The sequence below is a fragment of the Mustela nivalis genome, assembly GCF_964662115.1.
Source record: "Mustela nivalis genome assembly, chromosome: 1".
Classification (NCBI taxonomy): Eukaryota; Metazoa; Chordata; class Mammalia; order Carnivora; family Mustelidae; genus Mustela; species Mustela nivalis.
The window spans coordinates 166,823,975-167,112,332 of NC_139020.1; the positions used below are offsets into that span (position 1 = coordinate 166,823,975).

At 39.1% G+C, this 288,358-nt stretch overlaps 1 long non-coding RNA gene and 1 pseudogene across 2 annotated transcripts; both read left to right on the forward strand.

The window, feature by feature from the left end:
- The first annotated feature begins 42,901 nt into the window (after positions 1-42,901).
- LOC309861785 (transducin-like enhancer protein 6 pseudogene) lies at positions 42,902-46,296 on the forward strand (annotated as a pseudogene). Its single transcript has 2 exons — positions 42,902-42,985; positions 44,612-46,296. The product of its transcript is annotated as a transducin-like enhancer protein 6 pseudogene (transcript).
- An 18,765-nt stretch (positions 46,297-65,061) lies between these two features.
- On the forward strand, positions 65,062-191,247 carry LOC309840786. The gene is made up of 3 exons (XR_014298788.1): positions 65,062-65,168; positions 151,302-151,414; positions 191,164-191,247. It is a non-coding gene; the product is annotated as an uncharacterized lncRNA (long non-coding RNA).
- Positions 191,248-288,358: the final 97,111 nt, after the last annotated feature.

Genomic DNA, 288,358 nt, shown 5'->3' on the forward strand with positions numbered 1-288,358 from the left:
CTTTTGATACCGGTTGAGTCCTGATTTAGGACCAAGGATGTGATCTATTCTGGAGAATGTTCCATGTGCACTAGAGAAGAATGTGTATTCTGTTGCTTTGGGATGAAATGTTCTGAATATATCTGTGATGTCCATCTGGTCCAGTGTGTCGTTTAAGGCCTTTATTTCCTTGCTCATCTTTTGCTTGGATGACCTGTCCATTTCAGTGAGGGGAGTGTTAAAGTCCCCTACTATTATTGTATTGTTGTTGATGTGTTTCTTTGATTTTGTTATTAATTGGTTTATATAGTTGGCTGCTCCCACGTTGGGGGCATAGATATTTAAAATTGTTAAATCTTCTTGTTGGACAGACCCTTTGAGTATGATATAGTGTCCTTCCCCATCTCTTATTATAGTCTTTGGCTTAAAATCTAATTGATCTGATATAAGGATTGCCACTCCTGCTTTCTTCTGATGTCCATTAGCATGGTAAATTCTTTTCCACCCCCTCACTTTAAATCTGGAGGTGTCTTCGGGCTTAAAATGAGTTTCTTGGAGGCAACATATAGATGGGTTTTGTTTTTTTATCCATTCTGATACCCTGTGTCTTTTGACAGGGGCATTTAGCCCATTCACATTCAGGGTAACTATTGAGAGATATGAATTTAGTGCCATTGTATTGCCTGTAAGGTGACTGTTATTGTATATGGTCTCTGTTCCTTTCTGATCTACCACTTGTAGGCTCTCTCTTTGCTTAGAGGACCCCTTTCAAGATTTCCTGTAGAGCTGGTTTGGTATTTGCAAATTCTTTCAGTTGTTGTTTGTCCTGGAAGCTTTTAATCTCTCCTTCTATTTTCAATGATAGCCTAGCTGGATATAGTATTCTGGGCTGCATGTTTCTCTCGTTTAGTGCTCTAAAAATATCATGCCAGCTCTTTCTGGCCTGCCAGGTCTCTGTGGATAAGTCAGCTGCCAATCTAATATTTTTACCATTGTATGTTACAGACTTCTTTTCCCGGGCTGCTTTCAGGATTTTCTCTTTGTCACTGAGACTTGTAAATTTTACTATTAGGTGACGGGGTGTGGGCCTATTCTTATTGATTTTGAGGGGCGTTCTCTGAACCTCCTGAATTTTGATGCTCGTTCCCTTTGCCATATTGGGGAAATTCTCCCCAATAATTCTCTCCAGTATACCTTCTGCTCCCCTCTCTCTTTCTTCTTCTTCTGGAATCCCAATTATTCTAATGTTGTTTTGTCTTATGGTGTCACTTAATTCTCGAATTCTTCCCTCGTGGTCCAGTAGCTGTTTGTCCCTCTTTTGCTCAGCTTCTTTATTCTCTGTCATTTGGTCTTCTATATCACTAATTCTTTCTTCTGCCTCATTTATCCTAGCAGTGAGAGCCTCCATTTTTGATTGCACCTCATTAATAGCTTTTTTGATTTCAACTTGGTTAGATTTTAGTTCTTTTATTTCTCCAGAAAGGGCTTTTATATCTCTCGAGAGGGTTTCTCTAATATCTTCCATGCCTTTTTCGAGCCCGGCTAGAACCTTGAGAATTGTCATTCTGAACTCTAGATCTGACATATTACCGATGTCTGTATTGATTAGGTCCCTAGCCTTTGGTACTGCCTCTTGTTCTTTTTTTTGCGTTGAATTTTTACGTCTTGTCATTTTGGCCAGATAAGAGTAAATGAAGGGGCAAGTAAAATACTAAAAGGGTGGCAACAACCCCAGGAAAATATGCTTTAACTAAATTAGAAGAGATCCAAAATCGTGAGTGGGGAGAAAGGGGATAAAAAGACGTTCAAAAAGAAAGAAAGAAAAAAAAAAGAAAAGAAAAAAAAATTTTTTTAAAAAAAGAAAACACCTGAGAAAAATGTAAAAAAGAAAAAATATATATATTAGATAAACTAGTAAAAAATCGTTAAAAAAGAAAAAGGTAACAGTTAAAAAAAAAAATTTTACCCGAAGGCGAGAAGAAAAAGAAAAAAAGAAAAAAAAATGAAAAAGAAAAAATTAAATTAACTGCAAGACTAAAAAAAAAAAAAAATCACAGGAAAAAAGCCATGAGTTCCGTGCTTGGCTTTCTCCTCCTCTGGAATTCTGCTGCTCTCCTTGGTATTGAAACCGTACTCCTTGGTAGGTGAACTTGGTCTCGGCTGGATTTCTTGTTGATCTTCTGGGGGAGGGGCCTGTTGTAGTGATTCTCAAGTGTCTTTGCCCCAGGCGGAATTACACCTCCCTTACCCGGGGCCGGGGTGAGTAATCCGCTCGGGTTTGCTTTCAGGAGCTTTTGTTCCCTGAGCGCTTTCCGTAGAGTTCCGGAGGACGGGAACACAAATGGCGGCCTCCTGGTCTCCGGCCCGGAGGAGCCGAGAGCCCAGGGCCCCACTCCTCAGTGCGCCCTCAGAGAACAGCGCCCAGTTACTCCCGTCTGCCTGACCTCCGGCCGCGCTCCGAGCTCACCGAGCCTGCGATCGGTTCAAGGTAACACCGAGCTGTGAGCTTACTGTCGGCTCTGTTTCTGTAGCCGGCTTTCCCGTTCCAATACCCGCAAGCTCTGCGACACTCAGACACCCCCGATCCTTCTGTGACCCTGCGGGACCTGAGGCCACGCTGACCCCGCGTGGGCTTCGCCCCGGTTTAGCCTCTGGACTGATGTCCCTCAGCGGAACAGACTTTTAAAAGTCCTGATTTTGTGCGCGGTTGCTCCGCCGCTTGCCGGGAGCCAGCCCCTCCCCCCGGGGTCTATCTTCCCGTCGCTTTGGATTCATCTCTCCGCCGGTCCTACCTTTCAGAAAGTGGTTGTTTTTCTGTTTCCAGAATTGCTGTTCTTCTTCTCTTCGGTCTGCCGATGGATTTTCAGGTGTTTGCAATCTTTAGATAAGCTATCTAGCTGATCTCCGGCTAGCTGAAGCAGTCTCAGCTTGCTACTTCTCCGCCATCTTGACTTCTCCCTTTTTTTTTTTTTTTTAATGGGGTCTTTGTCTGGTTTTGGGATCAAGGTGATGCTGGCCTTGTCAAAAAAGTTTGAAAGTTTTCCTTCCATTTCTATTTTTTGGAACAGTTTCAGGAGAATAAGAATTAGTTCTTCTTTAAATGTTCGGTAGAATTCCCCCGGGAAGCCATCTGGCCCTGAGCTTTTGTTTGTCTGGAAATTTTTGATGACTGTTTCAATCTCCTTACTGGTTATGGGTCTGTTCAGGCTTTCTATTTCTTCCTAGTTCAGTTGTGGTAGTTTATATGTCTCTAGGAATGCCTCCATTTCTTCCAGATTGTCAAATTTGTTGGCATAGAGTTGCTCATAGTATGTTCTTATAATTGTCTGTATTTCTTTGGTGTTAGTTGTGATCTCTCCTCTTTCATTCATGATTTTATTTATTTGTGTCTTTTCTCTTTTCTTTTTGAGAAGTCTGGCCAGGGGTTTATCAATATTATTAAATCTTTCAAAGAACCAGCTCCTAGTTTTGTTGATTTGTTCTATTGTTTTTTTGGTTTCGATTTCATTGCTTTCTGCTCTGATCTTTATGATTTCTCTTCTGATGGGTTTAGGCTTTCTTTGTTGTTCTTTCTCCAGCTCCGTTAGGTGTAGGGTTAGATTGTGTACCTGAGACCTTTCTTGTTTCTTGAGAAAGGCTTGTACTGCTATATATTCTCCTCTCAGGACTGCCTTTGTTGTGTCCCACAGATTTTGAACCATTGTGTTTTTATTAGCATTTGTTTCCATGAATTTTTTTCAATTCTTCTTTAATTTCCTGGTTGACCATTCATTCTTTAGAAGGATGCTGTTTAGTCTCCATGTATTTGGGTTCTTTCCAAATTTCCTCTTGTGATTGAGTTCTAGCTTCAGAGCATTGTGGTATGAAAATATGCAGGGAATGATCCTAATCTTTTGAAACCGGTTGAGACCTGATTTAGGACCGAGGATGTGATCTATTCTGGAGAATGTTCCATGTGCACTAGAGAAGAAGGTGTATTCTGTTGCTTTGGGATGAAATGTTCTGAATATATCTGTGATGTCCATCTGGTCCAGTGTGTCATTTAAGGCCTTTATTTCCTTGTTGATCTTTTGCTTGGATGATCTGTCCATTTCAGTGAGGGGAGTCTTAAATTCCCTTACTATTATTGTATTATTGTTGATGTGTTTCTTTGATTTTGTTATTAATTGGTTTATATAGTTGGCTGCTCCCACGTTGGGGGCATAGATATTTAACATTGTTAGATCTTCTTGTTGGACAGACCCTTTGAGTATGATATAGTGTCCTTCCTCACCTCTTATTATAGTCTTTGGCTTAAAATCTGATTGATCTTATATAAGGATTGCCACTCCTGCTTTCTTCTGATGTCATTAGCATGATAAATTCTTTTCCACCCCCTCGCTTTAAATCTGGAGGTGTCTTCGGATCTGAAATGAGTTTCTTGTAGGCATCATATAGATGGGTTTTGTATTTTTATCCATTCTGATACCCTGTGCCTTTTGATTGGGGCATTTAGCCCCCATTAACATTCAGGGTAACTATTGAGAGACATGAATTTAGTGCCATTGTATTGCCTGTAAGGTGACTGTTACTGTATATTGTGTCTGTTCCTTTCTGATCTACTACTTTTAGGCTCTCTCTTTGCTTAGAGGACCCCTTTCAATATTTCCTACAGAGCTGGTTTGGTGTTTGCAAATTCTTTCAGTTTTTGTTTGTCCTGGAAGCTTTTAATCTGTCCTTCTATTTTCAATGATAGCCTAGCTGGATATAGTATTCTTGGATGCATGTTTTTCTCATTTAGTCCTCTGAATATATCATGCCAGCTCTTTCTGGCCTGCCAGGTCTCTGTGGATAAGTCTGCTGCCAGTCTAATATTTTTACCATTGTATGTTACAGACTTCCTTACCCGGGCTGCTTTCAGGATTTCCTCTTTGTCACTAAGACTTGTATATTTTACTATTAGGTGACAGGGTGTGGACCTGTTCTTATTGATTTTGAGGGGGGTTCTCTTCACCTCCAGGATTTTGAAGCTTGTTCCCTCTGCCATATTAGGGAAATACTCTCCAATAATTCTCTCCAATATACCTTCTGCTCCCCTCTCTCTTTCTTCTTGTTTTGGAATCCCAATTATTCTAAGGTTGTTTCATCTTATGGTGTTACTTTTCTCTCGAATTCTCCCCTTTTGGTCCAGTAGCTGTTTGTCCCTCTTTTGCTCAGCTTCTTCTCTGTCATTTGGTCTTCTATATCACTAATTCTTGCTTCTGCCTCATTTATCCTAGCAGTGAGTCTCCATTTTTGATTGCACCTCAGTAATAGCTTTTTTGATTTTACCTTGGTTAAATTTTATTTCTCCATAAAGGGCTTTTATATCTCCTGAGAGGGTTTCTCTAATATCCTTCATGCCTTTTTTGAGCCCAGCTAGAGCCCTGAGAATCATCATTCTGAACTCTAGATCTGACATATTACCAATGTCTGTATTGATTAGGTCCCTAGCCTTCAGTACTGCCTCTTGTTCTTTTTTTTTTGTGGTGAATTTTCCCACCTTGTTATTTTGTCCAGAGAAGAGTATATGAAGGAGCAAGTAAAATACTAAAAGGGTGGCAACAACCCCAGGAAAATATGCTTTTATCAAATCAGAAGAGATCCCAAATCGTGAGGGGGGAGAAAGGGGATAAAAGGCGGTTCAGAAAGAAGAAGAAGAAGAAAAAAAGGAAAAAATTTAAAAAAGAAAACGAATGAAGGAAAAGTATAAAAAAGAAAATATATATATATATATTAGATAAACTAGTTAAAAAACGTTAAAAAAGAAATGGTAAAAGTTAATAAAGATTTAGCAGAAGAAGAAAAAAATTGAAAAAGAAAAAAAATAACTGCATGACTAAAGAATCATGGGGAGAAAGTCATGAGTTCAGTGCTTTGCTCTCTCCTCTGGAATTCCGCTGCTCTCCTTGGTATTGAAACTTCACTCCTTAGTAGGTGAACTTGGTCCTGGCTGGATTTCTTGTTGATCTTCTAAGGGAGGGGCCTGTTGTAGTGATTCTCAAGTGTCTTTGCCCCACGCGGAATTGCACTGCCCTTACCAGGGGCCGGGCTGAGTAATCTGCTCAGGTTCGCTTTTGGGAGCTTTTGTTCCCTGAGCGATTTCCATAGAGTTCCAGAGGATGGGAATGAACATGGCGGCCTCCCAGTCTCTGGTCTGCAAGAGCCGAGAGCTTGGGGCCCCACTCCTCAGGGCACCCTCCAAGAACAGTGCCCATTTACTCCCGACTCCCTGGCCTCCGGCCACGCTCCGAGCTCACTGAGCCTGTGACCAGTTCAAGGCAACCCTGAGCTGGGAGCTCACTTCTCGGCTCTGTCTCTGTAGCCGGCTTTCCTGTTCTAATACCTGCAAGCTCTGTGACACTCAGACACCCCCGATCCTTCTGTGACCCTGCGGGACCTGAGGCCACGCTGACCGTGTGTGGGCTTCACCCTAGTTTAGCCTCTGGAGAGATGTCCCTCAGCAGAACAGACTTTTAAAAGTTCCGATTCTGTGCTACATTGCTCCACCGTTTGCCAGGAGCCGGCCCCTCCCCCTGGGGTCTATCTTCCCGTCGCTTTGGATTCACTTCTCCGCCAGTCCTACCTTTCAGAAAGTGGTTGTTTTTCTCTTTCTAGAATTGCTGTTCTTCTTCTCTTCGATCTGCGGTTGGATTTGTAGGTGTTTGCAATCTTTAGATAAGCTATCTAGCTGATCTCATGCTACCTGAAGCAGTCTCAGCCTGCTACTTCTCCGCCATCTTGACTCCTCCTCTAAGATAGGTTTTTTCTAATGGTGTTTGCTTTGCTTATCATAGAAACAAAAAACAAGAATTCTTTTGGAAGTAATTATGACTGGATGATCAGGCTGATAGTAAAAATTAAAAAATCAAAAATAAAAATCAAAAAGTAAAAATCAAAAATTAAGTGGAGCTGATAATCATCTGGTCTGACTTGCCAAAGTCTGGTGGTTTTTCAGGGTAGCATCCATTCTGATTGGTTGTGAGATATGTTGGATTGGGTGATATCTACCACATGTTTTCAGTCTCATCCCTGGTTTTGGGTAAAATATACTTCATTGGCATCTTTCTGTTGGAGAGGGCAGCTAACATTTATTGATAACCTACTGTGTGCCTTAATTTCTTCCTTAAGCTTGCCTGTAAAGTAGGGAGTGTTAGCCTCAGAATTTGCAGGAGCAGTTGAGGGCTCTGTAAAGTCAAATGTTGCCCAAGGTCACACCTTGAAGAGGCTAAGTTGGGAGCTGAAACCATCCTGCTCAGTTTGTGCTCTCTTTACTCCCCTCCATAAATAATCACCTCCTGCATCTTTCCCTACTCTCAGGAGAGCCTGGAGTTACGAATTCCTGTGAAAGTATGCACCTCTGCTTAAAACCTTTAATTTATTGCTGCTCCAGGCAAGGCATATGCCAAAAAGGCATTAAGTAAATTTACAGGCCAAAAGCTTTATTATGGGTAAAATCATTATATTGTTTATCTTTGGGGTATTTTTGATTCTAAGTGTTATTATCTCTCTAGTCAGAAGAGAAAACCCGTTGGGGGGAAAAAACAAAAAACCCAAACCCTCCAAAACCAAGTAATGTGAGTACTGCTTTGTTTATTTCCTTTCTTTGGGTTTTTCCTCATGTACTTTTCTGAATTATTTCAGGTTTCAGTCCTTGAATCATGAGTGGCACCAACTGTAATTTTGCAGTTTACTTGGGTTTTTATGTTATTGCTCTTTTTTAAACTTCTTACAGTCCGCCTTCAGGTGATTTTTGTGGTGCCACATACCATGCAGAGGGATCTTAAGACAACAGCTTTCCAGCCTCTTCCAACCAGCCTTCGTGCTGTTGTCTTGATACACTTATTTCCACATGTTATAAATGCCACAAAACAATGTAATGAACTTTGCTTTAGGCAGTGAGTTTAAGAACAATTTAAAGTAAAGAAAGAAAGAAAGAAAGAAAGAAAGAAAGAAAGATGTTTACCTTTATTTGGAGCATTTCCATATCTTTTCATTTCTTTATATAAATGCAGGTTTCTCTCTGGGATCTTACTCCTTCAGCCCAAAGAACATCCTCTGCAATTTCTTAGCTCATGTTTGCTGACAATAAAAAAAATCTGTTCATTTGTTATTCTGAGAAGTCTTTTATTTTGACCTTATCTTTTAATAAAATTTTAATTTGGGATAATTTTAGAAAGACTAAATGTGAATATAATACAAAAAGTTCCTATACACTCTATAACTACTTTCCTTTATTATTAAAATTTTACATTAGTATGGTATATTTGGGTACAATATTGATAATTTATTATCACTATTTGCATATGTTACATATAAAATATAAAATGTGAAAGTATAAAAATTGCATTTCCGTATTTCCATTATACATTTATTAAAATTAATGGGCTAATATTAGTTACATCATTATTATGGACTAATTTTCTTAGTTTTTACTTAATGTTCCTTATCTAAAATCCTGGGCAGAATACTTGTATTTGGTTGACATGTCTCCTTAGGTTCATCTCCTCTTGTTTGTGACAGAAGTCACAAGTGATAAGAAGTCTCAGACTTTTTATAATTTTCAAGACCTGGATGGTTAAGGGAAGTACTGGCCAATTACTTTGTAGAATGTCCCACAATTGAGATTTCTCTGATTTATTTATTTTATTTTTTCTTATGGATAGAATGGGATTGTGGATTTTTTTGGAGAAACAGCACAGAGGTAAATTGCCATTCTCGTCATAATCACTCCAAGAATACATGCTATTAGTACCACTTATCACTGTTGATACTGACCTTATCATGGCTGATATTTTTTTTCAGATTTCAATGCTAAAAAGTTTCTCTTATTTTCCCCATTTCCGTACTGCACTCTTTATAAAGAAGTCATCATGTTTCTCCCATGGAGAGTTATGTTTCATGCTTTTGAGAGTAAGATATCTATAAGTAACTTAGAGTTTTGCACAGAGATTTGTCTCTTCTAGCCCATTTATTACTTGTGTATTCAACCATTGACTTCTATGAGTGGGAACTCATGGGTTAATATTTTGCATACCTACCCTCAGCTTTTAGCAGTTCCTACACACTGTGGCATAGATGGCATCTTCAGGTTCTTGCCACTCTAGCATAGGGCTGCTGTTGCTCCCTCCTTAGTTTTAGCATCATAGGGGAATGGGGGTAAGAAGGGTGTTCTGTTTTTCTGGCCCAGCCTCAGGTTTATAGGACCCTTCACATCTGATGCTTTCTTGGCTTTCCTTCCTTTCTCCTTTCTTTCTCCTTTCTCCTTTCTCCTTTCCTTCCTTTCTCCTTTCTGAGAACCCAACTCTGACTTGGATCTGTAGTTAGTCTTAGCTGGTAGTTTCCTACATCATCTTCAATCATAGCAACCTCTGCTTGTATAGGATTTTTGACCCAGTATAATTTCTGGGTCTTACCTAGGGGTAAAGGCTTTGTCTATCCATCCCCCATTTGCAATGGTTCTTTGCTGTGCTTTGGCTGTGACAAAGTTTATTTTCCTACTCTCAGCAGATTAAGGCTTTTGTTTTTGTAGGAAAGAGAGGTCTGGGGAAGTGGGAACGGATTTGTTCCTGTCTGCCAGCAGCTACTGATCAGATTTGCACTGAAATTCTGTCCCAAGGGAGATTTTCTCCAGGATATGTTTTTGGCCCCAATATTTGTGATGAGTCCTCAACTAAGAGCTGTGGGAAATGTAAATTCTCCTAGTGTCTGGAGGTATCACAGAATGACATTATAGGACATAATAGTCTACAATTAGCCTTTAATGAATGAATTAAAATTTTAGCTAGCTTATTACCTACTTAAATGGTGGCTGCCTCTTCTACCCAATGTGTTCTATTTCTTCTGGGAGAGGCCTAGTTCTTTTTGTTTACTTATTGGCCTAGATTTTACCCCTAAGATGTAGACAAAAGTGTGAAGGCATACAATGTCTTTCTCTCTCTCTCTCTCTCTTTTTTTCTTTTCTGAATAGTGAGTGCCTGTCTATGCAGAGATGGGGGAGGGGCAGGGGAAGAGGGAGAGAGAATCTTAAGCAGACTCCAAGCCCAGTTCCCAACATGGGGTTTGATTTAAGATGCCAAGATCGTTTTTTTTTTTTTAAAGATTTTATTTATTTATTTGACAGAGAGAAAGATCACAAGTAGGCAGAGAGGTAGGCAGAGAAGAGGGAAAAGCAGGCTCCTTGCTGAGCAAAGAGCCTGATGTGGGGCTTGATCCCAGGACCCTGAGATCATGACCTGAGCCGAAGGCAGCGGCTTAACCCACTGAGCCACCCAGGCGCCCCAAGATGCCAAGATCTTGATGTGAGCTGAAACCAAGAAGAGTTGGATGCTTAATTGACTGAGCCACCCAGCTGCCCCCATGTCTTACTTTTTATTTTCATGCTCATTTCTTTGTATTGAATATAATGGTTTATCAAAGTAGTGTTTCTGTATAATATTATTACCTGAAGTGTCTTCCAGACTCATCACTTTTTTGGACCAGTTCTTTGGAGAGATTTCTTAATGATTAATATATTTGGCTTCATGAGGACAAGTCCTGAACTTGTACAAGACCCACACACCAACAAAGAAGGAAGGGCTCATAGGCCATGCAGTGCATGGTGTGGCACCTCCCCCTTGAGAAATAGAAATGGTACAGAGTAGAGTGAGCATGGTGTCAGAAATCTAGAATCAAGGTGTCTGTCTGCATCTTCTAATGGTTGAAAAAAAAATCACCTGCTAAGCACTGAAGAGTTATTCTCTCTTCTATAAAATTTTATTTTCATGCAAAATCAGTTTTTGAATGCCCAGGAATGACATGAGGATATGTGACTCTGGCAGCTTTATATAGAGACCATATTGGTAGGAAGAATGCATTTGCATCTAATAATTGATCTGAGGGACAGAATATAGGTAGGACAGGGAATGGTTAAGGATTGGATCATGATTTCTCCTAGTTACACAGGTGTATGGTGATGGTTAATGTGTTAACACTTCAAACTCCTTTTCCCTATCATTATCCATCTGGACTTCTGAAATTCACCCTGTGGAAGACACTACCTGTTCTCTCAAGATTAAGGCTCAAGGTGTCTATAAGTGTGATGTAAATATCATGAAATGTAGGGTCAGTGGACTTGGATCTTGGATGTTGGACCAATTTCTAGCTTATAACTTAGCTTTTAGTTCCTTAACATTTTCGAGCCTCTGTTTCCTCATCTGAAAAAATCCCAACACTTTGAGAGGAATAAATCAAATTGTGGTTATTGAAAAAAAAACAATTTTCAACTCTCAAGTTGTGTAAAATTTTTCATTTTTATTACAGCATCACATTTTGTTCCCCTAGACTTGGTGGGCCAGAGCAAAAGACATATTCAGTTTTGAGAACAGATTTTTCTCTCCATGTTCAAATGTGCTCATTCCTATATTAAACAAATATATAAATAAGTATATAAATTTGATCAGTAGCTTAGTTTGTTAATCTGTGTCTTACTTGAGATATTTGCCTAACAAGATTTTCTTTTCTTGCAAACTCAGAAATGATAAATTAGAAAGCTGTGGGATTACAGACTTAGAACACTAGTCAGTAGAGGAAATATGAAATTAACAGGGGTACCATAGAGGTGTAGCAAAAACTAGACTATTGGAAAGCAAGAGAATGATAGTTTGAGAAGAAAACATATTTGTATGTTTCCAGAGGACTTGCTAGTCAGAAATTTGCCTTTTGGCTGAATGGATTTGTAGTATGAAAATTAATTTTCTCTGCTATTTTAAAGTAACTCTCTGATTTTAATCTTCAACCCAGCTTCTTTCTGGTCAACACTAAAATTTCCAGCATGCAAACAGTATATAAGAATGGTGGCCATAAGTCAAAGACTACATTTGAGGAGCTAGTGATAGGATGAAACTTCCTTACAACTTGAGACGACTATTCTCTTTGGTCATAATTTTCATGGATTCATGTTACTATTTGTGTATTTCTGTCTGTTCTTCCTTTTGATCAGGAGAGTATTAAAATTAAGAGGTGTGTGTGTGTGTGTGTGTGTGTGTGCACAATATGCATGGATATTTACATTGGGAAACAAAACTAGCATCAGTCATGTATTGAAATTCCTTTTGTAAATCCTTCAATCTGGCTCCAAAGAACTCTGTTTATGCCTCAATATTTTATCTTTGAAGCTTACCTGTTTCCTTCTAGAAAGTTACATGTAAAGTTAAAGAAGACCTCATTTTCTCAGTATACCATCAGACCTACAAAATTGTTTGTATAGTAAGTACTAATTAAATAGTGAGGCCATTCGAACTGGAATACCTCTGCAAAGAAGACATCCAGATGGCCAACAGACACATGAAAAAGTGCTCCATATCACTCGGCATCAGGGAAATACAAATCAAAACCACAATGAGATATCACCAGTCAGAATGGCTAAAATAAACAAGTCAGGAAATGACAGTGCTGGCGAGGATGCGGAGAAAGGGGAACCCTCCTACACTGTTGGTGGGAATGCAAGCTGTTGCAGCCACTCTGGAAAACAGCATGGAGGTTTCTCAAAATGTTGAAAATAGAACTGCCCTATGACCTAGCAATTGCACTATTGGGTATTTACCCTAAAGATACAAACGTAGTGATCCGAAGGGGCACGTGCACCCGAATGTTTATAGCAGCAATGTCCACAATAGCCAAACTATGGAAAGAACCTAGATGTCCGTCAACAGATGAATGGATCAAGAAGATGTGGTATATATACACAATGGAATACTATGCAGCCATCAAAAGAAATGAAATCTTGACATTTGCGACAACATGGATGGAACTAGAGTGTATCATGCTTAGCGAAATAAGTCAAGCAGAGAAAGACAACTATCATATGATCTCCCTGATATGAGGAAGTGGTGATGCAACATGGGGGCTTAAGTGGGTAGGAGAAGAATCAATGAAACAAGATGGGATTGGGAGGGAGACAAACCATAAGTGACTCTTAATCTCACAAAACAAACTGAGGGTTGCTGGGGGGAGGGGGTTTGGGAGAAGGGGGTGGGATTATGGACATTGGGGAGGGTATGTGCTATGGTGAGTGCTGTGAAGTGTGTACACCTGGTGATTCACAGACCTGTACCCCTGGGGATAAAAATATATGTTTATAAAAAATTAAAAATTAAAAAAAAATGTTATAAATTAAGAAAAACAGAATTAAACAAACCTAGGGCAAACCAGCGTATATTCTTACCCATCGATAAAAATTTGTTGATTTTGAACTAGATTAAACAATTTATGATCTCTGTCATGGTTTCGTGATTATAACAGAACAGTTTTCTTTGGGTGAGTGTAAGTAGTCATCCTGAATATTTATATTAGTCATGCTTCTTTCAGACAATAGAAACTCATCTTTACTTAGCCTAAGCATAAAAGGGAATGTATTAGTTCAAGTACCAGGGAGTCAAAGGGCATATAGTTGCAGGCATAGTTGGAACCAGAGGTTCATTTAATGTCAATAATTTTCTCTTTGTCTTTCTCATACTCTGTCTCTTTCTCTGCTTATCTCTGGATATGCTCTACTTTTCCACTATCACATACAGGATGTTTTCATGTGGTGGGAAAGATAACTGTAATGTGATATCAAACCTAAGTTATAACACCTTTTGAGACTCCAAAAAGAGATATGGTCTTTCCTGATAACTTTTTATTTTTCCTCTGGAGGACTTAATGGAATACTCCTCCTGGCAATACCCACCCAAATCTGTATTTATTGGAGTAATAATGTGAACCAGTTCTTTTGGAGCCCTTATGTGCTAGGTTTGTCTCATGTAATCGTAACTACAACACTCTGAAATAGGTGTGTCCATTTTCTTCCACGTCATAGATAAGGAAAACAGAAGTTCAGGGATGTTGAGTAACTTTCCTGAGATTACACAGCTAGGTTCAAAGTGCTGACTCTGGGTTCAAACTATCCAAGTTTGCATCTTAAATGCAAAATGAGCACAAAGACATTCAAAAAATAAGAACATCACTGAGACAGGTGTTTGAAAATTTTTGCAAACTGTGAATTATTCTATAAATGTGAATTGTGTATCAGTGTGTAGTTCCTTGCCAGGGGCAGTGCTAGAGCAGTGGTCACTAGGTGTGAATTTTTCCCCCCTCAGAAAAATTTGACTAAGTCTGGAAACCTTTTCAGTTGCCACAGTTGGAAGGGGGGTTCCTATTGGCATTTAGTGAGTAGGAACTGGGGATGCTGCTATGCATCCTGCAATGCACAGAAAAGCTACCCAGAAAAAAGAATTATCCAGTCCATAATGTTGAGGTTGTAAAAGCCTTACTAGATGAATAGAGGTAATAAGTGAAACTTGGTTCTTACTGCTTACCTCTCTGCCTACTTGTGGTGTCTCTCTGTCAAATAAATAAACAAAATCTTAAGAAAATAATAAGGAGAGAGCAGGGACAAAGTTACCTTCATGAACTATTAAAGGACTGAAAGAGTGTAACCCTAAGTAGCAGATGGATTTCAGCTCTAGAGAAGGTGAGCAGGTGTGCTCTCCGGGGATATGGAATGTGTGCGTCTCCTCACAGTTACATCTTTATGTCTAGAGCTGTGCCTCACAGTGAAGTATGTCTTAACTTGTTGAACGGATAAATAGATAAATTGATGAACTTAAATGTAGAAGTGAGGTTAAAATAGTATCCTGTCTCTTTTAGAGATTCTTTGATTTTATGACAGTCATTCTTGAGGAGTTGGAGACAAAACTCTTCTTGGTGGGTAAGTCTTTGAGGAAGTGGAAAAGATGAAGCATCTCTTCTACATCAGAGAACATCATAAGCAAAGGTGTGGTTGTTAATATTCTAGAGGTGCAGTATTCTATCAAGGTGGGTTCTAAAGAGAATTCTTGGAAAAACAGAAAAAGACAATGAGATTTTCATGGTCCACTTGGAAGGAATATGATAAGAGCAGCTGTTTCTCTATCAATTTGTTTTCTTTGGAAACAAGTATAGCTGGAATGAGAATGAGGAGTAAAAAAATTGTATATGTTATGTGTTAAAGGAATTACTTTTTGTTATTATCTCTATGAATTAGTCATTGTCACCAGATGTGGTAAATGGAAATGGTAGAACAGTTTCAGCATTCACCTTTTATCTTTTCTGAAGTAATTATTATCAAACACAAAAATAGAATGGTATATTTAATGAGTATTTCATGGAAAAAAGTCACAGGGCCATAGTTATAAAATCCACTTACTGAAATTATAGTATCTATATTTTTAGAAGGTGAATTTGGAAATGGTGTAATATCTTTGTTCTATGCAATAGTCTGAGCTGTTTCCCATTGTGCAGCGTGGCACTATGATACCTATTGCTTATCCACTCAACATTCCCAAAGCCCCTGGGTTTTCATTAACTTGTATCTTTAATTTTGTTGTGAATGTGTAGGGTTATACTGTAATACATTCACAATGTGCAAAGATGATTTGTTGACTGCCACATCGAACAGTAGCTGAGGGGTGTGCTAGACTTTGATATGAGCTGGTGTTTTCTGTATTGTCCAAATTTCTGTAGTATCTAAATGCTCATAGGCTGTTCTTGTCTTGCTCAATGTGCAGTAGAAGAATTTACTTTGTTTAAAGATTAGAGATGAATGAACATTAAGGTGCTCCAATGTTGACATGTTTAAAGAGCAGTGTGATGTGTGATCAGCAGTTTCAATACTGAAGAAGGTATCACTACCTGCATTGTACTATTTATTCACAAATTACTAAAATAGTAATGCTAATACTAGTATTTTATTTTAAATGGTTCAGAATTCACAAATTTAATGAATGAAACTAGATATTGAATGTATTTCAAACTAGGAATTTATAAACACTTAAAAACAAATGTAAAATATTAATTTTTGAAAACACAAATGTTGCACAAGCATACATATTTCTAATATTAAATTTTAGCCATACTGGTGCTCAGCATCCTCATCTTCAGTCCTCAGCAATTTTGATTTCTCTTTCTTGGTTGACCTTATGTGTCATCTCTGCCCTTAGTCCATATCTTCCCCTATCCATGGGGACTGTATCTGCATGCTTTTCTAGGTACCTCCCACCAGCTTAATTTTTAATCTTGATGATGATGATGATGATTGGTATAGTTACTATTAGGTAGGAGGTGGAGAGAGGATGAAGGGGAAAGGAGAGTTGCATGAGCTCAATGAAATAAAAGGGCTAGGAAAGTTGTGGTGAGGGTATTGGGGATGGGAGGGAGAGGGCAGGAGTTATGGATTGAAGAGAGGAATGAGAAATGGAAGGACATGACTGAATCATATCTGAAAAATGATATTATACTAACAAAAATCCTTGCATTGATATGTTAAAATAACATGGGTTGACTTTTGGTTGAAGCAAGATGTCATAGATCCATTATTTCTGTTCTTCTCTGCTAAGCACAACCACAAACCCTAAAAATGGTATTAGAGACTGTCAGGATGACTCTGCTAGGTGGTAAGAAGAAACCGAGCTGGTTTGGGATCCTAGGTCTGGAAGAACAACATAGTGGCAGGAGGTTTTATATCTCACCCAACAGAGGAAGGTCACAGACTGGTAATTTTCTGACTCTTGATGTAGCAACAAAAGACAGTCCAGGATGCTTTCCTTCCCCTGAATTGAAGAGAAATCCCATTCACAATATCAGGTAAGTCTGATACCCCTGGGAAGAAGGATTCATTGGGAGCTCTGCCAGAAACAAGGGGTTATTTCTTCTGCACCAAGATAGGAACTCCCCTTTTTTACCAGGAGATACAGAGGAAAGATGACATAACTAGCAAGATAAACCAGGTACAGCAAGTTTCCCTGTCCAGTAAACCTCTTTGTAACTGCAGGTTCTTTCTTCCCTGATCCCCCAAATTCCAGATGGACCAGCAGAACCAGAAAAAGAGACCTGGTTACAGCATGTGGCTTAGGCTAGGCAGCCATTTTGTCCCTAAAGACCTAGGGCTCACCCTTTTTCTCAGAGACACTGGGAGGCTTGGGGACATTGGTAAGGGAGTCACACTATACCACACTCTCTACTGTCAAGAAACACTTGGTGACCGAGGTGGAGAACTTCTTTTTTCCCCCTTCAGACAGCACCACAAAGGACCAAAGGAAGCCCCATGGTCACCACATGATCACGGTTGAGAAACCAGGATATTGAGGTGGGTGGGAAGATGGTGGCAGAGGTTGAGATCAGAATGGTAGAAGAAAAACTGATTGATTGCAAAGATGCTTGTATACTCTGTGAAGAATGTAGAATTTTATCTGGTAGACCATAAATAGCCACTAGAGGTCTCAGTGGAGAGATGGAGGTAAAGGGATTTTATTTTGTGCTTTGCCCTCTCATTTGTAAACTGGGCAAGAACATATCTTCATACTATTTTATAGGCATTGTGTAATGATCAAAGGCTATCATGTGTACAGAAGTATTTTGTCAATCGTAGTTTGCATTTCCCAAATAATGGTTGAATGTTGTCTCATTTGTACATGTTTCCATGGTAAAGTAAGATTCTATTATATATGTCATGCTGGACACCATATATATTATGGTCATGAATAAATGATGATTATCTAATACATTAAGAGGATTCATTTAATTTCTGAAGAAGTGTACAACACCAATACACAGCAAGCTTTTCTTCTCTTGTGATACTGGCATATGCAAGGGAACATTTGAGTTTAAAGAAAATTAAAAGAATTCATCACATATCTCCCTTTTGGCTGGCAAAGTTTCCCTGCTCAGATTTTTCACTTTACTGCAATGAAGTTTCATAAGGGTTGCCCCATCACAGCAAATGTATGTTGCTTATTTCCACACATAACAGATTATGCTTTCATTAACACTCCAGCTGCTGCATTTCTCTTCTAGCTTTTTAACATCCATAAATTCACATCTTTACATGTTCTTATTATATAGATAATGTTCTACAAAGGCACAGAAATGCAATCTGTTTGAAAATTCCAAAGTGATTTTAATATGGACAAAGACATATCTAAGATAATTACATTGAGAAGTTTGCTTCTTATGTACTATTTATTGTATATAGAGTTATTGCTTTTAATGCAGAGTGTCACTGTCCTTGTCTTACCCTCTTTGTTTATCATCTTTACCACCATATCTCCTTTCTGTAAATTTTGGTCCTTTCTATTTATGCCCACTTCCTTGGTAATCTCAGCTACTCCTTCACATGGATGAACCTTAATTCTGCATATTCAATTCTGGCCTTTGTCCCAGATGTTAATGGGATCTTTCCAACTTCTAGACATTTCTTGGCTACCCCAGCTTGGCTATACCATATTTATGTAAAGTGTACCATAGGATTCCATTATATACAACTCTGTTCTTTTCTCGTCCTCCAAATCAACTCCACTTCTTTAAGGTCACACAGAACTTCTGCTCATCCAAATCTGAGACATTAGAATCATGTTGGATTTGTCTTCTAACTTTTTCTGACGGTCATCATTTCTGCCGGTCATCATCATTTTCCAGTCATTAAAGTCCTCTCAGTCCACCCTTCAAGCAGTTTCCTCAGGTCTTCATTCTCCTTTATCTTATCATCATTGTTACATTATAGTTACACCCCTATTAGTGTACACATGAACTGTGGCACTAACTTCCCCAGTCTTCCAATCTCTGATCTATGCCCTACCGAGACATTTCTATGGCCTGCCACTCTGATGCTCAAAAACTTCAATGGATCTCTATTGCCTGGACCATAAATTAAAAACTTTCTGACTGACTGTGATAAACTAGATTACTGTTTCCAAAGTTTTTACAATATAATTGTAAATTCCAGTCTTTTCCACGTAATTTTGCATACCTCTTCATGTAGATAGAGTGTACTTTGCCACTCCATTAATGTTGAAGTTGACTGTGTGACTTGCTTTGTCTGAGGGAATGTGGGTAAGTATGATGCAAACAGAATTTTGCTTGCATGGATTTCCCTCTCTGTGAGCTACCATGAGAAAAGCATGTCCCAGGCAGCACATATCCCTGTAAGCTAGGCCCCAGAATACAGATATATGAATGAACTGGGGCCCAACCCATAATCTGAGGTACAGCTGCCCTATCTGTCCCAAAGACTCAAGAGTGAGAAAAAAATGAATTTGTCACAAAGCTCCTATGACTGGGGGCAGGGGGGTGTTACTTAGAACTATTGTAGTAATAGTAAACTAATACACTCACTTTCTCAAATGCTCTTTTACTTCTTTTAAATAACATCTTATGGAAAGACTTAAGGCTGGTAAAATAGTCTCCTTCACCATAGCATGTCTCCTTCACTTTTTTTTTTTTTTTAATATTCTCCTTCACTTTTTTGACTAATTTCCTTATTGTTTTCCTCTACTTGTCCTTCAAGAGCCAGTATTTTTTCTTTCCAGCCAATTTTTCAGTGATAACCACAATCCACTGGGAAGTCTCCCTTCTTCAGACTCCTTAGTGTCCACATCTCTTATCTCATACCTCAAACTTCGGTATTGTTAATTATCTAGAAGCATATATCTAGTTATGTTACCACCCTATTCTATGCTTTTATGAACTTCCATTGCTTATCCCTTGCCGCATATAGTATTAAGGCATCTTGTTATCCTGTCTGTTTCCATATTAACTTCAAGATCCTGAGGGAATAAGCTATATCTGACTTCATGTCATCTGTCCAGAGGCCAATGTGGGACCTGACACATAGTAACTGGTGCAGAAGTATCTATTGAATAGGTGATGACTCTTTGCATCTCTGCTTTCTAAGAAAACTCCATGTTCTTTGATGACAAGAACCACCTTTCACTTCCCAAGATATCTAGTCAACATCTTCCAGAGAAGAGACAACTATCATACGATTGTGGCACATTTTGTCATGTTTTAGTAGACATTTCCATAGCATACATTTAAATAGTTTTCCTACCATTCTATATTGTGCACATGGAAGATATTTAACCAGGTTTTCTTTTCACATAACAGGGGGAAAATTCTTTTTGTTAACTTTGTGGGAACCTCTCTAGTCTTTTTCCAGGTAAGGAATCTAGGAAGTCTCGTCCTTCCAGATTGAGTCTTGGCACCATACTTCAGGAATCAGCAAAGACTCAAGAATCATCCAGCTTTCCTTTACTCTTCAACACTGTTCTTCTCTGAACATTGATGTTTCTCTCTGTCTTATTTGCTGTGTTACAAATTATCCCCAAATGTAGCCCTTTAAGATAGCACACATTGCTTTACACAGTTTCTGAGATTAGGATTCTAGGAGGGACTTGCATGGGTGGTTTTGGCTTGGGTTCTGTCGTGAGGTTGTAGTCAAGGTATCAACTTGACTGAGGCTGGAGGATTCACTTCAACCTCATTCCTACTACTGTTGTTAGGAGGTCTCAGCTTGTGGCCATGTAGGTCTTTACATAGGATACTAGAACAAGAAAACTGGCTTCCCCCAATGTAAGTGATTCAAGGGAAAGAGCTGCTAAGTGGAAGCCATAGTACTGTTTTTATGACTGTTTTTATGACACGTCGTGACTTCTGCTTTATTCTACTTCCCATTAGAGGTGAGTCATTAAGTTTAGTCCACCCTCAAAGAGAGGGACTGTAGGCTCCACCTCTTTGGGGGAGGAGTATCAATTTGTGGACATATTTTTAAAATCACTGCACCTCCACGCCCCCAGATGGACTGTGGAGGTGAATGCCAATTTTTATGGTCCTACTTCCCTGGCCGCTCATGCAAATAATCTCCTGTGCCTTCCCCCCCACCCCTTCCCTGGCTTCAGAGTGTTATCTAAGCCTTAAAATGATAAAGATTTGGGCGATTCTAACTGGTATAAGGTGGTATCTTAATGCAGTTTTAATTTGAATCTCCTTGATGTCTAGTGATGATGAACATTTTTTCATGTGTCTGATAGCCATTTGTATGTCATCATTGGAGAAGTGTCTTTTCATGTCTTCTGCCCATTTTTTGAAATGATTACCTGTTTTGTGTGTGTTGAGTTTGAGAAGTTCTTTATAGATCCTGGATATCAGCCTTTTGTCTGTACTGTCATTTGCAAATATCATCTCCCATTCCATGGGTTGCCTCTTTGTTTTGTTGACTGTTTTCTTTGCTGTGCAGAAGCTTTTGATTTTGATAAAGTCCCAAAAGACCATTTGCACTTTTGTTTCCTTTGCCTTTGGAGACATATCTTGAAAGAAGTTGCTGTGGCTGATATCGAAGAGGTTACTGCCTATGTTCTCCTCTAGGATTCTGGTAGATTCCTGTCTCACGTTGAGGTCTTTGATCCATTTTGAGTTTATCTTTGTGTACAGTGTAAGAGAAGGGTTGAGTTTCATTCTTCTACACATAGATGTCCAGTTTTCCCAGCACCATTTATTGAAGAGACTTTTTTCCACTGTATATTTTTTTTCCTGTTTTGTCGAAGATTATTTGACCATAGAGTTGAGGGTCCATATCTGGGCTCTCTACTCTGTTCCACTGGTCTATATGTCTGTTTTTATGACAGTACCATGCTGTCTTGGTGATCACAGCTTTGTAGTAAAGCTTGAAACGTGATGCCACCAGTTTTGTTTTTCTTTTTCAACATTTCCTTAGTAGTTTGGGGTCTCTTCTGATTCAATACAAATTTTAGGATTATTTGCTCCAGCTCTTTGAAAAATACTGATGGAATTTTGATCAGAATGGCATTAAAAGTATAGATTGTTTTAGGCAGTATAGACATTTTAACAATGTTTATTCTTCTAATCCAAGAGCATGGAATGGTCTTCCATATTTTTGTGACAGGAAACAATGTGTGTTGGAGAGGATGTGGAGAAAGAGGGACCCTCTTACACTGTTGGTGGGAATGCAAGTCTAAGTAAGAAATTAAAACTAGAGCTTCCCTATGACCCTGCAATTGCACTACTGGGTATTTACCCCAAAGAACAGATGTAGTTAAAAGAAGGGCCATCTGTACCCCAATGTTCATAGCAGCAATGGCCACAGTCACCAAACTATGGAAAGAACCAAGATGCCCTTCAACAGACGAATGGATAAGTAAGATGTGGTCCATATGCCCTATGTATAGATTGTAGTATGTAGTATTATGCCTCCATCAGAAAGGACAAATATCCTACTTTTGTATCAACATGGATGGGACTGGAAGAGATTATGCTAAGTGAAATAAGTCAAGCAGAGAGAGTCAATTATCATATGGTTTCATTTATTTGTGGAGCATAAGAAATAACATGGAGGACATGGGGAGTTGGAGAGGAAAAGGGAGTTGAGGGAAATTGGAGGGGAAGATGAACCATGAGAGACTATGGACTCTGAAAAACAATCTGAGGGTTTTGAAGGGGCAGGGGTGGGGAGGTTGGGGGAGCCTGGTGGTGGGTATTATGGAGGGCACGTATTGCATGTAGCACTGGGTAAGGTGCATAAACAATGAATTCTGTTACACTGAAAAGAAATTAAATAAAAAAATAAAAGAAAAGATTTGGGTGCCTGGGTGGCTCAGTTGGTTAAGCGTCTGCTTTCGGCTTGGGTCATGACCTGGGATCGAGTCCCACATGGGCCTCCCTGCTCAGTGGGGAGCCTGCTTCTCCCGCACCCTCTGCCTGCTCATTCCATTGTTTATGCTCTCTCAAATAAATAAATAAATAAAATATTTTAGAAAATGATATAAAGATTTAAAATGAATAAGATGCAAAGGGAAGGGGCAATTTCCATGGATTTCCAAGCATTCCTAAAGCCATTTCACTGACTAATGTCTGCAATCTGTGACTTTCTTAAATGAATATGTCCTCAACTTTGGGCTCTGATTTCATTCCTGAGGATAAGCCCAGGGAGTGGGGAGTTTTGGTGTTCCCTTTGGACCCACCCTTGCCTGGGCCATGATGTTGCTTCCTGAAGGAAGAGTCCTCTCTTCTTCCTGAGGTCCTAGATGCAGAGAGTGCTGAATGCAGGGTGGCTGGAGGCCCTGGAATAGTCCCTTTATCTTAGTTGAGTCTTCTTCACATAGGGCCCTGACATCCAGGTAACGTCATCTTCATGAGTCCTTAACACCACAGTTTGCCGGGAACTTTTTCTTAGGTGCCTTTCACCGAAGGGCAGTGTACTGGAAATACAGGAGCTTTGGAAGCTTTGGAATCAGGCAGTTGCTGGTTCAAAACCCAGCTCTATACTGTCTGGATTTCTCAATTTTGACCAGTTATTTAACCTCTCTGGGCCCCCAATTTTTTCAGCACGTAAATGAAAAAGTGAGGATTGAATGAAACAATATGCAGATGTAAGTAGCACAGTGTCTAGCATATAATCACTAACCAGTGCTCATTCTGTAGGTGCATGAATGTCCTTCACAGCTACTTGCAGTACTTAAGGAAGACTGTGATTTCGAACATTCTCTTGCTTGTAGAAACTGACAAAGCACTGGGTTGTGTATTTCTGGGGCAGTATCTTGTTTGTCTATTTATATTACACGATTTGCTGAGTTTCTTAGATACATTCTCTTGGACGATTTCCTATCTGCTTTGCTTTTTGTGACACAAAAGAATTGTAATTCCTTTTGTATTTGAAAGCTGACAGCACAATGTGGGGATGGCCAGAAAGAGCATTTTAAAAAATTCATATTTTAAGTAAGCTTCTAAGAAATCAGAGCTTGGTTTCTACGAAGAAGTATATTTTTCTAATGATTCCTCTATCTTTGCTGTTTTGTGTCAAGGTTTTCTTAGGCAAGAGAGAAGTGGGGGTGTTGAAAGAGGTGAGACTGAATAGAGAGATCAAGATTCTTGATCTTCCTGCTTAGGGACCTTTCCCTATGTACATAGTTTCTTCTCCTGAACTCTCCATGCAGAGAATTGCCCCTGCCTGATGGATGACACAATACAATTTACCTCTCTTACTTTCTATCCCTCCAGAGATGCATGGTTTTGCCTTTAATATAGTCACGGGCGTGGGGCACCTGGGTGGCTCAGTAGGTTAAGCCGCTGCCTTTGGCTCAGGTCATGATCTCAGGGTCCTGGGATGGAGTCCCACATCGGGCTCTCTGCTCAGCAGGGAGCCTGCTTCCCTCTCTCTCTGCCTGCCTCTCTGTCTACTTGTGATCTCTCTCTGTCAAATAAATAAATAAAATTAAAAAAAATATATATTCAAGGGCAGCCTTTGCTTTGTCTGGATTGGCATTTATAATTATACACTGTGAAAATGTAACATGGAGAAAGAGTTTAACTCTTCTCCCAGGTTTTAAAAAAGTTTAATGTGTTAATGTGTTCAAATACCCCCACCTGTGGAGCAAGAGATCCAGGGCCATTTGACTTCTTTCTTCTGCATGATAATCACATTCTGTTTAAAAATCACATTCTCTTTAATAAATGAGTGTGTGCCTCTTTGTCATGTGCGGTGCAGAACCTCTGCAATGCTTAGCCACCTTTCCTCCTTAGTTATTTTTTTTCCAAGACATTTGATATTCTCAACAGCATTAATTGCACTGAGGTCTAATAGGTTGTAATTAATATGTTCAGACCTTGCTTTGTAGAGCTGGAGCCAGTGAATGGTGGACATTTCACAGCACAGAGGCACAGGTGATCACCAGAGGAATTCAAATAAAGGTTCAAAAGCTCTTTACATAATAAGCAATATGATAATTGGTGTTGGTGGGCAATTTTACCCTCCTAAATATATATTCCACTATTGTCTTTCTTAAGTTGTTAAAAAAAAAAAAACATGAGAATAGCTCAAATACAATAACCAGAATTACTCCAATTTGGCAGGCCATCCATATGAAGTGTCAAAAGACTTTTCTGCATTGCAGAAATGAGGATTTTTGCTTATTGATGTGTACTTGGTACCACCGTTGATCCAAGTGGGCTGAGTTCAAACTTTAGCATAAGAAGCTTAAGTGATATAAAAGATAACACTCTGAAAGCTAAAGGTTGTTAACTGTAGTGAACATTTATTATTTTTGTATTTCTTGTCCCATTTTGTGAAAAATTTCCCCTACTTTTTGTTCCCACTTGCTCACCTTTAACTCCTATGATTTAATTTCCACCAGTCCACTCCAGGCTGGGCTTGGATTGGTTTAAGCCAATTATCATATCCCTATTCCCTGAGCATAGTGATTGACTTGGTATGTGCAGAAGGCCCACATCTGGTCAGAGAGCATCATATCCCATATTCATGAGTGACCATTGTGGGGAGAGCAGTTCTCCTCCCACTGGCTGGAAAACTGAGAAGGGGTAAGGTCTAGAGTTTGGCAGCCACCTTGAGACCAGGAGGAGAGATCTTGAGTAAGAAAGAAATCACAGGAGTAGGGGAACAGAGGTGATCCAGAGACAAAAAGAGTGGAGCTCTTGGGACACTCTTTGAGCATCTGTCTTAAGCTGACTTTAAAAATAATGCTAGCCCTAGAAATTCCTGGATCAGAAGTCAAGAATTTCTTCTTTTCCTCCTGGAGTGTTTGATTTTCTGTTACTGACAAATCAGAAGACTTCTAATTGAGTCAGACACAGAGAGGATTAATGCTCACTCTCAGAGTTGATGGGATCTATATTTGAATGGGCAGGCATTATCTGGCATGTCTTGTTTGGTTCAGACTACCTGGCATTTCAAAGTCTCAGTGTGTTTTCTAGTTGATCTTTTTCTATTTTTGTAAAAGTAAATTCTGGTCACTGATTACCAATATTCTGCATCCTGCATATTTCCACTTTTTAAATCTTATCCAAGCCTCAAGTAAGAGGGGAAATTTCATTTTGACAGTTTTCTGCCATTTTGTCTTTTTATCTTCTCCTTTCCATATCCAAGTTGCCCTGCCAAATTTAATAATCAGCTTTGTGACTAAATTATAAATCTCCTTTAATGTTCTTCTTTATTGTAATAAATTTTAATCTCTTAGCTTCAGGATTCTTCCCTCTCCTGGGCCATTGAGATTTCCCAGGTATTTAAAATGATTCACCTGCTTGAGTAGTTTATTATATACCACTCTGTATCTTGCCAACCCCTCCAAAGAATCATAGCTTTTTATAGAAATTACCACATTCATATTTGGGCTCCTTTTATGGTTGCCATGGTTTAAATTCTCTGCAGGTTGTTTTTAGAATTTGAACAATGTTGTAACATTGGCTTATAAATGTAAACAATTTAAGGCTACCCCCAATATACATGTATATTCATGTGACACACACATGTACACATGCCTCCATCAGTCCAGTTTTCCAACTGAGAAGAGAGTTCCTTAGACATCTAATCACTGCCTTAACCTCTCTCTGTGTGGGATCCCAAATGTTCTTTCATTATTTATCTTAGAACTTCCAATCTGTGACTGGATCAGGTAGGACCTAGTAATGTCATTTTTTCCCATCCCTTTGACTCCATGCAAATAATGACTTGAATAATCCAAGAAGCCTGTTCTTATCTGCTTTAGAAAGCCTTCAAAAAAGGAAATTCAAGATCTTTTTTGAGTATCTATTTCATTATTTCCATTGTTCTGTTGTCTCCACTAACTCCCTCCATTATTAAGAGCAATTTCCTCTCTTGATGTCTACATCCTGTACCTGTCTGTTTCTTGTTTCCATTGGTTCCACTTCTTTGATCTGCTTTTGAAATGCAGGAACATTCCCAGGACATGCACTACATCTTGGTTGTAGAGGACCACACCCAAACTTCCAGCTTTCAGTTGAATATACCCACTAGGGTATTTCATGGGTACCTCAAACTCAGTATGTGCAGTGAAGACCTTGTGGAGTTTCTACTCTTCTTCCCCTTCAGAGATAAGTTTTTGCTTGTTTGTTTGTCCTCCTTTGTTCCTTCTTCCACTTCGTGGCCCCATCTTCCACCTAATCACTAGCTAGACAAATGGGTGATATATTCGACCTCTCCACTTTTTACACTGCCCCCTGTGTGTCTGATCCATACCAGATTGGTGTCTGATATGTACAAGATTGCATTCTTTTCCTCAAATATCTTTTCTATCTTTCTTTTATCTTCTCCTGGGGTAGGTTCCCCAATGGCTGCTAACTGGTCCCATCACCTCTTTTTTGCTCCTCCAGCTATCTTCCATATTTTTGCCATGCTGATCTCTCTACAATATAGATAATATAGTGTAGGTTCTCTACTCAAAAGCCATCAGTAATTCCCCATTGCCATAGACTAAAATCAAACTTCTTGGCATGGCTGCAGGCATTAAGAACCCAGACTTGGCATCATACTGATCTGAGTTCAGATTCTCCTTAAGCTACTTACTAATTGCCTGACTTGGAAAAATCTCATAGTTTCTCTATGGAGTAACCATAAGAATACTAAGGATAGTAACCACCTTCTAGAATGGTCATAAGAATCAAACTATATGATGCTTGTAATGCAGTAGCACAGTGCCTGATGACTTTGCAGCTCTCAGCAAATGATCATTGCTATTATTAGGATTGCTGTTTTCATTGTATGCCAGTATAATGTAATTGTTGTCAGCTTGGCCACCTTTTCCTCTTAAGAGCTGCATGACTGAGGTCAACTTCTCTTCACCTGTTTCTTTATCTGTGAAATGGGGGAAAATAATCATAAACTTCTTAAGTTTTAGGGTGTTAAATTGGCTAATAGAGAGTGGTGTCTGACCTATAGGAAAGCATTGTAAAAATGACAGATCTTATTCTTGTTCTCAAACCATGAGGTCATTTCTCTAAGTCATGGAGTCATACTTCTATACCTTTGTCTATACTGTTATGTGAAAACATGTCCTGTCGTCTCTGTTTTCTATCATAATTCTTAGTTTCCTCTGTGACATGGGCCCATGTGGCATCTGGTGAAGTCTGTTCACTTCTTGTCAGAAAAACATTTTAAAATGTGTAATATAAAATCCATAAATATACAGAAAACCAATTATTTTTAAAAAGAATCAACAAAAGTTCAAAAACTTAATTTGTGTTAGAGTAATGTATGTGCTTTTCTAATGAACTCATAAATAAGATATAACTGTTGGTCTAATAATTATTATAATTTCAAAGGAGCAATGAACATAAATAATATTTCAGTTATCTGTAATGTAGTCACGTGCCATGAGAATACCTGTGATTTCTACTGGTGACAAAATCACAGGTTCTACCAAAACTATTACATGTATGCCTTACATTAGTAAATGAAGGAAATGCTAACTATCAGAGACTGGTGAAAATCAAGACGTGATTTTTTTTCCCATTCAAGTTCATGGACTCTACCCAAAGGTCCATGGAGTTCAAGAAGTCTTTATCTAGATCCTACACATATTTTGAAGCAGAGTTCAAACATGCTTTCTCAAAGTCCTTCTTAATCCCAACCAGTTGTAATGAATCTGCCTCCTTTATCCACTCTTAGTACTATGTTTTTTTCAAAGATCCATATATTTTTTTCCTCTAATATGTTATTAGCTCTATGCACATGTTCCTCCTCATCAAGGATGTCACACCCATGGTCATTCTTCACACTGGTACACTGTACCTGTGAGTAAGGAGGCCATGGTTGGATAGAAATGTGAGCATGAAGTGGGCAGTCATTACTTATCTCTATTTCCCTAACTGCCCATTGCAACATAAAGTACAGTGTTTCTGAGAATGTAGCTCATTTCAGTTTAGTGTTATTTCCTGTGCTGGTTCTGCTGCCTGGGCTGACAAATAGCCCCTCCAAAAGGCAGGTTCTAATCCCATATGCAGTCCCAGCTCAGTGGCAATTTATATGACAAGCTCTCTGAGTTTAGGCAAATATCCTGATATTTTAGCCAGTTATTCTGACAACAACAATTTCTGCCTTATGGAGTGCATATGTCACCAGAGAAAATCAGCTTCCTGGGCTTCCCGCCTGTTACGGGAACATAAATTTTCATGGTGAACTTGAAATGCAAATTATGTGCTTTGATGTTCTTTGCAAATCTTTGCACCTGGCAGACGTTTTGCAGAACTTTGGGTAAAAGGAAAGAGAGGGGAAAGAGATAGAGACAGACGGAAAAAGAGAGAAAGGAAGTGATGAATAAAAGGATGTAAGGAGGGAGGGAAGCTGGGCTTTATTTTCTGTGTTGCCTGGTACTCACCACTGAGCATGCAGTCACTTTTCTTGAATTTCATGTATTAAGGTTTTTAAGAAAAGTAAGTAGATATTTAGTTTGAGAGTTAACAAAAATTAATGTCATATAGCCAAAACTTGTTTTAGCATTTTTTCTACTAATTTAGAGCAACTTTGATACTATTGACATTTTAGGGCGAATAATTCTTTTTTGTGGGAGGCTGTCTGGTGCATTGTGGGCTGTTTAGAGGCATCTTTGGGTTATACCCAGTACAGGCCAGTAATGTGCCTCTCCAAGTTGTAACAACCAAAAATGTCTCCAAATATTGCCATAGGTCCCCTGGGGTGGGGTGGGGGATAGCTTGACCATATCTCCTGTTAATCAATAGAGAACCACTGATTTAGAGGATAATGGTTCCCTATGTGTGTCAGACTCTGCTTTTTGTATCACATATGTCTTCTAATTCAGTCTTCACACAGTCACATAAAGTAAGTGCTATCATTATTTCCCATTATATAGTTGAGAGATAAGATTCAAGGAAATAAAGCATAGTGAACCAGAAGGGAAACTAATGAGAAGAGAAGGAAAACTAATACAAATGGGCAGCCATTACATGATTTAGTCTAAGAGCAGGGATAGGAAAACCATGGTACAATTGTATCACCAAGATGCCTAAGGAATATGTCATATCTACTCTCAGCAGTCTAACTTGAAGAGCCAAAATGACCATTAAGTTGGGGATTACTATTAGAATGAAATTAGCAGGGGAGTTAAGATATCATTTACCAACTCTATTTGGACTAAGTCTTCTTCAAAAATTGACTTTTTGTGTGACTGTGTGCTTTCATAGGGCACTGATCACTTGTGACCACTGTGTAAGTACACTCTCTGTATTACTAACACATAGAGAGGGTCTTTAGCATGGACCCTCAGTAAGTATTTGTACAATAAATATAAAGTACCTGAAATCTCACTACTGGCAAGTCCTGACTGTCATCTTTTTAAATTTTCCTTTAAATGCATATATTCTTAAAATATATATAGTGCCTAAGGGTGTTGATTTAATAGTAACAGACTTATGCAACACTAAAAGTATAACTGTAGACATTGATATTTTCATGTTCTAGATGAGGAGACTGAGGCATAGAGGGGAAAAGAAATTTTTCCAATACAAATTATGGACTGTGTCTGGATATAAAAGTAATCTGTGGAAACTAAGTTTCAGTGTTCATTTTATCCATCACTTATCACTTTACACTGAGCACATTACAGGGCATTTTCTGTTGGAAAGGAAAAACCTTGGTTAGTTTAAAAGATGTAGAAGGAATTAGAGAAATAGGAGTGGGAAAAAAAGCTCGGCAAGACAGAAGAAAAGATTACAGAGAAGAGCAGGGAAACCTCTAGGAATGTTTCATCAACAACTTTATTGGCTTGGGTTGAATTCCGTAACAAATTGTTTTTTATTTTTTATTTTTTAAATCTGCTAATTTTCATTTGGAATGTTCTAAAATCAGATTTTTAAAACTTAAATATCAAAGATAGAAATAGGTCAGAGACAGCTTAGGATTTACTCCCCTTATGTTGAAGCCCTATCCCTCCATGCAGTTTTATCTGAAAATAGGGCCTTTGGGTGTTAATTTGAATTAGATGATTTTTGTAAGAGTGAGGTCCTTATGATAGTATTAGTGCTCTTAAAGTAGAGAGAGCAAAGAGTTTGCTCACCCTTTGTCTCTACCTCATGAGGACACACTGAGAAGGCAGCAAGACACCAAAGAGGATACCCCACCAGAACCTGACCATACTGGCACCCTGATTTCAGAGTTCCAATGTCCAAAACTGTGAGAAAATAATTTCTATTGTTGAATTCACCTAGTCTATGGCGTTTTGTTATGGCAGCCCAAGCTGATAAAGACAATGTTTCACCTAATAGAGAATATCAATAAAGGAATAGAAATTATTTTAAAATAAAGAAAAAAATAGAAATTTGCAGCTGAGCAGTATAAAAACTGAAATGAAAGATTTACCAGAGGGATTCAACAGCAGATTTGATCAGGAAGAAGAAAGAAGCAATAAACTTAAAGATGGATTAATTGAGATGATTCTGTCTGAAATACAGATAAAAGAATAAAGAAAAATAGAACCTTAGAGAATTGTGGGAGACTATAAAGAACATCAACACACCCTTAATGGGAGTTCTAGATAGAAAGGAGAGAAAGTGAAAGCCTATTTGAATAAATAATGGCTGAACTTTGACGCAAAACATTAATCTATCCATCAGGTAAACTCAGTGATTCCAAACAAGGTAAAGTCTATGAGGTAATACCTGGACACGTTATAGCTGAGCTGTCAGCCCAAAGCAGAAATAACCTTAAAGCCACAAGAAACAAGAAAATTATCATAGACACAGGGTCCTCCATAAGAATGGAAGCTGATTTCTGATCAAAAATATTCAGCACATTAGGCATATTCAACATGTTAAAAGGAAAAGATTGTAAGCTGAGAATTCTGTATTCAGTGAAGCTACTTTTCAACAGTGGAGAAGTGAATACATTGTCAGTAAGCAGAAACTGAGACAATTTGTTGTTGACAGACGTGCCGTGGAAAAAACTATAAAGTCCTTCAGGCTAAAATGAAATGATACTGGGACACCTGTGTGGTTTGGCGAGTTAATCGTCTGACTCTTGGTTTTAGCTTAGGTCGTGATCTCAGGGATGTGAGATCAAGCCCTATGTGGGGTCCCATGCTCAGTGTGGAGTTCACTTGACATGCTTTGCTCCTCCTTCTCCCACACTCTCTGCTCCTCACCCCACTCACATACTCTTTCATTCTCTCTTTAAAACCAAAAAACAAACAAAAACAAACAAACAAACAAAAATCCCCAAAAGCGAAAAACAAAACAAAAAATTAACTTGGAAGAGTAGAAATTTTAAAAAGTTTAAAAAATAAATAAAGTGATGGGTGCCTGGGTGGCTCAGTGGGTTAAGCCTCTGCCTTCAGCTTGGGTCATGATCTCAGGGTCCTGGGATTGAGCCCCACAGTGGGCTCTCTGCTCGGTGGGGAGCCTTCTTCCCTTCCTCTCTCTCTGCCTGCCTCTCTGCCTGTTTGTGATCTCTGTCTGTCAAATAAATAAATAAAATCTTTAAAAAAAACTATAAAATAAAATGAAATGAGTAATCTAATCCATAGGAAGGAATAAAGGGGACCAGTAGGTCCTCTTTTATTTGTAAGTAAATATAAAGGCAGTATAAATGTATGCTTGGTTTGTAACTCCCTTTTTCTGTTATTTGACTTAAAGTCACCTACATAAAGTGATAGTTTTTAATTTATGTTGAGTTACATACAGTTCATAAAGATGTGATTTATATGACAATAACAGCATAAGAAGAGGGGAAGATATGCAGATACACAAGAATAAGGTTTTTGTATTCTATTGAAATTAAGTTGGTATTAATCTGAACTATAATGTTATCAGCTAAAATGTTAATCTGTAAGGCAACCATTAGTAAAGAATAATACAAGAAATAGAAAAATAATTAAAATTATAGACTAGGAAATATCTGTTAACATAAAAGAAAGCAAAAGTGAAGGAAAAGAGGAATAAGAAACCATAAGATTTATACAGAAAATAAGTAGTAAAATGACAGGTGCAAATTCTACTTTATCAGTAATAACACTAATTATAAATGGATTACATTCTCTAATCAAATGGCAGAAATTGGCTTAATGAGGTTTTTAAAAAAATTATCCAAGGGTGTCATCACCAAGATGGCCCCATAGATCATCTGACTTCACTCCCCCTCACAAGAAAAACAAATGGCAACTATTTACAAACAAGACACCACTGAGAGACTTCTAGGATATGGGGGTGAAGCTGAAATATTTCCTTGCACCCTAGAGACCAAGATGGACTGCATTAGTAGGGGAAGAGGAATAGATACATGCTGACCACATGGCTCTTTCTCTAGGTCACTGCAGCACAGTGCAGAGGGAATTCCTTTTTCTCCAGTGGGAAAAGAGAGTCCAAGGAAGAACCAGCACCCTTAGCCTTGTGAGTTGCTCTGTGGGAAGTTCTACCCCATACTCACCTCACAGGCAATTATAAATATGTACCCAACACAGACATACCTAATATATAAAAGAAAACTAACAGAGCTAAAAGGAGAAGTAGACAGATATACAATAGTAGTTAGGAATTTAAATACCCTAGTCTCACCAATGAATAAATCAGACAGAGTCAAAATAAGGAAATAGTGGGTTTGAATAAGACTATAGACCAAATGGACCTAATAGACATACACAGAACATTCTATCCAACAATAGTAGATTCACATTCTTCTCAAATACACATGAAACATTTTCTAGGGTATAGACCATATGTTCTTCCAAAAAGCAAATCTTAGCAAATTCAGATAGATTGAAATTATACTGATATCTTCTTTGACCACAATGGCATAAAAGTAGAAATCAATAGCAAGAGTAATCATACAGTATCACTTACTTGTGGATAAGGAATAACTTGGAGAACATTTGGAAAAGAAAAGGAAAAGTGAATTGGTGGAAATTGGAGTGGGGAATGAAGAGGCTGTGGACTCTGAGAAACAAACTGAGGGTTTTAGAAGGGAGGGGTATGGGGAGATGGCTGAGCTTGATGGCGGGTATTAAGGAGGGAGTATATTACTTGGAGCATTGGGTGTGGTGCATACACAATGAATCTTGGAACACTGAAAAAATAAAATTAAAAAAAAAACTGGAGAATTCACAAATATGTGGAAATTAAACAACACTCTCTTGAATGATCAATGGATTGAAGAAGAAATTAAAAGAGAAATAAAAAAAAAGTTTCTTAAAACAAGCAAAAATGGAAGTGTAGCATACCAGAATTTCTATGATTCAGGAATAGCAGTTGTAAGAGGAAATTTCATAGCAATAAGCCCTTACATTAAGAATCAAGAAAGAAAGAAGGAAAAACACTCAAGAAAGATCCAAATCAACAACCTAATTCTATACTTTAAGAAATTAGGCACCATTTATTGAAGAGACTCTCTTTTTTTCCCAATATATATTTTTTTCCTGCTTTGTCAAAGATTAGTTGACCATAGAGTTGAGAGTCCATATCTGGGCTCTCTACTCTGTCCCACTGGACTATGTGTCTCTTTTTGTGACAGTACCATGCTCTCTTGGTGATCACAGCTTTGTAGTAAAGCTTGAAATCAGGCAGCATGATGCCACCTGTTTTGTTTTTCTTTTTCAACATTTTCTCAGGAATTCAGGGGTCTGGTTCCATACAAATTTTAGGACTGGGGTCTCTTCTGGTTCCATACAAATTTTAGGACTGTTTGTTCCAGCACTTTGAAAAATGCTGGTGAAATTTTGATCAGGGTGGCATTGAAGTATAGATGGCTCTAGGCAGTTGGACATTTTAACAGTGTTTATTCTTCCAATCCATGAGCATGGAATGCTTTTCCATCTTTTTGTGTCTTCTTCAATTTCTTTCATGAGTGTTCTGTAGTTCCTCAAGTACAGATTCTTTACCTCTTTGGTTAGGTTTATTCCAAGGTATCTTATGGTCCTTGGTGCTATACTAAATGAAATCGATTCTCTAATTTCCCTTTCTATAATTTCATTGTTAGTGTATAAGAAAGCAACTGATTTCTGCAGATTGATTTTGTATCCTACCCCATTTATGAATTTCTGTATGAGTTTTAGTAGTTTGGGGGTGGAGTCTTTTGGGTTTTCCATATAAAGTATCATGTCATCTGTGAAGAGAGAGAGTTTGATTTATTCTTTGCCAGTTTGAATACCTTTTACTTCTTTTTGTTATCTGATTACTGTTGCTAGGACTTCTAGTACTATGTTGAACAACTGTGGCAAGAGAGGACATCCTTGTCATGTTCCTGATCTCAAAGGGAAAGCTGTCAGCTTTTCCCCATTAGGAATGATATACACTGTGGGTTTTTCATAGATAAATTTTATGGAGTTGAGGAGTGTTCCCTCTATCCCTATACTTTGAAGAGTTTTAATCAGGAAAGGATGCTGTATTTTGTCAAATGCTTTTTCTACATCAATTGAGAGGGCCATATTGTTTTTTTCTCTTCTCTTATTGAACAAATCAGTAAGAGAAGAGAGAAGAACCACATGGTCTTCTCAATTCTCAAATGACACTACAGACAAAGTGTTGATATTTGAGATCTATAAAGAACTCCTCAAACGGAACACTCAAAAAAAAAAAAAAGATAATCACATAAAAAAATGGACGGAAGACATGAACAGACTCTTCTCCAAAGAAGACATACAAATGGCTATCAGACACATGAAAAAATGTTCATCACCATTAGCCATCAGGGAAATTCAAATCAAAACCACATTGAGATACCACCTTACACCAGTTAGAATGGCCAAAGTTAATAGGGCAGGAAACAACAAGTGCTAGAGAGGGTATGGAGAAAGGGGAACCCTCTTACACTGTGGGTGGGAGTGCAAATTGGTGCAGCCACTTTGGAAAACAAAGTGGCTTATGAAGTTAAGAAAACAAAACTCCTTATAAAGTTAAAAACAGAGCTATCCTATGACCTTGCAATTGCACTATTGGGTATTTACCCCAAAGATACAGACATAGTGAAAAGAAAGACCATCTGTCCCTCAATGTTCAGAGAAGCAATGACCACAGTCGTTTAACTGTGGAAAGAGCCAAGATACTCTTCAACAGACAAATGGATAAAGAAGATGTGGTCCATATATATAATAGAGTATTATGCCTCCATTAGAAAGGATGAATACCCAACTTTTGTATCAACATGGAGGGGACTGGAGGAGATTATGTTGAGTGAAATAAGTCAAGCAGAGAGAGTCAATTATCATACGAGTTCACTTACTTGTGGAGCACAAGGAATAACACAGAGGAGATTGGGTGAAGAAGAGGAGAAGTGAGTTGGGGGAAATCAGAGGGGAAGACAAACCATGAGAGACTGTAGACTCTGAGAAACAAACTGAGGGTTTTGGAGGGGAGGGGATGAGTGGTTGGGAGAGCCTGGTGGTGGGTTTTAAGGAGGGCACATACAGCATGGAGCACTGAGTGCAGTGCATAAGCAATGAATCTTGGAACACTGAAAAAATAAAAAAAAGAAATTAGGCAAAAAAAACCCCAAACTGGGCCTAAAATTAGCAGAAGGAAGGACAAATAAAGATTAGAGTGGGAGTAAATGAAATAGAGAATAAAAAAAAAAAAAAAACAGTAGAAAAGTTTAACTGATCCAAAAACTGGTTATTTGAAAAGATAAAATTGACAAAATCTTGGAAAACATAAGATAAAATCTCCTTGGCATGGGCCCTGGTAATAATAATTTTGTAAATCAAACCTAAAGCACAAGCAATAAAATAAAATAAGTGGGACTGCATCAAACTAAAAAGCTTTCCAGGCAGCAAAGAAAACTGTCAACAAAGTGTAAAGACAACCTATAGGATAGGAAAAATATTTTTAAACCATATATTGGATAGGGGTTAATATCCAAAATATATAAAGAATTCCTATAACTCAATAGCACATAGAAAAAGCCCAAATAATCCAATCAAAAATGAGTTTTTCCATTTGTATGTCTTCTTTGGAAAAAGGTCTGTTCATGTCTTCTTCCCATTTCTTGACTGGATTATTTGTTTTTTGGGTGTTGAGTTTGGTAAGTTCTTTATAGATCTTGGATATGAGTCCTTTATCTCATATGTCATTTGCAAATATCTTCTCCCATTGTGTAGGTTGCCTTTTAGCTTTGTTGAGTGTGATCGCTTCTTGGCCTTTTGGCTAAGATCAAGTGTAGTTTTGTTGACTGTTAATATTGCTGTGTTAATTTTGCTTTTTATCTTGATGAAGTCCAAATAGTTCATGTTTCCCTTACCATTGGATACCTATCTATCAAGAAGTTGCTTTGTCCAAGGTTGAGTAGACATTTGTCCGAAGAAGACATATAAAATGGCCAACAGACACATGGATAAAATGTTCCACATCACTTAGCATCAGGGAAATACAAATCAAAACCACAATGATAAACCACCTCACACCAGTCAGAATGGTTAAAACTAACAAGACAAGAAAAAACAAGTGTTGGTGAAGTTCTGGAGAAAGGGGAAGCATCTTAAACTGTTGGTGGGGATGTAAGCTGGTACATCCACTCTGGAAAACAGTATGGAGGTTCCTCAAGAAGTTAAAAATAGAGCTACCTATGACCCAGCAATTGCACTACTGGGTATTTGCCCCAAAGATACAAATGTAGTGATCTGAAGGGGCACATGCCCCCCAGTGTTCAAAGTAGCAATGTCCACAATAGCTAAACCATGGAAAGAGCCAACATGTCCATTGATAGATGAATGGCTAAAGAAGATCTGGTATAGGGGTGCCTGGGTCGCTCGGTGGGTTAACGCCTCGGGTCATGATCTCAGGGTCCTGGGATTGAGCCCCGCATCAGGCTCTCTGCTCGGCAGGGAGCCTGCTTCCTCCTTTCTCTATGTACTTGTGATCTCGGTCTGTCAAATAAATAAAATCTTAAAAAAAAAAGAAGATCTGATATATATATATATATATATATATATATATATATATATATATATATTACTCAACCATAAGAAAGGATGAATACTTAACCATTTACATCAACGTGGATGGAACTGGAGGGTATTATGCTGAGTGAAATATGTAAGCCAGAGAAATACAATTACCATGTAGTTTCACTTATATGTGGAATATAAGAAACAGTGCAGAGGATCATAGGGAAAGAGAGTGAAGGGAGACAAATCAGGAGAGACTCAACTATAGGAAACAAACTGAGGGTTGCTAGATGGGTGGTGGGTAGGTGATGGGGTAATTGAGTGATGGGCATTAAGGAAGGCACATGATGTATTGAACACTGGGTATTATAAGCAACTGATAAATTATTGAACGCTACATCTAAAACTAATGGTGTACTATATGTTGGTTAATTGAATTTAAGTAAAATTTTAAAAATGTGTCTTTTCCAAAGAGGTAATGAATCGTTCCCTGGTTCATGAAAAGATGCTCAACATCCCTAGTGATTAGGGAAGTTAAAATTAAAACTACAGTGATAGATCACCTCATACCTGTTAGAAACAAAAAGATAAAAGATACTGGCGTGGATGTAGAGAAAATGGGGAACACTTGTGCACTGTTGGTGGAATCATAAATTGGGGCAGCTACTTTGGAAAACAGTTGGAGATTCTTCAAAAAATTAAAAATAATATTACCATATAATCTAGTAATTTGAATTCTGGGTACATATCCAACAGAAACAAAAACACTAACTTGAAAATATAACCACACTCTCATGTTCACAGCATCATTGTTTATAATACCAAACGTGGAAACAACTGAGTGTCTATTAGTTAATTAATAAATAAAGAAGGTGTGCAATGTATGGACAATAAAATATTATTCAGCTGTAAAGATGTGGAAATCCTGTTTGCAACAACATGGCTGGAACTTGATGCTGTTATGTTAAGTAAAATAAGTCAGAGACAACTATTATATAATATCACTTATATGTGGAATCTAATAAAAAATACTACTAATAAATTTATAGCAGAAGTCAGATTTATGATTACTGGAGTCAGGGAGTAGAAGGGTGGGCATTGGATGAAGGTGGTCAAAAGATACAAACTTGCTATTATAAGATAAATAAGTATTAGGATTTAATGCACAACATAATGACTGTAGCTGACAGTGCTATAGGATACATAGGAAAGTTGTTAAGAAAGTAATTCCTGAGTTCTCATCCAAGAAGAACTCTTTTTGGTATTTCTTAAATTTTATTTTAATTCCAGTATAGTTAATATACAGTGTTATATTAGTTTTAGGTGTATAATATAGTGATTCAACTACCACATACATTACCCAGTGCTCATCACAAGTGTACTCCTTAATCCTGTCACCTGTATTACCCATCTTCCCCCATCTCCCTCTAGTAACCATCAGTTTGTTCTCTATAATTAAGAGTGATTTTGTTTATGTCTCTGTCTTCTTTCCTTTGCTTGTTTGTTCTGTTTCTTTAATCCCATATATGAGTTAAATCATATGGTATTTGTAGTTCTCTGACTGGCTTATTTTGCTTAACATTATACTTTTTAGCTTCATCTGCATCATTGTAAATGTCAAGGTTTCATTCCTTTTGATGGCCAAATAATATTCCATCACACACACACACACAAACACAGACACACACACACACAATTTTTTTTATGCATTCATCTATCAATGGACACATGGGCTGCTTCATTTTTTTTTCTTTTTAAAAAATTGTGTCTATATGATGGTGGATGTTAAATAAACCTTTAGTGGTAATAATTTTATAATCTATGGTAATCAAACTATAATGCTGTGTATGTTAAATTTACATAGTGATGTATGTCAATTTTTTTTTTTTAAAGATTTTATTTATTTGCCAGAGAGAGACACAGCGAGAGAGGGAACACAAGTAGGGAGAGTGGGGGAGAGAGAAGCAGGCTTCCCACAGAGCAGGTGCCCATTGTGGGTCTTGATCCCAGGACCCTGGGATCATGATCTGAGCTGAAGGCAGATGCTTAAAGATTGAGCTACCCAGGCGCCCTGATGTATGTCAGTTATTATCAGTAAAACTGGAAAAATCAATTGAACTAAATGCTGTCTAAAAAGATACTGTTTTTATTCAAAGGCACAAATAGGTTGAAAGTAAAAGAATAGAAAAAAGATATACCATAAAAAGTAACCCCACAATCTGGAGTGGCTCTACTAATAATAGACAAAATTGTACTTTATGACAAAACTCGTTACTAGACACACAGAGAGACACTTTGTAATAATAAAATGCTAATTTCACTGAGATGATATAATAATTATAAACATCTTTAAACAAAACAATATAGTCCTGAATGCATGAAACAGATCTAATAGAATTGAAGGGAAATCAACCAATTCAACTTTAGTAGTTGGAAACATCAATGCTCTATTTTATATAATAACTGAAACACCTGGGTCTAGGATGAACAAGGAAAGAGAAGACCTTACCGACACTAAACAAACTATACCTAACCTGCATCTCCAGTGCTCTTCCCTCAGTAACTGCACAATATGTATTCTCAAGTGCATTGGGAACATTATCCAAAGTAGACAACTATTAGGCCATAAAACAAGTCTCAATACATTTAAAAGAGTTGAAGTCATACAAAATATGTTGTTCCCTGACAACAATGGAATGAAATAGAAAATAAGCAACAGGAGGATATTTGGGAAATTCCCAAATATGTGGAAATGAAACATCACTTTCCTAAATAACCAGTGAGTCAAAGAAATCACAAAGGAAATTAGAAAATACTTTGATATGAATGAAAAAGAAAAAAGTACACTTTATTAATATAGAAATGAAAATCCTTTAAAAAATACCAGTGAACCACATCCAACAACATACAAAGAGGATTATATGCCAGGATCAAGTGGGATTTATCCCACAGCTATGCAAGTCCTGGTTAATGTAAAAAAATCAATCAGTGTAATATACAACATTAATAGAATGAAGAGAAAAAACCAATTTGATTATACAAATAGATGCAGAAAAATCATTTTACAAAACCATTTTGTGATGCAAAACACTTTCATCAAACCATGAATAGAAGGGAAGTACCTCAAGATGATAAAGGTAATCCACAATAGATAACATCCTACTTAAGTGTAAAAAACTGAAATGTCCCTCCAAGATCAAGAAAACAGCAAGGAAGTCCACTGTCATCAATTTTTTTTCAGCACTACACTGGAGGTTCTAGCCAGAGCAATTAGACAAGTAAAAGAAAAAGAAATAAAGGGATACCATATGATTTATGGGGCAAAAGTGTGGTCTTTTCAACAAACGGTGCGGGACAAATGGATGTCCATGTGTAAAAGAAAGAAGATGGGGGGCACCTGGGTGGCTCAGTGGGTTAAGCCTCTGCCTTTAGCTCAGATCATGATCCCAGGATCCTGGGATCGAGTCCCGCATTGGGCTCTCTGCTCCGCAGGGAGCCTGCTTCCTCCTCTCTCTCTCTCTGCCTACTTGTGATCTCTGGCTGTCAAATAAATAAATAAAATCTTTAAAAAAAAGAAAGAAAAAGAAAGAAAGAAAGAAAGAAAGAAAGAAAGAAAGAAAGAAAGAAGATGGATCCCTACCTCATGCCATTAATAAAAATTAACATAATAAAAAAGGAAAAAAAGAGCTCAAAGTGGATCAAAGACCTAAAGGTAAGAGCTAAAATGAAAAAAACTCTTACAAGGAAGCAAGTATAAATGAATACTTGTGACCCCTGATTAGGCAATGGTTTGGCAAATATGACCTCCAAAGCAAAAGCAACAAAAGGGAAAAATATATAAGTCAGATTTCATTAAAATTAGAAGGATACTGTGAAGAGCGTATAAAGGCATCTTGCAGAAAGGGAGAAGGTATTTGCAAGTTATGTATCTTTTAATGGACTATATCCAAAATATATGAAGAACTCTCACAATTTGAAAGACAAAAGCCTAACTAAAAATTGGGGGGGTGCCTGGGTGGCTCAAGTGGGTTAAGGCCTTTGCCTTCGGTTCGGGTGATGATCTCAGGGTCCTGGGATCAAGTCCAGCGTCTGGCTCTCTGCTTGGCGGGGAGCCTGCTTCCCCCTCTCTCTCTGCCTACCTCTCTGCCTGCCTCTCTGTGTACTTGTGATCTCTCTCTCTCTAAAAAAAAAAAAAAAAAAAAAAAAAAAAAAAAAAAATGGCGGAAATATTTGAATAGCTATTTCTCTAAAGTAGTCAATAAGCACATGAACAATGTTTGGCATCATTAGTTTTTGGTGTATTCCAAATTGAAGTTTCAATTGAGTACCACTTCACATGCACTAAGATTGCTGTTATAAAGACATGGAGTACCTCAGTGGCTCAGTAGGTTGTGTGCCTTTGGCTTAGGTCATGATCCTAGGGTCCTGGGATGGAGTCCCGTCCACATCCAGCTTCCTGCTCAGCAAGGAGTCTACTTCTTGCTCTGCCTCTCCTCCAACTCCTTCTCTCTCTCTCTCTCAAAAATAAATGAAGTCTCTTTAAAAATAGCAGACAATAATAGCAAATGTTAGTGAGGGTGTGGAGAAATGGGAACCATCTTTTTGCTGTTCGAGAGGGAAAGCAGTACAGCCACTTTAGAAATCAATTTGGCAGTTCCAAGGAGCTATCATTTGACCCAGAAATTCTACTCATTGGTATATCTCTAAGATAAATGAACATAGGTACACGTGAAACTTCCAAACATGGAAGTTAATTGTAATATTATTCATAATAGTCTAAACATGGAAATGACCCCAGTGCCTAATAATTAATGGATGATGAAATTGTGGTGCGCTTTTAAAAGCTATAAAAAAAAAAAAAATAAGAAAGTACAGATACAGGCTATAGCCTCCATGAACTTTAAAACCTCATGCTAACTGAAAGTAGCTAACCAAAAAAGGCCACATATTATATGATCCCATTTATATGAAGTGTCCAGAATGGACAAATCCGAGGAACTAGTCAGTTCAATAGTGGATGACTGGGCTTCAGGAGAAGGCAGGAAGGAAGGAGGGAAGGAAGGAAAAAAAGGAAGGGGATGAAAGGAAAGGAGGAAAGGAAAGAAAAGGAAGGAAAGAAGGAATAAAGGGAGGGAGGAAGGAAAGGAGGGACTGCTAGTAGGAATGGGATTTCTTTTTGGTGCTTATAAGGTTCTGGAATTAGCGGTGATGATTGTACAATGTCATCAAGGTACTAAATGAATTATATACTTTGAAGGTGTGAATTTTGTGTTGTGAATTATATCTCAAAACGCATGATAAAACCCAGATTCAAGTTATTCCCCCCACCAAAAAAGAATAGATGTGATTGTGTAAATAAGTAAGAGGAGGAAGAGCATTCTCAGATTTTCACAAAGAATGTATGTGGGGACTGGGAAGTCCTAGAGATGTGCCACTCAGATCTATTACAAGCTGAGAGCATGTTCGAATTGGTGCCAGACTTGGAACAATACAATGGATTCCAAAACAAGGTATTTCTTGCACTCTTGATGATTCATTCTAAATGATTTAGTAAATGTCATCATAGTGATGGCCATTGGTTTTATAATAATCACTCCAAAAAAATCTAGAGTTGTGCTGTCCAATATAGTAATCATAAGCATATGTGTCCATTCACATTCAAATTTAAATTAAAATAAAATACAATTACAGTTCAGTTGTACCAGCACATTTCAGATACCCAGTAGCACAGCTGGTTGCCATATTGGACAACATAGAACAGTCTCATCATTGTAGAAAGTTCTGTTGGGCATGATTGATTTTGAGAGAGATGAGTAGAGAACAGAAGGAAGGGAAGGGGAACAGTAAAGGGGCCCAAAACAAAACAAAATGAAACAAACCTTCCAAAATGTAAAAATCTTGTGAATTCCAAAACTTTCTAAAAGTTACCCAACAGTATTAACTGAGCCTCTGTCTATTATGGGTCATTCTAGACAATGGGGATTGATTAATTGTTTCATTGATTTTTTTTTTCAATATGGAGTAACAATGAATACAGAAAACTGTGCTAGGGACATCGTGTAAAATAAACAAACTGGCATATTGTCTCTTCTCAAGCAGTTTACATTCCAGTGGAGGAGATGGACCTTAATCAGCAATGACACAAACAAATGTAAAAAGGCAAATGTGATAATCACTCTGGTGGAGAGTATCTGGACCAATGAGGGCATATGGGGATATGTTTGATCTCCTGTGGAGCGTCTTTCCTGTGGAAGAGGGCATCTGAGATGGAATTTAAGTTAATAGATTAAGGAAAAAGAGAAAAAGTCAGCCCAAAGACTTGTTCTGTGCACACAAAGCCCTCTGTGTGCACAGAGGCCCTGGGGCAGAGAAACCATGATAGGAAGGAGGAGCTGACAGGTCCTATGTGTACCATCATGGAAAGTGAAGGGAAGGTGTGAGCTGAGGCTAAAAAGGTAGAGTCCCTATTCTCTATATCTGCAGCACCAGCATCACCTGCAAACTTGTTAAAAATATAAAATCTAAGTCTCTACCCCAAGCAAATGTATTAAAATCTGTATTTAACAAGATGCTCAGGTGACTAATAGGCATGAAGTTCAGATGCATAGTCCAAGAGTCTACAAACTGTGGAAATCAGGCTGGATCCTCCCACTGCCTGTGTTTAAACAGAGAGTTTTATTGGACTTCTATTTTGCCTATCCATTTACTAAGTGTCTGTGGCTGTTTTCTTGCTGCAGTGATGGAATGGAGAGGTTGCCACAGAGATTGGTTGGATGGCAACACTGAAAATGGTTATTATCTGGCCCTTTACACAGAAGTTTTTTGACCCCTAGCTCATACTGTGCCATACCTCAAAGACAGCATTAAAAATTTGGCACTTATTCTAAGAGCAGAGGAAGCCTACGAAGACTTCGCTTTTAGAAGGATTGCTTTGGCTGCACAATGATGAAAGGCCCATAGACAGCACAGGAGTGTTCATTCTCAGCCTGAACTTGGCTGACCTTTCACAGTTTCCACCTTGCTGTCCTGGGCCTCCATCCTAAAGAAAGCCCTTGTGATTACTGCCTGAAGATGACCTGTTGGGGCCATCTCAGCCCCCAGGAGTGCCCTCAAAGGATGAGGTCCCGGGAACTTAGGCTCACCCTGAACTGAACTATTGGGGTGTCCTGGATCAGCTCTGACAGCAGTTCCCCAGGTTCTTCCTTTATCTGTTGGTGCAGATGGAGAGCATGTACTACATACTCCAGAAGATCCAGCAGAGTCTCCAGGAACATCACAAGCAGGCAGAAAGCTTCCTGTGGACAATGGAGACCTGGAGCTGACCTTTAGGCTTCCAGCCCAGGAAATACCAAGTGAGCCAAATCTCCTCTGGTTGAGACTGCTCACCAGGATTCCTGAGGATCAGCCAGATCTGAGGCTTCCCCACCCCCAGTGTCCAAGACCCCATAGCCCTCCAGTCTTCAGGGACCACACTTCAAAGATGTCATGGCCACAGGTCATCAGACAGGAACAAGCAGCCCTCTGGAGCAGACACTGTCCCAGTATACCAGTTGGACATGCAGCCTTCTTGGGACTCTGAGCCCTATTATTGGCAGGATATTCTAACTGAACAACTCTGGCAGATCTTTGCTGGGACCCTCAAGAAGGTGGACCAACCACAGCACAAGATGACAGAACAGGCACCAAGCCTGGAGAGCCAGGGCCCAGGACCATGTTACTTGGGACTGGAGCCATGTACCAAAAACACTTGGTTTCTAATCCCACCTGTGCTTCCCCCTACCCCCAGCTCGAGGGTTCCTAAGAAAGGGGAACAGAACCAGGTACCAAAACAGAGAAGATGCTCTCCTGTGTGGCCTAGAAGCCTGCTATGAGAAGCTATCCATTTCTGAAGCCCATATGCTGGGACCCTGAGGACTTTGGGGATATGTGGAAAAGACCAGATGTCTTGCCCTGACAATCAAAGAAGTTGGCCATCCCACATGGAATGGGGATGCTAAAGCACAGGGAGCTGGTGCTGGCCATGGCTGTCAGCAGCTTCACATGACATATTCACCTCTGACAAGGGTGGTGTCAAAGTGTGGAGTCTGGTTAGCCAGGTGGTATAGGACAAGTATCCTTGTATAGGACAAGAACAACCTGTGTGTACAGACCTATTTGGCCTACTTACACACCTGCCTGCTGTCCTCAAACAGCCTAACCCTGCTGATGGGTGGCCACAACCTGCCTGGTTTAAGTGTGTGGGACCTGACAGTGCCCTCCCTGCATGGGACAGATGAGCTACCCTGTACAGTTCTCACCTGCCAGGCCCTGGCCTTCTATCCTGAAGACAACTTGACCTTCATTGGCTTCATTGATGGCAGAGTCAGGATCCAGGAGCTGTGGGACAACAGATTTGTCAGGGACCTGCTGAGCCACCTAAATGGAGGCAAAAGCATTGCTGTTGAAGACCAGAACATATGAACAGGGTGTGGAGCAGGGGTCTGGGTACCTGCCTGTTGGAGTGGGACCTGAGGACCACTGGAGTCCAAGAATACCAATTTGAGTCTCAGATAATGAGTCTATCCCTTAGTGCCCCAGAGGACTGGGTGCTAGTGGGTACAACCAATGGCCAACAGTGGCTGCAGCCCACCTGAGGGGGCAGAAGCACATGGTGGGGTGTAAGGATAGAACCATCTTGGGTCTCAACTTCTCCCCTCTTGAGCAGAGCATTAGGATGGATGACCTGGTCAACAGCTATGGCATACCTGTTGGACCATGCTGTTCCAGGCACCTGAGACCTCTTCCATCTTACGTTGTGATGTGTCCCCCAGCACCTGCCTGATCATCACAAGGTCCACACCTTGGGGTACCAGATCACTTATTGAGGGTTTTGGCACGGTGGTCCTGACTTGGGATCCCTTTGTTGTCTTTTTTCCCTCAACAAGGTGGAGGCATAGTGTTAGGACGATGTGGTCGGTGGGCTGGGTCTCTTTCCCATTGCACAACCAGGCCAGTGATCTTTGTCACATGTAAGAAAGCAAAAAAATGAAACAGAACAAAAACCAGGCACATAGGCAGAACTTGCTCCAGAGGAACTTAGGGTCTAGTGAGAATCCACTTTTGTCTCCCAAATTGGTTGTTGACTCCAATAGGAAGCAGACTATACTATCACCTAGCTGTCTGTTGTTGTTAACTCCTTCAGCGCCTGACAGACTGCTGTTTAGCCAGGGAGTGCTGCTATTTAACGATTCAGTAAATAGCTTGACCTTGTTACACTTAATGCCTGCCACTCTTAGAATCTTCTTTTCTGGACACTTCAAAAGGCAAAATACCATGATGCCTGATCTGCTTTCACCAGTTTCCTTGACAGCTCAGCTCTATGTTCAATAGGGTACCTAGGCCAGCACAGTAGATGGCGAGTTTGAGGAGAACAGGGGAGACAAGAATCTGATTCCAGTTTCCAGTATGGATAGGAACGCAGGAAGAAGTCTCTTTGAACTTAAGATTCTCCCTCCATGATGTGAGGAAGCAGAGACTATTCATATTTAAGATTTCCCAGAGCTTGAGCATCTTTCTGTCCTTAGAGTTGCACAAGGTCACCAAAAGGGGACACTAGACAAGGCTTTGGCTTATTCCAACTCAACCGCCTGTATTTTTTTGTAGATTGAGCTCTTCACGCACTATACGCAAAGCATAGTTGATGAGAATATAGAAAAAAAGACAACACTACAGTCACAAAAGAGGTTTTTGAATTATGCATTATTTTAGATTTTAAATACTTCTGCTCCCTTTCCTTTGTACAGGTAATTGAACATTACTGGCTTATTCATAATGAAACCAACATTTTGTACCAATTAGGTATGATTGTGTAGACTCTGGCCTTCCTGGCTGTTTAGCTTGCTTTTTATGTCATGAGCTGGCAGTATTTGAATAAGTTGAATATTCAGTGAAGAAAAGTTGGATGTTTATAAAGTCACCATGACAAATGGACATGCCATCACATCCACAATGCAACCAAAAGGAAGTGTTTTGAGAAAGTGTTGGGTAATGGTTTCTGGAAGAGGTTATAACTTGGTGTATAAAAAGAAGGAAAAGCTTTAAGGATAATAAATTACTTTGAGTACCAATAGGTTTTAAGCAGTGTTGCCATCTCCTGGGCAATATGCCTGCTACAGAAGTGTTGTTTCAACGCATAAAAAAAGCAGTTTGCAAGTTAAGCAGACCATCTAATGGATAGTACTAAAGTAGGGAGGAATATTGTGAAGTCAGCTTTGTAATACTTTGTGAATGTCGTTTTTCGGCATTACCTCCCATTGATTGTCACTGATGGCATTCAATTAAAACATTATTTCATTAAGTCATCCTCTATTAGGTGCTATGGAGAATATAGAAGCAGTGCCGGCTTAAGAGCAAGCGACTTGTGTACCTGTTTACAACCTCTCACTTAAAGCACCTGGTGTTTGATTTAGAGCTCTAACATTACCATCTGGAAATTCTTAGTGTATTTTGGATAAGGGATCCTGCACTTTTGTTTTCCCAGGGCTCTTCAAATTATGCAGCCTATTCTGTACAGAAGATGTACAGTCTGTTTCTTCCCTCAAGCTGCTTACAGTATTGTGTCTTAGAACCATGTTGGGATAGTGTTATAGGAAGTTGATTAATTTTTCCGAGCTGTGGTTTCTTCCCTTTGTATATAAAAATACCTCCAGCAACGTGGCCTAAGGAAAGGAATGGAAGACTTAAATGATTAAGTTGATTTTCCCAAAGTAAGCAGTCAAGTCAGGAGATTCAGACTTTCTCTCCTGAGTTTCAAACTACTGAGAAGGGACTTTTTGAGCAAAGCTCCCTGCTGAGTTCAAAATAGGATTCAGCCACGGACTAGTGGCGTCACGTCTCCAGTTGCTAGGGAACTCACGAACATCTGGATGTATTGGAAAATTGCCCCAGGAGAAAGAGATCTGGGCAAGGCCGTGACAGAAAGATTCATCAAAAAATGGGAACCAGAATGAATAGGCAAAGTAAAGGTCAGGTCCACAATACCATATTAAAAGCTCCTGGGACATTTTGGAGTTTGGAATTTTTCTTCTTTTGAAAGGTAACATGATGTATATTTCACTGATTATGTAAAATCTCCCCAGCATGTCTGGGCAGAGCTTTACAATCAAGTGTGTTCATTTTTCTGCAGTGAAATCTAAAGCTGTTCACACCAAGTAAGAAATTTAAAGACTACGAATAGTTTTATGTGAGTTCACCTCAGGCTTTGCTGCCAAATGTAATCAGGTCAGGTTTTACCACAAACAGATTACAAACTCTTGGTTGTCAGAAAGTTTGGATTCTAGAATTGTGGATAAGGAATCATGGACCTTTATCAAGCAAGATTTAAGGAAATGGGTCCTTAGAATTTAGGAGGGAAGAGATACGTCTGGCATTTCTCAAGTGAAGTCAGGGTAGGTCTAGCGTCCTGTTCCACTGGCTTGTCGGAAAGCCCCGGATTTCCTTCCCATGACAGCCAGAACACAAACCTTATGCCGAAGTAAATGAAGACCTAAAATACAAAGCTGTGGGCATCAGTTCTCAGCTTTTCTCCTCTCTTTCCTGTTGCTTCTGCTTGGCAGCTTCTGGAATGCATGGTCTCTTTGGTCATATTTTTGCAGTAGAAAATAACATTTTCAGAACTGGCTGTCCCTAGGATTCATCTGTCCTATTTCCTCAGTGTTTCTTCTATGGCAGTTGGCACAAATGGCTCACTCTTCACTGCTGAGATGGGTTTAAAAATCCTTGGCCAAATAGCCACTCTCTTCATTAGTACCCTTCTGGTCCCCAGACCAAATAAAGCCAATGAAATGGATTGATATTTATGTGGCATTTTCCCCAGGAAGATAGAAATAAGCCCTGTCCAGGCTTGATATTGGTTTCTTCATTTATTTTCTGCTTTGCTTGGACCATAAAATCAACCTAGTAGAAGCTGTCAAACATGAAGCAAAGCTAATCCTACCCTTTTTCATTCTGCTAGGCAAATGGTTTTCAAAGTGTAATCCCTGGACCAGCAGAAACAGCATCACCTGGGAAGCTGTTAAGAATGTAAATTCTCAGGCCCCATCCCAGACCCACTGAATCAAACTCTGGGGTTGGGGCCTGACAATCTGTAATTCTGATGTTAGCTGAAGTTTGAGAACCCTGTACTAGATAAATGCCTTTCTCTTTCATGTGTACAGAACTCCAGTTTTGTTTAAGAGATGCTACTAGTTAAAAATCGTCTCCACCCCAGATCCCCTAGAACTGAGATTGCTATGGGATTTGCTTATCAGTGAGATATAACTGGGTGGTTGCAACATTTACACAGGGTTGAATAATTAAAACAACTCACAAGTGTGTGTGTGTATGCATGTGTGTATACCATACATACAGATCCTATATGTAAATACAAATCATATACACATATATATATTTTCTTCTTACAGAGATTTATCTCTATATATCTATTCTATATATAAAATAGATTATATATTTAAAGATACATCTGTTTATATATGTAAAGATACATATATATATATATATATATATATATATTAAATGAAGGCTTAAGATACAATATAGAAAGATAAAGAAAGCATAGGTAAATATCAAGAAGGTTTAAAATATCTAGGCACAGCTTCTCAGTTTCAGAGGAGTACCTCCTCACCAGATCATAAACTACCCTTATGCTTTTGAGATAGCCCATTCTTAGAGAACCTGGGGCACAAGTTTACTGAGGAGATTTTTTATACAATACTGATCAAGTAACAACAACTAGGCTATAAAACCAGGTAAACCAGCTGCAGCCTATCAGTCTACACATTTTCAATGAACAGTGTAGAGAAGCTGGTATACCTTGCCTCCTGGGGATTCTGGACTTTAAGCATAATATTGTAAAGCACTAGTTAATGTGTTTCATCCCTTCCTTGTTTAAGGGCCAGTACCATGGTTCCTGGCATGGTTCTAGCCATCCATGGGATAGGAATGGAATTATCACAAGCAAACTATAAATTAACTCTCTCCCTACACAGTGGACTTCCTGGAAATAGTATTTTCCTGTTACAAGGAGATGAATTCAGTAGGCATACCTCATGTTCCCTTCTTTTTTCTTCTTGGTATGCAAACATAATGTCTGGGATAGAGAGCCGTTCTAAAGCTGTCAAGATGGAGTCCACACCAAGGAAGGCTAAAGAGAAAGATTCAATGAGACTGGATCCCAATGACATCTCTGAGACTCTTTCTGGACTTCTTATCAGATGGAAAAGATGGACCCTTGTTCATTTTAGCCACTGTACCTTGAGGTGTTGTTATTATAGATAAAATCCATTCTCAGGGAAACAGGTATAAGAGGCAACATGTACCATTGGTCTTTCTTGCTATATGAACATGCCCACTCTTGTTCTCCCAATAATCCTATGATGTCAAGAATGATTATTTAATTTATTTCCATTTAGTAGATATGAAAAAAGGCTTCTAATAGATAAATTACCCAAAGCCTTATAGTTAGAAATTCAAAGCCAGAATTAACTCTCTTAGGGCACATTTCTATATTGGCTAAAGTACTAATAAATGTAAGTTTTGAGGGACCTGAAAGTCATAACATTTCAAGGGCCCTCTTGGGGAGCTGTCTGGTAAAATGAAGGACATTCACCTTTACAGAAAGTTAGCTTTTGTTTTCATCCTCTGTTGTTAAAAATAATCATTTTCAAGCATCATGTATAATTCCTACAGGAAAACTGGATATACCAATGACCAAAATTTCAGACATTTTTTGGAAACCTTAAACCAAAAATTTTTATTTTTCATGGTCATTCATGGCTTTAATGCAAGCAAGTAGATGGTTTCTGTATCACCATTTCTTTATACATTGGCTAAATTCCCTTAGTTTTGTGGATATTAGCAGGTGTTGGACTTTAGGTGGTGATAAGTGCATGTGTCACTGAGATGACACATGTTAGCAGTGTGACAGTAACTAGGAACACTTTCTTTCAAGTCACCCTGCCTAGATAAACCTTACTCTATGAACTTATACCTCAGTCTTTTTATTTGAGAAAAATTGTATAAAAATTCATGAAAATAGCCCAAGTGAAGAACTTACTTACCAGGTACTTGGCACATAGTTAGTACTCAGTAAAGATTAATGGTGCTTATTATCATCTCCAATGCTCTTGTTTATTACTGTGTGATGCTAGGAAAATAACTCCCTAGGTCTCAGTTTTCTCATCTGTGTAATTGGATAGGTTAAATTGCTCTTGTGACATCTATATTCTATAGGCAATTTTCTGTACATGCTTGAATTATATGTAATTCTGAGGTCACAGACTGTATGTGCTTTGTGAATATTTATCTACTTAATCTATAGCATAATGCCTGGCACATAAGATCAATTCAATAAATATTTATTGAATGAATAGTGTTTGCAAGTCTTTAGCTTCTTAAGAATTAGATTCTATGGCTTATCCATGCAAAAAATTGAACAACTGGAGTTGTAAGCAAACATTTCTGTGCTGAATATGGCCCTGGTAAAAGAGAATACTTAGTTCTGTTATGCTGGAGATTGGAAAGACGGTGTGGTTTCACTTGTGTTGTGTTTACTGGCAGCGTGATCTAAACCCTATCAATTTTCATCAGGAATACAAGTTTGAAGTCTTGGGGACTGTGAGGGAAAACAGTATCAATAGCTGTTGTGCTTCCTCTTCACCGTTTTGTATGATAGCTCCATCAGTTTGTGACAATGTCAAACCTATTTTCATTTACTCATGGTCACTATTGGCTTTAATTCCATTTTCAAGTTTTTCTTACAATTTGGATGCAAAGATGGGATTTGCCAACCTCTGTCACCCTACAGTCAAGATTAACCCAGCTGGGATTTAGTTGGGTAGGCTGATACCCACTTCTTCTTTCCATGTTGTAGATGATGTGGCCTTTACCAAAAATGGTAAAGAGACCATAGACCTATTCTGCAGTTAAGGGTGGCAAGAAGTAAAGTTACCTTTAAAATCTTACAGTAGGTCCTCAAGACCCCTTTCCAAATCTGGAATATTCCATCAGTCTGTTTATAGAGCTGTTCTGAGGCAGAAGGCAAAGACAAATAAATGGTTTGTCCCTGATGACATCCATGATCACTAGACCACAATGACTATGAAAAAGTGTTTAAATTGCCAGTCATATAATGTGTGGAAAGCTTTTTATCTCCGAGAAGCAGATAGCCAAAACTCATCAATAAGATTCTACAGTCAATTTTATTTTCCCTCTGGGAAAAATAATTGACATCATTGTCATAAGCCCCAGAGAAGCCTCATTGTATCAAGGACAAACAACCAGATATTGTGAAGCAGGTGTCACAAAAGTAACATCAACCACCTACAGAGATCAAGCAGGATGCAAATCTCCCCATCTCATCTCTGCAAAGAAGACCATGAAAGTAATGAGGTGGAAACAGACCCATATGACATCCTCCTCCCCCACTAACCACCACCTGCCCTTGTCTGGATCTCCACCAGAAACAATTTCCCATTTGTCTTTGTGATTATTTAATTAAAACTTTAAACGTGAGTTTGATCATGTATCCTCCTGCTTAAAACCTTTAATAATTTCCTACTCCCTTAACATCCTTAGTATATAATATAAACTTCTTCCCTTGGCTGTCATGCATGGATAAAGCCATAGAGTCTCATTCTTAAGAAGATACATGTTTGCAAACATTCACTCACTCAACAAATATTTGTTGAGTGGCTGCTGTGTGCCAGGCATTATGTTATGGATTAGGCAAATAAATGTGAGCAGCACCATGTTGATATCTAAAGAGGAAAAATTAATCTTTCTTTTCCTGCCAAATTTAGAGCTAGACATTGAGAAGTCAGAAAGTGCTTTGGGTGTGTGGTTATGGCGTAATTCCTTTTTTTTTTTTTTTTTTTATGGTGTAATTCTTTACTGTGAATCCCAGATTACTATAAAACTTTCCACCAAAGACAATGCTGCATCAACACGGCATACCTCTTCTTCCCACCCCGGAGCCTGCCCCTGCATAAGGTACAGTTTGAAGGAGTTGATTGAACTTGTCATCCTGAGAGAAAGGGGGTGACTCCAGATAAAGCTCTGTTCTTTATCTCAAATTTCTTATGGGGAGGAGTGAGTGGGATGGTGTGTGTGAGAGGCTAGATGTCCACCTGGAAGGATACCAGCAATGGGAGATCTATCTTCCTCAACAATATAGGGTCATAAAAACAAACAGTATTTGAACAAAAACAGCATGCTTAGCGAAATAAGTCAAGCAGAGAAAGACAACTATCATATGATCTCCCTGATATGAGGAAGTGGTGATGCAACACGGAGGCTTAAGTGGGTAGGAGAAGAATAAATGAAACAAGATGGGATTGGGAGGGAGACAAACCATAAGTGACTCTTAATCTCACAAAACAAACTGAGGGTTGCTGGGGGGAGGGGGTTTGGGAGAAGGGGGTGGGATTATGGACATTGGGGAGGGTATGTGCTTTGGTGAGTGCTGTGAAGTGTGTAAACCTGGTGATTCACAGACCTGTACCCCTGGGGATAAAAATATATGTTTATAAAAAATAAAAAGTTAAAAAAAAAAAAACAAAAAAAAAAAAACAAAAAAAAAAACAGCATGGTCCAAAAGGGACTTTTTTGTTTCAACAAAGGCACATTTTCAGTCATGTGATCTTTACCTTACTGAAATTGTTCTTACTGGAGTAAAAGTCCATCCTATCACTTGGAAACAGTCCGTTTTCTTTCAGCTGACGTATTTTGTTTTTTCCCCTTCAATAATAGAAAATAATACTTTGGCTATTTGGTTGAACTACATGAAATTGATGTTATTCAACCATTTTTGACACACTCAAAAATGGACATTTGATATAATTCAAACTAATAAACATACTCATGTTGCAGAACATAAGAAAAGGAATGAGGATACTGATCAATTGATCAATGCTAATAGGTTATAGATATTAATAATAGATTAAATAGGCTATGGAAAATCCATGGAATGAAATCAAATCTGAAGGATCTGGTTTGGGTCTTTTAAATGCTCTGCTTGATTAGGGATTTTTTGTTGCAAGTGACAGAGGGCAGTAGGGGAAGAAAGGGAGTGTATCACTAGGAGACGGAGCTTTCAAGGAGACTAGGATCTGTGGGGACAGGAGACAGGTTATATTTATCTGTGGTTGTCCATTAGTATTTGGCTCCAAGCCTCTACCTGCTTTGTTCACAAGCATAGGGAGGAAAGTGAAGAGGGAAAGAATTAAAGACAGTAGTCATCACAGTAATGCCCTGGAGGTCCCTAAAACCCTTTCAGGGAGTTCTAGAGGTCAAAAATATTTTCATGGTAATACTGAGATACCATATTTTTTTCCTACTGACACTTGCTCTGCTATTACAAGAATAATGTTGCTTCAGTACAAATCAAGGCCATGGGTTCAAATCATATGAGGAGTTGTATTCTTCAAACCATGCATTTACACTATTTAAAAAATGCTAGTTTCATATAGGACTGTCCTTGATGAAATAAAATTATTTTTATATTCTGTGTAAAGAAATAAATACGCAGGGCACACACACTTCCATTGCAAACTAGGTATATATAGTATAATGGTTATCTTAAGGAAACATACTTATTAGGCAGTTGTTTGAGCTGTGAGCAGAATTACCTGCTTTTTCACTGAACACCATTTTTGCTTGAAAGACCAACTGACCAACTGACAGTATTTGGTTTGGGCACTTGAGAGACATTTTCTCTAAAATGAATTAAGTGAGCTTGTCATTTCAAAAACAACAACAAAAACAACAACAGAAAACAACTGAGAGTATTAGTTGCCAATGGCAAGTTTGAAGCTCCAGGCAACCATTTTTAGAATTTTGGAAAATTTATATTTACCAACCGAAGCTTGAATATTTAATGCCTTTTTTAATTTTTTCATTTTCATAGAAATGCATTATGAATGTAATAAGTTTATTGTTATTTAAAATAAATTAATAAATATCCTTTTTTAAAATTAAATTTATTTATTTTCAGCATAACAGTATTCATTATTTTTTCACCACACCCAGTGCTCCATGCAATCCGTGCCCTCTCTAATACCACCACCTGGTACCCCAACCTCCCACCCCTCGCCACTTCAAACCCCTCAGATTGTTTTTCAGAGTCCATAGTATCTCATGATTCACCTCCCCTTCCAATTTCCCCCAACTCCCTTCTTCTCTCTAACTCCCCATGTCCTCCATGCTATTTGTTATGCTCCACAAATAAATATCCTTTAAAAATTTCAGGTTTAATTTCAGATATGGTCAATATTAGAAGATACAGCTCTCATAAACAAATGCTTTGTTGGGTCTTCAATAGATTTAGTAGCTAAAATATAGGGACCAAAAGAGGTTAAAAATGGTTTGTGAAAAAAAAATGGTTTGTGAGGGCAAGTCTTTTTCCTTTATTTTTTTTTTAAGATTTTATTTATTTATTTGACAGAGAGAAAGATCACAAGTAGGCAGAGAGGCAGGCAGAGAGAGAGAGGGGGAAGCAGGCTCCCTCCTGAGCAGAGAGCCCGATGTGGGACTCGATCCCAGGACCCTGAGATCACATGAGCCGAAGAGAGGCTTAACCCTCTGAGCCACCCAGGTGCCCCAAGTGTTTTTCCTTTAAATAATTTTTTCCTTTAAATAAGCTCTAAGACTCATGCTTTTTTCTCACCAACTTTCCCTCATGATTTCTGAACTTCTTTCTCTGTGATCTGTTGCTCTGTGTGTGTGTCTCTCTGTTTCTTTCCATTATGAACATTTAGGTCTGGAAAATATCTTTTCATGGTTAGATTAATAACAACGCTTCTTGGGAAAAACCAGTGTCTCTTGTCCTAGAAGATCTTCTATATTCCCTGTTTTACAGCTCCTAAAATAGGTTTCTTCTCTTTCGCTGGTTTAATCTTATGTTTTCAGTGATTCAGCACATAAGACTGTGAAATGGAAAAATGGTATTATAAACTTATATGTGACGAAAAACCAGAAATAATAATCAAGGAAAAAAAAGGCATTGCCAATGAAAGTAGAAACCACATACACAGAAAAACAAATGCAAATATTAGAGATCATTCCATTTTTATAAAGTCTTGGATATGTCTATTTCCCCCAAAATATCTATTCTGTGTTCTGCTTATTACTGATATTGCCGTGATTACTGCGGGTAAGTGCAGCAGTACACAGACTTGATGACAGGATGATTACCTGTATGAAAGAGACACCTAAGCCCACACCCATGAGGAAATTCACACGCATGGGCCCACACACTGAGATACTCAGCAAGTCACTACTGATGACTATTAAATTAGACTTTTTAAATGGTAATAATGCTGCCAAATGAGCCAAATTGTAGAATACATGATACAGAGAGGGCTCTGGGGACTGTTCTTTTCATAGAAAGTGAGGCTCAGATCACATAGAAACTTAGAAAATATTCCACTTGAAGGAGATTATCATTATAGTTTTCTCATGGGTAGCATTCTCATGTCTGTTTTTAGCCGCTGATTCCCTCTGTTATCTGGGTAATTCCCTTTTATGTAAAGTGGAAAATACCTCTAAAATCTTAACCTGAAACCTTAAAGTATAGAACAGAGAGAACAGCTGCCTGGCTTAAAGGAAAGACTAGGAAACTTAAAATCTCCCCTTTGGCTCTCCACCAAGCTTCTCTTTCTCCTTAGTTTGTGAGATTCTGCAGTGAACCCTGGGACTCTGGGAGACACAGTCTGAGACCCATTGCTTGAGGACTCTATGGCTCCATGTGTATGTGGAGGCCTTGTTAGAATCCGAGTAATTTAGTTTAATTAGAGATTCAGCTGGCATCGAGTTCAGAATTAAGTGCTCCCCAGGTGCAGTTGGCAAAGATGATGGAGAAAGTGGCAACTCCCTACCTCAGACAGATTCATGAGCTAAGAGCCACTGTGTACTTACTGAGTACCTTGTAAGTGTTCATCCATATCCTGACATTGTGGGGTGAACAAAATAGAGACAGACCAACATCTATCTTTAAGGAGCAGAGAGTCAATTTGGAAAGGCCCAGCATTAACTGGAAATCTAATAAAAGACCAGATATAATAAGGTTTCAGAATTCAAGGATAGATGGTAGGTGGCATGATTATTATTTTTCAACTGGATAGTATTCCATTGTATGTGTATACTGTGTTTTCTTTTTTCTTCCACTCACTGATGAACATTTTTGTTGTTTCTGTATATTGGATATTATGAACAATGCTGCAAACCATATATCGGATAAGGGGTTAATATGGAAAATATGTAAGAAACTCCTACAACTCAATAGCAAAAACATCCAAATAATCTCATTAATAAAAAAAAACTTGAATAGACATTTCTGCAAAAGGGGACATACAAAGGGCCAACAGGTACATGAAAAAGTGCTCAGTATCATTTATCATTAGGGAAATGCAAATCAAATCCATAATGAGATATCCCATCACACCTGTTAAGATAGCTATTATATTCATCAAGATAAAAAGCTTTTGCATAGCTAAGGAAATAGTCAACAAACGAAAATAACCTTGTGATGGGAAAAGGTATTTACAAATGTCTCATCAGATAAAGGGTTAGTATCCAAAATCTATAAAGAACTAATCGAACCCAATACCCAGAAAATAAAACAAAACAAAAAAATCCAGTCAAGAAAAAAATGGGCAGAAGACATGAACTGACACTTCTCCAAAGGCATACAAATGGCGAACACACATATGAAGAAATGCTCAACATCACTTGGCATCAAGGAAATACAAATCAAAACCACAATGAAGGGTGCCTGGGTGGCTCAGTGGGTTAAGCCGCTGCCTTCGGCTCAGGTCATGATCTCAGAGTCCTGGGATCGAGTCCCGCATCGGGCTCTCTGCCCAGCAGGGAGCCTGCTTCCTCCTCTCTCTCTCTCTGCCTGCCTCTCTGCCTACTTGTGATCTCTCTCTGTCAAATAAATAAATAAAAATCTTAAAAAAAAAAAAAAAAAGATTCTCTCTCTTTCTAAAAAAAAAAAAAACCACAATGAAGCTTTGCACAGTGGCAGTATTGTAGCTAATGAGGTTTATCTTAGGCGCAATTATTGCTAATTGAAAACCACAATGAGATACCACCTCAAACCAATCAGAATAGCTAAAATTAACAAGTCAGCAAATGACAGATGTTGGCAAGGATGCAGAAAAAGGGGAACTTACACTGTTGATGGGAAGGCAAACTGGTGCAGCCACTCTGGAAACCAGCATGGAGTTCTTAGAAAGTTGATAATAGAGCTATCCTACGACCCAGCAATTGGACTACATAGTGATCCAAATGGGCACATGCACCCCAATGTTTATAGCAACAATGTCCATGTTAGCCAAACTATGGAAAGAACCCAGATGTTCATTGACAGATGAATGGATAGAGAAGAAGTGGTATATATATAAAATGGAATATTACTCAGCCATCAAAATGGATAAAATCTTGCCATTTGCAATGACATGAATGGAATTAGAGATTATTGTGCTGAGCATAATAAGTCAATCAATGAAAGACAGATACCATATGATATCACTCACATATAAATTAAGAAACAAAACATAATCATAGGGGAAGTGAAGGAAAAATAAGACAAAAACAGGCAGGGAGGCAAACCATAAGAGATAATTAACTATAGGAAACAAACTGAAGGTAGCTGGAAGAGAGGTAGTGAGGGGATGAGGTGACTGGGCAATGGACATTAAGGAGGGCGCTTGAAATAATGAGCACTGGGTGTTGTATGCAACTGATGAATCACTAAATTCTTCCTCTGAAACTAACAATATAATATATGTTCATTAAATTTAATTTAGTTTAAATAGAAACTTTAAAAAAAGATAAGTGTTGGTGAGGATGTGGAGAAACTAGAACACATGTACTTTTGGTGGGAATGATGCAGTTGCTGTAGAAAACAATATGGAGGCTTTTCAAATACTTAAAAATAGAACTACCATCTAATCCAGCAGTTCCACTTCTGGGAATTCACGCCAAACTACTTTTTTAAGCGGGCTGGTCTTGATAGGGAACAGCCAAGAAATGGCTTTGTTTTATGCCCAACTCTGCCTTCAGATATCTTCTGTTGAATTCCTTTCTTTGTTCCAAGATACTGTGTTAAACAGATTCCATTAGTTTTCTGGTTGGTTTCAGATACTCAGATATCATTTTCAGAGATAGAAAATTCAAGAGTCTAGTCTGTCATCAGTTCACAGCTGGTTTGCTCACTTGGGTTTACACTTGCCTTGCATTCCACTGACCAGCCATAGGAAAGGAAATGCAGGCAGGAATTTGCTCTCCTTTCTCCACATTTTCCCCAACTCAGCCTGCTGCTTCTGGCTCCTCTGCAGTTAGGGATAAAGGGAAAGAGATGTGGTAGGGAAGAGAATTGAAGCTACAAATAATTTTGTTTGCATAATTCCAGTAGACTCTGAATATATATATGTGTGTATGTGTGTGTGTGTGTGTACTGAATCATCTAGGTGACCTTCTTATAATTGAATTCAAACATATGCTGTCTAGTTAGGATGACCCTTTCATTCCAGTTTGTCTAGGATTTTTCCAGTTTTAGTGCTAAATGTCCCACATCTTGGGAAAACTCCCCCACTCTTGGACAAATTGTGATTGTTGGACTCCCTAAAGAGCACCTAAGAAGATCCCTTAATAGTGCATCTCAGGAGTCCTGGTGTTAAAATGACACTCACATAGCAAATAGATTCCTGATGTGAAAATCAAGAGAAGTTGCTCTTCCTTTTACTAGCAGAGAGACCTTGGGTAAGGGGCTTAAATGAAGTCAATAGTTATTTGCAAAGGAATGAATAGATGAATGTGAATATAGAGCTCTCCATTGGACCTCTATTTATGTTTCTCCCTAAAGGTGGTAAGACCAGACCAGCAGTAAGCACTGGTTATTTGGTTAAACAAGATTAGTTGCTTTCAGTTTCACCATTGGTAATTATGTGAGTAGATGTTTATTTGAAATATGTAAAGTCTAAATGAAATTATTAATCTATTCAATTCATTGAAATAATGAGTATGGGGTACATTACCATCACACAATATTCACTTAAAAGGAAAATATTTTATTTAGTTTTCCCATGTTTTATTCAGAAATTCTGATCATTTTTATTAAGCTTAGAATTGATGTGAAAGTACCGCAAGTATTAGGAATTAAGAAACAAAATCAAATAAATAATAAAAAAAGCTATGTTGATACAGTCAATCTGCTCAGAAGATGTGAATCATATATTCAAGACTTTGCTAATTTATTTTAATTCTTCCAGCATATGCGGTAGATATGTAATAAGAGCATTGACACAAATGGGTGCAGTCGTTTATTGGGAAATGCATGGGAATAAGAGTCAAAAGACTTGGATTTTCATCTTGGCTTTGCTGCTTACCAGCCATGTGACCTTAGACAAGTTATCGTTGAGCCTCTGTTTTCTCACTGATCTTCCTATTTTATAGGAAGGAAGGAAATCACTATTTTGGGAAGATTAAGATCCTGAATGACCAGGGACAGCACATTGACTCCTGGTGACCAGGAGTAGGTTGATGGAGGTGAAGAAATGAAAGAAATGTGTGACCTGGAAGAAGCAGCAGCTACGTTAGAAAGAGGTAGCAATTCTGGCGACCAAAAGGGAAGCATCAGGCAAATAAATCCCGACATCCTTCTTCTGCCCTCTGCAATCTTGACAGTGTCTTTCACAGGCTAAATCCAATGGAAGCAATAAGACAAGGGAGGCAGTTGGTGCAGCCATGGACACCAGTCTTCTGAGCATGGAGAAAAATGAAGAAGAGCCAAGAATGGATCTGGAGGAACAAAGAGCAGACATAACACTATAATAGCATCTGCCTGTAATAAAACCGCAATCTGGTAGATATGAAAACTACCTCTAACTTTGGAAAACTGTGGCACTTTCTTAATACAGTTAAGAACACAGCTACCATATGACTCAGCAATCTGCTCCTAAAGATTTATCCTAAAGTAATAAAAACTTCTGTTCTTACAAGCATCTGCATGTGAATGTTCATACCAGCTCTACTCACAGTCACCCCACACTGGAAACTGGCCAAATGTCCTCCAACAGGTGAGTGGTTAAACAAACTGTGGTACATCCATACAATGGAATATTATTCAGCACTAAGAATGTAGGACCTATGGATACATACAACATCCTGGATGCATCTCAAAGGTACTAAGCTGAGAGAAAGAAGCCAGTCTCAAAAGGTTATGTATTGGGGCACCTGGGTGGCACAGTGGATTATAACCTCTGCCTTCAGCTCGGGTCATGATCCCAGGGTCCTGGGATTGAGCCTCACATCAGGCTCTCTGCTCAGTGGCGAGCCTGCTTCCCCCCTTCTCTCTCTGCCTGCCTCTCTGCCTATTTGTGATCTCTCTCTGTCAAATAAATAAATAAAATCTTTAAAATAAAAAAAAGGTTATGTATTATACAGTTCAAATTATATGACATTCTTGAAAACACAAAACTATAGTAATGAGAAACTTCTCAGAGGTTATCAATTGTTAGGAGTGAAGAAGAGTTTAACTATAAAGGGAAAACAGGGGGAAGATTGGGGGGGTTGATAGAATGGTTCTGTATATTGATTGTGATAGTAGTTACACAGACTAATTTGTGTGTTAAAATCCACCAACCTGTACATTAAAAATATTTAATTTTATTATATGTAAATTTAAAAAGAACAATTTAAATATGTGAGATACATTGTGGACAAAAGCAGCAATGATAGATTTATTCTTGTAAACATATTTGTCAACCTCTTTGTCTCAAAGTTGAATCCTAAGCCATTCCAACCCAAATTGATAGAATTGTAAAAGCAGAAATGCCTTAAAATAAGACATTAAGAAGGGAGCGTTTTCTGTGGCAGGATGAAGGCAGCAGGCATCAGAATCTAGCCAGTGAGCTTGAGGGTCAGAAAGCAACTGATCCAGATGGAACTAAAAAACATGGGAGCAAACAGGTGTCTTAGAAAAGAAAGAAAAGAGAGATTAAGGCATGGAGTCAAGAAGATGAGGGACCTGGAGCCTGGAGACAAGGAACCAGACCATGGTTTGACTGTATGACAAGGGTTCAAGACAAGAGACCATCTAGCTCTTGGCAGCTGATTACTAAGCGGAGAGATGGGACAAGAATGAAAGAAGAAACAAAATAGTGCAGAGTTTAAAGGCATAGACAGTGGAGTGACACAGCTGGGCTGGACTCTGGCTTTGCCACTTCCTAACATATGACCTGAAACAATTGTTCTAACTTGTCATGTACAGAAAGGGTTAAGAGCATCTTGCCCATTTCACTGCTATAAAGATTAAATGAGGTAATCTGTAGTAGTTTCCAGTTAAGTTTCTTGCCCAAATGTTAGAAGTACATTAAACAGAAAGTTGTAGGTCACATCAGGACCTTGGAACTCATGAGCTATGAATTTGGAGGGTCATTTTGTCTTGCTAAGCCTCGCCTTCTAAATCTGCAAATCTGTATAATAATGTCTACCCCCTAAAATTAAGGGGAGAGGAACCCACTGAAATAAGACCTATGAAAATGCTTTGTGAACTGAGAATTGCTATTTCAATACAGGTCAGTCCAGGCCAGGAAGAAATCTTTGCTTCTTACTCAGCTGCTGTATGAAAGATACATAATTACCCAGATCTGGGTCAGTTTTTGAGCTATATGGGGCCAGATATACAAAGGAGGATCAAGAGGGTTCAGCCAACAGATGCTAAATAACTTTGGTCAGGAGGAAATAGTGATATAATATCAACATGACCATGAAGATTCACCTTTGTGCATTAGGTGCAGATTCAAAGAAGTACCCTGAGGTAGTTAACAGCATGGGCTCTGGAGCCAGAACTTATTAGGGGAAGTTGGGCCAGTGCTAAAGTAAGTCTATTGTTGAAGATGCTTATCTGTTACCCTGTATGCCCCTCCATACCTGTAATAGGATTGTCCACCCGTATTCTTAATCCTGTGAGTTTGCAGTGCCTCCCAGTTGAGTAGACAAATTCTACATCCTTATTCCATTGACTTTGTATTTACCCTCTGACTCACTTAGGAGAGTGATAAGTTGGGGGATATAACATGAACATAGCCTCATGCACTGCTGGCATGTCATGAGGAGGTCTTGTCCCAGATACCTACTGCAACTTTAGCTTGGGTCACTTCTGAACCCAAACCACAACCTGAACCAGAGTCAATTCAGTCCTTCAACTGATTCTTTGAATAGGAAATGTATGATGATTGTTGGAAGCATTTGAGATTTCGGGGTCATTTGTTAAGCAGCATTTTTGTAGCAATACGTGACTTAACACAGCAAGTTCCTTAACTTCAATTATCCTTCATTTTGTCTTTTTAAATTTGAGGTAATAATGCCTAATTGCAATCATTTGGTAGGACAATTATCAGGAATAAATAGGGTGATATGTGTAAAATGCTTAGCACAGTACTCAATACCAAACAAGAGAACAGTAAATGAAAGTTACTACTATGAAGATAGAGAGTAGGCTAGGAAGAAGTTCTTTAAAAAATGGCCATCTTGCTGAGTCTGTTTCCTCATCTGTAAATTGTGTATAAAAATACTTGCTTCACTTCTCTTTGAAGGATGGTGTTAGAATGACAGCAGGTGATGGTGGTGAAATTAACTTGCTGTCTGTGAAGAGATCTGTACGAGTTAGGAGTTACCATTCTTTCTACTACAGAGAATCCTTTTATCCCAGTGTTACTTACCATCACCGCTAAGTTTACAGCTATATAGGAGAGTGGGATGAAAAGCATCCACGCATGACAGCATGCACTAAACAGTCCACTTGTTACGGTTAGTGTCCGTATGAGTATCTCTCTTCACTTAACACACCTCTCTACATCCACAGCATTGGTACCTTCACTGGGTGCTCTCAGACGTCTGATAACATAGCACATATATATTCCAATTTGATTTCAGAAGAAAACTGCACATCTTGGAAAAAGTTGCACATCTTGGAAAAAAGTTGCAGGATTTTTGCAAAGATCAAGGGATGATGATGGAGAATTTCTCTAATCACATGCACAATAATTGACAAATGAGGATCTGACAGAGTTAGACCAGTTAATAATTGAAGAAGAGAAAAATCGACAAGGAGGATCATGACAAGATAGGCTTCAAAAGAGAATAATTTGGTGATTTGAATATCAAAGGATGCAGGGAGGCCTTTGGGAAAATTGATGAAATTTCATTTTTTTTAAATGTAAAAATGATTCCCTTTACATTGAAAGGTATCATGAGCATGCGATTATGTAATTTTCTTGGAAAATAATTTCAGATATTCTTTGTTAATGATCATCAAATAATTGCAATATAACTCATGTTTTTATTAAACATTAAATTAACTCCTTTTAATACAGTTTAGCTTTATATTTTTCAAGATGAAGGCCTAAACTCTGTTCCCCCCATTTTCTAGGAAATGGTAGTTCCTATTTTTAGTGGTTTATTCTGCCAGTGTTTTTTACTTGTGTAATTAGGATTTTTTGCCCATTTATTATTCTCTTCTTTCTTTTAGGTTCATGGAGCCTTTGGAACCACTCTTTATCTAGAGATTTGGGGAACTGAAGCTTTTAGTGGGTCAACGAAGGCCAGAAGATAATAGTCCAAGGTCCAGAAGACTGTCTTGATCATTTAGGGGTGAGTTATTTTATGTGACCAGCCAAACAAACTTTTAAAAACCTGAGTGTGTGGGGTATAAAGGTATGGCTGTAAAAGCCTATCACAGAATCCCTCTCTTTTCATAACTTACTTCTGTGTGACTTCAGCCAGGAGACATCACCTTGAGTCTTTTCCTCCTCTATAAAGAAGGAATGACAATATTTACTCTGAATGAGATTATAGATAATAAAATATGTTGGGCAATGTTTTCACAGAAGCCATTCAAGAACCTAATGGTGATTACGTCTAGTATAGCTACAGTGACCCATATCTCACTAGGATAATTCCCTTGCTTCTTCATTTCTAACTTCCTTTGTCTTGAGTATTTGTGTATAGACTTTAGAATTTTTCTTTCAGATTTTCTTGTGTCCTGTGCTTGGTCCCACAAGATGCACATTCTGGAGGGCAGTGTCTTATAGCTACAATTCATTCTTCAATGGGTGGTATGAAGGAAAGTCTGCTTTAAAGTCCCATTGAACTTGAGCTCACTAAAGGGATAACAGGGAGGAGGACGGGAGGTCTGGGGATGAATTCTGGCACTGGGCATAGAAAGGAGTTTTACTTTTTCCATGATTTGTTGTGTTAGCCTTCTGTAAGTTGATTTTTCAGTTTTTTAAACAAACACTGTACCAACTGACACCGTGTCTAGAATTAATGTCCAGAACTGGAAAGTATTAATTGTGTTAATTTTGTCATCAGTGGAACTAACATGAGAATAACTCTATGAGCTAATTATTTTGTAGTTCAGGAAAAGAAGGTTGATAATTCAGTTTAAGTAACTTGCCTCGGCTCACACATACAGCCAGAGTTGGAGGTGGAATTTAAACCCTGCAGATCACTCCCAACATCCTTCCTTACATGTAACCACAAAGCTCTACTGCTGTGGGCCAAATAAGAGCGCTAGAGGAGGCACCTTGAGATTTTATCCTTAGTTGACTGTACAGGATGATATTTATCAAAAAACTTGCATTCCTAATATCATTGTCATTTTTTGTTGTTTCCTGAGATAAGTGAGATGGAATCTCATTTTACTAATGAGTTTATGGGGTTTATCCAAGGTCACCTATTTAGCTAGCAGCAGAGTCAAGACTATAACAGAATACTCTGACCCCTTTGACTATGCTTTATATTTCTCAGCTCTTTTTTTCAAAACACTTTGTTGTGTCTCAGGATCTTTGTGTTGTGTTTTTGTGGCTTCCAGCTGAGAGATGGTATACCTTCAGAGCAGATAGATGGAAAGGAAGAACTCAGTCCTATGGAGATGCATCTCCTTTCCGCTCCAGAGAGCCCCATCCATCACTTAGTCATTGCAGAGACCCAGCTGATGCATGCCCAGCAAGGCTAAGGATATATAAATATAATGGAAATCAGTCAGGGGCCAATTTTCCCTATTGAAAAGGGAATTGCATTTCTCAGGCATGTGGGCAAAGAGAGGTTGATTAAACATAAAACATTTCCACAAAGGGGTAGCACAAAGGAGAGTTCAACCCCTGCATGTTTGAGGAGGAATTCTGCAACAAACGCAATTGAGTGCTTTCTGTGTTTCTGATAATTTTTCATGTGACTTGCCATCATGTTACAAGATTGCTGATTTGAGCAACTTGAAGGCACTTATATGACCCATGTTTCATTATATGATATGTCACAAGATTCTAAAGTTTCCAGAACAGGATGTGAAATGTGAAATCATCCAAGAGTAAGAGGGTGGTTCACCCTATACTTGGTCCATGTCACTGGGTATTGACAGAGACCAATAGTTTCTTTTGAAGATGGTATAATTTGGTACTGAATGCTGCTATGCTTGGATAACACTCTAGCTTTTGTGACTGAGGGACAGAGAGTAGAGGAAAATTAATAAATTAGTACTTGACATTAGTATAATAACTAACTTACTCACTAGAAAACACATGGACAATCTAGAGGGTGAACACAGTGAGAGACAACTGAAAGCCCTCTTGTAGAAGAGGCATCCAAAACTAGAGAGTTAATTGTCTGGCCAAGAGTTACATGGGACAGAGAAAGGCAGTGTTAATGATTTGAATGTGGACCTTCAGTTCCAAAATCCAGCATTCTTTTTATTTTGTCATGCTACCACTCATTCTTCTTATACTCACTCTCATATTTATTTTTATCACTACTTTCTTATGATTCTGTGTATATTTTCCTTTATCATGTGTTCCTTTTACACCAGCATTTCTTTGTTGCTTTTATTTTTTATTTATCTTAAATGTCACCATTGTGATTATTTTTCCAAGTCTCTTTGGACCTATTGTCCAACAATTCCCAACATAGCACTAAATATATGTCCATACCCCACAAATGTATTTTTATTGGTGGGTTTATTGGTTAACTGGTTCCTTTATTACCATTATTCCTGTTTGGCTCTCTGAAATTACCACCCATTTATTCATCTAACAATTCAATAAACATTAGTTGAGTGCCTATTAGGAGTACCAAGATTAACCTTACATTTTCTCATAAAGCACAGACAATGGTAGAGAAGGAAAGTCATGGCTCAGGGTAGAAAGTGTAAGCTTTGGTGAACTAGAAGAGAATATACTAAACAAATGTCTCCATCATTTTTGCTCATGCTTATGTGATATTCTTGTACTTTTCATGAAGTTTTTGATATCCAAAGAGAAAAGGGCCACAAATGAAAACAAATGCTCTTGTATTTTGTCATTATATTAGTAAGGGTTTTCCAGAGAAACAAGAGGAACAGGATGTGTATGTATGTATTTGTACATTCATATTTATGTGTGTGTGTGTGTGTGTGTGTATCTATCTATATAGAAAGAGAGAGAGAGAAATTGATTGATTGGTTGATTTTCAGGAATTGGCTCATGTGATTGTGAAGGTTCAGTGAGTCCAAAGTCTGCCAGATGGCCTGGGAGACTCATAGAAGAGTTACAGTTCATTAGATGTGGACAGGGCAGTCTGCTGGGAGAATTCCTTCTTGCTCAGAGGACCTCAGTCTTAATGCCCTCAACTGATAGAATGAGGTCCATCTACATTATGGAGGGCAATCTGCTTTACTCACATTCCATCAACTTAAATGTTAATCCCACCAATAAAACACCCTCACAGAAATATCTGGAATAACATTTGACCAAAAATCTGATTACCACTGGCTTAGCCAGGTTGACACAAAAAATTAACCATCACAGACATCTTTTAACCATATGGGCTCTCTTGAAGAGTACAGATTGGAATCACCAGGAAGAAAAAAACCACTTTTTATTCTTCTCTCCTACACCAGTACTCCTGCCCTCCCCCCAAACTGAAGAAAAGAAATATCATGAATATATACCACCATGAGAATGAGTATATCAGTGGTGAGTCTAAATGCTATAATGCAATTCAGTAGTTTAAAGTGGATGAAATAGAATGTTATTTATTTATATTTTAATATGGATACATTTTCAAAAATGGAAGAGTGAGCCAAGGAGTGTGTGTGTGTGTGTGTGTGTGTGTGTGTGTGTGTATGTGTGTGTGTCTCTGTAGCTTGCAGAGAGACACAGAATATGATAATGTTTGTACAAAGTTTTAAAACACACACACAGAGTAAATTGCATATATAACAATTTTATAGATAACAAATTTTTATAGATGAAAACACATTTATCCATGTAAACTTTTTACTCCAGAGAGTAAATACATCTCAGAAAGACGGTCGGTGAATGAATGGTGTAGGTGGATTTCTCAAGGATCTTCAGCCACATCTCGGATATTTCCTTTCTGTTTCTGTAGATCTGATAGAAGGCAAAATATAAGAGTTGACAAAATTTGGGAGTGGACACAAGAGTGTTAGTTCTATTATTTTGATACATTTTTATATGCCTGAAATATTTGGTAGTAAAATCATTAAAGTGTCTCCTTTTTCTTTCAGAATCCTGGCAAAGGTAAAAGGCCTAACCCACCCTCTATACCACAGCTTTCTTTACCAAGGCCTCAGACACACACAAGAGTTATAGTGTCTGTTCAGAGTGGGGTAGGAAGGAGTAGAGCCCTTCTTTAGAGGAAAATTCCATCAGGCTTCTGAATACTAATCTATTCCTATGGCTGAGCCCAGACTATTTAGTGCTCAGCAGTCAATCTTGAACATCCCAACCAGGACACACTATGTAAATGTTCTGAGAAGAAAGCTTAGAATACATAAGTAGTTAAACTGTATCTCTTCATTCTGAGCCTTCTTGAAGGCCCAGGGTAAAATGGCTACAGTGTATCCAGAAAGAAGCTCTATTTAATTTTATGAAGCAGAGTGTTGTATCAGTGGTTTTCTGTCTTAAATTGCTGACACAACCCAACAAAGTCAGGGTATGTGATGTAAGCCCTAATTCAGATAGTCATAATTCCATGCATGTGGAATTATGGGAATTATGCAGTTACTGGAAGATCAGAGATGTACAATCCCCTTTTAACAAACGATTTTGCTCATCTTTCTTATAATGATGAATTTTGAATTAATCTTGTAAAGTAGATTTAGAAAAAAACACTTTAAATTGGAGAGGTTAAAAGTGGATTTTTTTTTTTAGTATAATCTGCAAATTTTAGTTTGTTATCCACATAAAGTATTTGCATGCTTTTAAGATGGAAATGGAAGGGTTTGCTTTGGTTGAAAACAAATAATACTGATGTAAAATTCTAACAGAAGACGAGTGGGTCACTTGCGTACACTCCTTTTGCCACATAGGGTAGAAAGCCAAGTATCTATAAGAGCCTGCAGGTTACCACTGGCCTATTTGGAGTACAGGTAGAAATTTTTCAAGTAACAAATAAAGGAGGTGGATTTTAATCATGTTAATTGTGTATGTGCTTGGGGGGCCATTGATGAGTAAAAAAATATTAACTTTGTATAATACAATGAATTTCCATCTATTATAAATATTTATTTATGTTCAATAAATATATATTTGATAAATATTTATTAAATACCTACTATATACAGAAACTTTTAGGGATTCCTGAAAAGATGATAAGTTAAAACAGTTTTTCCCATCCTGACAGAGCTTGGGTTGTCACAAAGCAAATAGAAATTAGATCTCTCAAAAGTTCTGTGAAGAAGAGGGGCATTAGGTCTGTCATTGAAGAATGAAAAGGTGGTCATTGAAAATTTTTCTGAGGAAGTGATGTCTGGGTTACAACCTCAAGTTTTGAGAGGACAGAAGAAAACCAGAATGGCAAGAGCATATACTTAGTTAACAATTATTGATTGAACATCTATTATACACTGGACATTTTTTCTGGTTGTGTAGGACACATGAAGAAGACACTAAGTTCCCAGTCCTTGAAGAGCTTATATGTTTGGAAAAGGGAGAGCCAATGAAGAATGAACATAATTAAGTTATATAGTACTCTAGAAGGTAATAAGGGAAAAGGATAGAGGTAGATGAGGAGAATCATGAGCAGCTCCAGCTTGGGGCAACTTATACTTTTGAAGGGACTGATCAAGAAAAGCCTCATTATGAAGGTGACAGTCTGAAAGATGAGGAGGTGAGCTTTGTAGATACCCAGTGGAAAAGTGTTGCAGGTAGAGAGAATACCCAGTTTGAAAGGTAGGAGTGTGCGTGGTACATTCAGGAGGCCAGTATGGTTGGAGCAGAGTGGATGAGGTGGAAAGTTAGTGGGAAATAAGCCAAAGGATCTGGGTGGTGTTTCGATTATAGAGGGTCTTCAGGTCATTGTTAGACTTCAACTTCTGTTCTGAGTGGAGCAACTATTGGAGGGTTTTGAGCAGTCAGGACATCATCTGACTTCTGTTTAAAAAGCATTTCTTATCCTACTGTACTGGGAATAAAGGTGTAGGGGCCAATGGTGGAAGCCAGGTCGTGAGGAGACTATTGAAGTGATTTCAACAAAAGATGGTCATGACATGGGCCAGTCGAAGGTAGTGTAGGTAGTGAGAAGGGGTCATCCTTCACTTATACTCTGAGGGTGAGCTAGTAGGCTTAGCTGATGGATATGGATGTCAGGTAAGCATAGTCAGATATTTCTGTAAGACTTTGAGTCTGAGCAACCAGAGGGTTGGAGTTGCCATCAACTGATGTGAGAAGAAGTCCCAGGAGAGCAAGCTAGGGAAGGAAGGAACTAGTTCATTCATTACTGGGCATGCTGAGATAAGATTTACATTTTATATCCAAGTGGAGATGTCAAGGTGGCCAGTTGGGAAAGAACAGCTGAACATCATGAACATGGGCAAATCCTTCAAGAAGTTTCGTTGCAAAGGAGAGCACAGAAATGGGGCTGGGGCTCACAGGAGAAGCTAGAATAAGAGGAGAAGAAATTTTGTGGGGTTCTTTTTTTTGTAATTTGAAAAAAATAGTAGGTTTTGAAAAAAGATAAGAATGAGCATGGTGAGTCATGACACAGAGCAGCCAAGGGGAGGCCAATCCTTTGGCCCTAGTTGAATATTCCAGAGAATTGAGTTTTTAATTATAGCATTGAGAAACTATTGAGATTTTGAGTAGGATGTTATGACAAGGTAGAAATTACTTTTTGAAGGGATCCCTCTGGCTACAGAAGACTAAATGTCAAAGTAGTTACAGGCAGACTGCTTGATTCATATTAGCAATGTGCTAGGCATTTCATGTATCTCAACTCATTTAATCCTCACAACATACCAGTGAGGTAGGTGGCATTCTCACACACCTTTTACAGGTGAGGGCACCACAGCTCATAGTGGTTCACTAACTTGCCCAAAGTCATCACACAGATAGTAAATACATGACAAAGCCAGGCTTAGAATGCTGGCTGCTCAGTGCCACTATCCTGGTCTTTTTGCATATAAGCTGTTGGTCACAGGAAGTCCTCTTAGAAACTGCCTAGCCCAGCCCCTCAAGTAAACTAAATCTGAGGTATTCAGAAGCAATAGCTTCCAAATGAAATCATAGTTTAAAAGCACTAGGGGGAGGTTGCTATTTAAAGTCCTCTTCTGGGAAATCCTTTGTAAAGTTGAGAATCCTTTTGTAAAGCAAATAATCCACTTTCCAATTTAGCTGTGGAGAAAATGCTGTTCTTCAAACATCAGCTAAATCTATAAAACTAAAAAGTGCCGGAGAGTGTTCTTATTATTCAGGGAGAGGAGTTGTGGCAAGGTGGCATGGAGAGATGTGGGAAGAGAAATGTGCCTGGGCACTAGAAGAGCGGAATCCTTGGTTTTGTGTATTGGCTTGATGTTAAAGTTTAAAGGGTCCGGGGCGCCTGGGTGGCTCAGTGGGTTAAGCCGCTGCCTTCGGCTCAGGTCATGATCTCAGGGTCCTGGGATCGAGTCCCACATCCGGCTTTCTGCTCAGCAGGGAGCCTGCTTCCTCCTCTCTCTCTGCCTGCCTCTCTGCCTACTTGTGATCTCTGTCAAATAAATAAATAAAATCTTAAAAAAAAAAAAAAGAAAGAAAGAAAGTTCAAATGTTCCCAATCACTTCAGCCCTCAGGGGTCCTAGAATCTGTCTAGTGAATCTGGGAGCCATTGCTGAGGGCATAGTGCTACTGTCTGCCTAATACTCATTTCTCTATCACAGAATTATTCCTCTCCCATCCCATCTCTACCAGGTGATTCTCATGGGACTACCAATCACAAGGCTTCACCTGCCCTTTGGTCCCTGAATTGGGCACATGATTAGGTCTAGGCAGTCAGAGCCTCCCCAGACTGCCACCTGAGCTATTTTCCTTTGGATTGTGATGACCAGCCACAGGGAGAGAGGCTGTTTGAGAATAAATCTATACAGACATGAGACAAACGGATCAAAAAATGGAGAATAATTAAAATGGAGTCATGGTGACATTCCCTGAAGTTCTGGACCAGTCATACCTGAATCCCATAGGATCATGTCCTTGGGATATTCCAGTTAAATTAAACAATGAGTTCCCTTTGTTGTTCTGTGCCTCATGTTCTCACCTCTAAAATGGGGACAATAATACTTCATGGCATGTAGCAAGGATTCTATTAAATAATGGGTTTAAACCACTTCATGTAGTGCCTGGCACATACCTGTTAACTATTGCTGCATAACAAACTACCCCAAAGTTAATGACTTAAAGCAATCATCAGTTGAGCTTATGATTCTGTGGGTTGGGTTCTACTGGGTGGTTATTCTGATCTCAGCTCTGCTCATTCATATATCTGTGGTCAGTTTCAGAGATGGCTCAGTTCTCCCCTACATGGTCCCATATCTTCCAGCAGCTTGCCCACACCCTTTCTGCCATGGGGCTTAGACCAAGCAAGTCATAAGGCCAGCCCATGTCTGTGAAGTGGGAAAATCTGCTTTCACATTGCAAAGAGGGAGAGCTAGGAATGATTATGGCTACTTTATCTTTTTTTTTTTTTTTTTTTTCGTTTAAAAAGACAGAGAGAAATCACAAGTAGGCAGAGGAGCAGGCAGAGAGAGAGGGGGAAGCAGGCTCCCCGCTGAGCAGAGAGCCTGATTCGGGGCTTGATCCCAAGACCTTGAGATCATTACCTGAGCTGAAGGCAAAGGCTTAACTCACTGAGTCACCCAGGCACTCCTATGGCTACTTTTAAAATTGACAGTAAGTGTTTCACAAATCTCACGATATGTTGCTATCATTATTTTACTTATTACTTATTATTATTGCCTCTACTAGTTTAACTTCTTGTCACTTGCTGCAGACATGCTCATCCCTGCTGTTAGATGTTTGAAAAGATTATCAATAATAGCTCAGCAATCACCTAAATGTCTTTCTTGGACTTCTCATTGAAACATAAATACAGTTTACCTCCAGAAATACACAGTTTGCCTTCTGGAATTACCCCCAGATGACACTATTTGTCATTACCAGAGTACTGCAAAAGTGAGGGACTATAATTCCTCCTGTTGTAAATAATACTTTTTCTGCTTAGCAAACCTTGGAAATTACTAGGCTTTAATGAGCTAGTTTACACAATTCATCATTTGTTTGTGAGTTTCTCCTCAATGGGTTTCATTTTGTAATTATTTATATTTCTTTGTGGTTGGTTCATCTTTAATTGCCTTAGATTGGAGAAAGAAAATATTGAGATCACTCAATTGTTCTTATGAGGCCATAATATTTGTTCTTTTCAGAAATAAATACATTGTAGAGTTTCATGCTTATTAATTTTTGATTGTAGAGAATATCTTATTATGCAAGGTGTGCAGTGAATACATTTACATTGATTACTTAAACAAATTCCATCAAGAGTATTAATACTGATTTGATGATTTTCATTATTAAGTCACTAAGATACTGCCAAATTTCACTTTCTTTGGTTTCTAAATCCAGCTGAGGATTAGTATAAGCTTTTCCCTTTGTTATTGTAAAAAGAAGCAAAGTAAAAAGGATGTGGATTTTTTTTGTTGTTGTTATTGTTAGATAGGTAGTGGTTTTATTCCAGAGTTAGAAGGATCTATAGTATACTTGTGAAATCAATATGTCAAGAGAAAATATAAGCATTACATATTCTCATTGTAACCAAGAGGGAATAAACATCATTGTCAGCCAATGGTAAAAATGTGCTACTGTGTATTTATAAGTTATGGCAGCATTATCATCCATACTTAACAGAAACCTTTATTTATTTATGTTTTTACTAGATTAGATGTTATCTTTGCTTGTATTAGATTGGATATCAATGTTAGTAATTGATCGTTGAGCACCACCTTTGCATATTGGCCTATGTATTAACTAAGCTAAATACTGGATAACAAATTATTCCAAAAATTCAGTGGCTTATAGAATAATAATAGATTAAGTCTTACAATATAGATGAGTCAGGTGTCCTGTAGCAGTATGAGTACACAGTTCTGGCTTATGAGATTGCATTCTGATATCAGCCAAGACTATAGCGATTTGGTTTGATGGGGCCTGGAGGATCCACTTCCAATTTGGCTCATTCATGTGACTGATAAGTTGATACTGGCTCTTGGTGAAAGGCCTCTGTTCCTCTCCACATGGGACTTTCTGCAGGGCAACTTGAGTGGCCTTAGGATATAGCTTTACCAGAGTAAGCAATCTAAGAGACCAAGGCAGAGGCCATAATACCTGACCTCCATGACTTAACCTCCATAGCCCCGTATTACCAGATCTGTATCTATTTACAACACAGACCATCCCTGGTTCAGTGTGTGGGGAGAGTACAAAAGGGTATGAAAATCAGAAAGGATCATTGGCAGCTGTATTGGAGGTTGGCCATCACAAACTGTTATCAAGTGACATTAGAAGATCTATTAGGACCACTTTCTCTATCATCAAATATTGGGTACATTTTTAAGATATATGTGCTAGTTATGTCAGGTCCCATTTATAACCAAGAAGCCAGTGACTTGGATTTTCAGGGCCTCTGTATGCCCGTAATTGAGACCTTTTTTTTTTTTTTTTGTGATGATTTTTTAAATTAATTTATTTTTTATTTATTTTCAGCATAACAATATTAATAATTTTTGTACCACACCCAGTGCTCCATGCAATCCATGCCTTCTCTTATACCCACCACCTGGTTCCCCCAACCTCCCACCCCGCACCACTTCAAACCCCTTCAGATTGTTTTTCAGAGTCCATAGTCTCTCACGGTTCACCTCCCCTTCCAATATCCCCCAACTCCTTTCTCCTCTCTAACTCCCCATGTCCTCCATGATATTTGTTATGCTCCACAAATAAGTGAAACCATATGATAATTGACTCTCTCTGCTTGACTTATTTCACTCAGCATAATCTTTTCCAGTCCTGTCCATGTTGCTACAAAAGTTGGGTAACCATAAGATACCTGGGAATAAACCTAACCAAAGAGGTAAAGGATCTTTACTTGAGGAACTACAGAACACTCATGAAAGAAATTGAAGAAGTCACAAAAAGATGTCTGAGACCTTTTAATAACAACCCTCTATTTTCTCCAGAAGCATCCAGACCTTTCCAGTGCTATTCCCATAGTCATGGTATCTTTCTCACAATATTTTTAGGGTCAAATAACTTTTCTTATGGGAGTTTTAGAATTTTCAAAACAGTATATTCACACACAGTTTTATTTATCATTTTAGTGGATTTAAGAACACTCTCCACCTTCAAGCAAATCAATACTTACTTAGAGCAAATTAAGATTTTTATTTTTTCCAGAAAAGATTAAAAGGTTCCTAGTCCTTCCTATCCCATATTTTCTCTAGTATCTCACTTTCTAACTCTATTAGCCCCCACTACTTTTTGCTTTCAGCTTGCACACACTTTTCTCTCTTATCTCTCCTTTATCTGGAAGTCTTCCTGCCACTTCTCTAATAAAGCACTGACAAATCAACCAACCAGTCTGGTGCTAATATTCTTTCCTGGAGAGTGGAAGGTCCTGAAGGTGCAGGGGAAAAGGAAGAAGAGCCAAGGGTAAGTATAGCATTCTCTTTTTTCCTTTGGTGGAGGGGCAGGCCTAAAGACTTTGACGCTTTATTATTTTTGGCCTCTTTACACTTACATTTAGTAGCAGTTCATCTGCCAGAGAAATATTCAAAACACTCTGTTTAGAGAGTCTTGCCTTGATGTGTCCTCTGAAGAGGAATCAAATCACATGACTCAACATAATCTGGATTCTCCGGGTTATCCTGATAAGTTGTATTCCATGTGTTCTTTGATGTATTCTTTTTTTTTTTCATTTTTAAAAATTTTTATTAACGTATAATGTATAATTTGCCCCAGGGGTACGGGTCTGTGAATCATCAGGCTTACACACTTCACAGCACTCACCATAGCACATAGCCTCTGCAATGACCATAACCCAACCACCCTTTCCACATCCCCCTCCCACCAGCAAACCTCAGTTTGTTTTGTGAGATTAAGAGTCTTTTATGGTTTGTCTCCCTCCCAATCCCAATTTGTTTCATTTTTTCCTTCCCTACCTTCCCAACTCTGCCTCTCAAATTCCTCATATCAGGGAGATCATATGATAACTGTCTTTCTCTGATTAATTTGTTTCACTCAGCATAATACCCTCTAGTTCCATCCACGTTGTTGCAAATGTCAAGATGATGTATTCTTTTCACATGGATTTCTGTCCTAGTCAAAATGTGACAGCAAATAAACAAACAAACAAAAAAACCATTGATTTTTCACTCTTGGTGTACATTGAAATCTCCATGAATCAAGCAACTTTGAGAGCTGGAAACAACACACCATCTTGCTCAGCTGTGTGATACATGCTAAAGGCTTCAGCAGTTAATTGCATTTGAGGTTAACTTGAGATGGTCTTTTATCTTTTCATACCCCAGTTCTTCAAGGTCAAGGGAGAAGGTTGACAGTGTTGGAAACAGAAAGTCTTGGGATAGGCAGATTCTAAAGTGGTTTCAGAGATCCCCGCCCATGGGTACTTCTCGAGCTATCACTCTGATATATGTCATACCATTTTTAGGCTATTTATGTGGCATAGGTGGTTTTAAGAAAGGAACATTTTCTTGGGATGACTTTACTAGTTAGGGGCTCTTCCTGGAGACAAAGATTTGAAATATAAAATGATTTAATGTAAGGAGAGTCTTCATTCCTGGCTCTGAAGATAAAAGGAACCACATGGCATGATCTGAGGGCACTCTAGAGGAGGTGTGAGTATCCTTTGGGCCAACAAGGAAATGGAGACCTTAGTCCTACAACTGTGAAGAACTGAGTTCTGCCACAACCATCTGAGTGTAGAGAGGACCTTGAGCTCCAGATGAAAATATAGCTACTCAACACCTTGATTTCAGTCCATCAGAATGTGAGCTGAGAACCCTTCACTCCATGCCCCAACTATCTGACTTGCAGAACAATGAGATAATAAATGAGTGTTGCTATGAAGCCTCTGAGTTTGCTGTGATTTGTTATACAACAATAGAAAATGGATACAAACCATAATCTCTTTGATTCTGGCACCTGGGGGAGGTGAGGCAGCAGAAGGAGAAGGCAACATGTGGTAGTTAAGAGCTCTGGCACTGGAATCTCCGACCGAGCTTTGTGTTCCATTTCTATCCAGTTATAAACTGTGTGTCTTTCTCAAATGTTGCACCCCTCTGAGCCTCATTTTCCTCTCCTGTAAAAGGAAAACCATCATTAATCCTTCTCTGGCATCATTGAGAAACTTAGATGAGGTAATAGACATAAAAAACTAAACGTGGTAACTGACACATATAAGAGGTACATATGAATTAGCTATTATTACCCTGAGGAAAGTTACTAGAGCATTGATTTTGAGAGCTGGAGAATAGGAGTGATTATTAAACCACCAAGAATCATGCTCTTTTGGCAATTCAACAATATATTTTCATATTTTATTCCATTTAATTATTAGCCTGTGAGAAGGATATTATTAACACCATTTCTTTCAAACTCTTTATTTTTAAGTAATTATAGACTTATGAAAAATTGTAATAATAGTACAGAGAGGTCCTGTATACCCTTAACCTAACTTACAATAACATCTGACACAACTCTATGTATTACCAAAACCAGAAAACTGACATTGGTGCAATGTTATTAATTAGACCACAGATCTTATTCAAATCTCACCATTAATAATTTATTTTGTAGATGAGAAAGATGAGGCTTATTTCAATTGATGGTTTCAAGTTTCTCTTGAAAGTTGTAATCATATTATATGAATCTTCATATAAATAATTTGTCTTTATTGCCTATTTGCATTCAGTGGCAGATTAGGAAAGAAAATGTAGAATTTACTTGACCATCCCAACTGATTGAGATTCAGCTATGCTTTTAATTGCAAAGTCTTGTTTTTGAATAGAAGTCTTATTTTTTCTCTTCCAAGGAAAGAAGATGACATTGTAGATTTTGATTGTTTGAAAGCCAGTTGGCACAATCACAGACCTGCAGGTCAATTCCCAACAATTGTGCCCTGGTACCACTTCCCAGTGGCCACAGAGATTTGAGACATCCTCTCAACTTTTCTTTCAGTTACCACAGAATGCAAAAGTTCTCACATGAAATAAAACAAAGTAACCTGGAAGTCAGCAGGGTGTCTGGGAGAGTGTTCTGCCTTTGTGGGAGTTTTCAGGAGTTCAGTGACGTCTTCACCGGGTTTTATTCCCTTGCCCTTCTTTGCCTCAGGGATTCCATTCCCAAACATATATTTTCCTGTGCTTCTCTGTGTGAATCAATATAAAACTCCTTGGATTCCGGGAAAACTCTAGCAGTCTAAATTCTTTTGAGAATTTTCATAAGTTTTAGACGGATAGTGGAGAGGTTGTCATTCCATGCTTGCATGTGAAACAGCTTTAATCTTGGATATTGGAATTTCTCCTTCCTGAAACTCTGTAGAATCAAATTTGTGCCAGTGGCTCTCTTGGCACATTCTCTATGCCCAGTCTCAGCACTACCTTTCCTGTTTTCTCTTTTTCTTGTTCATCTCTCCAGCCCTTGTGAGAAAAATCAACACTTTCCCTATTCCTTTGCCCTTTCTCAGATATCCTGGTCCCAAATCCTTAGGCTTGCACCACCTACTCAAGTCCTGATAAGTCATTTCTCCACAATTTTAATTCTCTCTCCATGAGGACATCTGGTACCAGGTATTAAGATAAAATGCCACTTTGCTGTTAAATACGATGAATTTTTTTACACATTAATTATTCATTTAACTTTTTAACACTTTTCCTTGTTCTCTGAATTCTCTGAAGCCTGGAGGGTCCTTATTACCTAGTCATTTCTCCTAGTTTTCTTACCAGAATATTCTATATCAGGGTTACTGTGGATCTATATCTTCCATTAATGAATAAACCAATTCTTTTGCATCTTGGATTAAGATTTCTGCCTGTATCCAAGAGTTACCTTACCTTTTAGGACAAACAGAACATTAAATTGGCACACACTATCACAAATGTTGAAAACTCAGTTTGGAAGCACAAAGTTAAAGGAAACACCAATAAAAAATTGCTGAAGAAGGATTTATTTTCGGATCTCATCGACTTGTATTTCAGAGGTCAGTTCGTCCTCCCAGTCTTGTCTCCCCCTCTCCCTGTTGACCCATCTGAGCCTCTAGTGTGTGCACAGGGCATACACTAAGCAAAATTTGTTAAATATATTAATGGAACAAAGTATGCATTGTAGCAAATAGGCTGAATTAATAACCTTTTGAGAAACCATAAAATAGATGTCATTTTTTTTAAAGATTTATTTATTTATTTGACAGAGAGAGATCACAAGTAGGCAGAGAGGCAGGCAGAGAGAGAGAGGAGGAAGCAGGCTCCCTGCTGAGCAGAGAGCCCGATGCGGGACTCGATCCCAGGACCCTGAGATCATGACCTGAGCCAAAGGCAGCAGCTTAACCCACTGAGCCATCCAGGCGCCCAAAATAGATGTCATTCTATCCCATATAGCTCCCATACTGACGCCTGTGTGAAATAAGGAACTGATCAGCTGCTCCATTGGAAAGCCAGGTTGTAATATAACTGGGTATTTGTAACATATTTATTATTATGTCGGGGAGAAGTAGGTTCAGTGGCTCAAGAAAAATACTACATCACTTAATACTGTTTGTATCACGATGCTGTTTGGAGAGTACTTTACCTATCCCATTTATTCCAACTACATATTCTGAGAAACAGCCTTCCTTTCCTCCTGCTCCTAAAATGCTTGTCAGCTGAATCTCCTGCATCGCCAGGAGTGGGTGGTGTGTGTATGCTAGCCAGGTCTTGTGTCACTTTTTATCATCGCAACGTCATCAGGTTTGATGGCAAGCTGTGGCTGGCGTGGGCATAGCTTCATCTCTGGTGTTGACTTAAGTGACAAACAGTCTAATGTGATTAATGTTTGACTGAGCTCTGGGGATTCTTCCATATCAGAAGGGATTAAAAAAAGAAATGTAATTTTAAAGCCATCTGTGGGGAAATAAACTGGATCTATTCAGGGCTAGATAGGTTGGTAGCCTCTCTGTGGTGGGATAGGTAGTGTGACAACCCTAGAAACCCCAGTCTTAAGCATCTCCCACATACAGTCACCAAGGCACTTCCGTACCTCTGGGTGGGGCTGGTTGGAGTGGACAGGAGGTGGTCTGTAGGATGTGGTTGGTTTCCCTCCCTTTCCCCCTCTCCGTGCCTGAGGTGTACATTTGTCATTCATCCCTTATTCAGGAATTCATTCATCCAGTAACCATTTCTGCACTGCCCTGCACCAAGCCCAGTGCTACTACGCACTGGCATTACCGCAACTGAGAGGCACATGGGGTCCCTGTCCTCCTGTTGCTTATAGTCTAGACTGGAAGATTCAGAAGTGGTTAGTCAGAAAGCAGGATGGTAAGTGCAGTGACAGAGCTTATGCTCAGTGAATTATGGGAGGCATGGAGGAAGTATGTGACACAGCTTGCAGGAGGTTCCCTGGAGTTCCGGAGTTTTAAAAGATGAGGAGTCAAGTCAGAGAATTGGAGGAAGTTGGTGGGAGGGAGAGAAGAGGGGAGGCAGTGTCTTCCAGTGGAGGGCACAGCATGAGTAGAGGCCCAGGGGAGAGGAACATCTTGGTATGCATGGAATCACAAGCAGCATGGAGTTGTGTTAGAAGGCAGAGTGGGTAAAAGATGAGACTAGAGAAAATGGAGGGCTTAGGTCATGGAGGTCCTTGTGGGTTATGCTTAGAAGTATGGATTTGTCTTAAAGGCTATGTGGAGCCCCTGAAATGACCCTTAGCACTCTTTCCTTAACATGCCTATCCGATGATAGCAGATATTCTTTGGTCTGTCTGCCTGCCTGCCTTCCTTCCTTCCTTTCTCTCTCTCTCCCCATTTCTTTCTTTCTTTCTTTCGAGACTGAGCAGGAAGCCCAATGCAGGGCTCGATCCCAGGACCATGGGATCATGACCTGAGCCAAAGGCAGATGCTTAATCACCCAGTCGCCACAGTATTCTTTTGTCTTAACCCACCTGATTCACTCCAACCTCAGTGGTCTCCTCGGTGGTGCTGGGGATTTTGCATTGGTTGAGGGGCCTGACATTATCTGTCGCTCAAGGATTTCAGTCTTGCTCTGTTGCAGTCCTTAGACAGTAGGCTTGTGGACTTGCTGTTTCTCTTCTCATTCAAAGCCATACTTTGATAATCTGCTTGACCTATGTAGCTCCTGTAGGAATGCAGGCAGAGTTCTACAGGCTCTAAGTTTAGGCTGTTTTTCTAGGAAAACATGAGACTCCTCTTCCTCATCTCTGATGTTTTCCCCAGCATTGTTTATGTTAATTAAGACACACAAAAGATTCCAGACTCCATCTTCATCTCCATCTTCTTCTATAAGAATACCTAGGAAGTTTTTTTTAAAAGATTTTATTTATTTATTTGACAGAGAGAGATCACAAGTAGGCAGAGAGGCAGGCAGAGAGAGAGGGAGAAGCAGGCTCCCCGCTAAGCAGACAGCCCGATGCAGGCCTTGATCCCAGGACCCTGGACCATTACCCAAGCCGAACGCAGAGACCTTAACCCACCGAGCCACCCAGGCGCCCCAAGAAGACCTAGGAGGTTTTAACATCACTTCAGTAATGCATGAAACCCTCCAACTTATACCAACTTTCTCTGCCAATGATATTGGGAACAAACATCAATATATGAAAAATCATTTCGCATGCATGCCTTCATATTTTCACCACTAATGTTAATCCTGTTTCTAAGTGTGAGTTATGTCATGAAGTTTATGTTTCTTAATAGTTATAACATGATGGGGGAGTAAAAGAAAAATCAAACCTGAAAGCAAATTCTGTTGTCCTTGAATGGTATCTCAGTGCTTTCCATGCTGAAAAATGAAATGAACACATGTCTATTGACCACCTTTGGTATGGCAGGCCTTATGCTAGGTAGTTAATAGTCACATATACATTATCTAAAACAGTCCTTCCCCTCCCACTGTACATTATACATAATGTAACTGAAGCCAAATCCATTTGCATGAACTACAACAAAGCCAGTCATGGACACATCAGGTATACAACAAGGGAAGGTTTTATTCAAAAGGCAGCCAAATGAGGAGGCAGGAGGGCAAGTTTCAAATCTGCCTCCCCGAAAGGGGAGAGAACAAATTTTTTGTAATCGTAGCAGCTGAGACGACATACATATTGATGAAAAGGGGTGGACTGATGACTATTCATGAGGAATTATGGAGCATGTGCAATGAGCAAACATCTACGTAATATACATACATCCCATGTTCACTTTGCGGGGGAGAGAACGTCAGAACGAGGCAAGGATCAGAACGAGGCAAGATTCAGGCCTTGCCACCAGGAGGTTATCTTAGGACAAAGAGAAGGGGTTATGGGCCTGCTGTCAGGGCTGTCATAAACTAGATGGGGTCTCAGACTTGTTACCTCAGGTAAGGAACACAGGGCCTTGCTTGTTCCTAGGCTGGAACCATTCCGGTTGACCTTGAGTCCTGGATTCTGCAGAGACAGCTAGTAGATTTGTAAGTGGGGTCTGGAAAGGAACAAGAGCTGATTAGGGAGAAATAGCTCTCTGAAAAACAAGCTTTAACTTTTCTGCTCATTTCAACCATTAACCCTATGGGGCACAGTTTTAATAATACAACAGAGGATCAGGAAGGTCAGGTGAGTTTTCCCAGAACCCATAGCCAAAGACTAATGAAGGTGGATTGAGCCCAGGTCAGTCTGAATTCCTGAGCAGACTGTGGGGAGAATCCGGGGGTGGGAGATGTGGGGATAACCTCAAGTGGTAATTTGTAGAAAAATAAATACAGCATCTAGTATGTGAATGAACAATTGGTTTCATCTTTCTATCAGCTTTGGTCAGTTAGTAGTGGCCATCTGGAGAATGGGGTTGAGCAGCAGTGTTGAGATTAATTAACAAGACATGACATAGTAGAGTTAGATAGTGTCTACTCAGACGCCATGTATTTGATATCCTAAGTTTATTGATAGAAAGGATGGGGTCACTGCAATACCAGGGAGTGGCTGAATGGTATACCACTGGATTGCAGTCAGAAGACAGAGGTCAATTTTTCACCTAAAAGTGAAGGGGCTAGCAGAGCTACACCAACGATTTCTTCTTTGCCTTTCAAAATTGCTTGTGCCAATTCCTTAACACCTATTGATATACTTACTAAAGGACAAAATGCTTGCAGATTTCTCAGGAAGTATCTTCATATGGACGTTTTCTAAGGGAACATCCTTTGAGAACATAGGCCATTTAGTGTTCTGTGTTCGACAGAATTGGATCAGCTTTCAGCCCAGACAGAGTTAATGCACAAAGCATAATAATAGTGATTCTGCACATTAACGCCCCCCTAGACCTGTAAGTTTTTACCACTTATGAGCGCCATTGCTCTTACCTACCAGGCACTTTTTCTTTTCTTCTTAATCATGTGTTTGGTGGAGAGAGTACTGCAAATATTACAGCCTTGAAAAGCACAGTAAGAATGTTAATAGAGCCATCAACTCTCAGATACCGCCTTCTTGAAATCTGACTGAGCAAGGTGAGCAGTACAGCTCATACCTTGTGCCTCCTCCTACATGATTGCAATTAACATTTTATCTGCCCTGTGTCTCAAGTTAAAGCTTTGGCATCATTCCCTGGAGGGTGAGGAAGGACCTTAATTACAGAACAGGTGCACTTACTGCTGCCTGCTGTATTCTGATGTCACCACCTCTGAGCTCCAGAGAGAGGTCAGGCAGATCCTAGGATACCATGTGGCTCAAATCGAATATTTTAATTTAGAGACTCAGTAAGTTGTTCCATCAATTAAAACTGACTGTACTTGCAGCCGACTTGCTGGGGGCACAGCCAGGAGCTTTGATTCATTTCATTTCTTACTGACCCTGTCACACAATGGAGGGACAGCCAACATTTCAATGGGTGGTGGAGAGCTGCCAGAAGCCAAAGGAAGACTAATGATTGAGGAATACTTTAAAGGATAGGATTGGCATTTGAAATGATAACACATATGTCATTCTGGCTAAATGATGGTGCTTGGGGGCGGGGAGCATGGTCCAGGGAAAGAGGTATGCATTACTTTTTAGTTTGTTAGCAACCAATAAATCCACCATCTCAGTGAATTATCCTAAGACAGTTTGATGTTTGTTCAGGTAAATTGCAGTTCAACCAAATGGAAATTCTTTTCCATTTGGTTTTTCAGGGGTCTAAGCTCTTTCCACCTTATGATGCTAACAGTTCATGGTTCTAGTTGCAGAAGGGAACTAGAGTGACAGAAGAAGGTGCTGCCTTTCAGTGGGTGAGGTTGGAGCCAACTTTTTCCTCCTTTGATCCTCAGTTAGGATTAATCCCAAACCTAGCCTGTAGAAATGTGCATGTGGGGCAGAAGGGCTCAGTGAGAACGAGGTGGAGGGGCTGCGATTGCTCCACGCATGAGCCCAGATGCAGACAATGAGGGTCAGGCACTGTCAAAACCCATCTTCCTTCTTTCCCAAATCTGCAAGATACTGCTGTGGCCACTATGCGGTTAGGTGATAATGGCCTCATTCCTGGGTTGCAAAAGTAAAACCCTTGTAGTAAACAGGTACCCTGTCCATGGAGGCAGCTAACAGTAGGTGGGATTTGTTCCTTCTGGCAAGGCAAGCATCCTTGATAGCTTCCGAAAGCAGCTTTCAGCTTTAACTACAGGTAGGTCTTTGAAATCAATATCACACAATCAGTTCTTTTCAAAGGGGAACAAAGGCTAATGACTCATTCCCCATATTATTGGTCTCAGATGAAACATAATTTAGAATAAAGTATTATTTTAGCAGTGATATTATCACTGCTTCAAATACACAGCGGCTATCATTTACATGTGCCGCCTGGTTATTATCTTGCTTATTTACAGAGAAAGTGGCTAGCTGTCACCCTGGCTTCCTTCCATGGTAAACCATGAATAATTTTTTGTTAAAGTTTGTATTTTGAATTTAAATGTAACTGGGCCATTATGGTCGGCTGCTACCATGCACGTGTGTATGATGGGCATGTCTATATGAGCAAATCAGAGCAGCAAACAAGGAAGGCTACATAGAAATACGTTACTGTGCCTCCCCTCCGCTGTCCAGAATTAACTACTGCAAGGGACATCGATTCATAACAAAATGTGCGATCGAAGAGTTAGGGCAGGATAATATACAGTTGCCAAAGTGAAGTTTGACGTGGAATTTAAATCTTTTCTCGGGCTTGAGATACCGTGGTTAGAAATGCAAATCGTTCCTTTCAAAACTCACTTGCAGATGAAAAGAACAATTCCTGAGTTAATGGACACAATGGGAATTGTAGCCTCCCACTGGCAATTTGAGGGGCATATTTATTATCAAGGTTTTGGGCCCATGACTTCTCTCCTTGCTACCACCGCCATCCCCAGCAAGGAAGCTGTGTTTGGATTTTATCAAGCTCTTAACTCATACTTGTATTAACTTTGAATGATTCTAGTGGAGCGTATCACTAGTTGTGACAGGATTATTCATGAGCTAAATGATTCTGACTCAGTTAGAAGAGCACCCAGGCTTCCAGCCCTGGTGGAAGGAAACAGAGTTGACAGGATGGCACCTCAGGGGAGCACATTATTGGTTGTGCCTTTCTTCATGGAAGCTTTCCTCAGAGATCTGACAACAGACCCCTGCAGGGAGCTGAGCCTGATGTGGTTTGGCAGAGGCCCCTGGTGTAGGCATTGGTTATGTGTAGGATGAGGGCTGTGTGTATGTGTGTGTGCGTGTGTGTATGTGTGTGTTCTTTACTATTCATTTCCAAGTGGCTGATTTTGATAGCACAATGTATACATGCTTGGAATATCTACAAAACAGAGCACCCCTCCAAAATATTTTTTTGGAAAAATTTTAGTGTGAGGAAGAAAGCGTCCAAGTAGAAATTTAAGAAAACCAAGAACTCTCTGGATGTTCTCATGCTTCTTTTCTGGTTTGGTATTTGATTGGGCTGAAGTGTGTACAGTAAATCTTAACAGGGCTTGAGACCCTAAACATCTTACTCAGATCTTGCCAATGGCCCAGCTCCATAGTGGGAACCTGGTTGGGTGATGGAATGACACCACAGAGGAAGAAAGATAGGAGTGATCCACTGATGGAGAAACCAAGTTAGAGCCCAGAGGCTAAGCTGCTGTGAGTCCTTATGTAACACCCATCTTGGTTTCGGTAAAAATCATTGCACTGGTGAAGGTAAAGACCCCCAGACCAGGAGTTAGAGGTGTTCCGTCTGATTTCTATCTTTGTCTAACTTAAGACCTCAGACCGCTCACTGTAGTCCTATGTAAATACTGCACCTTCCTCATTTGCAACTTGTCCCCTTTCCCTCTTTGGGTTGTAGTGAGGATGTATTGAGAGGGAAACCATGAAAACACTTTGAGGAATAAAGAATGCTTGACAGCATAGGTGATAAACCTCAGAAGTACACACTAGACCTTCTGATTCCAAATCCTCCACTGCAGTAAATATATAAGAGAAAGGGTTTCATTCCCAGGCATTTATTGGAAAAATATTTTAACTGTCCTTATTATATACAAGTGGACATGACATCAGAATTGTAGTATGTCAGAGCAATTTCTTCTGAAATGATTTAGAAGATGAGGCCTGGATAGAGACTAGACTACATCTGTTCATCTGTTTTTTGTTGGATTTCTGTGTGGGGTGGGGCGGGGAGTAGGGGATGTTGTCCCAAAAGATAGTTGCAATTAATAGGGATCTGATCTCTTTCCCAATTCAACTACTGATTTATGGAACAAGAGAAGTACAAACCTGGGCCATAACATGGTGACTAAGAGAAATAAAAGGTTTCAAACCTGCAGCATGACAAATGGTCTGAACAAGCATGCACCCTCTGGTTAATACAACACTTTATTATGATCTATCATTAAGCAACCTAGTTTTTTATATAATGTAGAAGTTATTAACCCACCAGAAACGAGTCAAGATGCTGGGTCTTCCAACTTCCCTGGAAATTTAAATGGGAATCAATTAGGCAAACTTTTAAAATTATGCCTGAGTAACTTATATCTTCCTCCTCCTTGTTAAATATTGAAAACAAACTACAAGGTTGGTCCTGGAAAGAAGAAACCTTAGAGGCAATCTAGTTGATCCCCTTTGCACAGATGAAGATACTGTAGCTGCTCAGATAATAGAAGTTGAAAACATGATGAGATCTTGACTATGCAGCTGAAACAAGTATTTGCCACATAGTAGATGCTCAATAAATGCTTGATGATAAGTCTTAGAGATGAGGAATGCCAACTGATAGGAAAATAAGAGGCTTGGCCAGAGCCCATAGGGCTGTACCTCAGGTCAGGCAATATGAGTTTTAGCCCTAGTTCTATCATTTATAGCTTATGCAAAGCATGCCATTTCCTGTACTCTGAGTTTTCTCTATTTTCATGGCAAATAATATTTTATCTTCTAGCTCTCTCAAAGTGGTAATGTCGAGTAAGTGGGAAAAGAGGTATACATGCACTTTAGAAAATGCCAACTATTCTCCTCTATAGCTTGTAAATTTCTCTTGTGGATGAACTAATAAATTCAGACTGTCTTTGAGGGAAGACCCTAGAAGCACTGGAAATGGCTAAATGAGATATTTTACTGATGGCTGAAGTAGATGGCTGTTATTTCTTTCTCTTCACCTCCCCTGTTGTATGAACTTGCTTGTCTAGGTCAGGGCTGTGCAGTGGAAATGAGTGCTATTTTGATCATTAAGGCATATCTCTTATAAGACTTTCAAGATACAATGATAGGCTAAGGCACAATTTCAATTTTCTAGAAGTTCAGTACCTAAGACTCTTATAACAACATTGCCAGGAGCAAAGGGCAACAATAGTGAACCCACCAAAGAAAGAGAGTGATAATCCCTTGTATTTAAAAAGCTCTCACGTTTAAAAAGTGTCCTTAAGCATTTCTCTCTTTCTTTTAAGTGCTTCAGAAGTCAGAGAGTCAAAATATTTTGTTTGGAAGGCCAGATATAATAGAACAATTAGTTGAAGAATGAATATTCATATTTTACCATAAAATTCAGCCAAATAACCAACTATCTTAGAGTGTTTAAAAATATGAACAAATGAATTAAAATCTTACTGACTTTCTTTAATTTAACAGTCGTATACCTAACTGTCTCTGTTGTAATGGTGTAAAAGTCTCACAAAAAATAATCCATTAAATTTTTTCCCACTTGAAACTGGTCAGATAGTCACAGTTTTCCTTAAATCAATTAAAGTAGAAGTTAGGTAATTATAATGTGAACGTTAGTCCAAGACAATTCCCTATAATTTTAATAGATTGAAAACACTTATTTTGTATCTTCTGTCTTTCAAGTATTAAGATATTCTCCTTGTTCCAGTTGGTCTTGCTATGATCATAACAAGATTTTGTAGTTTAGAATGCAGTCCCATGTCCAAAGATCATTTCTTTATACAGAAAGGAAAATAATCTACTTGGCTACTATATATGTGAACACTTTCCATTAGGAAAGGTTTTGCTACAGGAAGGCTTTCTGAAGACTATGTATGATTCCCAAAGTGCCATTCACTTACGCCACCCATTTTTAGTGTCTTTTAAAAATTAACTTATAATGTATTATTTGTTTCAGGGGTATAGATCTGTGAATCAGCAGCCTTACACAATTTAGCACTCATCATAGCACATACCCTTTCCAATGTCCATAATCTAGCCACCCTACCCCAACCCCCACCCCCAGCAGCCCTCAGTTTGTTTCCAGAGATTGAGTCTCCTATGGTTTGTCTCCCTCCCGATCCCATCTTGTTTCATTTTTCCCTCCCTTCCCCCCGTGAGCCCCTGCCCTGCCTCTCAAATTCCTCTTATTGGAGACATCATATAATTGTCTTTCTCTGATTGACTTATTTCGCTCAGTATAATACCCTCTAGTTCCAAACACATCATTGAAAATGGCAAGATTTTATGGGTTTTTGATGGCTGCATAGTATTCCATTGTATATATATACCACATCTTCTTTATCCATTCATCTGTTGATGGACATCTAGGTTCTTTCCATAGTTTGGCTATTGTGGTCATTGCTGCTGTAAACATTTCGGGGCACATGCCCCTTCGGATCATTGCATTTGTATCTTTAGGGTAAATACCCACTAGTGTGATTGCTGGGTCATAGGGTAGCTCTATTTTCAACTTTTTGAGGAACCTCCATACTGTTTTCCAGAATGGCTGCACAGCTTGCATTCCCAACAGAGTAGAAGGGTTCTCCTTTTCTCCGCATCCTCGCCAACATCTGTTGTTTCCTGATTGGTTAATTTTAGCCATTCTGAATGGTGTGAGGTGGTATCTCACTGTGGTTTTGATTTCATTTACACCACTGTTTTGGACAGTCACCATAACTACGTTTAGGAGATGTCCGATTTTCCCAGAATAAGCTTGAGGTGATCTAAATATCAGGACTTAAAATTTAATTTTTATTACATATATTATGTTTTATTAATGAAAAGAAATGTTTGTCTTTCTCCTTTTGTTCTCCCCCTCCCCAAGTTTGGAAGAAGTATGTTCTGTCTGATATTATCTGGAGTTTCCAACTGGCATCTTTCATAAAAGGGAGAAAGGTCTCCTTAGGGTAGTGTCTGTTAAGATGAGGTCCAAGGATTCCCTGCAGTTAAAAATGTAGATTTTTGGATTCTACCTCAGACCAACTAAATTAGAACCACTGGGGTGAGACTCAAGGACCTAAACATATAACAGACTTCCCAGGTAATTCTTATGCATACTAATGTTTGAAAACCAGCTGTTGGCTTTGATTGAGCCTCATGTTACAGAGGAAGCTTATCATGGGGTGGAAGAGAACATCCTCTGAGTGGCCAGAAGAGGATGCCCAAGGAGAGACCTGTATATCCTTATACAGAGGACTTCTCTTCTTTTTAGAAAGGTCTCTTTGGTTTGCTACTCACCTTCTGTATAGGCTGTATAGTCACTTTACTGTATAGGCTGCCATCATATGACTGGATGGATTGTCCCAGGGCTGCAGGTGCCTAAAGTGTGTGTGTGTGTGTGTGTGTGTGTGTGTGTGTGTACACACATACATATAGGGGGCATGAAGGACTGGGTACAAGCACTCATCTTCTCTCTGGTGTCAAAAGAGCATCCTGTTGACTCTGAGGAACAGAGTTTTAAAGGAGAGGGTGGTAGAAGGTTGGGTGAGCCTGGTGATGGGTATTTGGGGGGTGGGGCACGTACTGCATGGAGCACTGTGTGTGGTGCATAAACAATGAATTCTGAAACACTGAAAAGAAATTAAAAAAAAATTTAAAAAAAAGCATCCTGTTTACCAAGAATTACTTTTTTCTCAATTTTATTGAGGTTTACAAACTGAATCTTCTTCTCTTGCCTGAAGATACATGTTAAATGTGACTCTGGGCCTTCCATAGGTGGGTGAATATGGGCTGCCTAATGTGTTAAAATTCTACATTAGCAGGGGGAGGGGGGTTGGGAGAAGGGGGGTGGGGTTATGGACATTGGGGAGGGTATGTGCTTTGGTGAATGCTGTGGGGTGTGTAAACCTGGTGATTCACAGACCTGTACTCCTGGGGAAAAAAATATATGTTTATAAAAAATAAAATAAAAAAATTTAAAATGCACATAGAAAAAAAAATTCTACATTAGCTTTGTTACACTACTTTTGACTCTCACCCAACACAAATCCATCAAAACCTACTCTTTTCCATCATCACTCACCCCATGGTGAACTAGGAAAGAATTTGTCCCCCTTAGTAATGTTTTGAATTTTTCTTATTCCCAACTTAGAAAATGTACTGCTTGATTACTCTGGTTGCCATGGCTATGGGTCTAATTTCCCTGTAGATCTGTCTTTTGGTGTCACATGTTCCCTATAGTTTGATCTGTAAAGGAGTTTTTCAGAAATTCATCTACTAGATGTCATGAGGAAATAACGCATTAGGACATAAAAGTGGGCCATTCATAAGCTTAGTTTCAGAGAATAATCACTCGCATTCATGATGGTATATTTAGAAAGAAAATATTGAAAACTACATCTTCCTGACTTCTTCCATTGGTTGTTTATACTTTCCTTCCTTTTTTGCATGAATATTTTCAGTGTTTTCTCATAACCTTCATGGTCAACTTTTATCTAATGAATCTTAGTGAACCTCATAAATATTTGCCAAATGTTCTTACCTCCATTGACAGGCAAACTGGCTTCATTTTTTTTTTCCTTTTCAGTGGGGTAGTTTTTTCTTTTTTTAATAGAATTCAGATTGTCCTTGCAGTTTTCCATACTGCCCACAATTAACAAAACATTAGCTGTTCTTATTTTTTTTATTTTTATTTATTTATTTTAAACTTCAGTGCTTATGAGGTCACCTTTACTAGATAATCACATATTTATCTTATCTACTCTACTAATACATTGCCCAAACACATTAGCTATTTTTAAACTGTCATCTTTAGTCTCTTCTTACTGGGGCAGTCAAGTGGCCTAGATTGTTCCAAGGATTCCCCAGAAATTCAGTTAGAAGCAGTGATCATTCAGTGTTCTTTTATATTTGATGCGATCTGGTCCTAATATGTTGATGTAAAAACATCTCAGGTGCTTAAGAGAATTTTTGCCTTGCAGGATTCCAACCCACTCAAAAAATCAAATTTAGAAATATCAAATGAAATGGCACTGCACACATCAATCTTCCCACAATACAAAAATTTTTCAGTGATTTAAATACCTGTTTTAAAAGACTATCATCTTTATTTTTTTGTCTCTCTTTTTGGTGGCTTACTGTAAAGAAATCACGCACAGATTTGGAATCAAGGGACAAACTGAATGTCAAATTTATGGGTAATTGGGGCTTGACATAATGTGGAAGGAGACTTTGTTCCTATCCTGGCCAGAGTGGATATGAAATTCTGGATTTCTTTAAGGAGGTGTTTCACAATTAGAATGATTAGTGCAGTCATTTGAAAACAATGAAGATATATATTTTTTTAATGTCACCTGTGTCTTTACAGATTTACCTATTCATGCACATGGGTAGAGCCAGGCTGACAGACTTATCAAACTATGAAAGGCATGTGGTATAAGGCTTTTTAATGCTTGATGAAGCATGAATCCAAATGGAACAACATGAATAAATTCATTCTTGGGATTTGTAAATAAATGCATTAAATGTCTTGAATATTTAATTCACTTGTTCCTAATAATATTTGTTGACATGGAAGATAATAAAGCGTAATGACTCCTAACCTCCTAAATGGGAATAATCCCCAGGAGCTGTCGTTAATATGGAAAATTTTAGAAGATTGGGTTTCAGTGGCTAATAATAAATGCACTGCCTGCTTGAAATGGTGTTTGATGGATGTTACAACCTTCTCTTGGAAGAAAAATTAAAAAAAACAACAACACAGCATTTGAATACTCCTTACACACTGTATTCATTCACTTTGTCAAATATCTTTTGCCCTTTGTGTCCACTCTGGATTTTTTATTATTAGAATATTAATTTTAATGACAACCACAAGGATATGATAGAGAAGCTCTGTTTCAGAAAATAACTGAAAAATTCTACACACTTAAAAGTATCAAATGATTTCCTCTGAATTAATTGATCAAACAGCAGAACAAACTGTCTTCCAACTCTGATTTTCTAAAACTACCATTAAGAAATTCAGCAATTGGAGGTGCTTGGGTGGCTCAGTTGGTTAAACATCTTGTTCTTCCTCTGCCCCTCACCCATCTTGTGATCTCTCTCTCACTCTCTGTCTCTTTCTCAAATTAATTGATTAATTATAAAGAAATTCAGCAATGGTATAAGCTTAGAAGTCTCCATGAGAAATAAAAATAATTGTTATTACAGAAACCATACCTGGGTTTTCCCTTTGCCAATATAGCTTTGTAGCCAAAGGAATATATTATTACTAAGTTAAAACTGGGAGGGACCCAGACTTCCTTCCCCTCATATTTTAAATGGCAACATGGAGGTCCACTGTAGCTAACTGTAAGGTTTCTGGTGACAGATTTTGCAGAAACATGATTTCACGGGGAGAAATAAGAATAAAGGAATAATTTGGCTTGTTGGATTTCTCTGAGTTCCTGCCACATCCTGAAGCTCTCTGAATCACAAGAGAAAGTAAATTACCTTGAGAGTTATTTAATTTTATTATATTTATTTGAAAATTGGATGTTTGAACAGGTGATAAATCTCGGGTTAATCAAAACTTTGCTTAACCAAAAGACCTAAGTTTGGACCATGATGGATGATAGAGAATTTTCCTTCATGCTTTGTTGTTTTGTCTAGTATCTGCTTCCAGCGGGGACTTTCCTGTGTTTTCTCATTTACTAACATTTACTGTGTTATTCAGTTGTTTTGCTGGAGGGGTTTCTCTTTTTTCCTTTTTTTCAGTGTGAGGAATTGTTGACCTTTTGAGTACTCAGCATTTAATGAGGTCCCCCTGCTGCTAAATGAACCGAGATTCAAATGCTGGCCATTCATATGATTGGGAAGAGAATTGTACATCAAGGCTATTTGACTGAGACCCTGAAGAAATGTATCTTTGGAAGGAACTGGATTTAGTCCTATGTAATTTGCAGTGTCCTTAAATCTGGGCCTCCATTTTGCATTGTGTCAAGGTACACAGTCTCTTAATAGTCCCTGAGATGGTAGAGATGATTATATCATAGAGCAATTCTTCATAAGTTATTTGGGAAGGTAAACAGAAATAGAGAAAAAAAAAACCATATTTTGTTTGTGGTCTTTGAAATCCATACCCAGGAAATAGTCTTTGGAATCGATATCATTTTATTGCAGTGTCATAAATTTAGCTGAATTTCACATTGCTCTAAAAGTACAAACCTGCCGTAATGTTATATGTTATCACAAGGATTCAGATATACTCCAGGTCGAGTTATGGCTGCTGAAACTACCTCCGCAGAAAGTTCTTGGATATTAACTTAGAAAGAAGTTTGTTCTTTTTCTTATTTTCAGAACAGAAATGGATTTCATTCTGCCTTATCCAAAGGAAAGAAAGATATTCTCTATTTTAAAAATAGAACACAATTCACATCTTATAATATTTATCTAAGGGGATGGTTTAGTTTTTCCAGAGCTTCATACCTTTCCTGGAAGAATGAGAATGAGACTAAATTGTGTCTATCATTTCTATATATTTCTCGTAATTTTCTAGCCTGGTGGCTCTCTTAGATATTAAATGTACCAAAACCATTGGCAGATTAAAGGCAAATAAATCTTAATTTATTCAATAAACATACTGATTGCCAAATATCTACTAATTGCTGAACTCTATAAGCAGGATCAAAGAGGGCACAGTTCCTTTCTTTAAAGACCATGGAGCATGGAACATTTTTCCATTTCTTTGTGTCTTCCTCAATTTCTTTCATGAGTACTTTATAGTTTTCTGAGTATAGATTCTGTGTCTCTTTGGTTAGGTTTATTCCTAGGTATCTTATGGTTTTGGATGCAATTGCACTCGAATGTTTATAGCAGCAATGTCCACAATAGCCAAACTATGGAAAGAACCTAGATGTCCATCAACAGATGAATGGATCAAGAAGATGTGGTATATATACACAATGGAATACTATGCAGCCATCAAAAGAAATGAAATCTTGCCATTTGCGACAACATGGATGGAACTAGAGCGAATCATGCTTAGCGAAATAAGTCAAGCAGAGAAAGACAACTATCATATGATCTCCCTGATATGAGGAAGTGGTGATGCAACATGGAGGCTTAAGTGGGTAGGAGAAGAATAAATGAAACAAGATGGGATTGGGAGGGAGACAAACCATAAGTGACTCTTAATCTCACAAAACAAACTGAGGGTTGCTGGGGGGAGGGGGTTTGGGAGAAGAGGGTGGGATTATGGACATTGGGGAGGGTATGTGCTTTGGTGAGTGCTGTGAAGTGTGTAAACCTGGTGATTCACAGACCTGTACCCCTGGGGATAAAAATATATGTTTATAAAAAATAAAAAATTAAAAAAATAAAAAAATAAAATAAAATGTAGTCCTGAAAAAAAAAAAAAAAAAAAAAAAAGAGCATGGAGTGTAGAAGAACATCAGCCAATGGTGAAAACAGTGTGATGAATGACAAATGGAAAGGACAGGGCCTACAGAGAAGAGGTATCATACATTTTTGGTAAGAGTTGGGAAGAAAGCATCAATCAGCAAACTCTTCCTAGATAAAATGACAACCAAGTTGGATAGTGAAAAGCAAATAGAAAGTAGTTAGTAAAAGAATGAAATATGGAGAAGATTCAGACAAACGACCACCTGATAGAAAATATACAGAAAAACACAGTGTCTCAGCAAAATTGGAGGGCCAGTTGCCTTGAGGAAAACAGGAGAGGTAGTAAGGGGCCACATCCTGATGACCTTATTTCCCTTGTTAAAGAATTTGAATTGTATTCTTGGGGTAAGGGGAAACTTCTGATAAGGTTTAGAGTGGCATCATCAAACTTGTATCTTAGGAAGATAACTCTGTTTAGAATGAACTGTAGGGGAGCAGAATGAGAGGCAGGGATACTGTTGGAAATAAGAGATAATGGGGGACACCTGGGTGGCTCAGTGGGTTAAGCCTCTGCCTTTGGCTCGGGTCATGGTCTCAGGGTCTGGAGATCGAGCCCCACATCAGGCTCTCTGCTCAGCAGGGAGCCTGCTTCCCCTCTCCCTCTGCCTGCCTCTCTGTCTACTTGTGATCTCTCTTGTCAAATAAATAAATAAAATCTTAAAAAAAAAAAAAAGATAATGGTGGCCTGTGTTGAAATAAGAATACATAGGATGTGAGGGAAGAGTGAAATTGATACCTAGTTATAACTAGGACATCAGGGTAAACAGTAGGGCCAGAACCAACCCTACTGGAAAGATGGTGGTTGTGAATCTGAAGTTTGGAATTTGAGCCTTGATTTTGAAAATACTGTATGGTATTCTTTAAGGAGAATGAAAGGACTGTTACCTGATTAGATGATGCTTGTGTGTGTATGTGTGTGTGTGTGTGTGTGTGTGTGTGTGTGTGTGTATGTCTTATTGTAGATGATAAGCCCTAAGCCCACATGTTGTGGGCAGAAGATAGAGCAGTATAGACCCAAAATCTAGATGGTGAAAAAAACATCTGAGAGGAGCTGGTGGAAGTTGAAAATTAAACTTTGAAGATAAGGAGCAAAGTACATAGATGTGAGGATTGTACTGGAACCCTGGTTATCTTATCACTCCTTGGTGCCTTTGGCTAGATTTCCTAGGCAAGAAACCAAATGGGAGGCTGGTCAGGGTCCATGATTTTAGCCCAAGCACTAAAAAGTCATGGACATATGCATCATCATTGATTGGTAATGATAACATACCCACGTTAATCACTATTGTATACTAATTACTAGGGATATAGGATCAGTAAGACTTCCTGGATGAAATGGCATCTATGTGGGGTCTTAGAAGACAAGAGCAAATGTGGCTAAAAATGGGGAAAGAGGCATTCCAGGCAAAGGAACATTTGCAAAGGACCATTTTCTTAAATAAAAGAATTTTCCCTATGTCCCTAGAAGTTATTTAACAACATATTTAAGACATCACAAACAGGATAGAGCCTTCAGAAAGCAGCTCACAAGTTGTAAAAAGTTGCTGGAGAAAATCAAAGGTACTAATAAATTTGAAAGGATCCTTTACATCATCTCACTCAATGGTTACCAGGAGTAGTCCAGTATAGCAATGGGGAGCATGGGCTCTGAAATCGCCTGGCTCCAGCTTCCCACTTCATGGCTTTATGTCCTCAGGCAAGTTTTCTTTCTTTTTTTTTTTTTCTTTTTTTAAACATTTTTTGGGCCTTGATTTCCTTAGCTATGAAAGCAAGATAACATAATACCTGACTTAAAGAGTCATGGCATTAAGTGCTCAGCAACTGCTGCATACATGTTATCCATTGTTGTTAAGTTTTTTTTTTTTTTTTTTCCTGACTACGTATCCATGGATCAGTTTGTTCAGAAATACCAGGAGAGGTTTTAGAAAATATAGTTTGCTGATTCCCTAACTCCAGAATTTTTCATTCATTAGAACAAAGGTAAAATACAGAAATAATGAACTTTCAGAAAACATGAACAATTTTGGGATCTAGTACACATTGCAAATGAAGAAACTTGACCCAGAGAAATGGTTAAGTTACTTATGCAAGGTGAAACAGAAAACCAAGATGGAGGCAGATTCAAGAAACAGGTCTGCCCACAGCAAATTCTGAAAAACCCACCTCATTGCCCAGCCCATGCTATCTAAAACATTTTAAGTCAAACAAAATTATTATGTGTAGAACAGAGAAACTATATTAAAGCAGCCATAGTAAAAAAGAAATCAATTTATATCCAGGAGAAAAAACATGAAGCCAGAAAGAATTTAATCCCAGGTGGTATCAACATAGGTATGTCTCAAATGGAGAACATTCCAAGGGGAAAGGCCAGAAGAGTAAAGTATGGAAAAAAATGTCTCACTTGAAAATTTTGAAGACATCAGACTAAGGGGACACATTCATATTTGAATGTAAGTGATCTGTTCAGGAAGTTGAGCAAGATCAGGGCATTCAAGTTAAAAGGATTCAAGCAGGGTTTGGATGCACCCCACTGACAGGGACTCAAAACAGAGATGCATGCACTGTGGTGAGGGTTGAATTTAACAAAGCCTCAAGTCTTCTTCACAATTCTTTGGTGGAGAAATGGGGGAAGTGAGTCCAAAGACACTTAGGCAAAATTTTGGTCTTAAGAATTTATTGTTTTGAAAAGTTTGATGGAATTTGGCCCATGAGAGGAAAAGAAATACCTTTTGCAATTCTCCGTGTATATCAGGTTTACAGGTAATTCTAGAAACAAGAGGAACCAAACAAAAGATGTCAAGATTTCATCAGTTTAGCCAATTTCTAATGATTAATTACTGTGGAGTGAGAAAAGTAATCTATGAGGGAAGCACCAAATTTTGAATTTTTCAGATATGGCTTTTCATTGACATTTACAAGGTATATGTGATATGTGTTAATTATTTTTTTCTAAAGGGAGTGCCTTTACCTCTGATTATGGATTATATAAAGGTCCCATGTGAATCTGAGGACCTGTTTCAATTCGTTGTGCTCAGCTTCATGGACACATGAAGGCTTAATTGCAGTCCTGCTTTGGTCCCGCATTTGATGATGGCCCTTCTGCCTGTTCGGGTGTTTCTCAGTGTGCATGGATGGTGAAATCCTCATTCTGACCACTCCCAGGGCACCATGCCATCAGAACAGAAGCTGAAGAGCACTTTAGTCCCCCCCCCCTTTTTTTGTTTTATTATGGAATATTTTAAATGTTCAAAAAATTGCATGAATAACAAACTTCTATGTATTCACTACCCAGATTTAATATTTCATTCTGTTTACTACCCCCTTTTAGTATTTTAAGTGAATAAAAAAAATTACAGCTAATTGCCCACTTTGATGAGCATTTGCCAGCAATCAGAAATGAGAAGCAAAACACAGTGAAAAGGGTAACTTTTTCATCAGCAAAATCAATTTCAATTGAGGGGGAAAAAGTATACTTTTTAGAGTTCCTCCTATGTGTTTGATACTAGGCCAAATACTTTCACATACATTCAGTGGTGTGTTGGTGAGCTGGCTTTCCAAGGAAAAAAAAGAAAAACTGAAAACCTGATGTGCACTATTTGCTGGTATTGTAGTGTGTAAAGACAATCATTATAACTGGTTTTGAGCCACCAAGAGTTTAACAACTGGCTTGCAAAATTCCTGAGTATTTAACAATGTGCTCTTGTGAGCCAGGGCAAGCTGGCTCCAGCATACACCTGCCTGTATTCATTCATTGAACAGATATTTGTGGGGACTATTGATGTGCTATAAATGTTCTGAAAATAGCATCCTTTCCTGTAAAACAGCCTTTCTACCGGACTTGAATCTTGAGAGACTGAGGTAGTATTATCTTCCTTTTATGGGTGTGGAATCCGAGGCCCCAAGAAGTTAGGTGTGTCTAGAGGCTTCTTAATATAGAAACGTGATAACATGCCCTTATCCCTTTGGCATTTACTTTATCCATACATGCGACTCAATTTATATCTGCTCATATGCATGACTCTATATGCAGCCCACTTAAGCTTTCTCTGCCTGTAAACAGGGCAGGTAGAGGAGTCTGGGGAATGAATATGCCCTGGGAGCTGCCTTCATCCAGTGACTGATGGGAATTAGCAGATGAATACTCCATGTCCCTCACCGTTTGAATGGCATAACCTTGAATTGCAGGTTTCATAGTGGATTCTCCAGCAGGATTAAATGCATAGATAGGGTTTAGTTCCCCTCATTAGTGACTAACTTGAAAATGCATCCTTTTTGACTGCCTTCCTTTTCTCTTATCCCTACATCCCTTCCAGATATACTACTTGCCCTGGAATCCCTGCCTCAGGCTCTGCTTTTGGGAGAAATCCAAACTAAAATAGGTGCTTGGTCAGTCAGACTCCAGAGCTCTGCTTCTTTTTTCTACCTACTACTCTCCTTCCTAGATCTCATTTTTTTGCCTTTATATTCCTGGGTCATGCTAAAATGCCAAGGCCTCAGTGAGGGTGACAGCCCTAGGAAAGCTGTCTTCCTTCTCCCACTGAGGTTCCTAATCCATGCCCTTGAGGAAGAACCAACTTCACCAGGACACTGTAGCTGAATGCCACATTTATTCCTGGTCCAAACATGGATCCTGAGTCTGGCTGTCTTAACTGCTGGACTGAGCTGGCCTGGAAAACAAAGAGGTATGATTAAAGACATAATTTATTTCTCACCTGTAATTCCAGACCTTGGAGTCATCTTGAGGAGCCTGTATGTCCCCATGCTAATCATCTTCCCACCCCTTCCCAGTGAGCTCTCCCAGCCCCACTCAGAAATCTAGAGCCAAAAGTCCCTTCTAAACAGGTGTATAATCCTTCCTTGAGTTTTACTATTTCAAAGTGGCTTTGTCATCTACTCTTGTAGCAGGCCCCCTCTCTCCTCTATGACACTTACTACTGTTTTAATTTCATACTATTTTTGTGCTTATTTAATAACTGTGTCCCCCCAAAACAGACCAAGAGTGTACCAAGGAAGACCTTTGTCTGCTTTTGTTCTCTAGGGATCTTTAACATCTAACCTGGTATCTGGTACATAGTAAATGCTGAATAAACACTTTTGAATGAATACATAGGAGAAGGGTAAATGTGAGGAATAATTCTGCTTGTTCTGTGTTTAGGGTGAACCCAGATGCTGACTTCACCCATGTCCTAGGTCTTCACATCTTGTGCTTAAATATATTTGAATATTTAAAAAAAAATCAGCCTATCTTGCTTTATCAGAGCAGGGATTCTGGAGTTAAATGCCTTGGTTCAGGTCCTGGCTAAGCAATTGCTAAGCTGTGTGACCTTTGGCACCTTGCTAGACCTCTCTGTTCTTCAGTTTTCTCACTTGCAAAATGAGGAAAAGAATACCTAGCTATAAGAGTTGTTTTGAGGAGTAAAAATTTTAATGTAAATGAAGTACTTGCAGCAGTAACTGGTATATAGTAATAATAGGCACAAGGTTCACACAATAGCAAGTTCTCAGTTAATTTCTAATTATTGTTTTCTTTCTTTCTTTCTTTCTTTCTTTCTTTCTTTCTTTCTTTTCTTTTCTTTTTTTTAAGTGAATTGTGCATTTCCTCTAAAGAAAGCCTTTCTGTGTTTTAGGACAAGTTCTCAGCTCTGATTCTGGTAACTTGAGCTGCCTCTGCCAGCCCCTTGCCTTCATCTACTGCTTATCACCTCTGTGCTTTCTAGTGTTCCTGGCTACTTTCCTTTTCTTCAAATATAGCAGAATTTTTTGTGTTTCAGGGCCCTTATCCCCACTGTTTTCTCTGACTAGAACGCTTTCACATTTGCCTCTTTGAGTTGCCTTTTCCAGGAGCCAGCTCTTCCATGGAGCGAGCCACTCTATCCTGGAGCAGTAATTATCGAGTGTAATGATCTAACATGGTTGTTTGATTTCTCTCTTCTACCAGAGCACCAACTCTATGAGTATGTTGACCCCTGCACCCAGGGTTGAGTGTTAGTACACATGTAGAATCAATGAACATTAAAGCATAGCACTGGGTTGCAGATTCCAAGGTCTGACCTTGGCCCCCAAGTTGCTTTCACAGGGTTACTGTGTATTGTGCCTGCCCTACTCTGACCTCACGCTCTCAAGCCAGCATTCCACCTCTAGCACTGGCCACACATTGTGGCTACTATTCTCAATTCCTCCCAGCTTCCAGGCCCTGTCGAAATCCTGTTGGTCTCCCACTTCAAAACCTCCAGTGGCTTCTCATCACACTTATCTTAACAAGACAAGGTCTTCTTATTGTCTGTGTCTTTCCGTCTCCCTCTCCATCATTGAGCTCCAGAAAAACTGATCTTTTGATTCTCAAACCTGCCATGCCTGTCTCCACCACAGGCCTTTGCTGTTGCTTCTCCTGCCCGCAGCGCCCATTCCTGACCTCAGACCCTAGCGGGCTCTTATCTTTTAGCTCAGTGGAACCTCCCTTACCCCTCATGTTACATGGTACTCTGAGATAGGTGTATTAACCAAAGTTGTTAACTGTTTTATTTTCTTTATAGCTCTTACTGTTATTTGAAATCATCTGCAAACCTACAAACCTTCCAACCTATCTCTTGTACCAGAATATATACTTGTTAGGGCAGAAAACTTTACTGTTCCTCTTATTCATCACTGTATACCTAGTACCTAGTATAGTGCCTGGCACACAGTGGATTCTTAAATATGTGCTGAATGAATGAATGAATGACAGAATGAATGAACTAGTGCCCTTTGGAGACACAGTGGGTCTCCCCAGAATCCCTGTTTTCTGAGTAGTGTTTGAGACCCCCTGCCTGGCCCCGATACTCCTGATAAAAACACAGCTATCATATTGCTAGCTCAGGGGTCCTCAGTAGGCTTTGCTCTCCTCCCTTCCTCTCCTTTCCTAGATGATGTCCTGCTGTGAGTCTCTCTCTCTCTAACCCCCTGAGACAACAATTTCAGAAGACAGCCAATGTGGCTTTACATGCTGGCAAATCCAGGTTTAAATCCAACATCTTCCACTTGTGAACTCAGGCCTTGACCAAGTCACCTTTCCTCTCTGAATCAGAGCTTTCTTTTTTTTTTTTTTTTTAAAGATTTTTTATTTATTTATTTGACAGGCAGAGATTACAAGTAGGCAGAGAGGCAGGCAGAGAGAGAGAGGAAGAAGCAGGCTCTCTGCCAAGCAGAGAGCCCGATGCGGGGCTCGATCCCAGGACCCTGGGATCATGACCTGAGCCGAAGGCAGAGGCTTTAACCCACTGAGCCACCCAGGCGCCCCGAATCAGAGCTTTCTTAACTATGGATAAATACTGTAGAAACATCAAATATTATTGTTTCAGAGGGTCACTGGGAAAATTATATGAGATAATACATCAAAAGAGTCTGGCCCAAAAGTAAACTGTACCCTAACAATTGGACATTTTGACAGTCGGCTACACTTTCAATTTGGCTTGTCTTCAAGTCCTGGCATTTTTTCTGTTCCATGAATTTTCACTCTCCTGACACCTCAGACTTGTCAGACAAGCCCCCATGCTTGGACTGACCAATGAATTAATGATCATGCATCATTTTGAGTGACAGACTTGCAGTTCTTCAGAAATTGTTGAATGTGACCCAAACAAAGAAGCAACTAGATTGTAGGACTTAGAGCTATAGCTCTACATATTGCCTCATAAAAGCAGGATTGTCTTACACAGTCTCCCTGGGGGGAAGGGGGGTTAGATGCTGACCCATCACCATCACAGATGGCTGATGCCTCATAGCACAAACCCCATCTTTGGTGATACATGTGTAGAAATGTTCTGATTAGATAATAGTATTAACTTTCTAAAAATCCATACAGGGAAAAATAATCTGTTCAAACCTAATGGACAAGGTCAAATAGTAAGCATGGGTCTATTTACTTAGCAAGCAGACCACAAAAAAGATAAGACATTTTAAGACCTAGTAGCAGGCTTTTCTAGAACTGAATATAGAGACATAGCCACAGGAAATGGGCTTCACTTGCTCTTTTAGAGATGTGCTAGCGAATCCTATGTCCTAGACCCTCCCACCTTCTGGTCTTGATGTAAGTAAAACCAGGTATTCAATAACTCTAGGTCCTTTCCTCTCTGATATCAACTGTCATCACTCACATTTCAGCCCTCACACAGTACAAAATGAATTTCTCACCACTTGCTTTTCTAGAAAGACCTGGTTATAAGTTAGAAAGCTCTCTCAGGGGGTGCCTGGGTGGCTCAGTGGGTTAAAGTCTCTGCCTTCTGCTCAGTTCATGATCCCAGGGTTCTGAGATTGAGCCCCACATTGGGCCCTCTGCTCAGCAGGGAACCTGCTTCTCTTCCTCTCTTTCTCTGCCTACTTGTGATCTCTATCTGTCAAATAAATAAATAAAAATAAATAAAATCTTTAAAAAAAAAAAAGAAAAGAAAGAAAGAAAGCCCTCTCAGATAATGAAAGCAAGTATGGGAAAACAAAATAATAAAATGCCCAGACACAGTCATTAGGATTTGTGGAGGACAGTAAGTGGTTATTGCTTAGTGCATCTCTCTAGATTCATTAAGTTTGAATATAAACCAGTGACGTTAAGTAAGCTATTGCTTAGGAACCAACAATGACTCATCTTCCATGCAAGCTAAAATCTTTGGAGGAACTTGTGAGTATTTAGTAAAGCCATTTGCCTGTCATTGGCCTCTCTCTAATTCCTTGGTTATGAAGTGATGTCTTTCCAAACATCCCATGAAAAGAAATTAGAAAGAGACAACGATGCACTGTATCACTAGTAAATAAATAATACACGTTCTGGAAACACAACTTCTTTGAGAATATCAGTGGTGTATGCTAATTACTTTATTATGGATGAAAAGCTTTATGATTAAATATGTAGGATCATCCTAAGTCATCATTAAATGTGAAAGTCCCCTTCTCCTTTAATGACTTAAAGAAACTCCCTTGAATGATGGAAAACCTTGTTTGTGGCAAGAACTTCAACCAAATGCATCATCTTCAAAAGAAGAGTTTAAATTTTGTGTTTAAAGATGGATTATTACAAATATTCCATTCTGTTTAGAGGTAATCTGGGTGGAAAGGCCTTCTCAAAAATCCTAACTTTCACAATTATATTGGTTATTTTCTTGTGGATTTCCTAAACCTTACAGATATACACATGTAAAAACATCGTTATATTAGTTATCTGTGGATATTAAACAAATTAACCCCCAAAATCAGTGACCTAAGGCAACCTACATTTATTATCTCATAATTCCTACAGGTCAGAACCCTGGGCATGACTTCACAGAGTCCTCTGGGTTCCTAACAAGACTTTAATCAAGGTACTGGATGAAATTGCTGTCTTATCTTAACCTCTTGACTCTGGGTGGATCTGTTTCCAAGCTCACTGAAGTGATTGTCACCAGGATTCCATTCCATAAAATATAAATATTTCAGAATAATAGGGGGAGAGTAACTGTCAGTTTGTGCGTGTATGTGTGTGTGTGTGTGGTATGTGCATGTGGTGTGTACTTTGTGAGGGTCATGTAAGAGAGCTTCATTAAGCCAACAAATAATAGAAAAAAAACTGTAAAATTAACAGATAAATGTGTCATATAGAAATGTGGAGGTAAATCTTGGAAGTTGCCAATAGTTTTGTCTAGGGAGTGGGCATCAGAGGTAAGAAGTGTTGAGTAGAGAATATTTATTCACTGTAGCTGCATCCCTACTATAAGCAGAAAAAAAAACAGTCCATAAAGCCTGATACAAATAGAAGTGGCAAGTGAATAGAATTGAAAAACTAGCTATGCTTTACTTTCTGTAATCTTGTCATGAAAGGATGAAAGTCATGTTTCCTTCCTTCCTTCTAAGGGCATCCCAGGAGAACATTAAATTAAGTATTTGGCTCCCTGAGAAAGGGAGAACTAAAAGAAGTTCAGCCTCATTTTAAGGAGATATTCAGAGTTTCTAAGACTAGAGCAGGAAAATAAGGGGGCCAATCCTGAGACTGATGTAGCCTGGTGTCCCACCCTCATGTAACATCCAAGGACAATACAGGTCCTCAAAGGTAGGGGCTGACATAAACTCTGTGGCATTAAAAGTTCAGTAGTTAATTTAAACATAAAAGGTTTGATGGTTGGGGAATTTGAGACCTACAACTTTCAATGAATCAAATGGCCTCAATGAGCCAACACTTCACTGAAGGCCAAAAGCCCTTCCCCAAATTTCTTACACTAAATCAATCTCTTTGGGATTTTTGTATCACTTAGGAGGGGCAGGGAGCCCCTCTGATTATCATTATTGGATATCTTGTCAATCTTAGCAAGCGGTGTTTCAAATTGGGTTTAGATGTTTTTGACGGTATCTTTAATGTGAAATTTCTTGTTACAGAGAATATTCCATTTCACTATCTCAGAGAAGCAAATATCAATCCAGAAGTAAGTAGGTAAGAGGAATAGAGAAACAGAACCAAATATTAGTTATATAGGGATAAAGCTCATGTCATTCGTGGCTGTCAGCCTTGATACCTTTCTTAAATGAATGAAATATTATTTGTGACGCTGAGTCCCAAAGGAGAAGACTCTTCCTATAGCCCAATAAGCAATAGCTATGTTGAAAGGGTTAAAATGTCAGTAGAATAAAATATTGGCCAGAATTTGGTGAATTAGTGAGTTGGGGGGGTCTGGAGGTAGGCTCAGGATTGAAGTTACTCTGTGTTCATCTTCGACATTTCTGCCTTCTTCCCATGTCCTACATACAGAATAGCTCCTATTTGGCATGACAAAAGATGGAAGTTGGACTTACTTCTGAAGATTCCATCACTCAATCTTGTCCAGCCTCATTCCAAACAATACAAACACTGGGCATCTGGTAGATCATCAGTGACAGACAATATAAGATCTACCACCTAGTGGTACATGCTGGGCTGCAATGTGTCTGTTTCAAATTCAGTATGAAAGTTTATGTAGAATCCTATCTACTCTGGAGAAGACTGGTGAAAGTTTGTGCAACTTCCTAGTGCATTCTGTTACTCCTTCCAGTCAATAAGGGTTATGAAAGTCAATTATTTTATTTCTTATGGACAATAAAGATATTATAGTTATTAAGATCAGAACCCTGGAATAAACTACTTTCAGATCTGAGATGTACCATGAATGATCTATATAGCCTTGGGCATATCATCAAAGTTTTCTGAATCTCACTTTCTACATCTGTGAAATGGAGATAAAATGGTATCTAAAATGGCATACTAAATTCATAAGCAGTATTTATACTATTAGTATTCTTCTTCATTTGAACTTTTGTCTTTTGTCTCTTACCTGTTAGGGAATGTTCGCACAAAAATAGGGTGGAATAAAAAAGAAAAAAAAAGTTGTAAAGCCCTAAGTTATTTGCTAAGTGAAAAAATATAATGTTTCTAGAACCTTTCTCCATCTAAATATGGTTCCATCACCACAACACTAGACACGCAGTTCCCTGTGGCTTTTGTCCACACCTCTTGGCTATAACGTGTTATTGACTCAAGCTTAATTTGGCTTCCAGGATATGGTTTCTGTATGTGATGTACAGTCTGTAAGAAACAGAGGGCCTATTCTGTTTTAGGAAATGAAGATTAATAACCAGCAGCTGGCTCATTAATAACCTTGGGTGTGTGGGACAAAAACAAATTTTTAGATAAATTTGTAATCCCATAAATATTGGTGAAGCAGTAAACTTCTGGTTCTAAATTAGTTAAGTTTCTAAGGATATAAAACACTTTTACTGCTGACTTCCTTTTCTGAAATATCCATCTGGGACCGTCAAAAAATAATGTCTACCTTCTTCTTTTAAACCAATCTTATTTTTATAGTATTTGTAGATTAAGAGCTTGTATTAATCCTCTATTTCTTCTTCCTTGAAGGATCCACATAAGCTGGTAACTACTGAGGAGGCACCATCTAATATGAACACATGTTTGTCCCATGTAGTTACCCTTTCTCAAGTCTGGGTAATCTCCTGGGGTAGAATATTTTCACTTTGCATTTTCAGTTTGATTTTCTTTTCTGTGTTCAGATCTGGTTTTAGTCTCGGGACATTACCTTTTCTGTACTTGAGAATCAGAAATAATTGCTTTTGCCTAGTGCTTTACAGTTTATAAATCATTTTCCTGTCTTTTGTTCTTTGACCTCAAACCACTCTTTACAATAGGTATTATTAGCCCTTGATGAGGAAAACAAGATTTAAAGGTATTAGCTCACTTTGCTAAAAATGGACACTAACAGGAGGTGGTAAAGCTGTAAGATCTTGGGTTCCAAATTTCATGATCTGTTCATTCTGATAAAGAAGGGAAGACTTTGGGTGACAGAGATGACCTCTGCACACTAACAGGTGTGCTGTGGGCTGTTGCTCAGAGATAGTGGCTCTCATTACCCCTTCTCTCTGTACCATGTATTTTTTCATGAGAACACTTGCTAGTCTCTCTTACCCTCCTCCTGCTGCCCTCTAGAAGCAGTTTTTTTAATCAATTGTTTTCTATATTTGAGTGTCCCACCACCCCAAACAGACCCCCACAGAAGATTTGGGTGCAAGTTGTTTATTTGACAGATGATTCCTAGGTAACACAATGAGAAAATGAGGAGGCAAGACAAGAAAGGAAGGAAAATCAGTAATGACTGTTCCAGTGCGTGAGTTACTACTGGGATATTCTATTAGATATACTTTTTAAGGATTTTATTTATTTATTGGAGAGAGAGAACCCAAGACAGCATTAGCAGGAGGAGGGAGAGGGGCAAAGGGAGAGGAAGAAGCAGATTTCCTGCTGAGCCTGGAGCCTGACTCAGGGCTCCGTCCCAGGACCTTGGGATCATGATCTGAGCCAAAGGCAGACGCCACATTTGCTTTATCCACAAAAGGAATTTGTTGGATCTTGTAAGAGGAAAGTCCAGATGCAGGCCTGTTTCAGGTGCTAAGTGACACGGGGGTTCATGCGTCCAGTTGCCTTCATTTCCTCTGTACAGTTGCTCTCTTTTCAAACAGGCTCTTTCCTCATAGTCAAAAGTGACTGCCAGTGGCACCTGGTTCTCTATTCTCGGTTCAAACCCAGTGGAAGAATGAACATTTTATTTAGAAGTCCTGGCAAAAGTTCTAAACTTCATTCTTCCTGAACAGCTGTACATTACATGCCCACTCTTGAACCAATCCCTATAGCCCAGGGTATGTGACACAGCAGTTGTCTTGGATCGACATCATATGTCACACCACAAGTCCAGATTCTATGGGCTCAAGCTGGAGAGAAGTATATTCCCAAATAGAAGTTATCCCTGCAGAAGGGATAATGGATGCAGAGATGCCAAGGAATAAATATTCAGTGCAATCATCCAGGAGGATTAGATTTTAGTATTTATCTCTAAGTGCCATTTCTGGGAAGAGTTTTAGATGTCAAGAAGCACAAGTGGGATGGGGGTGTAATGGATAATATTCACTAAGATAACTCACAGAATGGTGAACCCTGCTCCCTGCTTGTGTTTCTGGGTTTTCTTGGCCAGTCTGTGGCATAATATACGTGTTCAGGAAATCTCTTACTTAGTCTGCACCTATGCAATTCAGACACGATTCAGAGAGAATTCCCTGAGCACATACTATGTGCAAGGCTTATGTTCTCTGCCAATCATTTTTCCACTAGCGAGTGCTCTATCCCTAAGTTTCTCTTCCTTCATTCTCTGTTCTGGGTGAATCATGTTGTGCTCTGCAGTCTTTACCAGCACCAAGGGAACACTGGATATATGCAACATTTTTCATTTCTATACTCATCCATCCTTTCATCAGGCCAGCTAGTCAGTCAATCATCATTGACTGAATGCCTTCCTGTGTACCACGAAGGAAGCTAAAACTAATCAGAACAAAAATTTTGACATCAAGGAGCTGGAAATCTAGAAGGGGATATATTAAGTGAGATAAGGCACAAAAATGTATAAAAATTTCTGTAATGTGAGCCAGAAATTGACCACTGTCATTAGTCATAAATTAAAAAATCCTCACTCTGTTCAAAGAAAGAAATGATACATTTTCTGAATCAAGATGGTTGATGAAAGAGGGGGAATATTTAAAATTAAGTTATTGTTTGCATTTTGGAATATTTGAAATACTTGGCATGATGAACATTCATATTCCAGTAAGTTCAGCATATCCATTTAAAAATGGCAACTCTTGGAATGCAGATTATTCCAAATTATGGCAAATGTTTTAACTCTATCACGGGATGCCTGGGTGGCTCAGTGGGTTAAGCCTCTGCCTTCGGCTCAGGTCATGATCAGGGTCCTGAGATTGAGCCCCACATCAGGCTCTCTGCTTAGCAGGGAACCTGCCTCTCCCTCTCTTTCTCTGCCGGCCTCTCTGTCTACTTGTGATCTCTCTGTCTGTGAAATAAATAAATAAAATCTTTTTTTTAAAACCCTATCTCAAGGAATGTGCTTTTTCTGTTTTACAGAAGTGAAAATATCTAATTTAGTTCTTACTTTTGCCTAATATAGTCCTTGTAGGACAAATACCAGTATTTATTCTCTAGCAAAGACTTCATGCATTGCATGTGAATGAGTCAGTGGAACAATATAGCCCATGGGACTCTGCTAACGTGTCTGTTCTGGGATAAATTAAACACAATATTAAAGTAAAGATAAGATTAGATTTTATGATAAAGACTTAAGAGCCAGAAAGTTGAAAATTAAGGATACATCAGATCAAGAGACCATACACCCTTCTGCAGCAGGGACTGTGGCTTATTCCTTAATATACCTTACCTCACTCTGGATTCAAGGCCTGGCACATTAGTAGGTGTTCAGTAAAGGCATTTTGAGTTAATTCCTTGTCCATCTTTGGGGAAACCATCATTGATGAAGAATCATTTGTACCACCAACAACCCCTACCCTTCTATAAACTCTTGGAAGGCAGGGGCCATGTCTGCTTGCTCTGTGTATCAAGGCTCCTATGTGCAATTTGGCACACATAGAGGATACAAATTGTAGAATTGAAATGTCAAGGATAACTTTCAACATTCTCTAACATTTCCTAAGAACTAGAAGGCAATCTTGATCATTTAGGCTATTAGCATTTTCAATTCTGTCTCTCAAACAAATACTCTTCAAGTGAGCCTCAGTTTTCCTGAACCATAAAATTACAAGGTGGGCAGAGGAAGATAATATCTTTCAACTTCATAAGACAGTTGTACAGGTGGCATAAGTTACCACGTGGAAGTGACTAACAGAGGGCTTGGCACATGGTGGAAGTTCAACAGATGACGGCTGAATCTACAAACATGAGCAAGTCTTATTTTCATGTCTAACTTCTACCTGTGAATCACATGATTCAACAATACAAAGCTGGTGACTTTGAAACTCATTTTCAGTTTCTCTACCTTAAGCTGCTGCTGGTTTCGTAGCTGCAGAGAATTGGACTAGCAGGGAATTTGATTCTATGCAGGAAGTCAGTGTGAGAAACACCTGGATAAGGTTGTATGTTTTGGGGTCAAAAAAGGTGATGATCGAAGATGCTGGTGGTGCCCCAGTCCAGTTCCGCTTTGTCCTGGTGGTACATCCTTTCCTCACTGCAGGGAGGTTTGGCTCCTGATAGTCTACAGCTATATCCTTTGCCAGAGAATCACTCTTGACAGACAGAACTGCTTCACATGGAAATGCCTGGGACATCACATCCCTTCCACCCCCCGCCCCCAGCCAGCGACAGATGTAAGGGTACAAAATATCCTTTTGCTCAAGTGAAGATGACCTGTGATGCCATTAACACCTCAGAGCTGCCCAGAGGATCGGGCTGGGGCTGGACTGTAGCTGAAACCTCACCTTTCTTGGCCTTCTCCTTGCTGTATTTTGTTTTCCTTCTCAAGGAGCATCCTGATTTCAGACTCTTCTTCTAGGGATGCCAACCTAATTCAGAGATAACCTGAAGACAGAACAAAGAGATACAATGCCTTATGTGTGGTGTTAAGTGAAATGCAACGTTCTGTTAATAATGGCAGCTGATGTACATACTTCACAGCGAGCATAATGTTTTTCACATGCCAGCCTCCCCTCAAAATAGTTCTGCTAGGGAGTTGTTATTCATTTCCCATTTTACAATGAGAAAAATAAGGCCAGGTTGGTTAACAAGTTTGAATAAGCTCACGAACGTAGGTCCTTGAGGGCCCCTTGCATTGTACTTCTTCAACCTTGTCAACCCATCAGTCTGACTTTCTCTCCTGATGTACTTTTTCAATTGGATTCAGAATGTTTTGTGGATGCAGAATCATTGACATTACTTTGCAAGTCACTTTTAACCACTGAAGCTTCTGGATCACCTTGGATTCCTCTAGACCAAAACAAAACAAAACAAAACAAAACAAAAAAATAACCAAGCACGAAACAACCCATTTGAGATATTTGACTCCATCTAAATGTCAGAATTGTATTGCTTTGGGCACAGGCTATTACAAAACTTCCAGACCAAAGACAAAAAGTTGCAATGTGTTCTGCAATAAAGGTTATGATATTTCATACAAAACTGAATAAAACAAAGTCTGCATATACAAACAAACAACTTCTCAGAGTTTATTTTTCAGACAATACTGTGCCAAGAGAAACAGGCAAAGTTACCTCCATTCTGTGTCAGAGAAAGAGTAGCTAATATTTGAAAATACTTGTCAGTGTTATTTAATATAATTGCCAAGAAATTTTTAGTTTGTCTTTAAATATACGCTAAATATATAGTTTTCAGGCTTTGGAAATAATCGTTTCCTGAGAGACAGAGATGAGAAATGTCATATATATAGATATATATATGTAGAGAGAGAGAGAGAATATATGTATATATATAATAATGTACTATATATATGTAGAGTATATATGTGTATATATTTAGTATATACACATATATACGTATGTGTGTATATATATATATACTTTATATATATATATATATATATATATATATATATACTTTACATGTATATATATACACATATATACGTAGAGTAGATGCCTATAAAAATAATTTTATTTATACGATTAATGATTTCTAGATAATACTGCCTCTGACAAAATCATAGTAAATTGTATCATGTCTTTTATGTCTGACATGTCAAATTATTGCAAGATGGAGATAAACTATCTAGGATTATGTTTTTTTTTTTAAAGATTTTATTTATTTATTTGACAGAGAGAGAACACAAGTAGGCAGAGAGGCAGGCAGAGAGAGAGGAGGAAGCAGGCTCCCCGCTGAGCAGAGAGCCTGATGTGGGACTCGATCCCAGGACCCTGAGATCATGACCTGAGCTGAATGCAGCGGCTTAACCCACTGAGCCAGCCAGGCGCCCTAGGAATATGTTTTAAATCATAACGACCTTAGAGAGCGAGCAAGCAAGTGCAACAGGGGAAGAGAAGATGGTTAAAAGAATCTTTGCCAAAATGCTGTCCTTGCACTTACATGGTCCTTTTTTATTTTTAGTTGTTATTTTGTCTGTAATGATTTGCCATACCATAAGAAAAGGTAATTAGCTCCTGCTGTAGTGGATAGGTTCTGGAATGTTATCTGTTACACTGTGTGGCAGAATAATAATTTGATATGTTAGCTGGTGTGTTTTTATTCTTGGTAAATAGTTTTTTAAATCCATTGCCCTGCCAGAAATGTTGAAGCATTCATTGGTTCAGGACATGGCAGTTTAGGTACCTCTCAGGTAACACAAAAGTGAAGCCTTGACTTTGAGTTTTATAAAACAGACTTTTTAAGTACATTGCAGATAGAGAAGTTTGGAGAAGTAAAGCTTTTCAGTTACAAGAATCTGACCTTTAAAACTAAATCCAGAGAACTCAGGGCATGTATTTTCAACCATAAACAATTAAGCACATAAGAAGGTATGACTGGGGAGAGCCAGTTTTCCTGTGCTCACGGACTAGATAATGAGCCCATAAGAGATAGCTGGTTTGAATACAGCAGTAGAAAGTTACTCAAAGAGACAATAAAAATTTCACCTTCAAGGGAAGGAAGGAGATGACTGAAACCCCACACCATGAATTTGGTGGAAAGGCAGACCATGAAAGAGAGATGTATCGGGGTGCAGGTAAGAAACTGAAGGTCTCAGGAAAAGCCTGGAAAAGATGATTCTTGAAGCTGAGCAGACAGAGTTTGATGTGAACCAAAAAAATTCCCTGGGAGTAGGTTTGGCAAACAAGACCCTCAGCTGACAGATGGGGTCATCCTGGATTTAATCTCAGTCTGAGAAATTAAGGAGGTGGATCTAAGCAAAGAATCACACAGAGCAGCCATGTTTGTGGACAGCAGTTTGTCATTGAGATAGCGGGAGGAAAGAGAGAACTTACGACATGAACAGTCTCATAGCCCCCCTCACCCCGCCCCCACCGCCTTTTCTTCCATTGCCTGGAGAGATGTAAAGGCTAAGCAAACTCACATATAAACACTTGGGTAGAAGAAAAATTACTGCTCATCTGAAACACACCCTTGATCCCTTCTAAATAGACGATTCAAGAAAACTTATCTCCTTCAAGGATGAGTAATGAAGAAAGACCAGCAGACAACTATAAAAAGATTCTATGAGGGAGAAAATAGGAGGAAGAAAACAAGAGCAAATGACAGTCAAATGTTGTAGAAAGCGGTAGCCAGGGTAATTTGCTAGCATGGCTCCTGAGAATGAGCCTATCTGTCTCTCTTCTTCCTTCCACATCCTCTGTAAGGCCCCTCCCCATCGAGTTCTGGAAAGGGGCTGGGAATGGGAATAGGAGTTTGAAGCCTCCAAGCCAGAGCATCCTAGACAAAGACTGGTGAGGTTCCCCTGTACTAGGAATGGTGAGTAAGATGTCCTATACCTGCAAAAGGCATGCTCAAGCAAAGAAGGTCACACACACCTCCTAGAGACCCTTCTGGTTCCAGAGATACACAAGAGAACTGCTAGGTGTTTCATTCCCTTCTGTCTGGGTACAGAAGCACAACAGACAGACCTTTTCATGTTATTGTCTAATTTGGGTCTGATTAGAGGCCAGAAGGACCAGTGAGGTTTACAAGAATTTCAAAGCAAATAGATGATGGTCAACATTAGTCAGGGTTTTTCAGAGAAATAGAACAATTAGGATGGAGAGAAATGGGGAAAGAGATGTATTGATTGATTTTAAGGAATTGGATCATGAGACTGTAGAAATTGGCAAGTCCAGATTCTGCAGCATACACTGGCAGGCTGGAGATCCAGCAAGAGCTGATGTTGCAGCTCGAGTCCGAAGGCAGTCTGGAGGTAGAATTTCCTCTTCCTTTCAGGAAGTCAGTCTTTTTTCCTCTTATTGCCTCTGTCCTATAGAGGGTAATTTGTTTTACCCAAAGTCTATTGATTTAAATGTTAATTTCATCTAAAAATTACCTTCACTGTGACATCTAGATTGGTGTTTGATTAAATATCCAGGTACCACATCCTACAAAGTTGGGACATAAAATTACCCATCAGGACCCCAAGCTACAGAACCAGATACTTTCAATTTACCTATCGTCTTTAGAGCTTCTGCAAATCCTTGGAGTGTGTGTGGAGGGGAAGATTGATTATCTGTGACCCAGTAGATGGGGTTTAAAGGAAAAAATTAAATTTAACTGTTGGGGAAATAGTTTCATGTCTAGAACACCCAGGTATGTGAATTGACATCTGTCTCAGCTGATCCTCTGTGCTTTGCCCAAGCTGGGTCCAGGGCCTGAAATGGCATTCTCCATCATCTCTGCTTGACAAGGCTCCTCCTGACCATCACTTCCTCAAGACCTCTCCGAAAGCTCTCACAGACTTGGTTCACCCTCTTCTTTGCTGGTGGCTCATGCCCACCTCTGCTACTCAGACCACCACACATTTTCCTGGGCAAAGGCTCTCTCTCCTAGAGTTCCCAATAGGAAAGAATTCTTTCGTCTCCAGGGATAATTTGCTGGTTTGCTTGTTAAGCACCCCCCCCCTTTTTTTTTCCTTTCCTGTCTTACCTCTCTTTCCTCTAATATGGATTCCTGGCACCAGCTCCCGAAGGAATTACATGCCTTCCAAACTTTTTTTTCAAGATCTGCTCTGAGAAAACTCAAAAAATGGTGTCCCTCCTAAGAGCTTTCTTCTTTTTTTCTTGTAATCCCTTAGTAGGTACTCAATGAATAGTCAACCGGGGAGATTTAAGTCAGATATTTAGAAGATTATGCAATCTCAGGTTATGAAAAAGATTTTAAGGGTTGTATATACGCTTAGACCTGTTTTCTTCTCTTTCTTACATGCCTATTGACAGTGGTAAGTCACAAATGACATGTGAGATTGAAATCGGAGTGACCATCAAATCAGTTCTCTCTGCCAGAGTCAGAGACTTGCCCTCACTTTCCTGCCACAGAAGAGGTCAGAGTGTAGGATTTTTATAGTGGAGTTGTGTATAATCTATCCATAGCATATGTTTGGATTCCTTCTTGGAATTATTTTAAATGAGGCATATGACAAAGACTCCCAAACTATACATATGTCTTTTTGACTCTTATGGTTCAACAAATATTTATTGAGTGTTGTAGGAACTGGGGATTTGATGGCAGATGAAATAAGCAAATCCGTTCCTGTGTGGGGGGCACACTAAAAAGATGATGCTTAAACCAAGCAAAAAGGAGACAGAGGATAGGCTGGGAGAAAGTTCCAGCAAAGGAAACTGCAAGTGCAAAGGCCCCAGACACACACCACACACACACACACACACACACACACACGCACGCACACACAGTCGACGTGTTCAGAAAGGAGGGCAGTGAGAGCAGATCAGGATGAATGAAGAGAGGGATAGCAGGTGGGGCCTGCGAGGTGAGGAGGGGTCAGGGAGCGGGTCGTGTCAGGCCTAGTAATGAGTTTGATTTTTACTCTCATTGTGAGGGGAAGAGGTTTTGAGCAGAGCAGTGACATGATCCGTCCGTCATACGGTTTCAAAAGATCATTCCGTCAGCTGTGGAGGGTGGAGAAAAAGGGCAAAGGAAAGAAAGAAGCGGAGATGCCTTTGGCATGACTACATGTGTGATGGTTGGTCTTTAGTCTGTGACATCATTTAGAAGGAAAACAAACTTTAAAAAAAAAGAAGCTGATGGATCCTTTGGGCAGTGGGGGCAGGGTTATTATACTATCATATAATTCCTTTCTCGACTGGAAAAGAGCTTAACTGCACAGAGGCAGCTGAAGACCATTGTTAGCCAAACAACAAAACAATTCCAAAGGGGAGAGAGAGGAATCCCTTGCCGAAGAAAGGTCATGTTCTCATGGGGAATTTCCTTGGAAGCCAGACTTGCTGCTCAGCCTTTTTTTTTCGGAGTTATTCTACGTTGTTCTGTGTGAAATGAGAGTTTGTTTCCTACCAGCATCTGGAAATGGAAGGACTCCATGGTGGGCAGTTAGAGAACAGGTTTCTTAGTGTGGCTCTGTTCAACTTTGCGGCATGACCTTGGGACAAGTCACAGTTGCTCTGGTCTCTGATCTGCAAGTCTATAGAATACGGGGGTGATGTTGCTCCTCTGCTGTGTTTCACCAGTGTGTCTGAGGGCCTCCTGAGATGGTGCATCTGAAAGTGTCTCATAGTTGAGAAGCAGCACTCAGTGCATGGGCGTCATCATTAACTTTGCCCAAAGGCTAAAGGAACAGTCTTGTCTTTGGAAGGGGGGGGATGTGACAAGCCGACATATGGAGAAAAACACAGTGGTAACTGTCATATACTTGCTTTGTACAGCAGGGGCAAGCACTGTCCTCTTACTAAGATTCAGAAACATCACATAATGAAGTAAATCTTCATATAAAAGGCACCACATGCAAAGGCTCGGGGGTGTTTGGGGCCATGTACACAATTGCATGGATGGAAGGAGTGGCAGGGATTCTAAGTTGGACAGGCCTGCCTGGGGTGGGCAGCATGAGCTGGTGTGGTCAGAGGAAAGCTCTCTGAAAGAGATGTAAACTGAGTGAGACTTGAGTGGTGAGAAGACGTGTTGGAGCCTGGGGGACGGGTGCTCAAGGCAGAGGGACAGTTAGTGAAAAAATGCACACATCAGCTTAGGACCATTTGCATTGATGTAAATGTGCAAAGCAGTTTATTGTGAGATAGCAGCATAACATACTAATAGAGATTAGTACTGACACTCGGCCTCCTTCTGAGTTACCTGCAGGGAAGGTGGACAGTTGTCCCTAACAATAGGAAAGCTTTTCGCCTCAGCTGCCCGCATCTGTCTGTTTCTTTGCGTACAGACATTGCTCTTCATCAGCAGAAAAACCTGCTCCATCTTTCATAGGCCAATCAGCAATGCTCCTGGGAATAGCCCTCAGCCAAGGAGGCATCACACCAGGGCAAATGCCACAGCCTCTACATTCTCTGGTGGCACAATTCTGAGATGTGTTCCCTGCTGGTTTCTCAGAATGTCCTCAGCAGGACTGAGCCCCAGTTGCCCACAGTGGTGACCCCATCATTCATTCACACATGCAGTGTTCGTTTCCTGGGGCTGCCGTAAAAAAGGACCTCTTATTAAGATTCAGAAACATCACATAATGAAATAAATCTTTATATAAAAGGCACGATGTGCCTGAATGGCTTAAACAGCAGGAATGTGCCTCACAGTTCCAGAGGGTGGAAGTCCAAGATCAAAATGTCAGCAGGGTTGGTTTCTTCTGAGGCTTCTCTGCTTGGCTTGCTGATGGTCACCTTCTCCCTGTGTCATCACACGGTCTTTACTCTGTGTGTGTGTCTGTATTCTGATCTCATCTGCTTGTAAGGTTACCAGTCATTATTCGATCAGGTCCTGCCCATATGACCTTGTTTTATATTAATTACCTCTTTTTTTAATTGTGTTATGTAAGTAACTATATGATACATCATTAGTTTTTAATGTAGTGTTCCATGATTCATTGTTTGTGTGTAACACGCAGTGCTCCATGCAATCCTGCCCTCCTTAATACCCATCACCGGGCTAACCCCTCCCCCCACCTCCTTCTCTTCTAAAATTCTCTGTTTCCCAGAGTCCATAGTCTCTCATGGTTTGTCTCCCCCTCTGACTCCCCTCCCCATTTTCCCTTCATTCTCCTAATGTCCACCACGCTATTCCTTATGTTCCACAAATAAGTGAAACCATATGATAATTGACTTTCTTTGTTTGACTTATTTCACTCAGCCTAATCTCCTCCAGTCCCATCCATGTTGATATAAAAGTTGGGTATTCGCCCTTTCTGATGGCTGAGTAATATTCCATTGTGTATATGGACCACATCTTCTTTATCCATTCATCTGTTGAAGGACATCTCAGCTCTTTCCACAGTTTGGCTATTGCGGACATTGCTGCTATGAACATTGGGGTGCAAATGGCCCTTCTGTTCACTCCATCTGTATCTTTGGGATAAATACCCAGTAGTGCCATTGCAGGGTCATAGAGTACCTCTTGAAAGACCCTGTAGTCTTTCAAATGCGGTCACTTTCTGAGGTCCTGGGGGTTAGCACTCCAACTTATGGTTTTGGAGGGGACACAGTTCATCCCATAGCACACTTTTTGGGCATTTCTCTACCCACTGTCTCCGTCTCTCCCCTGCCTCATGGCCTCCCAGATCCTCTTCCAGATGCAACACTTGTATCCAAGTCCTTGTCTTGGATCTGTTTTGGGGGAATCAAGCTAAAACAATAGGAAGTGATAAAAAAAAAATCTGTAGATAACCATAGAGTACAAATCACCTAAAAATTTTTAAATGTTTAAATTCATTTTAGAAAAATAAAAAGTAAATAAAAAAGCACTGTGTGGGCCATACAAAACACTTCCACGGTCCAGTCTCACCTGTCTGTGCGGTCTCTGGGCCAAATACTTTCTAGCTCAGCTATTACTTTCTGTGATTCATATCTGTGTGTTGTGGAAGGAGTACTCCACTCAAATGAAGGAAGGATACATAATTGAAAATAAAGGGGAAAATGCTATCTGTAATATAATTCAACATCCTAAGACCTTAAGGAGGCTCTTACACCTTAATCTGGGAACGTGACCCAATGTTTCAATAATGCTGAGTTATGCCGCAGCAGATCAGTTTATATGTGGCTGTCACACCCTATCAGGAAGGGCTGCGAGTGACATGCTCTTACTCAGAGCTTCTGAGGGTGCTGTGCCAGCTTTTCCCACTAGAGGGCATTGCAGCTACAGAAACAAGAGAAGAGGTGTTTTTTTTGGCCTGAAACTATTGAATTAGGAAGCTTGCAGCATGGAGATTGTATTTCCAGTTGACATCACAGACAACCCTCCTATACTTTGGGGTGAATTACATCCATCATGGCCTAGTGCAGGGTGCTGGAACAGATGACTGGATTCGTAACCGATCACCACAAGATTGGGAGTATGATTTTCAGAGACAACAGGCGGGCTATATTAGTAATATGTCTTCTTTCCCCCTGTCTCTGTCCCCCAGTAACAGCTGGCCACAGTGAGAAGGGGAGATGGCCAGAGATCAAAGCTGAAGCTCAACATTTGAATTCTGGCGCTGGCCCTTTTTAGCTCCTTGAATTTAAACAAGTTCTTTAAACGCAATGTTTCCCTGTTGTCTACTCTGTAAAGCAGGAATAGTGAACTCAGACCATTGACAAGTTTTGATAAAGTACAAGGATTTTGTTGATTTTAAAAGACTAGCAACCATATGGGGTACATGTTATTATCAAGGCTGACTACATTGATCTGTGTGTTTTTAAAAAATCCTTGGGGCACCTGGGGGTTCAGTCAGTTAAGTGTCTGCCTTCTGCTCAGGTCATGATACCAGGGTGCTGGGATCAAGCCTTACATCGGGCTCTCTGCTCAGCGGGGATCCTGCTTCTCCCTCTCCCTCTGCCTGCTGCTCTGCCTACTGTGTGCATGCTCTCTCTGTCAAATACATTTTTTAAAATCTTAAAAAAAAAATCCTTGATGAGGGGTATACACCCTAAAATTCTACTCTTAGATATTCCTTTCTTTGGATTCTCTGTGAACGCAATAGTGGGTTCTTACTGCTCATATCGATACATTTGCTACTTGACACAGGCTGTGTTCAATGTATAAATGAATGAAGGAGACCATCCTATTATAAGGTAAGGGTTTTCAAAGGATGTTCCATGGCACATTCCCATCAGAATCACCTGATCTTTTCCTATAGTAATAAACACCTACTACACACAAGACAATCACTTTTCATAAATTAACTCAGTTAATCTTCACTCAGTCCTATGAGATAGGTGCTATTATTATTATTCTCATTTTTCAGGTGAGGAAACAAATGTTTAGCATGCTTAAGTCCCTTGCTCAAGATTACATCGCTAGTTAGTGGCAAAGATGAGACTTCAACCCAGACACTCCAGCCTGGGAGTCAGTGCTCAATATCGCTTCATTATGTTGCTTCCTTCTACCTGAAAAGAATGAGACACATTAGTTTGTGCTGATAAGAAAGAGCCAACAACTTATATTTTTTAGTGAACAAAGGAAAAGCAGGATACTGGTCAGTGTCTTTAATAGCTATCATCTGTGTCCAGAGAAAAAAGATTAAGATATCTGGTATGCATAGACTCTCAAGAAGGAAAGAGAACGCATCAGGGCTAATGGGTCAGCTTGGAGAGGGAGGTTGAGGAACAGGGGTCAGAAATGGAAAGGAGACATATATTTTGCGGCACGCTCATTTGTAGTGGTTCCAAAATTTTTCATTTACTTAAAACATTTTTTTCTTTCTTTTAAAGATTTATTTATTTAGAGAGAGAGAAAGGGAGAACATGTGGGGCAGGGGGACGAGAGAGGGAGTGCGGACTCCCCACTGGCTGAAATCAAGAGTCAAATGCCCAACTGACTGAGCCACCCAGGTGTCCCTAAAATTTTCATCTTTCAATCATGTAGCTTTAACTTGTATGTTTTTAAAATTATATACAAGTGCTCCTGCCAATTCTTGTATTGAACTTCAGTAAAGTGTATTTCCCCAGTAGCAGAGCTGACGTTGTCTTCCTGCAGTCCTGTTGACTGGGCTCACACCCCAACTTAGAGACTCCTTCAACACTCGTATTGGTGATTTTCCAATATCTGAATGCTCCACTTACGTGACAATACCTGAGACCCAACCTGGATCCTCTAGATGAGAACCTCTTGGAGTTGTTTCTGGGTAACTTGCATGGTTCACAAAGACTATGTAATTCTTTTGTACCCCCATGTTTGAGAATTATATGCTGGTTCTGAGCCAGAGAATTGAACTCCATTAGAAGATTTAGGCACTTGCCCTGTACCCTTCAACTGCATGGATTCTGTTTGGCAGAAAACAGAGAGGTGAGCACACATTGGGTCACAGCTCTCTCCTGGGTGGTTAACGACACTGTAGACTGCATGTCCTTCTTCTGCATTATCAAAAGGCAAAAAGCGTTCTATTAGTGTTGGAAGCTTAACCAAGAAACTTGGTATGCAATATTTGACCCTATTCACTCATTGTGTTGTCATTCTTTGATATCATAGGTTCTCTTTCCATCATCACATGTACCCTTCTTAATTTGTAAGCTTGACAGAATACTACCTTTGGGCCCATGGTTGTCTTTTAATGGTTTTCCTCCTTTTGCTCATTCAGATATTTATTTATTTATTTTTTATTTTTTTTTTTTTAATTTATTTTTTATTTTCAGCATAACAGTATTCATTATTTTTCACCACACCCAGTGCTCCATGCAATTCGTGCCCTTTATAATACTCATTCAGATATTTATGACTACACTAGAAGACTGTCATTTCTGACACCATCCTCTTCAACTGACATTTCAAGGAGGATCTCTAGAACTGCTGGCTGCCACATTATGGTCACTGGTCACACTTGCATACCTCTCAGGTCAGACCTGCCATATTTCAAGTGCTTAATACCCACATTGAGCTAGTGGTTACAGTAATGGCTGGCGCACATTCTAGAGTATTTCCTTCATTCCAGGAAGTGACATCAGAGAGTACTTCTCTAAAACCTTCCTATCCACTAGCCTTTGCTTTAAGAAAGTTTAAATCTTCTTTTCTATAGCTAAACGAAAGAAATCTCAACCTATTTACCTTCTTTTCAAGTTATTTGGGGGCAATAAATGACATGAGCCTTCCAAAGTGCATTCGACTTTCTCTCTCTGGTCACCTCCTCCTTATAGTTATAATGTAGAACAGCAGGAGCCATTTTACTTTTCTTTCCCTCCCCCTTTTAAAAAAGATTTTATTTATTTATTTAATTGACAGAGCGAGAGATACAGCAAGAGAGAGAACACAAGCAGGGAGAGTGGGAGAGGGAGAAGCAGGCTTCCTGCCAAGCAGGGAGCCTGATGTGGGCCTTGATCCCAGGATCCTGGGATCACGACCTGAACTGAAGGCAGACATTTAACAACTGAGCCACTCAGGTGCCCTACTTTTATTTCCCTTGAAGAGTGAAAATTTTCAGAGAATTTGAGGACCTGAAATTTCAAACATAAACATTTATCCTTTGCATTTCTCAGAAAGCTACTTAGAGGTATAATTCAATAAAGTGAAAGAATATAATAATCATTAGGGCTGTTCACAAATATCCCCTTTTTTCTTCTTTCTTGCATGTGGAAGGATTGCCCTGATCTGCCTGCTCCTTTGTAAAGATAAAATTCAACCTGTGGTCTGCTTTGGCCAGTGGAAATGACTAGTGTCAGTTCCACATGTAATTGTTTTATAATCAGTGCATGATTGACCAAATTCTTTTCCCCTTTGCCATCCCGGGTCTTGAAATGAGGGTGATGTTGAGCAGAGCACCCAGCAGCCTGGGGTGGGCAATGAAACTTGCAGTTCTGAGCCATGGAGTTTGGGGTTCTTGGAACTTCAGCATAAAGAAGTCTATCCTGAGGGATACAGATAAAGTACCAAGGAAGGGGAAGACCCAGGACAGAGAAAGTCTAGCATTGTTTAAAACATTCAAATCCAAGTCCTGAGATGATAGCTGGGTAGTAACCATTTAAACTCAGGGCAGCAGTTGGAGGGCCCGGGAAGTCGACAGAACAAATTGATATAAAGAGAATCTGGGGAGGAAACAGATATGTGTCAAAAATAAGAAGGAAATGAGTTAAGATAAGGAGAAACTCTAGGGAAAAATTATTTTAAAAGCAATAGTAGTATACAAATGATCTCCATGGGGAATATTTTTCCAAAGTATATAAAAAAAATCAACATTTATTGATATGTAATTTTAAGATCAACCTCTAGATACAGCAAGAAAGAACAAAATGTAAAAGTTATCTGACTTAGTTGCATGAAAGTGAAAATACGGTGGACAAAATTTGATGAAAAACAGGAGGAGAGGGGCACCTGGGTATATCAGTTGTTAAGCACCTGGCTTCAACTCAGATCATGATTCCAGGACCCTGGGATCGAGCCCCACATCGGACTCCCTGCTCCGCGGGAAGTCTGCTTCTCCCTCTCCCTCTCCTACTCCCCTGCTTGTTTGCCCTCTCTCACTGTCTCTCTCTCTCTTTCAAATAAATAAACAAAATCTTAAAAAAAAAGAAAAAAACAAAAACAAAAACAGAAGAAGAGCTGAAGGAAAGAGGAGGGATGTGTATATCTTCTCATATCCTTGAGAGACTGTTGCTTGTCAGTACTGCTAGGATATGATTTAAAATTAAAAAGTGATGGAAAATCTAAAAAAATGATGGAATATCTAAATAGTGAATGGGAGGTAAGAGTGGTATAAATTAGCTAAATCCTGTATTGCCTGTATGGCAGACAATACATAATAATGAAATTTGACCTTAATTATCAAGTTTAAGTCATATGAAGATGAACTCCTGAAAAAGAAAACAACAAAGAGTTGGAAATGGGTATCTTTGCCAAATAGGACTGGGGTTGTGAAGGGTGGGCCAGGAACATTACTTCTAAGGAATGTATTACTTTGATTTTTAAACTTTTTAATTAAAAAAAGAAAATCTTCACCTAGGCAAGTCACTAATTGATCTGCTGCAATGGTTTTAATGAAATGAGATTCCCAAAGGTGTTTTAGTTTCCTGGTCTCTACTCACAGACAGCATCCAGACGCTTCATTCTTTTCCTCTCCCCCATGAGACAAAAAGTAAAGTAATTGGATTGTAAGAAGCCTTTCACCATCCACTCAACAGATATTTAAGAGCTCAGGCTCTTAAGTCAAATTACCTGGACTTCAATCCTACCTTCAATCCTACCTCATTTCAGAGCTGTATACCTCCAGAAAAATCACTCTACTTCTAGCAGTCTTTATAACATGGGGGAAAAGTGGTGGTAATGATACCTCATGTGTGTTAGGATGATTAAAAGAACTCATTGAAAGTGATTGTAATAGTGCCTGGAAAATAAGGAGAACTCAGTAAATGTTGGCTCTCTTCACCACCATCATCTTCAACCTCATCATTATGTGCCAAGCATTTGACAGGGCCTTGTGATTTCGAAGGTAAGTAAGAAACATTTGGTTTCTGTCCTTGCAGAACTTAGGGTCTAATATAAGAGAAAGAAGCGATCAAGCAGATATAAAACAGGAAGATAAGTATTTGTGAAGGGCAACACTCAGGCTTGCTAATGGGTGTCATTCTTTTGGTCATGCACTGAATATTCGTATCATCCTCCTACTTCAGGTTCATGGCCACATGACTTTCTCTGACATCCAGTAAAACAAACAAGCTATTTTTTAGCAACCTCCCACCAGGTGCTTGTGACACTTGTAAGACCTTCTTATTCCTTTATGTATATAATCTCATTTCCCAAATCTCCCAGGCATTATGAATTATATGTATGATGTTCTTCCAGACATAAGCACTGTTAAAAGTATTTGGAATTTTAAAATAAAGGACAAGCCAAGGTGTGGCCCCTTTTGGAAGAAATAATGTGGGTCATTTTGGATCTCTCATTTACGTCCCATTTCAGGATGAGTGTAGTTATTTTCCAAGCCAAAAGTCTCCTGTTTTGCATTTGTTGCAAATCTATGCACTTTAAAAAATACCATGACATTTTGCTTCCAAGACAAAAGTCAAATGCCAAAAAAAAAAAAAAAAAAAAAAAAAACCTACAACACCCACCTCTACAGATGTGAGTATTGAAAACTTAATTTATAAATTCAAACAAGATCGGCTGCCAAGATGCCAACACAGTTACTAAGTTTGCAGACTTGGAGATTGTAGCAATATTTTTCATACCTGCTCAACACCTGTGTGTTTGCTGCTTTGTCAGGGATTATGAGAGCTGTCCCAGAAAAAAAAAAAAAAAAAAAAAAAAAAAAAAGACTTCATTGGCATCCTTTCCCATCTGAATGCTTAAATGCAGCTGGTGGACTTGAAGTGACAGTGTGACAGTTCTGGAATTTATTAAGAGAGAAAACAGGAAGAGAGATGGTGTATGGTATATCGATTGTTCTGTGTGTTTGAAACATCTGTATCCTTTTGAAAACTGTGCCTCCCTCATTCCATGATGTCAATTACAGTTTGAACTCCTTACCATGGCCCCATGGCAGTGAGTATCTGGTCCAGATCATTCCAGGCATAGTCACCCTTCTCCCTGAGAACTCTTATTAGTTGTGGAACAGTGGTTCAAAGATATGAGTTTAATAAGTACATGCAGAATGGATAAGAGTCTCAAATATTAGCCAAAAGACCATTTGTGAATTTGTGTAAGGATGTTGGGAGAGAGAAGGGTCCTTATTCCTGAGGAGTTGCTAAATGGGAGATCCAGTTGGGAGTGCTTAAAGCCATCTTCCCCTCTTGGGAAAGACAGCAGAAAACATGGAGTGAGACAGAGTCAAGGCAGGAGGGAGAGACCAAGTCCTATGCTGTTATAGCCCCTGAATCTTATTCTTGCCCAGAAGTGGCACCACACCTGATCTTCCCTGTTGCCTGACCCAATACACTTGCTTTTCTTTTTTAAAGATTTTATTTATTCATTTGACACATCGAGAGAGATCACAAGTAGGCAGAGAGGCAGGCAGAGAGAGAGGGGGAAGCAGGCTCCCTGCTGAGCAGACAGCCTGATGCAGGACTCGATGCCAGAACCCTGAGATCATGACCTGAGCCGAAGGCAGAGGCTTAACCCACTGAGACACCCAGGAGCCCCTGAATCTTATTCTTGCCCAGAAGTGACACCATGCCTGCTCCTCCCTGTTGCCTGACCCAATACATATCCTTTTCATTTAAGTTATTTTGAATTAGCCTGTGTTTAAAAAATGACTTGGCTGTTCTTTTAATTCCCATCATATCCACCATCTAGAGTCTGCCAGTGTTGAAGGCTGAACAACAGAGCCAAAAGGTGCATGCAAACAGAGAAGGCAACCAGATGAACAGTTTTTCCCCCATGATGTTAGTGTGAGTTCAGGTGTCCAGATATGATCCCTTACTCACAGTCCTCTGGAGCAGACACTCTGGCTCAATTTAAATATATCTCTCTCTCCCTTCCTTTCCCTTCTGTAGTGTGTAGCTTTTAGCTCTTGACCTCTTACCTTGGGTTTTTAGGACACAAATCTTGCTGATTTCCTGAGATAATAGTAACCATCCATAACAGAAAGCTAAACATGGGTTGGGGTTTGAGGTCTGGCAGGTGGCTGGACAGTAATTCCATAGTTTTACTGTCCTTAGCACCTACTGTGGTTTCAGGATAGAGCTTCCCTCCTGCGCCCCGTAGGCATTCCCCCCTGGCTGTCAAGTCTTTGTTTTCCTGGTTAGTCCTCTGGGAATGTGGGATTGCAGCTCTCCTCTTAGCTGACCACCCCAGAAGAGCCTTGGAGCTCAGGTAGCACCACTACCTCTTCTGACTCTGCTGCCAGTAACCCAGAATGAAAATCCTGCCAAAATCCCTAGCGCAGCCGGAGTGGGATGTCCACAAAGCCTGTGTGCACTCCAGCAATCAGCTCACGGCCTGCACCGCATGTGTGTCCCGAATTCTCCAGATCATTGGTAGACCTTGCAGACTCGTGCTCCCTGTTAGTGGTGACATTCTACTCCTTCTGAGCACTTGACCTTCTCTGAATCTCACCTCTTGTTGCCTGTTCTCCTTGCCACCCACTCCTGGAACTCAGTCTCTTCACCTTGATTTTACCTGAAACCCATAGGCAAGACTTGTGTGCATTGCAGACTTGGCTGAGGGTTAGAGACTCTGGAAGGTCCTTTTATTAGAGCAACAAATATGCTAAATACATTAATTAAGTTAAATACCTAAAACGTCTGCTTTGCTTTTAAAATTCTCGACTGTCACATGTTGCTCATCAATGTCACTTACTTCTCCAGTCCTCACTCATGTCTGTCCTTCCCCCACATCCTATTTACTTCCTCTTTGGAGCAGTTTGTTCTTCCCCATCCCATTTTGTCCAGGCCTCCCCTTTCCAAAAGGCTCAGCAGACTAAAGACAGTCTCTTTTCCAACCAAAATTCTTATACTTGTTATTTTGGTGGTCATTTCTACCACTTCACTGACATTACTTTAAATGATGTACAGATGCACATTTGTCTGTTCTGCGTGTGTGTATATATGCACATATGTGTGTTGTGTGTACACATACACACACACACACACCACTTACATCCATATCTATATCTATATCTAATCTATCTATATCTCCTGTGTATGTACCTTGACTTCTTCCGGTCAAAATGTCTTCTTTTATAAAGTTAGGGATATATACTACATATATTTTTTAAAGATTTTATTTTTTTATTTGACAGAGAGAGAGCATAGCAGCAGGCAGAGGGAGAGGGAGAAGCAGGCTCTCTACTGAGCAGGAAGCCTGATGCGGGGCTCTGTCCTAGTACTCTGGAATCATAACTGGAGCCAAAGGCAGCCGTTTAACCCAGGTGCCCCGATAACTATGTATTTTTAATGCTCCATTTAGCTCTGGTTATTTTCAGTATATATACTGTGTGAATATACACTATGACTTAGGTGGTTAAAATAGTATTCCTTTGTGTGTTTGGTTTATGATTTTTTTCCATTATTTTTCATGTTAAAATATGGTGTTTTTGCTTTTTCAGTGGCTGTGATGTGTTAGAATAATTACAGAATTATCTTGAACTCTAAAACATAAAGTTTCTATTTTTTGTCTCTGAGTTCTCTAGAAGAATTAGCTACCTGCGCTAAACTAAACTGATAGAACATTACTCGATACCTAAAGTAGAAAAGTTGACCCTCTGAGTTCAAATGTCCCATGGAGTTTAAGTGACTATGCCCATCACTGACCTGCCCCCAGGGGTCAGCTAAAAATGTACCACATTTTATGGTCAGATGGAGCTAGGTCAGCCAGTGCTTTGTGGACAGACCCAGAGGTCCACCATGCCCCTGAATGGCATTAAAAAATACTATGCAATATACTATGAGATAATAAGTTTTTTGGATAGGACATTACCTTTTAGAGCATCGAAGTATGGTCTGAAGTTGTCTCTCTAGATGAACCTGATTTGTTTTGCAGAAAATACATCAACTCTTAATTATATGTTAGGGTTAAAAAAATCCAGGCATGAGGAATTATTTCACAACCATGACAAAGTTGAGCGAACTGCTTTTTTAAAAAATCTGATTTGATTTCTGTGAATTCCAGTTTTTGCATTTATAAAAATTATTTTGTGAGTAGGGCAGAGTGAAAAAGACCCTTTCAGGCTTTAATCATAGCACTGGCTTCTTTAGCTATGTACCCTTGGAAATGCAGCTCAGTCTTTCAAAGCAATAGCTTCACATTGCTTACCTTGAAGGTTGGTCTTCAGTCCTTGAGGATAATAATACTTACCTAGAAGGACTGATTTAAGGATTAATTAAAAATCCTAGGCATTCAAATTGTAAACAGATGTTAGCGGCTTTTATCCGTATCCTTCTTCCCTCACCCTTCTCCTCCTCCCCTATCCCCCTGAAATCTAGAATGAGCACAAGCATGATTACAATTTCCTAGGAACACAGAACAGTCCCTTTTCCCCTGGCTCTGGCCCTGTCCTGGCAAACCTGACCCAGTCCCCTTCCTGAAGGCCCACTTTATCAGATAGGGGTCAGTCCAGGAGACAGAACGTGCCAGCAATTTGGTAGCAAAAACAAAATAGAAGCAATTTCTTAGAAGGCTGCCGGGAGGGCTCAAAAGCCAAATGGGATGAGGCATCTCAGAGTTTAACAGTTGCAGGAAGCCACTGTCCCTTTGAAGGTCAAAGAACAGACAGTGGAGGTGGTGTCACCAGAGCCTAGGAGCCAGCACTGCCCAGTGCATACCACAGTCGTGGTGCAGACAAAGCCTCTACCAGAGCTACTGCCTATGACAGAGAGGGAGGAGGACAAATGCCTTGGCTTCTTCCGCCAGAGCATCCCACTTCCTGAACCTATGGGAAGCCATTTGCCAGGGAAGCTTGAGAAATGTGGTTTGTAGAGTCAACCCCTGCAGAAGAGCAGGGTGAGGGAAGGAATGGATTAGAAGGCAAATAGGCAAAGACTGGAGGAGAGACAAGTAGGGGAATTTTCTCCTTTACTTGTAGTCCCAGTTTTTGGCTCTGACTCTGGTTAAAAAAGTCAATCAGAAAATTCTTCCCCAAGGCAACACCCCTTGTGAGACCCCTCTAATAGGCACTTTTCATTATGGGTGTGTCAATGCATGGTGCTACCTACCAGCAAAGGTACCCTGGCTAATTAACATACTTGCAGCAAATCTTCTAGCACCTATTTTCACTGAGAAGCAAAAGCTGGGACCTCAAAAGATTTGGGATGAAGGATGGATTAGTATGAAGGATAGGGTTAGGTAGGTACATGGGGATGCCATAGTCCTATGTACTGAAGGAAGAACACTTGTCTGAGGCTGAGGGAAGAACCTCATGTCTGAGGCTGAGGGAGATGGTCCTGGGGTATAGTGGTGGAGAGAAGGTCCAGAAGCAAATATCATGCAATTTCTTAATCATGAAATGATTAAGACTAGGCTGTATAGGATAATTAAAGGAAGGGTAAAGGAGTGCCCATCAGGGATTTAATTCATGCACCATCCTGTTCGACTTAGATTTTTTCATCAACTGTATGTTGATGACTTACTACCTGTTCTCAAGCACTTCACACATAGAACTAAGTAACTCTATATTAGTCCTTGTTGCTATTAATAATTATTATATTATTAACACTATGCAGTGAAATCATAGAGAAAGAACATCCACCTTCACCTGGGGTGTATCAGTAAAAACTTCAGATGGTTCGGAGTCTAAGGAGTTGACCAGGCAATATGGAACAAGGCCTTTCAAGCAGAGAGAATAGCAGAAAAAAAATATGCTTGTAGTTGTGGAAAAGATATAAAACTTCTCAAAACTATTACTGCTTCCCCCAGACTTTGGGGCTCATTACTGACCCCAATTTTATGAAACCATAGTAAGGTTGCCATGGCAGGTATATAAAAACACAGGGTACCCAGTTAAATTTGATATTCACATAAACAACAAATGGTGTTTTAGGGTAAGAATGACCTGTGGAATATTTGGGATATTCTTATATGAAAACGTGATTTGTTATGTATCAGAAATTCAAATATAACTGGGCATGTTTTATTTTATCTGGCAACCCTAAACCATAGAGCTGATCATAGACTACCTTATGCAAACAAAATATCATAAAAGAACAAAATATGATTCCTAGCCCCAGGTATTTTTTTAAAAATAGCTCAACCATATAACATCTTTAGAAGAGTTGACAGTTTTTTTATGTAAAAGGCCAGGTAGTAAATATTTTAGGTTTTGAGGTCCATATGTCTCTATAGCTGTCATTCAACTCTGCCTTCAGAGTGTGAATGTAGCTATGGACAGTGCATTGACCAATGACCGTGGCCTGTGATCTGATAAGACTTTATTGACAATAGAGAGCCCAATGCCATAATTTGCTGACCTCTGTTTTAAGAAATTTTTTCCTTGTTGTGAAAAACTGCTTGGAACTCAACAACAAAACATAAACAACTCAGTTAAAAGATGGGCGAAGGACTCGAATAGATATTTCTGCAAAGATCTACAGATAGCTAATGAAGACATGAAAAGATGCTCAACATCACTAACAATTAGGGAAGTACAAATCAGAACCACAATGAGATCCCACTTCATACCCATCGTTTTAACTCTTAGCAAACACCCCCCCCCCCAAAAAAAACCCAAACAGCAATAATTGTTGTCAAGAATGTGAATAAATTAGAACTCTAGTGCATTGCTGGTAGGAATGTAAAATGGGGCAACCACTATGCAAAAAAGATATGGTGGCTCCTCAAAAAAAAAAAAAAAACAATTAAGCATAGAATTACCATATGATTCAGAAATTCCACCTTTAGGTATTTATCCAAAAAGAATTTAAAGCAATGACCAGAATAAATATTTGTACAGCAGTTTTCATAGCAGCATTATTTGTAAAATCCTAAAGGTGACCACAGCCTAAATAGATGAATGGATAAACAAAACTTAGTGCACACACGCGTGTGCACGCACACACACACACACACACACACACACACACAGGATTAGTATTCAGCCTTAAAAATGAATGAAATTCTGTTATCACATAGATAAACCTTGAAGAGTATTGTAAGTGAAATACACCAGACACAAAAAGAGAAATATTGTAGGATTCCACTTATATGAGATGCCTAAAGTGGTCAAATTCATAGACCCAGAGCAGAATGGTGTTTACCAGTAGTTTGGGTAAGGATAAATGGGAAGTTATTGTTTAATGCATGCAGAGTTTCAGTTTGGGATGATGAAAAAGTTCTGGAAATAAATAGTAGTGATGATGCCACAGCAACATGAACATACCTAATGCACTTAAAAACAGTGAAGTGGTAAATTTTATGATATGTATATTTTACCACAATTTAAAAAAGCTACTTGCAGAGGTTTACCTGAATAATCATAAACATAAACTCTTAGACAGCCAGTCAGACACTATTCTATTTACATTATAATCTAAACTAGAACCAATGCCACAGATTATAGTTGTTTATAAAATTCCAGTAAGCCTAGAGATAAATACAATGTAATGTTACAAAATGTACAATGTCGTCTTTCTAGTACATAGACAAATTATGTCTCAAAGTGTAACGGTAGAACTTTCTCAAATGCTGTGAAAGGAGATTGTGACATTGCACAATGGCTCTTCATGAACCCAGACAATTAACTCCTGCCCCCTGTGTTGAGGTGAGAAACAATGACCAACTAGTCATAGATCCAAGTCTGGATCAAGACCCATGATAGGTGCTAAGGAGAGAGAAGGTTATAATTAAGCCTGGTCCTTGATTTCAAGGGCTTTTGAGATTGCGAAGGAAAACAGAAATGAATACATTTTTGCGGGGTAGAGACAAGCACCTGCTAACTCATTATAGTGTTCTCTTACCCATTTTGCCTCTGGACCAAGCATACTTCTCTTTATCTAGCCATTGTCAATACTTAGAACATTTTTGTTGATTTATTTTAGCCTCTGCTTCCTTCTACAAGAGCATGATAAAATGTAAATAGAAAATCAAGGTCATAAAAAGAAAGAAGCAGAGAGGTTCAGTGAAATAACAGACCCCATCCCAAAGCAACTCATTATATCTATCTCCCCTTTCTTACTGTTTCCTTTTAAAGGGCAGCAGTGACAAACTTCCTTGAATTCTAGCAAGATTGATTTTCCAGGGGTTTGAAACTATTCAGAATCCCTTCTTTTGACTTTTGGATATGGAAAGCATTGTAGGTGGAGTTTAGGGTTATTATTATGTGAACATGAAATTCATTTGTAACAAATTGTCAAAATAATACCTGCTTTTTGGATGTGTAGATATTTAGGCCTTTGACAGAGTTGTACATGAGCAGAGAAAGGCTGTGTTGGACTTAACTGATGTGTTTGGCCAAAGTGCTTCCTATTATGTGATAATTGATGTAGATATATATTTTGAGGACAAACACAACAGCATGCGCACACACACACCCCCCAAGCCTTTGATGTGTGCTTTTTCTCAGGTATAGGCACAGTTATATAATGGATATTTCTCAATATATTTGTTTACTTGATTTTACTATGATCTTAAAAATGAAAGCTTTCCTTTCTAAGAGTAATATTCAAAATTTTAATTAATTTTTTTTTTCCATTAGAAACTAAGAATTGCCTTCTGCTTTGCTTACATACTTCTCTATCCACCTTCCTTGTTTAGCCACCTTCTTTATTATCGTTGCTGTGTCCTGGTGTAGGCCCCCAGCCCTCTGCCCTGGATTCCTGCAGCCGTTCTCCCTGCCTGCGGTTCTGCTTTCCCTCCAGTGAGACGGACAGTGGAGTGACCATCATACAATGCCAGTCTACTCTTACCATCCTCTGGCTCATTAATCTGTAAAGACTCTCGGGTGTTTTCAGAGTTAAGTGCCATTCCATTGGCTGGTCAGGATCTGCCTGTTGTAGGTAGTTACTCACCACATCTGCATATGTGCCTTCTATTTGTACAGAGAAACCACATTCATTCCTCAAATGTTCCAGACTTTTTCGCTCCATGCCTTCACTCACACTGTTCCATCTACCTGGAACACTTTTCTATCTCTGTTCGCCTGGCTAAATCCTAGGAGCATAGTGCAGGGGAAAGAGATCAGACTCTGGGTTTGAATACAAAAGCTGAACTATTTACCTTGTTACTTAATATTATGTGTCTCTTGTTCTTCCATCTGCAAAGCAACTTACAATTACCTACCTTGCAGGGTGCTCATGGCTAATAATAAGATAATGTAAGAAAAATTACTTGTGACCTAGCAGTCAGCACTTCATCAATAATTGTTCTTATTATTCATAATTCTGTTATTCATAATACTGACATGATTTTTATTAAATATACTACTGAGGCATTGCTCTTTTTTTTTTTTAAAGATTTTATTTATTTATTTAACAGAGACAGAGAAACAGAGAGACAGAGAGAGAGAGAGAGAGACAGAGAGAAATTTGACAAGTAGGCAGAGAGGCAGGCAGAGAGAGAGAGAGGAAGAAGCAGGCTCCCTGCTGAGCAGAGAGCCGATGTGGGGCTCGATCTCAGGACCCTGAGATCATGACCCGAGCTGAGGGCAGAGGCTTTAACCCACTGAGCCACCCAGGCATACTCAAGCATTGCTCTTTTTGAAAGTATTTTCTGACATCCTCAAAAAGGATGAGTTTTCCCTGTGTGACTTGTCCAATGACTCAAAGCCCCTTTCTCTGTTTTAGCTGTCCTCTAATTATATTGGAATTATCAGTTCGGTTGTGTCTTGGTCTTATTTACTTGTATATATCTGGATAAGTGAGTAACTGAATAGAGGAATTCTCCAGGCTCTACTGGCTTTTTCACAGTGTCACCCAAAATTACTAGTAGTTCCTAGTTCAGACATCATCTGTAAAGCCAATGAGATGTTTAGATATTTTGAGGCCGAAAGTTTCGTTTCAAGTCAAACCAGGGAGACCAATAATCACCATTGAAGGGATTATTTCAAGATGGCAGAAGAAGATGTGACATCCTCATATTTTGGCTTCTCTTTTCTCTCTAGCTCATTTTCCTGCCAGATATCTTTTATCAGGGATAAATACGACACTGTCAATCTTCAGCTTTAAGCATGTCAAGGATTTCTTAATGCACTCAGAAGGTCATATGCCCCCTCAATATTCTCAGCTCTCAATTCCCATCATTCCGTACCTCTTTTCCATATTCCAGCCACACAGAGCTTCTTCCATTTTCTCAGAATACCTGACCTTGGCACACGTCATTTCCTTGGCTAGATGTTTTTCACCACTTTACTTGCTACCTCCCTTTTACCCTCTGGTCTCAACTTAAATAGACATCATTTCCAGAAGGAGATATTTTCCGATGTCCTTGGCTAGTTTTGGTTACTCTCCGCACTCCCCCACTGACCCCACCACTGATTATCTCAAGAGGTCCTGGGATACCTCCCCTGTCACCACAGTCACTGCAACTTATGGTACTTATTGCCGGATGTCTGTTTTCTTGGCTAGACTGTAGTTTCATAAGCAGTGGGATCAAGTTTCTCTGGTTCACTACTGGATCCCCTTAACCATAGTGATGGTTGTAATGGTTGTAGCACGTCTCTGAATAACAATGACAACAGCAGCAACACCACCACCACCAATACCACCACCACAGACTGGTGGTTTAGAAATCAGTTGCTGGGAAATGTGCATTCCTGAGCTTGATAAACCTGTTCTGAGTTAAAAGAGAGTCCATTTTCAAACCCAGATGGTCAGCATATCTTTTTTCTTTCATCACTCAATTCAGGACATTGGAGGGAATCTTCATTTGCTCTTATAACCATCTGGTTCCCTAGAGAATAGGGCCAAGTTTTGTGGCCTAAGTGATGAATCAGTGAGAGAAGTTTTTGGCCCAGAGTACATGTCATGTGACTGTTGGAATGTAACCTTTTTTCTAATTCACCTGGAGTCTGGTGATACATTCTATAGCACATCTGCAGATCTTAGTTTACCTTTTTTCTTTTTTGAATGTTCTGTAACCCTTTCCATAACCACATAAACCTCTATCACTTGATGGTGAGGGCAAATAAATTAAGCTAAACCATTTTTTTTTAAAATTTTTTCCCAATTTATTTATTTTCAGAAAAACAGTATTCATTACTTTTTCACCACACCCAGTGCTCCATGCAATCCGTGCCCTCTATAATACCCACCACCTAGTACCCCAATTTCCCAACCCCCGCCACTTCAAACCCTTCAGATTGTTTTTCAGAGTCCATAGTCTCTCGTGATTCACCTCCTCTTCCAATTTACCCCAACTCCCTTCTCCTCTCTAACACCCCTTGTCCTCCATGATATTTGTTATGCTCCACAAATAAGTGAAACCATATGATAACTGGCTCTCTCTGCTTGACTTATTTCACTCAGCATAATCTCTTCCAATCCCGTCCATGTTGCTACAAAAGTTGGGTATTCATCCTTTCTGATGGAGGCATAATACTCCATAGTGTATATGGACCACATCTTCCTTATCCATTCGTCCGTTGAAGAGCATCTTGGTTTTTTCCCTAGTTTGGCGACCATGGCCATTGCTACTATAAACATTGGGGTACAGATGGCCCTTCTTTTCACGATATCTGTATCCTTGGGGTAAATACCCAGGAGTGCAATTGCAGGGTCATAGGGAAGTTCTATTTTTAATTTCTTGAGGAATCTCCATACTGTTCTCCAAAGAGGCTGCACCAACTTGCATTCTCACCAACAGTGGAAGAGGGTTCCCCTTTCTCCACATCCTCTCCAACACATGTTGTTTCCTGTTTTGTTAATTTTGACCATTCTAACTGGTATAAGGTGATATTTCAATGTGGTTTTAATTTGAATCTCCCTGAGGGCTAATGATGATGAACATTTTTTCATGTGTCTGATAGCCATTTGTATGTCTTGATTGGAGAAGTGTCTGTTCATATCTTCTGCCCATTTATTGATATGTTTGCCTGTTTCAAGTGTGTTGAGTTTGAGGAGTTCATTATAGATCCTGGATATCAACCTTTTGTCTGTACTGTCATTTTCAAATATCTTCTCCCATTCTGTGGGTTGCCTCTTTGTTTTTTTGACTGTTTCCTTTGCTGTGCAGAAGCTTTTGATTTTGATGAAGTCCCCAAAAGTTCATCTTCGCTTTTGTTTCCTTTGCTTTTGGAGACATATCTTGAAAAAAGTTGCTGTGACTGATATCGAAGAGGTTACTGCCTATGTTCTCCTCTAGGATTCTGATGGATTCCTGTCTCACGTTGAGGTCTTTTATCCATTTTGAGTTTATCTTCGAGATAAACCATATGATAATCAGTGATCGAAAACCTCCCAAAAAACAAGAGCCCAGGACCTGACGGATTCCCTGGGGAATTCTACCAAACCTTCAAAGAAGAAATAACACCTATTCTACTGAAGCTGTTTCAAAAAATTGAAGCAGAAAGAAAACTTCCAGACTCTTTCTATGAAGCCAGCATTACCCTGATCCCCAAACCAGGCAAAGGCCCTACCAAAAAGGAGAATTTTAGACCAATATCACTGATGAATATGGATGCTAAGATTCTCAACAAGATCCTAGCCAGCAGGATCCAACAGCACATTAAAAAGATTATCCACCATGATCATGTGGGATTCATCCCTGGGCTACAAGGATAGTTCAACATTCACAAATCAATCAATGTGATACAACAAATTAATATGAGAAGGGAGAAGAACCGCATGGTCCTCTCAATTGATGCAGAAAAGGCATTTGACAAAATCCAGCAAAACGCTTCAAAGTATAGGGATAGAGGGAACATTCCTGAACCTCATCAAATCTATCTATGAAAGACCCGCAGCAAATATCATCCTCAATGGGAAAAAGCTTGAGTCCTTCCCGTTGAGATCAGGAACACGACAAGGATGCCCACTTTCACCACTCTTGTTCAACATAGTATTAGAAGTCCTAGCAACAGCAATCAAACAACAAAGAGAAATCAAAGGTATCCAAATTGGTAATGAAGAAGTCAAACTCTCTCTCTTCACAGATGACATGATTCTTTATATGGAAAATCCAAAAGACTCCACCCCCAAACTACTAGAACTCATACAGCAATTCAGCAACATGGCAGGATACAAAGTCAATGTGCAGAAATCAGTGGCTTTCTTATACACTAACAATGAAAATACAGAAAGGGAAATTAGAGAATCGATTCCATTTACTATAGCACCAAGAACCATAAGATACCTGGGAATAAACCTAACCAAAGACGTAAAGGATCTGTACTCGAGGAACTACAGAACATTCATGAAAGAAATTGAAGAAGACACAAATAGATGGAAGACCATTCCATGCTCTTGGATTGGAAGAACCTAAACATTGTTAAAATGTCTATACTGCCTAGAGCAATATATACTTTTAATGCCATTCTGATCAAAATTCAACCGGTATTCTTCAAAGAGCTGGAGCAAATAATCCAAAAATTTGTATGGAATCAGAAGAGACCCCGAATCGCTAAGGAAATGTTGAAAAACAAAAATAAAGCTGGGGGCATCACGTTACCTGATTTCAAGCTTTATTACAAAGCTGTGATCACCAAGACAGCATGGTACTGGCATAAAAACAGACACATAGACCAGTGGAACAGAGTAGAGAGCCCAGATATGGACCCTCAACTCTATGGTCAATTAATCTTTGACAAAACAGGAAAAAATATAGAGTGGAAAAAAGACAGTCTCTTCAATAAATGGTGCTGGGAAAACTGGGCAGCTATATGTAGAAAAATGAAACTCGACCATTCTCTTACACCGTACACAAAGATAAACCATTTTTTTTAAAGATTTTATCTATTCATTGGACAAAGAGATCACAAGTAGGCAGAGAGGTAGGCAGAGAGAGAGAGGAGGAAGCAGGCTCCCCGCTGAGCAGAGAGCCCGATGCGGGGCTCGATCCCAGCACTCTGGGATCATGACCTGAGCTGAAGGCAGAGGCTTAACCCACTGAGCCACCCAGGTGCCCCAAGCTAAACCATTTTTTAAATTTACTTTTTCTAGCCTTAGATGATGATGATGATGTGTGTATGGGAGAGAGAGATCCTGACATGACATATTTATTTCTTTTATCACATGGTTATACAGTTTGTTTATTTTTACTATTCTTTATTCCAGAAAAGATTTTAGATGGTTTTATATTAACACTATCCACTCTGCCTGATTACCACAGACAACTGAAAAATATTTCATGTGATCCTTTAGAATTACTGGGACACTCTTTATGTGATAGACTTATTTTTTTTCTTAATTTTCATTTTGATGTTTCTACTTATTATTTTCCCTTTACCAATTTTCATTCACCTAAAGTATCACAATTCTTCAGAAAATCAAGGGTCTTTCTAGTCAGAGGATTCCTCCTTTGCGATTATTCTATCTATTGAGCCAGAATAATCTTCCTAATTCACAGGTTTGCAGGTAGCTCTTAATAAGCCTAAGGCCTTCAAAACCTCTCAAATTCCTGTAGAATGAAGGCCAAATACCTTAGCCTGGCATTAAGGATTCTCTAGCTGTATCATCCTGGCATCCTGCATTTCTTTCTTTCTTTCCTTCTTTTTTTTCCCACAAATGCTGATTGAGCACCAGCTGTGTGAAGGCTGTGTGTTGGGGTGCTTCAAGTGATATAGTGACAGACATGACTATGGTTCCACATAGCTCACAAATTTTAAAGGGGAGGTCAGATAAATATGATCCAAAGGAAGAAGAAGGAGAAATTATTTCTGATTCTGTGTGTATGTGTATGGGGAAATGGTGATCAGAAAACTCAGAGCTGGACATATAATAGGTGTTTACTCAGGATACAAAAGATGTTATGATGCAAGTTGTTCTGTTGGAAGGTTAATATGGTGGAAGGGATTGCATTGGGTCAGGCTGGAGATTATGAAGTCAAATACAATCGATCAAAGGAGACACAGGGAAATAGGAACCTTGGGTGCCACTGGAGACTGTCAGTGAGAATAAGATGTGGGTAACCACAAAAGGAACTGACAGAGAATCAGCAGGAATATGTCTGAGGAGGAGGACGTTAAAGATACCAGTACAGTTTCTAGTCTGGTGTGAAGCTGCTCTCAATATCAAAGAAAGGAAAATTGAGAGGGAGTTTAAGAGAAGAGCATTAGAGTCCTCGACTTTGAGGACCCAGTGGGATATTCCAAGGGAGGTGTCCTGTGGCTATCTTGGAAAAGAGTGCAAAAGTTTGTTGGAGTGGAATTTAAGTAACAAATGAGAGTCTGTGGTACAGAAGGCGTTTTTGAGGTATAGATAAGATTTCTAAAAGGAGAGAGTTTGGAGAGAGAATTATTTTCTTCTTATCTTTTGGCCCTCCTGCTCCAGCCCTGCCTTTTGTGGCCCAGAGTTCCCCAGGAGGAACCATCCCTGCCTTGCTTTTGCTATGCACCCAACTCTGATGTCCTCTTCTTTTGACTAAGAGAATCTTATGTTTGTTGAGTTCTCCGGATATTTCTTTAGCATCAGCTATATACCAGGCACTTAGCTAGATGCTACAAGTTACATCAATGGGACCTCCAGGAGTTGTCTTTAATTACTTTGTCCAAGTCCCAGCCCACATTAACCTTTCTCTCCTCCAAATCTCTGTAGCATATACTGCTACAAACCTGACATTTAGCACGAGTACTGATACTGGTATTTATCCATCTAGACACTGGGTTCCTGAAGAGCAGGTACTGTCATACTCTGGTCAGAGCTCCCTAAAGGCCTAACACAATGTTTTGCACACAGTTGGTGCTGTTCAAAGGCTATGCTTTTATTTACTAGTGTTCTCCCCTGTCCTCTGCCACCAGCCCCTTTATATCTAGTGACACCATTTCTTACATCTTGACTTTCTAGTTTGATGACTCAAGTGTAGATAAAAACATGACTTGTTATGACTCACAAATTATAGAGACAATTTTAATAGAGAGGCACTTCTGCTTACCTTGTCATTCAAAAGAACTAAAGTGCTTTCTACATGCTGAATATATGAAGATGCTATAAACACTGCAGTGAAGAATGAAGGGATAATTAGCACTTAAGTAATTAATCACCCAGCTCAGTCCATGTGGGTAGTTAGGTACAGTTGCTGTTAAAATCATTTTTCTTTTGTTAAAGTGACAAAATTTTAAGAAGAATTGGGTTAAAGATTTCCATGGTTTTGGGATCATGGAATCATAAATTTCAGAGGTTAAAGAGCAGGATATACTTGCCTAGCAAAGGATAAATGGTTCCTGCTCAAGGGCCAACTGTAAGTAACTGGTAGAAGATCCAAGGTACTGTTTCAAAATGGGGTCCAAGGTAGAGTCTGAGGTCAAGGGAAAGTGTCATGGTGGAAAGTGCCCACTCCAAGTAAAGGTAGTAAAGGCAAATGCTTACATTCCTGGGCCACATCCTCATTCTACAGATGAAGAAACTGAGTCTTGGGAGAGGGCCATTTTCAACAGATGAGCATTTTTTGAGGGCTACTATGCACTAGGCAACTTTCCATGTAATATGAGCATCCCCTGCATCTAGATAATGTATTGAGAAAAAGGAGCACTGTTTTAAAGTCTATTAGCACAGAGCATGTGGTGGAAATTACATTTCTACTTCTCTATGTTTGCTGGTATACTAGAAAGAAGGAAAACACACTCATGCATTTCTTTTCAGTTACCCTCTCAGCAAACAAATTACATGTTGATTTCTTCACCTAACTTTCTATCTATAGTTACTCTTCACACCTTTTAATTTTCACAAGTTTTGATTCCCCCCCTTAGGAATAACATCACTTACATTTTCAAAGAAGTTGTTTCTGTTCAAGATGGAGGTCCCTTATGTAGATGACTAATACTCTTTGGAATTTCAGAATGAGCAGAGGCTAATTCATGAATTTGTTCATTTTCTTCCTCAGCTACTAAGCATTTGGTAGTCATTGTTTTCAGTTATCTCACATAGTCACATCCCCAGAGTGATTTTAGTCTGGATATTAAACAGTATGATACAGATGGTAGAAGAATTTTGGCTTTAAATTTAAATTTTAAATACCTTAATAGGCACGTTTCAGGTCTATAGTAATATGATTAATGGAGCATCTGGAATTATCCATTACGTCCATGGAATTTAGGTGGCTCTGTCTTGTTGGATAGATGTTCAGCTATACTCAAGGGAAGGAACTTTGCAGAAGGCCTGTATTTGAGGCCAGACTCTGTCTTTCAGCTACTCTGTGACTTCTGGCAAGTCATATTTAACTTCTGTGTCTTTATCTATAAAATAGGGGTTATAGGTTTACTTTGTTTTATTGATTTATTGTGATTCAAAGATACTGTGTTTTTTACAAACTGAAGGTTTATGGCAATCCTGCACTGAAGAAGTCTATTGGCTCATTTTTCCAACAGCATTTGCTCATTTTATATCTATCTCTGTGTCACATTTTGGTAGTGCTTGCAGTTTTTCAACTTTTTCATTTATTATATTTGTTGTGGTGACCTGTGATCAGTGATTATGATTCACTGAAAGCTTAGGTGATGGCTAGCAATTTTTAGCAATAAGGTATTTTTAAAGTAAGATATGTACATTTTTAGACATAATGCTATTGCACACTTACTAGCCTACAGTGCAGTGTAAACATACTTTTATATGCACTGGGGAACCAAAAATTTCTTTGACTTGTTTTATTGCAGTGGTCTAGAACCAAATATATGATATCTCCAAGGTACACCTGTTATAATAAAACCTTCCTTTTAGGCATAGTGTGAAAATTAATTAAATATTGTAATGAAGCTCAGATCTAATGGCTTCTCATCTATTTTGGTTATCTATTATTATATAACAAATTATCCTCACAACTTCATAAATTAAGACAATACCATGTTTGTATCTTTCCTGATTCTGTGGGTTGACTGGGCCTTTCCTCTACTACCTTCTGTGTTGACAGGGGTCCTCTGAGGGCTCTGTTGGTGTGGAACATTCAAGATAGCTCCTTCATATGCCTGGAAGTTGACATTGCTGTCAGCTGGAGGCTCTATTGGGCTATTGAGCATACCAACTGAGTTCTTCATGGGGCCTCTCCATGTGACATGGCAGCTGGGTTCTGAGAGAAAATTTTCCCAGTACTCAAAAAGGAAGGAAGCAAAGCTGTTAGTCCTTCTGTGGCCTGGACTTGAAGTCCCGGAATCTCATTTTACCTATTCTCCTGGCCAGAGCTCTCATGAGGCCAGGCCAGATACAAGGGCATGGGTACTGACTTCACCCTTCTAAGAATAACATGTGTCAACAAGGTGGGGTGGAGTAGTTGGGGCTACACCTGCAAACTATCACCTCATCATATAAAGAATCAAATCTAAAATCCTTACTATGACTTACTAGGGTTGGTCCTCATCTCCCACCACCTCTGCCCTCTCTTCTGCTTTCCCTCCCCTCTTACCACACTGATCACCTTGCTCGTCTTCAAATGTGCAAATCTTGTTTCCACTTTGGGGGCCCAGCCCTGCTGTTCCTTCTTCCTGGAATGTTCTTACTTTTAATGTTCTTAGCTTTTAGGCTATCCTGTGGATTTCATTTGCAGTTTCTCAGAGGCCCTCTTTCCTGACTATCTTGTCAAAAAATAACACAGACCTCACTCTGCTATCATATTATTTTAGTTTTCTTTAGTTTTGCTTATATTATTTTAGTTTCCTTCAAAAAGACTCTGGGACAAGAATGTATGAGATACCTGAAATATTTCATTTTCTTTCCTTATCATTCACTAGTTCTAGTGAATGTTCTAGTGCTTTTTGGTTACTGCCCGTTTTTCTCACTAGAAATAGGTTCTTTGAGGGCAGGGATATTGTCTTATTTACTAAATATTTTTAGTGTCTAGAACTGTTTAAACATAGTAGGGCTGTGTGTATATAGACATACATATACATAAACATGCAGGAATTAGATGAATGAATGTGGAAGTCTTTGTAAATTATATAGAGTATTATTATTATTGGGAAGAGATATAATTCACTCTCTAATTGAGTCATTCTTATTTATGAAACCATTTACTGAGTGCATGCTATATCTAAGATCCTGTGCTAAGGACTGGTTGTTTATAGAATTAACATGGGTTCATCGTACTTGACTTATAATTTGTGTGTTAGATCAAATGACAGCAAGGTCTAGGTTACCCCCTCATAGAGAACTTTACTTATCTATACTCCATAGATTGGCTTTTTAAACCCTATCTGTTAGCCTTGCAATTCCATATCCAAAATCACAACTTTACAATGAAACGCCTGAATGTAGTTAGCTACACGGATGCTCCTGGACTGGGGGAGAAAAAACGACCATTCATTGGGTGTCTATTCTTCTCCCTGTGTCTCCTCTATCCTGTCTCATTTCATTAGCACCACATCCTGTGAGGCAGAGCATATGGCCTTCAGTTTACAGACAAGGAAACTGAGGTTCATAATGCCTCAGTTCTCCCATGCTCTAGTTCCTAGCTCAACGGTGTTTTATAAATATTTGTAAAATACTGAACAAAAGACAAGTTAACTAAATTGTTTTTGAAAATATCACCTGGAATGGGGTGTCTGGGTGGCTCAGTTGGTTGAGTGTTCCACTCTTGATTTTGGCTCAGATCATGATCTCAAGGTCCCGAGATTTAGCCTCTGCCATTGGGCTCTTGAGCTTAGCTGGCACTCTGCTGGAAATTCTCTCTCCCTCTGACCCTTCCCTCACTCATATGTTCTCTCTGTTTCTCAAATAAATGAATCTTAAAAAAAAAAAAAAGAAATCACCTGGAAGTTGAATATACCTGAATTTGAACCCAGGCTGATGGACTCCAAAGGCCAAATGACTTCCACTATGAGAAAGCCAGTCACTATTGTCTTAGTAGCATCAGTGTCAAGCCAAAAAATCTGAGAGGGAGAGAAATCTTAGAGGTAAAAGTTACAGATCCATCTTAAAAGTGGGTTAGAGGCAGGAAATAAGAAAATTATTCTAACAGGTATTTTATATTAGATGCTATAGTTGGTTCATTGTGGAACATCTGTTTAACATCACATCCAAAATAAAACTTTACCTCTGATGTTTTTGGCTTGTGCTGCCTAGAAAATGTTGGGTGATCTACGTCCTTTGAATATTAATGAAGCAAATTAGCTCCAAATATGCCCTGCTGTGTCTCAACTCCAGGAACCAACATGACTCATTAGACTCCTGTTGATTAGAAATGTTAAAGTGGGTTTTCTTTCTTTTCATTTTAATTAAATAAAGTTTACAGGCTTTCTTGATTCCCAGTGGTCCAGGACTCCCAACCTGGAGTGAGAGGAAATGGCACCCTCTTCTAAACAACCCTTGCTGGGCTGTGTTGGGTTTTATTCTTTCTTGAAGGACCCCAGGAAGCAATCAGTACATTTTAAGACAAATGAGATCCAAAGGTTTTGTTCTTGGGTGAAAAGATAGAGACAGAGAGAGAGAGAGAAAAAAAATTTTCTAATGTAATTGCAGGTGAGTGGTTATGGAGATTACAAATTAGGTCAGGTTGGTCTGCTGAGTGTCACAATACTGTGTAAGCAGTAAGCACAATTGTAATTCTCCACCATCCAGCTGAGCCATAACAAAAGACTGCAGTGATTCAAGGGCACTTAATTTTTTCATCTCGATGGGGTGATGCAGAGCCATAGAGACTGTGGGCAACATCATAGCTGAGAACCCTATCATCCAAAGAAGACGTATACTTTGATTTCTGTCTTTTATTTCCTGTGTCACATAAAAGCATCTTAACCTTAAGTTGTACCATTCTTTGGTCAGTTTATAACCACATAAATACCTTCTGAGAGTGCAGTGAACAGGGGCAGGGAATAAAGACCTAGTACAGGACAGTTTTGTGATATGCAGGAAAAGGAAAGGAACATGCCTTTTCCTTTAACTTCCTCCCTACACTGCATCATCTTCTCCTCAGTGCTAAATTGGACCAAAAGATCAGTTAATACAGTCTCCTACCCTTAAGGCATTATTATTCCCAATGTAAAGATGACCTAACTATACTGAAGAAGGTAAAAGTGACTTCCTTATTGTTACAAACAATTAATGGATTAGAATATATTAAGAACTCAAACCTGGTACTGTGTTAAACCCTATGGGAACAGAAATAAATAAGACATAATTATTATCTCTAAGAACTACTATTTCTACCCACTGGATGACCTGGGACATTCGGTTCACCAGTTAGTGATACTATTCAGTTCCTACTCTGGGCCAGGAAGTAGGTAAAATCACTTTTCTAGATCAAATCACTTCCCTTCTCTAGGACTCTAAGTCTTCATTCCTTTTACTCTCAAAGTCTATCTGATCCTACAAAAGAGATGTAGGCATGAAGAGAGGAAACTTGGGGGAAGAAAGTCCTTTCTCAATCACCGTGTATCTAACCACTTATAGCATATTCCATGCTGTAGGGATTTGTTGAAATTCAAAGATAGCTAACCTGTGCTCTCTCCTCAAGGACCTTGCAGTTTGCTATGGTGGTGCCCCCCCCCCTCAAATTCATATGTCGAAGTCCTATTTCTCAGTGGGACTGATTTTGGGGGTAGAATCTTTAAGAGGTAATTAAGGTTCAATGAGTCTTCAGGGTGGTGCCCTAATCCAATAGGACCTGTGGCTTTCTAAGAAGAGGAAGAGAGATTTCCCCCTTTCTTTGTATGAGGAGTAGCAACATGCAAGCCAGAAAGCAAGCTCTCATCAAAACCAAACTCTGCTGGAAACTTGATCTTGGGCTTCCAGCCTCTAGCACTGAGAGAAACAATTTTCTGTTGTTTAAGCCACAGTCTGTGGTATTTTTTATAATAGCCTGAGCAGACTGAAGACAATCAAAATAGCACACCAGACCATACAAGATAGAGTATAGTTGTGCTAAAACCCAAGTCATGGTTCCTAGCTGTTTTGAAAATGATAATTTCTATCTCATATAATTCCTTTATACATAATCTGATTTATACTTTTAAAATTTTTTGATTAAGGAAATATTTATATATGTGTAATTTGGAAGTTTTTTCTGTAACTCTAAAATGCCTTATGAGTTCTCAGCCTCTGGTCTTCGAACAGATAAAATAGAAGGTGAAAGCAAGAAGAAAACCTGGCAGCAAAAGCTTGTAAGGAAAACTTTATGTCTAAATAGGCTGAATTCAGAATAATAAAGGCATTCTGGAAGAAAAGGAATGGGAAAGAATCCCTCTATAAAAATAGTCCCAGCCATGGCCATGTCCCCAACCTCTGCCCTTTCTCTTACCTAGAATTCATGGTAGGTTGGGCTCATAATCTCAAACAGCAGTGTACTGGAAAACTGACTGTCTGGAGAAACAAACTCTGATTTGTGGTGTTTGCCTTTTTCTGTGGTGTAAATACTCCCAGGATGGCTGATTTCTTGCTACACTTGGCATCACTGACCATGGAGTTGGGAAGATAGAAGCAGAGTTGGCTCTCAAGAATCAGTCGGAGGCAACTTCAGCACATGATTGTAAGGAACCTTAGAAGTTGCATTATTCCAAACTTTGATGTGTAGAATTTAACCATTCCTGGGGAGGACTCAAGGGCTCCCTTGGGGCAGTGATATGGCCTAAACTTCCAAGCCACTGCCTTCTATATGCCTTAAATTAGAGCAGCTCCACTTTAATATATGCATTGGATATCTGGGTAAAATACCACTTGAACAAAGCTACTTATACTTTATGTCAATGGGTAATAATTTGGTGTTTTCCAGAATAAAGATTCCAAATATGTTAATATTTAGTGTATGATCACAGAAAGTTTTTTGAAAACTGGGAATACTGCTTCTTTGTGTATTGGTTACAATATACATTTGCGTATAAAGTGTTCTGAGAACTCCTGCAATAAATAATCCTATCTCAGCTTTGTTGTAATTCAGTCTTTTCCAAGCTTCTTTGATACACAAATATTATCTTTTTAAACATTCTGCAGAGCATGATTCTATATGGTACTCTTTTGGAATATCTTTTCTCTATATTTCCTAAAGTTATCTTGGCTCTTGGTTGAAATCCCTACTCTACTGGTTAAAGAAAGGACCAGGTCCTTGAGAAGATTTCTGAGAATACTTAGGAGGATCTCCAGCTCTACATTCTTGCTTTGGTTATTTGCGTGTGTATGTGCATTCTCCTACTTCTACTTTTCTGTTTTTGATTCTACCCAAATATCAGTATTCTCCAGAAAACTTCCTTTTCATCAGCTTCTTCTTAAATGTAACAGCTATATCTAACATGTATTATTCCAAGCAGAGACTGGAAGAAATAGGGCTATTATATTTCATGGATTCTAATATGCACATTTTTTAAAACATTTTAACATGTCTGAAAGTGAGACCAAACTTACAGTTAAAGTTTAGTCTAAATGGAAGCATTTTTTCTTTCACTATTACATAAAATAATGGTGCATCTTAGAATCCGTATCATCTTAAATCAATACATATGAGCTCTAAAAACCTGCAGACCTGAGTTCCATGAAACATTATACGTGCCTCATTTGTATTTTTTCAATGAATGAATAAATGAATGAACAAAACTTTGTTGTTCCTGTTTTTCCAGGAATAACAATTTCTATTCCCTAATAGAAATACAGGTCTCAATCCTGTTTCCTAATTAAGACACACCTTCACACACAAATACATACATAAGCAATGTGTGTGCAGGTGTGTACACAGAGAGGATTTTCTGAAATCAGCTCTACTAACAAATTAAGATTGGATGTTAGATTTAGCTCTACTTCAGACAGTCCATGGACCATTTCATCAATGCAGGTTCCAGATGTTCTTCTTTCTCCTTTTCCCTCTTTTCTCCTTTTTACTTTGAGATATGATTGGCATATAACATTGTGTGAGTTTAAATTGTGCAGTGCATGGGTTTGGTACTTTTATATATTGTAAGGTGATTGACACTGTAGTGACAGCACCTCAATCACATGACATAATTACTATTTCTTTTTTTGTGGTGGGACTACTTGAGATATAGTTTCTTTACAAGTTTGGTTGTTAGAATACAGTACTGTTGTATATATATACTACACTGTGCATTGTATCTTTAGGACTTACTACTGGCTGCAAGTTTCTACCCTTAACTAACATGTCTCATATTCCTCCAAACCCGTGGCAACCAATATTTTACTCTCTCTATTTACAAGTTTGTCTTTTTACATTTTACACAGAAGTGATATCATGCATTATTTGTTTTTCTCTCTGACTTATCTCTGTCTTAGCTAGTGTCCTCAAGGTCCATCCATCTTTTAACAAAAAGAAGGATTTCCTTTATTCTCATGGCTGAATTCCAGTTGTGTTTGTGTGCGTGACATCTTCTTTATCCACTCCCGTCTTGGCTTTTGTGAATAATGTTGCAATTAACATAGAATGTAAATATCTCTTTGATGTCCTGTTTTCATTTCTTTTGGGTATATACCGAGGAGTGGGATTGCTGGAATCATATGGTAGATCTATTTTGAATTTTTTGAGGAATTTCTGTATAGTTTGTCAAAGTGGCTGAAGCAGTTTACATTTCTGCTAACAGTATACAAGCATACCTCATCTTATTGTGTTTCACTTTATTGTGCTTTTTGCACTGTATTTTCTTACACATTGAAGTTTTGTGTCAACCTGGCATCAAGCAAGTCTATAGGTGCCATTTTTCCAATAGCATTTGATCACTACATGTCTCTGTGTCAAATTTTGGTAATTCTCACAACATTTCAAACTCTTTCATTATTATTTTATTTGTTATGGTGATCTGTGATCAGTGATTATGACTCATAGAAAGTCCAAATAATACTTGGCATTTTTTAATCAATAATTTTTGATTAAGATACATATTTTTTTCACACATAATGCTATTGCACAGTTAATAGTATAGTAAAACACAACTTCTATACATACTGGGAAACCAAAAATTCATTTGACTTATGTTAGTGTGATATTTGCTTTATTGTGGTGGTCAGAAACAAACCTAATATATCTGAGGTATACCTGAAATAAGACTTCCTTTTTCTCCATATCACCAACACCTTTTATCTATGTCTTTTATTTTATTTCCTTTTGTCTTCTCTTCTAGATCTTTTCGCAATCAGAATCAAAACAAATTCTTTCCCCTTTCTTGTGTGGAGAAATATACTCATCTCAAGCTTTTCCTGTTCATGCTCAGGGTGACGCCACCTCTCCAGGGCCTTGACTGTATGTTCTTGGACTAAGATTCTTTCTCCTAGACTCCATTTAGAAGGGGAAGGAAGTAAATGGTAGGTGTGGTTTTATTTTTATTGGTTACATACACATCCCCTCCACAACATTCCAGGGGCCGTCCTATTACTTCAGTTTCATTTCCTCCAATGATAGAGTGCCTGCTATCTTCCAAAGCAAAGAGGTCCATTTTTAGATTGTTCTAATAGAACCTTATTGTGTGTGTGTGTGTGTGTGTATAAAATAGTTATTGATGGATTTAAAGATGAAAGTCACATTACCTATGAATTTTCTATTCTATACAACCTCATTTCTTCCTTTGCTGTCTTGAATGTCAAGGCTCCTAGATTCTTTATCATTGATACCTGTCTCCTTAGTTAAATTCTAGTTTGTCAGCCTTCACCTGAGGGTGTGGCTGCCAGATCTGAGTGATACACTTTATGTGTAGCTTAATGGCACATCAGACATTATATTCTTCATATAATTTGTAATCCGACCTATTTTATTTCCTTGTTCATTGCTTTAAGTCTTTATTACAATGTAGAGACATGGTTCTTGTTTTTTTGTCCACCTTTTTATCATAGGTGTCTGGCAAGTAGTAGATGTGTAACACATGTGTTGACTGACCGACTGAATGAATAAGCTGTCCTCTCCAGCATTCCTCATAGATCCTCATAGCCATTCATGTATTTCATTGGTGAGTTCTTCTGGTGTCCTCAAATGCTGTTTATTAGAAATCTATACATAGAAAGTATTTTATTTATTTACTTTTTAAGACATTATTTATCTTAGAGAGAGATTGAGAGGGAGAGAGAGAGGGAGAGGGGCAAAAGGGGAGGGAGAGGGACAAGCAGACTCCGTGCTGACTGTGGAGTCATAGGCAGGGCTCTTTCTTATCCTGAGATTATGACCTGAGCTGAAACCAGAAGCTGGATATTTAACCAACTGAGACACCCACGTGCACCCATGAAAACTGTTTTAAAGACTCTGGACCCAGTTTGAGTTTCATGTCTCTTGTATCTATGGCTATTGGTTTGTGATAGATAGTGCAAGAAACTGATATATCAGTATCTTCCATATCTACTTTCTCTAGTCATTATCTTCCAATCATTCTTGCCTGACAGAAAAGGCAGAAGCAAAATAGAAATTGAACAATTCCTTTTTTGTCCATTATCTGCCATTTTTATTTATTTATATATTTTAATCCGTTTTTATTTGAGAGGGAGAGAGAAAGAGAGAGCATGAGCTAGGGGAAGGGCAGAGGGAGAGAATCTTAAGTGGACTCCATGCTGAGCATAGACCCTACCACAGGGCTCAATCTCAGGACCTTGAGATCATGACCTGAGCTGAAACCAGCCACCCAGGTGCTCCTTCATCATCTATCATTTTTAAACCATCCTTTCTCTGGTCTGTGAAAGACTTAAAAAGGGAACTCAAACTCAATTATGGAAGCTATGCCATGGGGTGGGTGGATTCTGTATGGAATGACCCAAGCCTATATCATTAATTCTACTTTTGTTTTTGGATACACACTGAATTCCCTTGTATTAGGAGCCTTTCCCCTTATTGTATGACTTAGTCATAATTAGAAGTTATTGAGAGCAGGAGCCTTCTTTTTCCTCTTCACCATTCTATTCAAATTTGGTATTTGCTTTAGCAATAGGTGTTGAAAATCCAGAACTTGTGTGACTCGTGGCAGTGCTCTTGACCTGAAACCTTTAGAAGTGCTCTTATTCACAGGAAGTTGATTTGGCTCTGCCTGCATGCCAAGAGACAGGAAGGGAAAATGAGAACCCTGGAGGGAAAAACACCCTCAGAATAGAGGTATATGGGTGGGATTAGCTCTTAGATTTCCATATAATCATATCACAGGCCATTATGTAGATGCTAAATATTAGGAACGTGTCTCCTATCACTTGGAAGAGTATCCACAATACAGTATTTGCCTAAGAAAGAAAGTACAGCAAAGATGCATGGTATAGTAAGATGCATCAGAGGATCACATGACAGAGAAGATCCGTGTGTGTGCGCGTGCGCACGTGTGTGTGTTCATGGTTTTGTTACACACAGGACTAAGAAAGATATTGATCAGCCTATTAGTATTGACTAGTATTAGTATTGACTAGTATTAGTATTGACTATTCTCTTTTTCTTTTCTTTCATTCTTTACCTCCAGGTAAAGTTGAGGAAAGAATGATGGGAGGTAAAGAATGAAAGAAAAGAAAAAGAGAACATAGTTCAATGGCTATAGGTTTTTCTTATGGAGGTTTGTATTATTTCCTTGGTTGTCATAAATATGTTAGGATGTCTCTTTGGAAAGAGGAATTTTGTAAAAGATTCAAGGGAAAACAAATCTAAACCCCAATAACTCTTCAGAAGAAAAACCAGGCCAAAATTGAAGAAAAGTAGAATTTCTAGGCATGTTCTCCTCCTTTTCAGGTTTTTCAGGACTGGGGGAAAGATTCAGCTTTTCTGACTTGAGCTTGAGTCTTGCATCACTGTATTTCACACATGATTGTAGATGGGTCTTGGGGTCAGGAAGTTCTACTGAATGCTGAAAACGTGGGAGCTGTCTTCTCTTCTCCTTATTGTTCACGTTTCTCAAAGGGGGCCATTCTGGAAACAAACAAATGAAAGCTTTGTGTTTGCTGGGGACAGGGGATGGTGAGGGGGATGCCTGCCTATTTCCCAGGCCTCACAGTCACAGTGGTATGAGATGCCTGTGGGAAAGTGACTGGTATTCATATGTGTGCAACCTGGATTTGTGGGTTTGTCACTGTCTGATTGAGGGGGGACAGCTCTGAGCATTTCCTTCGGGATCTATAGGGGAAAATGCATACTTTTCTAGACCCTGCGCTGTCTAAATCCTAGAGGATAACCCTCCAGGTTATCTGATTTTATGTGAAGTATCTTACAACACTCTAAATTATAAGTGACTGACAGCAACGCAAAATAATTCTTGTCTATGGACAAGTAAATTCTGTCCTGTTGATAAGACTTTCTTTCCCACTGTGGCAAAAACACGTTTGCCTCCATTTGCACATTCATTTTAAAATTCCTCATCTGTGAGTACATCTGTTCTTTGGATTCTTTTAAAGTGAGTAAAATATCTGTCTAGTTCTCTCATGGATTATGAGCTAAATATTTAACGTGTTCATTTTTATATCTGTATGGGAATCGTGCTTTACCCTACTTGAAGAATTATCTTTTTAACAGTTTCTTGGAATATCCCAAGGGATTAAAACTAGTAGCTTATGAGTGTAACACAAATTTTTATTGTTTTCCCCCTCCCACCTTCTTACATTGGCCCCTCACTCCTGGCTCTTTACCTTCACATTCCCAAGTAAACTACATTCTGTAAGCTTTTGTTTTGGTTTCTGCTTTGGGGACTAAGGAGTGGGCTGGTCAGGGAGCAATGACATGGAAGCTATTCTACAAATATTATTTATTATTTGGGTAAATTGATAAAGTAAATTGGAATCTTGGAACTAAAAATGTAATCCATAGAAGCACCTGGGTGGCTTAGTCGATTAAGTGTTCAACCCTTGGTTTCAGCTCAGGTCCTGATCTCAGGGTTGCAAGATCGAGTCTCGCATTGAGCTCCATACTCTGTGTGCAGTCTGCTTAAGACTCTCTTTTCCTCTCCTCCTGGCCAACCCCACTGCTCACTCTCTCTCTTGAACAAACAAATGAATAAATCTTAAAAACAAAACAAAACAATGTAAGCCATATATTGGAGATGGCAGAGCAACAAAATTAAAAAGGACCTTGGGTCTCCAGCAATCATGGCGCCATCCTATGAGCCCCAGACTGTGTTTACATGAGAGAGAATCAAACATCTGTCTTGTGAAGTAAGCCATGACACATGCATGTTGAGTTTTCTGTCTCTCAGGACTGAGCCTCCTCCTATCTGATTAATTCCCTTCTCCCCTCAAGCAGCCTTTGATACCAATAGACTTATGTATCTGAATGGAAGAGGTAGAGCCAACATGAAGAGGCCATCCATGAGAGATTAAATGCTGGCTGCCATAGATCTGACTGACTGAACCAATAGAGTTCCACAGTGGGCTAGACCTCTGCTAGAAACTGTCCTGGTTAAGAAGTGGCTTGAATGGATTCAAGAGGAGTAGGTAGTACTTAAAGTAGCAAAAGGGATGAGGTAGAAAGTTGAAGATATAAGATGGCCTGAGGAATTACAAGAAGGTGGCAGAGAGTATAACGTAGGCAGTGGAGGGTGAGGGGGAGAAGACCACGTTAAAGAGGGCAGCAGAGAATGGAGGAAATGTGTGAAAGTTCTCAAAGTGCCTCTTTTCCCGCTGCCCACCCCTGAGGACAGCTGCAGGAGCCATGAGAACTCTCACTTGGGATGATGCCCATGACTGTTTCCTCAATGCCTCAATGCCTCTGAATACTTGTGACTCCTTGCTTTCATCGGCCTCGAAGGGAGTTCCTATGTGGTTCAATGAAATGAAATAGGAAAAGGACCTGACAGGATGTCTGTGAACACCCCCTTCTCCACCTTCCTTTTTCTGATGACACCTCTCTCCACACAAAGTTCAGTCCTCAGCAATTTGTACCATAGTTTCAATACTTGGTTCCTAATGGTGATAATTAAGCCATTTAGCTTGTCTACAGACACCAACTGGCATATTAATTCTTTTCTTCTTATACCTTTTTTTAAAATAATGATCCTTTCATATCAAACACTCATTACAATAACAGTTCCCAAGTCTGGTGTTAATTGTGTCTCTTGTTATATAGTTACAGATCACAGTGACTCTGGATCACACCATGTGATTATTTTTATTCATTAATAGCCAGCACTTAGGAAGAAATGAGTCCTACCTAGTCAATGTGGAAGGGGGGTTTCTACCCACAAGAGGCATATCAGCAGCAAGAGTTAGGAAAGAGAGCTCAGGCATTATAAAATTATAGGAGTTTAAGTTATTTAACATAACAATATCTGTCCATGTTGTTGAGTAAGTTCATTGCATGGAACTCAGAAAAGGAAAGGCACAACCCTATATAGCCCAAGTCTTCAGAAGAGAAATACCTAGGGACTCAATCTAGAAAGTTCAGCAAGATGATTGAGAGAAACATCTGAATAGCATGGTTTTCAGACATCATTACAAATAAATCACTTGTGTGTATGTGTGTATAAAATAACTTCTATAGAAATCTTCTAGAGTCTAGACTATGCACAGGCTAGTTCCAAAAAACAAACAAACAAAACCCACCAAAAAACAACAACTGAAAGAAAACACACACATACACACATTTTCCCCTGCAGAGCCCTATGGAAATGCTCAGAGCTGTCCCCACTCAATCAGTCAAGGATGACCCCATGAGTCCAGGTTGCCCACGTGTGAGTACCAGTCACTTTCCCACAGGACTCTCATACCGCTGTGGCAGTAATGCCCAGGAATCCACAGGGATATGTTCGAGCATCAAGCTACATTTTTGCAAAGCTGACCCCAGCCCACAGGGACCAGTTTGCCTCAGCTGTGGCTAAAATAGAGGATTTGCATTTGTGTACTTTCCATAGGAAAACTGAGGCTCACAGGGGTGAACACAGTTGTCCAGAGTCACACAGCTCATTCAGTAGGAGACTCTGGTTTCAAAATTCACACAGACTGTCTCCATAGCCACCCTTCCTACTCTTATATTCTAGGTTGCTTTTTACTGAAAACCACATGTAAACATGAACCATTGCCTAAGGAAGAGTTGAGGTGCCGGGCTCTGGATTTGTATGAAAGAACAAAAATCCCCAAGAGCATACCTATTATAATATCTGTGGCTTGGTCTGGACAACAAATTAAGAATTTGTTTAATGTCATTAGTGTTGCCTGATCTCAGAACGCTGCAGTCTTACCCATCCATCTTCTTCCCCTCCCGCACACACACTTGGCCTTTATAGAAACAGCTTTGTAATATTTTTTCCTCACTTCTTTAAAGCCAGAATGAGTTATAGAAGTGAGTATGGAGTCCTTTGGAAAAGTGGAAAAATTGCCTTCCACAGAATCACTCTGGGAGCTTGTAAGTCTTGGTGTAGAGGAAATGTGAAAGCAGCACTGTCACCAGCTGTACAAATTATCAGTTTGTGTGTGGTTTCTGTGCACTGGAGCTGGGATGGAGAGCATGGGTTCTTAGAAGACCACTGGATACTTAATCACAGTTCTCTGGGGTCTTACACACTAGACCAGGGGACACATTCAAGCCTGATTATTTATTTCTGTCGTGTACCTTTCAGGCAGATTATATATACATATGTTACTTTACTTGTGACTTCCCTTTTCTTATGGCCATATTTCTGTGTCTAAAAATCCTTTTCATCCCTGCGTGGAAACTCCTCATGTGGCTTCTCTCAGCCAGGTTACTTTGACAATGAGAAATCAAGCAAAGCTTGTGAGCACCTCTCCTCTGCTTTGGTATAAGTAAATAATAGCGATTGTAGAATTTGTCTGAAAAAAGAAAAGTGCCACCCTGGAGTGTTGTGGCATGAAGAGTTTGCAGAATTTAGTGATGTTTTGCGTTTTTCTCATCTGTTATATGAGCTCTGTGACCTTGAACAGGTGGCTGAGACAGCATCTGTACTGATTACAAAGGCTAAACAGAGTTGATAATCCCCACCTCACTCAAAAGGGCTCAGGGAGGGCAGCACGAGACAATTGGATTGGAAAGTGCCTTGTAAACTATTAAGTGCCACACTACCCAAGATTCAGCAGATGCTAATATTTTTCTCTCTGACCTTCAATATGAGAAAAGCCAAGGGTGTGAATATATATTATAACTCAGCCAAGGCCATAATGCAAGGGCATAGGCTGATGGCATCTGAATTTGTTGATGCTATCCACGGCTAAACTTGGAGAAACATCATCTTGTTGGTTGTCTTTGGGAAATAGCACATGATAGTAAAGTTGTATGGTAACTTGCCATATTCCACACAACTGTTTTCCATACATGCCTCATATATCATGTCTGACTATCAGCACAAACAAATCAGGGAGTTGATAAAATGTGGAATAATCAGGAAGCAGCCCATAGTGAAGGATGCCATAGAACTTCTCTGCACTTGTTTATTCAGCTTACATTTGCAGAGCTCCTACTGGGTGCCAGATAGTATGCTGGGTAAACATGTATCTTGTTTGTTATTGTGACTGAGGCATGACCACATATGGCAATGAAAAGAGAGGCAGCTGTGAGGCTAAATGGTAGGTAAATCCTTAACTAACATATGCTTCCTACCCTAGGCTGGGGGGCTCTGGCCTTAGCTTTGCAAATCAAAACCCAGGCCAAGAGCTTGGAGCTGCTTAAAGACCTGCTCCTCAGAGGTCGCTAAAAGCTGCTAAGTGAATGTTCCCACTTTCCATCTGTCCCTCTAATCACAGCCTCTGTGCTTCTTATAGTTACAGCAAGTTCCCCCATGGAGGGCGTGGGAGCCGACAGGACCCGCCTCTGCCAGCTCTTTGTTGAATATGATTCTCCGAAGGCTCCTCTCCAAACTCAGGAGGAACCTGGAGCTGCTGGCTTGGGCTCAAGCTCCCAACAGTAGCAACTCAAAGATGTCATGTGGTCTGCACTAATTAGACCCGCCATAGCCATTACCAAGGAGAGCCAGAGCGTTTAGGCAATTAGTGATGATTTGGCCAGTGTCCACAATTGCCAGATGGCCTCTGCTAGTCCCCCACATTCTCTGAGAAATTACACATGGAGGCAAAGCTGATGTCCTATAAAGGCATGGACAGAGTGAACATTCTAGACATGTAGTAGGAAGAAAAAAAATACTAATAATCCTAATCATAAACATAGGTGCTGTTTGTTGACCATCAGTGATGTACTGGGCTTGAGGCTAAACATTTCATATGGTTATTAATTCAGTCCTCATATCATCCCTCTGGAGTCGGTGCTAAAATTATCTTCAGTTTAGTTGCAAGAAAACTAAGGCTTTAAGAGGTTGTTCGAGGTCACCCAGCAAGAACACTTAAATGCTGGAATTCAAACTCAGTTCTTTCTGGCTATGAAGTGCATTCTGGAATCACACAGACCATTTTGTGACAGCATGATAAGAAGATTTCCTTGAAATATGTCAGTTCCCCAGCCTAGATTAAGTCTTTCTTGTATATGTTCTTGTGGCATTATCAAGCCGGTTTTTTTTTAAATCCATAACTGTCATATGCTAAATGCTTATGTCCTCTAAGTGCAATGAAGGTAGGACTTTGTTGTTTTCTTCACCACTTTATCTGCAACTATTTGCCTTATGTCTGGTATACAAAAAGTAGTCAATAATTTCTTGTTTATGAATTAATGAAAGCAGACAAACAAGGAAGAAAAAGAGGATGAAAGAAAAAAGATATGACTCATGAGAATAGGGACAGATCTTTAGGTTTCATATATACAAATAAGTAACAGTGCTGTGCTGGTAAACGAGTTCTCTGTGGGGGAAGAAAGTACCTTGACTTGTAGTGTTTTACAGGTGTACATACTCCCACCATGACTAGTGTCAAGTTAACATGATTTCACTGAACACAGAGTTAGGAAGAGATGAACAGTATCAGCTCTTGTCAAATTCTGCAGGACTTTCTCTAATTTTTTGGAGTCCAGAGAGAGTCCCTGCCTTCCCTAATTTTCATTCTCCTCATCCGCAGAATGAGGAGTCTGGGCTAGAGTTTCCACATTCTCTCTATCAGCTCTGACAGTCTCTGAGTCTACATAGGATGTCTTTCATTATTTTTCCCTCCTACTGGGGTGATGGAGATTGGGGAGAAAAGATGGATAACTAAACCCCAAGAAGATAAAGTGAGGGCTTAAACCAATAGGCAGTTATAGCACACTGGCTTCATGTTCTCCTTTTTTCCCTTAGAAATATCTCCCAGCACTTTCAAAACAGGACACTTTTTACATCTAGTTGACGGAATCAATCCATTTGCTTCCCAAGTAGAATTCAGCTACATCTCACTAATTTCAAAAGTCAAGCATCAGTGGATTTTGGAAAGCTAGTACTTAGCATCAGGATATAGCTGAAGATAAAGCACTGTTACAATGTGCTGGAGAGGTGTAGAGAGACCTACAGTTTCTATATTTGGGAGAGACAAATGGAAGCAACGAAAGCATGGTGATATCTCTATCTTATGCTCTTCTGCTTACTTGACCATCTCCTTCCTTTATTCACAATTTACTCTACAGTATCCAAGCTGTCCATCCAGCATAAATGTAAGATGTCACAGAATATCCTAGAGAGAGTAGGAAACTGTTATTGTGATTATGTGATAGCTATATTTCTGCCTCTGCAATATTTTCAATGAATGGTCACTTGGCCTTAACATCTCAGTTTCACAGGGCTCCTAAGCCGCTATTCTGAGCGTTCATCTTATAGAAAATTAAAAACCATAGATTTTTATAAAAAGAAAATTCTTTCACATAAAGTCACTATAATTTGGATAGTTCTGCGTAGAAAGCCTATGTCAAGAGGTTTAGAGATTTAGGGACAGAGAATGAGGTGTACATATTTGTCTTCTTCTGGGACTCAATAGCAAAGGGATCATTCACAATGCTGATAGTCACCCACAGAGTCAGGCTAATTAGACCTTTCGCCTTGAAGTTCCTCTTACCCATTAGTCAATATGTACAAGGCAGTCATTTCAAACTCAGATGTAGAAAGCATTTGTTGAACCACCAGTATTTGTCAGGCATGCAGGAGAGTTGGGGAGAGGGAACAAATAAAGAAAACAGGGACTTTTAATAGGATAATAGAGGACAGAAGTGTGGATGAGTAGTTAAGGAGGAGTATAAATATGAATAGAAACAGAAGTATGTAGAAGAAACACGAGACTTTGGGTCATGTGCTGGGGAAAGAAGGCTCTGGAGTCAGATCAAAAATATTTACTAGTCATGTTACCTTAAAAAAAGTTACCTAACTCTGTAAGCTTCGGTTTTCCTATATATAAAAAGGGATAAGAATCATCATGCCTATCTATTAAGTTGTTTTGTAGATTGTTGAGATGATGCATGTGAAGAACTCACCATAGTCCCTGACATGTAGTAAACACTCAATAAATATGATCTATGGTGAGTTCTTTTCTTTGGAAATAATATTTTGCGTGAGATTAATCAGAGTGTTTATGGGTAGGAGTGGAATCAGGGAAAGGCATTGCAGGCAGAGTGACAAAGACATGAAGGGGTGAAAGACCACACTGTATTTAGGTAGCATTTACTAGACCAAATTAATCCAACAAATTTTGAAGGGTGGGAAGGGATGGAGTTTGAAAAAGAATCCTGGAACAAGCTTGGAAAGAACTGAGAGTCCTTTTAAAGAAGGGTGAAGGCCAAGGGGCCCAATGGGACTTTTAAGGCTGTAGTCAAATCTGTATATAGAGTTTGTTCAGGTGACACAATGAATTGGAAAGGGAAAGAATTTTGAAACAGGATAACCTACGAGGGGGCTTTTGTCTTGAGACACATATAGTTGACACCATGGGAGTGGGGAAGGACTCCCACAGATATATGTAGAATGAGGAGGACAATGGTGAAGGCTTAGAGAATCCCACACTGCAGGGATGGCAGAGGAACAAGTACTGACACTAAGGAAAAAGACTGTAGGAAAGCTAGCAGAGCGAGGGCCAGAAAGAGGGGTTGGCTTCATGGGAGGATTAAGGTAGTTTAGCAATGTCAAACCCCACCGAGATGCCAAGAAGGCTGAGACTTGAAAAGAGCCAAGAGTTGAAGCAATTTGTGGTTCATTGATGGCCTAATTAGAATGGTTTGCATAAATTTCTAGATTGCAGCTGAGAAGAAAAGTGTTGAGGAAATGGAGAGGTTAGTGTGTACAGCTTTTCAGTTAATTAGGAGGTAAGGGATTAATACATAAAGGTAATAACCTAAGTTTTGGGGCAGGGGAACATGGAAGTTAAATAACTAGAAATATTGGGATGCACCATCACTGTTGAAGGGGATGGGTTTGGTTGAGAAAAAGGAATTGAAGCAACACAGAGAGAAGAGATCCCTGCAGAGCCTTGAAAAGAGTAGATCAAAAACTGCACATTAAGCAATTTATTGAAGAGGAAAACCTCTCCTTCTATGTTAGGAGGGAGTAAAGGGAGCATGCATAGGAGGATTGCTAATACTGGAGATGGTTGCACATTGGCCTGTATTTTCTGTGTGGAACAGTTAAAGTTGTCTTGTGAATAGAAGGTGGAGGAAGAGCCTGGATGCTTGACTGGATTGGTTATCTGTGGAGTAGGCCCCATGGACAACGAGAAAGAATGTGAAGAATGGCCAAAAAGATGTGAAAGTATCACTCAGATAAGAAAACATGATATAGAAAAGAGGACATAGTTGTAATTTTCTCTAATCCTGTGGGGAATCCTGGAAGCAGTAGCAGAGAAAACCTATATGTAGGACAGATTCAGAGTTGGGATTGGCAGGAAGTAGATGATGGAAGTGCAATTGGGTAAAGGAATAGGAGATCTCCAAAGGATTATTATTGATGTAGGTATTAGTGGGGACCAGAATGGCAGGGAAGGAAGAAGTGCTGGGAGGGGCTGAGAGGCTAACATACTCAGGCAGTAGGGAATAGAAATGTGAGAATGTGTCCTTTGTCATCTTCCCGTCACTCTGTCAGGTTATGATCATACGATCTGTGTCTCTCTTTCCATCAGCAGTGGATATAAGTAAGTGAGCAAAACAACTGATACTAGATAATAGTATTCCAGAACATTCTACGCCAGTGGAGGTGACAGTGTTTATTCATTGGATAGCTCCTATGATGGCAACCAGAATGACTAGAGCTTTTTAGATTGACAAAGAGTTTCTTTGAGAATGAAAAAATCTCTGCATCCAATAATCTTTTTTTTTAAAGATTTTATTTATTTATTTGACAGAGAGAGATCACAAGTAGATGGAGAGGCAGGCAGAGAGAGAGGAGGGAGCAGGCTCCCTGCTGAGCAGAGAGCCCGATGCGAGACTCGATCCCAGGACCCTGAGATCATTACCTGAGCTGAAGGCAGCGGCTTAACCCACTGAGCCACCCAGGCGCCCAGCATCCAATAATCTTACAATTTGATTTCTAGTAGCTCTGGAGAGACCATATCTTTATTTTTCCTCTTTACTTCTTACCCACATTAAAAGAATATCTAGAAATGTATGCAAGAAAATGTTCTTTAGGTATCTTAAGCATGGTCAAAGGAAGAATTTATCAAAGCAACTTGGAAGGTTCCAGTCACCCTAATTTACTCATGAATGTCTTATAGCTGATCTCAGAAATTCCTCCTGTAGTAAGTTCCAACAGGACTTTAGTCATTATCTACTTGCTCTTCAAAGTCAGATATGTCTGGGTGAAGTTATATCTTCATGCCTTAGCGTGAATGAGTTCATCAGATAACTTGTGAAAGCTGAGGGTTATAGAGTTTAAATTCTTTGACTCTTATTATAGAAATGTAACTGTATTTGATAGGAAGACTTGAGAATGTTACTAACAAAATGCCCAAGTGTTGCTGAATTTGTTCTTTTTTTGGCAAGAGAGGGAAGAGAAGTACTTTAACCTGACTCTCCAGGAGGGGTGAAAGTCTTAATGAAATTTAAATCTATACATGCTGTGTTTTTATCTTTAAAATTGACTATCAAAATGTTTTTGCATAATGACAAGGAGAATAATGTTTTACTACAAGGCTACTATTCACAAAACTTTTAAAAAATGGTTATTAGAAGGTCTATTTTTTCATATAAGCTATGATATGTGATCATTTTAGAAACTAAAATTTGCTCTCTTAGGCTATAATGAACTCAAAGCCTATAGTGATTAAACCACCACTTTGAGAATAAACTCAACATATTGTTGATTGATCTGCCACTGTATATATTGGTTGTGTTTTGCTCTAAGGTAGCATTTTGTCTCTCCCACTCTTTTTAGGACTAGAAAGATCTGGGGAATAAGAATGCGTTGTTGCCCACAGTGGGTAGGTGATAAGCACTGAGATGAGAATGACAGACTCCGTCTATTTATTGGCTTAGCTCTGGCAATGGAAGCAAATATCTGGGGGAGAATCCTGAACTGGCACGCACATTTGAACATCCTCTTCTGGCCTAAAAATTCATCAGTGACTCCCAGTTATCCTTTGTATAAAGTCTAAACTCCTCACCGTGGTCAGAAAGGCTATTCATGATCTGTCCCATGCATATCTCTGCAGACTTCCATTTTCACAATGTTCTAGCTGTACTTGTTCTTTTTGGTCCCTCAGATAGCCTACCTCAGGACCTTTAAACATGTTCTTTTTCCTTCTTCTGTCATGGTTTTCATTTTTCTTCCTCAGTTTTCAGCTCAGATGCCACCATTTTGGAGCTGTGTTTCCAGACCTAACTACCTAAAATAAGACCACCTCTATTTTTATCTCACCTAATACCTGGCTTGACATCTCTATGATAATTACTGTAAATTGAGATTACTTTGTTTCTTCACCCATTTCAGGCTACATAAAAAATGGATGTATCCACCTTAACTTCATTCAAGTTCCAGACCCAGTTGGGAGTAATGTTAACATGATGGTAATAATCTTACCTATTTGCTTTTCCTGTCATTATTGTTACCTGGCACAGAGCTTGGCACACTGTAGGCATTCAACAAATATTTGGTAAATGAATAAATGATAATAATATTAACTTCTCATTGAATTATATTTAGTCTTAGGCAACTTGTTAACACAATGCATATAGACATGTCAACCAGTTCCATACCCAACTCCTCAGAGAAGGTCACTATTATTTCTACTCTGGAAATTAGTAGGAAGATTAAGTAATTTACCCAATGACTTTTAAGGTGCTAAGTGGTAGTTTATGTTTTGTTATGACATAAATTTGTGCTCTCAGCCATGACTTTTATTTCTCTTGCTATTTTTTTAGGAGTAGCAGATTGGGGGTCCAAATTCAAATTGTCCAGAATTCTTTTTAAATACATGATAGTTGGCCAAGTTTTTAAACCCTGCCATCAATTCTCAAACCTCCCCAAATTTTCACGTCATTGTGGTGCCACTGTGCTAGTCTCAGTATTGAACCTAATTATATAGGAAGTTTCCCAAGGCATCTCTTCCCCTCTGATTCGAATCTCAAGTCTCTGTGCCCTCCATTAAAGAGGTGCTAAGACATAAACAGTCACTGTGAAGTATGTATTTTAATAGATATTTCAAATGCATGGGGGATGTGCAGAATTCTGAGAAAACAGAATCTCAACCTCTGAAAAGCTAGTCAAAATGGTATTTAATCAACCTAGATTTTTATTCCTCCCAAGAACTCTGAGTCCCTGGAGCTCTTTTAATCTTGGCTCATTAAAAGTTAATATAATTTGGATTGGTACTATTCATTTTGTGTCTGGACACCTCATTTACCCAGCTTAGGCTGAGTTTCTGGGAGCCAAGCCTACATAAAAAGTGTTTGTATTCACCTTACCTTCATTCAAGTTGCAAATCCAGATGGGAGTGATCAATAGCTGATCGTTGATAAATGATAATCATTACAAAGAATACAGATTCAAATGTCAGCCACAGAATGAATGCCAGATATTTGTTGTTGGGTAATTCGGTAATGTCAGGAGGTAACAAAGAGAGATTGCTATGCTGCAGTCATTACCTAGTGCAGGGGAGGAGGGTTAAGCATTAATACTTGAGCTGTGAAAGTATCAGAAACGATGTCCAGGCAAGCTTCGTAAGGGGCAGGAGAAGCTTAATAAGCCCCCAATTTTTAATCGTGTATAGAGGACTACTGATGTATAGAGTCTCCATTTTATGAATTAGACTCATTCTTTCTGACTGCTGCAATACTAAATTTGTATAGAATTATGATCTGGAGAGTGATGCTGGCTTGGATTTAGGGGAAAAAGAAAGTAGGCAATGCACAACATTCAGACTAGAGTGATCTCTTTATACTGTAGACAGCTCCTGAGTAGTTACACCATTGCCTTGAGGATACACATTATTTGATTTGTCCATTAATTTTTCTCATTCACTTATTTATGCATGCATCTAAAACAGTCTTACTATATGAAGACACTTGCCACATTAGGAATGCAAAAAGGTAAAAAAGGATAAAATATGGATCTTGCCTTTGGAGTGGTTGTATTCTATGTAGGTGAAAAACAGGTATCAGCATAATAGTTATTAAGATACAGTGTGATAGCTTCTGTGGTAAAAGTTCATGGAATTATCCAAACATAAATCTGAGAGTATGTTCAGTGAATGATAAGGGGGTGGAAGAAAGTGTCATTATGAAGAGATTTTTGATATTGATCTTGAATGATGAACCTTTCATTGTTCACCAGATGGGGAGGGTAGACAGAGCAGTTTGGGAAGAGAGAAAAACTCTGTCTGGGCAAGAGCAACTATTTGCTTGAAAAATAGTGGTGTATGAGTTGATACAGTGGGAATTGAAATTGTGATAAACAAGGAAATAGTACCATGCTGAGAAGTGGTGTTTTTCAGTCTTGGCTCCTGTTGCTCTGGCAGGTTTTAAAGAAATAGAGTCATCTATTTGCTTCAGTGTTTTATATAGTGCATTCTCAGGAAGTACATGGTGAAAGCACGGTAGAGTAGAAATATTTAAGTCTTTGAAGCTAGGGCTTCCATAACAGTCCATGTAAGAGCCGTTGTGGGATAGAGAGGCAGGACCATTATTGGCGTCATTCACTGCCATGGAGAACATGGAGGAATAACACAGGTAACGATGGGAATAAGGAGCTTGGAGAAAGAACATGTTGAGTGTGAAGACACTTCCCTGCTGAGACTAGAAGAATTGGAGGTATGGGGTCAGGGAGGAAGTTAGGGGTTTGAAAGATGGGTGTTCTGATAGTTGGTAAAATTATGGGGATGAGGAATCATAGGGAGGTGAGAAGAAATCTGAGGATGAAAGCATGGTGAATACCGAAATTTACAGGGATGAGCAGAGGAGAAGGTGGTAAGGAGACTGGAAGAAGATGGTCAGAAAAGTCAGAGGGCAACTCTGAGGGAAAGCCAGGGAAACGCTGTGTCCTACAACTACATTAACAAACATCTCAGTGAAGAAGAACATGAATTGGTTATTATAATGAATACAATTTATTAACTTTTTGGTTTTGCCAATTTGTATTAATAGTTTCAAATTTTAGTTGAATATCTATTTTATGTTAATAGGAGATAGTGAAACCTAATTATGGTGAAGCTAGTAATTATTTCAGAAGAATGTGGAAGCATATTGGTAAAAGAGGATGGAAAAACCCACATCACTACCTAAGAGTAAAGGAGACTTTTTCTTTGATCTTCATATAACTAGAGAACCTCATTAACATACTTATGAAGGTGATGTGTTTTAATAACAAAAACTTCTTAATTAAGAGTTCCTATACTATATTTTATAATTAAGCTTGGGTTGAAACCAGAGAGAACACTTGTTTCAGTTTTATTGGAGGCCTCTTGGCATTGAGTCAGACATGTTTGTTGAGTTGCGTTTATATGTATTTCATGGTTGGATAGGGATGCTGGTTAGGTAATGTCTCATCTCTCATGTATTAATTCATTCAGCAAATATTTATTGAGACTCTAAGAATAGCTTTAGACTCTGGAAACAAAGCAGTACTCTCAAACGTCTGTACTCTCACAGGGTTATATTTGGATATGGCAGGAGAGAGGAATGATCAATCAAATGTCACAGACTGATAACTGCTTTGAAAAACTAAAGCAGAATAAGGAATAGAGATGACAGAAAGTCTTGCATTTAAGAACCAGTGTCCCTGGGTCTCACAGCCTGTCTGCTGTGTCAGTGAAGACTAAGCCAGTGGGAATTCCCTGTGAATAACATGTGTGGATGAGCACTTGCTCTCAGCAGAAGCTTCTTTCATTCATGCTGTCTCCTCTGTTATTCTCCCATGTTGATTCTCATGGTCAGCAGCTGGTAGGTCCCAGGAACTCACAAAGACCATGCTGTCTCTCCTCAGGCTCTCTCATCTACAGGGTGATTCTTCTGACACTCTGCTGCTAGATAGCTCTTTATCTGTAAACACCCTAGAGAGAGATCATCTTCCCATGGGCTTAGAGAGTGGCACCCTTTGGCTATTTATCCTTGGCTAGCCAGGTTTTTGGTTTTGAGTATTCATTTATGCTTTAATTTATCTTAGTTTGAACAATTATTACAGTCATGCATAACATTGGGGAAACGTTAAAATAATAATATTGAAAAATCCATGTGTTTTTTCTTTTATGCCCTTTGCCCCAATTTCTTGTGTTTTCAATCTACTCCCCAGAGGGAATTACTTTTAACAGTTTCTTTTGTATTTTTCCATCTATGTAAGAGTAAGAGGCAGAGTCCCTGTACCCAATCCTACAATATTAAAATATCTAATCAATCTTTTCCATATGAGGACACAGGTTTTACTAAGCTTTGGTGTCAACTGCTTCAGTGTTTTGGGTATCTCAGTAGGGCATCAGGATAGAAGGGCAAACTGTACTAAAACAATTCCACAGAAAAGCAGTGCAATGTGAAATAACAGACTTTGGTAAGAAACCCAAGACTTTTAAGATAAGAAACTGACAAGAATGTGTAGTGGCAAAGTTGTAGTGGCTAGGTTTGTACTGGCAAAGTTGATTTTGATGTGGTCCAATTCCAGAACAAATTGTGACATCCGTGTTTTGGTTTGTACTGTTCACTGACTTCCATTCACTGGTGATCTTCATCTCCTGTCCTGGAATGACTACCCAGTCTCTCAGTTTCCTCTATGAAGAGTCTGACTCTTCAGATTTTGTCTTGTTGAGTCCCAGGCTGCTGAGGTGTCTAATTTGCATTAAACAGGCCTACTTTGCATATTTAAATTAGTTGCTTCTTCTTAAAAGTAAGTTTTTATAAAGAAAACTTTATATAATCATGCAGAGAAAACAAATATGTATTTTTACAAGTGGAATACAACTATAGAATTATATGCAATTAAAAACAAATCAATAGTATTAAATTATAGCTAGATTCTGTTGCCTGCCAAATCTCTTGAGACTGAAGTCCACTATTTCTTTGTGTTTGTGTTGGGGCAAGGAGAGAGGTAATTCTCCTGAAGGTTATTTAGTAGATTAAAAGAGGAATTAAAACAAATAAGCAAAATTTAAAAATATACCTTTCTCAATAAAGAATACATCACCTAGACTCTCCAAGGATTTATAGGATGAACACTTAAAGGGAGTAGAGTTCCAAAGGACTTCCAGCTGTTGGCTCCTACAGGGTCTGTCTCAGCTGCAGAGAGCCATTCTACCCTAGTTCATGCCCTTGCCAGAGCAGCACACACAGTGATTAAGTGAGTTAGGAGTATAAGGTCTGGCTATTTTGGCCTAAGGAGAGGTCATTCTGGCAGGCAGAATTTGCAGTAGAACTTCCTGACAGGGTGGCTGGGGCTTTCTTGAGCTTCACTATGGTTTGCTCAGTCTTAATTTCCCTCTTTCTTCCACATGTATTGATCTCTAATCCTGCACCCCAAATTCCTTTGCAGCTTCGGCTTCTGGAGAACCCAACCAGACTCAAGGATTTAACGTTATTTAGCACTGGGTCAGTTTGCACTAAATGTTATCTAGAGTAACTAAGTGAACCTGAATTTGGAGTCAGACAAACCTAAAATCCAATGTTCTCATTGTTTCTTATGAGTTTTTTAGCCTCCAGAAATTCCCAATTTTATTAAATCTAAAGTAAGAATAATTTCTCATTGGACTTCTTTATACAGTGAAAGAACCCATATAAAGAAATTAGAACAGGGATTGTCACATAGTCTAGATCTAGATTATGTGCTAGATCAGTGCTATTCAGTAAAAATATGAAATAAACCACAAAATTTAAAATTTTCCAGTGGCTACATACAGAAAAGTAAAACACAGCTGAAATTAATTTTTATAATATATTTTATTTCACCCAACATATCTAACATTTAATCATTTTAACATGTAATAAATATACAAATTATGAATGAGTTATTTTATATTGAGGGGTATGAGGTCTTCTAAAACTGGTGTATATCTTACATTTGGAGCTCATTGCAATTTGGACAAGCCACACTTCAAATGTTCCATAAACACATATGGCTAGGGCCTATTGTATTGAACAGCATGGTATAGAATAAATCTTGAGTTTTATCTCTAATTCACTATTAATCTTCAATGAAAGAGAGAATTACAGGCGCTAAGCCAGTGTATGAAGTCTAGAAAGGGCCAGACTGGGACAAAGTCAGCAGGAGGGAATACCTTGGCAGTGCTCACCTTCTCTCAGAAATACTCTTAATGTGGTATCTGCAGAAGCTCCCAGCTATTCTACCAAGCAGATAGTTGGTAAGCATAAAAACCATTAATTCAGAGTAATCACTTCCCCAGCTTTAGCAGAAATACAATTCAGTGTTATTCATATAAAATTGCATTCTCCATCAAAGATCTTATTTACAACAAAATGTGAAGAAGACTTATTCTCAAGAGATGGGGAGAAAATTAAGGAATGTAAAAAGGAGCTTGGATATAAGAAGATATTCTGGAATTTCCAGATATCTTACTGAAAATACCAGGTTTAGAACAATATTTTGCATACTGTTCTGAGGAAGACAGGGAGAAATTAGAAGTTTTTCAGAGTAGAAAAATTATTTTCATGATACAGAAGTAATATTCATCTATTATAATCACTGGCATGTTTACTGAATCAACAAATACTTATCAATTAACTAATTAAAGTATGAAAAAGTTAATACTGCATGAGGATTGACCATGTATCACTCACTGTTCTTAGTGCATGGATTGAATAAATCATATCATAGATATGATTATAATCCCAATATGATGTTTGAACTGAGGTGCCCAGGTTAGGCAAATGCCCAAGGTCATACAACCAGTAGCAATTAGAATCAAAACTCCATCCTAGGCTATCTGAGCCGAGAGCCATACCTTTAACCATCAATAGGTGGTATGTGGAATGCAAAGACAAACCAGTTAGTTCTTGCTTCTTTGTGTCCTGGAGGCCCAGGAGGAGGGATAAGCATGTAAATAAACCATAGAAGACAGAAGCTGGAATGATAGAAGGAAAAAGACCAATGAGTATTCAATGAAACACCCAGGAGTGTTTAGGACTTCCCTCCTGATCTTACAGATGAGGAAAATCAAGTCAAGAAATAGATCATTAACATATCTAATTATAGCCACCGAATCCTTCTAGACTCAAGTTTTGTGTTACCTGGGTGTGCTTTGAACGGATGTTAGTGCAGTCTCTCCAAAGCAGTAGCTATTGTTTTAATAATAATCCCTTGGTCTGAGTGCTTCATGCACAAACTTGCTAGTTTGTTCAGGTTTCTACTTTGTCAAACACTATTTAACATTTTCCCAAACCAAATCATTTGCAGATCATTTCTGTGCTCCCCGAAGGTAATAATTCAGGAAGTAAATCTTGTGACTATGAGGAAAGAAAACTGTCACTCCTATTGCTTGGGAATATGTGTGGATAAGAACTGAAAGATATTTCAGCTGAAAATGAGAGGATTTATTGCTCTCAGATTGTCCTCTTACATCTATGAGTGTGGATATTATGTTATTCAAGATATCTTGTTCATGAAGATAACTCATTTATAATCCAGGCATAATTCCTCTGATTATCTTGGTAAATATGTGTGTAGATGTTGTACTGAAACAACTGGAGACCCCAAGGCCATGTTTTTCAACACACAAACCCTCTATCACCCCTAATGACATTATGTCACCTACAAATGTTCTTAGTGACATGTCTGAATACTAAAGTGTCCCCAGGTTTTCTTCCGGGGGAAAAAGAAGTTCCAAAATCAAAGACCATTGGGAACTATGGTTAATAGGTTATTAACCATAGTTAATATTAAATTATTAATTTAATATTAATTAAATAAATAACCTATTAACCATAGTTAATAATTTAATATTAACTATGGTTAATAGGTTATTTATTTATTAAATAGGTTATTTATTCCAGAGCTTCTCAGGGACATAAATATACTAATTTAATGCTTAATCTACAAGAATTGCCTAAAATTTTTGCTCAAAGCTTCAACCACTTCTGTCTTCATCTATTGAAGAGCATTTCATAAATCTAGAGTTAGCCTAAATATATTAATTTGAACCACATAAAATTGTCAATATTTGACCTCTTTTGTCTTACTAAAATGGCAACTTTATATAGCTCTACTTAAAGAATTTATAAATTGGGGACACCACCTTAAAGCTTAGTGATGAGAGCTGTTTAGGAATCTGTACTGTATTTTTATCCCTGGTTCACAGTCCTGCCTAACTCTCACTCTTCACCACTGAAGGACGGTATTGTTCATACAATTCTGCTTGCCAGAGTGTCTCTGTGTACCCTCCATGGTGGGCCTCTCATGAACAAGTAGAACTGCCTGTTAATTATTATCAGATTGATTTAGTTCCAGTCTCACACCTCTATTGATCTGCTTCACCAGAGAAATTCCATTCTCAGTGCTTGAGACAGTTGGGTAAAATGTCAATACTCCACTGATAGTTTCACTTAATTTATAGGAAATCGACAATCTCTGTGGAATGGCCCATATAGGTGATAATTTATAAAATGTGCAAAAGGTATACAAAATATACAAAAAATAGTTTATAAAAGTAGTTTAAAAATCTAAACTCAAGTTACACTGTCATGCAAAAGACTATGATGTTCCTCAGTATTCCCAAGTAGGAAAGAGTCTCAATTGGCTCTTCAAATGTTGGAATTTGGGGAATTATTTGATGATCTCTGGATGACAGTATAAAATGCCTAAAATTGGAATGCTGAAGGAAATCCTGCATGTGTGCTCACTGGAGCTACCTCATATGCTGTGTGAGTCCTTGAAAATGGCATTGTGGTCTCAGCAAGTTTACGGGGCAGCTAGATATTCTCATGAGTCTGTCTGTCTTTGCACCACCAGTTTCATACTATATCTCTAGAGCCTTGCTCCATAGCTGGCACAGAGTAAACACTCATGAAAAATTTGTCAAATTGAATCAAATCTCCCCTTCCCTGTTCACCTTCCTATGGTTATGTCATTTAGCAATAAATTAGTCAGAACAACCCGAATTGATGAGGAGAAAACAGAAATACATTACCCAGATAAATGGAGAGAGGTGTGTGGGTTGTCTTCATTCTCCAAATTACTTCCCTAATCACCATTTTACCTAGCATGTGTTAGAAAAGTCTTAATTCCACAAAGTTCCAATAGCCTGTCTGTAGAAAACACTCCTCACTTTGTCCCGAATTTTTAGATACAGACTGTGCCTCAGTGAAGCCCTGCTCTGAGTCCTATGCAAGGGGGCTTTTCCTGGTGTCAAATGCATATTTAACTGAACAATTTCTCTTGACCTTAGTTGAGAACCCCACGATGCGCTGAACAGATTTGCCTTAGAAACTACCTTGACACGGCTTACAAATCAATTACACTTGCAGAATTTGGCCTTTGTTTGGAAACGGATTTTCATTTTTTGCTCATTTTGTTCCTTCCTGGCACCAATCTGAACAGCATCCAGAAAACAATGCTACACCTAATTTGCTCCTGCAAATGAGAGCAATTAAAATACCTCAACAAAAATGATGGAGGCTCTCAGATGATTTACAGACCAAGAGTGGAATATAATGACTCTGTTTATTCCTCTCTCATCTAACTTGCCAGTGGCTCTGGAAGTTTAGTTATTAAGCACTTCCAGCCCAGTTTTGACGTGTACAGTTGGTCTTGTCTCCTTACTGAGACACACAGCTGTTGGTATGACCTCTGGTGCTGGAAGAAATGGACGAACCACTGTCAGGTCATCCTTATTAAAAAACACACACTGTAAGGATCTGTTCCTGAACTGGTAGACCTAGGTCAGAAGGATATTTACATATGTGCCTTAATTGTCCCTTAGTACAGAGAGGGATAGTATGTGTAGTAGAAAGAACACGCTAAACTGTGTAGTTTGATTCTAACCTCATTTAATCTTTTTTTTTAAAGATTTTACTTATTTTTTTGACAGAGAGAGAGTGAGAGATCACAAGTAGGTAGAGAGGCAGAGAGAAGGGGAAGCAGGCTCCTTGCTGAGCAGAGAGCCCGACTCGGGGCTCGATCCCAGGACCTTGAGATCATGACCTGAGCCAGAGGCAGAGGCTTAACCCACTGAGCCACCCAGGCATCCCATAATCTAATTTAATCTTGATCATTGCCTTTGGGTTCCTTGGACCTGTTACTTAATCTCTGTGAACCTCTGTTTCCTTAGGCATGGCCTAGGTCTTCAAGGGGGTTTGGCATGTGAAGCTTTCTCTTTACCTCACCTCACCCTTGTGCCTGACTTGCTGTCCCTGCTATGGCCTTACTTTAGTGCCTCCAACAGGCCAAGGTCTTTCCTACCTCATGGCACATGCCTGTGCACTTCCTCTTGCTTACAACTCACCTGACACATCCCTCCCACCTGCACTCTACCTACTCACCTGTATACCCTTCAGGTCTCCGCTTGAATGCCACGTACTTACACAGGTCTGTTTTGAAACTTCCCCAACCCCATCAAAATTATGTTTACTCTCATTATATATTCCTTCATAACTCCTTGTATTGTGTTGTCATGCCATTAATTACCGTTCACACACCAACGAGTGTTTTGTGTTGCCCAGCACTCTTTATCTCATCTATTTCCTATCTTAATTCCTTTAGAGTGCTAATTAATTTCTTACATTCTGTTGTTCCATTTATTATTGTCTACCTTTCCCCAGAATATAAGTTATAAGTGTCATGGATGTCAGGATCTTGACCATTTTGTTCACAACTGCATCCCTGTGCTCAGCACAATGGCCCTGGCATGACATCAGAACTCAGAACACATGTGGGATGGATGGATCGATAATTGGGTGATGGTGGGTGAATATGCCCTTTGCAGGGTAGTTGAAAAGATCAGAGAAGATGGATACAAAGCACCTAATGCAGTGAGATGTAGTCCTACCACCTACTATTCAAAAAGCTGGTTCTTGTCACTGACATAAATGAAGAAGCATATAGCAAAGACAGGAAGGATCCATTCCAATATCTCTGAGTGTATTTCCAGGTTATGAATACATTCAGTGTAATATGCTATACCATCTCCCTCAATGGTTCTGCAGAATCCTTGCCATGACCTTCATCTGTACCACCTCATTCCCCAAGCAGCACATCCTCTTCAGCACATTGGGCAGTGTGGAGTGTGTCGAGCAGCCCTAGTGTTTCATTCCACTGGATCTTTGCACACCCAGATCACTCAGCAGGAGGGCTTAGGCATACCCCACCCCACCCCACACAATTAGGGATGTCCTAAATACAGGTGAGTTTCAGATTCCCCACATCTAATCATGGCCCAAACTTGGCTGCCTCAAGTTCTTAAAAAATTGTCAGTAGCTGTTACTGATAAGACCAGATTATTGATCTTTTCTCCTTAATTTTCAGAGACATCCTCAACTGACTTTGTGAAAGGTCTCTGTGCTAAGATGGAAGGACTGAATCTATAGTCTTAAATCTCTCTGAGATACTGCACCATAAATTACTATCTCTTTCCCTTATCTATGTTCTGAACTGGGAAAATGTAGTAGATAGGACAAATCAGGGATACAATGATATGCTATGACAGAAATGAGGGTTCAATGTTTGACTTGGAACAAATGAAGAAAAACCCATTAAATGATACTTTAGTTTTAATAATAAAAATATTATGTTCTTGGGCTGCCTGGGTGGCTCATTGGGTTAAAGCCTCTGCCTTTGGTTTGGATCATGATCTCAGGGTCCTGGGATCGAGCCCCTCATCGGGCTCTCTGCTCGGCAGGGAGGCTGCCTCCCTTCCTCTCTCTCTGCCTTCCTCTCTGCCTACTTGTGATCTCTGTCGGTCAATTGAATAAATAAAAATATTTTAAAAAATTATGTTCTCAGTTAGCCATATTTTTTCCCAGTAGAAATAGAATGGTAGTCTTACTATATTAGCAGCACCTTAGCAATGCAATATCACAAAATCCCTCTTGCAGAAGGAAACCGAGGTTCAGAATAATTGATTGGTTAGTTCATGAGAGAGTTTTCACCCATATCCCATGCCATGGACTCCCTATATACAAAATTATCTTTATGCTAAAGCATTAAAGTGGTAGCTAGACTCAGTGGTAATGGAAAGCCATTCTGTGGCTTGCTAAAGCTGTCTAGCAACTTAGATGTCCACAAGAGAGGCTGGTGAGGAATGGGTGGTGCTGACCACGTTAAGGAACAAGGTCATTTTCTACTCAATTTTAAAGTAAAAAGTAGTACCCAGTTGATAATAAATGGCACCAGACAGTTGACCTCAGGATTTGGGGATAATAGGGAATGGTAGAGTTCATGGCCAGTTAGAACTGCATGCCTCATCTGAAAGAGGTCCTTACTCTGAAGCTCGAGCAAATTGTTCCAAGAAGAGAAGCCTGATGTTAGAACGTCACATACCTCAATATAGAAATCTAGATACTGGGGTGAGGTTTCCTAGTTTTAATTATTGTTGACTAATTAAAGTTGTTTATAGTGTTTCTATTTACAAATAATTGTGAGTCTCCTGAATGCTCTTGTGCCAATGAAATCTTCCCAATTCCCTGTGTCATTTATAACCAACTAGGTGTTGTGCCCAGAAGCTCCACTTGTGCCCTCTGAACTTGAGTTCTGGTAAAAGGCTAACTGCACCAACATAAGGGCCAAGTGAAGTACATTGTTCTCTTGAGCAAAGACAGTGTGGACCTCTTTGTTCAAGAGTGACTCCAACCCATTTCACTCCCTATACCCTTCACCTCATTCTCTAGAATCCCAGAAGGCTAGCCCAAATCATTGAGATCACTGTGTTAGTAGGCAATCTCATTCTGCCAACTTGGGACTGGCTTTCCTGAAATGCAGTGTCTACCTGCTGTTGAACCATAGCTTAGAAGCCTACTTGACACCTCCAGTTGTTTAAGAAACTTCTTTAACACCAGTGTTCTAAAAAGTCTGTGGCATTCTTCTCATTCTTGGTCCTGTGCATCTCATAGGCCTTGTCAGTCCAGAAACTCATAGTTTTTTGGTTCTAAATAATATCTTTACCTTCTTTGATAATTGCACTTCCTTTTTATTTTTTTTTCTCTCTTTCTAGACCTCTTATTAGTCGACTGTTGCTCTTTTTGGATGGATCCTCTCAATATTCTTTACATTTAAAAAAATATTTTACTTATTTATTTGACAGAGAGATCACAAATAGGCAGAGAGGCAGACAGAAAGAGAGGGGAAGCAGGCTCCCTGCTGAGAAGAGAGCCTGATGCGGGACTCGATCCCAGGACCTGAGATCATGACCTGAGCCGAATGCAGAGGCTTTAACCCACTGAGCCACCCAGGCGCCCCTCTTTACATTTTTTTAATTCTAATATTCCATCTGTATGACCATTTATTTTACTTTCTGAGAGGCCTCACCATCTTTATCTTTTAGTCCTTCTAGTGGAGTTTTACTAATATGGATTATTGTATTTTGAATTTTCAAGAGTTTTCTTTTCTCTTATTCATTTTTAAAGATACCCTGATATTTTTACTTAATAAATGTAATATCTTTTCTTCTCTCTAACAAGGCATTGGTTATCTTTTGAAGTTTTTTTCTCTCCCTATATTATCTTTTTACCTCATGCGTCTTTTTCTGTGTTATTTTCAGTTACTGTCTTTCACATTACAGGTTTTTCTTAAACATATGGCAGGCTTTTGTTGTCTGCCCATATCAACAGTTAGGCAAAAACCAGAGTGTGAGTCTAATATGTGGGGGGAGCAGGGTAGGGAAACTGGCTGAATGATGGGCTTCTCTGTAGCATGATTAGACAGGGGATAAGCTGCTGCTTTAGGGGACCACAAAAAGTCAGTTGGTCTTTTCTCTGTCATAGGCAAGGCCCCCATAGAATGTTCCACTACTTTCTCACTTTGCTTTCTTCCAGTGGTGGTTGGAGGTGGGGGCTGTAGACGTGGCTGGCAGTGCTCTTGGACCTGAATTGCCAAGTGTTTCTGAGACTGTCATAATTCAATATGATTTTATTTAAACTGTTTGTTTTCAGTCCTGGGCTTCATCAACAGTCTTCACGGGGCTTGCATCTCAGAGTTTTGAATACTCCTGATTCAATTTCTTCCTAGATAGAACTACCAGATTTAGCCAAACAACAACAAAATAGAGATTGCCTAGTAAAATATGAATTTCAGATAAACAAGGAATGCTTTTTTAGTGTAAGTATGTTCCCTGCAAATCTGAAAGTCAGATTTAACTGGGCCTTTTTTATTTGGCAACCCCATCCACATCATTAGACGCAAGGAGTAGTAACCCATTGCATTAGTGTGTGAGGTGGCAGGGATATGAGGGACCCCATAGGGGTGTGTGTGTGTGTGTGTGTGTGTGTGTGTGTTTTAATCAACTTTGAATCTTTCCTCTATCATGAGCCCTTCTCTTCGGCCCCACCTCTCCTGGTTTCTGGTGCTTCCAAGTCCTCAGTCTCTCTTGAGATTCTGGAAGGCAGCTTGGTTTCCTCTCCATAACATGGCCCTCTACAAACTTTTGGTATTCAGATTCCTCTGTGTGGCTCCCACATTTGATTTCATCTAAGTTGAGTTCCCTTATATGATATACCATTATGACCTAAGGAATAACAAAGAATGAAAAAATACTGCCAATTACAATTGCAAGATGCCACTGATTTTAAGAGTCACCTTCTTTTCAGAGGTGTTAAAATATGAAAAAGATGCATTTTTAGAATGAATAAAGTATGGTCATTCTCCCACTGTTTCTCAGTCTCCCCCAGACTAGTTAACATCTCTTATTTACTGTTACCTCTTCTCCTATCTTGTTTGTCTTTATAGATTGATATCTTTTTTGAAAATCCATTTTTTCTCATTTTAGAGGAATTTCAGGGGATTGCAGAGATTTACACATCTGTTTATTCTTCCTTATTCCTCTAGTCTTGTTTGATTCACTGGAAATTTTAGATAAATCTGTTGCTTGGCATGAAGAGACGCAAGCTCTGGCTGTGCGTTTCCTTTCATTCTCACCAGATGTTTTGGCAGCCTGGTGGAATGGATGGTGAACCAAGAGCCCCTGGGTCCAGGCAGACTCCAGCCTCACCCCACCATTGCCAAGCCCCTTGCCGGAGAACACAGCTAGCCGCAGCTGTCACAGCCCAGAGAATAATCTATTCCCAGTGCTCTCTGCTGTGATGCTGTAACGATTTCAAGCAGAACAGAACTTTTGAGACATGAGTGGCTCATTTCAAAGGGCAAGAGGTCAGACAATAAGCCCCCATGCTAAGTCGAACTGTGGGAATGGCAGGAGCCATTTATCTTGCGTTATTCTGTATAGTTTTCAAAATTTTCCTGACTTTGTTTTCTTTCTCTCATTCATTTAACTATGTGCCAGGGACCATTGTGGGCACAGTAGTGACCCAAACAGATAACAATCACTACTCTAATGAAGCTTGTATTTGGGAGCAGGGGTGCCAGGGAATAAGAATAAAATAAGTGATATGTTAGAAAGTGATCAGTGCTATGGGGAAAGGAGCATACAAGGAGAGTGACCGGGTTGAGGGACAGGGGTACAGAGTGGTTGCATTTTAAATTGGGAGTTCTGGAAAATTCTCACTCAAAAGGGACCTCAAGGGAAAGTCCTTGAGGACTTTCTAGTCCATTATCTATTCCACTATCTAGTCCATTATCTAGACTTTCTAGGCCACTATCTGGGGTGTGGAGGAAGAATTCCAGGCAGCTACAACAGCAAGTACAACTATGTGAAGGGGGGTGTGTGCTGGAAGTTTCAAGAAAAGCTTGGAGCCTACTGTGGTTGGATGGAGTAAGCAAGGAGGGGAGCCACAGGAGGTGGCACGGGGACATCCCAGTCAGTGGTCTTTGTCATCATTGTTATGTCTTACAGGCTTCTACTTGATGTGACCTGAGAAGTCTCATGTCCATACCCCCACCTTCCTTGCTTCTCAGATGAAGGGCCCTTGGCAGCCAAAGGATTTGATCTAAACTGTATTTTCTCAGGATCTTATCTAGACCAATGAGCTTTCTCTCATTTTAAACAATTCCTCCTCATTTCTAGTTTCCTTTGCAAAACCCAATCTGAAGACACACCTACTTTTGCCTGAGATCATCCCTTTCAAGCCAAATCCACTTCTTTCCTCAGCCATGACTCTAATTTTAGGGTCTAAATTTGTACCCCTCCATTACCTGAAGTATTAAACCAATACAGAGCTAATATAGTATTCTTAGAGTTTAATTTTTAACCCAGGGTTTTAATCTGACAAATTATCCTTTATCTCATTTGTGGTAACTGAGATTCACCAACTTTCCCCTGAACTAAAGGGTAAATTTATAAAATACTTCTTTAGGGAGGAGTGAGATAGTATATTAGTTCCTGCGGTGCAGTTATTAACAGGAAACCTAATGTAGTCATCTAGCAAGTACCAAGTATAATCTCTCCACTCAGAGAAGTTTATTAATATGTCCAGACTATGTCCTTTAGCAGCATTGCTGATATAATAAGAGGACATTTTAGAGTTCTCTCAAGGTTGAAAGAGAACTCAAAGAATCCTGCTTGATCACATTCATTCAAGGCTAGAGTCATAAAATAAAACACCAATTTTAAAAAAATGCCTTGCTATCATTTGTTCTTTCATTCTTTCCTCTCTAGAAACAGACTGATAATAATAATACTTGTTTCTTCATTTCCAAAGATGCAGAATCCTGGAGTTTAGATTCCTAGTGGGCAAATTGGGTGATGGCTTCTCAGATTCAGGGGCTTCTGGGATGGTACTATCTTCTGGTTGAGGAGACATGAGACAAAATGAAATGAACATGCTACTCAGATTTATTATTGACATATCAGGAGTCTGGAATTACAATTCTAAAGCTTTGAGGGTTTTGATTGGTTCACCTGCTCTGTCACAGTGGACACCTTATTTCTCTCCCTGAGTCTGAGTTGTTTTTCTCATCTGTTGAGTGGGGATGATATCTCTCCCACAAGGATTGAATGAGAAAATTCATTCATTTTTCCAGCAGAAGCAACAAGCATAGAAGGCATTCAATAAATACAGGGCCCTTATGTTCTGTTTCTGTGTAAAAATACCTTCCTGGACTCTGTTGTAGGTACAATCAAATAAACCTTATATCTAAATGTTTCCAAAAAGGTAGATCATTGACTGCTTTATATTTGCTGACTTACCCAATACATAGACATGACTCATTATACTATGGGTGGAAAAAGAATGGGATTTTTATTTCCCCACTTGATTTTTGTCTGCTATGGCTCTCCTTTCCAAAAGCAGAGTTAATAGACTGGTAACAGCCCAGAATCCCTTATGTGCCTACCTCAGCATCGCAGATCTGAGCCTCAAGCTGAGTCCTCCTCATAACTGCCATGACTTCCAGAGGATCCTGCTTGTTGCTACAGAGAAGATGATCATGTTCATCCTGGTGCCCACTTCATTCTGGAACACATGGAGGGATGCTGCCAAGTTAAGAACAGGGCATACTAGAGCTGTGACCAACCAAGCGTCATCTCACATTTGCCTCCACCAACCTGCCACAGGCGTTGGAATGAATGAACTTGATTTGGGGTAGCACAATCAACCAGTTCAGATTGTAGATTGGGTAACCCCCTCTGAGAGAGGAAATTAGGGAAGCTAAAGCTTCAAGTACGAATAGGAACATATAAACCATTGAGTATTTTCCTTTACAATATTATATAAATTGAATTTTTATTTATATTTTATAAAGTAACTGCCAGTTGTTGCCTTCCTCCCTGCCCCCCGTCCTTCCTTCCTCTGTTTCTCCCATCTTCCCTTCCTCTATTCCATTTTTTAAGCAAATAATGAGAACCTGCAATGTTCCCATCATTGTACCAAATATTGGGGAGTGGCATAAATATCACAGAAAATTCCTTTGTCTGAAAGAGTTTCTAATAGCTGGGCATTCCTGAAAATGTAGTAGGCTTGTACAGAAAGGAGAGAGTCAGTTCTGGTACTAAGTACCAAAGTTCAGCCTCTATGGACAGTTAAAAAATCTCAGTGCTAGAAGGAATATTGTCCAACTCCTCATTCAGTCCTTCTGCACTACCTCAAGTGCTCAGTCATTCTTCTCTTGGACACATCTATGGATGAGATACCCCTCTAACAGCTGCTACACTTTTACAAATCTATAGTTCCCAGAAAATATCTCTTTTGCTTGAGCTGAACCCAAGTCCATCCTATAATACCATTTATTTCTGTCTTCTGGGACAATATGGAACAAATTTGCTGTAGTTTATGATTACCATCTAACTTTATATTTGAAGACAGGTTTCCCTTCCATAGTGAATCTTCTTTTTTGATGTAGAACATCTCCTCTCTTATTGGTTCTTTAATCCCTGGTCCTTTGCCTTAACTTAAAATTCTTCCACCTTCCTGGTCACTCTCTGAGGTCAGCCTTTTTCTCTGCTGACTAGTAGGTAGAGAAAAGGAGCTGCTAGAATTTAAATCAATCATTCACCCTCCTTGTTAATGATTCTGGAGGATTCCTAGGGAACACTGCTAGGTTATGGCAAGAAAGAACATTTAGGAGATTTCACTAGATTGTATTTATTTATACTATCCCAAATATCATGGGGTCTTGGAGCTGCAGGAAACCTCAGAGATAATATGCCCCCAACACACTCATTTTGCACGAGGGAAACATGCCCAGAAAGAAGAAGTGCCTAGCATGGAACTACACAGACAACACACATGATGGTGGCAAAATTGGGAATCAGATCCCAAACCCAGCTGATTGCCAGCTTTTTACTCTTTCCATTGAGACACACTGCTGTTCCCACTTGGAACCAGGTTCTAGCCAGGGAGACAGCTTCTGTGCTGTTTGACCAAGTACTGGTCCTTGCTAATGGGGTTTTATCTCCATATAGTAGGCAGTTTCCACAAGGATGCACATGGAACATTATGGAGGAGGGTAGCTTCTTAGATCAACCCTACTATCCCCAGGGTTCTATAGAGAGATGTGGCAGCTGAATCCCTTCTGCATCTCTCACTTCCATGGAACAGAGGTTGGCAAACTATAGCCCTCAGGCCCAAAACAACATATAGTCTGTTTCTATAAATAAAGTTTTATTGAAACATAGCCACACCTACTCAATGACATAATATCTGTGGCTGCTTTTGCTTTGTAATAGCAGAGTTGAGTAGTTTCCACAGAGCCATATAGCCTGCAAAGCAGAAACTTTCCATTATGTCAGGGGTACGTTGCTGATCGTTGCTGTGGACAGTGTAGAATCCCAACAGTGGCTCTAGTCACAGTTCTTGCGTTTTTGTTGATCCACCTGGGCAGCCTCTTGGCTTGACTGTCAAGATAAACATGGGCAAGGGCAATTTGATTGCATTGTTTGTTTGTTTGTTTATTTACAAATTTATTTACTGTAGAGAGGGGGAGAGGCACAGGGTCAGGGAGATAGAGAGAATATCTAGCAGACTCACTGTTGAGCTAGGAGCCAGACACAGGCTCAGTCCCAGGACCCTGAGATCCTGATGTGAGCCAAAATCAAGAGTCAGAAGCTTAACTCCCTGAGCCGTTCAGGCACCCCCAATTGCATTATTTAAATCCATAAAACAGGAGTAAAACAGGCCACCTAGTCCAGTTCAGGCAAAAAGGATATAGACATTATGATATAATTTATGTACATAATAAAGAACTAGTAATCAACACCATATATATATATATATATATATATATTCATTTCTGTACAAATTTGTGTAGTTTAACATATATATATGTGTAGTTAAAGTACACAAATTTGTACAGGAATGAAAATTACAAACTTTAGAGCAGTAGTTCCCTATAGGTGTGTATGTGCAGATAGGAAAGGACAGGGTTAGGTTTGTTTATAATTTTTAATTAAAAACAAAACAGAGTTTTGAAGAAAATATAGTGAAATATTAACTGGTTTTATATGGCTTTGGATGTTTGGAAATGTCATATTATTTTCTATACTTTGTTTTTTATATATTTACAATTAAAAGAAAAAACATTAAGGGCAGGCAGGGAGTCACTGGCTAAGTCATTTAGCTTCTGTGAGTTTTAGAGAAAACATTTAGTTAGGAGGTTTCCCAAAGTCTTTGATAAAGTCCTTATTCCTCCTTAAGCAACATGGGGAAACAGGCATCACACCCACAGAGAAAAAAATCTCATTAAGAAACGTTCTGTTTGTGTGTATACATATTTAATGCTCATATTTCAAATACATACTCAAGTACATACTCTCATTAAGTGATTCAGCACAGAGTGTGAAATTTCACTACCATTCCTCAACCTTAATAGTCAAGTAATTAGTAAAGACTGCTCAGTGCATATGCTTTTGTCTCCTTTTATACATTTACAAACAAATGAACGCATCTTTTTTTTAATCCCTAAAAACAATCTCACACTATATGCATTGTTCTAAGACCTGTATTTTTCTTAGAGATGTTTCTAATTCAGAACATAGACGTCTGCCTGTTTCCATATGATGATTCAATAGCATTTCACAATATGCATATATTATACTTCATTTAACCCTTTCTCTGCATGAGCCATTCTATAATACATGTTATTTTCATTCTTCTGTGTGTACCGGCATTTTGCCTTCCAGTGATCAGGTAGAGTTATTCAGTTTGGGAATCTATCTTTAAAGAGTGGAGAAATTTCTTAATTCAGACTTAATGAAAACTTGTCCATAGCACTGGACATATAGTCTGTACTGCATGTTCTATAGACATCTATGTATGCACAATAAGCTGTGTATGGTGAACTAGTGAGCTGGAATAGCAGCTGTTCCTTTATTAACTATCAATTTGTATTAACTAAGGTGATTAACTTTGTAAATTATTTTTCATACATTTATTTAATCAAGTCTGGCTTTCCATGCTTTGCCAGTGGTAGGTATGTGATTTTATCTTATTATATCTCATTTTTGATTGCAATATTTGAAAACTCCTTTCATGGAAGATAATGTCCTGCTGGGATCCAGGGGGGAAAAAAAAAAAAAAAGAAAAAGAAAACAGAAGAATCCTTTGCTGTGCAGGACTGGAGCACATTTGTATCATAATTAAAGGTTCTGGGATGTCTGGATGGTTCAGATGGTTGACCATCTGCCTTCAGCTCAGGTCATGATCCTGGGGCCTGAGATGGAGCCCTGTGTCCTTCAGGCTCCCTGCTCAGTGGGAAGCCTGCTTCTCTCTCTGCCTGCCGCTCCCCTGCTTGTGCTCTTCCTCTCTCTCTTTCTCTCTCTCTCTGATAAGTAAATAAATAAAATATTTAAAAAATAGAATTAAAAGTTCTCAGGGATGAAGCCTCTGAAATACATTGCTATTTCATCACTTTGCACCTGACACTATGTTGGCTACATAGCCAGAGGCAGTTGAAGTTGGTTATATATAATTACAAAACACCTTCCCTGTATTTGCAAGAGCTCCTTGTTTTTAGAAGACACTCAAAATCCATCTTAATCACCTTTCTTTTTCCCAAGAGAGTGCAAAAAGCTTAATGCTTCTAGCAAGTGTATCTGGAAAAAAAGTTATTTCAAAATAATGATACCAGTACTTCCTCAACAGGGATAGTTGTGACTTTTTTGAATCTTTATTGTGGTGGTATGATTGAAGAAAAGTCAAGAAATTCACAGTTAAATCAGATAGAAAGGCCAGAAGCTATTCCCTTTTCTTTGTAAAGTGAAGCTCCAAGGGTATAAATTTAAAAAACAAAGATCTTTCCCAAATTAATTGAGAATGAGACTGGATTTAGCCCAGTTGTGGTTGCCAAGCAACTGAGCTACATATTGGAAAAGAGGATGAGGGTTCTTTAGCCCCTGGGTATCACTTCAGGCACTGAGTTTCCTTGAAGGATGTGAAAAACACTTTGCTCTTTTGGACGTTTCTACTTAAAGATGTCTGTGATTCATACCATATGCCTTTCACCTCTTCAGTCAGATTTAACATTGTAAGACAGCTTAATTGTCCCTCTTCCATGAAGCTTTTCCTGACCATCTCCACTTCTAGTTCCTCTGTGCTTCCCTCACCCTATGCATTTCATTATCTTTGCACTCATCATCCTAGAATCACTAACTTGTTCATTTATCTTTCTTGTGTGTCTGCCCAACCTGATTGTAATTAGGCAACGTCTCCTGTTTTCCTTCCTATCTCCCATGCATAATGCCATGTCTCATCGTCTGTAGATCTCTGACATTATCTGTTGAATGGATGGGTGGATAAAGAAATGAATGCATGAATAAATTAAAAAGAGTTAATCAGGCTTCAATGAAGAATCACTCCCTGTATGAGCAGATATTATCAAGGACTCTATATGTAAATGTAATGGAATAGCTCCAGTATATACTTTTGGAACAGACTTTGTAATAACCGTGTTTCAAGCCAATGTTGTAAAAGAGCTTGTTTGAATTAAGTTACCTTTCCTCTTTCTTCTGTTCTTTGTCCTTCAGGCTGCCTAAGCAGTGGTGATTGGTTCTTAAAGTGAGTTCAGATTATGTGGCAATTGGCCCCAACTTCCCATCTCAAGGCAGGTAGGTCTTCCTGGTTCTCCTTGCTTGTTGGACTTTGCCTGTGGCTTATTCCTCTGTTTATTATTACTCAACTGCTACTTCTTGCATTTTAGTGTGAAGTATTCTTCATCTCAGGTTAGCACAGGGTATTTTTCTTGGAAAAATTCTGGATTCTTTGTGGCTGTTAACATGTTTAGTTATGACTGTAATAACACTAGAACTCCCCTGGATAATCCTTAAAAAGGACAATATACATTGGGCTGTTTCCTGAGGTAGGGAGCTTTAAAGGGAACTAATTTCTTATATTTAGGTCTTCACATGCAAGATAGTAGAAGGACTCTGTTTTATCAGGTGATTGCAGGAATCAGATGACCAACAAACTGTGTAGTTTGAATAACATTTTTAGAAAGGGACTATTTACAAAGGCTTGGTCAGGGCAAAGAGACATCAAGAGAGATTGGGTACTACTCTAGGGTTAGAAATAGGATCATCTGAATGGGAAATGGGAAGGAATGGTTCTCAAAATCTAAAGCAAAAAAAGTCTGAGAGAGGAGATGAGAGCTGTGTGGAGAGGATTGCCTGAGAAGAGCAGTAACCTTTGTTCAAGTTCATGGAGACTCTGTAGAGAGGGATCCTGGGGAATAAATGCCCTGAACTTAATAAATGCCCTGAACTTTCTTCTCTCACTAGTCTCTCACTGATGCACTCCAATAGCTAAACCCAACTGGAAAACCAAAGGCCAAAGAAGCTTGAAGAAGTGGCATATGCCAGCCAGCCTCTTGGGATGCAGGGTGCAAATTGGAGGAAAGATCTAGAAGGGCAAGTAGAAGATACTTACTTAGTACAACCACCAAGAAGGAATGCAGATATAACAGGCTTTGTGAGTGGAGCCTATGTTGTATATAGCTTCACTCCAAAATAATTTAGGGGTGTAATATTTTCACATTTCCTTACAGATCTTCAACTGCTTCTGTAAACATTTCTTTATCTTGTTTCTTACTGGCATTAGCCCCTCACTAATTTGCTTGTTTAAAGTCTCTAAAAACAAGCACAAGCTGTCTTTGGCTTACTCTTACCTCTAGGATGAAGTCCATTTATAATGTGACATTTGATAATCTTTAAACCCTGGTTCCAACTTTTCACTGTCTGGGTAGCTCCTATTCATCTTTCAGGACTTACTAACCTGAAACTTGACTAGATGCAAATGGGATAAATCTAAATTATACAGTTTAGGCAAGAAATGGAATTTTTTGGACACATTACCACCCAAGAAGGGCAGGTTTCTGATCATCTTCTGGGATTCCAGCACCAAAGAGTGGGGACAGTTTCTCTCTAGAACAACCATTATCAATGTGACTTAGTTTCTTGTCTCTATGTTTGAGGTCAGGCCCTCTAGAGAGATAGTCTGATTGGCCCAGCTCTGGTTAGATGTACACTGCTGATCTAATGGTCAGTAGGTACTTGGGTATTGTCATTGTGTCCCACTCTTAATTTCTTGATTTTCAGATTATGATCTCAAGATCCTGGGATTTAGCTTATGTTGGGCTCCGCACTTAACAGAGTTTGCTTGGGATTCTCTATCTCCCTCTGCAGCCCCCCCCCCCCCAACCCATGCTTGCTCTCTCTTTCCAACAAATAAATAAACTTTAAAAAAAAATTAGGTATGGGACACCTGGGTGGCTCAGTTGGTTGGACGACTGCCTTCGGCTCAGGTCATGATCCTGGAGTCCCAGGTTCGAGTCCCACATCGGGCTCCCAGCTCCACGGGGAGTCTGCTTCTCTCTCTGATCTTCTCCTCACTCATGCTCTCTCTCACTGTCTCTCTCTTAAATAAATAAATAAAATCTTAAAAAAATAAAAATTAAAAAAAATTAGCTATGATCAATAGAGATATAAAATAGCCATATTGTCCCTAGGGAATTTATTGGTGGATAGTGATGATAGAACCGTTAATAACTGGAGAAGAAATAACAGATTATAAATTGGAGAGACATTTTAAAAGGTTATCTAGTATAAAGACCTAACTTAATTAGGATTTTAAAAAAATATTTATTCATTTATTTTAGAGAGAGAGCATCAAGTAGGGGAAGGGACAGAGGGAGAGGGTGAGAGAGAGGGAGAGAAGCAGACTTCCTGCTGAGCATGGAGACTGACACCGGGCTCAATCTCACAACCCTGAGATCATGACCTGAGCCAAAATCAAGAGTCTAATGCTTAACCGACTCAGACACACCCTTTTTGTGATCTTTTTAAATGAAGTTTTTTCAGATTTCTCTAGAGACTTCTATATCCTTGTTACAATCTAATTATTTTTCAAAATATTTGTCAGTTGCTCCCCTAAGATGTTGAATTAAAAGGAAGGGACCATGTCTTAGTCTTTATATGCCCAGTACCTAATACAGTGAACAGAGAGGCACTTTAATACTTTTGGTTAAGCATTGAGTGAACATCATGGTAGAAAGAAATGGACATTGGAATTGCAAGGCTAATGTTAAGTTATTTCATTGATTTACTAGATCTTTTGAATTAAGCCAATCTTCAAATTATTTTAGTTTGGTTTTTTTCTTTCCAGTAATAACCATATCTTAAGAGTAATGACAACCCAGGGGAACCTGAATGGCTCAGTGGGTTAGAGCCTCAGCCTTCAGCTCAGGTCACGATCCCAGGGTCCTGGAATTGAGCCCTGCATTGGGCTTTCTGCTCAACAGGGAGCCTGTTTCCCCCTCTCTCTCTGCCTACTTGTGATCTCTATCAAATAAATAAAGAAATAATCTTAATTAAAAAAAAAAGAGTAATGAGAACCAAATGGCATGCTTATGAAGCAGTAACCCATAAATGAAGGCTTTAATTGGTTGGGAGCCTGCATACTGTTGGAGTCAGACAGACCTGGTTTTGAATCATTCTTTTTTTTTTTTTTAAGATTTTATTTATTTATTTGACAAACAGAGATCACAAGTAGGCAGAGAGACAGGCAGAGAGAGAGAGAAGAAAGCAGACTCCCTGCTGAGCAGAGAGCCCGATGCGCGGCTCCATCTCCGGACCCTGGGATCATGACCCGAGCCGAAGGCAGAGGCTTTAACCCACTGAGCCACCCAGGTGCCCTGAATCATTCTTTTGCTTCTTGTATGACATTGAGCAAGTCTCTTAATCTTCCTGGGCCTCTGTAAGGTTAAAGATAATAATACCTAACTTCATAAAGTTAGGATGAAGATTAAACTTGATAATCCATATATTACGCTTGGTGCTTGGCGATTGCTTATGTATGTTGCCTGTTACTATCAACGCCAAATTCTAGGCAATACAAGAAAGGAGATGACGTCTGATTATATGTTCTTTTTAGCTGTCGCCTGCTTTATCTCCACACTTACTGCCTATGTTGTCTTTCATTTAATAATCTGAAATGACTGTCCCCTTAAACAATTCAACGGGGGATTTTCCAGATCTCCCCTCCACTTTATCAACATGGACTCCCCTAATGGGTCTTTTCTACTTTGAATCTTTCAGACACTAAAGTGAACTAATAATTAATCCCTGATAATATTGTAAAGCAGTCTTATGAATTCACGCTCTCTCAAACAACTGCCATCTATATTTTTCTGGGCACATTTTGCAGATTCAAAGTAAACTCAACAGAGTAGATTCCATGGAGAGATGTGCCAGCATTGGGCTTGGCTGTTGGTGAAAGATCTGGGGGCATGTGTGCCTCTCAGCATTTCACACATTGTAATGTAACCCTTGCTGTACCTCCAAGAGCAATGAGCCTGCTAGAAAAAAGTTGTCTTTGAGACATCGTATTCCTTTTCTAAAGAAAAGAAGATTTTAGCATAATTGAATAGGTACAGAACAAAAAGTCAGGGTGTCTTCTTTTAAGTGGCAATACTATCTACCATTACTATAAAGATCACTCCCACTCTCAATGACTTTCCGTCTGTGAAATGGGACTAACCTCCATCCCATTTTTCTTACAGAACAATTTTGGAAATCAAAGAAACAGCATATGTGCAAAATTTTGTGGAGATCCTTCAAAATCACATCATATGATTTTAGAATCATATGTTTCTAAAAGTCTACATTTAATGTAGCTCAAAGCTTAGAAAGGCATTTCCGGTCTCTAAGAAATTAGTCCTCATATATTTACTCTGTGCTTTAAATGAATGCTCCAGACCATCATATTTCACTGTGTAGAAGAAGTAAACTTTGTGACATGGCTTAGGTTTAAACTCTTAAGTGACTTTTTCCAAATTTGATCTAGGCTTACTGGGACCAGCAACAGGGATACATCAATATTTAAAAGCCACTTCAAAAACTGTTTGGGACTTTTGGGGCGTCTGGGTGGCTCAGTGGGTTAAACCTCTGCCTTCAGCTCAGGTCATGATTCCAGGGTCCTGGGATCGAGCCTCACATTGGGCTCTCTGCTCAGAAGGGAACCTGCTTCCCCCTCTCTCTGCCTGCCTCTCTGCCTACTTGTGATCTCTCTCTCGCTCTGTTAAATAAATAAATAAAATATATTTAAAAAAAAACTGTTTGGGACTTTTAATAATATTGAAGGAAAGGGGGGCTTACTTCTAGATGTTAAAGAAATAATATGTTTTTGCATGTATTTTTATTATAAATTCATTCATATCTGAAGTACTTAACATAAAATTAACCTATAAACTATCATTTTATTTTAAACTATATTTTACAACCTGCCACAATTTTCTAAAATGTATTTTATAGACACTGATACTAAACAACATGGAGGTTTATATTTCAGATGCATTTATACACAAACTATGGTAGAATTACTTGAGAGAGATTTCTTACCTCTTTGTGTTAAAGGGCCAAAATAGTACTGAGGAACTCTTTTGTTTATGATTAAAAACTTTGTGGGGCCTTCTGAGTTAGTTGGTTTGTCAGTCAACTAAAGCTCTGTGTTTTCTAGGTTACAATTGATGGATCCTGTGGCTTTTCTATCTGCACAGGGAAGGAATTTACAACCAGAAGAAACAAAGCACTTAAACATTCTAGAGATTTACTTCATGACTTCTTTTAATTAAAGTTAATTCCTTATTAAAGAGGTACTCATATTTCCAATCCCGCATCTTCTTTCTCAAAGAGAGCACTCACACTATTGTTTGTGCAACTGCAAGTATTTGATGGGTTTCAAATTATTGCGTTGTCAATTTTTAAAGTCATTATTTTTTTAAAGTTATTTTCTTTCATGTAAATATCTAATTCAAAATCTCTCTGCATGTTAATATCCTGATTTGTAGGAGAGATCAGTGGTCATAGGGTTATTCTGAGAACTCAATGTCTTAAGAAGTAAAGGAGTTAAACTCTCCCTGGCAAAGAGGAAAAACTCAGTCTATGCTCCCCACATGGTGGTTGTTGCTGGAAGTGCTTCTGTCCCTGTTGCCTTTGATCCTCCAGGACCTACTTGAATCATATTCTTGCAAGAACATGAAGATGAATGGACTACTTTTGTTTCTTGTGCTCTGGTAGAATCCACAAAGATTAGTCCAACTGTTAGAATGATCTCTGAGGAGATAAATATGAGATTTTATTTCAGAAGTTTCAGTCTTTGAGAGCCTTCCCCTTGGGAGCAGAAGATGAGCATTTGGAGTACTCCAAGGTAGAATAATGAATATTTGCTCTTCCTTTCATTTCTTACAATTTTCCTGACCCAGAAGCAATAGTGGATTCTTCTGTCATTCTGGTATTCCCTAGCTATTCTTGTGGGCACCTTGCCTGATTCAGTTATGCTTTATAAATTTTAAAATACAGTTGGAGGCTCCATACTACTTTATCTCAGAGTCTGAAAAATAAAAAAAAAAAAATGAGAAATACAGTGGAAGCCTGTATTAGTTAAGATTAAATGCAGCTACATATGAAAGAAACTCAAATAGCAGCAGCTTAACTAAGAAAGATCATTTTTTCCCCTCTCACATAAAAAATGAGCTGTGGTTGGCAGCCCAGGGCTGGGAAGGTAGCTCCACATTAATCAATGGCCCAGTGTATTCTTCCTTTCTGCTCTTCCATCCTTAGTGTGACTCCTGTGCTCAAGATTGCCTTACTGTTGTGAGATTGACATTGTATCTCCAGCCATCATGTTAATGTTCTAGGCAGCAGAATGGAGGAAAGGAGAGGAGCAAAGTGTTTATCCTCACGGAGTAAGTTCCCTTTAAAAAGCTTTGTGAGGGGGCTCCTGCGTGGCTCAGTGGGTTAAGCCTTGCCTTCAGCTCAGGTCATGATCTCTGAGGCCTGGGATCGAGCCCCGCATCTGGCTCTCTGCTCAGCGGGGAGCCTGTTTCCCTTCTCTCTCTGCCTGCCTCTCTGCCTACTTGTGATCTCTGTCAAATAAATAAAATCTTTAAAAAAAAAAAAAAAAAGCTTTGTGAGAAGCTGTACACTGCATCTTTAATCTATTATGTCAGGAGAAGATGGGAAATATAGGTTTTATCTAGAACTTGTCAAAAATCATTTATATTTCAGGGATATATTTTTATCATGTCCATAAACTGACTAGTCCCAGCTATACTTGCCATTGTATTACATAGTGGTGAGCATAGGCTATAGAATCAGACCAATCTGGGTTTAGAGCTTGATCTACTTCCTACTTTTTGGATATCCTTGGGGAAATCAGGGAATTTCTTTGAGTCTTAATTTTATCATCTACCAATTAGAGATAATAATAGAGCTTACTTTATAAGGGTTGAAAGAGCTGACAAATGTATGTAAGTCTTTATCCAAGTAATAATTTTTAAATGAGTACCAATAGTTTTATTTATTTCACTGTCCCTTATGGGTCAAACATGGTACCAGCTTAGACAAATGTCATATCTTATCTTCACAAGTGAAGTGTTTTATAAATGAATGAATCAGAAACTCAGAAAGGCTAAGTAAGTTGACTAAGGTTATACAAAAATGGAATATAAGCCTTCCCTCCCAATTAAAGAAGAAAAAAGGAAAACAAAACAAAACAAAACCGAGATCTTTCCAATTCTAACAGTTGTGATTTTTCTTCCAGCTTAGATTGTTCTTTTTAGACCCAGGAACACACAGTACCTATAGGTTTATGTAATAACAAGCTGGGTTCTTATAGCATTTTATTTTACTGATTGTATTTGTTCAGCAAAAGTCAGGGGTTTCCAGAGATTGTAAATGGGGGTTTTAAGCCCAGACTTCGGATTTATCGTGTCCTGGGGGGGGCGGGGGGAGAAACAAGACCCTGCTATAGGAGAAAAATAGTAGATATTTTCTACTTAAGACATTGTTTCAAAGTCTCCATATTTCTAGTTATTTGTCACCAGGATACATATGTAGACTTTGAGTGAAATAATCAGGTTGGAGAGCCAGATCCTATTGTTCTCTGTCTTCTGATGTCAGTTCAATTTGTAAAATTGAAATGGGGCTTATTCTGTGTTAGATGGTTGAGCTTGACTAATGTGATACACCCCTGGAGGGTGTGCATACAAGGCCCATATTACTTGACTATGGTAAAAGTTGCCATGATAGAGAAAGTCAAGGATGCTGTCAGTGTAACAGAAGGTGCAACTGAATTCACACATGGGGGCTGGAGCAGGAAGAACATTTTCTAAGCTGAGACCTAAAGGATAAATCAGGATTTACCAAAGGAAGAGAGAAGTTGGAAGAGTATTCCAAGTGGGAGAGATAGCATGTGACTTTGACCCTGGGCTCTGATTTTTGGACATATATTCTTTGATTATTCCTACCCTTACCTTTTAACTTTTGCTTTGACTCTGCCAGGTCTGGCTTTCAGCCTTGCCATCTGAAAGCCCATTGTGAAACATAGATGTGGCCACCACCTTAAACAACATGGCACTAGGATTATGTCCTCATAAAGCCATTGTTAACAAACCATTCTGCAGAATTGTTCTAAAACAGAGATGGCAACTAGGCTTCATTTCCTGTACCAGTGCTAATAGTTTATGGTAGCAGCCTGAACAGATCAAAAGGATACTGAGGATTAGTGCAAAGTGTCCCATGATTAATTAGTGATGCTTCCCTAGCTTCAGAAAGAGAGTTGTGATGTACAGGAATTCACATCTTAGGTCCAAAACTCTATTTCCCCCTTTCCAATATGTTTGAATGGAACTAGGAATAATGTCAAAGAAGCAGCAGGTACAGTCCAGAAAGGACAGATGAGAACACCTCCTGTCTCTTTCCTGTAGCATTTCTAACCTCAGCATACAGAATTTGGCTTTTGATAATAATGAAAAGCTGGCTCCAAGTTCCTTGGGTCATCTTGGTGGTCCTTACATTTGCAAGTCCCTTCAGATACCCAGCTGCTGCTCCTAACATACCTGCCAACAATAAAATGCCTAATGTCAGGGGTTACCTTAATCAGGAATGCCTGGGGAGAGGCAGGAATATGTCTGTGGTCACAGACTTGAATTTGCTGTTGACCTGCATGGACTTGAGTCTATGACCTCATCCTTATAAACGTTTCCTGCTATTGTATAAGTACCAAGCCACAGACAACAGTCTACTTAGCAAAAAATTTTAAAAATGATTATTTCCCTGCTTAAAACTTTTCATTTGTCCCATTGACTGCTTGTCAATGATTCTAGACCATACTGCATGCTACACTCCAGATGCATAAAAAACCCAACGTTACTTTTCTTTGTGTGACCCTGCTTTACTGTCTTTGCATTAATCTACTCAGACCTTTGCAGTTGAAGCCTTCTTCAGCTCTGCTTTGTCCATTTAGCTAACTCATCCGAATTCCAGACTGGCTGGAATATAACTATCTCTCATCCCTTGCCCATCTGTCCCTCCTGGTTCATCTCTCTGACCAATGCTTTGTCTGTGTTTTATATACTTCTATTATTGTGTAAACATCATTATATAAAACATATTGTATAAAAACATCATATTAGTTGTAAATAAATCATATGCTCTAGCAGACTGTGACCTTTCTGAGAGTAGGGACTGGATTTCCCTCCTCTTCTGACAGACATTTAAGCCAGAGTCTGGTCACTTCATATATTGAATTAACTTAATCTTGAAAAAACAAAAACAAAAGCAAAAAATCCCAAAACTCTAACGTACACTTTAAATCCACACTTTCCAATGGGCTCTGTGCATATCTGGAGGAGTGGGGAAACTCCTGGCTACTCAAAGATAGCAATATATGCCTGTTTCATTTGTCTATCTTTGCATTCTCCTATTTTATAGATTACAGCCAGGACAGAGAAGATCAAAATTAAAATTCAGACATTTTGAGTTACTCTACTGCAACTGGAGGTATGGGATACTATGTAATTTTCCTTGGGAGTTTTAACCAAAGAGATTTTATTTTTATTTATCACAACAGGGTGCCAGGCAACATCTTGCCAAGTCATATTAATCGAATTATTCAGACTCTCATGAGTTAATATCGTCTTATCTCATGTTTCCAGCTCATTAACTAATAACCAAAAATGCAAGTAATTAAGGCACTTAGAAAATGCCATTATGTGCCATTGAATTTTGTCTCCCTTCTGTGTTTGTTGAGTAGTTGGGTAGAAAACACTTAACCTTTGGCTCACATTACCTTCCTAGAGAATGACCATCATCCTCTTGGCTTCTTCCCAAAAGCATTAGTCTAGTTTTCTACACTGCAGATTCTTGAGGCCTTTATTCCCACTGACTCTTGGGCTGCTTGGAAACATGCTGTCCATCAAAGAAGAAGAAGGAGGAAGATTGTGAATTCCCAGTTGTCCAAACTTGATTATTGTTTTGCTTGTTCTCTCAAAGTTTGATAAAGACAAATGTTAGTATATCTCAGGTGCCTCACAGACCCTACCAATCTCTGTTAGAAAATGAAGTTAGGGGTGCCTGGGTGGCTCAGTGGGTTAAGCCTCTGCCTTCAGCTCAGGTCATGACCTCAGGGTCCTGGGATCGGGCCCCACATCGGGCTCTCTGCTCAACAGGAAGCCTGCTTCCCCCCACCCCTCCGCTTGCCTGTCTGCCTGCTTGTGCTCTCTCTGTCAAATAAATAAATAAATAAATAAATAAAAGAAAATGAAGTTAAACTCCTTTCTTTTTCTAATACCAGAATTAAGAAGTGAGCCTCCATTATGTTTGCAGAAATCTGTCTTTAGGACACTTGATTTCTTCAGGAATCTCTGCACAGCCACAGAGAACACTTAAGTATTCCATCCATTTATCTCATTGGTTATACCCACCAATGTTTGGCCCTAGATCTCTGCCCTCCTCTGCTGCTGGTTGCCTCTTACTCTCTCAGGTGGGTCTGTTCAGGCTTGGGATTCTTTCTGTAACTAGGCCTGGGTCTGGGCACAGTCTTTTCTTTAGCTCACCATAGAGATAGCTAACATAGGCGGATGAAACCTATGTGGGGGGCAAGTGTAGCACAAAGACTGGACACAGATATCCGATGTAGGCAATCTCAGAGTTCACAGGCCAAAGTCCCCTCTGGATGTGTGGGGACATCCAGAATTCATAATTTAGATGAACTAAATTATGTTCTCAAAAAGATATGTCAAAGTCTTAATGTTACCCCCACTACCTCAGAATGTGACCTTACTAGGATATAGGGTCTTAGCGATGTGGTCAGCTCGGAGGAGGTGATACAGTAGTGACACAGGCTCTTTAGTACACCATGACTGGTGTCCTTATAAAAGAGAAGACCCCAAGAAAAGAATGCTATGTAGAAGACAGAGGCAGAAATTAAGGTGATATAGCTGCAAGCCAAGGAACACCAAGGACTGAGGGCCACTGTCAGAAGCTAGGAAGAAGCAAGGAAAGATTCTCTGCCACAGACTTCTGGAGGAAGCAGGTCCTTGGTGACAGCTTGATTTTGGCCTTCTGGCCTTGGGAATTGTGAGACAATAAATTTCTCTTTTTATAAGCCGCCTAGTTTATGGTACTTTGTTATAGCAACTCTAGGAAACTAATACTAGGTCCCTCTTGCTAGCTCCCAGCCTGTCATCGTAATTAGAGAACCAGGACACCTGGGTGGCTTAGTTGGTTAAATGTCTGACTCTTGATTTTGGCTTAGGTCATGATCTCAAGGTCATGAGATGAAGCCCCACATCAGGCTCCACACTGAGCTTGGAGCCTACTTCAGACTCTCTCAATACCTCTCTCTCTGTTTCTCCCCACCCCTACTCTCTCTCTCAAAATCATCATTATTATCATAATCGTCATCATCATAATCATCATCATCATTGCAGAACCCAGCTCATTTCTCTAAATCAGCAGCTGCCCTTGCCCATCTAAAGTCACAGATTAAATTCTGAGGTTCTCCCTGTCTAGCCTCACATCTACTCTATCCTAGGATGACTGCTACTTGAGATGTCCTGCCCCCCCCCCCAGGAAAATAAATTAGCAACGCTTTGGTTGACTCTGTTCTAGGAAGCCCTTTGTGGTAACCACTACCAGGCAGAAAATGTAAGACAACAAGGCAATAGTATAGCCGTTGAGGTAGGTTTTGGCATTATCAATCCAGTTCCTTTTAGAGTCCCTCTGGCTAATTTGCTGACAAAATCTATCATTCTTCTCTTTTTATGATTTTTGCATAAATAGGAATACACATTATCTTCTAAGAATAGACACTCATTTTAGGAACAGAGCTTGAATTAGGAAATGAATGTGTCCTTAGAGAAAGCATAATCTGTAAAAAGAATGAAATCAAAATTTTTACACTCTATTTCAGAGAAGCTTAGATTGTCTTTGCATTCTATTTCTTCATTCTAAAACTCATTGCTTTACCTTTGCATAGCTAAAAGCCATGTCAGAATGATTTCCATAAAATAAAGGTAGAGTTTTTTTCCCAAAGGAAATTTAAATTTCCATCTATAAGGTGATAGAAAAAATATTAGAAGTGTTGAAATGTCCATCCCCATTTATATAACCCACCCTCCTGCTTCTATCTATGAATGTTTTAAAGAAAAAAAAAATAGAGCTATAGAGAGCAGTAGAGATAGAGATGAAGGTAGAGGTAGAAGTGGGGAGAAAGACAGAGGCAGAGAGAGAGCATTGTCAGCCCCTCTGCCTCCAGCCTTGGCTAGACCTCTCCTTCACCTCAAGACTCTTTTTCATTTTAGGATTTCAGTTCTTCCTATTCTCTCTTCCTCCATGAGTAATTGCTCCTTGAATTGTGCTTCTATATGACACTTAGAGCTGGAAATTCCATAAGTAAAAGAAGAAATAGCTCAAGACGGATGAGGTGTAGAGGGTATAGTGACAGCACTGCCATGAAATACAGCTTCCCAGCACATTTCCAGGCCCCAGCGCACTACCATGATTGATCTGTAATGCCCACCATGGTATGGGAGGAAGTAGGGGATGGACCGGTAGCACAGATTTTTCTGTTCTGCGTGGTCTACCCAATCTGACACTTGTACTGTAGCTGTACTTCTTTAGGTTAAACCCTCTATGTCAAGAATCAGCATATTTGGCATGCCACTAGTTTTGTAAATAAGATTTTTTTGAATGCATCCATAGCCATTCATCTACATATCATCTCTGGCTGCTTTTATACTACAAAGGCAGAGTTTAGTAGTTGCCATAGGGACTGTAAAGCCCACAAAGCCAAAATTATTTACTATCTAACCCTTCACAGAAAAAGTTTGCTGATCATTGCTGTATATGGTACCAGTCCTAGACAATGCTTTTCTTCTTGGATCTGCTAACTGGACTGATTCCATCCTTCAACAGAGAGTATTAAATGTTCCATTCAGAACTCTGCCAATAACAGATATTTGAAATCAATATCAAACAATCTAGAGTGAAAACAAACAAACAAGCTAGGGTGAAATAGTAGAGTTTTGGCTCTAGCTACAAGGTCCAGGGATAACTGGCTTTAAGTACAGTTGGATCTTGAGAGGAAAATATGTCATCATAAATATTCTCCCTGTCTTCATCTTTCATTCTTGCTTTTCTCTCAGGCACCAAGGAGTCCCATATTTATAGCTGACTCATTATCCCAATAGGGTAATTGCATCTCCTTGCCAGTCAGTCCAGCAAAAACAACAGCACTGAGTATAAAAGAGCCATCGTTTGACATTCTCAGATGACTACTATGGCCAAAGGGAATAAAATTTGATAACTAGCTTGCTTGGGACCATGGGTATATCTATCCCTGTAGCTGGACCAGGAGTCAGTTCCACCCAAACTATAAGACTGGTTATGAGGGAGAGCTATGTCTCCAAAGGAAAATCAGTGTTTCCCCCCAGATTAAGGGTGAATGAATTTATAGTAAAGAAACATCCACTATTCCTGGCTAATGGAATTTCTGCTAGAAGGAAGAGAAATAAAAGAGGCAGAGAACCTATTCTTTTAGATTCTGATTCATCTAGATCTGGACTGGATCCTTCTGGATCCCTTCTGATAGATTCTGATCTGATCTGTGACTGTCAGTCATTTCATGACCATCTGAGGGAGCATTCAGGGATGTCCTGGCTCTAGGTGGTGGCCAGGAAGGAAAGTTTGGTGGCCTCTGGATGTCTATATACTCTTATATGAATATTTGCAAAGGCAGCATTCCTACCTCAAAGCATTGTACATGGTGACCTCATCCCAAGAGATTTTCCAACCGAGCTGCACCATATCCAGCTGTAATTACTAGAGATGATGCATCATACCAACAGACCAAATCTTGGCTAATACTTTCCAGGGAGATATGGTTGGTATCTTTTTTTTCTCCCCCAAATAAACCCCAAACAATAAAAAGGGCTTGCTAATTTAATAGCTTTGAGTGAGAAATGATCATTGTTGACAGTGAATAGGGGAATGACACAGTGTGCCCATGTTAAAAGTTTATTTCCTTTTCCACCCTAAACTTAAGTTATCAATGCTTTCATCTGTAATTACTTTCCATAGAAACAAAAGCCACAATTTCTTGTCCTTTTGCCTTCTGCTTATTTTAAATAACAATGTCCTAAGGTGGTACAACCCACCTCTTTCCACCTCTCCACACAAGGGATAGGGGCATTAAGGCATCAGTATTTTTAAAAGCTCCCCAGGCTTTTCTAGATACTGCTAATTTAGATAGTGTTTTTTTGGGCACCTGAATCATCTAATCCCTACTTGACCACAGAACTATCTACCATCTTCTCTGTGTTTTTATTGTGCTTTTGTTATGACTTCCTGAGCGATTTTGCAGTAGCTGACTTACTTATTTGCTTCTTTCACTAAACTTTGCTCCCTGGAGGCATAGACTATTTCTTGTTTATTTTTGTATTTTCAGCACTTAGTGGAGCACCTGGGATAAGACAGCTATTTGATAAATCATAGCTGAATAGAATAATCTCACACCATCCTCTCAAAGATAAGAAGCAGGTATTATTGTAATCATTCCTGCCTCGTCAGGTCAGAAACTGAGGCTCACAGACATTAAATGCCATATGCAGACTTGAACCCCAACCTTTTGACTCCAAGGCCATGTTCCTTTCCAGAACATATTTCTTAATGGAAAGTACTCATACGATTGCTGCTATTTATGGCTGAGTGATATCAGATAGCAGTTAAAAATGGTCAAAATTTGGCAATTTCATAGGCTTCAACCTAATACTTTGGTTGTGGCCTTTATGCAGGGTGTGACTTTTTGTTTAAAAGAGGTCAACGCCCTGTAGTCAGAGCAAATGGGCTAGAACTCTCAGTGGCTTTAGATGGTCAGAACAAATGTACCTAGAAGATTGGTGACCAGAAACTCAGACGCACTGGCCCCTCATAGTACAGACTTCAGTAAAGTGTTTCATGGGATGAGATCAGTCTCATGACTGTATGGACATTAACCATCAGATTGGGGATTTTCTTTATCAACTCATGGAGTCATGAGCTGGAAGTCAATCCATCAACCCATGGAGCTGTGGAATCACAGCTGAAGACTGCAATTCACATGGAGTTAGATCAGTGCCCAGAGTTAAAAGACCTGAATTTAAATCTCAGTTAAGCTACCACCTTGTTATGTGAACTTATGAAAGTCCTTCATCTCTGTGAGCTTTACTTTCTATATCTCCAAAATGGAGAGTATAATTCCTATCATATCAGATTATTCTTTGGTTAAAAAATATGTATTACCCACTAAAGGGCTCACAAACGATAATGTAGTATACTGTCATATGATAATTGTATTGTGGTTCTTCTCTACCTAGAAGGGAAAGGCTAGCAGGCTCACTAAACACAACATCAAAATATAAATACTTGCATGAACAACCTAGATGTCTTTAATGATAATACATGAGCAACCTCTTTTTAATGTAAGGTCCCCTCTGGCATGAATAGATTGTTACAGCCAGTTCATTTTCCATGTTTCCAGCAGATTAACTGCTTGTCTGAACTCCTGAAATAGGAATGATGAGCCTCCATGGAGTTGAAGGGGTTTCCTGATTAACCCATCTGTTTTCGTCTCTTGTAATGAGAAGTTACCACTGTGCCCAGAATGTTCTGGTTCTCTGAAGGCTAGTGGTTCTCACTTTATACACAGTGGCATGTGGGCACACAGGCTAACAGTCTGATTGGGAAATTCATTACCTAAGATCTAGAGGAAGAAATGACATTGGGAGTTAAACCATCTTAAAAATAATAAATGAATAGTGTCATCTCCCTGTTTGTGTATTTTGGGTATTTCTAAATTTAATTTTGATAGTGTATCTATATTTTTCTCAAAGTGGAGATGCCAGAACATCACCATTATCATCATCGTCTGAGAACTTGCTAGAAATACAAATTCGTGAGCACTTCCTAGATTTACTAAATGAGAAATGTTGGAGGTAGGCCCCAGCAACCTGTGTTTAAGTACTTTCTAGGTGATGCTGATGCATTAAAGTCTGAGACACATGACATATCTTTATTGGACAAATTCATGCCCCTTTAAGTAAGACAGGGACAAGAATAGTGATATAGGGGTATTTATATTTAATCTCTCTTTCTCTGGGTATTTACTTGTCAGTGATGCTCAGTTATGTTTATAGGGCTTTTTTGATTTAATAGATTTGTGAGTGGAGAAAATTGGGCAAAACCAGGAGAATATGAAGTAACAAAAATTTTAAAGAGACATGTTGCCATCTTATTTGAAAAGTTCTGGGAAGTACAAGTGGGGCAAAAAAGGAGGTATGACCAAGACAGCTGAATGAATTGATCCTTCTTTTAGGGAAAACAAAAACAAAATAAAAAACAAAAACAGGAAATTGTGCATGTGCCTAGTTGTTTAAGCCATCAATCTGGAGTCACACTTTAAACTCATTTTCTTTTCTTCAATAGCCACACCCAGTCCTTTAGCAAATCCTCTTAACTCCACCTCCAAGAAGTATCCTAAGCTCATTCACACCTCCAAATCTATGTTGCCACTGCCACATGAAAGGTATTATCATCATTTTCCTGCGTCCTAACTTGTCCCTCAGCTTCCACCCTTGTCAATCTACTTTGCACACATTCAGAATCACCTTCATAGTTTAGATCAGTCACTCCCTTACCTCTCTTACCCTGTAATGGCTGTCCTTTGCATTTTGAATAAAACCACACTTCTAACCATGACCCATAACACTCATCCTGATATGACATTAACCACCTAATCTTGTTTAAATCTCTTCTCCCTGACAGTCTGCTCCTATAATAACATTTTTTTTTATTGTCAGTTACTCAAACATCCCAGTCTCTTTCCCATCTCCAGATATTTGCCCATGTTATTAACGCTGGTTGGGATGCTTTTCCTCCCATTCTTTCAAAGCTGGTGTTCCTTCTGCTTTAGATCTTGACTGGCAGCTCTTCCGAAGGACCTTTACTGGTGAATCTGTCTCAAGGGAGTTTCCCCAGACTCATTCAGTACTTACTCTCAGTTTCACAGTTTCACTTTCACAGTTTGAAACTATTTGTTTGTTTGTTTCTCAGAATGTGAGGTTCTAATAGATTGAAATCATGTATGCCTTATTTGATTTTATTTCTGCCCCTACAACAGTGATGGGCACATAATGATTGCTCAGTAAATGTTTGTTGAGTCGGTGAACTGGAGAATCCCTTGTGCTATGTGATTCTTTAGACGGATAGATGGATATTTAGAAAGATTTGCTTTGTGCTGTATAACTCTGTTATAGTTACTTTTCAAGAAAGCCTGGGAAAGAATTATCGGTTTTAAATGAGGTGGGCTATGAATATATGCAGTGTTATGCTAAAACCAGTTCATCCTGCCTTGTGAGAGCAGATTGTGAGCATTTCTTCTTAATTCTATGACCTTACATTTATAGCTTGAAATCTGTAATGGTGGGAGTAAATACACCATGGCAACTGACAAAAACTAAAAATCAGAGATTTTTTTTTTTTCTCCTAGACAACTAGTTCTTAAAAATCTCCCAGCACAGTATTGATAGATATGTGTTTCAGGTTGTGATCCCCAGAAACACATTCTTAATTGAGAATTTGTGAGAAAGTGATCATTTGAAATTATGCCAGGTAAAAGGGGATTAGAAGGGGAATAAGAAATAGGACCAGTAAGGGAAGAAGACCAAAGAAGGATGTGATATCAAGAAAAATCCCACGGTGTTTTACTTGGGCTCATCCCACAGAGCATCTCTGAAAACAAAGTTGTCCATTCAGGAGCTAGGGATCGGAATTATTTGTACTGTCATTTATCAGGCATTGGTTAAGGACTGACCCTTGCGGAACATGCATTCTTAGATATTGTCTGTTACAGTGTGCAAAGGGAAAGCAAGTTCTGGCAGTCTGAGGGTAGGGCTGCAACAAAAGACACAGCTGGTTGTTAGGAATGAAAGCACCCAAAAGTGGTAAAGGGAACCTAGGCCCATGCTCAGCTTACTCACATCCCTGCTACAGGAGTGCCTCCCAATTTTTAACATAGATACCTGGAAATACAGAGGTCTGGAGAATCAGTGGGTCTGGCGCTGGATCTAAGATTCTGAATGTCTGACAAGCTCCCAGGTGATCCCATCGACGCTTCTCATGAATCACACTTTGACGAGCAAAGGGCAGCAAGATGCTTTAAATTATTTTGCACAGGAAGTTTTATCTGGCTTATTCAAGTTAGTTTTCATGGGAACATGGTTTATAGGAGAGTTTGAAGTAGAACTACCTGAGAGATACCTGATTCTACCATCAAATTTTCCCAAACACTTTATTAATGGTCAGACACTTAGTTACAGTACTTTAGATTTGGAAGGGACATTTCAGATCCCTAAGTACTTCAGAGAAGATAAGCAAATGCTGGGTAAGTGCCTAAAACTTTTTGACCATATCATAGTGCTGGTAGCCACATCTGTTGCCCGCATACCAATGATTTTTTTTTCCTCTGTATCTTTTGGCTTCACGTTCATTCAACCATTCAACAAACATTTAATAATACCTATTTATTTGCAAGTCACTATAGGTGTTTTGTTCAGGATGTAAATGAACCAGGTACCAAAAAAATAGACAGGTCTCTTACTGTCTGTGGCATCACAGTCTAGAGTGCTGATTTATAGAAATAACTGGAAACTGGTTTCAAATTGATCAAACATCAGCAATGTTTTGCTTTGTGGGTGACAGAGCTTGAATTACCCCTGAGTTGCATTTTTCTTACATAAACGACTTAAAGATAGGAGGGGGCTGCCCATGACACAAACTCCATGAAGAAATAAAGTAGAAAATTATTTTTAAGCCTCATCACTGGAGATGTGAAGGCATAAATGCTTTTTTCATGCCAACTATACTCTTTATTTTTATATCCCTCAATGAATGCTAATAAGACATACCAGTGCAGACCGCCTTAGGCAGAAATAAATATTATGCACTTGCAGTAATTAATTTATGGCAAAGTGTAGTCAGTAGGGTAAAGTGAATTTGTGAAATTCTCAGAGTACTTGACAGCTTCTTATTGAAGCAGAAATAAAATGTAGTCAATAAATGGTAAAATGCTGAAGAAAGTGTTTAGTTATCACCACAAGGGTTATATTAAGTAATTTGGGGTACTTTGCTTTCCTACTCAACCCAGAGGTTATGCATTCATATTATTGCAACATCAGTGCAGCATTTTCTTAAACTAAGAAAATAAGGAGTTGAGTAGAAGAAAACTTTATGGAGTATTCTTTGACAATACCTTTTTACTAACAGTATACAGATGAGTTTCTAGATATGTTAGCACTCACAGGTGTCTGCATGAAGCCCCCAACCCAAGTATTTTGGAAGTATTTTGGTTCAAATAATTTTGAGGCAGCTGCAATCCATAAAATATTACTTCATAGACATGGGAATAGTTTGACAGGTAGACATTGTTAACATGATGATGTCGAGTATTTCCAGAATCCCCTACCCTTAGGGGTACAATTTTGTTGGTGGTAATCTCTCTGTTTAAGTTCAGATTCCTGAGAAGCAGAGCCTCAAATGGGGAATCTTGTGCAAGTAGTTTATTGAGGGATGCTTAAGAGGAATGAAGAGAAAATGTGGTCAAAAATATGATTTCAGGATAAGTCTAGCTCAGCTGGATCCCCCAAGGAGCTCTGGAATGTAAATCATGTTACAGAGTTGGCCCAACATGAGGCAAGGGACCCAGCCTTTTGTATCTCCAGCTCAATTACTCAGGGAACAACTCTGTTTGGAGAGAAGTGGACTGTCTCCAAGTGAGGTGGCTCCTTTTGGCCAAGAACAGTTCTTGTATTGGAGATTTGGAGAAGGGAGCCGCTGAGATCCAATACATACAGGCAGCAGGGGGATGGGGGATTTTGCAATAAAGGGGGATTTTCCAATAAAGGGAATTTGGGTAGGGCACAGACATGGCCCATTATACTTACCTGGGAAATGAGGAAAGGAGGCTTCTGAAGTAAGTTAAAAGTTAATCCAGTGATGACCCCACATTTTTTTGATCGGTTCTTACCATAAAATATGCCCATAGGAAGTAAATTGGTTGTTAGCACTTTGGGGGAAACTTACCAGGGGAAGGCTCATACCTTGCATGACAGAATATGGGGGAAACAGTATAGTAAGTAGACTAATCCTTGGTCATGAGGTAGTACTACTGTGGTGAGTGTATCACTTCCTTTCTCTATGAAAGTCTTCTGCAGACCCAAACTGAGGACTCCTGCATTCCTCACATACCACCTAGGAAGCAGTCAGAGCATTTAAACCCTGGTCCCTGAGGGGTAACTCACACTGGCATCTATCATCAGCCATGGCCATTCTGTAGGAGAACCTGGATGGTGGAAATATCCTTCCTGGAAACATGGGTGCAAGCTCAAGGGAGAAACAAGGATTAAAGATACTTTTTTCTTTGCTCACTTTCTAATTATTACACAGGCATTTTTTCCCCCATTTATCAGCATCAGCTGGGGTTCCAGAGTCTCTCTTTGATCAGCCTGAAGATATAGTTCAGAGGAACTTGGAATAAGTCTGTCCACCCCAATTCCTCTAGTTAGCTTTCAGGGAAACTGGAACACTAGATGTGGTACCTTACGTGGACTGATCCTTTCCTTCTTCCTTCTCTTCATTTTCTGCCTCCTTTTCCCCCTTCTCCTCACAGGTTTCTTCTTCCCTCCTTCCTGCCTTTTTCCTTAAATTACTTTACCTTCTTCCATTCTCCTTGCTATCTCTCTGCCTTCCTTTCTTCTCTCTTCTTTCTTCCATACTTTCCACCCTTAATCCTCCTCTCTTTCCCTCCCCATTTTATTTGTTAAATTTCCCCCTGCCAGTTTCCTTCCAGCTCTCCCTGAATCCATTCTTCCATGTCCCTCCTCACTTCCTTTCTTTGTGTTCATCATTCCCCTCTCCCCATTCACATCTGTTATCTTTTTATCTCTCTATCCCTCTTTCTCTTTTCCTCTCTTCTTTAATTTTTACAGCACATCTTTTGGTTCTAAGGTAGCCAGGATGCCTGCTGTATTCAAAGTGCTTTCTCAGGCTCCAGACTGGAACAAGGTTTGTTATGAAAGTGATACAACCAAATTATCTGAGTATTTATTTTAATAATTTGGGGGATAGCATGAAGAATGTGAGAGGCAGGTAATTCAACAGGGCTTTGCCTTTCTTCTAAACTACTTAACACAGGCTTAGCTCTGTTGAGCCCTCGCCTGCCAGGGCCCCAGTGTTTTGGATCTACCATGCTTAAGAATTCTTTTCCAGATCCCCCAATTTGTAGTTCATGGCATCCTTTGCAGAGCTAAAAAAAATGCTGATGTAAGTTCACTATCCCCACCAGCCAGCTTTTGAGCAAGATCTGTCTCAACTGCCTTTCTCTCATTACACATCCCATCTGTCTCCAATGCTCCTTTGGCAGTCAAAGAGCTTGATGCATTATGCATCTCAGAATATTAGAAAGATTATATAACCACCAGGCTATCAAAATCAGGAGACCAGAAATAATGGGAGCATCTTTTTCAAGGACTTTTCCCTTAGTTCCAATGTCAAGGAGGACAATGGTACTGGTTGGAGAATTTTAAATGGGAAGAAAAATATACCATCATAAGCATATACACTTGTAGCCTCACACTGTTCTAAGGATTGACTTTGTTAGCTTGGTTAAGAAGAATGGATGTATTAAACATCTTTTGGCAAGAGTCTCCCAGAATCATTAACCGATTTTGTGATTCAACAAAGACCTATAAATTGCTAAAGGTATTGCCAGAGAGACGTAGTTTATGTATAAATAGATGAAAGTAGAAGATGCTACATCTTTTATGGGTGGCTTAATGATGTTCATGGGGTAATGTGTTAAACATAAAAGTGAGTAGATAGAAGGAATTAATGCAAGTCATTTTCACATTGTTGGTTTGCTAATATGACTAGATGAGTAGTTATTTTTACACCAGAATATTAGTTGGTTATCCTAGCAAAGCATCAATCTATGCTGTACTTTGCTTATTATATTAATCTAATTATTAGAAAGATTCAGGCTAATTAATGCACAGAAGGCTCATCGGTAGGCAAGAAAGAGTTAATTAACTCTATGGAACATTTGTACATATAGTGAAAGACTAGGATTTCAGAGAAGCAGGACAACAGAAAATTTAACAGGGGGTGTTGCTAAAATCAAGGAAAGGAGCTTATCAAGATTTCATTACCCCCAAACCCTAAAAATCTAGGGCTCCTCATCTAGTAGAGATGAGGAACACCAGCAGAATGGTGATCATGGAATGGGGCTATAAAAGTTGAATAGATCTGTAATAATATACTAGTTTAAAAGTAATGTTCTCAGAAGACTTAAGCTCTCTATAAAAATATGAAGGTAATACACAAATTTTAATTTTTAGAAATTTAACATGATCTTCAAGATAACGTCCCCAAAGGAAAAGACATTTCTACTTGACACTAAAAGATCCATTTTAAAATAAATAAATCTGTATGATGGCTTTAAATGGAAATATGTTGTTGCTTCTTTGAATCAAGCAGGCTTTTAAAAAAACCGTATTGAAATATGAACACTATGCCAATTACTTGATCTTAATTTAAAAACAAAGTTATTTTCTCTCAGTACATAAGTTAAATTATCTTATTTCCTAGCTCTCTACTTTCCCCTTGAAGGAAATGCATTTAATTCTCTGCCTTTCAGGTTAACTTCTTGCTGTTCCAGTAACTTCTTAAATAACAGAAGTGACCTGCAATAAGCCCTGAGATATGAGATATGAGCTTTATAAATATGATCTATACCTTTGTCATTGCTGCTACTCATTGAAGTGCACAAACCCATAACTCTTCCTTCTCTGACCCAAATCATTCAGTCAGCAAGTCCTGCCAATTTCTCTTTCTTGATGTCTTTCAAATCCATCTCTTTCAATATTTCTTTCCTTCAATCTTTTGTATACACTGCTGCTCCAAGAATACTTCCAAGGCACTGTTATGCGCTTGTCTCTTCTTTCTAACAAACTTTTGATGACTCACTGTTGTTTTCTGAATCAAGTCTATTCGCACCACCCTCCAATTCCAGAATCCTCCTTCCTACCTCCTGACCCAAAGATAAGAGAAAGCTGGGAAAGGAGAATAAAAAAAAATAAGAGGCAAAGCCTGGTGTGGACTTTTGTGGCTAGCTCAGGTAGTGAAGCTAAATTCCTCCAACCAAATGCAAATAAATCCATCTGTCTTAGCCTGCTTTGGGTTGTTACACATTCTCAGTATCAACAGACTGGTCCCTGAAATGATGTCAGCCTCCCAGTAGCTTCTGAATGAGTCTTCACACTGCTTTGTCTCCTTACTTATACTAGATCACACTGTTCTGTTAGGGGATGGATCAGAGGCAAGAGAGAAAGATTTGATTTAAAAGCTTTTCTGCTTCTTCTCTTAACATACCTGGTTCTATAATAAATGTTAGTTTGCCTTTGCTCATAAAGATATTTTATGGATAGGGTGCTCTGTAGTTATTTCATTATTTTCCCAAGTATAGAGAAGATAAATTTTAATCTTTGCTGTTATGAAGTCCTATGTGTACATTTAAAGTTTTTTTTTTAAAGAAAGAAAAGGTAAATAAACAGAGATAAATTAATATATAATAGAAAAGAATTAGAGTCAGAAATTGCCCCTGGCATCTGCAGGGAATATATGGCAGGGAATATATCTGTTTGCTCTGGAGTTATATCCCTCAGCTGGTTCCCAACCCTTCCTTTTGTTTGGGGGTGTACATAATCACTTTGAAAACAACCCGTTTCTTTCTGGAAGTCCCAGCTCTGCTCTCTTGACTTCGTAGTTTACAATTCTTGTGGATCTGATAGTATTTCCTATGGGCCCATTCAATAAATATCTATTTTGAACTTCTATTATGTATAAATACTCTCCTAGGTACCAAAAACAAAAGTAAAGGTGGTCAGGAAAAAGTTTTTAACAGTTTGTTTAAACAACCTCAGTGCTTCTGTGAAAACTGGAGTAGGAATAAAACTCTAGCCAGAAATGGAAGAACCTGCAACATGACACGTAATCAATGCATGACTAAGGCCTTCAGCCCTGGAATAGAATTTATTTACTAGTGCCAATTCTAGGTAGAGAGGCTGTTGTCCAGGTGTCACTGTAAAGTACAACAATCATTTACTGAGTCCCTACTTTAGACCCAGTGTCATATTAGGTGCTAGAGATATAACTAAGAGCAAGATATAACCCTTCCTTTCCAAAGCTCACAATCTCTCAAATTGTTTGAAGGGAGGAGAAATAGGGCACCTCTATTAACAAATAGATGTGTGGCCCAAGGTAGTGTCATTCTCTTTCTGCCTTTCCATTCCTCTCCATCCTTACGTTTGGTGGAGGTGGAGTACCTTTTAGCATAAGAATCCATGGGATTTATCATTTAAGAAGTGATGAATACTTGTACTATTTTTAATCTGATTAATAATTAATAATATTGTCAAAAAATAACAGCTTTTATTGAGCACTATTTGCCAGGAACTCCTCTGAATGCTTTGTGTATGGTACGTCAATTATCCTCAAAGTTACTCTAGGAAGTATATACTTTTTATACTATATAGTTAAGAAAGCTAAGACACAGGAATGTTAAACAATTTGTTCAATAATTCAAAAGAGAGTTGATCTTATAAAGGTGAGGCTCAACCATTACCCCCCTCAGACGCCTGAAGCCGGAGGTCTTGCTGCTCTGCCACACAGAGAGTGAGGGGGTAATTTGATGAAACTGGGAGCTTGGGTGAGGGCAGATGGGGTGGATTCAAGAAGGGAAGTGAAGGGAGAAGGATTTATGGGTACTTTTTGAAAGTGGGCACTGTCTAGTCTGAAAAAGATCCCATGGGAGGAGTAGGAAAACCTTTGATTTAGATGCCAAATACATTTGAACTTGGCTGGAACAAAGAATTACATTACCAGTTTATTGTGGGACAAAAGTCAAATATATATATATATATATATATATATATATATATATATATAATCATATATTATACACACACACACGCACACACACAAAGAATTATTGTGAGACAAACCAGCATCATAGTTCCAGAAACAGAATTTTTGGGGGGAGAGGTATAAAAGGAAATAGCCAGTTCTGCTGATTGACAGTCTGGAGATAGGAAAGGCTTCTTGGTGGAGGTTAAGCTGAGTCTTAGAAAGTAAGCAGGTATTTACCAACTCACCCATTCCTGCCCCCCAACTCCCCCCCCCACAAAAATAAGAGGATGAAGAAGGGCATTGCTGGAAAAACAGCACAGACAATGACATAGTAGAAGATAGCCTTCAGAAAAATCACTAGAAACTTAACTTGGCTAGAGTCACCTTGCTGTAAGGATGTGGCTGGAGATGTTGCCATGAACTGACAATCTTGCAAGTCATATTTAGAATAGGATATAGGAAACTGTTGAGGATGTCTTAGCAGAGAAGTGACCTGGCCAGGTGTGGTTTGTAAGTCTCACTCTAGCAAGATAGAGCAGGTGGCTGGGCGAAAGATACATGTCTCAGCATTGCTCCCAAACCCACTATCTTTATAGAAATGCTAACTGTAGCTTGTATATCCCTTTAAACATAACCCGAATATATCAAAGGAGGAATAAAGATATCTAACGTGTTTTTGTGACTTTGAACTTCTCAGGAAAATGACAAACTGTATATTGCCCATGGAGCAGATGGAAGATCACTTGTGGTTTATATTTACATCTGTGAGAAATCTTGAGGACTGAGTGGTTTAGCAGTACTTCTGTTGTGTGTGCTATAAAAATTCATTGGTCAAATCAAGTCTCTGTGCTGATTATGAAAATAAAATGTGTTACTCTATTTCACCTTTTTATTATTTAATTATGAATTTAATGATTACTATGTGCTAGGGGATCTTATATTGTGAGAGATGCCAAGAACAATACTAATATTAATACTAATACTAATACTAATACTAATACTAATACTAATACTATGATAGTGCCCAACATTTATTAAGTGATAAGTTGAATCGGGCATTCTTGTAGATGTTTTACCTGGATTACCTAGTTTAATCCTCATGAAAACACTAAAGGTAGATATCATTATTATTTTTGTTATACTCATGAGGAAAATTACCCAGAGAGATGCAGTATGAGATTACATAGCTCATTAGAGGTAAAGCTGGGATTTCAAGCTTGTCTGATACCAGAACTTAAAGATTAAAAAAATTTTTTTAAGATTTTATTTATTTATTTGAGAGAGGGAGAAAAATCATAAATTTTTAAAATCATAAATTTTTTGAGAGAGAGAGCAGGGGGAGGGACAGAAAGAGAGAAGCAGGCTCCCTCCTGAGCAGGGAGCCCAAAGCAAGTCTTGATCTCAGGACCCTGGTATCAGGACCTGAGCTGAAGGTAGATGCTTAACAGACTGAGCCACTCAGGCGTCCGAGAACTTAAGCTTTTAATGTGATACTCAAGGAATTTAGATTCTAAATGGAGATAAGAGCCAACAAAATGGAGAACAATAAAAATGTCACAGGATAGGGACACCTGGGTGGCTCAGTTGGTTAAGCCTCTGTCTTTGGCTCAGGTCATGATCTCAGGGTCCTGGGATCGAGCCCTGCATCAGGCTCTCTGCTCAGCAGGGAGCCTGCTTCCCCCTTTCTCTCTGCCTGCCTCTCTGTCTACTTGTGATCTCTCTCTGTGTCAAATCAACAAAATCTTTTTTAAAAAAATGTCACAGGGTGGCGCCTGGGTGGCTCAGTGGGTAAGCCGCTGCCTTCGGCTCAGGTCATGATCTCAGAGTCCTGGGATCGAGCCCCGCATCGGGCTCTCTGCTCAGCAGGGAGCCTGCTTCCTCCTCTCTCTCTGCCTGCCTCTGCCTACTTGTGATCTCTCTCTGTCAAATAAATAAATAAAATCTTTTAAAAAAAAAATGTCACAGGATAGATACAAAATAAGTATAAATGGGTCCAGAAAAGCAAGGTAACGATGTTTATTTTGCTAAGGTCCAGGAAATCTTTGTGGGGAGAAAGTAGTGTGTCCTGGATTGGGTTTCTTTAGAAGAAACCCTGAGCTAAGGACTCAAGTGTAAGTAATTTATTTGGGAGGTGATCCCAGAAAGCACTGGTAGTGTTGTGGGAAATTGAGAAGAGGAGGGAAGCAATAAAGAACATGACCTAGCACAGGTCACCACTATAGACAACTATAGCATAATTCCACTGGGAACTCCAGGAGATAGTATAGAACATGATTCCAAGTTGTATCATCTGCAAAGTGAGGAAGCTGAGGTATTTATGCTCTTGTTTCAATCTTTCAGTGACTAAAGGCAGCTCCTAACTTTGTTAACTCCCTGGAATTTCCAGCCAGTTCCAGGCATATGCCCTCATGGCAGTAAATATCCAGTGGTTGCAGTATGATGAGGTTGGAATGTACTGGATTGCTCACTGTGGAGTGTGAGTGGATGGGTCACCAACAGTATCAGCTATAGAGTCTGAACTGTGGTCACATGGTGATGAAAAGGAGGCATGAGATATAGTCTTTAGTTTGGTCATCTGTGTGCTCAGCTAAAAATCTGGGGTACTACTTTTGAGGAAGAGGAAATAGGTATAGGAAACAACTTACAGTCTCCACCTTATCGCCCAGAGAGTTGTTCACAGGAGTTGTAATCTACACAAGTAAGACAAGGGAAGGTTTCCCTGAAGAGTGTTAGCTGAGCTTAGAAAGCTGAGATCAACCAAATATGTTGTGGGAGGCAGGGGGTGAGGCATGGTAACAGCACTGGCTTTGAAGTTGAGGAGAATGTGGTAAATGGGAAGATCTGAGGTAGGTTGTATGGCAGAAGTAGAGGAGTTAGGGAAAGAAGACAGTATAATGAGGTGGAGTATAAGGAGGTAGGGTGCCAAGCAGAGCCAAGTTAACACGAACAAGACTATAAACCTGATGCACTTAAATATCCCCCTCAAATAACATGTTAACTTGACCTAGTTGACTGTCAGGATTATTAGAAGATCATTAAGGAATGCCTCTAGTTTTAGGAACTTCAGGTGTTAGAGCAGATGGTGGGTAAGATATATGGAAGCAGTCTGCCACGCAGTGCCTCTACCAAGTAAGTGGCTACCTGTATTATCAGGATGTCTTGGTCTATAAAGATACCGCAACTCAAATTGCTTTTAGTAGAAAGTAAGTTTATCTCCCAGATGGAGATAGGTGACCAGGCGCCAGTGATGAGGGATTTGGCTCTTCCTTGCTCTTCTCTTGCTTCTTTCCTCCTCTGTATCAATTCTCAGCTTGGTTCTCTTCATGGTCTTAAGATGGATGCCATCTGTGACTCAGGCAGGGTGCCGCTTTGTTCTAGTGGAAGAGGGATAATTCATCTTCCTAATTAAGATATGAATTTCCTTCCTCAATCTTATTAGACTTCCTTACATGTTGGACCTACCTCTGAACCAATGATGATTACCGAGTGAATTTCCACAGCGGACTGGGGCAAGCTTGAAATCTAATCACCATCAAGGAGGACAGAAATACCACAATTAGCTTAGATTAATCAAAGATGACTTCTGGAGATGTGGATGGAGTTACAGTCCTGGGAGCAAAGTACAGACCTGAAAAAAATAATGATTTTTGAAAGGAAGAAGGGAAGAAAAAATGATGCCGCACTGATCACCAAAAATATCTTCTCCACTAAAAATTCTGTATGTTCTTTAAAATAGTCACAGACAAATGCAGGACCAATAATTGATACATTTCAGAGCTTAGCTTTTCTTGAAAATATTCACCTGAGGCAACACAGTATTTCAGTTAAAAGCTGAGACTCTGAGCTAAACACTTGAGTCCAGATCCATGGTTCACCATTTACCAGATGTATTATTTTAAGAAACTTAAATTCTTGGTTTTTATTACCTGTGTATTAGAGACACACACAAAAAATCATCTCTATCACAAAGCGTAGTACAGATGTTAAAATTAGATAATGTTTTATAAATCTTGGGACAGTGCTTAGCTCATGATAAAACACCAATAAATTTAAACTAATATTATTACTCATTTGCTTAGTACAAAATGCTTTTCTGCCAGTTATGTAAAAATAGAGTGAGAACTTGTGATGTGATTGGGAATTTCTGGCTTGAAGGTATCTTTGGGAATTGGTAGAATTGATAAGAATTTAATATAACTCCTTCTAAGTGTCCAGTTTACAAATCTGGGTTTTGAAATGCAATGAAGGCATTAAAAAGAGCTTTCCTGATACGAAAGCATAACCAGGATATTAGTGTTTCCATGTATAGACATTACTGAGTCCCTTCAAGGAACAGATGGACTTAAATATGAATGAATGAAGTGATAACCTAGGTATAATTAGTGGGAAGGGATAATGACACTGTAATTAGACCAGGGATATGAAGAGTTAGAGAAGGCTCCAAACACCTATCTTTCACTGCCCAGAAATCATTATAGGAGGTTGGGGCTTAGGGAATGAAGAGAACTTGCTTCATAAGGATGTTTCCATTGCTAATGCCAAAACACATCCAGCCATTGTATAGTTTTGCAAATCTCTCTCCTGAGAGAATGAGAAGATAATTTTCAAGACAGCTAAACCCACATAACCACTAAAATGGAAATGAAATTAATGGAATAGTTTTTATATTCCCTCTCATACTCATGTATAATAAATCACAGGAAGCCACAGCTTTTCTGCATTTATCATACCAACAGTCCCTTTCCTCTTAATGGCTGTACTTCTGTCTTTAAATACTAGAGAAATAGATTAATTGTCTGGAGTCTGGGAAAAGGCTCATAAGTAGCTATCAAAGGATAACGCCTGTGCTGTCCACCTGACACTTACTAGGACTCTTGGGCAGTGGAAGAATGTTTAGGTAACATAAGTATAGGAACAGACTCATCCATCTCCCCACCCCATCTCTTTTGGTACATCCACTGGATGAAAGCACACTGTTCTGTTGTCAACATTGTAAGGAAAACCACACTGAGAGAACATCCCTTGCTTTGTCTTCCCTTTCATAACATATTAAAAACTGAAAGCTGATACATCAGGCAACTCAGGGGCTCTTGAACAAAAGTACATGAGTCCAGAAGGAAACAAACGGAAAAACTGTCTCAGAATGCCTACTATTTTTTGAGCTGTTACATTACCTGTTACCTTCAATCTAAAAAGTACTTTGCATATATGAATGTCATGGTCATTCCCCAACCAGAGGGCCAAGGTTAACTCAAAGGATAAAAGAATTCTCTTGTCCTTCTTAGTCTTTGAAAATGGTTGTGTTTTCCCAAGATGATGCATTTTTATCTCCAGTGTATGTGCTCCCTGAGATTGTGGCCTGGTAATACATGAAATCTTAGGATAAAGTTAGATCTATTTCAGTGGAGCATGTTTTCTACCTGAGGGTTAGAAATTAGGAATACATTGAGTATATCAATTAGGAATACAATACTTCAATTAGGAATACATTGAATAAATATGTATTAACAAATACGTATTTGTTACAAATAACAAAAACAGTGGCTTAAACAAATAACATAATTAGCTTACATAACAAAATCTCCAGCATTAGATGCTGCTTTTAGTGACTCAGATTTTGTCTGAGATAAAAATGAAATTTTTAAGACCTAGTAGCCATTCTTTCACCATCTTTTGCATATCAGTTTCTGTCCTTTTTTTTGCACCTAGTGTTGCAATACAGCTGCTGTACTTCAAGGGACGAGGCTACCTACAATGTGGTTGGGCACTGTTAGTTGCCTCTGTCTCCTTTTGAAGCAAAGAAAAATCTTTCCAGGATTCTCTCCCTAAAGATTCCATTTACCCTCAGTTGCTGGAATTGGACAGTACTTTGTCCTTACATGTAGGGATGGTTACACATCAGAATTTACAATTGCCTCAGTTGGCTTAGATTAGTAGTTGGGGTTTATCACATTGTTATCCTGAACAAAATTCTGATTCTGTTCACAAGGAGAAAATGCCTTTTTATGACTCAGTTAGTGAGGTTAACCAAAGTCAGTATCTGGAGTAATTGTCATAGTAAAACAAATAAGATATAGTGCATTAAAAATAAAAAAAATTCGGGTGCGCCTGCGTGGCTCAGCGGGTTAAAGCCTCTGCCTTTGGCTCAGGTCATGATCCCAGGGTCTTGGGATCAAGCCCCACATTGGGCTCTCTGCTCGGTGGGAAGCCTGCTTCCTCCTCTCTCTCTGCCTGTCTCTCTGCCTACTTGTGATTTCTGTCTGTCAAATAAATAAAATAAAATCTTAAAAAAAAAAAAAAAGAAAAGAAAAGAAAAGAAAATAATTTTAAAAATTTGCATTAATTTTTTAAAAGATTATATTTATTTATTTGACAGACAGAGATCACAAGAAGGCAGAGAGGCAGGCAGAGAGAGGGGGAGGCAGGCTCCCTGCTGAACAGAGACCCTGACGTGGGGCTCGATCCCAGGACCCTGGGATCATGACCTGAGCCTAAGGCAGAGGCTTTCACCCACTGAGCCACCCAGGTGCCCCAAAATTTGCATTAAATTTTAAGACAGTATTTGAAGGCACCCTACCTAGGCTTTCACAATGTCCTTCAAGGCGGCCATAGCGAGTAACTGACTACCCATGCCCCTCCTCCCATTCACTTCCCACAGAGTAACAGGGAGATCTTTGGAAAGTACAATCTGAATGTGTTGCTCCCTGAATATGTACCTTATTCAGGTAGAACCTGAATAAGCTGTCAGGACCATCTCAACAGTTTTGATACTGTTGGTACACAAGGGTCTAAAGCTCTCAGGATGCCACTGAAAACCTTTCAGAGTTTGGTCTCAGACTCCTCCCTAACCCCATTTTTGCCACTCCTCCCATTTGCCTTTGGAACTGCTGCTCTACTTGTTCCATCCTTCAACAGAGCTAATCAAACTTACCTTTGAACCTGGTACATGGTTCTCTCTGGATAGCTTTATTCCCGCCTTCCATGTCTTTTCCACTGCTAACTTGCTGCCATCCTTCCAGCTGTCACCTCCTCTGAGAAGCCTTCCTTGATGGACCTGATAGGTTCGATGACTACTTTTTGTTCCTCCTACACTCTCTCATTGCATTTAGAGTTCTTTATCAGAATTGCTATAAGTTGTTCAGAATATAGAACTTTTCTATCTTGTTCACCTTGTTTACTCTTTGATCCTGCCTGCCTCGCATATTGCATAGCACTCGGTAGGAATTCCATAAATATCTTGAGTTTTAGTTGGTTTCGAGTTACTTTAAGTTTGTTGAAGACCTTCCAACTCTCTATTGATAGCACACTAATTCTATAAATGAAAGCTCCATCGCTTCCCAAGGAATTTGAACAAAAATCAGATATTAAGGAAACAAAATAAGGTATCAGAAGCAGAGAGGCTTTTGACTAGTTGCCAAATATGATCCAGGACCCATTTCATCAGAAAGATCTAGTAGGTGAGAATTTTATCTCAGCCACTCTTAAGAGAACTGCCTTTTTCTTCAATAAGTAAGCCTTTTATTTTGTTTTTGACTTGTTTTGTAAAGGTGTCTGTCATCTCATATTTAAGGACTTACTGATGTTTGTTTTGTTTTCCTCCAAGTTTACAAATGAGAGTGTGGGACCTAGAATACTTATTAAGCTGGCTTTCCTTCCCTACACTCTCTGATTCTTCTTGGTGGGTCTTATTACCATCTATGGAACCGTACAGCAGAAAAGATGGTACCTGGAAGCCAGGTTTATTATTGATACATCCAGATTCATTGTTCGTATTTCAGGAGGAAGACAGACAGAGAAAGAGGCCTCTGAGGTTCAGACCCAGCCACATTTGAACCTAGATGCTCCCTTGAGCTCCCAGGTTTATAAATCAATCAATGTCCTTTTATTTAGGCTTTTTTGAGTTGAGATTCATAAATTAATAGTGAATACAGGATTTGGCATCAAAAGTATAATGGTTGATTCTCTAAAATTATTAGCATAATCCCTGTAGCCAACAGTAGGAGGAGTTTTCCCACCTAAATCATAGACTATTCTATTATCAGAAAAGAGAAAGAGCATGCCAAGAAACAAAATTTAAAAAAAAAAGGTATCTATTTTGTCCATATCATGTGTCCCTTCATCTCTTCACCATTAGATAAATTTATGAATTGCTTTTATTTCTAAGATTGGAGCTTCCTTCAGGATGGAGGAAGTAAACAACTGCTGAAAATTAATTTCCCAGATATCACTTTATCAAGACTAGTCTACTGAAAGCCAATTTGTTGAAAGTTAATTTTAAATTTTAATTTAAATTCAAAAACATATGAACAAATCAAAATTAACCAAAATACATCATATAATAAATTAGGATTAAAAGACTATTCCCATATCAACAATGATATTTTAGTTCTAAATGATAAACTATGTTTCTGAATATTACATTTAATAGCCAAAGTTGAACATTTGTTTTTAAATTGTTGAATGTTTTGTTAAGTTTTATAAAATTACAATGAGTACACTGACAAAACCAAATGTGGAGCAACAGGAACCCTCATTCATTGCTGGTGGGAATGCAAAATTTTACCACCTTTGAAGACAGTTTGGTGGTTTCTTAGAAAACCTAACATATCCTTACTGTATGATCTAGCAGTTGTATTCCTTAATTTTTAGCAAAAGGAGTTGAAAACTTATATCCACACAAAAATTTGCACACAGATGTTTAGAGCACCTTTTTCAAAATTGCCAAAACTTGAAAGCAACCAAGATGTCCTTCAGTAGATAAATAAGTAAATAAACTATGGTATTTTCGGACAATGGCACGTATGAAATGGCTCAGCGGGTGAAGTGTCTTCCTTCAGCTCAGGTCAGGATATCCGGGTCCTGGAAGGGAGCCCTGTGTCATCAGGCTCTGTGCTCAACAGGGAGTCTGCTTCTCCCTCTCCCTGTGCTCCTCCCCGGCTTATGCTCTCTGTCTCTCAAATAAATAAAATCTTTAAAAATATAAAATAATATAAAAAGCCTAATACCGTACTTGGTAGTCAGAAATCAGTAACAATAAGTGTTACTGTTATGGTTATTAGAATCAATATTTATCGTTAGTGTAGACTCTCACATTGAGTAGCATCATCTAAGTCTTTTAAAAAATATATCTTATTTATAAAACCAGATTAATTAATTTTCATTGGAAAGAATAAGTTACATAATCACAAAATTTCTTCTCCTTTCCTCCATTTTTGTAAATGACATCATCATCATCTACCCATTTATACAAGCTATAAAAGTAGGCATTATCCTTAACATTTCATTTTTCCTCACCTCCCTAATTCAGTTAATTTACCAAGCCCTGTCAATTCTACTTTATGAATATCTTTCCACCTCACTGCTACCACCTGTTCCAAAACACCATCTTTTCCCTGGAATCATTGCAATAGCCTCTCAGTTGGTCTCTGCAGTATCCACTCTTCTCGTCCATCTCATATTTCACACAAGAGCCAAAGTGATTCTTTCTTAAAAATTCAGACATGAGGGGAGCCTGAGTGGCTCAGTTGGATGAGCATCTGCCTTCGGCTTGGGTCATGATCCCAGAGTCCTGGGATCAAGCCCCACATTGGGTTCCTTGCTCATCGGAGAGGCTGTTTCTCCCTCTTTCTCTGCCTGCTACTCTGCCTACTTGTGCTCACTTTCACTCTCTCTATCAAATAAATAAATAAAAATCTTTAAAAAATGCAGACATGAATAAATTTCTCTCTAGAGTACGTCCTTAAGTGGCTTTCCACTTCATTTTTATCAAGGCCTACAAAGCTCTTTATGAGCATGGGCAGTTCTTCTACATAAAACTACATTCTAGGTCCACAGAGATGAGAGACTCATCTAGTGTTTCTCTAATCCACATTCCCTGGGTTTTGATGCATTTGGCCAAAGTGTCTGGTGTACATCTTTCTTGCCACATGAGGTCATTCTCCCCTTTTCCAAATGAAACTGCAATCAAAATAAAGTAAACACAAAGGCCAATCCTGCCCCTCCCCAAGGTGTTCAAAGAGCTCTCACTTTCTCAGAAAATAGAAGTGGGATTATTTGCTTCCACTTGTCAAAAAGCCCCCAAATTGCTAGTGTGTCACCATAGAGGGTTGTAAACCTCAGTGTGATTGCAGACTATGTGCCCATTTGAAAACTTTTGTCAGCATCTATTTTTAAGAGAGCAGATAGACTCCGACACAAGACAAATTAAAAATGATTGTTATTACTCTTGGCTCCATCCGTCAACCCTCTGAATGTGATTCTAGGAGAGACGGGGGTTTCTACTCCCACATGAGTCTCATTTGTCACAGCATGCAGCTCCATCCTGTTTGGTAAGCCTGCAAACATTTGTGACTATAGGCTTTTCTTTTTGTTAGCTTGATTTCCCTTAGGTTAGCATGATTTTTTAAATCAACAGTGTCGAAGTATAATTCACATACAGAAAATTGTGCAACCTTTTAGTATGCAGTGTGATGAATTTTGACATATGTGTACACTCATGTAACCACCACCACAATAAAATATGGGACATTTCCATTACCCCCAAATGTTCCCTGAGCTCCTTCATGGTTAACTTTTCCATCCTCTGCTAAAGATAATCACTAATCTGCTTTCTGTTACCAGAAGTTAGTTTTGCTTCTTCTAAAATTTTACATGAATAGAATCACATGGTATCTACTCTATTGGGTCTGGCCTCCTCCTCTCAATAATCATGTTTTAAAAGTTTATCTATTCTGTGTGTTTGTGTGTGTGTGTGTGTGTGTGTCTTTGCATAGTATTCTATAAGGACAGCATAGTCCATTTATCTGTTCTCCTTTTGATGCACGTTTGAGTATATCTAGTTTTTGGCTTTTCTGACTATCACTTCAGGAAACATTTGTACACAGGCCTTTTCTGTGGATATGTGTTTTTATTTCTCTTCAGTTTCTACCATGAAAGACCCTACAGTCTAGATGGAAATACTGAATCAATGTTAATCAACCAGAAACTTTGAAATAATGATGAAGTACTGAGTTGAGGGGTACATAGTAGCAGTGAATCAGGACAGTAGAGAGGTTGAATGATGGATCATGTTTACCTGGGTTGTAGGTGTAGATTTCGAAATAGGATCATCATAGAGGAAAAGATGCCCTAGTCTCTCTCTCTAAAGCATATAGGATTTGCTGATCTGTTTGGTCAGAATTAAGCTCAATTGTGTGGGTCTTTGGCCTTGTGGTTACCATGTGACAAAAGGCAAATGTCCACATTTATTTTACTCTTAGTTTATGCAATTGAATGGATAAATGGATGTGGGGGTCCTAGGAGGTGGTCCCATCTCTCATCATGTGTATCCTGCAAATATAATTGAACATTCTTGGATTTGGGAAGATGATGTAGTAGAACATGTTTTTCTATGGATGTTCCAACTTGGTCTTTATCCGAGACACTCAATGACACATACTGACTAAGGTAATAATACCTGATTTGGGTTTATGATTTGCCTTCTGTTTTGCATTTGTCTGCATCTGGATCCTCATTATTTAGGGGTAATGTTTGTAAGGTAGAGTTTAAGTCCTTTGCTGTAATGCCATTAATAGGCTACCAAAATTCTCGCTGCTCAAATCCTGAAATTAAGATAAATATTTTTAGTAAGATGTTGGAACATACTGTTTGTATTTCAAACTATCGGAGGTTTAGTTCCACATTTACTATTAACTGCTTAAGATAGGGCTACAAAAATAAATAAGGGAAAGATAAAGTTTACAAATCTTATGGAGTATCTTCAGTCATGGATACTGAGTAGCAAATTTCAGATTCCCAGCCTTGAATTTCTACAATTAGTTTCTTTCTTTCTTTCTTTCTTTCTTTCTTTCTTTCTTTCTTTCTTTCTTTCTTTCTTTCTTTCTTTCTTTCTTTCCTTTTTTGTTTGTTTTATTATTTCTCAAAGAGAAACTAAGGGGCAGGTAGGAACACGAGAAGTGGGAAGATTTAAGGAAACTCATCCCCTGCCCCTTTTGCTCTCTTTCCAATTGAGAAGATCATGTTGCACCTTTTCAAATGAACAAGCAGTTCAAAACAGAACAGTGAGGATATTGTCTCTAGTTAGCAATTTCAATCTGAGAGAAAGATAGCAAGTGTCTTTCACTTCCTCCTTTTACTTCCATTCATAGCTAATGGCTTATCCAGAGACCTGAGGGGAAAAAGGTTAAAAGTGTCCTCCTGTGGAAGAAAAAAAAAAAAAAAAAAAAGGCATGAAAATTGATTAGTGATTTCTGCCATAGTCTCAATGTGAAAATGTATTGAGATCCATTAGTGATGTCTGCCACTGGTGAAGGAAGAGCTAATTGTGATGGTGTTGTCACCCTGATCTGAGCCCTCCATCCTGGAGGACAAGTTTCCTCTGAAATCCTAGAAGTCATCTCCCTTTGAAGAACTTCTCAAAAAGCATTCAAAGTGCAGTGATCATATATTTTCTGAGGGTGTCAGAAGGTTTAAATGCTGGTGGAATTTGGGGGAACCTCAGAGGAAAGCGTATTGCAATGCTAGGAAGCTATGACATTAGTTTCATCTCTTGTACTCACTTTCACTGCTGGAGATAATTTGATTTCTCTCTTATGTGCCACAAGAGCAGCAACAATATTGGGTTCAAACAGAACCTTTTTATTCAAAGGCCTCACACTGTAATGGGTAAAAACTTGGAAAACGCCTGCAGGAAATTAGCAGCCCAAGTCGCTTACTCACTTTCAGCCTATTAAAATCACCCTGAACCTTGTAAACCAGAGGATGTTTTCCTCCCAAAGGTCTGCATCTGTGTTGCTCCAGCTCTTAGAAATAATCCAAGAAAAGTAAACTCTGAGTCTGGGGAGACATCAGAAAACTTTCAACCTGGATGCAAAATTCAGTTACCTTCTTTTATTATTTTGTTTCCTTCTGAAGCCCATGGATCATACCACAGGGTTCCTTCTGCAAAATAGTTGAGAATTACCAGTAATTGGAACTATTTACATTCAATGCCATCCTGACAGAAGCAGCTTTATTATATTACGGGGGGATGATTAATATATGACAGAGATTAAAGATTGCATCGCAGCAGGTAGGCTTCTTGTCTGATCTGTCATTTCGCTGATTACAAAGGCATGCAAATTATATAAACAGAAAAATTACTTTCTTTTATGCTAATTTTATCTCAGCCCACCTGTGCATTAACTCATTTTCAATTAACTGGTGAAAGGTGGATTCTACTATCTTCACTGAGGTAGATTTCTGCCCTGTTGGCCTACCAGCTCTGATATCAAATGCTATTGTCTTATATCTTTATTTCAACCTTAGTCATAGTCCCATATTTGTTTTTTCTTTTAACCTGTTCTTTTTAATTCCTGAAAAGATAAAATTCAAGCAAGTGACTTACATGAACTGTAGTGATCTAAGAGGGGTTGTGCCCGTGTGATTTGGGTAAAGTAGGCTTATCTTTCCTAACAAACTGAGAAAATGAAAGTAATATTGTTGCCTACTTGAATGTTGTAATATTTAGACTTCCTAAGCTTGTGCCTGCGTGTCAAGAATCTTTAATACCTAATATGGTTAGTTGCACATACTATCAATACCTTCCTATGCCTCTGTTATAGGTCAAATGTACATGCAATAAAGATAAGCCATTTTAGATTTATTTCTACTGGAGCAGGAATGGGAAAAAAGTGCCATCTCAGCTCCTAATTTCAACCGATTGCTGGTGGGTTACTGGAGTCCTGTGTGACACAAGTCCTGACTCCTATCTGTTCTAGGTAAGTATAAAATGCTGGTGACTGTGAGAGGGATTGCCACCCTTAAATCAGAATTTGTAGTCTTCTGTTAGGCCTCAAGCTTCTGAGGGCAAAGCTCTGTAACCCATTCACCTGGCCTCATTTCCAGGCACACAGCAGCTGCTGTACTTGAAGGCTAAGAGCATTGGGTCTGGAGTCAAACTGGGTTCAGGGGCTGTCCCTATCACTTAAACTGAATGACCTTTGTAAAGTTTTTTGGTTTGGTTTGGCTTGGTTTTTGTTTTTTACCTAACTGAGGTTCAGTTTTCTCCCCTAAAGAAAGGATGTAAAATGGGTTCTTAATTTGTAGGGTTATAGTGAGGGTAAAATGAAATAATGAGAACAGAAGCGTCTATGGAGTTTAGCTTAGTACCTGGGACATAGCAAGCACTTGAGCAGTGCGTGCTTAAGCTCATGTAGGAAGAACACGTGTTGCTGGATCTCTAGTTCGGTGTTCATTTTCTTTTAAGAGCAAGTAATCTGAGGGCAAGAAAAAAAATATAGCATGTTGGTTATAAAGTGTTTAGGACTGAAAAATCCTTAACCATTGAGATTTGGGTTGGAGTCATATTATTCCAGGCTATTATAAAATGTGAGGCCATTTCAGAGACTGGAGCAAGAACAATTAAAGGGTAAGCCAAGCAAGAACAATTAAAGGGTAAGCCAATAGGGTTACAAATAAGAACTGACTTCTCTGGGAACAATATTTTCCATGATCATGCCGGTCCATGATCATGTACGCCATTATCATACATATCCTCCCATGTGTATTTACAGATGTGATATCAGTGTGATATCACAAGGTATTTCTCTCCCTTCTTGTACAACAGAAGTTGGGGCAAGCATGCCAGTAAGAGCTAAAACTACAGGTTCAGGGGCGGTCCCTACTGCCCCCCAAACACTTTCACCAGTAGGATCCTGCCTCATGCCATGCACTAAGCTTCTGGGGTTTTTTGTTTGTTTGTTTGTTTTTTTAAGATTTTATTTATTTATCTGACAGACAGATATCACAAGTAGGCAGAGAGACAGGCAGAGATGAGAGGAAGGGAAGCAGGCTCCCTGCCGAGCAGAGAGCCCGATGCAGGCCTTGATCCCAGGACCCCGAGATCATGACCTGAGCTGAAGGCAGAGGCTTAACCCACTGAGCTGAAGGCAGAGGCTTAACCCACTTAACCCACTTAACCCACCCAGGCACCCCTAAGCTTCTGTTTTATAGACATTATCTTTTTCTTCTCTGCAAACCTGAAGTGGGCACTTAGAGCCTCCTCTTAGAGAAGCTAAGGCCTAGGATGAGAAGCTCTTCTTCCTATTCAAGGACCTATTCTTGCCAAGTTCCAAATGGGTAAGCCTTCTTGCCATAGACATGGTGAACCAGCAGGTAGTGAGAGCTCCTGGGCTGTCAAAGTGGGAGCTTATAGCAGGGGTCACATCACCTGGCTCTGTCAGCCTTGAAGACGGATAGTTCTTTGCCCATTTAAGTGTCCTGTGCACAACATTTTCAACTAGAATTAGGGGTTAAGTGGGTCAGGTAACACTTTAAATCGAGCTATGAACATTTGAGTACAGAACAGTTTTTAAAAGCTTGGTTCTGAGGAGGAGTCAAGATGGCAGAGAAGTAGCAGGCTGAGACTACTTCAGCTAGCAGGAGATCAGCTAGATAGCTTATCTAAAGATTGCAAACACCTGAAAATCCATCGGCAGATCGAAGAGAAGAAGAACAGCAATTCTGGGAACAGAAAAACAACCACTTTCTGAAAGGTAGGACCAGCAGAGAAGTGAATCCAAAGCGACGGGAAGGTAGACCCCAGGGGGAGGGGCCGGCTCCCAGCAAGCGGCGGAGCAACGGCGCACAAAATCGGGACTTTTAAAAGTCTGTTCCGCTAAGGGACATCGCTCCAGAGGCTAAACCGGGGCGAAACCCACATGGCGTCAGCGTGGCCTCAGGTCCCGCAGGGTCACAGAAGGATCAGGGGTGTCTGAGTGTTGCAGAGCTTGCGGGTATTGGAACGGGAAAGCCGGCTACAGAGACAGAGCCGACAGTAAGCTCACAGCTCCGTGTTACCTTGAACCTGTTGCAGGCTCGATGAGCTCGGAGCGCGGCCAGAGGTCAGGCAGATGGGAGTAACTGGGCGCTGTTCTCTGAGGGCGCACTGAGGAGTTGGGCCCTGGGCTCTGGGCTCCTCCGGGCCAGAGACCAGGAGGCCGCCATTTGTATTCCCGTCCTCCAGAACTTTACGGAAAGCGCTCAGGGAACAAAAGCTTCTGAAAGCAAACCCGAGCGGATTACTCACCCCAGCCCATGGTAAGGGCGGTACAATACTGCCTGGGGCAAAGACACTTGAGAATCACTACAACAGGCCCCTCCCCCAGAAGACCAACAAGAAATCCAGCCGAGACCAAGTTCACCTACCAAGGAGTGCGGTTTCAATACCAAGGAGAGCAGCAGAATTCCAGAGGAGGAGAAAGCAAAGCACGGAACTCATGGCTTTTTCCCTGTGATTTTTTTTTTAGTATTGCAGTTAATTTAATTTTTTTCTTTTTCATTTTTTGTTTTCTTTCTCGTCTTCTGGTAAATTTTTTTTTAACTTTTACCTTTCTCTTTTTTAACGTTTTTTAACTAGTTTATCCAATATATATATATATTTTCTTTTTTATATTTTTCTTGTTTTCTTTTTTTTTAATTCTTTTCTTTTCTTTTTTTTTTTTCTTTTTTCCTTTTTGAACCTCTTTTTATCCCCTTTCTACCCTCTCACGATTTTGGATCTCTTCTAATTTGGTTAAAGCATATATGCTTGGGGTTGTTGCCAACCTTTTAGTATTTTACTTGCCCCTTCATATACTCTTATCTGGACAAAATGACAAGACGGAAAAATTCAACACAAAAAAAAAGAACAAGAGGCAGTACTAAAGGCTAGGGACCTAATCAATACAGACATTGGTAATATGTCAGATCTAGAGTTCAGAATGACAATTCTCAAGGTTCTAGCCGGGCTCAAAAAAGGCATGGAAGATATTAGAGAAACCCTCTCGAGAGATATAAAAGCCCTTTCTGGAGAAATAAAAGAACTAATATCTAACCAAGTTGAAATCAAAAAAGCTATTAATGAGGTGCAATAAAAAATGGAGGCTCTCACTGCTAGGATAAATGAGGCAGAAGAAAGAATTAGTGATATAGAAGACCAAATGACAGAGAATAAAGAAGCTGAGCAAAAGAGGGACAAACAGCTACTGGACCACGAGGGGAGAATTCGAGAGATAAGTGACACCATAAGACGAAACAACATTAGAATAATTGGGATTCCAGAAGAAGAAGAAAGAGAGAGGGGAGCAGAAGGTATACTGGAGAGAATTATTGGGGAGAATTTCCCCAATATGGCAAAGGGAACGAGCATCAAAATTCAGGAGGTTCAGAGAACGCCCCTCAAAATCAATAAGAATAGGCCCACACCCCGTCACCTAATAGTAAAATTTACAAGTCTCAGTGACAAAGAGAAAATCCTGAAAGCAGCCAGGGAAAAGAAGTCTGTAACACACAATGGTAAAAATATTAGATTGGCAGCTGACTTATCCACAGAGACCTGGAAGGCCAGAAAGAGCTGGCATGATATTTTCAGAGCACTAAACGAGAAAAACATGCAGCCCAGAATACTATATCCAGCTAGGCTATCATTGAAAATAGAAGGAGAGATTAAAAGATTCCAGGAAAAACAAAAACTGAAAGAATTTGCAAACACCAAACCAGCTCTACAGGAAATATTGAAAGGGGTCCTCTAAGCAAAGAGAGAGCCTACAAATGGTAGATCAGAAAGGAACAGAGACCATATACAGTAACAGTAACCTTACAGGCAATACAATGGCACTAAATTCATATCTCTCAATAGTTACCCTGAATGTTAATGGGCTAAATGCCCCAATCAAAAGACACAGGGTATCAGAATGGATAAAAAAACAAAACCCATCTATATGTTGCATCCAAGAAACCCATTTTAAGCCCAAAGACACCTCCAGATTTAAAGTGAGGGGGTGGAAAAGAATTTATCATGCTAATGGACATCAGAAGAAAGCAGGAGTGGCAATCCTTATATCAGATCAATTAGATTTTAAGCCAAAGACTATAATAAGAGATGAGGAAGGACACTATATCATACAAGAAGATTTAACAGTTTTAAATAACTATGCCCCCAACATGGGAGCAGCCAACTATATAAACCAATTAATAACAAAATCAAAGAAACACATCAACAATAATACAATAATAGTAGGGGACTTTAACACTCCCCTCACTGAAATGGACAGATCATCCAAGCAAAAGATCAACAAGGAAATAAAGGCCTTAAACGACACACTGGACCAGATGGACATCACAGATATATTCAGAACATTTCATCCCAAAGCAACAGAATACACATTCTTCTCTAGTGCACATGGAACATTCTCCAGAATAGATCACATCCTCAGACCTAAATCAGGACTCAACCGGTTTCAAAAGATTGGGATCATTCCCTGCATATTTTCAGACCACAATGCTCTAAAGCTAGAACTCAACCACAAAAGGAAGTTTGAAAAGAATCCAAATACATGGATATTAAACAGCATCCTTCTAAAGAATGAATGGGTCATCTCGGAAATGAAAGAAAAATTGAAAAAATCATGAAAACAAATGATAATGATAATACAACGGTTCATAATCTGTGGGACACAACAAAGGCAGTCCTGAGAGGAAAATATATAGCGGTACAAGCCTTTCTCAAGAAACAAGAAAGGTCTCAGGTACACAACCTAACCCTACACCTAAAGGAGCTGGAGAAAGAACAAAAAAGAAACCCTAAGCCCAGCAGGAGAAGAGAAATCATAAAGATCAGAGCAGAAATCAATGAAATAGAAACCAAAAAAGCAATAGAACAAATCAATGAAACGAGGAGCTGGTCTTTGAAAGAATTAATAAAATTGATAAACCCCTGGCCCGACTTATCAAAAAGAAAAGAGAAAGGACCCAAACAAATAAAATCATGAATGAAAGAGGAGAGATCACAACTAACACCAAAGAAATACAAACTATTATAAGAACATACTATGAGCAACTCTACGGCAATAAATTTGACAATCTGGAAGAAATGGATGCATTCCTAGAAACATATAAACTACCACAACTGAACCAGGAAGAAATAGAAAGCCTGAACAGACCCATAACCAGTAAGGAGATTGAAACAGTCATTAAAAATCTCCAAACAAACAAAAGCCCAGGGCCAGACGGCTTCCCGGGGGAATTCTACCAAACATTTAAAGAAGAACTAATCCTATTCTCCTGAAACTGTTCCAAAAAATAGAAATGGAAGGAAAACTTCCAAACTCATTTTATGAGGCCAGCATCACCTTGATCCCCAAACCAGACAAGGATCCCATCAAAAAAGAGAGCTATAGACCAATATCCTTGATGAACACAGATGCGAAAATACTCAACAAAATACTAGCCCATAGGATACAACAGTACATTAAAAGGATTATTCATCACGACCAAGTGGGATTTATTCCAGGGCTGCAAGGTTGGTTCAACATCCACAAATCAGTCAATGTGATACAACACATCAAAAAAGAAAGAACAAGAACCATATGATACTCTCAATAGATGCTGAAAAAGCATTTGACAAAGTACAGCATCCCTTCCTGATCTAAACTCTTCAAAGTGTAGGGATAGAGGGCACATACCTCAATATCATCAAAGCCATCTATGAAAAACCCACCGCAAATATTCTCAATTGAGAAAAACTGAAAGCTTTTCCACTAAGGTCAGGAACACGGCAGGGATGTCCATTATCACCACTGCTATTCAACATAGTACTAGAGGTCCTAGCCTCAGCAATCAGACAACAAAAGGAAATTAAAGGCATCCAAATCGGCAAAGAAGAAGTCAAATTATCACTCTTCGCAGATGATATGAAACTATATGTGGAAAACCCAAAAGACTCCACTCCAAAACTGCTTAGACTTATACAGGAATTCAGTAAAGTGTCAGGATGTAAAATCAATGCACGGAAATCAGTTGCATTTCTCTACACCAACAGCAAGACAGAAGAAAGAGTAATTAAGGAGTCAATCCCATTTACAATTGTACCCAAAACCATAAGATACCTAGGAATAAACCTAACCAAAGAGGCACAGAATCTATACTCAGAAAACTATAAAGTACTCATGAAAGAAATTGAGGAAGACACAAAGAAATGGAAAAATGTTCCATGCTCCTGGATTGGAAGAATAAATATTGTGAAAATGTCTATGCTACCTAAAGCAATCTACACATTTAATGCAATTCCTATCAAAGTACCATCCATCTTTTTCAAAGAAATGGAACAAATAATTCTAAAGTTTATATGGAACCAGAAAAGACCTCGAATAGCCAAAGGGTTATTGAAAAAGAAAGCCAACGTTGGTGGCATCACAATTCCGGATTTCAAGCTCTATTACAAAGCTGTCATCGTCAAGACAGCATGGTACTGGCACAAAAACAGACACATAGATCAATGGAACAGAATAGAGAGCCCAGAAATAGACCCTCAACTCTACAGTCAACTAATCTTCGACAAAGCAGGAAAGAATGTCCAATGGAAAAAAGACAGCCTCTTCAATAAATGGTGCTGGGAAAATTGGACAGCCACATACAGAAAAATGAAATTGGACCATTTCCTTACACCACACAGAAAAATAGACTCAAAATGGATGAAGGACCTCAATGTGTGAAAGGAATCCATCAAAATCCTTGAGGAGAACACGGGCAGCAACCTCTTCGACCTCAGCTGCAGCAACATCTTCCTAGGAACAATGCCAAGGGCAAGGGAAGCAAGGGCAAAAATGAACTATTGGGATTTCATCAAGATCAAAAGCTTTTGCACAGCAAAGGAAACAGTTAACGAAATCAAAAGACAACTGACAGAATGGGAGAAGATATTTGCAAACGACATATCAGATAAAGGACTAGTGTCCAGAATCTATAAAGAACTTAGCAAACTCAACACCCAAAGAACAAATAATCCAATCAAGAAATGGGCAGAGGACATGAACAGACATTTCTGCAAAGAAGACATCCAGATGGCCAACAGACACATGAAAAAGTGCTCCATATCACTCGGCATCAGGGAAATACAAATCAAAACCACAATGAGATATCACCTCACACCAGTCAGAATGGCTAAAATCAACAAGTCAGGAAATGACAGATGCTGGTGAGGATGCGGAGAAAGGGGAACCCTCCTACACTGTTGGTGGGAATGCAAGCTGGTGCAGCCACTCTGGAAAACAGCATGGAGGTTCCTCAAAATGTTGAAAATAGAACTGCCCTATGACCCAGCAATTGCACTATTGGGTATTTACCCTAAAGATACAAACGTAGTGATCCAAAGGGGCCCGTGCACCCGAATGTTTATAGCAGCAATGTCCACAATAGCCAAACTATGGAAAGAACCTAGATGTCCATGAACAGATGAATGGATCAAGAAGATGTGGTATATATACACAATGGAATACTATGCAGCCATCAAAAGAAATGAAATCTTGCCATTTGCGACAACATGGATGGAACTAGAGCGTATCATGCTTAGCGAAATAAGTCAAGCAGAGAAAGACAACTATCATATGATCTCCCTGATATGAGGAAGTGGTGATGCAACATGGGGGCTTAAGTGGGTAGGAGAAGAATCAATGAAACAAGATGGGATTGGGAGGGAGACAAACCATAAGTAACTCTTAATCTCACAAAACAAACAGGGTTGCTGGGGGGAGGGGGTTTGGGAGAAGGGGTTGGGATTATGGACATTGGGGAGGGTATGTGCTTTGGTGAGTGCTGTGAAGTGTGTAAACCTGGTGATTCACAGACCCGTACCCCTGGGGATAAAAATATATGTTTATAAAAAATAAAAAATTAAAAAAAAATAAAAATAAAAGCTTGGTTCTGCCGATCAGTGTTGGACTTAAGTCAGTGCTTTGCAAACTGTTAGGTGCAGAAGAATCACCTGGGGGGGGGGCTTACTAATGTCCACACTTATTAAGAGGTGGCAGGGCTTAGAGGTCTGTGCCATTCTAAGAAGCTTCCAGGTGATGCTCATCCTGCTGAACAAGGACTACGCTCTGAGTATCAAGGCTTTAGGCGAAGCTTTCTCTAAGTGCTTTCTGCAGATGACTTACACCAGCATATGCACACGTGAAGAGAATCAGTGTCACGGGGTTTGGCTCGAGACTATTTAATAAGCATCCAGTTGATTCAGCTACATACCAAAGGTCATGACATTAACAACGCTGTTTTTTCTAAACTATCCCCATCATTAGGGTCAGTTGTTGGTGAAAAGGCACAGACGCCAAGGCTCCTCCTTGGAGAGACTCAGATTTTAAAGATCTGCTTTTCCTCCTCTTGATCCTTACGGTGTCGCAATCTATGGCTCAGTGAGATTAAGTATTTTTCCCAGAATCAAAAGCAGTGAAGAAGAGCTTTGAGCATACCTGATGACTGGTGGGGAAGAGACGAGAGAAGTAAAGGGTGAATGAGAGGATGGGAAGCGAACCTGAGAGATGCCATCACGAGGCACCTGAGGGCAGCCCTCAGCTATTTCGTCCACTGCGCCTGTGCTGGAAGCTTGTTCACCCTGCCGGACGGGAGGGACCTTCCCGCAGCCTGTCCAAGCTTCAGGAACACAAGAGGCAGGTTTCAGACAGGAAAGATGTACATCCCACTGGAGACAGCTGTATAGACTCATAACTAGCTTGAGAGTTTCATTGAGGGAATCCCACATTTCTAGAGTTTCTAGTGTTTGTCATACTGGTAACCCCTGCCTTGGGTTCTTATTGGCCTGAAACAAATGAAAAATCTGCATAAAATGACATAACTGAGGGGCGCCTGGGTGGCTCAGTGGGTTAAGTCGCTGCCTTCGGCTCGGGTCGTGATCTCAGGGTCCCACGTTGGGGTCTCTGCTCAGCAGGGAGCCTGCTTCCCTCTCTCTCTCCCTCTCTCTCTCTGCCTAACTCTCTGCCTACTTGTGATCTCTCTCTGTCAAATAAATAAATAAAATCTTTTAAAAAAAAGACATAACTGAAAATCACATTATGAAAATAGAACTTTCACAATATTCCCCTGTGCTCCTGGATCAAGGTTTTTAGTCACTAATAATCCTTTTGTTCCAGTTTTTTACATGCACACATACACACATATACTTTCCTAATTTTGGTAAAACTGTTATTTCTGAGAAGAGTTCACCTGCTTGCAGGCCAGTGAGCCCCAACAGATAGAAGTTAGTGGAAGTCAGATTTTTATTTAATTTATTAATTATTTTATTACTTTATTTTCTTTTCTTGTTATGTTAGTCACCATACAGTACATCATTAGTTTTTGATGCAGTGTTCCAAGGTTCATTGTTTACGTATAACACCGAGTGCTCCATGCAATAAGAGCCCTCCTTAATACCGATCCCCGGGCTCACCCATCCCCCGGCCCCCTCCTCTTGAAATAAGTCCAGCGGAGAAAGTCAGTTATCCTACGGAAGTCAGATTTTTTGTGGACAGATTAAAGGATAATGGTTTAAAAATCAACGTGGGAATTAATTAGATGAGAGATGGTGAAAAATCCTTCGTTTTTATGCTAATCCCAATCAATTATTGGCTGCCTAGATAACTATGTGGAAAGGATTGTGAGTTGACAGCATGATTTAGAGTTAAGAGTGCCCAGGTTGTTTCATAACATCCATCCTGGACTCCCCAGAGATGACTTGCCACACATTTGCTAAGTTAGACCCTCTTTAACTCAATTCCATATAGCACCAGTATTACATTCACAAATACCGTATACCACCTACTTCTTCATTTTGAGGGTGGCTGGTGGCATGAAAATGCAAAACCTTGCTGAGCAATGCCTAGTCCTTTGCTGTTAAGTTTTCTCCTACATCATTTTCATAGCCCAGTTGTATAAGCCAGGGGCGAAAAAACCTTCTATACACGTCCAGATAGTAAATATTTTAGGCATTTGGGGCCATATGGTGTCTGTCGCAACTACTTAACTCACTTTGTAGAAGGAAAGCAGCTGTAGGCAATACAATGTAGAAAAATGATGGTCCTGGCTGTGCTTCAGTAAACATGTATGTACAAAAACTAGTGGTGGTCCAGATAAGGCCCATGTACCATAGTTTGTTGACCCCTGGCATAGAGGATTCTTAGGCAATTGTTACTTTGTGGACAGTTTAGACAGTAGGATTAGGAAATGATAGAGTTGATTAAGGAATAATTAGATGCTGTGGGAGTGTTTTGCTGAGAGCATCCTGAAGCTCTCCTTCATGTATGTGTATGTTACTACAGATTTCCGTTGCGTTATGAGAAGTGTCATGTGGTTTTCTAGATCAGGTTTATTGTAAAAAGGCAGTAGTGAAGTGTTCTGGCCTTTGGTTCTGCTGATAGAGTATTTGCAGCAGACAGCATCAGTGGTATCTGGTGGACACTGAGTGAAGACAGCAAATGGCTTAGCCAGCTTTCCCATTCACTATTTTAAAATATTCAGCTTGTGGTGAGTGCTGGGAATTGTGTAAGACTGATGGTTCACAGACCTATACCCCTAAAACAAATAATACTTTATATGTTAATAAAAAAAATTCAGTTTGTCAGACAACATTGCTTTTGACTTTGACTTACTACAGATTTTTCTCTCCATTGTACTCTTGTTTGGATCTGAATATTTGCAAATATTTAAAACAGAATGGAATTCCTATTTACATATTCTTTTTGTAATATTGCTGGTTTTATTCCCTTAAGGGATTTACCCCTGGGATGCTTAGAGTGGTAGGGGTGCTCAATGGTGGGGTTTTGATGACTGCAGTGGCTATTTTTACTGTTTGCTAAGTTCTCAAAACTGACTTTAAAGGAATAATTTTTAATCAACTTCTTAAAAAAAGATCTTGGTGGCTGAGTCTTTTGTGTGTTAGATGGAATACAAATTGTTTTTTATTTTTTTCCCCCATAATTGTGTTTTAATGGTTCTCTGGATGTTTAGAGAAAAAACTCTAAAGTTCTGATAGATAAGGGAAGGCATTTTAGGTTTCTAAGCCAACCTTACTGTTGATAAACTTTTTTCAAGCCAAAGGCCTGATTTATGGCCCACCACGTGTGCATGCTTTGTACATCTGCTTTGTGAATGGGTAGCTTAAAGGAAAACCATCTTGTCCTTGAGATATTGATCAAAGCTCCTACCTCTTGCATTCCTTTATGATAAAACTCGTGATTCCTGCCTGTCTGTTAATCTGTAATATTCTGAGCTTTTGCAAGAGAAAGAACATATATAACCTTGTAAAAACTGTTCATTCACCATAACACCTTTTTTTCTTGTGAAGAGTGTATTTTTTTGGCAGCTGTCCTAGCTTGGGCCCAAATAAAACTTTCTTCCTTTTAGAGATTCTAAAGATTTGTTCAATTTGCATTGACATGGGTGGGTCTGCACTAGATTACAGGTGAGTGCATTGTATTAACGAGTCAGGATTTGATGAGGAGGGACTTATTATTCCTGTTTTTTTTTTTATTAATATTATACATAAAGCTTGGTTTGTCATGCTTCAGGGCCTGGCTCTTGTGAAGTGATGATTACAGAGTTTAAGAACTGCAGAAGAACAGAGGAGGGTTCTACCATAGACAGTCATCCAGAGGTGGAAGGGATGAATGAGGTCTTGCTTCTTGCCTGTTTGTTGGTTTACAACCCTTTGGGGAATGTCCCAGATATAATCTGAAACTGGCCTTCCCTATGCAGAGAGCAGGAAGAGACCCAAGAAGTAGACCAGTCACTTCAGGTGGGTATGTGGCTGTTTTAATAAGCAAAGGAATCTTACATCTGAGCCTCGTCTTGAGCAGCAGGATGAAGGGATCCATGTACCCTCATGCCACATCTTAGAAGTTTACAAAGAGGCACCAACTAGGTTCAGTCCCATATGTGTGCAGGTGTTTTTAATGCCACATCACTGTCTCGAGGTTCAGTCCGTGGAGCAGCCTCTGGGAATGATAAAGGCAAGTGGAACCCATCTTCCTAGGACAAAGGAATGAGGAGCTGCTGAATGCCTAGGTCCAGCTCATAGGTCCATCGGTGGTCACAGTATTTCAATGACCTCCCCCAACACAGGTCTTATTTCGTGTTCTCCACAGAACCCCCAAGACACCTCCCAGAGGACTCAAGTGAGACTGACGTCTCTATTTGTTACCTTCTTGAATCTACAGCTTCTAAAAGAAAGTCCAGTTGGTCAGTTAATAACTGTTTTCATTACTTTTATCCTGACTCTTCCACTTAACTCTCCAACCTCCTCTCCCTACACAGTCCCACTTTGCTGTGATCCTACTACTATCTTTGTCCCGTTAACGTATCCTTAACGATGATGCAAATCTTCACGTAAATCAAACTCCCAATTTTGTTTTCTTCTAATTGTTCCATTCTCTGCTGGCCATGAGATTCTGGGACTCAGTGATCTTTCCAAAGTTCTAAGTCCCCTCTCTTGCTGACCCATGCATAATTCAAATCCAACATCAATTTTAGGGGAAATTCAGAGATCTAGAAATTCAGAGAAAACTCTCTGTATTTTAAAATTTGACATTTTCCTATGTATTCTTAGTTTTATGAATCCTAAATTTAATAAAGAGCTTTATTCTCCCTTTGGACAACACAGGGACCTACGTAAGTTTAAATTCTGATCACCTTTGCAGGGCTTACATACTACTACTGTTTGGTATTAAAACCTTACCTGTTTTAACATTTCAAGGCACTAGTACTCATTTATACAGTCATTGCTTGGTTAGATTCATCCACAAAATCACTGGTTTACCCAGCTCACCATTCTTTACTGACATCTCGAACTTTTCTGGTATAATATTTATTTCCCCCAGATGTATGTGTTTTAGAAATTCCTTTAAGAAAGGTTTGTTGTGGTGAACTCTATGTTTTGGTTTATCTAAAAATAACATTTTTATCTTCAGTGAGACCTTTGCTGGAGACATAATTCCAATTGACAGCTATTTACTCTCAGATCGTTGAACATGTTACTCTACTACAGTCTGGTTTCATTCTTGCCATAGAGAAGTCTTCATTTAGTGCAATTACTATTCTTTTTTTTTTTTTAAAGATTTTATTTATTTATTTGACAGAGAGAGATGACAAGCAGGCAGAGAGGCAGGCAGAGAGAGAGGAGGAAGCAGGCTCCCTGCTGAGCAGAGAGCCCAATGTGGGGCTCGATCCCAGGACCCTGAGATCATGACCTGAGCTGAAGGCAGAGACTTACCACTGAGCCACCCAGGCACCCCTAGTTGTCTGTTTTTGCCCCTAGTTTATCTGTTTTGTATATTGAAATTCCGTTATTGGGTACATACACATTTAGTATTTTTATGTCTTTTTCATAAACCAATCCTTTGTATCATTATGAAAAACCTGCTTTTTATTTGGCAATATACCTTACCCCATAGTTTAATAAATATCTCATACAGATAATCCAGTTTTCTCATAAGTAGTGTTTGCATCCTCTTCTTCCATTTACTTTTAACCTATCTTGCATCTGTATATTTAAAGTGCATTTCATTATTATTATTATTATTACTGCTACTACCACTATTATTATTACTTATTTTCCAGTAGCCAACACGTCTGATAGACTGCATGAGGTTGGGACTTGATATTGGTTGGGACAACCTCTCCACTGTTTAGAGTGGCCCAAAGAGTGTGACCAGTTTACTAGCTTGATATCTCCTTGTTTTGGTGATGAGGAACTTGGCTTGGAGAGGAAAAGGCAATTGGTCAGGATCACATACCAAGCTGTCACAAACATGAACATAGAATTCAGGTATCTGATGCTCTACTCAGTTATTGTCTTGTTGTCACACTGACTTTGTCTCCTCATTTGCCATGAAATTGAGGTGATTCCTCAGATATACTGCTTTGGGTTTGATTTCCAAAGAAACATTTCAAGTAAAGGTCAGTAGGATGAGTGCCATTGTTCTGGAGTAGTTGAAAGCTTTTAGTTTTGCCTGCTTCAGTGACTTGCTCATAATATGCAGTCCTTAGTACCAAGTGACTTCTTGTAAACTTCAAAGACTTTAGACAACTCTAAAACCTTTGTAGTGTGCAACTGGGCAGTTCAAAAGCCAAGTGCTCTTTTAAAAGGGTAAGAGAAATCTACCCATGTGCACACTTGCTCTTTGACCTCTTTTGATGTGCCCCCTTTGAGAAAATAGATCTTTTTTGCATTTCAGCCTCTCCATACTGATAGGGCTACAGAAATTTCCCTTGACAATGCCATGCCTCATCACATCCATTTAAAACTACAAAAACACTTTAAAAATTCTTCCTGAACATAGAGGGTCTGCAATTTGGTTTGGTTAGGGAAAAAAAGTGATAATGATGGAAATACAGAATATTTTTTCCCTTTTGAAGTTGGAATTGTAGATATTCAAGAATCAAGGAAGCTTATTTTGTATTTTGCTTAAATCTGCATGACTATACTGAGCTATAAATAAATATGAATTATGCATACACATGGATTTCAATTGATAGTCTGTAAAGTCTTGAAAAGAGCTCAATCATGGAATGAGGGACAACTGATTTCTACTTTTGTCTAAACAACCACTTGACCTTGGGCAAGTCATTTAACTTTCCTGGGTCTCAGTACCTACATGTGTTAAATGTTTGGGATTTTCAGTCTCTGAGATTTCCTTCTTTAGTGTTCTTTCAGTGCCATTTAAATAAAGCCCAACATTCTTTTTCTTTTGCACAATGATTTATGTAATATATGTGTATATATCTGTAAATTTTTCTCCATGCTGAGATTATGAATTTCGCAGAATCTCCTTTGCTATGATATTTTTCCTTTGTGCTTTGCAAGTTTTCTCCCCTAAATTCAATGCATTCCTTTCATGACTTTATACTCTTTAACTACCTTTACTTTGGGAATTTGTGTGTGTGTATGTGTGTGTATGATATTGTATATAGATTAATCTGTATGATGTTCAGAAAACATACTTAATGAGTTTTTGTTTTTTGGGGGGGGCAGGTTTGTTATATCATTGGCCTTTCCCAATGAAGCTGACCGTGTTAGCCAATTTTCTGTGCATTGCATAAGGATTCAGTGCCATACATCAAGTCTGATGATGGGATATTGGCCACCTGAATTGGGATTTGCTAAAGGAGAAAATATTTCATGTACTTCAAAACAATGGCTTCACTTACTGTTTTGAAGGTCAATCATGGTAAGCTTTGAAGTGAACCATGGTTTGAAAGTTGATTCTGCCACAAATTTGCTTCAGATCAAGGAATAGAGACTTGGTAAATATGCTGAGCCATGCCTTTTTTATATGCAAATGAAATAACAGAATCTGGTTGTGTATGCAAGGTTAAATGACTTAGAGTATGGTAAAGCCTATCTTATGTCTGGTATATAGCCAGTACTCCATTCCTTTCCTTTTACACCTTAAAAAAAAAAAAAAAAAATCAACCATGACTCTGATCATCAATTATAATAATCAACAAAGCCTTCTTTTTCTTTTTACATGACATACTGCTTCAGGATGATCTGGTTCCTTCTTCTGAAGTGATTATACCATTCATAAGTATAGGACAGGGAAATCCTCTTGGAATATATCAGTTACACAGAATTTGTAGGAAGCATTGGGGATAGCATGCATCTCAACTGTAATAAATATAACTCATTATCACAGAAACTAGAATAATCAGGTGGCCTCTTTCTCTATGTTGTCTTCTTGACCAATCACTCTGTCAAAATTTACTTCTTAAAATTGCTTTGTTCTGCTCTTTGCAGATCTTAGATACAATTAACCTTATCTCCTTGACTCACATTCCCTCTCAATTCCCATGACACAATTTCCTGGTTTTCTCCCACCTTACTGATGTCTACATCCCTTCTTCTTCCTTCCTCTTTTTCCTCTTCTTCCTGCATTCTTTTCCTCTGCCAGACTCTTGAATATTGATGTCTTAAGGGTTTGGTTCTAGTCCTACTTATTCTCTGAACACAATTTCCCTAAAAGGTTTTGACTTAGTGCTTTGCCCACTGCCTCTCAAATTTTTTTCTACACTCCTTAGTTCTTGAGCTCCAGACTAGTAGTATCTCCAACCTGCTACTTGTTGTGTGTACCCCTCACATTTAACATGGCCAAAACAAATTTTTGGTCGCACAAGTCTGTTTCCCCTTTGGAGTTTTCAAGCCAAGTTTCAAGCTAGTTCATCAAGCCAAGTAGCTAAGATTCATTCTTAGATTGTGATTCTAAGAGTGATTCTAGGAATCACTCTTTCCTTCTGTTCGCCATCTACTTGTAAGTCATCAATTCCTGTCATGATACAAATGTGTATTATGAAGACGTTCACCACTTTTTTTCTCTGTCCTAGTTATTCATCTGGAAAAAATTATTATCTGTGACCTAGAGTTACTATCACCTCCAAACTTGTCTCCTTATTGCTCTTCTTGTCCTTTCAGCTGTCTGTTCTCTATACTTCCTTTACCAGAGTTACAATTTAAGAATGAAAACCTTATCTTATCACTCTTATGGTTAAAACTCTTCAGTTGTCTCCTATTGTTTTGAGAATAGTAACTAAGTTTCTTATTTTTGCACACAAGGTACGACCTGATAAGATTTCTGCTGACTTCTATAACCTGGAATAAATGGTTTCTCTCCTTTCCTCACTATAATACTTTGGTCACACTCTGGGGTTTCACTTTGTTTTTTTTGTTGTTGTTGTTGTTTTTTAAATGAGCCATGCTCTTTGAAGTATCAAGGCATTTGGATTTGACAGTGTCTCTGTCTTGAATGCTGTCTCCATGGGTCTTTGCAGAGTTGTCTCTTTACATTATATGAGACCATTCCAGAAAACTCTGAATACTGAAAGGATATATCAAAAACTAATAAAATAGTTATCTAGAGGAGTAGTGTGAGGGCATAAAGGCATAAATGAAACTACTCCAATTTATTTTTAGTACTTTTATTTTGAAATATGTAAATTTAAGAACAGAATTCTGTTAGTGAAAAATGTAATTCTTAAAATTAAAAACAAGTGGAAGCTACAATTAATAAATGATGGGAAAATGAGGAAAAAGCAATTATAAAGGTTTCTACTTCTGAACATGATGTAATAAGGAGGACCAGATTCACTGTGCCACTTTAACTAATAAGACAGAAGACAAAGAAAACAAAAAACTTGGGAAATGATGGTTTTTAGTCATTGTACAACACATAGGGCAAGACGGTGATCCCTGAGGAGAAAACATTGAGGTGAGCCCAACTGCCCACAGGCAGTTTCCAAACAACATCATAAGAGATAGAATCCTGGGAGCCCAAAGAAGCAAGAATTTGTGAGGGCAGAACACTGTAGAAGATGGTGTTAACCAGTGAGAGAACTCTGGTGATTTGCAGAGGCATCCCTTCTGATCTTTGACTGAGTGCTGGTCTTTCTTTCTTTCTTTCTTTCTTTCTTTCTTTCTTTCTTTCTTTTTAATGAAGTGTACTTGACATACAACACTAAATTAATTTCAGGAGTACAACATAGTGACTCAACAATTACATACATTACAACATGCTCACCATAATAAGTGTATTATGATATTGATTATATTCCCTGTGCTTTACTTTTTGTCATCTTGACTTAATTTTGTAACTGGAGGTTTGTGCCTGTTAATCCCTTTGACCTATTTTGCCCATCCCCTGATCCCTCTCACTTTTGGTGACTACCATTTTGTTCTCTGTATTTATGAGTCTATTTCTCTCTCTATTGTTGTTGTTGGTTTGATTGTTAGTTTTGGTTTTCAGACTCCACAAGCAAGTGAAGTTTTATGGTATTCGTCTTTCTCTCTTGGCATGCATGAAAGAAAACTATGGAATGTCAGGGAGAGAACCACTGGGAGGAAGCAGGATCCATGACTCTCACAGCTGCTTCTAAGTTAGGAATATTTTCTGTCATAGTAACCAGTTTGTCAAGCCACACAAGATAAGGGGCATTGTTTTGAGTCTTCCAGTTATAACCTTAATAGAATGGGATAACTTAGCCCTAGATGAAAGGCTGCCTTAGATCGGCCCTAACAAGGGTAGAGGCAAACTTTAATGGATTAAACTGTTTCAAAGTAACTGAGAGCTAGAAAACTGTTTATTTAAAAAAATAAAGCTGGATTGGAAAACTAGCAACATTAAATATCCAATGTTCAGAATCCAATCAAAAATACAAAGCATACAAAATAGCAAGAAAATACAACCTATAACCATGAGAAAAAAAGTCTCTTAATAAAAAGAAAAAACCCAGATGTAACAGATGATATTGCAGGTGATTACAGTTAACTGTGAAAAACCCACACAGATAAAATGATTTTTATTAGATGACTTTAGAATAAATTACTTTACCGATCATTAGTAGGATATTTTTTAAGATCTCTAAACAAACAACTAACAACAAACATCAAACTGGAACACATGAGCAAACGAATCTAAGTAAATATAAAACTGATAATATGTCCACAAAGAGAGACTCTTTCAAGTGATTTCTGATATAATAGTGACTGAGGGACTATATCCTTAGTGAGAGTTGGTCTAAAGACCATAACTACAAGGTAATTTTAAAGCAGAGAGCAATTGTGTTTTTAGAAATAATGTTGATTTTTGTTATCTTGAAACCATTATATTTAAAATACAGGGTAAAGTAAATAATTATGTTTTTAGAGTTAGAAATCATAATTTCCAATGCAAGGGAAAAGAAGTACAATTATAGAAAACTGTTATGTACATAACATAACTGATGTACATAACATAACAGTTTTTTATAATTGTACTTCTTTTCCCTTGCATTGGAAATTATGATTTCTAACTAGAGGAGAACCTAGTCAGTAATCTCTTCAATATCAGCCATAGCAACTTCTTTCAGGATATGTCTCCAAAGGCAAAGGAAACAAAAGTGAAGATGAACCTTTGGGACTTCATCAAAATCAAAAGCTTCTGCACAGCAAAGGAAACAGTCAAGAAAACAAAGAGGCAACCCAGGAATGGGAGAAGATATTTGAAAATGACAATACAGACAAAAGGTTGATATCCAGGATCTATAAAGAACTCCTCAAACTCAACACACACAAAACAGACAATAATATAAAAAAATGAGCAGAAGATATGAACAGACACTTCTCCAATCAAGACATACAAATGGCTATCAGACACATGAAAAAATGTTCATCATCATTAGCCCTCAGGGAGATTCAAATTAAAACCACATTGAGATATCACCTTACACCAGTTAGAATGGCCAAAATTAGCAAGACAGGAAACAACATGTGTTGGAGGGAATGTGGAGAAAGGGGAACCCTCTTAAACTGTTGGTGAGAATGCAAGTTGGTGCAGCCTCTTTGGAGAACAGTATGGAGATTCCTCAAGAAATTAAAAATAGAACTTCCCTATGACCCTGCAATTGCACTACTGGGTATTTACCCCAAAGATACAGATGGAGTGAAAAGAAGGGCCATCTGTACCCCAATGTTTATAGCAGCAATGGCCATGGTCGCCAAACTATGGAAAAAACCAAGATGCCCTTCAACGGATGAATGGATAAGGAAGATGTGGTCCATATACATTATGGAGTATTATGCCTCCATCAGAAAGGACGAATACCCAACTTTTATAGCAACATGGTCGGGATTGGAAGAGATTATGCTGAGTGAAATAAGTCAAGCAGAGAGAGTCAGTTATCATACGAGTTCACTTACTTGTGGAGCATAACAAATAGCATGGAGGACATGGGGAGTTAGAGAGGAGAAGGGAGTTGGGGGAAATTGGAAGGGGAGGTGAACCATGAGAGACTATGGACTCTGAAAAACAATCTGAGGGGTTTGAAGCGGCAGGGGGTGGGAGGTCGGGGTACTAGGTGGTGGGTATTATAGAGGGCATGGATTGCATGGAGCACTGGGTGTGGTGCAAAAAATATTAAATACTGTTATGCTGAAAATAAATTTAAAAAAATTTTTTAAAACTGTTATGTAAACATTTCAGGGCTTAATTTGACTTGGAAGTTTCAGTATGTACTCACAATTTCTAAAAGATAATTTTGCCATCTCTGCATTGAAAAAGCCTGGAAGCAATAACTTTCTAGAATCAGTGAGCACCATTCTTTAAGTACCATTTCTCACTAAAATAATTATTTAGACCTTTTTGAAGGAATAGCTGAATTCTGATGGAGAGAAGGCACTGGGTGTTCCTGGGATGTCACACATGTACTAGAAAGGGGAAAACAAACAAACAAACAAACAAACAAACTACTATTGTCACTGAAAGACAAGAGCCAGTTTGAGGGGATCTCAGTATTCACAGTAAGAAAACAAAAATTTATTACTCATGTAATTATGTGAGTACATAGTCATTCTAAAAAAAAAAGAGAAATCTGAATGAAAGCTAATAATGACAACAATAAAAGGTAAATTAAAGGTAAAGGGGTGTTTATTCTGCCTTTCTTCTCTAAGCTACATGTCAAGGAGATCAAGTAGCTTCATTTGATAAGAGAAGGCTCTCCTTAGAAGACTGCTTGGCAAATAAATCTAGAAGAAGTAAAAGAAATAGAAAAAATGGCCTTTTAAAATTATCATATGGAATAATTGAGTTAGTTGAGGTTCATCATTTAAACTGTTTCATCAATGAAAGACTGATAAGAAATTGGATATGTGTGTTGTGTATGATCTCTGGGTATGACCTGCTGGTGCAGGTCAGGAACTGTCACTCTTTGAAGGCAGAATCAGACTGTCACCATGTTAACCCAGGAGGTTTAGGGGTCATCTAGATGTTACCTTCTTTTTGACATGACATAATATGAAGTGCACAATGTACCCTGTTAAGTAGTCTTATCAAAAATGTCTAGCTTGAATATAATCAAGCCTTCACACCTAACTTCAAGCTGATATGAACTGTAGCAGAAAAAAGAACAAGTTATATAACACTGTGATTAAAAACTTTGAGCAAATCCAAAATTAGCCCAGTATCTTGAACTAGTCAATAACCTGGGGAAAAAAACATGAGGGGCAAGGGTCGTGGTAGCAAGTTTCTTCTAGATTACAAAAGATAGAACTTATTGTAAAGATGGGACCTTATTAAAATCTTGTTTTGAACAAACCAGCTCTAATAGGCTTTTGGAGTTTAGCTGGATTGTATATGGTGTGAAGTTTGACATTAAGTTTGATCATTTATGTTTAGTGTATTCATGGTACTGTTTATGTAGGAAAATTCTCACATTCTTCCAAGATTAGTTAAGTATTTAAGGGATGAACTAGGTCTGTAAATTTTTTAAAAATAAAAGCATATTAATAGCATACATGATAAAATATGCTCTCTACTTTGCTCAGTCTTTGAAAAGTTTCTTTATAAATTTTAGAAAAATCTATTATTTTCATTATCACCCTAGCCAATTAATCCATCATATCACTTCTTTTCCCCATAGCACTAATCAAGTTTGTGAAATACTTTATTTTCTGAGGATTCTTATTTCCCTACTAGAATGTTGGTTTGATCAGAAGAGGGTCTTTCTCTATCAACATTTGCCAATGGAGTCCTGATAATGGGTCCTGACACATAGTAGGTCTTTTTTCAGTTATTGAGAATAGAAGAAAGAATTATAACTACATAGGTAAGTTAGAGGAAGATGATGGAATGCCATGAAGGGTAATCTACAAGAGTTTACCCTTAGTAATCAGGAAATGAAATGCTTCGGGAGATTGCTCAACAGCTCAGTAACATAATCCAAGTTATAACATGATCTCTCTACCCTTGTGAAGGGACTTTGCAATCCTTGATGATTCAGATGCTTTGCAGAGTGAATATGGCAGGCAGACAGTAAGTGTTAAATGTCCATGAATTTCTACCATGGCTTTGTGACTGACATGTAATATTTTATGGGGCCATCTAGCATTGTGTAGTTATTGACGTAACACATAGACTAAGTAAATACTAAATAGAAGGGGACTTTTGAATATCCAATTGAAAACCTGATGTAAGAAACAAATTGTATCTCGGGGTGCCTGGGTGGCTCAGTGGGTTAAGCTTCTGCCTTCGGCTCAGGTCATGATCTCAGGCTCCTGGGATCTAGTCTCACATTGGGCTCTCTCCTCAGCAGGGAGCCTGCTTCCTTCTCTCTCTCTCTCTCTCTCTGCCTACTTGTGATCTCTCTCTGTCAAATAAATAAATAAAATCTGTAAAAAAATTTTTTTTTCCTTAAGAAAAAAAAAGAAACATATTGTATCTCAACATGAGAACTCCAGGTAGAGTTTCTGAAATTGTTTGCAGGTATACTAGTCCTTTGAGATCCTTTATTAATTTTGTGTAGTTGTGAAATGCCATATACTTTACTCCCTCAAAGATACTTTCATTTCTCTTTAGGAATTCTTATGGGCATCTGTAACTGATTAATCGATTTCTGAATGAGTGCGCATGGTCCTCCTGACCCCTTTCATTTCTCTGTACCCCACTTCATCCACCATCTTTTTTGAGAAGGCAAATGTATTCACACTACTAAGGATAGGAGGTTTTCTGGAATGGAGCTGGTCTTTGTTCAGCAATGTCTGTAACCTCAATAGGGAAGGCTCAATGGTTTGTGGCTAGAACCATCTACAAGTTTTGTCATTTACTTACATGAACTGACTCTGCACAGCTAAGCTCTGTTGGGATTGATAACCACAGTGACCACATATGGACTCCTCAGGTGACTCGGGCTTCCCCACAGTGTGGCAACATTTGGATAGCTGGGCATCTTAAATAAGCTCAGGACTCCAATACTTAGTGTTCCGGTGCCCAAGGTAGAAGCTATATAACCTCATAGTAATAATCATATGGTGTTCCCCCCTTATACTTAATTATTTAAAGCAGCCATAATTCTTCCCAGATTCAAGGGTAAGGGACTCAGACTCCACCTCTCAAAGGGAGGGGTATCAAATAATTTGCAACCATATTTTTTAGGTCTGCCATGACTGAGAATACTATCCAGTCAGAAATACTTCACTAGAGGAACTATTTAAAATAATCATGCTTCTTCTCAGGATTATGCTCATATGCTGTGAGGCAGAACAAATTCTGCAGGGCTACTGAGCATGTTTTCATTGTTTTACTTCTTGTTCTGCTCATTCCATCTCATACAGTGTATGATAGTATATAAATGTGTTTTCATATCCCAGCTAAAAACCTTTTCTGATTGTGCTATGTAGATGTAGATACCCCAAATTCTATAAAATTGAAGAGTTAAATGATTTGTAGATCATTCATAAAATGACCAACGAGTAATGATTCCTCCCAGCTCTAAACTTCAATGATTCTGAACTCCTTTTCTTCAGGACACATTTAGAGTTGATTGTATCAGATCACATAGCCTGGTACTTGGGCTGTCCATGACCCAGTCATGTCGATTCTGGGCTGTTGGCCTCAAGAAGCATGAACAGCAAACAGGGACTTTTCAAATTGTTCTGACACTCAGCCTAGTAAATTAATTATTGAACAGTCACTACCAAATGCTGTTGACATGTGTGCAGTTTGACAAGTCTGCTATAACATCCAGCCCTTTCAGGAAAGTAATTCTGTAAGGAAATTGCCTGCAATAGAAGTTATGGGGCTCAGCTGGGTGACAGCCATGTCATGGCAATCAATACAGGAACAAAAAAAATCAAATATTAATGAAAGATAGATTTATTCGTGCACAGGATTGCTACTTTTTTTTTAAATGCCATTTTACTTCTACTGTCTACTTTCCAGCCAAGACTGAGTGTTAGCTCATTGACACTGAACTCAAGGTGACATTTCTCATTTCAATTATTTCTTAGAGTGTCTTCCTCCTCCTCTTTCTCCTACCTCTTGTCAAGAATTGCAGGCAACGTAATGAAATACTCCATCAACTATGAGTCTATGGTCTAGAAAGACAGGAGAGAGTTTTATTGAGATTGCTGGATGTAGAATACATCCTAATTTGAAAACCAGCATGAGGCTTTGAGGAGGATCATGGCCTCAGACCAAAAAAAAAAAAAAAAAAAAAAAAAAAAAAAAAGGTATTGAGATAATTTGACCTTAAAAGAAATCTGAATTTCTATTTAGCAAATTAGCTGTTTAGTTAGCTATAAGTTGGAAACTTTCAAGATAAGATTCCTAGGGATGCTTCTCCTACTAGGTGATAATTCTTGAATACTTAGGCAGGATATTGTTAAATTACCTCTTGTTTTCTGAAGAACTAGTACCCATTTCTAATCATTTATGTTTATGGGATCTCTTAAAGTTTTTCTCTAGATTGATATAAGTAGATGCCACTTATCTTTGGAAACATGGAATACCTCCCAGTTGTTGTCACTTGATCTATTTCCCAGAGATCTCTAACATTACAGCTTTTATTTTGTTTTGGAATAGATAATAATTGCTCATTTTGCTCTGGAATACACCAAACATACTCATTCTTTAAGTCTTAAATAACGAAGGATGGTATATTTAATTAATAAAGAATGAATAAAAATTTGGACTGGTCAAGGTTAAGGCATTTTGTTAAACTCAGTCTAAACTTGCAAAAATTGGGTTGAAGGCATGAGTGACCAAAAGATACAGGATATCAGGAATGTTACAACGGAAAGTTTTTTCAGGGATCAGGTTTTAGGTAGGACCTAGGATCCAAGGAGTGAGGGATTAGGAGGAGAGAATTATTCCTCCTTTTATCCCCTTCCTTCCCTTCTCCTCCTTTCCCTTTCCCCCTCTGTTGTAGACAGAATAATGAACCATCAAAAGTGTTCATATCCTAAATCCTCAGACCTATGAATAAATTACCTTACATGGCAAAAAGGACTTCGTGCATGCAGATTAATTATAGATCTTGAAATGCTGTGGAGAGTGGCTTGGATTACCCAGGTGTGTGCAATGTAATAACAAGGGTTTTCGTAAGAGAGGGACAGCAGGGTCACAGAGAAGGGGAGGTTGAAGTTTTACCATTTCTGGAAGGAGGCCAGGAATGGAGACAGTTTCTAAAACTAAAAATGGCAAGGAACAGATTCTACCCCTGAGGTTCCAAAAGAAATGCAAGCTTTGCTGGCATCTTGATGTCAAAAATGTAAGACCCATTTTTGGACTTTTGACTTACAGAACTATAAGATAATACATCTTTTAAGCCCCTGAGTTTGTACTAATTGGTACTTCAGAAATCAGAAATTAGGGGCGCCTGGGTGGCTCAGTGGGTTAAGCCGCTGCCTTTGGCTCGGGTCGTGATCTCAGGGTCCTGGGATCGAGTCCCACATCGGGCTCTCTGCTCAGCGGGGAGCCTGCTTCCCTCTCTCTCTCTCTGCCTGCCTCTCAGTCTACTTGTGATTTCTCTCTGTCAAATAAATGAATAAAATCTTAAAAAAAAAAGAAATCAGAAATTAATACAACCCCTGTTCCCTTCCTTCTCTCTAAATCCCAACTTCTGCTTCCCTTAATCTTCTCCTCCTCCTCACTTAGTCTTAGCCACTTCCTTCCACCAATATTTCTCAAAATACACATTAGTGAAAAAACAGGGCTTATGCCTGTGTGGGATATATGTGAATGGTGGGGCGGGGGAACTATTCTAAAAAGGCAGAAAATGTTAAATACCTTGTGCAATTGCTTTGAAGACTATAAGCAGGGATCCAGAGGAAATGAGCCGTGTTTACATGGTAATTGGGGATGGTCTTGTTAAGAAGGTGACCTTTATACAGAGATGCCAAAATTGAAAAGGAGCTACATGCTCCTTTTTCTATGGAATACACCAAACATACTCATTCTTTAACTAAAGACAATATATTAGTAAAAAAATGAATAAAAATTTGGACTGGCCAAGTTGTGTGTGTGAGTTGTGTGTGGTTGGGAGTGAGTACCTTCTGTCCAGAGAGTAAGACCAATAGGAGGCAGGGAAGAGTAAGCAAAGCAGTTGAGGTTGCTTTCTAAGAGTAAGACTTGTCAAACCATAATCATTCTTTTAACCTCACTGAGTAAAAAATCAATACCTTTCATATGTGGGATTTCAAGCTCTCATCTAACATTTAGTTCAAACTGCCAAGCTTCTTGTTCTTGAAGACATGGAGGGGTTTGATTAATTGGTTTGGCTCCAAGTTCCATCCTACATGGGATAATAATGTCTAGTAATGTAACCCTCTAAAAGCAGCAGAATGCTGGCTTGGCTGGCTTGGCACTGGAGTCGGTTATTAAGGAGCATGTAGTTGCTGTGCATGGCCTCTCCTTTCCTGTACTCTGCACAATTAGGGACTCAATGGATGGTGCAATTGATTATCTTTTTCTCTTCTTTTCACCTTTAAAATTTAGTCCTCATTTGTGTTTGAAGTTTTTAATAGCACAACCTCCAGAAATCTCACCTTCTGTTAATAAGAGCTCTTGTCCCATTTATGGTGCCAGCCAAAAGATACTGATGCCACTTACCCTTTTCTCCCATAGTGTTCTTAACTCCAGCCCCTGCTAATAGTGAAAGACTGAGGGGTTATCATGGTAATTCAAGTCAGAGGATCCTTTGTATTATCCTTGTAGGTAACCAACAGGTAACTTTTGACTTGAATTTCCTGAATAATTCCCCTAAAATAGTGGAGGTGCCTGGGTGATTCAGTGGGTTAAGCATCTGCCTTCAGCTCAGGTCAGGATCCCAGGGTCCTAGATCAAGTCCCACATGCTAGGGTGGGGGATTTCCTGCTTCTTTCCCTCTCCTTTTGCCTGCCACTCTTCCATTTTTTTTTCTCTCTCAAATAAATAAATAAAATCCTTTAAAAAAATAATGTATTTGAAGCTTTGACTTATTTTTAAAATAGGTAGTAAAGTATAACATTTTTAAATGATAAAAGGAAAAACTGAGATAACAAGTGAAAGTAAATCAGGTCATTGGCTATATGATTTTGTTATTACTGAGTACTTGCTTTGTTTCTTTTAGCACAACAATCTTGAAATTGTTCTCATTTTTAAATTATCAGTCTTACCCACTCTACTCCTTGACTACTTGTTTTCTCCAGCTGCTTTCTCAAAGGTCCTTTATAATCTTCAACTAATTAATTCAATAATTTCCTGCTCCTCACTACTTTTTATTTCTCTTAGAGGTAGACATCCCTGTCTTCTTAAAATATTTTCCACAATAACTTCTCTGATACTTTACTCTAGTTACTTGATTATTATTTTGGGGGGGGGGGGTTCTTCTTCCTCTCTAAATGTTGCTTCTCTTGGTCTTCATACTTAGGTACAAAAAGGCCACTGGAATCTGCCCTTGGTCATGCTTTCTATGTTTTTATATTTTTGACTTGGCAATCTCACAACATGTTATTTTTCTGTGTGTACCTTCTCTCTAAGGCTAAATTCTGTACTGAGCTGCATTTCTAGCTTTGTAATAGAAATCTGCATCCAAGTGTCCATCTGGTGCCTGTTAGGAGCTTGCAAAATCTCTCTGCTGACCATGCTACTCCATGGCTCAGTCGTTTAAATTCCGCCCCCCCCATAGATCAGAAACATCATGGGGATTAAGTTCTAGGACTCTGAGCACCATGACCTGGTAGTTCTGCCACTGGAGGCCTTTACTACAACAGTTCTTCTAGATTGATTTTGGGCAGAGTCGCTGGAGGTGATTCCAGGAGTTGTCCAATGTGAGTCCGACAGAAATATATGTTCATTATAAAACTGCGGCCACTCCCAGTGGATATATCACTGTCTTTACAGAGGAAGGCTCAGCCTTACCCAGCCCATCCTTATGGAATATGTTTGCTTTTTACCTTCTTTACTTCTCTAACTCCTTTGCGCTGCAGGCTGAGAATGCATGAAGGAAGTTATAACAAGCTCCGTTATTTGCTTTTTTCCTGTATCTTCTCTAATGAATGAAAGAAATTGGTGTTTGAAGAAAATGGGACATAGATTTTGTGGACATGGTCCCATGGGGAGTTGGTGGCTCAGTCACCTAGAGGACTTCTAGCTGTGCACTATTTCAACTGTTTTCGTCAAACCTCTTCATTCCCAGTTGGCTCTTTCCTCTTCTTTCCCAATTGGTTCTGTAAGTGTGTTCTTTATATTTTCTGGTGATTTTGCAATCACTGACCATCCAAACACCCAGGCTCTGTATTGTGGAGCTGCTTTTGCTTCTGATTAGAATACTATTGAAATAGTATAGTTACGATAATGAAGGTCTATTGACCCAGAACTGAAGTCTTGGCTGTGGGAATGGGGAGGGAGGGACAAGTACGGAAAATAAATGATGAATTTAATTCTTTATGAAGAAAAGGTGAAAGAGAGGGTGGAGTTGGATAACAATAACAGTTATCATTCATCCAACCCTTACCTAGGTGCTGGGCATTATTCTAAGTCCTACCCATATTATCTCCATTAAGGAGTTGTAAATAGGTTAATATTGAAGTTTGACTGGAACAAACTGGTGGTATATGTCAGTGCCGTTTGAAGGAAGGTCCACAGATGGTTGTAGGCCCACAAACCGCACTTATCCATGTCACAGTGTAGAAAGTTAAAGTAAGGGTAAGGATTAGATGCTTCTTTGGAAAATTGATAGAGGGACTTCATATAATTAAAAAAAAAATGGGACCTCTATGTTTTATGCCTTTGCTTTTGTATTTCACATAATTTGGTTCTGGGAGGTGTCTAGAGGCTGTTTCAAGCCTTCTTCTCCCACTGAATTCAGTTGGTTTGTTTACCTATGTAAAAGTAGTAATATCAGTGATACTACTTCTTGGGTCTCATTTAAATAGTTTTTGCCTTAAGCCCTTCTTCTTAGATACCAAATTGTTCCATATTTTTTAAGGGAAATATTCGGAGAGTTCTGAGAGCTGAGCTTTATAAATGGGAAGGGCCTGTTGAAACTTAACTCATGTTTTGCCTGTAAGGAAAGACAGCAATCTAATCTGCTTAGAACTGGCAAAGGGGGATGACTTCATCAAGATCTATAGGGAGTACGGATACCACATATGAATCTGCTTCCCTGGGTTCAGGACAGTCAAGTCTCTACCTGACGCTCCATAATTGTTGGCCTAATCCATCTGGACTTAGTCCTGGATTAGCTGGAAGGGGCCAGGATAACCCTTAGAGAAAGGAGAGAGTCTAAAAGTTCAAATTCACAGACTCTAATGATAATAACAGCTCATTTCTGTTGAACACTTAGTATATGTGAACAGTTTTCTAAGTGCTCTACTTGTACCAACATCTTGAACCTTCACAACAGACTTATGAGGTCATGATATCATGGTCTCTATAGATGAAGAAATTGAGCAACAGAGTTTAAGTTGCTGATGGGTATACAAATGGTGTCAAAACCAGTTTACTACCTGGGCTGTCTGGCTCCATGTTGTGGACCATTGTGCTTCTGAGATCTTGTATCTTTTCTTTTCTTCCTCAGTTGAGTTATAGCTGACATGTAACATTATATTAGTTTTTGGTATACAATATAATGATAGGTATTTGTGTATATTATGAATTTATCACCATAATAAGTCTACTTAAATTCCATTACCACACATAGTTAGGAAATTTTTTTTTAAGATGAGAAATTTTAAGACCTACTCTTTAAGCATGTAATTCTTTTTCATTTCATACATGTACCTCTCTCTCTCTCTCTTTTTTTTTTAAAGATCTTTTATTTATTTTACAGAGAGTGAGACAGTGAGAGAGGGAACACAAGCAGGGGAAGCAGGAGAGGGAGAAGCAGGCTTCCTGCAGAGCAGGAGCCCAATGTGGGGCTCAATCCCAGAACCCTCGGATCATGACCTGAGCCGAAGGCAGGCGCTTAACAACTGAACCACCCAGGCACCCCAATACATGTATGTGTACACATGCATACACACACGCACACATGCATGTGCATGTGTAGATATACATATATTTAAAAAAAAAAAAAACAGGGTTTCTGAATCAGGAAACAGATGGCTTATTCTTCAGAAAAGATGTCCTGGAACCCAATCCCTGAACACAAATCTTCTTGGAGTGATATAGTGAAGGCAGGAGAGGATCCCAGAAATTATGAGACTTGGAGCTTGTTTATGGTAGCTGGTGATGGGCTGGCTAGGAAACCAGGGCTCCAAAATGGCAGATATTCCCACCAACCCTCTCCAAGATGGCGGACTTTCCTGCCACTCTCACTGCAGCCTCCACATCACGGTCAGGAGACTGAAACTCTCCACCCAGGAGCTTCCAAACTGGGAACTGCCCATCACAGACCACCCTCACCCCATATCTTCTGATCACCAAATATGGATGTGAGCCCATGCCCTACCTTGGCTGGATAAAAGACCCCCGCCAACTCCCTCCCAGCGAGACTTCCTCGACTCACTATCCCTCCCACCACCCCCCTCTCATGAGTCGCAGAACCTCACCTGAGGGTGCTTCTTCTCTCGGATCTATTTGCCTTGCAGCCTCTTTTCTTACCATTGCTGGTGGGAGCAACTTTACAGCTGGCATATTGGCTTATTTTCCCCTCCAGAGAGAGAAAGAGAGAGAGAGAAACCTTTATTCTGGAACATAAGTAAATATTTTCCAGGAAGCAAAGAGAATGAGATCTATAGCTTCTCAATCTTGGAATGAAAGCCAATGGCTCCAGGAGAGATAAGACTGTAAATCTCTTTGGAGCAAATACCATTTCCAGCTTCCAAGGGTCTATTTGCCATCAAATTATCTTTTCCCCATGTTTTCCAGTTTTCAGAAAGTTTAGGCCAAGCAAAAACATAAAAATATTCATGGAACATTAGCTCCCAACGGTATCAATCTTAGACAGAAAGGAGAATTAAAAACATAAAAAGCCTCCCACCCCTGCAAAAAGAGTTTGGAAAGCACTAGTAAAAGTGATGCAAATAAGTAAATCAAAATGTGAAGTGACATTTGGTGAGGACCAGGTAGAAGAGTTTGGTTGAGATGACCCTTCCTGGAAAGGTCTATAGTTTAGAGGAGAAGGAGAATTAATGACAAAGTTTTATAAGTCACCGTTAGAATTATATTTGAAACCTAAAGTGGAAGGAACTTCCAGTGGGCAGAGAAGAGGGAAGAAAAAAAGAGAAGAGAGAACATTAAGAAATAAAACTTGGCTAAGCACTGGGATTTATGGAGGGAAGGGTGGTCTTAGAGGAAGTGTCTGGAGGACGTTATGTTGGGCCTATAGATGGCGCCAAAGAGTAGTCTGAGGAAAGACTGTGGGTCAGCTTTTGCCAGGTGCTGCAGAGCAGTTCCTAGCTCTTCCCTGGAAGGCCTCTCCCAGACACTTTAGGACACCAGTTACAATCCCTTTGGCCCATTTCTATAAAATCATCTCTCTTTAAAATGTTAAATCTTGGGGTACCTGGGTGGCTCAGAGGGTTAAGCCTCTGCCTTCAGCTCAGGTCAGGGTCTCAGGGTCCTGGGATCGAGCCCCACATCGGGCTCTCTGCTCAGCAGGAAGCCTGCTTCCCTCTCTCTCTGCCTGCCTCTCTGCCTACTTGTTATCTCTGTCTGTCAAATAAATAAATAAAATCTTTTGAAAAAATTAAAAAATAATAAAATGTTAAACCTTCTGAAAATGAGATGATAGCAGAACTAACATTTGAAAATCTAGAGCTTTCGCATAGAAGTTCACATTTCTGCCTTTTCTATCTTCTCTTTCCCACCCTCTCCAAAAAATTCAGCCATATTAGATCTATATTTGTCCTTGTTCTTAGATACAGTTCCGTAATCCCCGACATACTAACTAACATACCCTCCCTAGCACTGAACCCAAACAACAGTTGCCCTTAACCAGTATAAGCATCAATCTTTTCTTCCCCCTGACTCATTTTCCTTATTCACTTAATGTTCCAGGTACCTGTACTGCACAATATATTTCCTTAGAAATTTTCTTTTGGAAATAGACTTCTGTATCTTAAAGACAAAGCTGGTCTCCCAAACAAAGTTTGGTTTTCCAGAAACTGATTCAGTGGAGGGTTTAAAGAGCTGAATTTCAAATGTAAGCTCGACCATGTGTTTGCTGTGGCAGAGAGGGAAGCTGATTGCCAGAGCTGATGGCCTCTGCTCAGAATGGCATATTGTTGCTGGAAAGTGGCTGCCCAGCCAAGCATTACAATTTTGAGCTCCTTTGTATCTAGGTGAGACCATTTTATTTTATGCTGGGAAATAAAATGTGGGAGGCAATGATGCATGTCACATCCTGACCTAGGAAGTTTCTAAAAATAGAGTTTGCTTTCTCTGTCCTTATGGTACCCCTGGGATGCTCTCACAGGACATTTGGCTCCATAGCTGCCTCTAACCTGGATTCCCAAGTTCTTGTTTGAAAAAGAGCCACCCAGCAGGGATGGGGATGACTTGATCTGGGATATTTGACTAGGGCTTTAATTCAAAAAGAAGTATGACCTGAGTCTGTTACATTAACAGGATTTTATGATTACCTGATCCATTAACCTCTTGACTAAAATGCCTGCTCTTTGACCTTTGAATGGGTTAATTTACCTCTCTGTGCCTCAGTTTTCTCAATTATAAAGTAGAAAGGAGACTAGAGAATACCTCGCAGAGCTGTGAGAAAGAAATGGGGATAATTTGTGTAAACATTGAAAGTGCCTGCCACATTGTAGTCAGAAAATAGATGTTGCCATTTGTACCATGGTTAGCCTTGTTAATGGAGCCAAATACGGTCTTTATAAAAAATGGGGTTCAGTCTCTTTCTTCTTAATAGATGGTCAGACCACAGGGTCAAATTAGGCAAAACCTAAAATCATCCTCCTGAAATCTAAGTAAAAGTAGAAAATCCACCAAGAAAGTAGAAGATCCTGTTGTCTATATTCCAGTTTGACAAAATTACCTAGATAAGTGGATAGGACTTTCTTGAAAGTCCTAGCATTTCCTTCTTTTTCTTGGGCTGAGTCTATGCAGCCACCAAGCTAATAGCCAAGCTAAATTTTCCCACTGCAAAAAGATGCATCAGATCATTGTTTTCACTGTTGGGCCAGCACAGCATCCTGGTGGGGACTGGCTATTATGTTGACTCTCTTCTAAAATCTGATCCTCCTTCTAACAGAGGCCTGCATTTATGGGGCAAGGAACTTAGTGCAGAGAACATGTTTCTTACTGTGAGACTTGAAGGAGTGTCTGAGCCCCTTTACTCTGGGTCTCCCACATTCCACCCTGCCAATGGGTGTTGTTAGGGATTGAGCCAGAGACCAGCACTCTGGAAAGCATTGTTGAGCTGGCCTGCCTTTTTGTGGTATGAGAGGACAAAGGAAGAGAGGACGTTGGGAACGTTTGGAGGGGTCATACCCATGAAACTCCAGTAATTTGTAGGAGTCTTTGCTATAAGGCAAAATCTACCAGTTTCCCCCTTTCAAGCTATATCAGAGCGATGTTTGAGTTTGCCCCTCCCTTGTCCGTTCTCTTTCTCTCCTCCACCATGTTGATTTGGATCCATAGTGCTCCTTCATTAAAAGTGCTTCTCATTGCCTTGACTTAATTTAAACAACAAAACAGCAACAACTCTGGCTTTACTTAAACTCAAAAGGAACTCTCAATCCATTTCTGAATTATTTATTAATAAGACCATGAAGATCACGCTTCCCCTACATCAGGACCCAAGGCACATCCCCCATGTCCTCTTCCAGCCTCATGCTTGTTTCCCTCCCTACACAGCAGTTCTGGAAGAAGCCTGTCAGCACTGGGAAGGAAACCAAGCAGATAATCAGGAAATCAAGTATTCACCAGGAATGGTATTTGGAGTGCAGCAAGTTCAATTTGCCAGATAATTTGCTTCCCACACTCAGCTTTACCTACAGCACAATGAAATACATTTCAATCTAAATTGCCTCCTAACTCCAATCAGCATTAATTTAATAATACATATTCAACAGATATAAACACTTTAAATGACTGGAAAATGAGTAGAGATCCACATGTGTTTATGCTGATATTGGTGCCTAAATATGATATTTATCAGTGATGGCAATGGAACTTTTATTTTTCATTTTATTTCCCCCTTTAAGATGTGAATATAAAATCATTTACAAGCTGCCAAGGGGTGTACATATTGACAGAGTTGGGAGAGCCTTCAGCTACTTTGCTTTGCTTTTCTGTCTGTTTGCTAAGATTTTCTCTGCTGGGCCTCTCTCTCATCTGAGAAATTTCTTTAGTCCAGACACAGTACTACCTCTCTTGGTTGGTGTAGGAGCTCAGAGGTGATATTTCTTGCAACTTTGTAAAAGAAGAGGGGAAACTGAGGAAGCATTAGCACATAGGCAAGAGGACCACAATGAAAGCCTTTAGAACAGAGAACATCTAGAAATGAAGTAACTTCAAGATTATTAAACAGATGGGGAGATTGAGCCTCTGAGAAAGACTGAGTATTTCTTAGAGTGTTAAATAAAGCAAGGACCAGAAAGCAGGCTGCCTGACCTCCAGGTCTCTGGACTTTCCCAAATGCAGCCTCCTACTCTGGGGAAAAATGTAAAGGATTTATAAGTTATATGCAACTGTAATGGCCTTTTTTTTTTTTTAATTGGTGTTCAAAAAATGGTTTAGCAGCTAAAAAAATAATGAAAAGAAAATTTGAGACTTTAATATAAAAGCAAATGGTAGTAACAGTGGAAGAGTTTTTACTGTATTAAAAATGTTAAAAACATGCCCCTAATACAAATAAAGTATGAAAATGTGTCAAGTTGATTTAACTCATTAATTAAGGAAACAGATGAGATGGCAAAGATGGTTGCAAGAAGGTTTGAGGAATTGAGCATTGATGGGCATTAAAAAATGTTAACCTAAGTTTGCTAGGTTGGATGCTAAATTGGTTAAGGTCCAACAAGGTTATAAAACCTTAAAACCTAGGTGTTGGGGGTTATCTTTTCTATCAGACCTAAATCTACAAGTTAATGTGTAACGTCACAGTGCCTGGGCTCAAGTCAAACTGTAAAGAACAAGGTCAAAAACAGGTACAATCTTCCAGAGAACTAATCCTTGAGTGGACGGACCTGTTAAGGCACATCTCAGTATGCCATTGGTTAAAAATGCCACTGTTCCTGCTTATCACCTTACTTTACAGATTGAATGATAAAAGATTTCCAAGTTCTGGGTCATCATCACAATAGAACTTCATAATCACTTTTTTTTTCTAAATATACATCTTCTACAAGACTCTGCCTGTCCTGATCATATGTTCATTGTCAGCAGACGCAAAGCCTGTGTGGGCTCTTATATTTCTGCTCTACCTCACTGAGTCCTTACTGCTCCTTCCTCTGACTCAGTACTTCTTTCCATTTCCAATGTTAGGCCCACAAGATCTTTACACTTGTACAGTTCCTCCTATCATGGATTAATCTAATGATTCTTAAAATCAGAAATGGTCATGCTAGACAAAATTCCATGCCAGTGATAGACAGAAGGGCCAAACTCAGAAAGGAAAGACTAAATTTTCCTTGGGGAAGGAAGCAGTGGGGAAACGGGAAGTACTCAAACAGTAGAGATCTTACTTTATCCCTGCCACCAATAAAATTCCCACTCAGCAATAAGTGTATCAGAGATTCATGGTTCTAGAAAATACACAAGGATTTGGCATTTGGGGGCTAATGCACTAACTCAGGGTAGCAGTGACTCCTTCCCTGCCAGTGCTACACCTTCCTGAGGTATCCTAAAACCACTTGGAAGATTCCCTGTTTTCAGTGAGAAACATAACATGCATTGTTTTTCTTTTAGGGATCTCTGTATTTGTTTTCATGGATGTATAATTATTATTAACCATGTGGCTTATTTATGCAGACACACATACTTCAATTGCAATACCAAGTTCTAATATTTTGAGGTTAAAAAAAGTGGAGCTGACATTTCATCAAATTTCTCATAGGATCTAAGATATGGAACACATTTACTGGGTATAAATAATTAAAGACATTTCTATCTTCAACTGGGTTCCGTAAGTGCAGGATTTGTTTACTTTTTAAATAGATCAGAGAAATGGAAAGTATGTGAGGCTTGAGGTTGGAAGACCCTGGTTGTCATCTGAAGATTCTTAAAGGTAGCTGTGTAGCCTTGGGCCAACACTGCAGACCCTGAGGGGGGAAGTAACCCTTGCTTGGAACTTTGAGTTACATAGGGAGCTTCTGAAGAGAAATATGGGGGTGGGGTGGTAGATGAAAAATAGGAACAGCATGGAAACCTCTTTTCCTTTTTCTCAGAGCACAGCTTGTTTGAGTATTTGCGCATAATATCTAGAGTGGTAAAACCTATTTCACTGTTTTATCTATTTATTTTTTTGCAACATACCTAAAGAATATAATAATTCTCATTATTAACAGAGGGGCATTTTGATTAATTTGTAAAGGCTGTGAGTGGGCATTGAGTATTAACTCTTAGGGCATGAGTGTTTGCTCTTGCTTTTGGACATGTTACAACCTGCTGAAGGGGACAGCCCTATCCCCTTCCCTGTGAATTTTGTTAGTTCCGACTCCTAGAGAATCACTGGTATGAGCAAGGGGCTAGGGAGAGGTTCCTGGACTCAGCTCAGAAAGACCTTGAGCCTCCTGGACTGGGTGTAGAATTTGTGCTTGTTATCAGGAGCCTCCCTATACTTGGGATGCCCAACTCCCCCAGTGGATTAATTTCCCTTCAGAGAGGCTGTGGGCAGGGGATGTTGATGTGCCCTCCAAGATACACTCTGTCTCCGTAGCCCTCAGCCTCTGCCCCCACACAGCAGTTGCCCCTGAAGGCCTCTCAGAGCAGGTATTAGAACACAGGAAGCTTCCACCTGCAAGTGCATTTTAAACAGTCTCCTCAAAGGGCCCAGTGCATTTCCCAGAGATGTGAATGACTCATCTAGCTCAACCACCTGGGACTCACATTTGGTCCTGCAACTTTGGCGTAATTCACCTTTGCCCTGTGTTTCCTGCCATCTGATGACTTCTTTTATTCCGGAGATTTCTACATTCTGGCTCTTGACTAAATTTTGGTACAAGTTTTGTCACAAGGTCTCCCACCATTTCTCTATGGCTGCATCTTTTATGTGTGTTATCCATGTCCTATAAATGGGATTTATAAACCTTGAGGTTTTATACAGATTTGCACAACATGGCTTGGGGGTTCTATGTTCTTTGAAACTTCTTATGAGAAGTAAATGCAAGCTCCCATGTAGACCAGAGCTTCCCAAATTATCTATGGGCAAGGGTCAATTGATTGTTTTTAATTATTCTGAATCCATTGCTGACTAATATATTAAATTTAATAAGTTAAATTTAAAATGCAATAAAATAAATTTTAAAAAATGCAACTGAAAAGATACAAAGTACAAGCTCCCTTTTTATAGTATTAGATTCAACAAATATAAAATATGCTCTCAAGTCTCTATTACAGTTTCTGAATGTTTTCTCTCAATTTCAGTACTTACCTTGCTGTGGACCAGTAACCAGTAACTCGGACCAGCTCTGTTGTCCATCCACAGTTTGAGTAGTTCTGAGTGAGAGCGTATGTAGGAAGGTTCTCAACCCAGTGTATATGGTCCTTTTTGTAGTGGAGGATGAAGACGGTATGTAGCTGTGATGATATTCTCGAAGTTGTGAGTGCCTCCCTCCTCCCCGGCCCCTTCCAAGAGTTTAGAACCATGTATGGAAAGTCTTTTCTATACAACTCCCAGGTAGAAAAATGTTCATAAAAAATCTAATCAGCATTCGAGGAGATTTTCTTAACAATGAAGATGAGAGACTTTTACCATCCAGGTTAGTCTTGATGTTAAGTTACCCATCACAGTATCTCTGGTGGACCTGAGATTTTCCTAACTAAACTGGAATTGCCTTATATTAGGACAAATGGCAGAGATAAATGCATCAGGCATCAGCTTAAAAGCCATGTAAATGAGGCAAGCAGGAGTGCAGGTCCAGCAGAAGATAGAAGTCATTCTATGTTTTCCCAACACGCCAATGTAAGAAGGTTCAAAAAGTATACTTACTGTTTATAGGAGGTCTGTATAGAAGCTAGAAACATTAAAATGAACATAAGGAAGCCAATGACTTCAACTAAGTGCTTAACATAACAACCTAAATACTACAGGAAATGAGAGGCAAAAGGGAGGGAGAAGGAGAAGGGAGAAGCAAGAATCTGAATCTGGCAGAGCAGATGGCTTCAAAAGAGGTGGATTTGAGGAGTCAGTGCTAATCTTGAGGTTCAGAACTGTTTGCACTCTTAACAACATCAAAATCACTTGAATTCTTTGTTACTTTATGGAGCACTTCTAAGATGCATAAATTAAGGCGTCATAGCATTAACTACCTTAAGTATGTTTTCTCATTGTCTGAAATTACTGCATCAGTCAACAAGATTGCCCTTGGCTTTGTATATAGCTGTGAAAGTGATTGACTTCTGAGATTGGAATTATGTGGACCAATTAGATGGAAAAATAATGCCATTATTTGAAAAAAATCACACAAAAGAGCTACAGCAAAGATAAAGCTATACGAGGAAGATTTGGGGACTCATCAGAGACAATTTTCTAGGTTGACACATTGTGGACGAGTCATTTAATTACTCTTTAAACTCTTATTTAATAAGAGTTGAGTAAAATTTAAACTCTGATTAAATAAGTTACTTAATCAGCCTTACTACTTGGCAAAACTTACTAGTAATGGAATACATAATGTCTATCTTGTGAATACCCTCACCAAAATGATAAATCATTTCTCTAGTTGAGAACCAGTTTGATACCATTGATGCAGGAAAATGCTATAATAGAATGAAGTGGGTTACATATTATAGTTGCCCATTTTTGTTGGGTATCAAAATTATCTGGGATACTTAGCAGTAAGATAGATTCCAAGCAATATAGGGCCCCAAAGGCAGATATTTTGAGCCATCAGACCTGGGAGAACATAAACTGCCTTCACAAACAACACAGGTTGGACTAGAACACATGTTCAGACCCATACAACTTCTCTTTGAATGAATGAGGAAATAGAGACTCCTTATGACCTCGATGGGGTCATTTAAATTCTAAGAGGCAGAACCAAGACTGAAACTCAAGGATCTGGTCCCACCACATACTGCCTTAAAAGTATTTTTGTCTCCGGCTGAATTGTATCCCTGTACATTACCTCGGAAGCCAACACATATTTCTCAATTTAAAACTAGGAAGGTTTTGCCAAACCGGGGGTGACTCAAACAAGAAAAGTTCTTAGGAGGTCATTGAGAGTGCTTCTCAAATTCTACCTTCATAGTACCGTAGTACCATCTGCCTTGTATCTCCATAATCTCAAACAGGGCCTGAGAACATAGGGGACAGACAATCTCTCTTTTTTTCTCCAGCTGGGAGATCTGGGAATCACAGAGGAATCAGAAAAACGAGTTCATATCCAGTCTAGTTACCATCATGTGAAGGAAGGGTCAGAACCAGGGCAGTTGTCTCTTGCATCCTTCTTATAGTAATTCTCTGACACCGACCAGGTGTCCCTTGGCCCCATTCAATTCTAACATTAACCACCCAGAGAGAGCACAGAATCACAGGTTGAAGGTTAAGCCCCATGAGACTGCCCCTACTTCAAATGCCAGCCCTAAAGCCCAGATATCCCTGCACCGTCTTTACCTCTGCTTGGCCCACTACAAATTGGGGGGTTCCCATGACCTCCCTTCAGGTTTGATAATTCCTTAGAACAGCTAACAGAACTCAGGAAAGAGCTCTACTTACCATTATAGTTTAGGATGGGGAGGAATGAGGAAGCAGTGTTCCCATGCCCTCTGCAGGTATGCCACCATCCCAGCATATTGACGTACTCACCAACCTGAATGGTCTCTGAACCTCAGTATTTCAGAGTTTTTATCAAGGCTGCTTGCATAGGTATGATGGGTGAGCTGATGTGTCATGTGATGTGATGAAACTCAATCTCTAACCCCTCTCCCTGGACAGAGACTGGGGGGTATGGTTGAAAGTACAACCTTCTCATCACCTTTGATTTTTCTGGTGACCAGCCCTCAATCAGAGTCTTTCTGGGGGTCTTCTCATTCACATAAACTCAGGTATGGTCTAATATTTTTCATAAGTAATAAGAAGTACTTTTATCACACCAGAAATCCTAAGGGTTTTAGAGGCTCTGTACTAGGATTTCTGGACAAAGACCAAAACAGTTTTTTGTTTGTTTATTTGTTTTCCCCTTACATTACACCCTTCAATTTTGTTTTGAATAAAGACTGCTGTCAGAGAAGACCATTCATCTTACTGACTAATCTGCAACATTGTGAAAGGAGACATTTACTATCTGAGTCTGGACTGCAATATGTAGAAATATTAGAAGTGATTGTGTGCAGTTTGCATTTCTTACATTAAAAAGACAGGAAACAAGATGGCTTTACAGATTATTTTGTAACTGCCTAAATGCTGTTAGGATGTATAAGGTAAAAAGATTTATATAGGATGGTCTACTACCTTATTAGGAATATTAGGCTGCAGTAATAAATAACATCTACTGGCACTTTGCAGTTTATAATGTACTTTTATGAGCATCAGAATAAAATGCTAACATTTATTAAACACATATTTGGGTCAAACTCTGTGCTAAGTGCTTATATGCCTGATAACTCTGGCTTTTAGGCTTCATAAATCTATTAGGTAGGCACTGTGACAATCTCCATTTTGCTAATGAGGAAACTGAGGTGTAGACAAGGTTAAATAACTTGCTCAAAGTCACAGATTGGCACTAGCATCAGAATTTGAAGCCTGGTTAATCTGAGCATAGAGCCCTGCACTATACTTAATAATCCCTACACTGTAAACTCAAAGTAGAGGAGAGAATCCTGGACTGATAGCCGGGATGGCCTGGGTTCTAGACCTTATCATGTAGACTTGTTAGTTGACTTTGGCACTTCTGTTTGTTAACCTCCAATTTCCCTTTTGACCTTGTTGAGTGGGAGGCAAACTGAGGTAGATGCTCTCTGACATTTCACATTTGGCCATGTAGGACCCAATGCCTTGAATTTGGCTTTGGCTCATGTTTGGTCCTTTGCATTTAGAGAAGTGATGTTTTATGAATCTGGGAGTTTGGAGTGTGGGGGCATCTTCTTTGAGAAATTCTAGGGCCAGTGCCCTTATTTCCTTTTATGCTCTAATTCCGGGGTCTAACATACTTAATGCCAACATATTTATTTTCTCTGAATATAAATGAAGGCCATTTCACAGAGCCATATGGACAATGTAAATGCAGATTTAAAGACAAACAGAGTCCTGGGAAAATGCCTTCACAACTCTAGGCTAATATTGCTTTTATTTTTTTCATGAATGATAGAAATCTGGGAGCATTGGCAGTCTGCTTTTCCCTCAAATTATAGAGCACATACTTATTCATATGGATCTCAGGTTTTGTTTTCTGGCTCTCTTATTTACCAACAGGGCTGATCTTAGTCAAGTGACATGACTGCTTAGAACCACAATTTTTTTATGTGTCAGAAGACAATAACACCCACTTCGCGGGATTACCAGGGGGATAAAAGGAAAGCGCCTGAGAACGACTTGCTAAATATTTCTTTTTTGTGGATGTAAATTAAGTTTGGACCTTTTTGGAGCCCCCTTCCCTGCCCGCTCTCCCCTTTCTCTGCCTGAGCTTGGCAGACAGACTGTTGGGTTGGAAAGTTTCCTGCTCTCACTACTGCCTGGCATGTTTTATTTTCAGAACTTCCCCCCACACATCTCAGCAGGATTCCATTTGTCCATGGAAAGGAATATTTTGGAGTTAGGCAGAGAATTCCTCTCAATTCACAGTCTTTATTTCCACCATGGAATTGCTCCCAGAGCCTTGCAAGGCCTCAGGAATAATATAAAGTTATCAGCACTTTGATTAAAGTTGGTGCTGAATTTTTTGTCCTTATCATCAGTCTTGTACCTGAGTAGAGCCTCAAGTACAGGACACACATTCCTGTGGGCCTCTGGGCCTCTGGGACTCTGAATTCCTAAAGGTGTATCTGTACTTTGGCAGTTAGGAGGAAGCCAGGACTTTGAGAGCTTCCTAATGATTCTTGGAGATATAGTGTGGTCTAGTAAGCATCTAGACCTTGATGATGGACTCCCAGAGTTCAAACACAGGCTCTGCTGCTGACTGGCTTGGTAACTTTGGGAAACTTTAATTTCCTATGCCTCTGTTTTCTCTTCTGTTCAATGGAGATAATATTAGTTATCTCATAGTGTCATGGTAAGAATGTCCAACATGTATTATACACCATGTATTTTTTACAACGGTTCAAAATCTGTGGGACAAAACAAAGGCAGTCCTGAGAGGAAAATATATAGCGGTACAAGCCTTTCTCAAGAAACAAGAAAGGTCTCAGGTACACAACCTAACCCTACACCTAAAGGAGCTGGAGAAAGAACAAGAAAGAAACCCTAAGCCCAGCAGGAGAAGAGAAATCATAAAGATCAGAGCAGAAATCAATGAAATAGAAACCAAAAAAGCAATAGAACAAATCAACAAAACGAGGAGCTGGTTTTTTGAAAGAATTAATCAAATTGATAAACCCCTGGCCCGACTTATCAAAAAGAAAAGCGAAAGGACCCAAATAAATAAAATCATGAATGAAAGAGGAGAGATCACTACTAACACCAAAGAAATACAAACTATTATAAGAACATACTATGAGCAACTCTACGGCAATAAATTTGACAATCTGGAAGAAATGGATGCATTCCTAGAAACATATAAACTACCACAACTGAACCAGGAAGAAATAAAAAGCCTGAACAGACCCATAACCAGTAAGGAGATTGAAACAGTCATTAAAAATCTCCAAACAAACAAAAGCCCAGGGCCAGACGGCTTCCCGGGGGAATTCTACCAAACATTTAAAGAAGAACTAATTCCTATTCTCCTGAAACTGTTCCAAAAAATAGAAATGGAAGGAAAACTTCCAAACTCATTTTATGAGGCCAGCATCACCTTGATCCCAAAACCAGACAAGGATCCCATCAAAAAGGGAGCTATAGACCAATATCCTTGATGAACACAGATGCGAAAATACTCAACAAAATACTATCCAATAGGATTCAACAGTACATTAAAAGGATTATTCACCACGTCCAAGTGGGATTTATTCCAGGGCTGCAAGGTTGGTTCAACATCCGCAAATCAGTCAATGTGATAGAACACATCAATAAAAGAAAGAACAAGAACCATATGATACTCTCAATAGATGCTGAAAAAGCATTTGACAAAGTACAGCATCCCTTCCTGATCAAAACTCTTCAAAGTGTAAGGATAGAGGGCACATACCTCAATATCATCAAAGCCATCTATGAAAAACCCACCGCAAATATTCTCAATGGAGAAAAACTGAAAGCTTTTCTGTTAAGGTCAGGAACACGGCAGGGATGTCCATTATTGCCACTGCTATTCAACATAGTACTAGAGGTCCTAGCCTCAGCAATCAGACAACAAAAGGAAATCAAAGGCATCCAAATCAGCAAAGAAGAAGTCAAATTATCACTCTTCGCAGATGATATGATACTCTATGTGGAAAACCCAAAAGACTCCACTCCAAAACTGCTTAGACTTATACAGGAATTCAGTAAAGTGTCAGGATATAAAATCAATGCACAGAAATCAGTTGCATTTCTCTACACCAACAACAAGATAGAAGAAAGAGAAATTAAGGAGTCAATCCCATTTACAATTGTATCCAAAACCATAAGATACCTAGGAATAAACCTAACCAAAGAGGCACAGAATCTATACTCAGAAAACTATAAAGTACTCATGAAAGAAATTGAGGAAGACACAAAGAAATGGAAAAATGTTCAATGCTCCTGGATTGGAAGAATAAATATTGTGAAAATGTCTATGCTACCTAAAGCAATCTACACATTTAATGCAATTCCTATCAAAGTACCACCCATCTTTTTCAAAGAAATGGAACAAATAATGCTAAAATTTTTATGGAACCAGAAAAGACCTCAAATAGCCAAAGGGATATTGAAAAAGAAAGCCAACGTTGGTGGCATCACAATTCCGGACTTCAAGCTCTATTACAAAGATGTCATCATCAAGACAGCATGGTACTGGCACAAAAACAGACCCATAGATCAATGGAACAGAATAGAGAGCCCAGAAATAGACCCTCAACTCTATAGTCAACTAATCTTCGACAAAGCAGGAAAGAATGTCCAATGGAAAAAAGACAGCCTCTTCAATAAATGGTGCTGGGAAAATTGGACAGCCACATGCAGAAAAATGAAATTGGACCATTTCCTTACACCACACACAAAAATAGACTCAAAATGGATGAAGGACCTCAATGTGCGAAAGGAATCCATCAAAATCCTTGAGGAGAACACGGGCAGCAACCTCTTCGACCTCAGCTGCAGCAACATCTTCCTAGGAACAACGCCAAAGGCAAGGGGAGCAAGGGCAAAAATGAACTATTGGGATTTCATCAAGATCAAAAGCTTTTGCACAGCAAAGGAAACAGTTAACAAAATCAAAAGACAACTGACAGACTGGGAGAAGATATTTGCAAACGACATATCAGATAAAGACTAGTGTCCAGAATCTATAAAGAACTTAGCAAACTCAACACCCAAAGAACAAATAATCCAATCAAGAAATGGGCAGAGGACATGAACAGACATTTCTGCAAAGAAGACATCCAGATGGCCAACAGACACATGAAAAAGTGCTCCATATCACTCGGCATCAGGGAAATACAAATCAAAACCACAATGCGATATCACCTCACACCAGTCAGAATAGCTAAAATCAACAAATCAGGAAATGACAGATGCTGGCGAGGATGCGGAGAAAGGGGAACCCTCCTACACTGTTGGTGGGAATGCAAGCTGGTGCAGCCACTCTGGAAAACAGCATGGAGGTTCCCTAAAAAGTTGAAAATAGAACTGCCCTATGACCCAGCAATTGCACTCTTTGGTATTTACCCTAAAGATACAAACATAGTGATCCAAAGGGGCATGTGCACCTGAATGTTTATAGCAGCAATGTCCACAATAGCCAAACTATGGAAAGAACCTAGATGTCCATCAACAGATGAATGGATCAAGAAGATGTGGTATATATACACAATGGAATACTATGCAGCCATCAAAAGAAATGAAATCTTGCCATTTGCGACAACATGGATGGAACTAGAGCGTATCATGCTTAGCGAAATAAGTCAAGCAGAGAAAGACAACTATCATATGATCTCCCTGATATGAGGAAGTGGTGATGCAACATGGGGGCTTAGTGGGTAGGAGAAGAATAAATGAAACAAGATGGGATTGGGAGGGAGACAAACCATAAGGGACTCTTAATCTCACAAAACAAACTGTGGGTTGCTGGGGGGAGGGGGTTTGGGAGAAGGGGGTGGGATTATGGACATTGGGGAGGGTATGTGCTTTGGTGAGTGCTGTGAAGTGTGTAAACCTGGTGATTCACAGACCTGTACCCCTGGGGATAAAAATATATGTTTATAAAAAATAAAAAATTATATTAAAAAAAACACCATGTATTTTTGCTATTACTTTTAATATTTACATTAATATAATGAATGGAGGCTATTTTCCTACTACTCTTGATGTATTACTATAATGAAGATAACATTGTCAAGAATCAGGAAACTGTGACAACATTAGAGCTTGCAATGTTGGGTCCGTGGTCAAAGGAGCAAGACTGATAGAAAGTGATGGTCACGCAAATCTTTATTTCACGCCAAGCATCGAGAAGCAATCTGACTGTCTAGGGCCACCTCTTGCAAAGAGGCGACTTCTCTCTGCCTTACAGACTAGCTTTTAAGGGCAAAGGCCATGTGGTTGGGACTGGCCATGCACAGGTGGCCAATGAGCTTGTAACACAGAGAAAGCTGCACAGTCATGCTAGGTCACACATAAGTGACCAACTTAATTACAATTTACCCTATAGTAGATATTTGAACTAGCCTATTACCTTGGTCAGAATTGGCACCCAAAAGGCACCCAAAGGGGGGGCCCATACTCTTTGGTAGCTAGGGAGACAGTATGCGCCCCCACTGATTGAATACCTCCACCTGGCCTGACCCACTCTTGTATTTGGGCTTTGTTACCTGGGACTAGTTTCCGGGACTTGTTTTAAGTAAGTATCCTGGGGGAAAGGGAGGCAGGGACAGTTTAAGTTTTACTGTATAAACAACAAAATCACTGTTTAACCAGATGGCATTGCTCTGGCTAAAGAGGCCCTTACAGCAATACTCTGTTTAAACCAGTTTCTCAAAGGGTGGTATTATAAAAGGATTTTGGATGATGTAAGGACAGGATTTATCTTTCTTAATAATTTTGAGCTTATTTTAATATATTTGGGAAAATGTGAAGAACATAGTAAGTTTGTGAGTCCATGCGTTTGAGATGAGGCCAAGGCCTGGAGGTGGGAAGACAAAAATCATTATACGTGAGAAACCAAGAAAGTTTCCTTTGGAGAATTTCGGCCCAGGAGATATTAATCTGCATATGTGGCTTTAAGTGCTTGCAGATCATGAATGCAAGTTGCAAAGGAGGCATGAATTGTCAGTGACTTGAAGTGAAGTGAGATTATAGGTAAGAATTGGTATTTTAAAATAATTTTGAAAAACACTTTGAGAAGAAAAATGTCTTCATATGACTTGAAAAGAATAAACGTAATTTTTTTTTTCTTTTTTCTTGCATAGTGTTTCAATGATGATGAACAGTGTTCTTCCCCCAGTCCTGGTTCTTGATTTACTTGATGGTGAATATGACTTGGTAGAGTCCACTTGATTGCTGCTAAAAGGTTGTTCCTGAGTAGAAATTGCCATTTAAAGTGTAAAATAATGCAGCTGTGACTGACTGATGACAGAAGAGGACTTCAGGGCAGAGAGCCCTCTATGTTGATTGCTTGACTTCTACTCATTTCTCTATGGTGGCCCAGTTCTGGGCTCACCCTTTTGTGCTGGAGAAACAGCCATCAAGAAAATTGCACCAGTTTTCTTCTTTGAGGGCTATGACATAAATAAGAACGATATGAGCAAATCTGAGTTCTATTTTCAGTTCTGTCTCTTTCTAGATATCTGACTTTGGGTAAGTTATTTGTGCTGCCCAGACTTCCATGCTTAAATAGGATAATAAAGCCAGCCCAGAGCTCAGAATCATCCACTCATTTACCTTGGTTCCAGTTTGGATGATGGAGACTTTTTTTCTGGTCTGCACTATGTTTTAAATATGAGGAAATTTCATATTAAACATCTGCAAATCCTGCTTCTGTTTGAAACTTGGAAGATCCAATGATCTTGATCTCCTATTCCTACATGGTAGAAATCTACTGGAGGTGAGTCAATGATGCCCCTTGAGATGTGACTCCCTCATGGTTTCTACCAGCTCTCTTGGCTTACACCAGCCTCCTGTGTTCATTTGCAGCACCTGCCTTGCCTCTGAAGTGTGTGTAACTTCCAGAATTCTCTTTTGGTAGTTCACATGTCTTCATTTCTATTTTCTTGGCTGCTTCAATAGTAGGTAGGGTTTGCCAGATAAGCACTTTCTAGATAAGTCAAGGGCTTGTTATAACTTTTTTTTTTTTTAAAGATTTTTATGTATTTATTTGACAGAGAGAAATCACAAGTAGATGGAGAGGAAGGCAGAGAGAGAGAGGGAAGCAGGCTCCCTGCTGAGCAGAGAGCCCGATGCGGGACTCAATCCCAGGACCCTGAGATCATGACCTGAGCCGAAGGCAGTGGCTTAACCCACTGAGCCACCCAACCCAACGGCTTGTAATAACTTTTCAGGATTTTCCACATATATGATATTGATCATAGTTATGACTGTGTAACTTATGGCAAGTTTAGTTATGTGTTGTTAACTCTTTTAAATCTGGAATGAATCCCCAAATCCTAAAATCAATTTGCTCTTTTAAAATTATTGGTCTGGGGACACTTAGGTGGCTCAGTTGGTTAAGTGTCTGCCTTCCACTTAGGTCTTGATCCCAGAGTCCCAGGATCGAGCCCCATGTCTTTCCCCTCTCCCCGCACTCATGCTTCTCTCTCATTATCTCTCTCTTAAATAAATAAATCTTTAAAAATAAAATGACTGGTTTTGACGTAACTTGGAAATAAGATCCAAGGTTCCTTTGTTCTCTGAGATTATCAAGGGAATCAGAAATAACTTTAAAACAAGGACAAAAAAGTCCTGGTGTTCACTGTTATTTGCTAATGTAAGATCTACCCTTCTTTAAGGAGTCCAAAGAAATGTAGTTACCGGGGGAAAAGAAGAAAAGCCTAACAGATAAGAAAAAAAAAAAAAAAAAAAAAACAAGAAAAGAAGAAGAAGCAGAAGCAGCACTGATTTAATAACATACTATTATATATAATAACATAAGCTTTTTAAAATTGTAATATGAAGTAAAAATGGAACCCTCCATACTTCCAACTCTAATTCCAAGGTTCTGAAATTTTGCCAGCATGCCATATTTTACAAAGTTTTCTTCAGAAATTATTTAACTGTGTTAGGATTTAGAAGGAGAGAGTTAAATGTCTGACAAACTCTCTGATACAGCTTTTTCTTATTTTTAAGTGTGACTTCTCTATGCCAGCATGACATTCTTGGAGAGTCCATACAGCTTGTGGGAAGAATAACTGAATTTGTGTCAAATAGGATCTGGCTCTTTGTTCTGGCTCTAAAGCTTCCTAGGGTCACCAAAAAAAGTCCATTTTTGAGGCACTCAGAGCCCCAGCTTCCTTCTTTGTAAAAGAGAATAATCGGGCTTATTCATTAGTGAGAAGGTCACTAAGACCAAATAACACAATCTTTGTAAATCAGTATGGGTCTGGCATAAATAAAAACAAAAAACAAAAAACAAATAGTTTTGTGGGATTTTTTTTGTTGTTGTACAGAAAATAATTATTAGTACTTGAATATTCCTTGAATCCTGATAAATCTTGAGAAATGATCTTAGATGTTTTGACTATTGTCTTTTTAATTTTTTTAAGAACAGCACATGGTACCCACTGAAAATGGATTAGTGTTTGATTTCCCTCTATTAGCACATCATCAAGATGTATGAGCAGATGTATGTTACATTTATCCTGATATCTGAACTACATTTTATCATTTAACAGTTTCATGTATTCTAGAGTGAAAGGTTTTCACATGCACCCACTACTAATGTTCCCTATTTTGTTGTTGTCATTGTTGTTGTTTCTAAGACCGGCTGTTCCCACACAGTCCTGGCAGCATTTTTTGGTAGGGTCAGGTGGGGAGAGACACACAGAGCCTCGTTTTGTTGAGGTTGTTGGTGAAGTTGCCTATGGTATTGGAAGTTCTTTGGTAGTTGTATGATACCTTGTAAGCAAAAGAGCCTCTTGGCTGGGTCTTCTACCTCCTGTCTGGTTGTTTTTGGTGTCTAATAACATGGAATTATCCCCAGTCTTCTGGGTTGGTAAGAGGATTGAGCCCTTGGTAAATCAGTGAGCTATAGCATGAAAGCTGTTAATATCCTAAATGCAAAGCATTGGAAGTCCTTTAAGTAGTGAAATTCGGGGTGCCTGGGTGGCTCAATGGGTTGAGCCTCTGCCTTTGGCTGGAGTCATGATCTCAAGGTCCTGGGATAAAGACCCACATCAGGCTGTCTGCTCAGCGGGGAGCCTGCTTCCCCATCTCTCTCTCTGCCTGCCTCTCTGCTGACTTGTGATCACTGTCTGTCAAATATGTTTAAATAAAATCTTTAAAAAAAGTGAAATTCAAATGTGTTTCTCCCTTTGAGATGTAAGGCACAACACTTCACAGTAGAGGATGCAGAGAAAGGAAACCCAGTTCCAGAGAGAAATACACCAAAGCCCATAAAATTCACTCAGGAGTACATCAAGGCTTTTAACTCCAACCTTTTAAGTTACTGCTTGGTATTGTTCTCAACTTGATTCCTAACTTGCTTAAAGAAGGGGGGGAAAAAAAAAAAAAGAGTGAAATATTTATAAAGACAGAAGGAATTAATCCCTTTCTGGTTTGGATTCGAAAGAAACACACATATTTAAATAATTCCAGTTTTTGTGGAACTATTAAAGATTTCTTTTTCTTTGTTTCTTCCTTTGTTGTTTGAAACTTTTCTTTACAGGTCATCTTAGTCATATTTACTTTAGGCATCATAGAGCTGGCTATTATTTTGTCTTAATAAAAGATACAGCCATTCAACATTATTGTGACATATTGCCTTATTTCCTCCATATTTTTTATGTCTCTTTTTTTTACACTTGCTTTGTTTTCCTTTTGTTTGCATTTATAAAATTAATACTTTTTATTTCCTGCCAATTTGGGATTTCAACTATATATTTAGATTTTGTTAGTGGTTACCTTAATAGTTTAACAGTTGTATTTATACCAATCTCAGACTTCCTATATTTTTGCCATGTTTAATTTTGAAAATATTTAGACATATAGTACAGCTGAAAGAATTTTACAGTCAGTATCTGTAAATGCTCTACTGAGATGGTATAATTAATTTTTTCCTGTATTTAATTTATGAATGAAGTTTTTCCAAAACTTCTTTGTTAATGTTTACAGTAGTACTGGAACATTTTAATTAACTAAAAAAGTACATTCGACCTTTTTAAAGCCCTTCCAGAAATAGAGGTGGTTGAGCTAGTATGCCTTACTCATTGAATTTAGAGGTGGAAACTTCCATCTAGGAGATCCAGCTTTCTCTCCAGTAATCTCAAAAAAAATTCATTATCTCAACACTGGGCCCTCTGAGCTAGTATCATGTTCTGACAACAGAGAAAGCTCCTCAAAGTTTTACCATATGAAGTTAAATTTGTATGCCAGATGCAAATAGATGGCATTTGCAGAAAAAAAAAGATGGTTGATCTAGATGTTTACTTGGATGAATTTGCCAGAAATCATTAATTTTTAAGTATACTTCCAGATGGTAAAATATCAACCTATTTTTTTGTTTGTTTTTTCTTGGAAATTTCCTCTGTAATAAGTTGGAACTGATTTTATTCATTTAATCTCTCCAAAAGGCAACACCATTGGTTTATTATTCAATAATAATAATTTTAAAGATTTTATTTATTTATTTGACAGAGAGAGATTACAAGTAGGCAGAGAGGCAGGCAGAGAGAGAGGAGGAAGCAGGCTCCCTGATGAGCAGAGAGCCCGATGCGGGACTCGATCCCAGGACCCTGAGATCATGACCTGAGCCGAAGGCAGCAGCTTAACCCACTGAGCCACCCAGGCACCCAATAATTTTAAATAACATTATTGTTACTATATATGTATAGATTAATAGATACCTAATTACTCCCAGAACATGGGTTTCATCAAACTAAATCATCCAGCTTCAACATATTGAAGCATAAACACATATTAATAATAAAACAAAATTAAAATTGTAGGGAACATGAAGGAAAATGACATGTCACATGTTACAAGAAACATCAAAATATGTATTTTATAATCAAATATTTTGGCATCCCATTGTCAAATGATGACAGAACTATAAAAGAAGGATAAGCTGAGGAAACTTTATAGATAGCTGTCATAATAAATCATCTGTACTAAAATTAATAAAATAAATACCTAAGGATTTAAAATGTATTATGGATATACAGGAATCTGAAAGCTTTTGATCTGCAAAATCATGCTGTATTCCAGATCACCATTTTGGGCCAAAGATAGACGGGTTTTTTCCTATGTGGCCTTCTAACTATGTTTGAACATAGCTTATACAATGTCTTTGAGCAATGGCTGGACTTGGTATAAGTATATTCTTTGTCAAAGTCAAAGAAAAAGTGAGAAAACAAAAGACAAAGTATCTGTCTTACATCCCATTCCTTCCTTCAAATACTGTTGCATTTTTCCCTTATTCTTTATAGCTAAAATGCTCAAAGTCATCATCAATATTCCTTGTCTCTACTTCCTCATCTTGCATTTACTTCTCCTTAACCCATTATTCATCTCGCTTTTGCATCTTCAACCCTACTGAAACTGGTTTTCTAACTGGCTACCACTTTATCAATTAACAGTTTCCATTTTTAATCTTGTTTGAGCTTTCTGAGGCATTCCACACTGTTGGTAACTACCTTATTTTAAAAATGTCTTCATTTTGGATTCCACATTGCTGCCTTTTCTTGGCTTCCTCTAATCCTCTGCCCACTCCATCTTATTCTTTTTTTAATAGGCTTTGCTGAACCTTCAGTGATGGTTTCCCCTCTGCATTCTGTTTTAGGCTGTCTTCTCAATCAACATCGTTATTCTTGAATAAAGTCTTCAATTCTCTCTCTTCTATTGACATGTATTTCTAAATCACCAGCTCCACTTCTTTCCTCATCTTGAAACCCATATATCCAAAATCCTACTGAAATTAACCATGTAGGTGTGCCCAGGACTCCTGAAAATCCATTCGCCCCCAAATGAATTTACCTTCCATTTTCCTTAACCTCGAATCTGCTCATTCCCTCTGCTTTAGCACATGGTCTGTGAGGGAATCTGGGATTTTATGTGTGATTTCTCCCTTTCCTGTTCTCTTTTCACTTTGAATAGATCACTAAGGTCTCTTTACTCCGCTCCCCAAATATATCTTAAATACCTATCACTTCTCAGTCATTAAAATCCCTCTAATCCTCTCCCACTCCTCACCAACATAACACATTAGTGAAATATTAGATGAATTATTTCTGAGTCTCCCAACAGTTCTCCAGACCTTGTCCATTGTTGTTGCTGCAGTACAAATCTGATAACTCCCCTTGGCTGGAAATTCTGAAGTGAATGTTCATGGTTCTTGGGCATGTTCTCCAATATGACTTTAGCTCCTGCTTACATTTCCAGCTTTATGGTCTGCTATTCTGTTGCCCTATCCCACCACCATCTGGCTTTTACTCTACTCCTTTTGAATGTAGTTCATATCTGTCAACCTGCTGTGGCCTCTTGATCTTCTAGAACTAACTCTACACATTCTGTTCCCTTTTGCCTTGACCATTCCCACTCACACTAGTTTTTCTCATTCACCATTCAGGTCTTAGTTGGGACAATGCTTGCTTTGGGATGACTTTTCTAGGTTTTTTTTTTTTTTTTCCAATGTATTTTTGTGTATCCTTGTATATGGCACTTTTCAAATTGTAGAATGTTTCTCTCTTGACTTTTCTGTTACCAACATTTATCATTTTGCTAATAATAAATTTATTACAGCAGCTATTACTAGTATTTACTAAATGTTTCTTTCATGTGAAGCACTGTTTTAAGAGCTTCACATGTTAGTATTAAATGAGTTAAATCAACCAATATATATGGTAGTAGTATTAAAAATTCTTGCAGCAATGATGTATGGCAGATCCTGTTAATATTATTGGACAGATGGTACAAGTACAGGGAAGTTAAGTTGATTGCCTAATATTTATAACTAAAAGTGATAACATCAGTATTCAAGCCCAGGCAGCTGGATCTCAGGACTCACATTTTTAACCTTTGAAGGCTGGAAATTCGTACCTTATTTTCACATCTTGAGCATCTAGCATAGATCATAACACAAGGTGGGTACTCAGTATTTGTTGAGAAGAGGAAAAAAATGATTGATTAATTGTGTGAAGGTCCTGTGTGAAGGTCATCCAGGGTTTGTGCATAAGTGAAGGAATTACTGTATATAATGCTGGATTGTCTCATGCTACTAGGCTGCTAGGCAAGCACTAGATCCTACGGTTTTCCCTTACTTCCTCTCCACAGCATATATTACCCCATAGGATACCAAACAACTCTAACTGCTTGTTGGCAATACTAACTTCTACCAAATTATGCTCTTGTTTGTGAATCAATGGAACCGAATTTGATTAAATGACACTGAAAGGGTATCTGTTGGACCAGAACCAAGATATACGCAGAAACAGATATGCATATGATCCCTTTAAGTAAATAGTCTTCGTGAATTCACTTAAAATGCTATTGCTGGCATCTTCTCCATTAATCTTTGTCTACTATAGGACACTTATGGTGATATCACAAGAGTTTTGAATATCCTATTGCCAGCTGCCACCACCTTGAAAATATTTTTACTGTGGCTGGGTGTTTGTTGTTTCTTTAATATGCCAAGTCCTTGCTGGGGACATCTTACTGAGTACCCTAATTCTTGGGTCTTGTCCATTTCTCCCATGTCCCAACTACTATTTTTCTCTCTTTTGAAATTCTCCAAATTTAGAAAAATCATTTAGATGCCTTTTACTCCCATTAAAAAATACATAGGTAGAGACTGTGCATTCTCTAAAATTAGAGAAAAAAAGTGATGTTTTAAGAAATCTTAGCACTGCTACCAGTTCTTACTCATTCTCTTGAAGTTAAGACATTTAGTCTGAAATAGGCTCAGTATGGGAATCTTCTGTACTAAGTGATCATATCATATTCATTTACCTGTCATACTTATTAAACAGCTACTATGTGTTGAGTACTACTCTAGGTACATAATGAAAGGAAAGAGGGAGTCCCATCTTTCAAGGAACTTATGAATCCTACTAAAACACTAGCAATCACAAGTCAAAAAGGCTAATCAGAGAATGGAAATTCAGAGTGCAGAGGGCTCTGAAATGCGGAAGGATGATGCAGCAAGGCACCATTCATTATTCTTTGTTTAGGATGATTGGGAGACAAGTTAATAGATTTAGTTTGACAAAGACTTTACAAGCTCATTTTTAGCTTCTTTGCCTCAAGGGAGCTAGCTCACTATCTTCTCAGCAGGCTGGAAGCCATCTCAGCAGATGGTCCTGGGCTGCGTGTGCCAGCCACGGAGCATTTGCCTGGCATGTTTGCATGTGGCTCTGTTCTTGTCCAAGCAGCAGGCTATCAGTGCAGAGTGGTTTCCAATGCTCTCCAACAGAGGATGGGGAGGGAGGAGGAATCCATGGGAGGAGTTCCAGAAGTGGTTTTCTTTCATTTATGATGCTTTGCAAGCAGGCTTGCTGCTTGACAGGGTCCAAAGACAGAATTATGGGACTGACAGAACCCTCGAAACTCAAGGCAATTGGAAAGCCCAGAACGGTACCTACTAGGAGACCTCATTGACAACTGATCTTCTGAATGTTCTTGAATCTCTAATCATTTTGCTCCCATCTGAAGACCAACTAAACATTTAAATCTAGAAAAACACTGGTCAGTTACTGTCCATGCCTGTCTTCTCAGCATGACCACATAGTGTCAGTTCCCCAGCTTGTCTCTTGCCTACTCCAGGGGCCTGGGCTATAGGACTTACTGTAGCATTACATTAAACTGCTATTTTTTTCCCCTATAGTATCATCATTTGCCTCTGGTCCAGGTTACAGTCATGACCTTTACTGCATAATTTGAGCTCTTCCTTGAACTACTCTGAATTTCAGTATCTCTATCGATAAAATTGGGAGAAAAAATAATGTTCTCTTTGACTGGTAAAGAGATGGAAATTACAGGTGCATAAAAACATTGTGTGAACTACAATGGCTTTTCAAATATTCATGTTGTAGTTATTATATGACAAAGGTGATATTTAGAAACCTCAGATAGCACTAAAGGAAAAAAAGCTTAAATAGGTGAAAAGAACACAGGCCTCTAAACTATGCTGGGATTTAAACTAGTGTTATCTATAATACGGGAATGGTGATATGTAGGCTGCAGGCTTATGTATGAGGATTAATGAAGTTCAAGATAAGACTGACTATAAATCTCTACTCCCACTCTTTGTGGCTCTAGATAAGTCTGTTAACCTTTCTGAGCCTCTATCCCTTCATTTCAACAAGAAGGATAATGCCTATTTTTCATCACTCTAGAAAGTACTAAATAAGATGATTTATAGAATGCATCTGGCCCAAAGTCGACTTTGGATGAATGTGAGCCATGTGTATCTTTCTTTGGTATTTACGAGAGGATGAGCGTTTCCAGAGTTTTTTGATTGTTCATGGGGAAAAGGATGACACAAAATCTCAACTTTCTTCTCCCCCAATTTTAAGGGAATAATTTGTTCTTAGTAAAGTGATGATAGAAAGAAAGAGCAGCTTATTATTAATGGAATCTTTTTTTTTCATTTCATTTCATTTTTTTTTTTCAGTGTTAATGGAATCTTTTTTTAGGTAAACTCTCTGAAGAAAGAAAAATTAGATAGAAAATATATCAGTTGGTGGTCTGTTTTGCCACTATTCTTCTAAGTGTCCTGTCAAACTCTTCCTAACTAGCTGATAAATTTTCTTGGTGTTTTGAGTATTCATCTAAGATACTGTGGTTGCAAGACCCCTCGACAAGCCATTTCCAAGCCTCAGCTCTGACATTTTCCATAGGTTCCCGTTAAACCTTCATGGTTTTTTTGGTAAACAAATGGCAGTTCAATGACCATTTTCTTCCGTCACTTTAATACAAAATGACACCAAGCTTCCAATGAGCTTTTACCTGCCTTTGGCATCTCCTGTATTTTAGTGCTCAATCTCCTTTTTTGGAATCCTTTTCCTAAACCTTCTGGGACACCATCTTCCTCACTGTGCCCACCTGCCTTGTACAGGCTTTGACCCTAATGACTTTTGGAAATATAGAGAAGGGCAGGAGAGCAAGCAGGCAGGCTGGCCTCTAGAGTCTTCATATGTTGGTATTTTAAAGCACTGCACTACAAGGGATTTGACTATATTTCTGTATCTGGCTCTTCCAGTCTCTTTTTACTTCCATGCTGTGATTAGGGTAGAGATACCTTAAGATATCTCCTTTCCCTTTCCTTCTTGTCGTTGGTTTTTGAATTTATGCCATTTGTGAGTCATTTCTTTGGAGTCTACTCTTACCCTCTTCTTTGAAATGTGAACATCACTTCCAGCGGCCTCCTTTTTATAGTGTGTGATTTTTCATGTCCCAGATCTCAGGATATTGCAGCCTCCTTTTTACAACACTCAGTGACTTCTCACTTACAGCAGTGTTTTCAAACTTTTCCTTTATTGTATTTTAGAGGCAGATGTTCTTTTTCAAATGACATCATAGGCAGACAACCAATTTAAATCATATAAAGGGCTCTTGCTTATAGCAAGGCAGGCATTCAGAGCATTATATGAGAACCACCAGTCTGTGTCCGGGAGTTTTCTGGGGTTTTTTTTGTTTTTTTTTTTTTTGTTTTGTTTTGTTTTTTTAATTTATTTATTATTTGTTTTCAGCATAACAGTATTCATTATTTTTGCACCACACCCAGTGCTCCATGATTAAATTGGTCCTGGGTTGGAACTTATTTTATTGTATGCCTTATTGTTAATTACACTCTTATTACATTCAATTACACTTATTATTAGTCTGTATATGATCTGCTTTTATATCTATATAGTGAATTTTAGTAATAGAATAAGCACCCACAAACTTACCACCCCAAGCCAAAGTTACCCCTTTAATCTGCATTATCCACATGATGTTCCAACCCACTATAGCCCCTTGTCATTTTAAAACTGAAAAACCAGGGGTGCCTGGGTGCTTCAGTCAGTTAAGCATCTGTCTTTAGCTCAGGTCATGATCCCAGGGTTCTGGGATCAAGTTCTGCATCGGGCTCCCTGCTTAGTGGGGAGCCTGCTTCTCTCTCTGCTGCTCTGCCTGCTTGTACACTCACGCTTTCTCTCTCTGACACAAGTAAATAAATAAATAAAATCTCGGGGTGGGGGACCCTGAAAAATCACCATCCTGAGTCTTGGATTCATGATTTCTTTCCTTTATTTTTGGGTAGTTTTAATGCCTCTCTACACTTCTATAAAATATACTTTTATAAGTTTATAAAACTATAACATACACGTTTAACTGGTTTTAATATTAGAAAAAAGGATCATTTTTTTCTACTTAATATTACATTGCTAGGATTTACCTAGCTTGTCATATACCCTTTTAGTTCATTTGTTTTGACTACAGCATAATATTCTATTGGGTGAATACTCCATGGTTTATTCTTCTATTCATGGGTGTTTGATGTAGTTCTATAATCACTATGTCATAAGAGGTAAGACTGCTCTACCTTGTATAATGTAGTGTTTATTCAGCTTGGCAATACTGGCATTAGTCTAGACATTTCTCTGGTATGGGGGTTGTCTTCGGCAGTGTGGGATATTTGGCAGCATCCTTGGCTTATTTATGCCAGTAGCAACTGCACCCCAGTTGTGACAATGAGAAACAACCTCAGACATCGCCAAATATGCCTTGAGGTGGCAGGCAAAAACATCCCCAAGAAACACTACTTTATTTTTTTTTCTTTTTTCTTTTCTTTTTTTTTTTTTAACTTTTTATTTTTTATAAACATATATTTTTATCCCCAGGGGTACAGGTCTGTGAATCACCAGGTTTACACACTTCACAGCACTCACCAAAGCACATACCCTCCCCAATGTCCATAATCCCACCCCCTTCTCCCAAACCCCCTCCCCCAGCAACCCTCAGTTTGTTTTGTGAGATTAAGAGTCACTTATGGTTTGTCTCCCTCCCAATCCCCTCTTGTTTCATTTATTCTTCTCCTACCCACTTAAGCCTCCATGTTGCATCACCACTTCCTCATATCAGGGAGATCATATGATAGTTGTCTTTCTCTGCTTGACTTATTTCGCTAAGCATGATACGCTCTAGTTCCATCCATGTTGTCGCAAATGGCAAGATTTCATTTCTTTTGATGGCTGCATAGTATTCCATTGTGTATATATACCACATCTTCTTGATCCATTCATCTGTGGATGGACATCTAGGTTCTTTCCATAGTTTGGCTATTGTGGACATTGCTGCTATAAACATTCGGGTGCATGTGCCCCTTTGGATCACTACATTTGTATCTTTAGGGTAAATACCCAATAGTGCAATTGCTGGGTCATAGGGCAGTTCTATTTTCAACATTCTGAGGAACCTCCATGCTGTTTTCCAGAGTGGCTGCACCAGCTTGCATTCCCACTAACAGTGTAGGAGGGTTCCCCTTTCTCCACATCCTCGCCAGCATCTGTCATTTCCTGACTTGTTGATTTTAGCCATTCTGACTGGTGTGAGGTGATATCTCATTGTGGTTTTGATTTGTATTTCCCTGATGCCGAGTGATATGGAGCACTTTTTCATGTGTCTGTTGGCCATCTGGATGTCTTCTTTGCAGAAATGTCTGTTCATGTCCTCTGCCCATTTCTTGATTGGATTATTTGTTCTTTGGGTGTTGAGTTTGCTAAGTTCTTTATAGATTCTGGACACTAGTCCTTTATCTGATATGTCGTTTGCAAATATCTTCTCCCATTCTGTCAGTTGTCTTTTGATTTTGTTAACTGTTTCCTTTGCTGTGCAAAAGCTTTTGATCTTGATGAAATCCCAATAGTTCATTCTTTCCCTTGCTTCCCTTGCCTTTGGCGTTGTTCCTAGGAAGATGTTGCTGTGGCAGAGGTCGAAGAGGTTGCTGCCCGTGTTCTCCTCAAGGATTTTGATGGATTCCTTTCGCACATTGAGGTCCTTCATCCATTTTGAGTCTATTTTTGTGTGTGGTGTAAGGAAATGGTCCAATTTCATTTTTCTGCATGTGGCTGTCCAATTTTCCCAGCACCATTTATTGAAGAGGCTGTCTTTTTTCCATTGGACATTCTTTCCTGCTTTGTCGAAGATGAGTTGACCATAGATTTGAGGGTCTATTTCTGGGCTCTCTATTCTGTTCCATTGATCAATGTGTCTGTTTTTGTGCCAGTACCATGCTGTCTTGATGATGACAGCTTTGTAATAGAGCTTGAAGTCCGGAATTGTGATGCCACCAACGTTGGCTTTCTTTTTCAATATCCCTTTGGCTATTCGAGGTCTTTTCTGGTTCCATATAAATTTTAGCATTATTTGTTCCATTTCTTTGAAAAAGATGGATGGTACTTTGATAGGAATTGCATTAAATGTGTAGATTGCTTTAGGTAGCATAGACATTTTCACAATATTTATTCTTCCAATCAAGGAGCATGGAACATTTTTCCATTTCTTTGTGTCTTCCTCAATTTCTTTCATGAGTACTTTATAGTTTTCTGAGTATAGATTCTGTGTCTCTTTGGTTAGGTTTATTCCTAGGTATCTTATGGTTTTGGATGCAATTGTAAATGGGATTGACTCCTTAATTTCTCTTTCTTCTGTCTTGCTGTTGGTGTAGAGAAATGCAACTGATTTCTGTGCATTGATTTTATATCCTGACACTTTACTGAAGTCCTGTATAAGTTCTAGCAGTTTTGGAGTGGAGTCTTTTGGGTTTTCCACATATAGTATCATATCATCTGCGAAGAGTGATAATTTGACTTCTTCTTTGCCGATTTGGATGCCTTTAATTTCCTTTTGTTGTCTGATTGCTGAGGCTAGGACCTCTAGTACTATGTTGAATAGCAGTGGTGATAATGGACATCCCTGCCGTGTTCCTGACCTTAGCGGAAAAGCTTTCAGTTTTTCTCCATTGAGAATGATATTTGCGGTGGGTTTTTCATAGATGGCTTTGATGATATTGAGGTATGTGCCCTCTATCCCTACACTTTGAAGAGTTTTGATCAGGAAGGGATGCTGTACTTTGTCAAATGCTTTTTCAGCATCTATTGAGAGTATCATATGGTTCTTGTTCTTTCTTTTATTGATGTGTTGTATCACATTGACTGATTTGCGGATGTTGAACCAACCTTGCAGCCCTGGAATAAATCCCACTTGGTCGTGGTGAATAATCTTTTTAATGTACTGTTGAATCCTATTGGCTAGTATTTTGTTGAGTATTTTCGCATCTGTGTTCATCAAGGATATCGGTCTATAGCTCTCTTTTTTGGTGGGATCCTTGTCTGGTTTTGGGATCAAGGTGATGCTGGCCTCATAAAATGAGTTTGGAAGTTTTCCTTCCATTTCTATTTTTTGGAACAGTTTCAGGAGAATAGGAATTAGTTCTTCTTTAAATGTTTGGTAGAATTCCCCCGGGAAGCCGTCTGGCCCTGGGCTTTTGTTTGTTTGGAGATTTTTAATGACTGTTTCAATCTCCTTACTGGTTATGGGTCTGTTCAGGCTTTCTATTTCTTCCTGGTTCAGTTGTGGTAGTTTATATGTTTCTAGGAATGCATCCATTTCTTCCAGATTGTCAAATTTATTGCCGTAGAGTTGCTCATAGTATGTTCTTATAATAGTTTGTATTTCTTTGGTGTTAGTTGTGATCTCTCCTCTTTCATTCATGATTTTATTTATTTGGGTCCTTTCTCTTTTCTTTTTGATAAGTCGGGCCAGGCGTTTATCAATTATATTAATTCTTTCAAAGAACCAGCTCCTACTTTCGTTGATTTGTTCTATTGTTTTTTTGGTTTCTATTTCATTGATTTCTGCTCTGATCTTTATGATTTCTCTTCTCCTGCTGGGCTTAGGGTTTCTTTCTTGTTCTTTCTCCAGCTCCTTTAGGTGTAGGGTTAGGTTGTGTACCTGAGACCTTTCTTGTTTCTTGAGAAAGGCTTGTACCGCTATATATTTTCCTCTCAGGACTGCCTTTATTGTGTCCCACAGATTTTGAACCGTTGTATTTTCATTATCATTCGTTTCCATGATTTTTTTCAATTCTTCTTTAATTTCCTGGTTGACCCATTCATTCTTTAGAAGGATACTGTTTAGTCTCCATGTATTTGGGTTCTTTCCAAACTTCCTTTTGTGCCAGACTCAAGAAACACTACTTTAGAGGATGGAGCCATGCTCATTTTTCAAATCACTTAGACTGATTGATATTTTCAACCAGGAATGTCAATGAGATCCTGTATCGGAACTCTCTGTGATACTTGGTGTCTTTAGACTTCTGAAATTTTGTCGATATTATTAGCATGGCAACTTAACCAAAACCATCTATTCTCATTTCCAACTATTCCCCTAATTCTGTGCTCTAACCAAATACCCCATTCTTCATTGATTAAATTGGCCTAATACACATGTTTATTAATCCTGAAAATATTAGCAGCAATTCATGCCAAAGGATGAAGATAGATGCTAGGCATAAGATGCCATGGTAATAGAAATAGGTGTGGTTCTGCTGTCATGGAGTTTGGCCCTCCAGTGAAGGAAACAGACATGAATGAAATTGCTATCCTGTTCAATAGAAAGGGGCAGGAACACAGCACTGATAACTTATAATCAGGAGATTTGACCAAGTCAGGAATACATAAGGGAGTAGAGAGGATTCCTATTTCTGGAGGCCGTAGAATGAGGGAATTGTGGTGTGAGGTAAGGCAGGAAATACAGGTGAGAGTCAAACTATGTAGGGCCTTGCTGGCCATAAGAAGTGTTTGGATGTCAGATTCATTTGGATAAAAAATACCATGGAAACTTATTTGTGTTTAGTGTGCTAGGGCTGCCAAAACAAATACCACAGAATGGGTGGCTTAAACAAGACATTTATTTTCTTACAGTTCTTAGGGCTGGAAGACCAAGATCAAGGTGCCATCAAGAATGACTTGGTTTGCGGATGGCTGCCTTCTTGCTGTGCCCATACATAGCCTTTCCTCTGAGTATGTGCACTCCTGGTGTCTTTTCCTCTTCTTTTATGGATACCATTCATATTTTTCTTATATGGGAACCCATCTTTATGACTTCATTTAATCTTAATTACTTCTCTAAAGGGCCTATTGCCAAATACCGTCACGTTGATGGCTGGGCTCCAACTTGTGCATTTGGAAAGGCCACACAATTCAGTCCGTAGTACCTTTGAAATATTTCAAATGGAGAAATAAATGGATTAGTTCATTTTAAACTGAGATGACTTCACTGCAATATAGAATGTAAGGCAACTTGAAGTTTAGTGTAGTAAGGACCAGGATGGTGCTAGGGATTCAGAGAGATGTTCCCATCAGGCACTGATCTATAAGCTAAAGCAGACCTGACGTATTGATGGGGAGAGTACCAGGAAAAGGGAGATGATAACAGATCCTGGTTTTCAGGGTTGGTAACTAACTTACAGCATTGACATTCCATGAGTCTGGGGAGGTTGGGGAGGAACAGAGAGAGGGCCAGGAACAGGTGTGTTGAGCACCTGTTCAAGAAGTGTCTTCTGCCTAGAATGCTTTTTCCCCTTAATCTAGCTTTTCTGGTCCATCTCATTAAATTTTACTCCTCTCTCAAGGCCCACATCATATATTGTTTCTTTTTTTTCCTGACCTTTCTTAGATTTTCATCTCTTTACCTATCCTGTCCCCACCTTTACATTTAGGACTGTATGTATTTATTACTTACCTTATCCTAAATGGACTGAACGCACAGTCTTGATGACATCACAGTGCAGATAGTCTGTTTTTGGATCTCAGTTCCTCCCCAGGTGGAAAGCTCCTCCAATCCAGGACATATGTTTTGTTCATCCTTTTGGTCTAAGAGCTTATTAGTGTCTATTACAAGGAGGTGAATCAAATAAATTGTTTAGATGTTGTTCTCAGCAAAGGGCCAGAATTGATACCAGAAGGGGAAAAGGATGCTCAATGGAGAAATAAGCCCCAGTCACAGTCACAACCTTTTTTGCTGGCATTTATGTATATTCTGGAGTCAGCCCTGGTTTGGTCCTTACCCTTCTCCTTCCTGTTAGAGGAGGGTGGGTTTAGTGCCTGGAAGGCTTTACCAGGTTGTGTGTGGATCCTTTATTCCTACTCAAATCTACTTTTTCATTCATGCATCCATTTATCCCTCTACTCATTCGTTTACGCCTTAATTCAGTCCTCCAGTATTTATTAAATAATAGGCACACTTCTAGAGGCTGGAAATAAAGAAGAGGAAAACAAAAA